The sequence below is a fragment of the Filicampus tigris genome, chromosome 8, assembly GCF_054856515.1.
Source record: "Filicampus tigris isolate MCC_2025a chromosome 8, RoL_Ftig_1.0, whole genome shotgun sequence".
Classification (NCBI taxonomy): domain Eukaryota; kingdom Metazoa; phylum Chordata; class Actinopteri; order Syngnathiformes; family Syngnathidae; genus Filicampus; species Filicampus tigris.
Window position 1 is genome coordinate 6627052 of NC_141224.1, and position 235449 is coordinate 6862500.

The following is a 235449-nucleotide window of genomic DNA, read 5'->3' on the forward strand; positions in this document are numbered from 1 at the left end:
CATTTTGCTGGAGAGTGATTTAAAAAAAAAAAAAAAAATAAATAAATATATATATATATATATATATATATATATATATATACACACAGGTATATATTATTGTTAAGAAAAAGTAAGTAAGTGACGATCTCACTTGATGTCAAAGGTGAACAGGAGCATTATATGGTACAGCAACACACGTAGACAGACAATATTACAGTACTCTTGATCATCTGCGAAGTGTTTATTATGAGTGCTGTACTGATGAGCTGAGAGTAGTTGAAACGTCGCAATATTACAAAGTGCTGTTTTCCTCATTAAAATACACATTACAGCAATTTTTGTTTTTGTGGGGACGACTGCCACGGATTAATGGCATTTTCATTCATTTCAATTTCAATGGAAAATGGGTTTTTTTTTTAGTTTACGAGCGTACTCGAGGCACCACTGTAGTTTGTTCATTATGTTACACTGACTTTTTTTTTTTTTCTTTTTTTTTTTACATCAAAAATATCAAAACAGTGGCGTCTCAATGCAGGACACATTTTTCTGATAGTATTTTTAATGTTTTATACAATATTTTGTCATTTGTGTCACCCTGTATTATATTAGAAAAATCTGAATGACTTTAGATTTGATTACATTTTGAATTATTCCCTGATACGAGCCCTGTCCCCATTATTCTGCTTTAGAATTTTAAGCTGTGTACTCTTCACGCACCGCCACACCCAGCCCAATTCACACCGATGGAGCCGATTCCAACGTAATATCGCAACGAGGCCTTACATAATTTCTAGTCAAATATATAATGAGATGGCGCCATGCGCACTTCCTGCGGCGCGTGCCTAATTACGTGTGAGGTTCTACGAATACGTGGCATGATGCACTATGTGACACCCGCCTTAGAGGGGATTAATGCAGATATTTAGGGTACGCCGGGTTCAGCCTGCCCGCCTCCATTAAAGACACACGCCGACCCAATTCTGCACAAGTAGTAGTGGTGGTGGGAGGTGGATTATAACACAGGGACGGCGGAGGGGTGAGAGGTGAGAGTGTTAATATGGGACATAAACAGCACTTGAGTCTGCTCTGAGGAGATGGAGGGGGTGAGGTGGCATGAGGTTGTGCAGGGGGAGGGGGGCATCACTCCGCCGAATGATTAAACCATCTCTCTGGCTGGATTACGATTCCATATTCTAAATGGGAGACTTTTTAAGCTTCATAAACAAATGCACTCATTTATGGAGAGATTACTGGTAATCTCTCTATTTCCATCCTCCCTCACGGACCCCCTCCCCATGTCTGTGTTTTTCTTTTTTTTTTCCCGCCATTTGCCTGCTTCTGCCGGCCCCCGTGTAACTAATGGACTATTTAAACCTGGATTTGGCACTTATGCAATGCCCCATGCCCACCCCCCATCTCCGTAAGGCCCTTTATTTTAGCCATAAACATTTGGCTGAGACAAGATTAACTCATTCACTGCCAGACATTTTCAGACCCTCTTTTACTCTACCGTTTGAAAAAATATTTTTAAAAAAAAATTCCTAGGATTGAATGACTGGACTGCGAAAAGACAAGTAAATTTGTCAATGGCAGTGAATGAGTTAAAGACCCTGTTAAATCCTTTTCTTGATATTTTTTTTCTAAATGCATTAAATATGTTTGAAGGTAAGTGCTGATAACATGCGCCAAAAATGAGAACAATTAGGTACTGAAATGCTGAGCTATTGCCTTAAACTCCCTTTCTACATTTTTCGACATGGCTAAAACAGGCCCGATGATATGAATCGGCCTTCCCTGACTAAGTACTGAGCGCCCTTATTTCCTTGTGGCTATTCATCGCAATTGTGAGTTACTTAGAATTCAAACTTTAGCCCATTTCTACCTCTACAGTGTGCAGTTAGCCATCTAGCTATGCCTACAACGTAAACCCCCAAAAACGTATCTGTCGGGTGCAGTTAGCTAATAGCTATTATGATTAGCCGCTAGTGGGCTCGCGGTCCAGCCGACTGGGATTGGGTCCCTCCAATACACCACAGCGTTGTTACATGTGCCACGTGTAGATTCACACAACAGAGATACTTAAGGGAAAAGGAACATGACTGTTTATTACGTTTTCTGTCCCACAAGCTAGCAAGCTAAAGAGCTTGCTCGACCCTTTTGCTGTGTGCGGGTACACACATAACGGAGACACTTAATGGGGAAAGTTAACTGATACAGAGGCACACGTTCGTTTGGAATAGTCGTTTTGCTACCTAGGTGTGTCCCTTTCGCCTCAATTCTTTATTTGAACAGCTTGTGGGAAGAGGCCCAGTTTGAAATGTTGACAATTTATTGACTCATAAATCCCTTATGTATGTTGCAGAAGACTGTGATTGTGAGGAGAAACTGAAAGAAAGGCACTCACACAAGGTGGGGGGGACCAGAAAAAAAGTTTACTTACAGGTACTTTCCTCTTAATAAGTATCGTTACATTATATACACACGCACACTTTTCAATCAAGGTCATACTGAACGCTGACCCTAATAAATACTCTCAAACTGTGTCAAATGTCACTGAAAATTAATAACATTCTTTCTTAAATACAGCATGGAGATAATGGAGTGGCCGTAATATTAGGAACACGTCAGAAATTTGTTCATTGGTATCACTTGAATAGGTTTCTTTGGCAGAGAGAAATTCTTTGGTGGAACAAATGTCTCGATACAGAACTTTGCCACTTTTACACCTTTCACACTGATCTGGTGCCAGTGCGGATTTGGAGATGGAGTCAACATTAGCAATGGTTCCTTTTATTTATTTATTTTGATTAATTAATTATTTTTTTTGCCAGAAAAACACTCAAACTGGTGCCATCGAGCCTTTGCTGTGGGGCAAGGCTTTTATTACATCAGTGACAGGGGGTTGCCAATGTTGAAATGATTTTTTATTTAAAATTTTTTTTTTACAAAAAGCTAAGGATGTATATCCGTGCCAGCTGCGTTTGAATTTACCGCAAAATTTGTCCTCAAACTTCTAATATAATGTTTGTTTACATCAAAGTAAATCAGATTTACTTTAAACATTCAATGTAAAAAAAAATCAACAACTCAAATTAAATGTCTAAAATTGAAATTAAAATCAGATAGCATAAAAATACCAGTTAATATCTGTGAAATTAATATCTGTGAAGTTTTCACCACTAAATGTATAAATTACTGTATTCTTATCAAATTTCTAATACTGAGTTTGAATTTGAATTTCTGACACAATTTTTACCTCCAAATTTTTAAAAGCTTTTTTTAAACCATCCCCCCAAAAAACCCTCAAATATTCAGTGTCAAATATTCAAAGTCTGAAATTCACAGTTAACAAAAAAAAAATGGTGTTACAACTTCAAACTCAAATGGCACAAATATATTACAGAAGTGTATCTGAATTTGTTCAGTGTTGTAAATTTGATGGTTAAAATTTTTTTTCCAGTGAAATCTGAATTTAACCTGACACAAATATCCAACCAGCACTGGAACCAGCTCAGTGCAAAAGGCTTAATCGAGAGGCTCACATTCACAGTTCATCTTTGCCCGCCGTCACCCGTCCTCTTGCTCTGCCCTTGGCTGGCGCTTGGTTGCGAACGTTCCGAGGGGCGGGGGCTCCGCCGCCGCCGCCGCCCTCCTTGTCATCCGTTTTCGTTGCGGCCTGTCTGGCGGGGTCCCACCCGTTCTCCACCTCCTCTCGCTCCTACAAGGGGAGAGAGACAGCAGGTCGTAAAATCTCATGCCTCGCAGTTTTCGATTCATGCAAATTTGCATGCACTGGCCGCAACACTTGGTACATCTGTAAAATCAATATTGAACCTGAGCAACAGGCTTTGAAGTCCCTGTTCGGACTAAGGCGCTCACGTTCTAATATAGTGTAATATATTATATAATAGATAATGAATGGATGGAATATAATATAATATGATATAATATAATATAATATATATATGAGAATATAATATTCTTGCCAGATTGCCAGATTATTAAAATCCAATAATGCGCAAACAACAACTGTGTGCTAGCGAGAACTTTATTCATCATAGAAGGCAGTGTGTCGTGACTGTCGTAACACTTATTCTCTCTCGCTCGTTGAACGGCGAGTGATATTTTAATCAATTGTTTTAATTAGTTTCTAAAATGTCTTCACATGAAAACGGTTAGTAAAAAATTTGGCGACTGATGCCTTTATAAAAACAAAAAAAAAATATTGTTTGTCGCTGGTATGGAAATGCTCAGTAAATCGTCGAATAATTTTGCAATTGATATTTAGCGGCGTTTTGCATTATGAAAATACGGGGACAGTATCGATTACGTGAGGGCAACCACAACTCAAAAAAGGCTTAATGTCAGACCCTGCTGTTGAACCTCATTTATGTAGATTGTACAGGTGTAATGTCTAATGTATTGATCCCGTATACTGTTTATTCCCTTCGAGTGAGAACGTTAAAAAGTAAATATCATCACTTTATTAGCAAAGACAAGGTTACGATGGACATGACGTAACATTTTCCCAGGTGATGAGCTCAATAAGGTCAACTCGACAACAGTCCACCAGATTTGCATCACGCTCTCGGTGTCACGCCAACGTGTCGTTACTCACCATGTCCCTGTAGAGCTTCTCTTTGGTGAACCAGAGAGCCAGCGCGCAGCGGCGACCTTTTGTCACAGCCGTAACGCCGTGCGGATTGATGGGTCCCGACGAGAAGCCGACCAGACGGCCGCACGTCGGTGTGACTCGGGCCTGCGGGGCGAGGCAACAAATGTCGAGAATCTAGTCCGGTGAAAGAAATACTGTATACAGCGTACCCCCACTGTAGCGTGATTGTACTACTCAACAATATTCTCGAATATTCACTTGTGAATGTTATCAATACTTACGTGTTTGTTAAAACTTTTTGGTGGTAAAATTAGAATTTCCGAAATTTAATTTTATTTCAAAATCCGAATTTAGAGTTGCGGGTTTTCAGTACCAGCACCATTTTGTGCTTCAACGCAATATGCCAGGCAAGCTCGGAGTTGGCATTCCACCATATATGTTAGCGTTAAGCTAAATGACTTTTGTTAGACAAAATTATATGGTTTAAGTGAACATTTTGGTGTGTAAATGTTTAATTCTCTTTTGTAGGCGGCACCATCACAGTGTGCGTAAAGGTTGACATCTTGGCTAGTTTCCATTAGCATTTCGCATTATGTTATTACCTAGCTAATTCTTGTTAGACAAAATTATATGATTTGGCTAGTGTTTAATTATACATTTTTGTGTCTGTTAGTGTTTTATAGGAAAATTCAACTGGGATTATGAAATGAACAGAAGTGTGCGAACGAGTAATCTTCATCTCCTCCTTTTGTAATTTTGTAAATTACGTCTCCCATTATTTGACAGCAAAAGACTGAGTGAGAAGAAGTTTTACGGAATTCAGTACTTTTTAATGTTTAAAAGTTATGTAATGTAATGTTTATAAGTTAAGCAGCAAAATGCACTCGTTTTTAAGACATCTCCGGGGGCGGCCATTTTGTCTTCTGTCGACTGAAAATGACATCACGACTGCTCACGACGACCAGTCACGGCTGATCTGTTTTCTGAATTTGAGCCCAGAGATGGCTAAAAATTAGTACATTTTGCTGCTTAATTTATATTCCACAGACGCAAAATTAATCAGAATGCCGTGTTTCAACTAGTGGGCCTGCTGGGAACATAGTCTTGAAAAAAATATGTTTGGGTTGACTTTCGCTTTAAAGGGTTAAAACGTTTTTTTTTTAAATGGTCCCTCTAAATTAAGGATTTTCACCTAACGTGGTTGGGAATGTATCCGGCTCAAAGAATGGGGCTTCACCGTATACAGCGTATAATATAAAATACTCACCGTGACTGATTTGGCGTCCCTGTTGGTGAAGAACAACTCACCACCGTCAAAGTTGTCATTCAGGTAGAGGAGGGCGCTGCGCAGGGAAATTTTAAATTCGTTTCAATTTCATTTTCAGTGGCTTAACAAGTCGACCTGTGTTATTGTGTCCGTCAATCAAGTAGGGTTAGGACTAAATATCGATACTGCCATGCATGGTATTGTTTTCTCTAAAGATAGTGTATCGATACACCAGTTTTGAATATGCTTATAATCTCTAATGAAGTACATGCAATTCTGTCCTCCTTACTTCTAAAACATGGAGACAGAAAATGTAAAAATATTTACAGGCATATATTTATCCTTTGCGACAAATGACTAATATTTCTACACACACAGTGTTATTTCCTTTAAAAAAAAATCAGCAATTTAAAAATGACAAAATAATCGAATATCATTGATATCAGCGTTCATGCACTGAAAAATGTTTGTTTTTCCCCACCCAGCTCTCTGGTATTCATGTTGGTTACATCTCTAACTGTTATAAACATTGTCTTTCGAGGCAAAACCCGAAAAGTGTACCTGAGGTCTCTGTGAACGAAGGCAGGCGGTTCTTTCCAACATTGCCTGGTGTCCGGCTCAAGGAGACAGTTGTCCACGTGGACCGGGTGAGACAAGTCCATTCGCCCCTCTTGGTCCCCTGGACGGCACAAACAAATATTTATTTATTTATTTTTTTTTAAATTGTATTAGTAAATATGTGAATTGAAATTTTTACATAAAAAAAAAAAAAATGCACTGTACGTCCTCTTTTAAGACCTGATATGGATTAACACTCGTTGGTCCTTACCTGAAATGGCACTCCGACAGACGAGGTGCGTGAAGGCGACAAAGAGTCCCGAGGGGCTCCTGAAGTAGGAATGCAGCAGGATACGCGCTCTCTCCCCCAGCTCGTGCAGCAGCTTCGCGTCCGTTTGGTTGACCAGGCCGTCCTGAGCCAGCTGTCGTGTTCCAATACCGCAAAATGTCTTACTGCACTTTGCTGGGATTTGCTTTTGGTCTCACCTTCGCAGCTCTGAGCAAGGTGAGGCCGTCCAGCGTCTCGTGAGGCGTGTGCGGTGACCGTCGCCCCCGGTAACCGTCTCCTGCTGACGCAACTGCCTGTGGAGACCAGACAGGACGATTAATAAGGCGAGATGTTTTTTTTTTTTTTTTTTAGGCTTGATTTACATTGTAGGTCTCAGCGCCCGATGCAGATTTAAGGCCTGTATTTTTCAAATATACTTTTGACTTGTATTTTCCATAATACATTTCAAGTGGCACGTATCCCTTGCCATTGCAGGTATGTAGTTAAATGCACAAGCGTCAGCAATAATTGTGACGTGTTGAAATGTGACTGTTAAAAGTGACGAAGTAAGCTGCAGTAAAATTCGAATATACAATGGACCCCCTGCATATTCGCGGTTTGGCACTTTGGCACAGAATATTTTTCTAAAATATTTGATAAACATATCTATTTATTTTGAGGGAGTCAATCCTTGTTTTTGTAGAAAATGCTTATTGATTTATTCCCGCTTATGATTTTTTTTTTTCCCAATGCATTTCTAAAGAACATCAATTACATGCGGATTTTTGCTACATAGCCACTATATTATTAATATAGACCGGTAGTTGTTTTTTGCGGATGATAAAGAATATATACCTGTAAATAGTGTTACACAGTATATACCGTTTGTGCCCAAATATCTGTTATAGTTTAAATTGACAGCGGTTGTGTAAACGTCATCAAATGGTGTATTTTGATGACATCAAGCTCGCACTGGCAGACATCTAATACAGTTCTGATTTGTTTTCACATGAAGAAGTGGTGTGAATCCGATCTGAAGAGATCTGATTCCGTTGCGGTTTTTTTTCTCACTGTACCACTTAAGAGCAAAAAAAAAAAAAAAAAAAAATTGCCACAATTGAACCACAGTAGCCTTCGACTTGTAAATCGGACTTACTGCTGCCAGTTGCAACATCCTGTCGCACTCCTTCTCAGTCATGACTCCGTCCAGCACCACCCGGTTGGTCCCGTTTAAGAGCAGCTCGTCCATGCTGATGGTCACACCCACCTGAGGGATTGGACCACCTGCAGAAGCAGAAAAGGCGAACCCGGCGGACGTGAGTGGGAAAAAAATGGAATTCATTTCAGTTCAAATGTGCACGTTTAACCTGCAAAGAAGCCACTGTCGTCCACCTCCTCTTCCTGCTCTTCCTCTTTAGTCTGCTCAGTCATCTTCTGCTTCTCAGCTCTAAGAAACACAAGTTATATTGAATTTCATTTGAGTTTTTTTTTTTTTTTTTTTTTTTTTTTTTTGCTTGTGAGCAATGCTTACTTCCACATTTCCCTCAGGGATTCTGGGACAACATCCTCTGGTGTCCAAAGATCCTGCACAGGACGGACGTGATTTAAAAAAGAAAAAAAAAAACTTTCTCTGATGCAAATGAATGTTAATGATGAATACCTACTGGGTCAATGAAAGTATAATTTAGGTTCTCCATGCCGAAATAGAGAAGCTCCTTCTCCTGCAACGAGCGTTTGACATAGCGGACAATCTCCTGTATAGATGGACACACAAAAATGAGAAAATGACATTTAAAAAAAAAACAAAAACATGTTGACAAGCATGACAGAGTTGTAGACCGACACCTTTTTTGTTACCACAAAAATTCCACGCAAGCAGAAAAAGCAAACTTTCTACAGGAAAATGAGCATCGAATCCAAACCTTCGAACTGAGGCATACGTGCGGACCCCCATGCTGCCCTCCTACCTTATTACAAATCATTTTGATTATGTATTTTCTAACTTCTTCAGATGGTAATTTTTGTTTTTTAGTGTGTCGTGAACCCATATCATTTGAGTTTCACATTTTGAATTGAACTATGTACTTAAAATGAAATTATATTTCCCATGGCATTCAAATTTACTGAGATGCACCTGTATATTGGATCATATAACCCATAATACATTTTTCAATATTAAAATCAAATTGCTGTTAATGAGGTGTGACCTTACCTCTTCTGACGCATCATACGCACAGCAAATTTTGTTTAAATTACATAAACTTTAACAGATTAGGTTTTTTTTTTTTTATGACATCAGCGTATATAGTCAAGAAAGAAACCCCTCCCATCGAGTAAACAGCGCAAACCGTCGGCGGGAAGTTACACAAACAAAACAAAAGTGGCTAGCACGGCTGCCTCACAGTCAGTAGATCTGAATTTGAAACTCAGTTAAAATGGCTATTTTTTGGGGGGGGTTTTTTGCACTATGGTTTCTTCCCACATCCCAAAACATTTTTAGACTTCACCTTGCCCAAAGTCAGCTCTAATAGGCAGACAAACGTGTCGAAAAAATGATTGGATGGATTCATGTGGAGGTCTTACCTGAGCAGGCAGAGGCTCCTGTGACTCTTTGTCTCCGCCTAGTGTCTCTTGGTAGAGCTGCAGGTTGTCTATGGAGTCCTTGTCCGAGGGGTAAAAGAGGAGGAGAGAGCGAAGCGTCTGCACCGCGCCTCTCACGTCTCCAGCTGTGAGCAAGCATGAAGACACGATGCACAATAAAGACTACCGGTAATCCCGTCATCATATTTGATATGGACAAAAGCCTTGGAACATAATTCCTTATTCAGTCACGGTTAGGCAAATCCCATAGTTTTTTATTTTTAGCAGTCTGGATGTCCTGTGGAAGAAGACTCACTTTTTAATCATCATGTTGAGATGTTCGATATCGCTATTAAAAGTGGCTGCACCCTCCTCCCTCGTCAAAAAAGGTTTATAATTGCCACTAGGTGGCAGCAAAGCACTACTTTACTATTAGACAGAGCTATGTCTGATGAAAAGAAGTACTGTACCTCCCCTCACGTCCACAGTTCCTTGAATGTCCCAAGATGGCGCCAAAGCAATACTTTTTATATTATATAGTGCTTTGGCCCCAGTCAATAACAGAGGATAGGTTCCAAAACAGACTCGGCTGTTGAGGGTATTTTTGGCGAGTGCGCGAAAACGCCAATGTTAAGCTTCAGAAACACGAACCGTTAAACTGCGCGATGTGCATGTGTTCCAGCTGAGTGGGCAGGAAGTCGTCCTGAGAGGAGATCCTGCCGGCGCGCGTGGCCACCTGAGTCACGCACGTCTGCTGGCACGACAGCAGCGAGAGAGAAAGAGCTACATGACACAAAAACAATTAAGTGTTTTCGCCATGTCATCTTTCAAAACAGAGACACTTCCATGTACCCGCGGCCTTCTCGAAGACACCATCGACGCTGTCCACCCCCCGGTCTTCAGGCAGGCGCTGTGCGGCCACCACGCACTGCACCCTGCACTCCTCGATCAGACGCAGCGTTGCGTTAACGCACGCTCGCCATTCTTCCGCTGCCTGCGCCCACTCGGACGCCTCCTCCAGCCGGATTGCCGAATCGTACAAAAACTACAAGGGGCATCACAAAACCACACAATTATTTTTGATAAATGTTGATACAGACTAATCTAGATCTTCAACAAACTACTTGTTGGTAAACTACCATATTTTGGGGACAATTGGTTGTTGCGCCTTTTGGTGCTGTAAACACTAAATCCTTGTTTGGTTTCTGATTGGAATTGTAATAAATCATGGAATATTATCGCACACACTCCATTCCAGGAGGTGGCAGTAATGGACCAAAAGTATTTGCCAACCGCCAAAAGAAAGTAGAACAAGAAATGGAAGAAGAAACAATGGGAGGAGGTGGAGGAATTGGAAGAAGAAGAATTGGAAGAAGTAGTCATGGCAAATAGCTAGCTAGCATGCGGCATCTGCCATTAGGATTTTTTGTTTACAGTAGCAAAAGGTGCAATAACTGAGCAGGATTCTACGTTTGGCCACAATGCGATGTGGAATTCTAGTTAAAGTAAGTCATTTTAAACTAAAAAGAAAAATACGTTTCCATAGTTAGAAGCGGAAGATTTGAATCCAACTGGAACAAGTTCTCTGCCATCAACACAGTAAGGGAACAGAGATTTTGAGTACGAGTCTGAGCTCTACTGTTCTAGGTCTCTCTTTTTGCGACTTAGAGTCCAGTGTGACTTTTTCTTCATAATACATTTTTTTGACAGGTGTGACGTATATTCCGGAGTAATTTATAGTCTGAAAAATATGACGAAAATTTCAATGAATAGTTTGTTAACCAAAATGTTCAGAAACCAAGGAAATGTTTCCCCTTAGCCACATATAACATTTCACATAAATAACCACAGGCATCTTTTGACATTTTAGTTCACCTGTAAAGGTAATAGTGTAGTTGATGTTCATCCTGAAATTTCACCCAAAATCCGAATCTCCCCAAATTTTTGTGTTTAGTGTAACCTAAATTAAAATTCTAAAGATGTAAAAACACATTGTTGTTTTTCTTCCTCACCCAGTGCTTCTCGCTTTCCATCTCTCGATCGTAAAAGGCTTCGTCGGGGACTCCCTCCATCCTTCGGTACTTTTCGATGTTGTTCCTCATCTCCAGGTGGGTGGGGTTGGCCACGAAGTAGGTCTGGGCTGCCGCCGCCGCCTTCTGCAACTTTTCCAGCTGATACAGAGAGAGCAAAAGGACCGTGTGAAGACAGTATTACAATGAGCACGTCTACCTTATCAACTCATTAAAATGTCCTCCGTAACAAATTGATTTCCAAACAATGTTGAAATCTGATTGGTTAAAGAAACAGTCCAATTGCTAAATTACACTGGGCATCACTAGTCACTCCTAAGCTACTGAGCCGATTAGATTGACATGGCAGCATATAGAGGCTAACGTCCACATGTACAGGGAGCGGCGCAGCAAAGAGAAACACAATGAAATGAAGAAAAGGGGTAACGATCCAGCAACTGGCGACTATTTGCGATTGCTCACTAACCTTATAATATGTAACCTGGAGGAAGTTGTACACGTTACGTGTTCCGAACTCATACTCGATGTCCGTGGAAACGGGAAGCTGTCCCACATGGCTGACCGAGCGTCCCACACAGAACCTCAAGCACTCCGCCCTCTTCTGCACCCAGTCCAGGGCCCATAGGTCCCACAGGCTCCCCTCTTCGGTGTCTGACAATACAGGGAAGACGTGCTTCATGAAATAGAGGTTACGATTCGTTGGACTTTGTGCCGTTCCTTTTGATGCGCACGCCTTGGCCACCTGAGGGCAGTATAGTAAACACATGCGGACATATATGGAGACAGTCAAAGCACCTCAGTATGATGAAGTATTATCAGTCGTTCTTCGCAGAGGATGAAGAATATATGCCTGTGAGTATTGTTATATCATCTGTCTACATGTGTTACTTTGCACAAAAACTTGTACGTCGGGTTTCTCGTATCTCAATGCACCAGTCTATTATGACATAACTATTTTTGAAGTTGAGGAAAATTTGACCTAGAGGGTTAGATCTGGCCTCATTTGACACCTGAGATTCAAGTACTTTTATCTGTTTCTCTTGCTATGCCAGCAATGTGTCGTGACAGGAAGAAGGTGCTCTTCCGTGAGATGGACGATGAAGGTACATTATTGACTCCAGTTTTTGTGACATTGTTGGCATGCCGTGATATTTTTCTGATGTAAATGTTCAAGAGCGGTTGGCAAACGCTGACGTAAAGCTGTCATAGTAATGGTTGTGCCACACAAAGGTAGAAAGACTAGAACTCAGAAGTGTGTATAATGTACCTAGTTTTTGGAGTGCATCTTTTCCCGTTGCTTCACATTCCTCATAACAGTTTCTTCGGACCTTAAACAGAGACTCCTTGGTCACAAGGGACCTCTCGATCAGTTCCGCAGCCTTCGCCCACTGCCCGTTGAAATACGAACGTACCCCTTTGTAGTACAAAAAGTCATAGGGCTGCAGCAGCGACGAAACGCCGTCCGAATTGGCCGATCCCGCGCATAAAAAAAGGACTTGCGACGCCACGTATACAGCGAAGAGGTCGGGGGGGAGCGCCATGGTCTCGCAGAAGAGGAGAGACCACGTCGGTGAGAAAGTTGGGGAAGGAGGTGGAACTTGCAGTACCTCCAGTGGCCGTTTGGTAGCGCTGTATACAGGCGCAACAGCTATTACCGTAACTATCAGAAAACCAAGTCAACGCTTGTTTTAATCACTCTTAGTTAGGCAGTGTATTAACCACCAATGAGTATTGTGACTTACAAAAGATTTAGCAGTTTAAATTAAACGATTTAATATAAGTTTAAGTGAAATAAAGACCTTAAAATTCGCCTTTCCATTCCCGGTGGAGACATTTATTGTAATATTTACGGCAACAGTTTGTTTTCGCGTTATTACCGTAAGTATCACAAAATCAAATAAACTCTTGTTTTCAACTCTCTCATTTACACCGTATGCTTGTAACTGCTAACTTGTAGGGTATTTTCAAGTTGATAGCGACTTACGAATAACAAAATGTGCTTAGGAGTCTGATGAACCTTGCAAACAACCCATCTCATTTTAAGGTAGTGGCCGGTATTGCAATAGTTATGGTGATGGCTGTGTTTGTGCGCAACAGTGTTTACCGTAAGTATTCCAAATGCAATCAACGGATGTTTCAAACTCACTCAGTTATACAGTATAAGAGTAAGCACTAACATTCGGAGTATTATAATACAAAAATACACATACGTATGGAAAAACATGGGCGTTTAATCTTACAAACAACGCATATTCATTCAAGGAAAGATAGTTTATTGTAGTAGTTACGGTAGAATCTGCGAGGCAGCTGTGTTCACGGCCTTCCCACAACACAAGGTAGCAGCGTCTCATGGTTCATTCAAGCCAAACATACACTGCGTTTGACGGGCTTTAGCGACGCACACTCACTCAGAGCCGGTGGAATTACGGTGCCCGGTGGACTCACGCTTACTTACCGAACGTCGGCATCAGCTAACTTGTCATGGCGGACGTCAGTGAGGTTTTGATGTCGGTTTTGTCCACAATTCGGGTGCCGAAGCCCGGGGACCGCGTCCACAAAGATGAATGCGCCTTGTCATTTTCCTCCCCGGTGAGCAACAGCGCTCTCTTTCTCTTTCTATTTGTTTTCCAAGCAAGGGGGGCACTGCCAGCCCGTTCGACGCTGCCTGTTGTCGCTATCTTGTTTTATTATAACGGAACGTTAAAAGATGTCGTGCTCCATTTACCTTAAATGCCCCATCAACTAGCCAGAGAACGTTAAGCTAAGCTAATGGAGCGCCATGAGCGTAATGGGGAAACTTAGCTGCCTTAGCATGTTAGCTTGCAGCTCGATTCTTACCCGGAATTTCGTCAAACTATCTCAGGGGCTAAAACTTTGCCGCCTTTTTGTTGTAAATATTTTCCACTTGGAAACAATAACATGACATATTCGCAATTTTCTTGCTAGTTAGCGGTGTGACATGGCAAGTTTGCAACATCGCTGCCAACTTCTTCTCAACGTCTGTTGGTGATGGAGGAGGAGAGGACATGTAGCACCTAGTGTCTGTAAAATGTCTGGATTTGATTCCCCAGGAAAGCGAAGGAGGCTTGTACGTGTGCATGAACAGCTTCCTGGGATTTGGAAGTCAGTATGTGGAGAGGCATCACGCTCGGGCTGGTCAGAGGGCTTACTTGCACATCACAAGGACTCGCAAGGCCAAGGTAGACACACATTTCGTGTCCTTACATGCCTTTTTCTGTATGATTGACGCAATCGTCAGCAATTTGTTTTGTCTCTCAGAAGGAAGACGATAATAACTCTGGATCGGGACACCCGCCCAAGAAGAAGCCCACCAGATTGGCTATAGGTGAAACATGGAAGCATATTGATATAAAGAACAGTGGTACTTTTGAAGGTTGACACTCCAATTTAATTGACTTTAAATTCAAAATGTCTCGTCCATTCAACCATCCAGCCATTTCGTATAGTGTTTGGCCTGGAGCCTATCCCAGCTCCACCCTGGATGGTCAGCAGCCAGTCATTAGGCACAAACAACTACTCATTCACACCTATGGACAATTTAGGGTCTTCAATAACATAACATGCATGTTTTTGGAATGTGGGATGAATGCAACAACACAGATTAGAACTCACAACCTCTCCTTGTGAGGCAGACTTGCTAACCCTCTAAAATAATACGTGCCACCTCTTAAATTCATTTTCATAAATTCACCATCTATTTTCTGTGAAAGTCAACAATAGGGTCATGGGTGAGCTGGAGCTGTTCCAATGAATTGGCATTTCATCACTGGTTATAGCTGTACAATTGAGTATGTGACAGGTAAACTTAAAGCTGAAACTGAGGATGGTGCACAAAATGATAAACTGCAATCAGGAAACGTGAATGGCATTAAACACCTCATTTCTGTGTTGGTATCCACATGACTACTGCCAATCAAGTCCAACTACCAGACACTGAAATATTTGCTAATGCTGGACAAAAGTAATGGACATCAATGTGTAAGGCATTTTTATTCTTACTGTCGGGAAACATGTCACAAAAAGGCAACGGAAAAAGCAAAGCAAAGCACGCAGTTAGTTATTCCTTGTGAGGTGCACTGGCAGCTCGCGTGCGTTGTTGACATGATACTTTATGACAACGTTTTTACCACATTTAAGGCATATTGCCCCCGTAAATTTTGGTTGAATTTCAAACATTACCTTCAAGGTGCTATTGTAAATACAAATGTAAATATGCTTTGTGTACTGCATATCTGTAGCTCATCATTTGTCATTTTTTGTGGTCTGCCCCAGGGATCGAAGGCGGTTTTGATGTGGATCAGGAGCACTACGAGGAGGATTACAAGGTTGTCATCTTTCCGGAAAGACAGGAAGTCACATCGGAAGACCTTGGAGCCATGCCCGACGTTGTTAAAGAGCGGGTGAGTTATTCTGAGGTGCTATTCATGTGTTTTTATGTGTGTGTGTGTTGGGTTTTCTACATGGACACGCCCCGTCGTCAGTTGTAGTGAGTTCGATTTTTTTGCTTTTGGTACCTTGACATAAACGCTTTCCAAGTTACAAGCCATCGCTTCTGTGTTGCTTGCTTGATTTGGAAGATGTAATGCACTAGTAAACTGAGTTACAAGCTTGGTTACGGAATGAATTCAAATTGTTAAGGTACCGCTGTATATTAACCATCTATCTTCAGTTAACAAATCTGTCCTCCCCCCATGCTCCACAAAGGTATCCCTGTCAATGGCAGGCATCATAGCCGCAGACTCAGTGTCTCACGCCTTGCAAGTACAACAGTGGGACGGCGAGGTGAGACAGGAGTCGCGATTTGCCGCCGACCTCAAGCAGCTCGACAACGGCGTCAAGATCCCGCCCAGGTGAGCCTTGGAATTTTAATTAACTCCCAAAAAAAAAAAAAAAGCCAAATAAATACAACAAATCTCACAGGATGCATGATAATGTAAATTCCAAGTGGGCCGCATTCAAGAAGTTGCCATATGTAGCCCCAGGCTGTATTGATATCCAAATTGTTTGACATTTGAGCTATTTGCAGCATGGTGAGGGGGGAGCGCTCATGAGACTTTTAAGATGTCCTTAAAGTGGAAGTCAACCCAAACATATTTTTTTTCAAGAACATGTTGCCAGCAGGCCCACTGGTTGAAACACAGCATTCTGATTCATTTTGTGTTTGTGGAATATAAGTTAAGTAGAAAAATGCACTCGTTTTTAGCCATCTCTGGGGGCGGCCATTTTGTCTTCTGTCGACTGAAAATGACATCACTGCTCACTACGACCAATCACGGCTCAGATTCAGAAAACAGGTCAGCCGTGATTGGTCGTTGTGAGCAGTTGTGATGTCATTTTCAGTCAACAGAAGTGACAAAATGGCCGCCCCCAGCGACGGCTAAAAACGAGTGCATTTTGCTGCTTAACTTATATTCCCCAAACACAAAATGAATCAATGCCGTGTTTCAACCAGTGGGCCTGCTGGGAACATATTCTTGAAATAAAAATAAGTTTGGGCTGACTTCCGCTATAAGTATAGTCCACTGTCATCACGTACGCCCCTCCGTGTGATAGTGGCTGGCGGTGCGAAGTGTGCGGCCTCCAGGAAAATCTCTGGATGAACCTGACGGACGGCAAAGTGCTCTGCGGTCGCAGGTACTTCGACGGCTCGGGCGGCAACAACCACGCCCTGCTCTACTTCCAGGAGACGGGATACCCGCTGGCGGTCAAACTGGGAACCATCACCCCGGACGGTGCAGGTAAGATGACGCCGATCGAAAGAATTCAGTCGGAAAATGCGGCTTTATCAAATGAATTTCCATATCCAGATGTTTATTCTTACGACGAGGATGACATGGTGCTGGACTCCAAGTTACCCGAGCATCTTTCTCACTTTGGCATCGACATGATGACCATGGAGAAGGTAAGCGCACTGAGCTTGCAATATGATCAGCATCGTCGCTCAATTCGAGCTCTCTCCCGTGCGTTTCCCCTCTCAGACCGAGCGGACCATGACAGAGCTGGAGATCGCCGTGAACCAGCGCGTCGGGGAGTGGGAGGTGATCCAAGAGTCCGGGACCACCCTGCGTCCGCTGTTCGGTCCGGGCCTGACCGGCATGAAGAACCTGGGCAACAGCTGCTACCTCAACTCCGTCATGCAAGTGCTCTTCACCGTTCCAGACTTCCAGAGCAAGTCAGTATCCGTCCTGCTCCGCCTCCTCCGTCTGTTTTATTGGCTTCCCCGCATCGTGAAAGTGAATCTGAATAAATGATTTAGAGCTGCCGCCGCTGCAGCAAAGATTTTTATTGGAAATCCAATAAAAAGAAATCCCCACATTTTACTTGTTGTGTTTTCTGATTGAATGTGCAAAACGGCACATTCAAAACAGCCGAGTGCGCATAATCCACAGTGGCAATCACGAAACTTTACAAACTGATTGCGTTCCAGGTATGTGTCCAACATGGACAAGATAATGGACGAGGCCCCGAGTGACCCCACTCAAGACTTCAAAACCCAAGTGTGAGTGTCTCTTCATAGTGGCAGCGAGATGTCAAATTCAGCTTGTCATTTTCGCTGTCTGTTTGGCGAGGTCACATTTGGTCGTCTCTCGTAGAGCCAAACTGGGCTACGGCCTGTCGTCGGGAGACTATTCCAAACCAGCACCGGACCCTGGGGATGAAAATGGTGCAGCTGAGCACAAGGTTAAAATCAATCAATCAATCAATCAATCAATATTTAAAATGCAAGTTTTGGTCTTTGCCTGACAACGATTTGGTCAAGCAATTTCCGTGATTTACTTCCAGGATTACCAAATCGGCATAGCGCCAAGAATGTTCAAAGCACTTGTGGGGCGGGGCCACCCGGAGTTCTCCACCAATCGACAGCAGGACGCTCAGGAGTTTTTATTGCACTTCATAAACATGGTGGAGGTAAATTTGAACACCACCGCCACATCTCCATCTGAGTCATCTGTTACACCACCAAAAAAAAAAATGAAAACTTCATCTTGTGACTTTCTTTCAACTGCAGAGAAACTGCCGCTTGGGGCCCAACCCGTCTGAAGCCTTCAGGTTCCTGGTGGAGGAGAGGATTGTGTGTCAGCAGTCCCAAAAGGCCAAGTACACGCAGCGGGTGGATTACATCATCCAGCTGCCCGTGCCCATGGACCAGGCCATCAACACAGGTGAGCGGGCTGATGCGAATAGGATCTCTTCACCGGTTTGTTTGTTTTTAGCATCGTTCGTGTTTGTATGTGTGCATTTATGTGCAAACACGTTTCATGGTACTTTCTTGTAGTGGTTGTATTTTTATTGTCTCATAACATTTTGCTGGTCAAGGTGCGGTTATGTTGTCACAAATTAGATATTTCACCCCCCCGCCCCCTGAGAGGAAACATTTATATGTAATAGAAGTATTTTTTTTTTAAATATGTTGTGTGGTGATATTTCAGAGTAAAAATTATTTAATAACATCCGCCCAACAGATGAGCTGCAGGAGGCGGAGCGCCAGCGTGAGAACGGCGACTCGACGGTCCTGCCCGTGCGCGCGCAAATACCCTTCGCGGTCTGCATGGCGGCCCTCAGCGAACCTGAACTCCTCACGGACTTCTGGAGCTCCGCCGTGCAGACCAAGACCACTGCCACCAAGTATGCGCACATTGACATGATTAGGAGTCAAAATTCAGTTTGCCTTCATTGATCTGACCTGTTTGTTTCGTCAGAACAACCCGCTTTGCCTCATTCCCCGACCACCTGGTTATTCAGATTAAGAAATTCACGTTTGGCCTTGACTGGGTCCCCAAAAAACTGGGTGAGTAAAGCAGTGACTTATTTTGGAAGGATTCCTACTCCTGAATGGGTGGATATTAAATATGTCTCAAAAGTATGTTTTAACAAGTTTGAATGTGCTTAAAGTAGGGCAATCTGTCAAATTCAAACAGACGTTGCCTTGGCTAAAAAAGTTTTTTGGGGGGGGGATAAAAACCCTCTGCTTTATTTCACAGTATTAATTACATTTAATCGCAATATTGAAGGGGGGGAAAAAATTGCAGTTCGATTATTTTTCAGAATGGTCCGGCCAAGTTTAAAGCACCATTTTATTCAGAATTACATGCTCTCTCTATTTCCTGGATTTTCAGGAAGGTATCCTCCGCGATGATCTCGAGTTGACCGTATTGTAGTTTTCAGCATGACATTGCCTCGGAAGAAATTTGACGTTGATGTTCTCTGTGCAGACGTGAGCATCGACGTCCCCGACACGCTGGACCTGAGCGCGCTCCGCGCGTCGGGGCAGCAGCCGGGAGAGGAGCTCTTACCAGAGGTGGCCCCGCCCCCACTCATGACCCCCGATGTGGAGGTTAAAGGTATCCTGGGTTCCCACGGCAACGACGAGGACGACTCTCTCTACTCCCCGCTGCTGTGTCAGTCTGTCTGTCATTTCTGCTCCTTTCCTCCCTCTCATACACGCCCACTCGTTTGTTCCTCCTTTTCTTGCTTTTCTGCCTTTGACGTCCTCATGTTGCCTTAGTTCTTCACTTTTACACCAGGGCGGGTCCATTTTCGTCAGGGGTTCTGGTTTGGACCAGTTTTTATTTTGTATCATATTTCCTCAAATAGTGGCCATAATAGTTGAAATGTTGTTCATTCCATGTCCTATAGAGATTATCTTCATTTACATATTTTTATTATATTGTGGCGCCCAGAGCTGGGCATTTTGCATAAAATTTAGCGTCCGTTATTTGTCATCCGTCTGCAGCATGGGTACCATTCCACCGGCCGTCATTTGCCTTTTTTCCGGGGGGGGGGGGGGGGGAGTATTGCCTCTAATTTTAAACGGCCCTGCGTCGGGGAGTCCCACTAAACTTTTGCCCGTGTAATATAATGGTAACATTGTTTAATACTATCCCCCAAAATGCCCCTTCTGAAGTTGAATAAGTAATCATCCCCAGTCACCATATGAGGAAATGTGTTGTGACACTTTGATTTGATTCATGGTTTGACTAGTTGCGCTCTCTGAACAATGAAGTCGTTAAAGTAATTCAGCCTTTTAACAATCCTCAGCTCCGGTCCTCGACGACTCCACCGTGTTGCAGCTGTGCGACATGGGATTCCCCCTGGAGGCGTGCAGGAAAGCCGTGTACTACACGGGGAACACCGGCATCGACTCCGCCATGAACTGGGTGATGGGCCACATGGACGATCCGGGTATGCTGAGCGGCGGGGGATTGACAAGCCGGCGGAGCTCAGTCCCGTTTGTGCGCTTCTCTCATCAAGCCACGCTCTCCTGTCCTTTTGTGATTGGCCGCAGACTTCTCCGCCCCCTTAGTCCTGCCGGGCTGCAGCGGCGGCACCACGCCGACGATGGAGAGCGTCTCCGAGGAGCACCTGGCAACCATCGTCTCCATGGGCTTCAGCCGAGAACAAGCAACCAAAGCACTTCGAGCAACGGTTGGAAACACAGCAGTACATTTGCACACAATATGAAACTTAATTCAATACCGCCGGGCTTCATGAAGCAAGCAATAAAATGCACAGTGTTGGTTTTACAGTTTGCTTATGGTAATGCCCTCACATTAAACACCTGTTTATTGAAAGCTAAGAAAACCGTAAAAGACAGTGAGTAAAGTCTGCTGTCTGCCGCAGCTCTCACCCAGACCCTCACGCACCGACCCGCTAATGTCAAATGCCACCCCCACTAGGTCCCACCTCTTAACTCGTTCACTGCCAGACATTTTCAGACCCTCTAGTACCCTAGCGTTTGAAAAAATCTGAACAAAAATATAAATTCTTGGGATTAAATGGCCGGACTGTGAAAAGACAAGTAAATTCGTCAATGGCAGTGAATGCGTTGAAGGCAAACACGTGCATTTTTTTTCAAAAATGTTTTCGAGTTTTATTCTTTTAATATTAGTCTGTGCGCAAATATATTCGCAATGCCTTTAAGTGTGTTTTAATACGTTCAAATATCTTCAAAGCGTGTCAGAGGATTAAAACTATATTTAAAAAATATATATATATATAGTCGCTCCTAATCATGGATTTTCACCTTTTGCGAGTGGGCGTGGAACATATCACCCAAGACAAACGGATTTACCGTATTGTAAACGTGTCTCCGTATGATTCTGTTCAGTTGTCCATGACTGTCAAAATACCGCAAAAAATGTGAAATAGTAAAAATGATTATTAACAAATGAATAAGGTAAATAATGCGTCCCCCACTCAGGTCAATCAAACCAGAGCTGTATTACCTTTTTAAAGGTTGGTTTGATTTGTATTGGGTGCTCGTGTACTTAATGCGTGGCTGTGTTTTTTTGGCGTGTGACTGAGATAAACTGGATGTAATAAATCATAAAATATGACTTTTATTTTTTTTTTTCAATTTTCCTACATTCTAATCTATTGAGATTGACCTGTATTTAATCTTTAGAAATTCCCATCTTCATTTTGGCAAATAAATCAAAAGTTTTTGTACAGTGGTTGGTTAAACTGTTGCCACTAGCATCTTCAAAACTAAACCTGAATTCAAATTAATGTTTTTTTTTTTCCCAGTAACTTGTGTCCACACTTTATTGATAAACACGTATTTGTAGTCAGTTAATCAGAAACATATGAAAGTAATAATTTATCGAATATCACTTGTCTGCCAGAGCAATACTCTGGAGCGGGCCGTGGACTGGATCTTCTCGCACCTGGACGACCTTGAGTCGATGGAGGTTTCTGAAGGAGGTCGCTCGGCCGCCGAGAGCGAAGCCGCTCGGGAGCCTCCGCCCGGGCCTTGCGTCAGAGACGGACCAGGCAGTGAGTGGGGGGTTGGGATGAGCTAGCACTAGCCTAGGGACACAAGAGTACGTGTTCGCAACTGATCATGTTCTCTTGTGGTCTGTCCAGAATATGAACTGTTTGCCTTCATCAGCCACATGGGCACGAGCACAATGTGCGGCCACTACGTCTGTCACATCAAGAAGGATCAGCAGTAAGTGTTCTCGAAATGTCACACTCACTTGTCGGGACCTTTTTTTCTTCATGGTGCACATTCTAACACCCAGCAGCCACAGGAAAATGAAAACCACGACCTTCTTGAGCTGCATGGGAGGAAGCAAATGTTAGAAACAGCTTTCAGTGTTATGTACGGTGAACCATCGTGTTGATCGCATTTTGCGTATTCACAGATTTTTCTTTTTTTTTTTCTGCAGCCTCTCCATTGGGTCTGTGTTTTTTGTGCACAGGCCAGTAACTGTTTTTTCTGCTAGTGCACCCTTGTTGTTCTGCTAGTGTGCTGAATTGTCTTGCTATAGAGGACAAGGAGCGTACTAGTACATGGACCTTAGGATGGATCGCTAGGATAAAGGATAAATGCTCAAACGGCTTTCCATACCGTTTCCTAAATTCGGTTTAAACGGCGTGTTTTTTTTTAGGACCTGCAGAGGGCGCTGTGTCTCCATATATGAACGCCAAAGGATGTAAATAAGGTCACTGAAAAGACCCCAAAAATCTTGGTTGAATTATACCATAAAGGTCATTTTCTTTTAAATGTATTAGATTTTTATTGGATTTGTTTATTATTTTTATTTCATTGAAATAAACTCCCAAGATGTGCTTGGTCATCTTGAATCACCAGAAATTGAAAAAAAAAAATGTTAGGTAAAAAAAAAAAATGAATTAGGTAGTTTTAAAACCGCTTTAAAAATTTCATTGACAGAACCTCTTATTTTCCATATTTGTGTGTTTTACAGGAGGGTTAATCTATAAAAGACCACAAATTGAACTTAACTTGAGTTTATTTTTGTTTGATTAATTTTATATGTAAGAAAAGAATGTACCATTTTACCAATGTTTATTTCATAAAAAAACAAAAAAAACATTTTACCATTGTTTCATATGAGGGTCATCTTTAAAAGTCCACAGATTTCTTTTATTATAATTTCAATTTATTTGATAAATATTTGTGTGTATTTTGTCTATTTTATCCAGAGAGCCTCCCATTTTTTTAGCACATTTCATAATTATTAGTATTGTAATGTTATACTAATTATTTTATTAACAGACAACAAAACCACCCATTTACCCTAATTTTTGTTTCTTACAAAACGGACTTTATATCAATATTATTTCATCAACATTCGCGTGTGTGTGTGTCTGTGTGACAGGTGGGTCATCTTCAATGACCAGAAGGTGTGCGCCTCCGAGAAGCCCCCCAAGGACCTGGGGTACCTCTACTTCTACCGGCGGGTGGCCGAATGAGGCGAAGGGGGCTGTTGCAACACTTTTTTGGGGGTGAAAGTGACGTGTGTGTGTGTGTGTGTGTGGATGTGCACACACACACACACACACACACACACATACACAGCTTTTAATGGCGCACATACTTCCCTGAAATGTCTGATCCTGGCACACTTCATAACTGTAAATACACTCTGATTGCTCACTACTTGGCTGTTTTTTTTTTTCTTTTTTAATTTTTGTTTTTTTTTTTTCAATCCAAGTTTTCTAAGTAAATCCTCCATAAAGCGAACCCTCACTAAACATCCAAGGCCTCCGTCAGCCTCTAAAATTGTATCCATTATTGGTTTACATGTCTTCCCCCTTGAAAAGTACCGTACATGTCCTTCCAGACCTGACCTCTCTCTCCTTCCTCGTATTTGACATCACTTTAGCCAAGTCTGCCTCCACCTCATTCATTCATTCATTCAGAGCGAGAGAGAGAGAGAAAACAAGCGATGGTTAGAACGTCGGCTCCACTGTGTGCTACGAAAGAAAATAAAATCACCAAATCAACTTTCAGCCTCTTTTTGTTGTTTTTTTTCCCCCAATTTTGCTCCTGTAAAAAAAAAAAAAAAAAAAAAAAAAGTTAATTGCCGTTATCCTCCTTCATCCACTTTTCAATTTGACATTATCCAATGAAGTGATGTGTGAATGAGGTGGAGACATTATTACACATTTAAAATGTGTGCCGAATCTCAGCTGGTTGCACGAAGAGCAAAGCCACCGTTTTTTTGTTTTTTTTTTCTTTGTGGTGAAAGTTGGCCTACAACTTTCCAAAGTGCAGCTTTCTTTATCGTGCGTTTCTTTTCAAGTTGTTTTGAAGTGTCTTTTCAAAACACTCCTACAGTGTTTTACCTCCTCACAAGTGTAGCAGAGGATGAGCAAAGATTTGTGCCTTGAGTGAGAATATAGCGCACAAAGTTGCCTCTGAATTAAGGTTAGTATTGATAAGTGAGGGTGTGTAGTTGAGCCACGGAGAACTAGAGTGGGCAAACTCCTTTTTTTGGGAGGGGGGGGACTTTGCTGTAGTTGTGTCTCAGTTGTTGCGAAGTTGGGCTTCTTTCGCTGCGCTTACACAGCAAGAGATGAAACAGTTTGAATCTACAGTATCAAAAATGTCATGCTTGAATTGATATTTTCTGGTCACGTCTCGCGCAACTATAATTTTGCAGCTGAACCATATTAGCTACAAAATGTACATTTTTGCTAGCGTCGCATCAATCAGACTTAAGGTTTAATGAGTTTTCTTTTTACTTTGTTTGCCTTTGATATAGATTTGATCTATTCATCTGAGAGTTGTCTTTATTTTTATTTTCAAATTGAATTATGTTTTATTTTATTTATGAATACACAATGTCACCGTAAAAATAACACACATACATGAATAGACGTTTTAATCCCTCAAGTGGGGAAGTTAATGTTATTCTTATTGTATTTTTTTTTTAAATTAAATATGTATTTTAAATATGTTTAGCTCACAGAGAAGGGAAAAATCAATACAATAGAACTTTATTTATATAGTGCATTTCATAACAGCTACAGCTGTAACAAAGCACTTTACAGCGGTACCGATAAAATTAGTAATTTAATTTAGATCCTTTGGACACCCCTTAAAAAAAACAAGTGCTTGAAAATATGACAAACATTTCCCCGGTGACATCCACCAACATTTTTTTTTTAATATGAGAACGAGAGAGGAAGGAAGTGAAGAAGAAGCTGGGTGGTTTTGGAATCGTCTCGTCTTGTCTCACACAGAAGCTTCACGGGGCACATCTCTCCTGGATTCAAAAACTACACTTGAACTTTTTAACATTTTTTTTTTTTTAATAGAATTTTTTTTTCAAGGGATATTTTTCCAGATGAAGACCGTCAGCTGGCTACCACTGGGTGAGTCAGTATGTGAGTACAGTATGAACATTTAGTCATGAAAAACGCGTATAGTGACGATATTTTTGTCAATATATGTTCTTCCCGCAGTGCTGGGCGCTCTGCAGGCCGCCGGTGAGCTGTTCCACGTCAAAGCGGGCCAGGAGGCCACCATCAAGTGCGGCCTGGGCAACTTCGCCAACTACCTGGTGTGGCGTCACGGCAACAGTCTGCTCTTCAGGGTCTCTGGCAATAATGGCATGCTGCACAGAGGTATGTCAAAATAACTCACAAATCCGATCATTTACTAATTGATCCTGCGTTTGTATTATCTTCTGCAAGCCAAGGGTCACATCGCAAAAAGGGCCACTAGGCAGGAGACTAATTTGAAGATCTTCCCGGTGGAGGAAGGTGACGCCGGAGAGTTCACGTGCTTGGTGGACAAGAAGGAAAAAGTGCACACGCTTGTGGTCGTCTCTGGTGAGCACTGAACTACAAACAGACGGGAATATTTGTGAAGGCGAGACTGTCAATTTTATAATGTCAACAAAGCGTAACGTAGTGTTCCTCTCATTTAAATGTGTATTTTTTTTAACAGCTGTACATATTCTTTACGTTTATAGGTGTGCGGCATGTGCAATAAGTTACACTCATTAAAGCTTTTTACGATGCGTAACATCATTAGTGAGTGGATTCTCACCAGATTTCCCGACCATCATAAGAAAAATTAAACAATTAAAATTGACACCGAGTTTATGTAGTTTATTTTTTTTTTTAAATGACTGAAATTAAACTGATACTGCTTTCTACAGTTTTTAAATGTTGTTTGTTTTTTATCTTATTATTTAAAAATGAAATGATTTTAAATTTAAATTTCAGTTCGATTATCATTTCATTGGTCTGGTTACTTTATGTTGAATTCAATTATTTCCTTTTACAATGAAATTTAATGTTGTTCACTAATTTATAGGTACAAACCTAAATAATAAATAAATGTATTTTATCATTTAAGTGTATCATTTTGCCACGTCAATGACATAACATTGATACGCTATCAAAAACTGTGGAGGACAAGCGATCCTAAATTCAAATAAAGTCTATCTGGTAAACATAAGTGAGTCAATCATATATTTTCTATCGTGTTGGCAGTGTTGGTGGACCCTACGGGTGACCTGTTGCCAGGCAGTCAGGCTAAGCTGCAATGTCGCGTGGCCGGGCTGCCCTCGGACCCGCGGGTGGAGTGGAGAAGGCCTGGCAATGCTCGTCCACGGGACCGCGGCATCGCTCACCTCAACCCAGTGGAGGCGTCCCATGCTGGGGAGTGGCAATGTGTCTTCAACCATGATGGGGCCGAGTACACGGAGAGAATAGAGCTTAGCGTTAAAAGTAGGATTTAGAAACAGAGATGACAATTTCTACCAAAAGAACGCTTTTTAAATGTGTTTTATTTTCCCCCCCTGCAGACATATCCATGACAACCAGCTCCCCAAGCGCTATGGGTAAAGGCAAGTTTTTTTTTTCTGTGAACGTTTCTCCAAAAAAAAAAAAGGCTTCAAGCTATAGTTAGCATAAAAATGTCTTAAGTCAATATTTCAGAAATCTAAAAAAAAAAATTTATGGATGGTAGGATTTTAAATACTCTCAAATATCAAAATAAATTAACATTCTTAAAAAAAAAAAAAAAAAAAAAAAGTAAATACTGAACGACAACCGCGGTACCATCGCACAATCATGATAGCGCAACCAAGAAAACATTGATGTGGTTTTAGTTGGCACTTTTAATAGGATATTGTTTCTTGTTCTTCTGATTTTTTTAGGTAGCCCTTCCTCTGCCCCCATCCAAGTCGCCCTTCCCAAGCTGGGCTTTTGGCTCGTGGCCTCCGGTGGCAGCCTGCTGGTGCTCCTGCTGCTCATCTCGGTACTGATTTTGTACTGCCGCATCAGAAAAAGGAAGGTAAAAACAAACATGTCCAACCTTCCAGCATGTTTTTTTTTTCTAAAGGAATAGCACTCTTGTTCGGAATTAAACATGATTGGTTGACCGAGAGGTGAGAAAACACGCTCTGAACCGTGGCCATCTTGTTTTCACTAGGGGATGAACACCTAAATACTTAATTTGTCGACTCTAGTATGATGAAAGTTAAGTTGAAGACAACTATTCGATGATGTCATTGATACTTCAGCACAGTACAGCAGTCCCCAACCTTTTTTTATGCAACAGACAAGCATAGAAACATGACCTCAACCATTTTAAAAAATAGCAGTTGAAATGAAAAGGATTTTTGTTCAGTGTGGAGAAACTTTTTTTTTTTTTTTTTTTTTTTTTTTTTTTTTTTTCCAAACTGTCCAGCTATCTCGTGTCAGCAGCCAGGTACTTAAAATGATTCCTTTTTTACTAATCATCTGTATCATCTCCATACATCCATAGCAGTGAATGGTTGGATTCCACATGACGACTACAAACGTCCATGGCAGTGAATGAGTCAACTGTTAAATATTGTGGTTCTTTATTTTACATATGCATGACGGTGTTTTAAATATTGAGTTGGTTTAAGCTTACTATAATTTGTGCCACGACCACCCTCCTCATTCAAAACATCTCAAATCTTCTCTCTGAAGTAAAATGAGTGTTATGTTTGGCAAGAAAACTAGCACTCTATAATATTGTACGGATTTTACTAAAACACATTAGCAACACGATTAAATAGAATATAAATAATTCTCGTTTGTACCTCATGAGTTCACGGTAAATTCATTGTCCTGCTTCTTCTGGTGTGTGCACTTTGGCCACCAGGAGGCAGTGTAATGGATAGAAATAATACCTAGATTTGATGATGAAACGCAGAAGAGCTTCACAATAAAGCTGCTGTAAAGTTAGTCGTTTTTCCACGGAGGATAAAGAATATATGCCCGTGAGTATTGTGTGTATGCTCTGTCTGCATGTGTTGCCACCGTTTGTGTTTAAATATAAGTTGTTAAAAATGTTAAAGCTACCATGATATTGATGCTAGCTTTGTTGGCTTTTCCCATTACGTGTTAGCATTAAGCTAGCGGAACTTGTAAGCCAGTTAAGTGGCTTAGTAAACACACAACCGCGTAAGTCTCTTGTTTTATGGTCACTTTCATTTTTTACTTGGCCATTTTGTGAAGCTAGCTGCCACGAAAAACCGTCTTTTAGCTTGAAAAACTTGTAACTCTCTGTCAGAAGTGCTTTTACTTACTGCAAGTTTAAAGAAAATTTATTAGGAGTCGCTACAAAGCTATTTTGAAGGGCTTGACATCGCAAGTTGGAGGGAGCACGCAAAAAAAAAAAGCTCAATAATTGTTTTGTTTTTTTTCCTCCCAACTTCAGAAAAGATTCCTGCAGATGAAGAACGCCAGAAAACCGATGAACGGCCGCCAATACAGCCAGTGTCGCTGGTATTTCATCTCCGTCTTATCCCCTCTGCACTCACTCCGCACATTCAGCAGCCACCGCTGTGCTAATTAGTGCAAAAACCTCCCGTCTTTATCACAGCCCGACAGCTGCCGTGGCGCCACGGCGGCCAGAGAAGAAACCGCCCGCCCTGCCGACGCACTGAAGAAGCGACTGAAGGAAAAAAAGCTGACATTAAGGAGAGAAAGAGAATTAGTGAGATGATGATGATGATGAATCTTTCGCTAGCAGTGACATGAATGTAAATAGGATCAAACTGAACTTATTCTCATTTACGCAGCACACGAGTAAGTTCCAGTGCATTTTTAAACGCAAGCTTCTTTGATGCATTTCATCTCCGTGAGTCATTTTGACTACCGGTTATCCTCTTATATTTTTTAAGGATCTGCTTTTTCTTTTTTTAATTGGAAAAATGTGTGAAAAGTTTGACAACTGTGGTATACATCGATAGAGTAAATGTTACTCTGTACATGTCCAAAGCATACTTTTGAATAAACCAGTTGTTATTTCAGTCTTCCAAATGCCGTTTGGTGACTTGACAGCACATTGTATTGGGTAACATCTGTGTATTTCCCCACAACTGCTGCAATCAGTCACAACAGCACAGGTGCGCTCACATGAAAAAGACAACCACCAAAACAGCCGAAATTTCAATCTTAAGAGGTCATGTACATAAAAAGGAGAGCAAAAGAATAAATGATAGCTGTCAATGTTTCCATTTGTATGCTGTTTTGAATTATTTGGGGAAAAATTTGTCAAAAAGTGACTTGACTTCATGGTTGTTAAATTTGATTTAATGGGTTTTTTTTTTTTCTTCAACTTTAGTTTAACACAAAAATAAGTTGATTTTCATTTATATCTGTCTTATATATGAAATATTAATTTGATCCAATACATCTCTTTAAAATGTGTATTTTTGTTTTATATACTGCAGAGTGTTACAAAATATAAAATTGATCCAACATTGTGTTGTTTTAGGTTTAAGATATACACAATATTAAGTTTATTTTTACTTCATATTAGATGTGTACTGTATATAAACCGTACCTTTAAGTAATTGTTTTATTGTTCAATCAACCTATAACTTAGATGACTGAAAACATTTAATTTCCCAAAATGCAAATTGTATTTTATATATTTAATTGTTGTTTTTTTTTTTAACTTATTACATTATTTAATATATAAATGGGTCAACTCAATCAATTTTGCGTTGATACTCACAAAATTGGAAACATATTGAAGAAAAGACTTATAATATCTATAATATTTCTGCCAACTTCCAAAACTTGTGCACAGCAATCCCACGAGAAACTGATCGGTGTCTGACTTCCTGTGTGTGTGTGTGTGTGTGTGTGCGCACCTGCATGTGTTCTCTCAGAGCTCCACTGATGGCATCATCATACACATGCAAAGGTGTCGTCTTGGTTCTTTCTCCCCCGCGCTGTTTATTGCAGATGACATGAGGCGAGGGGCCGGCTACACCTTGGACGGATCGCCTGACAATCACAGCACTGACATACAGTAAGTGTTCTTATAAAATCAATTGGTTTCGTCATTTCTATGCGGTATAGCGGGCTGTGAATTTGGTACCTGGGCCTTCAGTGGAGAATTCATTCGGTTCTTCGTACCGGCACCATCACGTCCCAATTGAAAAGCCACAAAAATGCGCCGTGGCAGCATGCAACTGTGCTACGCACATCGTGTGGAGCAGTTCGCAATATTTATCGACTAACTTGGAAAAACAAAGATATTTTGATAGTAAAATACATCCTTACAGACATGTTTTGCCAGTCAAACGTGGCTGGAACAAGTTTTCTGATCAACCAATCAGAGGACGGGAAGTTGCAACAAGTGGCAATTAATTATCTTTGGGGATGAATTTGAAATTTAATTAATGTGATTTAAACAGTCACATTGCTAAAATAATTTCTTACATTGAGGCAACACGACTGATTCTGAATGAAGGCTCTTGGTTGATTACGTTGACATGGCAACACATACACTACAGTCAAGGGCTGAAATATACAAAAAAAAAAAAAAAGAATCGAACATTCATGGAGAGAATTGACTGTTGGGAATGAATTGATAAAAATTCAAGGACAACGTTTTTTAGGTTATTTAGATCAGTGTTTCTGAATTGTACAAACAAACAAAATAGGAATTTATTTTCTCTTTTTACAGTTTAAATCACAAATCAAGTCCAAATCACATTAAGTTAAAAAAAAATTCAAGGACTAATCTGACTCATGTGGATTTTTTTTTTAAGTGCCAAACCATGCCAAATCCAGTGAGCCCATGAAAAATTTAATGAAAATGAGTACTTTTGCTTCTCTTTCGACACCCTCTAGCCAAAGACTTCTCCAGTTTGTTATCTAAGTGGGGGCGTATTTCATTAAAAACAACAGGATTCCCTTTTCATGGCTTCGTAACGACCTGTATTAATCTCTGTGTGTGAATGTGAGCGCGAGACACTAATGAACACTTTTTGTGCGTGTGTTCGCTCTCATATTTGTACCTGGGGTGTCGTTCCATTAGTGCAAATCATCAGCAGCCAAAGTCGCTTCAGATGATGTGATTTTCAACAACAAAATCATCTCGCGTACACGCAGTGGGCGACACAGTGTGAGTGCCTCGCCATGAAAACAGACAATAAAATGATTTTGGCAACATTTTCCAAATGAGAAGCAATCAGTATGCCCTTGTTTCTCGTGGGAGTTGAGTAGGATTTTGTACAAAAATGCACTGTCATTAATAAAAAAAGGGGCAGAAAGTTAATTTTTCCTGAAATGTGACTCTTTGTGAGTAGTGTGCAGCCATTTGTTGCTAGGCAGACTTTGTCAGGCAGTAGCCATGGCCGGCAGACTGTTTACTGTTTACAAACTTGGGGCTGGGACAGGTACACCAATGCACTTTTTTTTTTAGTTTGCACAACTTTGTACAATGTCAACTAAATATAAGAACCACATTTACCCTTCTCTAAATCGTTTTGTGTTTTGGTTAGGGATAGACCGATTATCGGCCGGGCCGATTATCGGCACGGATATTTTTATTTTTTATTTTTTTTGGACGAATATCGGCATCTGCCTTTTTAAAACGCTGCCGAACGATAATAAATACATTTAAAACGGTGGAACAAAACAAAGATATGTGAAAAGTTTAACATTTCTGTCAATTTGAAATTTTGAAAGTTTAATTTACTGTAGAAAACTACATGGAGCTATTGTTTAAGTTTTCCTTGATCCTTTTTAAGACATGCTGACAATCCTGGGTGCTCCCTGAACTTTTTGTTAGAATTTTATAACAAATGAATACTGTCCCAAATTTCTTGTAATAATAATTTAAAAAAAAAAAAAATCACCATTATGCAAACCTGAAACATTGTTCAAGAAACATGCTTAAAGGCGTTACAACAAAGTTAAGAGTAAATTTTCTTTAGATTTTCATGCCAATATTTTCCTTTTCACTGAAAATTCATATCGGCTCCAAATGTCGGTTATCGGCCTCCTTGACTTCTAATAATCGGTATCCATGTCGGCCCTGAAAAAAAAGCATATCGGTTTATCTCTAGTTTTGGTTATACTGAACTCATCTCCTGTCCTGGATCCCAATCTAATACTTCATAGTGACCACACACACGGTGCAATATGGTAATTCACTTTATCAATTTAAAGTTTATCGCTCTAGGAAAATGTGATGTACACAGTGAAATGATGTGATTAAGGGAGACGTAATTAAGCAAATATGCAAATTAGGCCGCAAGATGCCAGCTAATGAATCCTGGGAGGGATATGGTGCCATTATTTAATTTTTATTTTTTTTTTAAACTATATTTACATACAGTATAGGGCATTCACACGTTTGCCCTCAAGGTTATGCTATTAAGATTTGAAATATGTTTAGAAGTCGACTCAAAAAACAATTGTGGTGCTAGTGTGAAATGTCACCAGTGAGTAAAAAGATGAAAAATATGATGAGATGGCGATTGTGTGCTTCTGTTTGCAGACCAATCAAATCAGTGTGTGTTGGGGGAGGTGCAACAATAACGCCGCCACCAGTCAAAAGACTTTCTGTGATAACTATTCAGCTCTATATAACCGAGTCCTCACCTATAACTGTAAGTACAGCATACTCCTTTGACAGGTTATTAAAACAATTTAAGATGCTTCTTTACTGAAGAAATATCACAGCGTGTATGTACAATTAACAAATTAGACCAGCACCCAATGTGAGGTTTAGGTTTCAGTTGGCTTAATGAACACCACTGGAAATGACCACATTTTATACCGTTTTTTTAAATAAAAAAATGTATCGTTCCGTAATGGTTAATATGCCAGTATGTAGAAGCTTGTCAACCCAAATTGTATTTTTAATAGTAAAATATCATTGTTATTGTTCTACGTACATTTGCAAATGTACAGTTTTACGAAACCTATACAAAATGGGGAAGCATGATATATTTCTTGATTAAAAGGTCCAATCAGTTATTGACTTGCATTCCTGTAATCTGACTTTTAATCGTTGAATGTTAGGATTGATTCATTTCTGAGCCACCGCAAATTTGGCTACAGAAAAACAGAATGTAGTTTGATATTATCATTTTTGTTTCAAATGATAAAATGGCCTGATCCCGCCCCAAATTGTCCGCATAGTCATGGTGGTGGAATGGGCTTTTTCTTGTTTTATGTTATATTATTTCTACCCCCCGCTAGTCAACATATATCTTTTAAACCCTTGTTTATTTGTTTTTTAAAGGTTCTTACTAATAATGCACTATTTTCATTGTTGTATTATTGTTTAAAAAATATTGTTTTTAATTATTAAACCGCACCTAAATTAAAAATTCTGCATGTTTTAAATGTTTCATATCGTCGCTGTCCTGTGAAAAACACTTATCTCCAATTTTTGAAAAAAAATAATAATAATTCACGTCAATGCGATGTCAGTAACGCGGAAACACCATTCACGTAAAAATAAGACATTTTAAAAATGTGTTTTTCACTGGACAGCGACGATATTGTAATAACATATTTGTATACGTCGTTAGCCTCAAAGCATACTTGCCTAAGTCATTTTTAATATTTTCAGAAAACAAGAAAAAAAAACACAACCGATTCAACAAAGAAAAGTCCAGTTGCCTCGATTCAATCTTTGCGGATTCCCGTGACCTGGATCAATGAGAATCTGCACTGACATAAAGAAAAAAATACCATTAAGCAAGCACATTTATATTGTAAAGTTAAAATACCTTCGGCAATTATGTTAACAGGCTACTGATATAATACATTATACTTAATGTAAAATGACTTGTATTATCATTAGTGGAACAGATCAAATTTCAGATTCAAAAATATCGATAGAAAAGTGCTTTATTATTCTCAATACAAAGTGTAAGGCAGCAACAACCTTAAAGTGCATTGTTACCTTAATTCCCCCAACCACCGGGCAAGTACCGTACATGTCAGCGTGCATCAACAGAATAATAACAGCTATAGTCATGCTGGCTTTTCAAATGCCTTCCCATTATCACAAACATTGCTCCACACTGTTGTTGTTGCTGCGTCACACGGCATAACGCACATGCACGCTGCCGGGCGAGATGATTGACAGTTGATAAATCGGGCTGGCACATTGCGCTGCTTGTTTGCCAAAATGAATTTGGAGTCGACTCTACTGGACGTGTTCAGTTTGTGCCTAATAGCAGTGGTGGAAAGTAACACAACTCAACTCAGCTTTATTTTTAGACCACAGCTGCATGCAAAGTGCTGTGCTAAAGTAAAAATCAGACATATAAAAACAGACCGCTAAAACAATAAATGAATAACAAAAAGAGTAAACACAATAAAACACTAGAACAATTCCGAGTCTCATAGATGTAACTGCCGTCCGTATAGCAGTGAAAGGAAAAGCTTTCTTAAGATGGAGCCCAGGGGCAGCAAATACAAGGAAAACAGCAAGGGCCCCAAAATTGAACCCTGTGGCACACCATATGACAGTGTGGGACTCAGAGTGACCAAAGCTAACACAAAAGGTCCTGCCTGCCACTAATTCCCACCTGGTGCTGCAAATGAGCCAACTGAATACAGTGGTCCAAATTAAAAACTATTTCAATCCTGTACTTACATCGATTTTTCTCAGGTACCTGTACTTTACTTGAATACTTCGTCTGACGATGTTGGGAGTATTGTGAGCGGATTGAATTGTCTGTTTAACTAAGACAGCTTTTTAGCTGCCAGGAACCACCGTCGTGATGTGATGATGAGGATGATGACGCGAACCGGAGCAAGTCAGGGGACATCAATATTTAAGATTGCGTAATAACGCAATACGTTTGGGTTTTTGTTGCACGTCTTCACTTTTCATTGCGTTATTTTGCAATAAGGCAATGTTATTTTAGGAGCAAAACAAATGTTTTCCCACTTCCGGGTCACTGCTTTGTGGGGTTTTTTTCCCCCTCGTCAGTGAAATGGGCGTCCACTCGAGGGCACACTATGCTTCTAAGAACAATACCGCAGTGAGGGAACGCACATGAAAAAGAGCACTCCAGTGTTGTTCAGGCTTAGAAAGGCAGTCTTGCTTTTTAAAAAAAAACAACACAACACATCAGCCAGGACTTGACCCGGTTGAAAATCTACCTCCGTCCTTGCTTCGTCCGTCCTTTTTAAAAGAGTTCTCGTCCTCCGTCCGACCATCCACAAAATGGGCATCCGTCCGGGACGCATGGACGGACCCTGGTACGGATTTCCCAACTCTGCATATTTTTTTTTTTTAGTTTCACTCTGTTTCTTACTGGATATGACATTGCTGCTCATAGCTTGGACGCTAGTTCCTGACTCCCGTTTTCATTTTGAACGTAGTTTGGCTCGCCTTTGACTTGTGTCCATTTACACACGCAAGAGTAACAGTACAGCGTGTGCGTTTTTTCAAATGATTCGACTAATGTGAAAAAAACAACAACAACAAAAAAAAACGCTTTTTGCATTAGTAGTGCTAGTACAGATTGTGAGTACTTTTGCTCGGCTTTTTGTAGGCCACATTATTAGGCACCCCCGCGTTTTTCAATCCAGATCCAATGCGAAATTCGGCCTTGACAAGAATCAGTATAAATCTTTAGCAACTGTAGTGAGAGGTGGGAAGTGTCGAGAGGAGCTTGAAGCGCAGTCTGCGTCTGCTGTGGTTTCTTTTCAAGCAAGGGGGAGATCCGTCTTTCTTGGAAGAGGCGAGGTGTGGGAGGAAGCATGAGAGAGGGGGGAATCAGGATAAGAATCTTTACTAAATCAAGGCCCGCCGCAACCCTCGGCGAACGCGCGCGTAAAGCCCGCCGCGGGACGCCCACTCGCCACTGTCGTCGGCTTTTTTTTTTTTTATCTCCACTGAGCTCCTCATATCTAAGACCACCACAAAGGCGTCACTTCCTGCTACGTGTCTTCACCCCCCACATTTAAATATTTTGCACAAAAGCAAGAATTAGGAATGAGTCATTTATTGAATTAAAGAAAGCAATACTGTGGGAAATTAGCCAGGAAATTGAGGCTCAATGCTCCGCCAGCGAAGAGGCTGTCGTCGCATCGAGCACATTTCTCAGGCGGGGCAAACCTGAGCAAACGGATCAATCAGACAAATTTGGACGTGACTTAAAGCGGAAGTCAACCCGAGCATATTTTTGTCAATAATATGTTCCCAGCAGGCCCACTAGTTGAAACACAGCATTCTGATTAATTTTGCGGAGTTTGTGGAATATAAATTAAGCAGCAAAATGCACTCGTTTTTAGACATCTCCGGGGGCGGCCATTTTGTCACTTCTGTCGACTGAAAATGACATCACAACTGCTTACAACGACCAATCACAGCTGACCTGTTCTCTGAATCTGAGCCGTGATTGGTCGTTGTGAGCAGTTGTGATGTCATTTTCAGTCGACAGAAGACAAAATGGCCGCCCCCAGAGATGGCTAAAAACCAGTGGATTAACACTTATTCCACAAACGCAATATTTATCAGAATGCCCTGTTTCAACTAGTGGGCTTGCAAAGAAAATATTGTTGAAAAAAAAAAATGTTTGCGTTGATTTCCGCTTTAAAAAAAAAAACGCCGTTTTGAAGGTTATGACGATGGACTTCCGCCGCCGAAGAGTGACGTTGCTCCCGAAGGATACGTCACAGCAAGTAAACAAATTTGATTGGACAGTTCGTTTTGAAGGCCCAGCCGCGGTGAAGGGCTCGGTCTCCAGACGCACTTTTTCTAGTGGGTGTGGCCTGCCAGGCTAGTGGGAAATTCCGTAGCTACCCGGGCTAACAATTAGCATCTACGTGGCGGTGTTGTTACCCTTTAAACAACCGACATCTGAACACGACCAGTGTATGTGTGACGACACATAACATATTAACAATACTCACAAGCATATATTCTTTATCCTCTGCAAAGAACAACTAATAATCATGTGTCCAAAGCGCTGCTCACCAGTTACTAGCGGAACAAATCCAGCACACTTTTCAAGTCAAACTGAGCATGACCCTAACTAATGCCTTTTTCCTTTTTCTATTTTACAGGCCATCATGAAGGTCTTCATACAGATGCTCGTCATGGCTGCTCTCATGTGGACTACAAGTAGGTGACATGTTATGACTGAAATCATCCTGTATTGACTCACTTTGGCCGCATGTGTGACACAGGCTGTGAGGAGGTGTTTTACGTCAAGAAGGGAGACACAGTCACCCTGGGGCTGGGTGGGCTCAAAGCCGATAATAGCAAATACTTGTACTGGTCCCACCGTAACCTCCAACAAGGCTACCTAGCCTGGCGGAGCCCCTCGAACGGCTGGTCGTTCACTCGAGGTGCGCCTTTGTCCCCACGAGTTGACATTTCATCCGGAGCTGTTATTATTATGACGTCTTTGTTTGCAGATAAGCGCTGGGCGAGCAGGTTGTCCGCACGCCAAGACGCACTGAGCATCAGCGGAGTCCAAGAGGACGACTTTGGCACGGTGGTCTTTTCCATCTTACCGAAACTAAATGGTGAAATCACTCCGGTGAAGACCTTTACGATTTCCAAAATCACAGGTGCGCTACCATACTGTTACTTTTAGGGACGTTCGATACCACTTTTTTACCAGAACAAGTATTCTCGTCTTGAGTACCCACTGATAGCAAGTACCGATACCACCGGTATGTTTGATACATCAAATTTCAATGAACACAAAAACAGATCATTGTGAACAAAGACCGTCCTTTCTTCTTGACTATTCTGGTCTCGCTAGCGGTTCGGTTACCCAATCAGTTAAACACACAGTTCAGTAAACCCAGTTGACGTCAAAGCTTGTTTTGGGACATTTTACTCAACCAGAGTGTGAAACCGCTAACTTGAAATAAGTGTACTATAAAAACACATTAATGATCTTTTTTTTTTTTTTAAATCACCTTAACCGCCATGTTGTGGAGGAACAAAGCTTTGCTTACAAATTGAAAACCAAGAGACAGCAAAAGTGACATTTTATCAGACTCCTATCTTAATCACTGATGGCGAATATCTTCTTTTCACTAGTTTCTGCGGACTCGAAATATTCTCCTCTGCTGCCCCTTGAAGCCGTGACGCTCTCCTGCCGCGTGGACACTCCTCGAAATCACCGCGAGCCCGTCCTATACTGGTTGAATCCGGCGGGGGAGCGGATTCCTCAGACTCAAGGACAACTCCGAGTGGTTGCCAGGAGCCGAGACAACGGCCGGTGGAGCTGCGTTGTCGTGAAGGATGGCGGCGAGGACAGGGCCTCGGTTTTCATCACGGTTCTCGGTCAGTCACCTTTTCCTCGATTATTTCCCTGCTGGAACAAACAAATCTTCGCTGACTATGCCGAACATAAGGAAATGATTCTTTTAATATATCATCAGGAGCCTCTTAGATTTTTAGATTGTATTTTTTTTTTTTTTTAACTGTAGACTGTTCATTACATTTTTAAATATTTCAGTGTAAATTCTATGTTCGGATTTTTTTTTTTTTTTTTAATTTAATGTTCATGAAAGTGCTTCTTAGCCTTATTTCTCTTTCCCCTCATTTTTCCCAGACCTCTTGCCAGCTCCCGATTATCCTCTGTACATCTCAGAGCAGTCGTCTCTCAGCATCCCCTGTCCTTTCGCCTCTAACGTCTCCTGGGAACAATTCCTATCCAGGGATGTCAAGAAAGTCAGATGGCACTACGTTCCAAAACTCTTTTACCGCCAATTCATCATAAACGCAGAGATGATCCTGTTTTTTTCCCCGAAGGACGCCGAACGGGGCTGGAGGTCAAACACGAGCAAGGGAAAGAGTTTTGTAGCAGACTTTGAAAAGGGTGGCTTGATTTTAAGCAAAAACAACTGGACAGTAAAAGACAGAGGACACTACCTGTGCGACATCAAATTTAGCGGCGGCGTGTTGCTGAACAGGATTGTGAGTGTTGAGGTGCTACAGGGTAAGTCCAGAATAACTACTTTATACATTGTCATTTTTCAAATGCATTTTTTGACATAAAAACGATTAATTTTACACTGGTCAACGGTTTAAATAAAATGGGCTAAGAGTAGACATTTTATAGAGATAAATGTGGAACAATACCTGTCCAATTCAGACTGAAACAAAAAGTTGGGGGGGGGGGGCGGCGGTCTAAATAAAATTGGAGTCATTTTTGGCCTTCAGATCCAAATAAAGAGTTTTTGGGATCAAAACACAGGCCTGAATCTTAGTCAAAATCTTTCGTGATGACCTAAAGGGGGCTTTGATACCCTTGCAGCCTAAAATATTTGGAGGGCTTCATCAAGTTAAATGCTACAATAGAATAATATTATCATAAATAATAATAATAATCATGATAATTATGACAACAAATAGTAATAATTGATTTTTTTTTTTTTTATTATTATTTGTTATGGTAAAAATAGTTTATGGTCCTTTTTTTTGGGACGCAATGTTGGCTCTGATCAACTGATCGAGCAATATGGTTCAAAACGAGGGGTAGGGGAGGAGAAGCGGCAGTAAAACAGTCCAAAATACAGATGGGTTCGAAATATATACGGTGGGTCGGGGCAGCTTTAAAGTAACCGCGATGTCTTTTTGTCTATCCATTTAGTTGTCTCCTCTGCGGGATTGTTGCTTAACAGTGGCCAGAGTGTCAATCTGACCTGCAGCCTGGGCAAGGCGTTGCCCCAAGACCACTGGGTGAAGTGGTTCCCGCCTGAGCGCTCGGCCGCGCGGCCTCTGCTCGGCTTCGGCCGTCTGGACCACGGCCACGTCGTCATTCCGGAAGTGGGCCCGCATGATGGCGGCAGGTGGACATGCGAGCTGTGGCGTAACGACACAAGGCTCACGTCGGCCGCGATCACGTTGGCCGTCAGCCGCCGGCTGAGTGTGTGGATGCTTGTGAGCGTCAGCGGCGCCGCGGTCATCGTCGCCGTCCTTCTCCTCCTTATTTGCATCGCCTTGAGACACAGACAGGTAAAGGGAAAGCATTCTTTCTTGTCAATGTTTCAATCAATAATTTTTCGTCCCTGTGTCTGTCTGCCTCAGCGGAAGACGAGACGCCGCCGACATCGCCTGTGCCACTGCAAACAGTACGTACCAACGGCCGCTTCCTGTGGCCGTGACGCAGCGGCGCTCCCCAGGGGCCCGCCAGTTTGAATAATACATGGAGTGTTTCCTTCAAAGAAAAGAATGTTCAAACAGACCTCTCTTTCATATTGTCCCGTCTCTGTTGCAGCCCCAAGCCTAAAGGAGTCTACATAAGATGACATGTTCCGCAGTGTTTCAAAACAAGGATTGAACTTTGAAACCAGGAAACGCGAGTCACCTAGCTCGCCGATGTCGCAGAATCCGTGGGACTGTAATGTAGCTTAACGCATTTATTCCGACACAAATAAAATACATTTTTCTTAGTTCTGGTTTAACCGTCCATCCATTTTGGATATAGCGTGTTGTTCTCACATTCACACCTAAAATAAACCTAAGAAATGTGTTCTTCCAATATAGGAAGTAGCCGGAGTATCTGGCTAAAAACTGATGGATAAAAGCGGAGAATTTGTTAGCCCCAAAAACGAACCCAAACTGGCTCCTTCAAACCAAAATGTCTGACTTCCTGTTTGATTTCAAACACGGGTCCTTGAGACTTTTTTATGATAGACATGTCCACAAAATTTCATGTCGGCTGTTGAAACTGGTTTGGGCTAATCTCTTTCCAATTTTCCCGGGTGCACGTCTGAGTGATTTTTCAGGGGTCATGTTCAGGGCCCCTAACATTTTTCATGCACTTGCAAACATTTGGTGAGTTTTTCAGTAATGTTGAGTCCCGCTCAAAAATGTGATGCAAAAAAGCGGAAAAATTTAGTGTCGTGAATGCTGTCTTCTGACGGGGGCTCTTTTGGGCGAATCCCGAAGAGTTCATCTTAGTGAGTATGATCCTTGCAATTCCAACAAAATTGCTGCTTCAAAGCAAAATGTTCAACTTCCTGTTCAATTTAGGTCCTTGACATTTTTTTTGTGCGTTCTGTTATGAAAGATGTCACCCCAGTTTTGCATTATAACTAGTGACAGGAGCTTTTTTTTTTTTTTTTTTTTTTTTTTCAGAAAATATGATTTTTTTTTTACAAGCATACACTTGCGAGTTTTCAAACATGTTGATCTCCCGGAAAGAAAGTGGTTTGTCAACCTTACCGAAATTCCTCTATATAGAGCCAATTGATGGTAAGTAATACAGTTCCTGAACTCTATTTGATGATATTCACCAAGCAGTTGCCACAATTATTCTTGACACACACACGCCAGATGCTCACACTGTTGCTTCAGCAGACTGTCATCAGTTTTTTTTTTCCCCCTTTCCTTGTACTTTTGGTGTAAAGATTGCTCCCCTCTTTAATGTCAATCTTCCACACATCCCTGTTACTTCACCTTGTGGCTCTCATCTGCCCTGATGCAACATGGGGCAATCTGACAGCCAATCGGGCAGAAAGAAATCACATCAAGCCAATTAGCGGTGGAAAGGGGCACCCACCCCCCCGCCCCCACCCCCGTTTGGGGGCTGGCAACACCCTCTCGAATTACACTGGATGAAGGATGAAGCATGCGTCTAATAAGACCATCCTTACCAAAACTCATTTTTAACAATAAATTGGGATACGGACCTCAATATATCAACCTTTGGTTGCAAATTTCATTTCCGGGAGGAATATTACTCCTGAACGGTACTTGAAAGTTGTTATGGATCGTCTAAAGAGAGTATAGTAAACAAATAAGCATTTTTTTCCCCAATAGTAATTTTCAGTTATCACTCAATCAATAATAGTCAATAATATTGACTGTATTGAGTTATTTTTTTCCATTGTGAGGCACGGTGGTTTTCTTACGTCTCGGCACTTCACGGAATGAAGCGTGGGTGTACGAGCAAAACATGTAGTGGTTATTAAATGTAATTGGCATTGCCTCAAGTGCAATCAACAGCTACTGACTGTATTTGTATTGCAGCCCACCTTAGTATTGCTCAAGGAAATGTGCTGTGATGCACAGCTAAATCACCATATTTATTATGAGCAATGCTCCACCTCCATCGCGACCTGACTTTTATTTATTGAGTTAATAATCCAGCACTTTTGTGTTGAACAGAAGTTGGGAGGATATTTCACAACATGGAGGGGAACTACAAATATTGTCAATGATAGAAAAGCAGTGAGGTGGAAAAAAGAAAAAAAGCTTGAATAAGAGTGAGGACTTGTGAATTCCAGTATCTGTGCCTTTATCCACATTCTCAGTGTTGTTGTTGGTTGTTTTAAGGCAGGGGTGTCCGGACTCTGTCGTCAAGGGCTGCTGTCCTGCCTGTTTTCCATCTCTCCCTCCCTGATTCAAATGACCATGATCGTTATCATGATTCTTCAGAGCTTGCTGATGAGCTGATCATTTGAATCAGGTGTGTTGCAGCAGGGAGAGATGGAAAACGACAGGCAGGGCAGATGCGATATGCCTATTTTAGCGTTTCCCCCTTGAAATCTGCCTAGCAACAAGAGACCACTGCGATTGAATTCGATGTCCTAGCTGTGACTGAAATGGATTGGGATATTTTGGATTACATTTTTAAAAAATCTGTAAAGTTTTTATCCATCCACCCATTTTCTATCGCGGTCGCGAGAGCAGTTGTGACGTTAATTTCGGTCGACAGCAGAGGGCGATATTGCCCAACATGGCGGCCCCCTGAGATGGGGCAAAAATTGAATTAATCTAACTCTTTCCGGTGTTTTGACAAGTAGTGGCACATAGAGTACTGTACAACGTATACTCTCACTCTCTCTCTGTCTCTCTCTCTTCATGTTATTTTCTTTTTAAATTATTTAACATAAAAGGCAGTACAATGGTGAATGTGGTGAAGAGGTTGTCGGCTTTTCAACAATTTTGACAAATGCCTACAATATTTCATTGAATTAAAAAAAAAAACTAAACAAAATCCACACTGTTATGCAGGCCTGCACTCAAATGTAATATGTGTTCTTCCCATTAAATAGCTGCTGTAAGTATGATTACTATGTCTATATATCCACTTACAATATTACTGCCTCTAACCAGGAGACACGTAAGACATGTTGGAGGGGGCGCAGATTGAAACAAACGACTAAAAGATTATATAAATGCATTTCCCCCGGGATCAGTATATGCATTATGCACGCTCTTTTACCGTACAATAAAAGCCAACATACAGAAGGCAATAAAGACCATTTATCCTGCTTTTTTAATAAAAGAACTCTCTTTAAGGAAAACCACCTTCTGTATTTTCATGTGTTTAATAAGTCTCTATAATATACTGCATGAGTCACGCCATTTGCATTGAACTGCTGAACCAAATTAACTTTTCTCCCATATTCATATTTTATTGAGATGTACCTGTATATATAGTTTTTTTTTTTCTTTTCATTTAACTTGGACGAAAAGTGCATTTAATCCAGTGCAGCGCACTCACTTCATTGAGCCTAAATTCCAGGTGACTTTTGTGAAAGGTAGTTTATAACACCTTGCGCTGGTCACCGGCCAATCGTAGTGCACCTAAACAACCCTTCATACTCACATGCACGCCTATGTACAATTTAGAGTCTTCACCTGAGCCGTTTTTGGAATCTGGGAGGAAGTCCTGATTCAAGCCGAGAACCTCTTAACTGTTCGGCAGACTTGCTCACCACTCAACTACTGTGTTGCCTCAAATAAAATAGTACCCATCTATAATTTTAAACGGCCGTCTGTCGGCGAGTCCGACTAAACTTTGAGCAGCACCCTCCACCCTCAGATGAACGATATTTAATAACGATACTAAATAAAAGGGTTTCTGTCTATGCTTAATCCATCTATTTTAAAATTTTTCCCATCATTCGTCAACCGTCAGCAAAACGGCCGTCCGTCAGTGACGGATAGATGGACCGGTGTCCATCACGTAGATGGAATGCCCAGCTCTGCAATTAGCATCTACGTGGCGGTGCCGTTACACTGCAAGCAACAGATATTTGAACATAAACAGTGCAGCAGCTTACACAAGCAGATATGACAATATACACAGGCATATACTCTTTATCCTCTGTGTCGAATGACTAATATCAGTGCCGTACTGATGAGATTCTTGAGAGTCTTAATGAGCATCATATCTGTCTTATACTGCCCCCAGGTGGCAAAGGTGCACAGACAGGAATGAAACTGTTTTCATTCTTTTTAAATTCGTTCAATTATTACTTAATGTTTTTATAAAGTATAACATTAGTGAGTGCTATTTTTCCTCATTAAAGAACACATTGCAAAATTCTACTTCTGTCTGCACCCGGGTCAGCGTTGCTAAATAAAGGTTAAATAAAATCTCTGAATAAAAGTAAATATGGTCTTGCTTTACCTTCCTTCACAAGTGGCATCATGGTAAATATTTTTTATGCTAAAGGTTAGCTCTCCGCAGCCGAACGGAGGATTAAACACAGTGATTTGACAGCTCTCACGCTGCGACTTGCTCGCATTTAATCAGGCTCCCCAGGACCGACTTGACTCTTTGGCCCCCATCTGCACCGACATCATCCTCCTCTTGGCAGACTAAACACTCCCTTACACAAGCCCACTCTCTTCGTCTACAAGTCGGAGTCCATTTCACTCCCTTGCTGATTATTCTGGCTTTTATTGCAGCGCCGGCGTGCTTTCGGACACCTATAATTGGCCATAAAAATCATTAAAAAAAGAAGATAAAGCGCTCCTGGAGTCCAGAGAGGGTCATGTAATAGAAGGAGGGGAAAAAAGCACCAAAAGTCCATAATTGTGAAATATTTTCCCCTGCAGGGCCAACAGACGCTTTGGTGAGGACTCTCGCCCGTTTAAAACAAACACCAAGCGGGTGTCAGCTTGATCTATCGCCGACAACACGCACACTGGCATCACTTGTTTTGTTCACTGGGGTTCATCTTTGCTCTGTTTATGTACTCAGATTCATGTTCCCGTAATACAATAAAGACACACTCACACTTGGTTTCTTGACTGCAGTTTAAGTGTCTGACAGTTTATATGGTAAGTGTGTATGTGTGTACATACTGTCCTCATAAAAGAAAGCAGATTTCATTGGTTCAATACACTTCCTTTTGAATGGGGCATTACTTATAGAACAAATAAATATTACTTGACCCTGGTGGCTTTTATTGGTCCAACTGGTTACATTGTGAATGTTGTTGATGTTACAGTGACTTCTGAAGGGACAGACTGGGCACCAGGCATGGCACTACATCGAGAATCTGTGAAAAGCCACTGCAGCATTTTATTTGGTATTCTAAAATATATTCAGAAATTATTTTCTCAGCCTTCCTATGTATCGTTCAAGCCCCCCTTCAGCCCTGGCTGAGAAAAAACCCTGGCTTGACCAATTTGTGGGAAGTTGGCAGAGAAAATCGATTTACTACATCACTTACTCAACTTAATCACTTAAGTTACTTTATAAAGTGGTTTTAATTTTTTTCAGCAAAACCATGATACACAGCTTGAGCGTGGTTCATATAAAACGTGGTTTAACTTGGCCAAAGAATATTCAACAAAAAAAAAATAAAAATACAAGTGACCACGGGGCAATGGCAAAATCTATAAAGCTACACTCACCCTGTTTCCCACTCGCCGCCTTGGTCAAATGACATGTAAGGGTCTGTCACGAGGTTTAAGGGTGAAATACATACATGCTACAACAATAACAATTTCATAAGAAGTACTGTAATATGTAATTGCAACAATGACATCTCTGTGCTGGTCTTGCGCAGCTATGCAGTCCTTTCATCAAACATGCTTGTCACGTGCTTGAGGTAGAAGGTACCGCATACCAAAAAAAAAAAAAAAAAATTGGGGGCATTTTGTGTGTGAGGAACCCCGCTGACTGGCGCAGGTGTTCATTTACCACCACATTTAATTGGCTCAGGGACTTCACGCCATCCACAGGCGAGCAACTCGAAAGCTACATCCAAAAGTCACTGTATTGGCCTATATGCACTTCATAATTTAGTGTGGGATTAGTACAATTTTTATTTCAGTTGACTCTCTTTTTTTCTCAACAGATAACATTTCAGGTGGGGGAAAAACACTGAGAGAAGGCACTGTAGTATTTGAGAAAGATTTTAAACTCAGAACGTGTTGGTATGTCGTTGAATGGCCTCTGGATGTCGCTGTTCTCGCTGCTTCATTCTGGTGACGTACTGAAGCCACAAACCACGCGTAGATTCCCCCCCTCACCGAGTGTCCAATCAGAGAGCACGTTATCTTGTTGTCGTACGTAAACTGGGCGGAAGTGAGCGAACGACCGGGAAGGCTAATCTGCTTGATATCAACACAACAAGGTAACATTTACTCTCATTTGTGTTATTTAGAATTGTTTTATGGTGGTATGTATGCGTTCTCAGCCTCTTTAAACCACATATGTGGCTCTTTGTATTAGTTCCAGTCCATGGATAGGCTTTCAGTAATCCATGGCCTACCGTTTGTGGAGCGTTCTGGGTGCTAATGTGCTAGCATGACATGCCGAGTTTAGCACAAATAAAACACAATTACGTGTCGACAAATTATCACGCTTTTCAGATGGGTCTCTTCGTTTCACTTGCACCGACCTTAGTGAATGCAAAACACTGGGTGACGATAGAGGATTTTTATGGCCGAGGAGGCAAGAGACAAATTACTTTAAATTGAAAGTGCAATTTATGTACACACTATCAAGTGAAGAAGTCATAAACTAATCAATCATGTGGTACTAAACGTCAAAGCAGACGTTGTTTTCTAACAATTATTTAGTTTAAAAAACTTTTTAGAACACGTTTAAATCTGGTATCTCGTTTACTGGAGTAATACAAATTCATTAATAAAACAATTATTTGTGATAAATTTGTCGCCATTTTGTGTGTTCCACATAGCTTCATTGAAAGTAATTAACAACGAAGTAGACATTTCAAGGTGAAGCATTTATCTTTCCCAAATTGAATAACGGCTTTCTCAATCCATACAGTGTTATCTCAATGTTTTTTAAAAGCAAGAAGTTCCACCCCAACAAATACTTGGCTTCGCAGCGACCACCTTGATTAAAAAGACCCAGTTGTTTTACTCCTAAAACAAAGATGTCAAAGTCCGGTCCTCGAGGGCCAGTATCCTGCAGTTTTTGCATGTTCCCCCCCCCTCCAACACACCTGATTCAAACTCTTGGATTGATATCAAGCTCGAGGACCAGACTTTGATACCTGTGTCTAGGGGTGGGCGATATCGGAAAAAATATATATATATATGTATATCGATATTTTTTCAAAAAACTCGATAACGATAATTTGACGATATTCTACAAATAATATTTTAAATCTGCACTTGCTTCACAGACCAATTGTGGATAGACAGCATTTGTAAACATCTATTTGCTAAATACAGCTTCTGCAAAACATAATGATGATCTACAACTATATTAAACAAAAAAATGATGTATAGACTTACATTGATTTTTCGGAATATTTATGTCATTGAAAGGTCTCGGCTGTTATTCCATAATGATGTGACATTTTGAGCTTCAGTAAGTACTGGTGTACCACTGCCAACTGCGAGAGCAATCAGAATGAGAAAAAGGTGTTAACTACAGCAATCAGAATTGGAAATAAATGTATTTGATATGTGACAAAGTGTCACCCAGCGAGAGAAAAAAAAGACGTCGTCATGACAACACCCGTTCTCATATATTGGCCACCGTATTCGGAATAAAGTTAAATAACAAAACTGCAATTTACCGAAAAGTGCATTTTCCCACTCATTCATCGCTGTGATATGGAGACTTGTGACTTTATTCATGTTTGGGTGTATGCTGGCGTCACACTAATAAGCCGCGTGTACACTGATTTTCAGCATTTCCTCGTACTTTGCGGCCATCGGCTCACTCGCTTTTCGAGGCAGGATTAATACTCGATAATGTAAAATTACACATCGTGAAAGCAAGATTGACGATGATATCGATGACGATATATATCGCCCACCTCTACCTGTGTCCTAAAAGATATGTTTAACATTATTGTAAACCACTGTGACATTATGCACAGTTTGAACCCGAAAACAAAACTTTTCCAAAAAATTAAGGCAAGCATACATTGTATGTGCTAGCTCAAGACAAAACGGGGTACTTTGATTTAATATTGCGCTCATGAAGCAAGAATTAAATGAAATAATTCCTCAACATAAGGGGGCCGCCATGTTGGGTGAAATGGTTAGGGGTGTCTTGATTCAACTTTTTCTCTTCCGATACAGTACCGATATTGCAGCCTAGGGTACTGTCCGATATCGATCTGACACGATTTCAACAGGAATTATACATGCTTATATTTATATTTTAGTATGAAATGTTAGAAGGGACTTGATCAAGTGATATTATTCAAAGAAAGAAAAATAGTCAGCAACAGTAGATTTGTGAAAATATGACCCATTTATTCCATACATTTGGGATCATTGTATAATGATCCAATTAAAATGGATTGGACTCAAAAGTTAAATGAATATTGTGCCGACGTAAATATTTGAATACAAACAGTTGTAAAAGATGAAATGCAATTGTTTTGTACTTCATGTTGAGATCAGGTTCAATAACGGTAAAAGTGATGTTTAACATTTATGAATCCATTTCATTTGTCATATTTATTTCACACAGTTTTCTGGATGTTAATCAATAGTGATCAGGCTCTTTCTCTGCGTTGCCTCGAGTCGCTGAGTTTGAGAATAGGCGGGATTTCACCGTATTGTGAATGCTATTTCCTCCTTTTTGTTACTCCTAATAAGGATCAGAGGATCTTATTTAAACTCCAGCTCATCAGCAAAATGGCTGATTCTTGTTTACATCTGCGGAAAACGCTACAAAAGTCATTACATTATAAGCACTTTAAAGGCAGTGTTTAATTTCACTAAAACTCAAGTAGTAAAAATGGCTGGCGGTGATCTTCAGAGTCATCACTTCTTATTAGCCGCAGGGCTTGTTTTTTTCTTTGCTTTCTTTTTTTTTTTTTATTATTAAATTGAGTGCAGCCCGGGCGAGTTTGTGTTCTAGTGTTAGAAAGTTGCAGCACTATAGTCCGAACCAACTGGACTGTAACCTTTTTTTTATTTCATCCAAAGACTTCTAATAAATTAAATAGGTAAGCATAAAACAGCATGGCTGATATGCTAGCTACTAGCTAGTGCAGGATTAATTATTGAATGTCTGGTGCATAAATCTTTCTTTCTTTCTTGTTGTTACTTGCCTGTCAAACTTGTCAAGTAAAACCCAAACAGACTTTGCGATGAGCACACGATATGACTGACCCAACTTGTAAGCTGTTGGCTCCCCGACTTGCGTTTGAGCTGCGCTGTTCGTCTTTTTAGTCTTGGTTATTGGGATGCCATCTGCTGCTCGACTCAATTAAACATTGTAACAATAATGCCTCTCAGATGGGGGTTGCAACACACTTTGTTTGTACAATCTAGCCTTCAAGATGTCACTAACAAGCTGCTAAATGCTTCACGTTATTTGCCCGCCTGTTGAATCACTCGCAAATGACATTTTGTACCATATAGCGAAATTCGTCCAGATTCGTGCGAGGTTTTATTTTTGTAAGCAAATATGTCACTTTTTTTTTAATTGTAACATGGTCGCATTTTGTTATCATATTTATTTATTAACCCCATTCAAAAAAAAAATTGGGGGGGGGAAATCAGTTACATATCGCTGGCGTCGGGCCAAAACCCCCTAAGTCGCATTTTGGTGAATTTAATATTTTTGAAAAATCTATACTATTGCTCAGTCCACATGCATGGGTGTTATTTTTACACGTTACTTACCAATCTAAGGTGTTGAAAAAGGCTTGCTCTCTTTCACGATGCAATGCAAATGGTTGAACAAACTTTTTTGGGGGGTCTCCTGAAGAGCGACCATTTTGGAGGTACAAGGTTTTGGCCTTTTGGTCTTCAATTTGTGTACGGAGTTCCGTTCCTACGTAAACCAAATTTGTACGAAAGTCAGAATGCGCTGGAGTCTTTATAGGAATGTAACAAATGGCTGCCATCTTTGTGGAATTTTCTAAAAAAACAACAAAAAAAAACACAGATTGAGCACTTCGAAGGACACTTTAATCCTCTATAACAAAATAGAATCTGGAAAAAAAAAGTTGATGACTGAAGTACAAGACCTCATCTACTGCTCTTCTGACTAATAATGTTCCATTTACCGTCCCAATTATTTGGACACGCCCCCTTGGAATTTCAGCCCGTACTAGCTTATTAGTGGATCTGTCTAACTCAAACTTGTCAGCTAATCGGACAACACAGTTGAGCGAAACATCTTTACTCATTGTTAACTTTATAATATTTAACCTGCTCATCTATAAATAGATTTCTTGGCTACGCAAACGGGAGAAAACTGAGAATCTCTTGTCAACAACTTAAGTCCAGCGACAATATACAGTCGAAAGAAATATCGGAAGTTGCGCAGTGGGGAACATTGTGGTCATCCTCCACCCTCCTGAAAGTACCTGAATGTGTTTTTGCGTATGCGGACCGCTGCCAGACAGTGCCGGCATCCATTTAAATCCACCTTCATTCATTAAGCTCGATTTAATGCGTTTATAATTTAAGCACGAAATGATGCACGAGATTCCGTGTGGGTCGCTTTGGCTGCGACGCCTGCCAACTCATTTGTCCAACGCGCTTCGCTCGGAATATGTTTTTTTAAAGCGGCGGCTCTCCGTTGGGGCGCCAGATGTGCGCGTGAGCCGGTGAATAAAGCACCTCCGTATTAGACGATAACATGCAAATTCCTTTGAATTAATGTCAGCACAAGATGAAGAACCAGTCGGTCCCAAAAAAAAAACAAAAAAATGTCTCTGCGGCATTAATTTTAAGACATTGCCCGCAGTGGTGAAGTGGTCTGATGCAAGCTGAATAATTGTATCATGTATCGCTAGACTAAGATGTCCTAAGTGGGTTACCAAGTGCTCTCTGGGAGGAAGCTCTTAAAATAGCTGATCCAAATCAATAGCACATGATGCCACTTTGTTCTCTCACTTTTAATTTGATAAGTTGAATCAAACATTCAGCCCTCATTTTTTTTCTCCATTCGTTCATTATTTATCTTTCGCAGCTTTTTCTTGTAAGCTGTACGCTTCACTGCAGGAAATTGAGCACACTGGATAGTGCGCCATTGGTAAGCCTCGAATCAACATACCCCGGGACCGGTGTGAATCAAAGAGCCCCTGCGAGGGACTTTGAATGCCAAATTTGGATTTCGGCCAAAATTGACGGGAAGAATTTCCCCGAAAATTGCACGAAACTTCAAACTGCTATCACAGTTGTTGTGAATGGATCAGTGATTTTTTTTTTTTTTTTTTTTTTTTTTTTTAAATAAATCTCGCGGATCTGTGATCAGCCTGGAAAAAGCTGATCGTGTCAACCCTATTGACAGAAAAGCAGAAAGTGGTATAGAAAATGAATGGACGGATAGATGGATTGCTTTTTGTTTTTTTTCCCCCCTCTTCTGGGATTTACTATATTTCCACTGGCACCAACCAAGCTTTTAAAACAAAAAATTCCCGCAAGCTACTTTTCTCATATATTGTACAAGTCAGCAAGGTGACCGTGGCAAAATATTTGTAGCTCGGGTCAAAAGCTTCCCTGTCGGAACTTCTTTCGCATCTTTTGTGCTTGAATGTCTGCTATACTAAAACTAACACTATTAACCACCGGAAGCCTATATATTCTAAATTAAGATGTTTTAGTGATGACAGGAAGATCGACACAGGGGCCGTGGGGCTTTATTAGCTACACAGATGTGTAAGAAGGTCAAATGTATCCAAAAGGCTTCCCTGTTCATACACTCAGCCACGCCCACACAGAGGATGACATAGCCTAAACAATGTTGGTATTTTCCTATACAGAGTCCGACATTAAGCCTTTTTTTGCGCCAAAACAACCCTGAATGAAATGTCTAAATCTACGTGTAGGCCTACCCGCGGCTGAATTAGCGACGTGTGTTCAATTGGATGTCCTTTCACCGCACCACAAGAGGCCGCGGCTGATTTCGAAGGGCAGGTGAAGGATGCCCGCGCGCGGCTTGTACTTCCAGTCACGAGCACAGGGAGTCCCCGAAAGTCTGTCCTGTGGCTTTGAGCGCCGCCCTAACACACAGGCAGTGATTAGAACGGTGATATTCCTTTAATGCAGCGCAGCTGTCTTGCGAGTGGCAGCGCGGGGCGTGCGATTAAGCAGCCGTCCGCGTCTCTCTTTTCGTAGATGGACGTGGAGCAGCTCCTGTCTCTGTCCGGCTCGGCGCTGGCCCAGGCTGTCAGCTCTCTGCTGGAGACCCCCGGCCTCTACGTCTTCTCCGACATCCTGGAGCTGCCTAACGTCAGAGAGGTAAATAAAGGCGCCGCTCGCGTACAGCGGTACCCGATACGCCGCCGCTTGAGTGAAACGGGGTGGCGGGAAATGGAGCAATTGAGGTCCTGTAATGCCCTTCGCTTGTGGGCAAGGCGACCAGGCGCTTTCGGACGTTTGTTGAACAAGACGAACGGTCAAACGCACAAATTGTCGGCCTTATTGCGTAATTGCTTGAAGGGCAAATCAACCCAAACATGTTTTTTTTCAAGAATATGTTCCCAGCAGACCCACTCGTTGAAACACGGCATTCTGATTAATAGTGCGCTTGCGCAATACGAGTTAAGCAGCAAAATCCACCCGTTTTTAGCCATCTCAGGGGGCGGCCATTTTGTCATTTCTGTCCATTGAAAATGACATCACAACTACCCAGGGCTCAGGGAACGACCAATCACAGCTCGCCTGTTTTCTAAAGCTGAGCCCTGATTGGTCATTACCTGAGCCCTGGGTAGTTGTGATGTCATTTTCAGTCGACAGAAGTGACAAAATGGCCGCCCCCAGAGATGGCTAAAAACGAGTGGATTAGCTCTTATTCCACAAACGCAATATTTATCAGAATGCCTTGTTTCAACTAGTACAAATATGTTTGCGTTGATTTCCTATTTAAGTCATTTTTAAACATTTTAGAAAAAGGAAAAAAAAAAAAACCCAATGGATTCATGACTATTTTTAGTTCATTACAACCTCTAAATTATCTTGCTGTGCATAATCATTTGTAACAGGGCATTTTAACCAAAAATAGGTTTTTATTTCCGAAAAAAAAAAAAATACTGTCATTGACATAAAAAATACTGTCATATAAATCGTTGGGATGTTTGTTTACAGACATTCAAATTGTTCTCCAACAGTTGACTTGAAAATTATGAGTGGCATTTGCATAGAGTAAACATCATTTGCATAATAATTTGGAACGCCTACGTTACCGCGCCAACCAAATACAAAATGAGTGCACTCGCAAGGAGCTGCTGTTGGCCACAACTCACACGCTCAACCGGCCAACCCAGCGCCAGCTCCCGATGGCACTCACACACCTGTGCAGTATTTATACATTATCAAACCAGTTTATTTCCTTAACTTCACCTTTATTATGTTTGGTACGATTATAGTTCTATTTTCCTTAATTAAAACGACATTACAATAAAATGTGGTGGCTGTTAAATTGACAACAGTGTCAGTCAAGACGGAGCAATTTCATACTGCCAATGATGTACAAGCACATGTCGCCCAATTAAAATGATCTTTTTTAAGGCAATTTCAAATCCAGCACTCGTGCTGGATCTCATTAGATGGTGTAGGTGTATCTAGTGAAGCGCGCATGACGAACGTGAAGTGGCTCACTCGGTAATATTTGCCACGTTAAACGCTGTCGGGCCCGCGCAGTCACTTTGTGCTAATATGCATATTCATCTTGCGCGCTGGAGCGGCTAATTTGCTAATACGCTTGTTTACTTTCAGCAGAATTTATTCCAAATCCCATCTCGGCTCATTCCCGGTTATTTCTGTGCTATCTTCGAAACGCCTGAGCTTGCGTGAATTGTGGGATTAATGAAAAGAAACAAGAAACAAAAAACAAAAACGTCTTCTTTTTTTTTTTTAAGCACCCAAAAATGAACAATAGTGCAAATGCACAGCGTCCTTGTGTGTGATTGGTCAATCCAGTGCTGAGCATAGATGTGATTAGTCACATGCTCACTAAAGAGCTGCTCCTCTTCGTCACTGTCAAGGACAACTTTGGCCACGTTGCTTTTCTTCACTCAGTGATGGCTAATAAAGGCAGAGAAATCGGTATGAATATTAGCTGATTGATTCGGAAAGCGCAAAGGCAGGCGTGCTAACCACTACAAGCCCATGACATGAGCCCTACTGCGAAAGGTGAAAAGCTGCATTTGACTTCCACTCCAAAAAGGCTCCTAGATTGCCTAGAGATGCTGTAAAATGGCACCAAAGCACTGCTTTTCTATTAGTCATGGCTTTAGAATGTCTGATAGAAGCGCCTCCCCTCCCCTTCAACATAGTTCCCTTTACTTTGCACCAAGATGGCATCAAAGCACTCTGCTGTAGGCCGAGGACCCCCTGCTTTAGGGACAAAGCCCAGAGGCAAATAGTAAATATCTGCGAGTAATTAATCCCCCACCCCCTCCAAGAGATTTTGAGTTGCCGAAAGAGACCAAAAGACGGTGGGAAAAGCACTGCTTTATATTGGACATGGCTATGGCCTGACTAAATGAAGCTCCTCCTCTCAGTTCAACATAGTTCCTTGGCACCAAAATGGTGCCAAAGCTATACTTTTATTTAGAAAGGGATATGGCCTGATCACAAAACCACAGCGATTTCAGCGATTGACCGTTAAGAGGGGGGGGGGGGGGAACGCAAGTAGGATCATTTCGAAATAGCAAATGGCGACTACTCCTATTGGGAATTTCTCTCAGCGCTCAGCCTCTGTTTCTACCTCACTACGAAGGTAATTTCATATGATCTCTTCTTCATTTTCTCTTCCGCCAGCTGGAGAACGGCCCTCACGCCCCGATGTACCAGCTCCTCAATCTCTTCGCCTACGGAACCTACTGCGACTACAAAGGTGCGGCGCGGCATGTGAATAAGCCGGTAGAAAAAGCGTGCGTGCGTGCGTGCCCCTCGCAGCTAACTCTTTTATTACACGGTGTATTTTGTTGCTGCGAGGCAAGGCGCCTTGACTCAAAGGCATTAAATAAACATGGTCTCCGAAGGTGCCGCAGGCAGCTGCTTCACAAACAAATTGGAGCTCTCCTTCTGACTGGCTCATTACTGTCTGTGTCAAAACAAGACGCCGGAGAAAAAAAAAAAAAAAAGACACTGAAATTCATGGCTCTTCTGTCTGTTTATTATTTGTGGCCACACCAACTTGGAAGTAATTAGTCATTTAATGTATTAATCTTGAACTTAATTACCCTATTTAGCCCGGGGATGTTTATTTACTGAGCTACAGACGATACAAGGCATTGTAATGTTTTTTTTTCCTTCACATTTTCACTGCGTAATAGTAATCTACTCCAGTGTTTCCCAACCTTTATTGAGCCAAAGCGCATACATTAAAAATTTCATGACACACCACCAAACGAAAATGTCACCAAAAGCGGATGCACAAGTTAATTATGTACTTTCTGCCTGGAATTTTTCTGCCTGTGACTAGACATCGCTAACATCGATAGTAGAACACATACTTTATTTGTTGTAAATAAATAAATATGTTGTAGTCAAATTTATTATATAGTTTGAGTGTATCTATCAAGGCCCTATCAATTAATCGGTCGGCAGATATTAGCTCTTTTGAAATCGGCCAAAAATCCACTTTTTTTTTTGTAACACATTACAACATACGACAAACATTTCCTCTCCCAAAAATTGGTCTAATTTTCTCTCTGTTGTGAAGTTAAATACAAAAGGACAAAGTGTTCTTCTGCCTGTAATTCACATCTTAATTGTAAGCAATTGGGGGACCAAAAAAGGAGTTTTTACTGATTGTTTATTTCCTAAACTAATCGGGCGATTAATCGGTTATCTAAATTTTATCGGTTGGGCCCTACTTTATATTATAATAGAGCTTCTGTCTTGGGAAAGAGGGATCTTAGTTTCTTACCATTTTTTTGAACGGCGTTGCATACCGCAGCACTTTTTCTTTAAACATCAGCTGTGCAGATACCATGTCTGCTGCTTGCGTTGTTGGCGCGTTTCATACCATCTAAATTTTTTTGTTTTATTTTTTCCAACACGAGAAGGATAAAAAAGAGAGGCTCCTGTTTGAGGTGTGGTGCTTATTTCTTCAAGTCCACCTGTAGATGAACTCATTCGCTGCCAGACATTTTCACGTTTGAAAAAATGTGAGAAAAAAAAAAAGTATATATACATAAATTCCTGGGATTGAATGGCTGGAATGTGAAAAGACAAGTAAATTCGCCAATGGCAGTGAATGAGTTAATTGGTGAACAAAATTTATTTTTAGTGACATGAGAGGCAAAATATTGTAAGCAGTCTTTGAGTATGGTGCAGTTGTACAGTACTGCAAACTACTGTCACAATAAATGAAATACACAAATACCTCTCAGCACTCAATACTCTGTGTACCTAATTTTGTGACCAAATGTCACGCTTTGACTCTTTTAGAGCGAGCGGCGTCCCTCCCAGAGCTGACACCCGCTCAGCGGAACAAACTTCGCCATCTGTCCATCATCAGCTTGGCCTCCAACCTCAAGGTACCCGTTCTCCTTCGGTGGTGTTCTCGCACCGCAGAGGAGCTGTCACGAGTCGAGCTGGATTGTCTCGTTATAATCAGACAAGCACTTCATGGGTGTAGCACATGCTATTTAAAATAGAAAATAGCCTATTTTCAACACATCTCAGCTTGATTTTTTTTTTCTTTTTTTCTTTTTTTTTTTTATAGAAGCCTGATCAATTTGCACCTTTCCACCTTTCTTTTTTTGCCCCAGTGGTGGGGAGTACACATACCTTGTTACTGTACTTTAATTAGGTAACTCAATCTGCCTCACATGATTAAAAGTACAACATTTAAAAGCATTTAAAAACAGAAGGACTAAAGACATTTAAAAGCAAATAAATAAAAAGTAGTGTACTAAAAGAACATACGGTGCAAGAACAAGATTTGAGAGGCAAAAAAATATTTAAAAAATACTTTAAAAGACTTCAAATCGAGGCATGGTTTTGAACCTGTATTTAAATGCATTTACACTCGGTGCAGCCTGCACTTTTGTTTGCCAGCTTATTCCATTTGCGTGCAGCATAGCAGCTAAATGCTGCTTCACCATGTTTTCTTTGAACTCTGGGCGCCACTAATTGTATTCAGGAGTTAATCCTAAAATAGTAGTTTTTGTGTCGATTCTATTAGATTTTTCTTACAAGAACAGTATCTGTACTTTACCTCAATATTTAGTTTTCTGATGACGTTTTACTTTTACTCGCTACATTTGAAAACTGATATCTGTGCTTTTTTTTTTTTTTTTTTTTACTTCTTGGTCAAAATGCTTTTTTCATGCTTCAGCGGATACTTGTTAGAGGTTTAAAAGAAAAAAAACGTTTAAGTTAGTTAAGCTAGCGCATGTCACGCTAGCTGCTTTCTCTGCACCTAACGCCACTCTCTGTGGAACTATTTGTGTTGGCTGAGCCGAACGACTTGATTTGTTGTTTCTTATCTGTTCTCTTACTTTGAACTTATAACTGTTTGCTCGCAGAAGTGTTGTATCAAAGCAATCGGCAGGCCTTCAGCCTTTTTGCCTACGATTAAATCACAGCCGTGATGACGTACAGTACTTGACGACCTGGAGTGTGATTTTGCTTAATTACATCCCATCTGACGTCCTGCTGTGACTCTTTCCTTCCTGTGTTGTGCTGCGTTTAGTGTCACAAGCTCAAACTCTCTGATTGCCCGGCAGATTGTTCCCATTTTCCTCCTTTGCCAGCGACATTTAAGCAAATGTGCCATTTCCCACAAAAGTTCCCGCAGCCATTACAAAGGATGTGACGCTCCGCGTTTTGTCCCCTTAGTGCCTGCCGTACTCGTTGCTCCTACAGCAGCTGGAGCTGAAGAACGTGCGCGAGCTGGAGGACCTGCTGATCGAGGCAGTGTACTGCGACATCATCCAGGGCAAATTGGACCAGCGCAACCAGCAGGTGGAGGTGGACTGCAGCGTGGGTCGTGACCTGGGCCCCAATGAGCTGCCCAACATCGTCAACACGCTGCAGGAATGGTCAGTAACGGTCCTCCTCCCGAGCCGGCGCACGCTCCTCCTTCTCCACGGCCGTGCTTCTGCTCCCCCCCCGTAGGTGCACGGGCTGCGAGGCGGTGCTGTGCGGCATCGAAGAGCAAGTCTCCCGGGCTAATCAGTACCGCGAGAGCCAGCTGAAAGTCAAAGTTCAAGTTGAAACAGAGGTCAGTGTTGACGCCTTGAGTCCTTCCCTCTCCATATTTGCGACTTGTTCAGCAGCCTCCTTTTCTCCTTTTCCGCCTGAGGCTAATTGTGATATTTAAGAAGAAAATCCCAACTGGATTTTTTTTTTTTTAAATCATCATTGCCCCTGGCTGGTGTGCTTACAGTTGTTTGGTGGTTTATCATCCCTTTCTTATGAAAGTCATCTCTCAAGAGCAGTTCCATGAAATTACTTAACCGCCTTCCACACTATAAACTGACGTGATGAAAGGTCACTGTGACCACAAACGACAGTGTATTTGACATTTTTTTTAACCCAAAACTACCGTACATTTTGCTTTTTCAGCCACAAACTAATTTTAGGCCAATTTTGAAGCCAAAAGCTACTTTTTAAATGTCAGGTCTCACACTAAGCTGCGTTTTATCTTTTAGGCTACACACTATTGTACATTTGACATTTTTTGCACAAAAACAAACAAAATTTGAGGCTACACAAGCTATTTTAATTTCCCATTTTAGGCCTGTATTTTTCATTTGTTTATGTGTATGCATACGTAGGTTGAGCCATTTTTCTACATATCTGAACACTTTTATTTGGCATATATTTAACTGTGTATTTAAAAAATGGTGGATGATATCATTGTTGTTATCATCCTTTGTGGCAATAAAAATATTTTTGGGGAAAAAAATTACTTTGCATTGAACATTTTAGGCCACACAAACTATTGTGAAGCCAGGCTATTATAAAGTGGATATTTTAAGCTACTGTTCATTTTTTATGACAGGCTAAAAACTACTGTATGTTTTATATTTTAGGCAACACACGGGTGTGCATTTGCGACATACTACCAAAAATTTTAGACCGCAAACTCATCTTCATTTTACATTTTAGGTCACAAACATCACATGTACATTGTACTTTTCAAGCACAAATTAGTGTGCATTTTATATTTTGGGCTTCAACCTAACAGAATTTTATTTCAAGTATCAAACATTGACATTTAAAGGCCACAAATGATTGTACATTTTAGGCCCAAACAAGTGTTGAGAGTAACCTGGTGACTCATGACCCAATCATCGTTCTCCCTTAGGTGTCAAACCTACAGAAAACCCTGAAGGCCAGCGCCGCCTCGCCGTCATCTGGTCCCGCCCCCGCCGGAGCAGCCTCCAATCAGGATGCCGACCAGCCGGCCGAACCGCGGGACCCCGCCTCCTCTCAGGAACCGCGCCAGCCAGGAAAAAAAAGTTCTAAGGTGAAAGGGTGAGTACTATATTGTTGCCTTCAATTTTCAAAAAACTTTTGGCTTGTGACGTAATTGAATTTAGTTTTTTTTTTTTCCCCCGGAAATCCTTAAAAAGAATTTCATTGGCATAAAACGATCACATGGAATTTTTATTTTTGCATTTTATTTTTTATATATAATTGTTTGATCTTCATTTATCCCGTGGAGCACTTTGGGCTTTGCAAAGTGTGCTTTATAAATATGCATTTGGCGAGTAATAAGGACAACACGGCTAAGTGTCTCCTTCAACATTAAATGAAAGCCATTAGTCCAATGTTCTCGCAGAGAGCAAAGTTAATTCAGCGGGGAGCCACCGTGGGTGCATTTTTTCCAATAAACACTAAAAAGCCAGCTGCTGCTGGAAGTGGCTGTCAGGGTTGTTCTTCTCTGCCTCCATTACCAGTTTTCAACTGCACATCTGTCCCGGATTGTAAAATGTCACCAGATACAGCCGGCGTGTTCCGGGCATTCGCTGCCTTCCATGTTGTTCAAGAAGTCATCTTTTTTTCTTTTTTTTTTTTTCTTCTTTTTTCAAGTTTTCGCCTGCTAGATTTAGACTGAGCTCCACGACCCTCATCTTGTCAGTCAGACAGACGATCTATTTGATATTTTGAAATCCCAAGTAATGATAGCTTAACCTCAATCCCGGAATTAAAACGAGTGATGACACCCATTCTTCAAAAGCTGCTGGAAGGATGAGAGTGTTAAAGCAGATGTTTTTTGGGGGCTTTTTTTCATGATTTAAAACAGTTCCTTATAAATACTATACTTGTGTACAATCAGTTTGTGCAGTCCCCGCCAAAAGTATTGGAATACCAAAGTCAATTCCTTTGTTTTTGTTGTATACCGAAGACGTGTAAGTTTCCGATCAAAAGTTGAATGTACGAAAAATTTATAGGTCTCAAACAACTCAGGACTGAATACCTTTTGTTTGAAGCCAGCCACTTTTCAAGTGAGTATTGAAATATGTAACCAATGGTGGTTTCTAGTTCCTCAGGTTTTGCCTTTCAAATGGATTTCTTAAAATATTAGACAGTGCTTGTTTTTGACTTTGGGTTTCAACTGGTAAAACTGCATATCGTCGCTGTCGTATGAAAAACACTTACCTCCATTTTCATGTTCTTATTTTTACATGAATGGTGTTTTCGCGTTACAAGCACAAAGCATTAATATGGAAATTAAAAAAGTTTCCAAAATTGGAGATAACGTTTTTTCACAGGACAGCGACGATATGCTGTTCGACAAACACGAAGACCAGAGACCTGTCAATGGGAGAAAAGCAAACCATTTTGAAGCTGAGAGAAGAGGGGAAAATTGATCGGAGCTATTGAACAGTATTGGGCAGAGCCAATACAACAATTTGGAATGTCCTGTTCTAATACTTTTGGAGGGGACACTGTGTCCCCTATATGATTGCTGCGTGATAGCGAAGAAAAATGAGCAGAACAAATGATTAACAGCGCATCTACCCTCCCTCTTATTTGTCATAAATAAAAAAAATAAATCCGAATAACCAGTGACATTATTCTCTACTCGCCAGGCTGCGAGGCAGCGGCAAGATCTGGTCCAAGTCCAACTGAAGAAGTGACAAAACGGCACCACTGATCCGCACTCTCACGGGACTCGTTGTGGGACAAAAAAAAAAAAAACGGAAGCGTTCAAACAAAGTGACGGGCTGTGGGTTGGGGTGGGGCGGGGCGGGCTTCGCACCCTCGCCACCGCCACTCTGACGGGAAGCTTCACGGGAACGTTTAGTTTTTCTGTTGTAGTCACCTAATCTCACCTTGACGGATACGCGCCCATCGCGGCGTCCTCTCTCCTGCCGTTTTTAAGAGAGTGAACAAGACTGGACAGCCAGTTGCCTTGGCCCATAAGCAGGAGCTTTTCTGATGCATTTTGTCGTGAACGTGTGTCTTTATTGCTTTAAACGTGCTCCCTTTGGCTTAAACTCCTTTTTGTCATTCCCCGCACTCCCCCCCCCCCCCCTCCACCTGCTGAGGTAAGAATTGTATCAAAGTCTGAGTATAAGATTGAAAATAAAAAGGAAAACAAAAAAAAAGCCCTTGCACTTATCCTGACGTGATCTCATTAATGTCACTGTCACATCTTTTAATACACGTGCTTCTAAACGCATCTCCGGAGGGTGTCGCCGCTAAATGTTAACTCACAGAAGGGGGGTCTGCCATTAGGAGGTCAAGCTGTTAATTAGGGCGTGTCCCCGTAGAGGCCCGTGCATCACAAGCACCCAGGCTTCATTATTCAAAGGCCATTCTTATTTGTCCTGTTTTCCGCCCTGAGCTTCTACGGAGGAACCTTCCTCATGCTTTTACAATATGGTAAAAATAAAAGAATACTGCATGTATGAGAGATGATTTTTTTTTTTTCTTCTTCTTAAGAGTGTCCAATCCACATCAAGATTATACAAGCACATATCGTGGAAAACGTACTTTATTTCAATTGATCAGTTTAGATCGCTACACATAGTGAAATATTTCATAATAATTTTTTTAATCGAACTACTAAAATAAAATGTTAGCCTAATATAATTGAATGTCATGTTGGAACGTTTTTTTAAAAACAAGGAAAAAAAAAAAAAAAAAAAATTCAAAGAAAAAGAGTCCATTTGACTCGATTCAACCTTTGTAGATGACCAAGACTTGAATCACTGACAATCTATGCAGACATAAAGGAAAAACAATTATTTTAGCAAGCACATTATGTTTGAACTGATATTGTGTTGGCAATTGTGCTCCAAGGCTGACGGAATTAACTTTTCAGTTATACTTTACATTGCGGTACTCTAATTTCGTGAAATACTGCACATATATAGATTATTCATACACTGCCCCAATTTTAACCTAGCAAAAGTTCAAGTTTTATGAATGCTATCCTAAACCAGGAATGACTCATTATACAACGATATAAGAAAAAGTTAACCACGATCATAAAACTGATCAACACTCAAAGTAGAAGTACTCGTCCTTCGAACGGCAAAGTGTCACATTTTGGTGGGCAAGCATCTCTAGTCAGTTGCACGCATGTCATTTTTTCAGGCATAAACTCTTTATATTGTCTTAACTTGGTGCAGAAAAAAAAAGTCAATTTTTTGACTCTGTTGTAAAGGACCAAGTATCGTAAAACAAATAATTTTCTTTTATCGTTGCAAGCATCAAGTGACCCCAAAACGTATTTTATTCATAATATATTTTTTTAAGTAATCTGCAGATTCATCGGTTATCGAAATTTTAATCACCCAAATATTGTCATATATGTCATCGGACCCTGGTCTATTGTATGTGGAGCCTCAAAATCCGATACAAGGTCGCAGTTTTTCCGCTGCAGCGCATCATTCGATGTTCATCTTTAACTTAATCGCTTGGTGTGTGCCAAAGAGTCGCCGACTTTGATTTGTTTGCTACGGTCCGCCGCCTTTCGGTCTTGGCCGCGTCACTCGGTGTGTGTCTGTGTGTGTGTGGCGGGCTTTACTGTCAGAACCGTCATAATTCAGCCCGCCTCCGCTTCATCATCTTGTCCTCCACATTTATAAATAGTGGCGTTAATTTCACTCACTGTGATGGAACTCGCAGCTTCCCCCCTCACCAGTGTGAATTCTAACAACTGTACATCTCTGGAGAGGGTTTGCTCATAGCAGGGTGTCTATAATCTGCCGACAGGCAAGTCTTCCTTTTTTCAATATTTTATTTTTTCCAAGGTGTGACCATGTGAGTGATGGCTCCGCAGTGAGCCGCTTTCCTCAGCCAGACCGATCAATTACCCCTATCGGTGAAATATGCCGACCGGGTGGACAGTCATTTTCTGCATCTCGATCCACTCGCGTGGCATTTCCCCTCCAGTGCGCCACGTGAGGAACGGGGCGGGGTGGGGGGTGGGGGTGGTCTGGGGGGTAATTCTCACGATCATGCCGCTCATATGTGACAAGTGGTCAAATAAACAGAAGGGCGTCACCGTTTAAAACACTAGTGTTTCTCTTTATTCAACTTGCATGGTACAGAAAGACCATCGTTTCTACAGCAGTTGTACTAAAAACCACAAGACCGGATATGTGCACGAGCCACGCATGACGTCACCAGTACGACGCTTGTAGTGGAAGAAACTAGATGAGGACAAAAGTATTGGGACACCAGGAAGGCGTTAACATTTATTCCATAGTCTTGATATCCAGTTTAGGGTACATGTACTAGTGCACTTGTTTTCCTCACTCGTAAGACAATTCTGTGCACTAGTAGAACATATGTAGCATTTTGTTCCAGTACTAAATGAAATTTTTACGCACTAATGGACAACTTTGGCATACTAGTAGCACAACTACATGTTACTATTCAGTAGGGGTGTAACGGTACACGTGGGTGGATTAATACGTTTCGGTATGGCATGTTCGGTTCGGTCCACTTGCGTTCGGTTCGGCCCGCTTATTATAGCGCGAGATTACGCACGGGCGCTATTGACTGTTGCACGCGGGAGAGGAGGGCGGCGGCACTAAAGAGGAGAAAACGAATACGCAAACAAGCCAGAGCTCGAAGGTCCCCGCGTACACTGCGGTCTCCTGTTTGGGAACATTCTGGCTGTCCTGTTAAAATCACAGATGGGGAAAAGTACGCGTAAGTCTCAAAGTTGTGTGCCGATATTCCTACATGAGATCGGCGGCTATGCTGTGGGTAGCACGTGTAACATGATAACATTTAAAACAACATCATCCGACTTTGAATGTTTCTTAGACGAGAAAGCAAGCAGTCTATTTAGCCAAAAACAAAGTACAACAGCTCTGTGCTTCGTTCTCCGCTGCTCCTCCCGATAGTCGTACGATGCATTCATGAACCTCGGAAACATCACAACTCAGCAAAACACAAATCCGTCCACAACACAGATAACCCAATTCGTTACAAAATGCTGTTGCACATTCAAAGATTTGCATGCCTAAAAAGTGTAAATAATTTCATCAAGACTTTAAAGTTACTATATTTCATTAGAAAGAGTTTTACTATAGTTAGCAATAATATTAACTGTTATTGTATGTATTTTTTTCATCACAAAAAGTGTATATATGTACTGTAATGACAACTTGTCTTTAACTTGAATACTTAGATGTGTCATAAATAAATATACGAAAATATCCCAAACCGAAGTTTCCAAGAAACCGAACCGAAATGTGAATAGCGTATGTACCGTTACACCCCTACTATTCAGGCAAAACTATATTTGACATATTGACACCTGAACACTAGATCCACGTATTGCAAGAATGTGCATATAATTGATGCCCACTATAAATGCATTGGGGGGGAAGTGTTGGCTCCCCCCAAAAATGACAAAAATAAAAAATATTAAAGTGAAAAAAAACCAACTTTTTTTTTATTCTTTTTTTTTTTTTTTTCTAAATACAGAAGAAAACTAATTTGCATATAGGTGAACCTGCAGGTGCGGAACCCTACTAGTGAAGCTCTAGATCAGGGGTGCCCAGTACGTCGATCGCAATCGACCGGTCGATCGCAAAGGCATTGTGGGTAGATCGCCGGCCTATCATCCGTCCTCACTACTGTATTGCTACGTTCATGCTGCGTTCACACCAACTGCGTGGGGAGCGTTCCCGGCGGCGCGTTTGAATTGGAGTCAGTGTAGTTCGCGGAGCGAAGCACCGAAAATCCGCCCATTCGCTCCATTAGTCAACTTTTTTTAACCTCACGGTAGCCAATCAGCATCGGGCATACTACGTCACACACAGCCACACAGTGTCCTGTTCACCCTGCTTTTTTTTTTTTTTAAACAGTTCTTGAACTTTACCAATACAGCAACATTGTTAGCATTAGCATAGTGTGCAAAAAAAGTTGACTTGTTTTATACGCGGCGAATGGAGCGAATGGGCGGATTGTTGTTGCTGCAAATGTGCTCGAGGCAGCTACTGTCAGCAGCTACTGTCCGGACTATGCGTCCCTGGCTGATTCCATTCAGTGCAAGTCATCAGAGTAAGGTAATTACAAAACATTTTTTGTTGTTGTATTGTGCTATATAGGTTGATGCAATCATGCAAGGTACGCCAGCATATACGGTACATATAAAAATAATTCTCAATATATTTATAAATAATGTGTTTAGCATTTTTAGTAGGCGGTGGATCATTTTGACTCGCTCATGTCAGAAGTAGCTCTCGGGCTGAAAAAGTGTGGGCACCCCTGGTCTAGATGTTAACTCGTAGAATTTTATGTCATGGGTAGTAGTACAAGTAGCAACTTGTCAACTAGTGCACAGTTTTGCCTCACAAGTAACGTAGTTGTCCTAACAGCGAGGACAAAATGCGTACTAGTGCATGGACCTCACGCAATACTATTGTTCAAAATGGCCTAGTGTTTCGATACTTTGGTCCACGTGATGTCATCTGAACGCTGCTTAGAAAAGTTTCATCGAAGACAAACTGACACGTGTCTTTGCGAGATTCTAGAAGACGTCACAAGCCGATACGTACTTAAAATAGACATTTATGAATAATACATTTGATTGTTATGAGACGGGCGACATGAACGTTCCCTTGAAAGTTCCTTTGGTGCCTCTTTCGAATGATGAACAGTGATTAGATGTGAAGGCAGGTAATGGTTGTTGTTTCCACAATGCAATACCTGTCAAAAAAAAAAAAAAAAAAATCCATGTCGCCTTGTTGCAGTAGTCCTTGGCTCGCGTGATGACATACCGGTAAATCTGTCGCCCCTGCCAAGCCAACACAAAGACTTAAAAACAAAAAAACAACAACTTTGGGATTGGTTGCTGGAATAGCCATTCAGGTGGTAAATATTTGAAAGAGTTTTGCTCATTGCACCCCAGTGTGAATAAAGAGGTGAATGCCAGATAATTAAGGAAATAAATCATGAGGAAAACCAATAGGAAAAATACACACACAAAGAATTAGCATTTTTCCGAGGCTGGAAGCAAGGAGCATTTTTGGAGCGTGACATGTTAAACACATTGCCTGTTGGCCACAGCACCGCCAAACAAATTTGTGAAATTCACCAATCCTTGTTTGGAGATGCCGACGCTTGATGGCGGATGGATTTTTTTTTTTGTTGTTTTAAACCGTTTACAACATAGGTGTCAAAATCAAGGCCCTGGGGGTCAGATGCGATGCGCCACTTAAATTTATGTGTCAAATATCTACTTCATGTCTCTTGCTAAAATAATTTTGGTAGAAAGAATGTACTGAAATTGCAATTTTTTTTTCACTTTAGCAAATATTTGAAACATTTTATTCCACCAAAGCCCATCTTAACGGTAATGGAATAATAGCTGTGCACTGTGAACATCTGCGTATTTGCGGTTTGGCCTTCACAAATGTATGCTGGCGTCTTAGGGCCTCGGAAAGATTTTCAAGTCGAAGCGAATTAATTAAATTAATTAATCAACTAATCGATTATCAAAATAATCGACATTTATGTAAGGACTCTCCTGTTTTTGAATGGTGTCCAAAAAAATTAAATAATTTTTTGTGACTCGTGGATGAATTAAAAAAAATATTAATTAGCTTATTCAATTATTAAAGTAATTACTTGTTGCATTCTTATTTTGAAGGGGCTTCATTTAGACAAAAGTAGCTGCCATCGTATGGCATCTATAGTAAATTGCAAACCTGTCAATTTGTCTGTCTGCTCGTTGTCCTTGAATATATTTGACGCTATTTCCCATGACTTCAGAATTCCAATTCAATTTGTTAATATATTATACACTGGTGCCTTGAGATACGAGTTTAATTTTTTCAGTGACTTTGTGCTTAACTCAAAAGAGCCATGTCAAATCAACATTCCCTATTGAAATGAATGGAAATAAATGACAATCAGTTCGTTCCAGCCTCCCCCACAAAACACATTTTTGTCAGATGTTTTTAATTAGGAAAATATGAATCTATAATGTTGTACTTTACACAAAACAGCCACGAGTTACATAATTAAATAACAATATAAAGAATTAAACAATTTGAGCATCAAGATTCACTCATTGCAGCTCCTGGTGTGCAGACCTTGGCCACCAGGCGGCAGTATAATAGTCATACAGAAGAGGGAGAAAAGTTTCAATCAACTACTGAGACTCAATAAACTGAAGTTGTAGTAGTTGTTTTTTGCGGAGAATAAAGAATACATGCCTGTGAGTATTATATTTTCTTTCTGTCTACATGTTTTGTTGCACCATTTGTGTGTATCCATTCTATATCTGTTTCTTAAAGCATTATAACTTCAGCACATACAGTAGATGCTAGTCGTTAGCTGTGTGCGGCCTTTCCCATTATGTGTTCGCATTAAACTAGTGGAGTTAATGCAAGGTTTTTCTTTTTAAGAATTAATCACTTTTTTGCCAATTGTTGCACCTTACTAAGTGACTTGAGTTCAGTGCCACCATACAGAAAACGTCGAAAAGCAAAATAACCAGCCGAACGTATCGTGTCTCAAGGCACCATTGTAATAACAATCACACTGCAGGGGCAATTGTGCACATGTAATACGTTATAAGTTGACAAGTTCCCACAGTCATAGCCTAACTAGGATGTGGCCCGTGACCAAAAAAATGTACAAGCAAGGAAACATGAATTTTTGTGGCGCTGGAATAGCGAACAGTCTTTGCGAGGTGTAGCTGTGCGACTGGAAGCGCAAGGGAGCGAAATTGGGCACCTCAAACGGGATGCTGCACGGCTGTTAAATTGTTTGTTTGTGAATTCGTCACGCCGGGTCCGCGCTTGGCACAGCTCGGGGCCGTGACAGCCACACAGAGGAAATTTACCCGTGGAAGCAAGGAAGGAAGGAAGGAAAGAGAGAGGCGGGCGTGATGAGTTTAGGTTTAAGACCTCAGGGAAGCCGAGGAGTTTGCGCGGCGGCTTGAATACCTGCGGTCCCTGAACGTATTTCACAGTTTGGGAGAAAATGAAAACTACTGCTGCAGGCAACAAAAAAAAAAAAAAATTCTGGAGACTCCGTTGAAGTGTTCACCATATGGAAAAAGGAGCCCCCTCAGAGGTTCACGACCGGGATCCTGACACAGCAAGAGACAAGACAAGAAAAAGTGTTTAAAAAAAAAAACACTAAAAGAGAAGTCTGTATATGGGGGATAATGTGAGTTAAAATGGAGCGGAGAGGCCTGAAGCTGAAGAAGGGATGCACTCCCAAACTACTCAAGCTGCATCACAAGGGACTGAGAAGGAGGAGTGCAGCACTATAATTATCCTTATTGAGATTAACTCTAAATACCCTTGAACAAAAGCAGTTTTTTTTTTTTTTGTTTTTTGTTTTTTCCCCCCCCACATGGGGCCCCAGAGTGACTCATCACAGAAAAAAAAAAACCCAACCAAAAAAAAAAAAAAAAAACCCAGAATACTTTTCAACACTCCCGGCCAGAATGCTCCTCGGAGAACGCAAGCGCTGCTGTCCAATTACAGTACGACACACACTTTTCTTAAGCGAGTCGTTACCTCTCCCGGTCGGCGAAGGAGGAGGAGGTGCTGTGCAGCGTCTGCCGGCTCTCCTCCGACGGCAGGGAGCACGGTAGCGCGCGGGTGAGGGGCGGGGCCACGCCGCGGGAGAGCGGGGGCCGGTGTCGGGAACAGCTGCGATCGTAACTGGAGAGATGGATGGATGGAGGCGAAGAGGGGAGAATGAGCACAGTGGAGAGGGACGCACGTGGGCCACGCCTTTTAGTAGGGTCTGGAATCACCTCTTGATACCACCGCTATTGCGCCACAATTATAGAAAAGACAATTTCAATCAATATTTATGTACTTGCGTGACAAAAAACAAAAAAAGTATACTCGCCAGAGTTTTGCTCTGATCGACCCGATCGGAGGATGGAAAAATGCTGATGTCACCAAGGGCCTAATTTCAGTTGCACCGCTAATTCTGAAGGCCGAGGGCAGATTAGATTGACATAGCGACACATACATCCTGAAATCTGATTGGACAGAAAAACAAAAACAAAAAAACATAGACCTACTGGAAGAGAGAAAAACTGTTGGGAATAAATGAATACAATTTCATGGAACAAAAATTTTAATTTAGGCTGTAAACGTAGCTCAGTGCCCACCGCTGGAAGAGTTGGTAGCTGGGAAACAACAAGGGAGAGAGCGTCAGGAGCAGCAGAGCCATTCTCATATCGACAAACGCATTAACGTTGCCAATGCAAGAGAGGATTAGTTGCCCTCATTGGACTCATTAAAACAATGTCCGTGGGAAGAGAAGCGGGAGGCGTTGAGTCGATCTTGGCGTGGGGGGAGGGGGGGGGGGGGCAGTAAAAATAGGTGTATTATTGTGGAAGAGTTTTGCTGGCTTTCTTGAAGGCATCCTCTGTTTTTTAGTATGACTTACTACGACCGTTGGTGCGTTCGACGGAAGGCTCGGCTTCCGACGGTGCTGACCAGAGCTCCTCAACTACCAACGAGGATGGGAAGAATGATTTGGTTAGGATTCGTTTTCTTTTTACAGATTAGAAGGATCCTTGTAAAGGGCCAAATTAAAAGTAGAACAGCCGCTTCAAACCGAAATTCTAGTCTTTTAAGTTCATAGGTTTAAAGCGGAAGTCAACGCAAACATTTTTTTTTTCCAAGAATATGTTCTATGCAAGCCCGCTAGTTGAAAAACAGCATTCAGATAAATTTTCGTTTGTGGAATAAGTGTTAATCCACTCGGTTTTAGCCATCTCCGGGGGCGGCCATTTTGTCTTCTGTTGACTGAAAATGACATCACAACCGCTCACAACGATCAATCACGGCTTCGATTCACAAAACAGGTCAGCCGCGATTGGTCGTTGTGAGCAGTTGTGATGTCATTTTCATAAAAGCGAGCGCACTTTGCTGCTTGATTTATATTCCGCAAACGCAAAATTAATCAGATTCCCGTGTTTCAACCAGTGCACCTGCTGCGAACATATTCTTGAAAAAAAAAAATGTTTGGGTTGACTTCCGTTTTAATGCTCTTGAGAGACCTGTTTGCAAAATGTCATGCTGGGTGAAACTGGCTGCAGGCGTGAGATTTACAAACACGGTGTGCAGGTGTGAAATTCTACAAAAAGAAAAATCACCACCCAAAAAAAAAAAACCCCTCCTTGTCTGTGTACATGAAACCCAAGGTATGAGAACCCTAATACATAATGCATAAATCAAAGCATACAAGTAACTGTACCTTCTGCCTAGAGCGGGCATAAACACTGGTGAATGGGCTAAAAGTGCCAGCTGTCTCAACACCTGTGCAATGCGCGATGGGCGATGACATCAGAGGGTTGCCTCGCTTTGCTCGTTTGCATGAAAAGACAGTAAAATGCTGCACTGTGTTCCGCAGAGAAGAACATGTCACAATATTTCCTCTTTGAACTAGACCAGAATAATCCTCAAACGGGGAAGCTGGCAAAAGTCAAGCAGCCTTTTACATCCAGAAAATAAGATACACACGTACATACAGAAAGGACGTTATGTTTTGATGCTCTCGGCGGAGCGCGCTGATATGTTGACTCAAGTCGTTTGCTACAAAGAGATGGATCTTTTTCGATTTTTCTTTTTTTTTTTTTTTTTTTATGGCGAGGCGGCGTCAATCAAAAATATTAACTTGGCTCTCACTTTGTTGTTTGTTACTGATGTATTGATAGATTCCGACACGCTAGGATTAAAGCTGTCAGAAGATTGTCGCTACTAAAAACAAATCATCATCTCAGATTTTCCTGTTGTTGTTGTTGTTGTTCTTGCCGTCCTCTTCTGCTCCATACTCTGGCTCCAATTGTTTTCTCGCCTGCGTGGTGACATTTTGAATGCTAATGCGGATCCTGGGGCTCATAAACTGAACCCTAGCGGAATCCCAGCCACGAAACCAACCCAACCCTAACAGTAACTAAACCACTATACCTTACAATAACGACAGAATCTAACCCAACCGTATCACTAAACTAACCTTAACTGTACCACCCTACACTAACCATACCCTACCGTTAAACCTAACTATACCACTAACCCTGTCACCAACCACCCTAGCTACCGCAAAACCAAGCACAACCGTACCACTGAAGCCCTCATTAATCCTACCACCCAAACCAACCCATCCACTAAATCAGCACAAAACGAACCGTACTATAAAACGTAGGCCCTAAACTGTAACTGTACCCTTGCTCTATTGAAATGTATTCCAGAAAGTACATATCGTCGCTGTCAGGTGAAATCCTCTCCTCTCCAAAAATCACTTCTTTTCAGGAAATTAAAAAAAACAAAACACAATCTTGCTTTATTTACAAAACACCGCGTTGTTAAAGATGGTATTAAACCTTATAATGCTACCATATACCGTTGCGAACCAACATGAACACAATGCTGCCCCCAAATCATGTTCAATCGCTACTTTAATTTGCAGGAAAAAAAATGCAAATTTATTATGATGCCATTGGTGAAAATGGCCAGCACCAGCCGTCCACGTGAGTTTTCACTGCCAGGCGTTTTCAAAGGAGAACCTCCTGAGTGCCAGCCAATTTTGAGCATTCTGACTGATCTTTCAAGGCTCAAAGAATATTGTGGTTTATGACTCCATTTTTTAGTAATCAGCAGTACAACATGGGTTGATTTCACCCAAATCCATTGTTTTCTGAAAACTGAAAAGAGATATTTTCTGGCAATGGTGACTTTGATGGTAATCATTTTTGCTCTAGTGACACCTCAAACATATGAACAGTCCTTTTCGTCTATAAAATACCACTAACAACAACAATGAAACTGTGCTTTTGATGGCAAAATAATGTATTTGCCAAAAAATCATCAGTGTAAGAATTTTGCATTTGACACGTTTTACAAACTACTTGCATGCTATTTAGTAGTAGTAGTAGTCGTATTTAGTCGTGTGTGCGCGTGCGTCCCATGCATATACTGTACGTACGTACATTACGTCATCGCTTCTACTTCTAACTTTAAATAATCCCTGTCATCTTTTCTCCCTTTTTTGACACATTGTAGGATATTCAACAAAACAAACACTTTGATCAATCACAAGCTGCCTGTAGCGGTCACATTTCCAGTCCCACATTGTTTTCATACACGGTAAGCTCATCCAAAAAAGACCCAGTGATGCCATCGGGCACACCAATAGTATCAATTTTGTGAAAAATTCTGATATCGATCATATTTGTACAACCAAGGATTCTGCCCTAAAGCGACAATGCAGTATCCAACATTATTTATAAAAACGGCAGAGGATTCCTTTCAGAACACTTAACACAGCTGTAAATTCTCCTCGACTTGAGAATCGCCTAACCTCAGCCACCGTCAAACTTGACTTCATCAGACGGATGATTTTAGCGCCTGGAAAACAATTCGCCGCTCATATGCAGCTCTTCTGTAATCACACTGAACTGGATCGTGGCCACTTTCCACTATACGCTATCATTTGAGTCCATCTGCACCCCGTCCTCCCCCCTCCCATTCAACACATGGCGCTATTTACACATTTATGACTCCCGAGCGCCAGCCAGTCTATCACGCCGCGCAGAAGTGGTGTGAGCGTGACAATGTGCTACCTCGCCTCCAGTTCGAATAAGGTCATGGCTGAAGCAAATTCTAGATGCAACAGTTAGGTTCTGTCTGAAGACCAGTGTTTTTTTTTTTTGTTTTTTTTTTTTTTTTTTGCTAATCGTGTCGCAGCTCGCAGGAAAGTGGAGGATTAATCTGCAGCCACACTGGCAGCATTGGGACACAAAGGAGACTGGTGTCGGAGATAAGATGCAAAAAAGGACCACAATTACAATACTGATAGAAAGCCAAGAACCTCAAGGAAAGAAGTGCGGTGGGGAAACACAGGTATTGAGAGCAAGAAAGCAAATCCCTGCGAGGCCCGAGTGGGAGGAGGAGGAAGAGGGAGGTTTTGATCATGTGAGACGGTGGGGGCAAATCTGAGCTGAAGTATGAAAAGGGAATATGAAGTGGAACAAATTATACTGTTCTAGGCGCCGAATTGAAAAATTACGATTGGCAGTAAGGAGACGGAGAACGAACGCATAAATAAGTGACATAAAACAACAAAAACCTTGACGGAGGAAGATGCGGGAAAACAAGGCGCACAAGACCCGGCGGTCAAATCAACCTGACATTATTGGTCTGATCAGCAAAGCGTGGAAGTGCTCCACTATATCATCTGGATGAGTCCCCCATTTCCCTCTAATGGCCACTCTCCGGCGGGGCAATATATAAGCAACGCCCATCCCTTTTATTAGCGGCGTAATGGCAGGTGGAATATTACAATTTTTTAAATGTGAAGGCAAATCTTTAAAGTTGTTATCAGTGCAAATATGAACAAACGAGCAGCCTCGCCTCACTTCTTGTGATTTGCCCCTCAAGTGGCGAAAGTGACTAAGACGGAAAAGCAGCCTGCAAAATCTTAGATTACTGTAGTTGCGTGAATGCTGAAAGTCTTAAATTTTTTTTTTTTTTTTTTTACTCCGCCATTTTTTTGGCCCTCAAATATTTCTACCTTTCTTGACTGATTCTGGTAAAATAAATCAATCAAATAAAAGTACTAAGAAGCATCATACACAAGACAACAGTACTAAAAGTGAGACTGGTAGCTAGCGAAAGTTTTGTCGGAATCGCAGACGGACGCACGTTTGAAATTAGAGGCGGACCGGCCTATAGTATATACTATTTTTTTTTTTACCCCCGTAAAAAAAAAAAAAGGCGAATGACGGCAGACGGATGACGAGTAACAGACTCTCAATTTGTAGTAAAATTCCCAGCTCTGGTATTTAAGACAAGCACATAGCTTAGGCTTTTGTTTGCTATCTTAATTAGCTTAGAATTGTGTCTGGTAGCTTAATGCTAGTGCTAACACAACCTCTTTAGCAACTGATATTTGAACACAATTTGTGCTGCCGCAACACATTTAGCCATTCAACATCACATTACTCGATCATATTCTTTATCTTCTGCAAGGATCTGAGATAGCTAAAAGGAACTAGACCGTCGAATATACAGATGCCTATGCACAGTATATTTATTTGTCTTGTACTGCCCCCAGGCGGCCATGGCGGCAGCAGCACAAAGGCTATTCAATTGATGCTAAGTGTGTCAAAAACTCAGTACACTTTTACAACAATTTTATAGTCATTTTTCCTCCTCGAGGCAACACTCTACTGTACCGTTTAATATTCAGGCTACATTATTTTCTTCAAACACGAATATAAGAAAAAAAAAAAAGGCTATAGAAAGCCGTCTTGGTGGAACACTATTAGCGATGGGAGCCAAAATAACTCAGCCGTTTTCTGCTGAAATGTAGCCCATTTCCACACGGAATATCATGATATCCGTGTGCGAACGGGCTGACAGCAACCCGGCTCCAAGCTCCCACTAGTATCTTAACTCCTCAGCCTCCTGCGTTGAAGGCAAAAAGCCACAGAGGAAACAAGGTCAGTTCTGGAGTTCATTAGAGGGCGAGAAAGGATGGAAACAGCCTTGACAGCTTAGTTTGGATGTTTTCCCCCTGCGCTCGTGTGGCTTCGCTTGTGGCTAGACGAGCTTTGGGCAAGCTTCCTCCAAACACATGTCCGCCGGCTAAGTGGGAATTTCTAAAGAGCTTGTCCAGCTTGCCGTGATCCTGAAACGCCGTGGCTGACGGGTTCAAATTCTGCGTCAGGATACAATGCGGTGCCTGGTTTTTGCTTGTCGAGCTAAATGAGAGAAGGACGTTTGCAGCGGTTTGCTGTCGCGCTACCGGTGTTGCACTGCTGGGGTTTGTGGCCCAAACCGATCGGAATCGGAAGATTTTTTACGATCATACAGTCCGACCTGAGGGAATTGTCTGGCCGCGGCCTTTATTGACGCAAACGGCCAACTTAATCCTTGTTGCTTTTGACCGACATGACCAATTGGCTGTACCGCAAAGTCCCTAGTATCAATTATCTGATCGACAAGTACCCGTCTCCATGCAAAGTTCGTTAAATGTCCTGACATGAATTTGAGTCAGGACGCATCATAGTCCATCATTTGCCTATACTAATGCTGCAAGGCATAATTATAGTAAATATTAAGGCCACATCAATATTATCAATAATTTTTTTTTTTTTTTTTGTGCGCCAATGCTGATCCCGATATTTGGCGGAATAAAATTACGATAAAGGATTAATTGTCCGATAAATGAAGAAATATACATCATGAATAAGAGAATTTCGTTTTTTTGGTCACTATACAATATATCAAATCGGTTCTCTGAAATGCCATGCTATTCTGCCAAATACCATAATTGGCATCGGTTTCAAAAAATCCAGATTGATTGGGCCCTCGTATGTACTGTAGTATTCGTGTGTTGGATTTATGGCCCAGTGTGTGCCATCAGATTGGCCGGTTAGTCTGTGTGAGAGCGTCTGTGAGTGAGCTGTAGCCTACGACAGCTCCTTTGCGAGTGTTCACATTTTGTATTTGTGTGTTCTGACTCTTTGTCCAGTTCAATAAATGACTTCAAGCGCATATTAGACAGCAGCTCTCCTTGCCTACATGCACGGGCATTTCTAACCAGCTGGTAGTTGGGAAACTTATAAGTCCAAGGTACTAGTGTATTCGATGAAAAACACTTGTTGGCCATAAATAATAAGTCCAATGACAAACGGCAAGTACGGCGGTAAACGTGCGGCGCTAACTAGTTGATGGCTCACCGTTCGCAACCTCGAAACCTCGCATGTAAGCAACATCATAAACCGAACCCTCTGAAATGGATTTAAATCCAATGATACCAAATAACGCAAGTTTCGCAACCCTGCATACCGTTTAACCTGAGCGAGCAATTACTCTGACACAAAGTATTTCGATACCTTAATGTTTTGTCATCATTAACCTCCCTGTGGGCGAGAATATCCTATTGAACCTCTCACCCGATCTGCTCGTTACGTTATAACCATTTTTGACTTCGACCATGCAATACAGTCAGGGCCCCAACGCCATCAGAGGCATTGACCTACAGTAAATTGGGTCACCTTCCCTAAAATAATGGCCCAAGTCATGTTCTCATTTTTTTTTTCAGAAAAAGGGAAAAACGGAACAAAATACTTCAAATACAAAATAATTATTTTTATTCATAATTTCATTACAGGGGCGGAACCGAACGGGTCTGTTTAACTAAGGATGTAGTCAATTTTAACAGAGGTGTTTAGCATCCTTGAGCAAATATTTGAATATAAATTATAAGTTATATTTAGATAAATCAGTCAACTCAAAAATTTTCTTTCCAATAGTATGTTCTATCCACTAGTCTAAAGATGGTATTGGGATTAATATTGCGTTTGTGGAACATGAATTTGTTGTTTTTATCCCCCTCCTCGGGGCGGCCATTTTGCCACTTGCTGTCGACGGAAAAATGACATCAAAGTTGCTCGGGTCACGGCCAATCACGGCTCAGCTTGCGAATGTCGCGTGACCAAACTTTAAAACAGGTGAGCTGCGATTGCTCGCCACCAAATCTTTTTGTCACGTTCTCGACTGCTTCAGATGATGTTTGTGTTGCCAGTTGCGCTTTTGTACCATATTGATGATTTCGATGTCTGCGGCGCGATAGCGGCGGTATCAAGAGATGGATTAAGCCCCTCCCCAACCGAAGGCCCGGCTAGCAAATGCCGGGCACGACGCTGCGGGACGATAAATAAGAGGAGCGAGTTCCTACCAGAGTTTCGCCGTGATGATGATTGCGGTGAGGATGAGCAGCGTGGAGATGGTCACAGTGACGTAGAACTGGGGGTCCACTGTAACACACACACACACACACACAGTTACTATTCTCAGAGCGTGACCGTGTATAATTGCGCCAAGAACAAAAGAAGAAATCAATGAGGGCAGCTGAACATGAAATTGGATGTGCAAAAAGACTCCCAACTAAAAACAGCCATCCCGCCGCGTCTTCCACATATCTTGACGGCGGCCGATTGCGCGCCATGAGTGATGCCAACTTTATGAGGCTTTCCAGACGCGCTCACTTGGAGGGGGGCGGGTGGGTGTCGAGTCGTGCGGGGGAGGGGGTCAGCCTTCACCCGCCTGACAGTTAATTCCCAGGAGCACTCCTGGCAATGCGGCACGTCATTTTCCACTGATACCCACCTTCCTCCAGCTCGGTCTCCTCCGCCCCCCCGTCCTCCACGCCCTCTCGGTTCCGCGACTCCGGGGGCGCTTCCTCTTTGGGAGGCGTGCTGGCGTCGGGGTACAGCCAGTCCTCGGAGGACGAGGAGGCGGCGGCGGCGGCGGCGGCGGCGGCGGCGGTGCTGGCCTCCCGCTGGCTCCCGTGCTGGCGCAGCCGCTCCGTTTGCTGGCTGGAGAGGAGGTGGTGGTAGGTCTCATCCTCCAGCGGCTGCGTGGGCCCCCAGACCACCGCCCAGAGAGGGGTGGGCGTCACCTGAGTGGTGACGGACAGCTGGACGGCCAGGGCGTCCACCCGCTCCTCGTCGTCACGGTGACAGGCGGAGGGCTGCGTCACCAGGGCGACCAGGACGAGGGAGACGAGGGCGGTCAGTCGTGCGACAGGAGCGATGGAGCTGGAGGGTTAAGACACGGATGGCAAGTGAGCGGAGAAGTTGCACTGCTTTCTCCGCCTGAAACTCGGCCGTCTTACCATCTCTCCATCGCTTCGCTGTGTTCACTGACGCTCCGGCGCGCCGATCATCTCTGGAAGACGAGCAAAAGAGAGGAAAACAAAGGGGGAGGGTCCAGCTTTGCTCTCCATCGAGGATCCACGCAGTGATAGTATTGGCAAAAATCCCGCTCTCTAATCTATTCTAAATATACACGCTTCCCGCGGGCCGTTTCAAGTTTTTAACGCTCAATTATGCACGGCGCGCTCTTACACATCTGCGCGCAATAAACGGCCAAAAAGTACACACAGATCACCCGGACCGGTCGCACGCGCTCACAGCCAAGCCCATAAATCATCATTAGCGACGTCAGCCCATGCACGCGGCCAATACTTGCCAATGACACTTGGCGCCAACTTCTCATCTACTACTCGACTGCCCAAATGCCAACCAAATGTCACTCACGCGCTCCCGACGCATATCAGTGCCCACCTCTGGCAAGTGGAGAGAGGGAATGAGACGGAGAGAAAAGGGGAGATACAGAGCGCAAGGGGGGCTGGGGGGGGTAAGCGTTGGTTGCCTTAGCGACCGAGACACGTAGTCCGCTAGAGAGAGAGAGGGAGAGAGAGAGACTGTCAGAGAGATTTAAATGCTAATTATGTGTGTTTTAAAAGAAAAAAAAAAAAAAGGGTTCAAATTAAAAGGAACGAATTTGACGTGGCAAACAAACGATACGGCGATGTTTATAAGCTCATTTCGTAGGCAGCAGAAGGGGCGGGGGTGAGGGCAATAAAAAAAACTTCAATTACAATAACTGCAGGAAGCTTGAGAGGGGAAAAACAAAGCGGAGGGAGAAGGTGGAGTGTAATTGAATTCACATTCATTTACATAGGTCACACCGGCTCCGTGACAGGGTAAGCCGGTGATTCTGCAGCACCCAGGGTCAGGTGGGCGTTTGAAAAAAAAAAAAAGAAAGAAAGAAAAAAAAAAAGACAAGATGCAAATTTGGGTTGTGACGGATTTATTGCAACTAATATTTACAAGGGAAACAATCACAGACAAACACTCACGTAGGCTGGAAAAACGCTGCAGGTCCCAAGTGTCAAAATTCTGACTGAATGCCAAGAAATATTTATTTATTTTTATTTTTTTAAATAGTGACTCATATCTGACATGGTTGTGTTTACTCCGCTAGCGTCAAACGTGGGCAGTGACAACATACGTGTAAACAATAGTGCTCCCCTTGAATTTTTTTTTCATTCAAATTAATTGAAATGACATTCATCCGACCCGCCTCACCAAAACATTTTTGTTGGTGAGTTTTTAATAGAACTGTATTGTGTAAATTAAAAAAAAAAAAAAAAAGGAAAGAAAGAAACTGCTTTTCCTAAGTGTAATGACATACTGCAGTATATGTGTTGATTGTTGTCCTTTAAGGGGTGTGGCCTCGCACTGTGAAGGTCCCGATGCAAGTAGTGGCTTACAGCAGCGCCTTGCAAGTGTTCTCATTTTGTTTTTGACTGTTTAATCCCGTTCAAAAGTGCAATGACTCACTCTCGTTGCCACTAACTTAATTCATTTTTTTACCCCCCATTTTTATCATGCGGTGTAATATGAGGATTGCTCGTCCCTTGAATTTTGGCTCTCCAACACAAAGCAAAAAAAACAACAACCAAGCGACGTCTCGTAAATTAAAAAATGTATGAAACTGTCTTGATGCTATCTTAGTTTTTTCATAAACAGTTTGAAATATGGTTCGCGTTGGGGCATTGACGTTTCTTCTTACTGAAGTTCTTTTGTTTCTTTATAGATTGGTTTACATACATGCTGAGCTTTATAACAAGATTGTTGTACATGTTTATATGGGCCAGTTATTTGGATATGTTTATTTCCCAGAGTATTGTATATGAATAACTGGATATGAGATTAAGACACAATCATCAAACATTACATAGCATTTAATTGGCCCAGGCGGACTCTTCCCACCCTTCTTTTAAATGTAAATATATATTTTTTTTAAATATAGAAAATTATATAAAAATATTATTATATAGATTGTTCATTACCTGAAATGACGACATGTATCAGTAGATTCACGTTGCAACCTCATTGGTCCCATACATAACCACATTTGGAAGAGAGCTGATTGATTTTTATTTATTTATTTTATTTTCTCTTTACGCTGCCACGACTCGCATCCCAATTGCGCCTTTTGAGAGCCCCCCAAAAATGAATTGTGTCACTTGAAGCATGCAATGCAAATCCAGCCTCAGTCTCTAGTCTATCGTCTCCATCCTGGCCTCTCATTGAAGGACGCAACGTAACCACGAGCCGGCGGACCCTGCGTCGTCCTCATCTCCTCCCGCCTCCTCCTCCTCGTCGTCATCAAGGTGTTCTAAGTTTAACAAGGAGGCCACAGGAATTTGTCACGATGCACGTCTTCTAAAATTAACGCTCTAATCCGTGAGGCGGTAAAACGAAGGCGGGAGAAGCGTGCGGCTTTTACCGTCCGTCTCCTCGTCATCCTCCGTGTCCCCCTCGGACTCCAGTGGCAATTCTAACCGGACGTCTCTCTTAACGGTGATGTCTCCCCTGTTGAGTTTAAAGTCACGTTAGGGCATTTTTACAACGTTTTCTGTGGTGGTTATCATTATTAGGGTCTATAATAACCCAGCTAGTGCAACACTGGGCAAATAACAATTTTGACGATGTCAGGGCTTTTAGAGCCACAAGTGGCTGCCATCAATTTTTTACACTCAGCAACAACATTAGTTTTTGGGTGGGCTGTTATGTCTCATGCAAATAGACTATTGCCCCTATGACCCTCAACTGTGGGGTGTGCCAACGGCTTTGCCGTTACCATGGTGACCACTGAGCGGGAATCTTTGGGAGAAACAGGGCTGCAAGAGGAGCCTGACGAAGATGTCGGTGAGTCACGGGTGCAGCAGAATTTACTTGAATGCTTTGAAGTCGTCTTTTTTGCTTCTTGTTGTTGTTTTTTTGTTTTGTTTTTTCATGTTGCCGTGTAGGTCCATATAGGGAGTCCTCGGTTCTCGACGGTCCCGGCATACAGGGTTCCGAACGGCACACATTGAACTACCGTATTTTCCGGACTACAAGTCGCGTTTTTTTTTTTTTCATAGGTTGGCCTCACATAAATGAATACTTGAAACAGTTAAAATCTAATATTGTGTTAAATAAGTAATTAAAATAGTATGATAAAAAGACAATTTGACTATCAATCCATCTGTACAAAATAGTGTACTGTTCCTTTAAAAGGCGCCGTGCCTGGCAGTGCATGGTCCCGCAATCATCAGCCAGCCACACACACACACACGAGAGCGGAGGAGAGAAGAGATAATCACGACCGAATACAAAAATACTTTTGGAGACTTGGAAACATTCTACATGGTCGGCGATAAATAAAAGACTTATTTCATCGATCTACGACCGTTTTGGTGAGTTTAAAGTTATCTCACCGTAACTTTCTTGTAATGCTACATGTGTGGATGTTAGCTAAATGTTACCATCGTAGCTCGGTGGAAATGATGTGTGCTAAGCGCACAATGTTATTAATTTGATTTATATGGACACATTTATTTGCGCTACGAGACATAGGCAACCTGGATTCCGAGAGGGGGTGGAGGAGGGAGAGGGGGGCGACTTATACTCCAGTGCGACTTATATATGTTTTTTTCTTCTGTATTATGCATTTTATGGCTGGTGCGACTTGTACTCCGGAGCGGCGTATAAGATAAGATAAGATAAGATAAGAATGCCTTTATTGATCCCACAGTGGGGAAATTTTCGTTGTTACAGTAGCAAAGATATAGGTCACACAGGGGCGGCGGCATAATGTGGCCATTGTGGCCATATAGTATAGTCCGGAAAATACGGTAGTTTGTGCAGTGGCGTAGGAATACGCGGAAGAAGGTATGCTCGGTTTAGTTTGATAGCTTTATATTCATTTCCTAATGTTCGCGATGTCATAGGTGTCGTGATGTGGACCCAGAGCCCTAACTTGAGTTTCCACAAAATCATCTGCAATAAATTCAGTTGTATTATTTAAAAACAATATGGGGACCGCTGCGCCAATAAAACAAATAATTACTCCGCCCTACTGTAGCTTTGCGTCAATTAAAAGCTTTGATATTGCGGTAAAAAGTTCCGAAATAATGCCACCAAATCACAACACTGACTGCTTTTGTAAAATAGTCTCTCTTTGTTTGCAGCCGTGTTGTTGGTGAACGTGAGCTGGGACCACTTTAAAATACAGACGGTGCCCCAAAAAAATCTTCGTTTCTTCTGACAAATAAATCAGATAAATCGATAAAAGCTACCGTATATTCCCGGTTTACTATTCATGAATTTGTTTTTTTTCTGTGGAACCTATCCTGAAATGCCTGCCACAAGATAGTGCCAAAGCCTAATAGGAAAGTAGTAAGTTGATGTCAAGGAACGATTTTACTGATGCATCTACTAGGGAGATACTGAGGGGGGTAAGCTTTGGTATCATAGTTTGTGGAATATTTACAGTTGGAAACATTAACACTGGCAAACATTTGACGGAGGGCGGAAATTATTCGCTGTTCGGGGCAAAGAAAGTGTCAGATTTTCACCCGTGCAGCTGTCAAGTCATGGGTGAAGAAACAGTGTTGGGGTGCGCCATTATTTAAATTAGCCTATAACATTTTCTGACAGGGAGCTCACAAAAAAAGTACTCTGTAGTTTAATTTCACACTTGATGGGTGGGCAGGCACTCCAGAGACCCTCAGATGTGCGTAAGCAATTAAAATGTCCCATTAAACAAATGCAATTAGCAATGCAAGGGGGGGAAAAAATGAATATGCAAATTAGGGAATATCATTGACCGGTCTGAACCGAAAGCCCCTTTTTTTTTTTTTTTTTTTTTTTTTATTTAAAGACGGCAGCGTACCTCTGCTTAGTGGTGCCGGGGAGCTGCTCCCACACGACGAGGTCGCGCCCGCCGCTGACCCACCGGTGGTCACCGCTCCCCGTGGTCCACGCGGCAAAGCAAAGCATTCTGGGAGCTCGGGGCCAGGTCAGAGAGGCCAGGTAGCGACACTGAGGCAGGGAGAACACTACAGGGAGGGACCAAAGGATGGAGAGTAAGAGGGAATAAAAGTACAGTGATACCTTGACGCAATTTGTTTCGGGACCAAGCTCGTAACTTTTTTTTTTTTTTTTTTAAATAACCCGGCAATTAATCGGTTGTCTGAATTGACTTTTTTTTTTTTCCCTATATGTATTGTAATTCATATCGGTCAGGCCCTTGTTGTACGTGTGCCTTAAAGTGTTGCACTCACAGTTGAGCGCGCTCTCGCCATTGGCCACGTCGTAGCAGGAGCCAATTAGGAGGCCGGCTGTCTGGTGCACGCAGTCTGTCACCCCGGTGACGCTGCTGTGATTGGTCAGTCTGGATACTGTTCCTGTGGTAATTGCACAGATGTGAGGTGAAATACGAAGGCTTCCTTCCGCTGTTGTTGTTTTAAAATCCTGTCGTCACTTTCGAGAAGAAAACGAAGCACCAGGAAAACTCTCTTATGTAATGTGAACTCCCGACAGCAATTTTATAAATCGCAGACAACAAAATGAAGTCATTATTCTTTATAAATGTTTTACTATTAAGGTAACGGGGGGAACATTACAACTAGAAAATTCAGACTTTGTATTATATATGATATATTCTCATAAAATCATACTTTTTCCCTTGTAGTATAATTACTTCATTCTAAAATTTGGACTTTTCTTGTACTAACTTCTTTTTTCATCTTTTCCTCTTAAAATTACGACATTATTTGCTTAAATTTCCGACTGTTTTTCTTGTACCGGTATAACATTTTATTCTTATAAAATTACATCTTATTTCCTCATAATATTTGGATTATATACTCATAATTTAATTTATTTATGCCACTACTTTTTCTGTCACAATAGAATGACTTATTCTGCATACATTTCTGACTTTTTTTCTTGTTGTATAACAATCTTATTGTGATAAAATTGAGACGTTTTTACTAACGACTACTTTTTTCGTCATAATTTTAACTATTCGCATACTTTTGTAACCTTGTTTTTGTAGTAATACTGCGTTATTCTCACATACGGTAATTACAAACCAGTTTTTTTTTCTTACGATACCTTGTCTACTTTTTGGTTCATATTTCAACTTTAATCTCAGTGAATTACAAAACTTCACAGTAACATTTAAAAATAAAATGCTAACCTTTTCGTACTGCGAAAATTTGGATCCTTTTCTCAAAATATAATGACTATATTCTCATATAAGTATAACTTTTTCTTCACTATGATAGAACTTTACATCATTCACTGCCATTGACGAATTTACACGTCCTTTCACAGTCCAGCCATTCAATCCCAGGAATTTAGTTTTTTCCATTTTTTTTCAAACGTTAGTGTCCTAAAATGTCTGGCAGTGAATGAGTTCATGAAATTGCAACCTTTTTCTCGCAATTTTACAACCTGACTTAAATGACGTCTTTTTCCCCCAAAAATGTTCTCAAAACACTGCCACCTTCCCCATGTTAAATTACTACATTTTTGACTTTTCTCTCATAAGATTACAACTTTATTTCATAACTGTTCCATTATGACTTGACCCCACTCACCCGTGGTCCAGTGCAGGATCTTGAGCCACGGCCGTCCGTACGCGACGATCACTCTTTCCCCGCGGGGGCTGAGGGCCAGGCGCCCCCCGGCGCAACCCGTCACCTGACCGCTCCAGCCGTGCAGCAGTCTCAGGGGGTCTCGCTCGCTGCAGCGGTTCTCCCACACGGACACGCCTCCGTCGGACGAGCCGCTGAACACCAGCGGACCCTGGGACTGTGGAGGGTTGTCATGGTGACGCCTGTGTACTGTACACACTAGCCTGTGTATGCTTTCAAGGGGCAATTGTTTAGAATTGGAGGGTACGCTAGGAGAGATGAACAATGACAGCTACGCTTGAATGCCTCAGGCATACTGCGATGATTGCAAATTGAACAAAAACAGCTCTGGATTTCAATAATCATAAAAAAAAAAGGCTTTTGCTGTACATTTGGCCGGCTTACATGTCAACAAAACCCATTTGGAAGCAATAAACGGGCTCGGATAAGATGCGGCGGCTAGATTTTCCCAGAGGCTTTTCTACATACGCATTTCTTGAAAATGTGTCCTCGCGCTACTAGAGAAGGAGGAACATTTGTTTTTATGTCTTTCACATCCGCAAGCAGCTTAAAAATAACCTCGCTCGGAAGGTGGATAGCCACACAAGGTTCTTTCACAAATCCCCTGGGAAAGGATGAGCCAAAATTCTTTGGAAAATGGCGGAAGAAACTAACGCGGAAGGTGATGGTGTAGTGCTAGCTTGACAAAACATGTCCAAATACACTCAACAGTGGGGATATGTCATTGATATAATATCACAATATTCCAAAAATGTTAATACATTTTGCGCTGATCATTTTGACACGCCTAAATCATTCGTTTTGGAAAATCCAATTTAAACTTTTTTTTTTAAACACCTTTTATAGGGCCATCAAATTTAACAAACAAATAGCAAAAATTAGACAATGATGACAAAGCCTTGTCAAACAGAAGTTCCTTCCCTCTTTTTTTTTTTTTTTTTTAAATGTGATATCCCGCTTATTAGCATTTGTATTTTTCAAGCAAATTATAACGAGTATCACTTTATTGCGGCGGCACGGTGGTCGACTGGTTAGCACGTCCGCCTCACAGTTCAGAGGTCGTGGGTTCAATCCCAGCTCCGGCCTCCCTGTGTGGAGTTTGCATGTTCTCCCCGTGCCTGCGTGGGTTTTCTCCGGGTACTCCGGTTTCCTCCCACATTCCAAAAACATGCATGGTAAGTTGATTGGACTCTCTAAAATTGCCCCTAGGTGTGATTGTGTGTGCGGATGTTTGTCTTTGTGTGCCCTGCGATTGGCTGGCAACCAATTCAGGGTGTCCCCCGCCTACTGCCCAAAGACAGCTGGGATAGGCTCCAGCACGCCCCGCGACCCTTGTGAGGATAAGCGGTACAGATAATGGATAGATGGATGGATGGATCACTTTATTGCTGACTTTCACCATTTGCAGTCAGCCCGTATCCCCAATGAATAGTGGGGGTCCACTGCACTCACTGGCATATATTCTTTATCCTCTGCAAAGATCAACTAATATTACTGGGGCTTACCGAGCAGTTTAAAACGATCTTTCTTTTATTTCTGACAAAAGGCAGAACAGTCACTCAAAGGTGCAAAGGTATCGAGATTGACTCGATACCTATACCTGATATTAGTGCGCACCCATCCCTAGTCTGCATTATACTGCCCCCAGGTGGCCAAGGTGCGCACACCTGAAGGAGCAGCACAGTGTCCATTAAAATGAAGTACAAAATGTGGCAAAAATGGTTGAAATCTTTATATTCGATTTAAAGGGGAAATCAACCAAAACGTATTTTTTTTCAAGAATGTGTTCTATAACAACCAATCATAGCTCAGCTTCAGAAAACAGGTGAGCTGTGATTGGTCGTTACCTGAGCCCTGAGCAACTGTGATGTCATTTTCAGTCGACAGAAGTGACAAAATGGCCGCCCCCTGAGCTTAACTCATATTGCACAAACGCAATATTTATCAGAATGCCTTGTTTCAACTAGTGGGCCTGCATAGAACCTATTCTAGAAAAAAATATTTGGCTTGACATGTCACTACTGTGTTACTATGCCGTATTTTTTTGTCAAATCAAAGATGCAACTCGTCTCTCCATGAGGACTTTCCAGCAATCCGTCGCCATGGCAAGCCACTTACCTGAATGGAGGTGACCGCTTCCTGGTGTGCGTTGATTGATTGGCAGTTATCCAAAGTGCGCCAGCTCCAGGCTTGAACCTTGCCCCCGTCTGCGCCGCGGAGGTGTGACAGAGTGTGAGGTTAACGCTCGGCGACAGGCGCGCGGCGGCCATTACTGCCAGTCACGGCCGACGCACCTGAGCCCCTCCGCCTGGTCTAAATTGTGCGCCTACGCCCCCGTGTGCGCCAGCCGCTCACACGCGACCGTCGCATTCATCTTCATGGTGTATACGCGGCTTAATAGCACATTCCCTTGTCCGCGGTGGACTTTGACTGACATTCTTTGTTCCTTCCACATTCAAGTATAGAATACACACACACACACCTGATCCAGTTACGATGTAGCCGTCGCCCTCGGGCACAAAGCAGAGCGCCGTCACAGCGTTGAACGTGTAGATAGACTTCACACACTGGCCTGCGTGGGAGGAATGGGGGGGGGGGGGATTTACGGGGTTAATTGCCAGTACAGTTGAGCTGGCTTTGGTTGAGAAGAATAAATCCTGAGAATTGTGTGTGGCTGCGTGAACGTAGCGGACAAAACTTATTCATTTTAATCCTGCGATTTTTATCCTTGTGGTCGTTTTTTTCGTCTTTTCGGTCAGGCCCTAATTGTCGTTTGTACCGCGCGGAAAAAAATTGTTGCTCAAGAAACACCGCGGCGGGTGCCCCGGTGATGTTGCCGCCTCGTACTGTTGCGTCTTCATCTTACCGACGCTCAGGGCCCAGATCTTGACGTTGCAGTCCGCCGAGCCGCTCAAAACGAACCTCTCGTCGTCTGGCAACGACAGCGACCAGGCTGCGGAGAGGGGGGCAATGGGGGGGGGGGGGCAAGAGGGGATTACATAACTGTAAATAAGTGCTTTATTTATGCCCCTGTTGGGACGAGGTAATAGACTAGACGTATTGAGTGCATGAGTTCAAGTCTTCTCGCTCAGTCAAGTCAGACACAAGAGTCTCATTTCTCTCTGGACCTGACGTGATGAAGCGCTCCAATAATTAACACGCTGCACACACACGTCTACGTGCATTCGCACACGTGTGTGTGTGTGGGGGGGTTTGTGTGTGTGTGTGTATACAGTGAACCCTCATTTATTGTTGGAGGCAACAGACGTCACTACATTTGGTGGAAAAGGAAAAAAAAAAAAAAGTGACAGACCGCTGGCGTGAAAATACGAGAGTAATTGACTTTCGCCCCCAAAAAAGTTTTCGAACCGCTAATTAGATTTGAAAATATGGCATCAAAGCACTAGTTTTGTCTAAGTGAAGCTCCTCATCTCACTTAAACATAGTTTCTTGGCACCAAGATAGCACAAAGCGGTAGTAGTGCACTACTTTTGTCTAAATTAATCTCCATCTCCCTTTAACAAAGTTACTTGACACCAAGATGCCACAGGATGGTGACACTGCACTACTTTAGTCTAAATGAAGCTTTGACTCAATTCAACAGAGTCCCTTGGCAGTGAGATTTAACAAGATGCGGCAATGCAGTGCTTTTGTCTAAAAGGAGCTTCGACTCAATTCAACAGTCCTTTGGCAGCAAAAATGAACAAGATGCGGCAATGCACTACTTTTGTCTAAAAGTAGCTTCTACACTCACCTACGGTTCTTAGCACCAAGATGCCACAGGATTCTGGCAAAGCACTACTTCTGTCTAAATGAAGCTCCTCAACTAACATAGTTTTTGCCAGGCAACAAGATGGCTGCAAAGCAATAGGGTTGCTTCTTTAACATGCTCAATAAATAAAGTTGAGTTTCAGCTTGGGGTGTGACAAAAAAAAAAAAAAACAATTTGAATCGCAAAGTTGTTTTGTATTGAAAAGATGCGTCTTTAACGAATCGAACCAAATCGAGATACTTATCAAATCATCTTTTGTTGGAGAGATTTCTATCCTCACCCAGCTTCTTGCAGTACACAGCAGGAGGGGCAGACAGGCAGGTGACCCCGGCGGTGTGACCCCCCAGGTTCTTGTGCTCCGTTGCCGTGGGAACGTGCCACACCTTGACGGTAGTATCGCGGCTTGAAAGGTGCAGAGAGTGCAGGAGTGAAAAGTTAAGATAAACCGCAAGGAGATCTGAGGCCAGTGATCAGAGCGGGTGGAAGGAACATAAACCAGCGGACACAGAGAGAGACTATTAAATGTTACAGTCGGGGTAATGCAATGCAATAAAGATCACACACTAACGTTGAATAATACATGAAACACTCAAACCCCCTATCACACTCAAAACTATTCACTTTTTTTTTTTTTTTTTTTTTTTACCTGCCCGAAATCACTAGGTTGTCAACGGCTAGCACGCAGGTGACGATGTCATTGTGACCCTCCAACAGCCTCAAACGGAACTTTGCCTTCTGCCAAAACGTTTTCAGGGATGTCAGCTCTGAATCTAAATAAAAAGGAACACATTTAGGCTGGATTCATCCTTCAGGTTCACGTGCCCAATTCCATTTCTAATGACGACCTCAGATTTTTTTTTGGTAGGCAAATTTAATCTGCTGATATGAACTCTTTTAAGAAAAAAAAAATCGACTTTTTTTTCCAGATTATTTTCCACTTTACAACATTAAAGGTAACGTTCAAACATGCCCCCCCGCCCCGAAAAAAATCACTTTGCGTCAGAGAAAAATCTTCAAAAATCAGATGAGGTTTTAAAATCAGCCCATTTTTTTCTATGATGTCAAATTAAATACTAAAGTAAAAACAGTCAAATCTCCCAGTAATTCATGTTTGTTGTTTTGTTAAGTGACCAAAAAATGTTATTTTTTTTTCACTATGTTTTTTTTTTTTTTTACCGGTAATCAACCAATTAGTCGGTTATCGGAATTTAACCCTGCTGAATATCGTAATCGCCATCAGCCTTAAAAAAAAATCCTGATTGATCGGGCCCGACTAAATATTATGAGCAGCACTAGCAAACTAAATTCTAATACCTCTTCTGCTTAATTGTATTCATTAATTCCCAATCGTCACACTTAAGAGCAAAAAGAAAATAATAATCGCTCCTAGTCCTGTTTTTGGATGCTATTCAGGCCACCGGCTTGTTTGATTCATCCCACCTTCTCGTGCCAGTTGCCTCCCGCCGTCACGGCCATCCGGGCGCTCTTCGGACGCGTGTCGTCCTTCGCGTGACGCCGTCGTGACATTCCGTGCCCTTTGGTGGTGCCGAGCCGTCTCCGCTGAGCCTCCTGTCACCCTCTGCGTGGCAGGCGGCGCTGGCTTGGCCTCCTTCAGGCCCTTCAAGGTCTTGGGGGCCGGGGGCGCTTGTGATGGAAGGACCTCGGGGCCGTCCTCCCTGTGCCAGTGCGCAAAAACAAGGGCTGAATGAATAAGCGTGACGGATAGAAGAGACGCTGTCAGTGTCTTTTCAGGTCAATGCTGAAATGTGCTCCTTTGCCTCGACACGTATTTGAGGAGGAAAAAAAAAAAAAATCAATTGCGAGACTCTTGATAAGACTATTAAGTCATTCACTGCCAGACACTCTTTTACCCTACTTTTGAAAAAAAAAAAATGAAAAAAGTATGAATAGGTTCCTGGGATTAAATGGATGGACTGTGAAAAGACAAATACATTTGTCAAAGGCAGTGAATGAATTAAAACAAACCAAAAAAAACAGCCTCATTAAAGTTGTAGCATGAAGAGAATACCAATGTAAAAATTTGCGTTTTAACACTTTTTTTTAAAAACAGATAAATACAATATCTCAAAAATAAGAGCCAATTTAGAGGGGGAAAAAAACAAAAACAATGTCATTTTTCAGAGTCAGCGACAAGAAAAATACCCTAACACCATTGAAACTTTCTTGGAAGCAAAATGTGTGTTGGCCAGAGTTACAGGCAGAACATTTGACTTTGTACAACGCTTTGTCCCTTTAGCATTTGTTGAACTTTACTCCAGAAAGAACCCCCACCACTGCATACTGTTCTTCTGACATTTATTTGCCGGTGTATTGTGAAATTTGTCCATACAGTGATTCGCAGGTACTCGTACCACTTGTGGTTGTCAGGCTCACTCTAATGGTTACTTGAAAGAATCGCTACTCAACTACAGTTCAGTTGCATTTCAGTTTTCCTATATTTAGGCACAGTGTTAAAGTCCAAACTGAGTATAACGTTACAGTGATTTGCAGTGGTATTAATTCCACGTTAGCCCTACTATGCTACTGTATTTTAATGTTGGTCATTGATACTTGGAGAGTGTTTTTTTTTCCATTTTTTATGTGGTATTTGGTCTAAAAGGTTTGTGGACGACTTGTTCTAATGTAAAATGTGCATTGGCTCCATAAAGGTTAGTAAACACTGCGCTAAAGGACGCTATGTTGCGCTGAGCAAGCCAACCTGTTGTGTCCCCGCTGATGAAAATGAACACCATCTGTGCGTTTTGTTCACTTTGATGTTAATAACCAAACATCACTTCATTTAATCGCCCCGGGGCCGGCGGCGGCGGGGGGGGGGGGGGCTTTCATAGTCGTGAACGCGGCGCATAATGAGCGGGAGAAAGTTCACTTGTGTTCTTAAAGACAGTGTTTGACCTCCACTGTGTTTGTAACCACGAACACACACAGAGAAAAAAAAAAAAAAGATCAAATGCTTCAACGTCAATGTTTGGACTAATGACGCCTCTCTCCATCTGGCCCTTCCCGCCGCTCGCTTCCTTACGCTGCTCTTTTCATGTCGGCCTCTGGGATCCCAGGGGCTTGCTGCGGGCCACGGAGCTGCAGCTGAAGCTCCGCCAATCTGCACCGCAGCTCCTCCTTCCTGGAGATCTGAGAAGGAGACGCCGAGAAATTGGCTGTAAAGCAAGCGGGAGCAGCCACAGGTTGTTTATCCGCACGGCTGATATATTTCGCGCAGCTTCCTTTTTAATATCGCGTCAACGAGCCAGCCGCGCCTGTCTGGCCGTCTTGAGCTGTGTTTGAATTAAGGCAAGTGACTTTGCATTAAGTGTCTCTTTGCTGAGTTAGAGGAGCACTCTGTCTATTACTCACAGGGAAGAAAAAAAAAAAAAAAAAAAAAAAAAAGGTCAGCCGACTCGGGTTCGTGTCAGGAGAAAAGCGGCACTTCATTAAGTATCGCCGCACAAGATCATGAATACAAGAGCTGAATCAAAAATGTTGCTTTTACAAGGATAATAATATATGAGGGGTTGCAGTTTGCAGTGGGGGTAGAACTGCACTCAAATGTGTTTGTAATATTTCATGTTGATGCATAACAAAAATATTACAAATTCCTATCGCGGTGCAAAAAAATGCATTTAACCGTTACAAATCTAATTATACCAGTATGTACGCATTAGGATTACAATGTATTAAATTTATCAGTGTAATACATAATTTTAATACATAATTTTGTATTAAAATGATTAATTTAATACATAATTTTAATGTCGATTTAATTTTGAGCATATTTTATTTGATATGTAAAACAATTACTAGAATGATATATGTACAGTTTGGAGAAATTGTGCATCAAGGATATACATAAAGTATGTGTGGAAGTATGGAATTATGTTCTGTATGAAGACATCTACAGTCTACTGCCTCCTAGGACAGCTCAACTTTATTTTGGGTTGATCAGAAGCACTTTAAATAGTCACACAGAGTTAACATGAGTTTCAATGTTATTGGTTAGTTCTCAATTCTCACAGTCACAACCCCAGTTCTAAGAGGGTGTGCACACTTGTGCAACTATGATCTCAGTTGTTTATTCTTACTTTCCTTTTCTGCTTGGTCGAGGTGCACCGGTTATAAGTCACACTAATGGTGGAAAAAGTTTTGAAATGATTTAGCTTGGTGTGACAAAAAAAAGACAAAAAACTGATATTTGAACAGGGGTGTGTAGACTTTTTATATCCACTGGATATCTGTACAGTGTAGTATAAACATTCATGTAATATTAATAAATGTCTTACGTATAGACTATGTTAATGAATCTTTGGAAGGATTAATAGCAATCGTATAAAAATGGCTTATGCATTACAAGTTTGTAAAAACCACAGTTTCAACAATAAAGATGAGAAGTTGTGCTTCATACACTGGTATTTTTGATGTATACGAAGGCCTGGTGCGGCGTCCTCATTAAGCATGTTTTGAAACAACACTACATCCAGTGCGGTGTCGTTGAAAGCAACATATTTTGAAATGTTGCAAAGAAACAAGCAGCACTAAAGTGTCGGGTGAACGCGGATCAATGAATCTGGAGTAGCCCACCCACAACGCAATCTCTTTATGTTCCGACTTCCAATTAGGAGCTGCCAGGAAAGTTCACAAAGTTGCAGGGGCCCAAATTGTATACTGTAAATGACAATGGATAGAAAAACTCTTCGCACCCCTGTTCGAAAGCCAGGTTTTTGTGGTTTGGATATAGAAGACTGCAACCAAGATAAATCATGTAAAAAAACGTTTCCACCATTAAATCTTGCCCATGACATGTTCAATTCACCTGGAAAAAAAAAAAGATAAACTGAGATTGCACAAGTGTACACAGCCTCTGGTAACGGTGGCTGTGTTTGAAATTAGCCAATCACATTCGAACTCATGTTAAAGGGAGTCATCACATACATTTAAAGTGCCTTTGATTAACCCCAAATAAAGTTCTTCTGTGCTTTTCCTGACATTTTTCGGTCAAATCTTCCAGCACAAGCCATGGTCTGCAGAGAGCTTCCACAGCATCAGAGTATTCATTGTTCCTGGTATTAGTCAGAAGGTTACAAAAGAATTCCCAACGTGTTAAATATGAGATGGAACACAGTAAAAATAGTCAGCAAGTGGAGAAAATATGGCTGAACAGTGGCAATAGCAAGAATTGGAATTCCCTCCAAAATTGATGAAAAGACCAGAAGAAAACTGGTCTTATCACTCCCAAAATGTTTTTTTTTTTTCCCTAATTGAGTTGAGGAGTTCACATTAATGGTGAAACAGTTTAAAGGGATTTATCCTGGTCAATATTTACATTTGAAAAAAACAGGCTTTTTTATTTTTACAAGGGTGTGTATGTACACTTGCTACGTGTACAAGTTTCAAGGGTAAAGGCTGATGGAAATGTGTGTGTGTTTTGTTTTTTAAATAAATTTGAAAGCTTGGAAAACAACGTTCGCATTGTCATTCTTGGTTGTTCTCTGTATACTTTTGAGAGAAAGTGAATCTAGCCAATTTGCAAAGAAGGCTTGAACGTAGAATGTGGAAAAAGTGAAGCACGAATCCGTCGATATTTGGAACAGAACTGTTTCGTGCATTTATGTTTTGTAAAAGCTTTACTTATGTAAATATGTGATAAACGTGTCCTCGACACAACCAGAAAATGGACAATAAGCGTGCTCGTATACCTTGAATCTCTCCTCAGGGTTGAGATTGATTTTTATCTCCAGATTCTCAATCTGCCTCAACTTCTTCTGCAGCTTCCTCACCTCCCCCATTTGGGCCTCAAAACCCCTCTGCTTCTATGACTAACACACTGGCTCTCAAATGCGAAGATATTGTGAAAGGGGAAAAAACACGTAGGTTTGTCATTTAAAAGGCGCTAAGCGGATTTCATTGAATACTGTAGAGACGTGGGAATGAAGACTGGGCAAACGTGTTGCCGGATGTTGATGCGGAAGACGTGTCGGTCTGCTCCTACAACGACACCATGTGGACAGTTTTGGAAAGACTAGGAAGCCACACACTTCTGGGGGGGATTTTTTTTTATATACACGTTTTATTAACATTACCACCCACGTATTACCACGAACACAGCATATTTATATGTTATATGAGGCCTGTAATATTCTGTTGCGTAGCTGTTATGAAATCCGCTATATAAATAAAATTGTATTGTATTGTATTCCCCCCCTCTAATATTGGTACTATATTGAATGACTTCGTATTCATTTTGAGCTAAATTAGATAATAATTGGTTCCTTTATTTATTAATTCAACTTTATTTATAGAGGAGTTTCAAAGCAACCATAGCGGCATACAAAGTGTTGCACATGAAGTAAAATAAGACGTAAAAATAAAGACAGTTAAAGCAATACATTAAAGACAGTAAACAATAAAACAATGCCGAATGTAATGCTGAATTTATTATGAAATGATAAATTTATAACAAAATATTTTAATTCCTTTATTGATTGTACGTACATTCATTATGAATAATAATATTACCAAAATAGAATTATTGTTAACATAATTGTTTAAGTAATAAACTAATGAAACTGAATAAACATACATATTTAATATATTTTGACATTTTTTAAAAATCTAATATGGCCCATGAGCACAAAGGGTTGCCCACCCTTGGGCTACAAAGTAGGGTAGCCTACCTGTCCATGTTATGAAAAATCAATAAATTGCATGAATTCCGTTTTTTTTTTAAATTGAAAAAAAAAAAAATTATTATATAAAGACAAATTAGGTTTGTATTATTTTAAAGTTAATCAGATAGATAGATAGATAGATAGATAGATAGATAGATAGATAGATAGATAGATAGATAGAACCATAGGAACACGGATACAATTTAAATATACAATTATGGATACAATCAATTTTAAAAAGTCTGGTACAAAAAAAAAACTAGGTGTATTTTTGTAACAAGTCTGTTTTTACAACAGTACGTGAAGGCAACACGACTGGTTCCCAAGCCGAAATAGTAACGCAGAAAAATGTATCAAAATTGAAAAAAACAAAAAACGGGAAATGAGCACAACAAGCTGAAAGGGAGAGGAACATTTAAATTATCTGCAATTTTATGTATTTATTTTCATTAAAAAACGCTGTGCCACTGCCGGACGTGACGTCATCACGTTCGCCTGCTTTTGTCTGACGACTTCATCCGGAGGAAGTGAAGCGCCAGACAAGGCAACTACCATCCGAGGAAGAAAAAAAAAAATCTTGAAAAAAAAAAAAAAAGAACTTCATCGTTTTTTTTTCCTTTGAAATCCCCACACTTGGGAATTGTGTCCAATTTGAAGCGGACGAACGATCTTCGGGGTGGGGGCGGGAGACCGAGTGGACGGTGCAGTCGGGTAAAGAGCTGCTCTTGTTCATGTTCATGCGTTTGCTTGCTATTTATTTGCTTGCTACATTCGCATGACTCGGCAGAAGGAAGTGTGTGTGTATATGTGTGGGTGCGCGCGCCTGTGTGAACGCGCTTTTTTTTTTTGCTCTTTTTTTTTTATCATCCGTGTCATTTTTTTGCTTTTTATTTGTTGCTAGCACGTTGACACCCGTGCTAGTGCTCGTTGCTAACATGCTAATCAGCACACGTCGGGCCTGATTAGACAACCTCAACATAAACGCTACTTTGTGTATACCTCTTAATTTATTGTTGTCATTTGCGCGATATTAATGCAGTTTTGAGCAAATAATAGCCTTTAAAACTATCGTGCTTCAATGTAAAAGCACTTACATTTACAAACACTTTAGGCCACACTATGCTAATACGCTAAAAATAATCTAAATTCTTAACATTTTACTGATAATATGACATTATTGACTAGCTATTCAGTAATCAGCACAAGTTGAAATATTTTAGTGCTCACTGTTTAATTGATAAAAGACACACACTTTTGCTTTAAAAACATGATCAAAACAAAAATTGTTTGATAGGCTGATGATCAACGTTGAATTGTTCATTAATTTCAACTGTAACTGGTTTAAAATGGTCTCCCATACTTTCTCCTTTTTGTTGCTTAAACCTTTTGTGATCATGTGTCTTTTATCTTTTGATGTGCTGTACATAACTCACACATAACTCATTGTTGCACACTGGGTGACAAATGACAGTAACAATTCAGGGCAGGGCCGATTCTAGGATCAGAGGTTTAGAGGCAAGGCAAGATAAATAGTTAACCTTTTTGGTACATTTTACCACAATTTCCTTCCCACGTGTCTGAAAATACTGTGACTCAACTGTCACATCCGATAAAGGCTATTTAAATGTTGAGCCACAGCAAAAGAGGCATGGATTGCATTTATACAAGGGCAATGCTTGAACAACGCTAAATTCTGGGGATTATTTTTAATGCAACGCACAACGCAAAACACATTAAAAATTGAGTTTCGTGAATACAATGCTTTGAATACAGAACTAATATGTTAACTAAAGCCAGTGGAACTGGAACTAACTGGAGGGCTGCACTGAAACTCGGCATCAACAAAAGAATCAATCCTACAGGTGCTTTGGAGAGTGATAATGCATTATGAATACTAACTTCGGGATGTTGATCATAATTTTGCACTTGCACCTTTTGAACAAATCGTACTGTGGCGGAGCAGTATGAAGGCCATAAAGATTCTCAAACTGGCGCTGACCTGTAGTCAAGGACAGAAAAGCTTCTGTTAAATGGTGAGCCCATGGCAAGGGAGTGATGATGTGCTTTCAAAAACTGTCAAATGCTGACGGTCTCACCTATGTCAGGGTGATAACCAAACGGACTAATTGAAGTGTATAGTGGCTTTTGGGACATCATGTATGATGATAACATGTTTGATGTCACAATAAATGTAACTCAATGATAAATGCATCCACCTTTTGTCACGTCACATCCTGATTTCTCCATTTATGAGTGTGATATGACACAATTAGGAAATGTTAACCTGTTCTTAACCATTTATTTGTCACATTTGATGAACTTGTTGTTGTCTCACTTGCAGGAATAATGGAAGATTCTCATTTTAACTCATCCTATTTCTGGTCTCCCATCCCCACTGTGCCAGGACAGGTATGACATATTAATTTGACTTGAAATGACAGACTAATAAGCACTTATGGAAGTGGATTTTTGTCCGTCAGAGTAATCGACATTAACCACATCCGTCAGTGACCGTTTTGCTGCTGATTTTTTTTTGTGTGGGGGGGGGGGGGGGGGGGGGGACGGGACTTATTGACAGACTGCTTGTCAAACTGCCGATTACAATTCGGTTCGTCACGAAAAATTACGGGCTGATGAATGACGGATGGGTACCCTGGCCGCTGACGGATGACGAATGATGGACCAGCAATATTTTGTAAAATGCCCACCTCTGGGTACTGGCTGGTGTTGTCACCATACCAAAATTCTCACTTCCATATATACCTGCATAAAATACCCTGAATCCAATACTGAAATTATACCATTGCGAAATCCTAAAGCATCAGTGAAAGCAGTGTAAAATGACAAAACAATTCCAAGAACCCCCCCGCCCCCCGATGCAGTGCTGGCACAGCTCAGTATGAGTGACATTATTGCCACAGGGAGATGCATTGTCAGTCATATTTATAAAATCTACAGATAATCCATGTGACCGGAATGATCCATGATCCACATCGGTGACATCAAACAAGCCTAGTGTTTAGCCTAGCGTAATGTTCTTGCATTGCTTACAGCTGGAGAATGCTGTATTCCTGAACAAAGTGAAAGAACAACAGGAAAAGAACGCTTCGTTCCCGCCTTCCTCGGCGTCCCACTACCAAACGACGCTGCTCACCATCCCGACGCCGGGGGGCAAGACAGACGGCGGCGGGCAGCCTGCCGGCACGGCCCACCTCCACCCGCCGCACAGCAGCCAGAACATCACCGTTCTTCCCGTCCCCTCCACGGGCATCATGACGGCAGGTGAGTCGCCACCCCCATCACCCCCCCCCCCCCCCCCCGCCCCCACCCTACCCCACCTGTCTCATTCGGGCTCTTAATCGGCAACAGCCAAAACATAATGTCGTATGTTGTTACCATGACGAGCCCCTCTAAGTGGACATAAGACCCGACAGAACAAACTAAATTAGCACGCATCGTTTACATTCGCATTGTTGCCAATCACTTTCTGACCCCATCCAAAGTGTCTCCATCCACAGTGAGCAACGTTATTTTTCTTGTTTTTGTTTGTGTGTGTATAGCGGGACTGGTCATCACAACACCCCAAGGAACGTTGGTGTCCCCCACATCCTCGCAGTCCTTTGTGTCCACGCACCCGACCACCACCATGATCGTCTCCGCCGTTCATTCTCAAGGTAAAACGCACACAATGTATTTAGCGCTAAAGTGGTGCTACTCATTTACACTAATCAAGAGCAAATTTGGATCCGAGATGGCTTTATGTGTCCCTAAATGTTATTTGAAACTGATTTCAAAAAAAGTCTTTTATGTCATTTATAGCTACGGCGTATCAGGAAAAAAACTAGGGCTGGGTCGTAAATCAAATTAATTTGATTAATTTGTCATGTTAAAAATCGTTTTGAAAATGAGCTAAATCGGGGAATCTTCCGCCTCTCTGCTACTTCCGCCTTCGGCCACGTCGCTCTCTTACCCAGCTCACATTGTGTCTGTCGCCGAAGCCAAAGAGATAACAAGAAAAGGGACTCATGTTACACCGATTATATGGAATAGGCGTTTACAATCGTTGCTAACTACTTAATTGTGGGCATTTAAGCAAGTTATGCACAAGCTATGAATAGCATTTTTTTGCACAAGCTTTGAATATTAAGTTTGTTAAAACTGATTTAAAATCACTAAAAACTGATTTAAAATCACTATACATTATTGTTTAGGAATATTTTGCACAGGATTTATTTTTGTGTATATCAAACCTGTAGATAAATGTTTGTTGGGTATATTAATTTGATTAAAATCGTTATCGTCCAGAATGGCTGGGGGGGAGATTAAAATTTTTGGGCCCTATCGCCTAGCCTTATGATTAACCTAACCCTTCATTCATTACATTATTATTATAATTATTATTATTGTTGTTATTATTGTTGTTGTTATTAAAACCTGACGGCTAGAGGGGAAAATGAGGGGTAAAAAATATACCTAGAAAATTTTTCTTGCATTGATTGACATCTGATTAAAAAAAATAAATATATAAAATAAATAGAATAAAAAAATAAAATAAATAGAATAAAAAAAAATATATGTATATATATATATATATATATATATATAATTTTTGAAATTTTCCGCAAATGACGACAGCTTTACAGTTAGTGTCCAGCAGGACACTTGGTGATGTCACAGTCAAGCTTGTCTTTGGCAGTGAGGGGGAACTATTTGCGGAAATACTTTCAGTAGTTGTTGGGTCTCAACCTTCCTACGTTGTTCCGATCTTCCAAAGACAAAAAAGAGGACGGGACGCCCCACGTGGTGGTGATGCCGCCGCCGTCCAAGCGAGGCCGCAAGAAGAAGAGCATGGTGGGAGCGGGCAATGAAACCGTCATACTGGCTCAGCTCAGCGCCGGCGGACAGGTGAGATACCGTTTGAGGTCCCGTATGGAATGCCGCAAAACAAAAACACAGCGAGAGAAGTTGTAATGGTGCAACAAAAACGTTATACATCCAGACTTTTTGCTGTGGCTTTGTTCATTCATAATATTTGTCAGAAAGACAGAAATTATATGTCATTGTGTTAAGTGAAATGTTATCATTTTTCAAAAGTACTAGTAGTATCGGTACTTGGTATCGGTGAGTACTCAAGAGTGAACACTTGTACTGGAATCATTTTTTTAAAAAGTGGTTTCAAAAATCCCCCAAAATATATATTATTTTTTAAATGTTTTTTCATTTTTTGCTGATACTGGCTTCCATAGTACATATGGTCAATACGCAAATGAAAATGAAATAATAATCGCGGCTTTACTAAGCCAATGCCTTCAACAATGGTTTGTTTGTGTGTGTTTTTTTTTTTTTTTTCTTTTTTCTGAGCAGGTGACGTCTTTGCGTCATCACCCGCGGGATCCTTACAATCTGTCCAATGAGGACGAAGAGCCCGGGCTGAAAGACAGCACCAAAACCTACAGGTATGTGTCCCCAATGTGCATCCTGCCGTTCTTGCTTGACTTGCGCAATTGCAAGCGCACCCTCAGTAGTCGCTTCAGTCGAGCCGCCGGGGGCGTCACTTTGCTCGCATGTCGGACCGCAACCAACTCGCCCGCTCTTCTTTTTGTGTTTGACACACAAATCCATGGAAAAATGTGCCATTTGTGCCGCATAGTCTGCTCGCCCTCGACCACACGGCATGCGCTTTGAGTTGTACACTATGGACGCACCTTTCCCCCCTCTTCTGCTTTCACTGATATCTCCCTTGACATCTTTCCCTTTGTCTCATTTGATCATCCCTTGATTCACGTCTGTGCTTCACCTTCCTGTCCTTTCCTTTGCTGCGTTGTCTTGCCCCCGACCACCTCCGCCCCGCCCCCTCCCCTCCCCCCCCCTCCCATTTCTGTGTCTCTCCCGCCCGTAGGTGCCGGATGTGCGCGGCGACCTTCTTCAGTAAGTCTGACATGCAGATCCACTCCAAGTCGCACACAGAGGCCAAACCTCACAAGTGTCCGCACTGCGCCAAGTCGTTCGCCAACTCCAGCTACCTGGCGCAGCACATCCGCATCCACAGCGGGGCCAAGCCTTACACCTGCTCCTACTGCCAGAAATCATTCAGGCAGCTCAGTCACTTACAGCAGCACACACGGTACTGCAGACACCCCTCTCATGCCACCCACCCGCCTTATAGCCCCCCCCCCACCCCCCCTCACAGAAGTCCGCACTTGCTCCTCTGTGTACGGTGGTATGCAAATGGCGCATAGCACAGTGCCATTTGAATTTTGGCTTGCATGGCAGAGACCCTCCCAGACATTTTTGCAAGAAATGAGCCATTCAGGCTGTGTTTGGAATCAGTCCCTAATCGCGATATAGTGCGTGGAGAGTGAGTTTGAGTTGGGTTATAAATGTCACAATTTTGGGTCAAAAATGGACCGATACACAAATTGGGTCGATTTGACCCACTTTCTTGCATTGTTTTGAACAAAACTACCCATTTTTTGGGGTTGTTTTCTGCAAAAACAACCAAGAAAGTTGGATCAAGTTGACCCAAGTTGTGGATCGGTCCATTTTTGACCCAAAATTGTGTTATTTTCAACCCAATTGTTTTTAGAGTGTTGTAGTTCATTAGAAGTCGCCTTTGTTTTTGTAACATGAACGACGACGTAAAAAGTTCGAACAAATGGGAATTGGGCGTCCCGCCCTGCAATGTGAATGTATTTGAAAATCGAGATAAACCGATATGTTTTTTTTAGGGCCGATACCGATTATTAGTGGATCAAGAAGGCCGATAACCGATATTTGGAGCCGATATTCATTTTCAGCAAAAAGGAAGATATTGGCATCAAAATCTTAAAAAAATATATAAATAAAACGCTTAACTTTGTTGAAACATCTTAAAGCATAATTCTTATTAACGATTTTTCAGGTTTGCATAATGTTGATTTATTTTATTATTGTTGTTATTATTAATGTTTGCCGATATATATCTTTGTTGTAAAATTCTAACAAAGTTCAGGGAGCTCCCATGGTCATCAGCATGTCCTCAAAAGTGAAATGAAAACTTAAACAATAGCTCCCTTTAGTTTTCTACAGTAAATAAAGTTCTCCAAAATTTCAAAATGACAGAAATGTTAAAACTTCACTTTTCTTTGTTTTGATTTCGAACAAAAAAAGTGCAGAGCGCGCCCAGGGTCAGTAGAATCTCTTATAAAGTTAACAGGAAATGTAAATAAATACTCCCTTGAAGTTAACGCAGTTTTAAATTATTATTGGCCATCCGAGTTTTTAAAAAAAAAATGCACATATTTGTCTTGTTGGAAACCCCACTTACGGAAAAGAAAAAAAAAACTTAAAATGTGATTCAGTTCAAATGTATTGAGCGTAAAAGCTACATGAAGACAAGGCAAGTTTATTTGTAGAGCACAATTCATACATAATTCAATGTGCTTGACACCTACATAAAATTACAAGACAAATAAAATAATTCAGTAAAACATGAACATAGTCATACCTTAAACAAAAAGGTAGGAGAGCAGATTAAATAATTTGTTGTCATATGCACAGGTGAATAAAAACGAAACAATTAAAAAAAAAATATTTACATCAAAGTTAAATACAACTGAGCTGTACTCAAATATCTACAAAACTTAAATATTGCTCTTAAAGAATCTTTTCCCTATGCAGCGCTCTCCTCGTATCCCACAATGCATTTTGAAAAGTAGCAAACAACCTTTGGTCACTTTTGCATCAGGGCGCACCTAGGTTATAAAAATCCTTACAATATGAGTCGTGAGTGAGAGAATGATTCGGAGCACAGCCTCTGGTTTCTCTAAATTAGGGATGACACATTTTTTTGGTCAATCTCGCTCACCACATTTCCTCAAACAACAGCGGTTGCGTCATCCTCTTATGTCCCTTCTGCGATTGAATCAATATTTATTTGCAGAAATAACAGTAATTTTCTCTGCGGTTTGAATAAGAATAACATTGTCGTACAGGACATTTCACGTTTAATTGTTTAAAATACGTCATTTTTTCCTTAGTATTTTCTGCCATCTAAAATGAATATGACATGTAAATTGATTAATCGTTCCCCACCCACCCCCCTCTAATTTTGAATAAATAGTGTTGTCAAATACCCATTCCTGCTCCAAACTGCAAATTGGTCACACAAATATAATTTCCGTCTGCTTTTTTTTTTTTTTTTTTTAATCATGCCATGGATGTCATTATCAATACTTTTGTCTCCTTTTTCATTTTTTTGTGCCCATTCCTTTGTCTCTGCCCGACTGCATGCTACTTCCTCTTCTCTGCCTGCGCTTTGCCCTGCGCAATCAGTTTCACCTTTCAAAGCATTCATCTCTCGCCGAATGATGTTCCAACATTAATACTTGCAGCCTCTGCGAGCAATAACCGCGCGCCGCCCCTCGCTCTGCTTTTTGCGCTGCTCATTCATCCTGCCGGTGCCGGCAAGCGTTTTGGATTCAGTCTGTGTTTGCACGAGCCCAATCATGCATGCACATTCTTTACATGTGCTCTGTGAAGCTGTGTACACACACGGGCGCACACTATCCCCCCCCCCTTCCCACCGCACGTGAGTCATGTGACACCAAATTTCAGTTTGAATAACTTTGCTGCTTCGGCGTGCGCATGTTTGCCGTTCTGTGTTGTTTGAATTATTATGACTGCAAATAGTGGGCGTGTCTTATTTCCTGAACCGCAGATGGGGCGAGGCGGCTTTATTTGTGCCTAGTTTTGGAATAATATTAAACAATATGACCGGTCTATTGTAATTTGTGTCAAGTGAACTGGAGTTAAAATGCAAAATAAGTATAGCTGGCAAGTTGCGCAACTCCCCGGAACACGACCTTTGTGGAGTGACCACATGTCACTGTTTACAGGAACGAATATACTGTTGCCTCATTATTCTAGAGGAAAAGCGCCAACAATAAAAATCTGCGAGGAATTTAAATTTGTATAATTGTCACAAGATAGTGTGTTAGCAAAGCACGAGTTGAAGCTCCTCAACTTGCTTCCCATCTTTAAACAGAGGTAATTACAATTTCTCGCTAGGCGTCAATTTGTGGGAGGTGTTTATTTGTGGAGGAGGGTTATGCATTTTTTTCCCCAAATCTAATGTTTTGCATATTGATTTTTTTTCTTTTTTTTTACAAAATGTAAGTCTTTCAAAAGTGCTTTATATTTTTTTCCAGAATTGACCATGATATGTCAAAAAAATTTGGGAAAATGCTGAAGCAGCAAAGTTGGGAACACAAAATGGTCACAACCATAAACATGACTCTCGTTTCACTTTTTAAAAAAAAAATTTTTTTTAACTTCTGTGTGTGTCCATACCTTTTTCTACATGGTAACGCCCACCGTTGTGTGTTCATCGCTTGTTATTGTGGTTGTTCATGGATGCATTTTGCTTTGAATTCCAACTGTTCCATTACTGTGCACAAGTCTTGGTCCACTACTAGCTTTTATCGTTTTATTGACCCTTTACCATCTAAAGTAAGACTATCATAGTTGCACTACGAATCAAAAGTTTGGTGTCACTTCAAAATGTCCCCAAAAAATTTTGAAAGAAAAGTACTGTTTTTTGGGGCGTTTTTTTTTTTAACCCACATTAAGAATGTCTCGACTGTATTTCCGAAAGCTGTTCTGTTATGTTAAATGAAAAAAAACACAAAAAAAACCGCTTTTCTTTCAAAAATAAGAACACATTTTTGAACGGTTGTGCGTATACACAACACTGCAACACATGACACTGTATATGTTTTGAACAGTAGTGTTTAAAATAACACATCTAATGGAGACTTTGGCACAGTACTGCACTGAATACATTTTCCAGATACATTTCCAACCTGTAACCTGCTCTGCTTTGTGATAACACTCTTGAGCTGACCTTGCTGACAATTGTCATAATGATGTGTGACATTTCAAAATTGTGGAATTTGACTTCTAAAAGTAGCCGTCGTGTCCCCCCCCCCCCCCCCCCCCTCGTCAGTAACCACACAGAGTCAAAGCCTCACAAGTGTCCCCATTGCACCAAGTCGTTCGCCAACTCCAGCTACCTGGCCCAGCACATTCGCATCCACACGGGCGTGAAGCCTTACACCTGCTCCTACTGCCAGAAATCATTCAGGCAGCTCAGTCACCTTCAGCAGCACAACAGGTAAGTGAAACACATCATTTTTTTTTTGGGTGGGGGTGTTGTACTCTTTGACTCTGTGCACTCACTCAATAATCGTGGTTGTGCTTTCAAATCAGGATTCATACTGGAGATCGGCCGTACAAGTGTACGCATCCTGGATGTGAGAAATCCTTCACGCAGCTCTCCAATTTACAGGTGAGGGCAATGTAATGACTAGCCTCAGCATTATATGCAGTTTTAATGACATCTGATGATATTTGAGTGACGGTGTCAGAGGTACACATGCACGGTGGTGCCTTGACTTAAAGAGGAAATCAACCCAAACATATATTTTTCAAGAATAGGTTTTATGCAAGCCCACTAGTTGAAACAAAGGCATTCTGGTAAATATTGCGTTTGTGGAATAAGAGTTAATCCCCCCGTTTTTAGCCATCTCTTGGGGCGGCCATTTTGTCACTTCTGTCGACTGAAAATGACATCACAACTACCCGGGGCTCAGGTTACGACCAATCACGGCTCAGCTTTAGAAAACAGGCGAGCTGTGATTGGTCGTTGTGAGCAGTTGTGATGTCATTTCAGTGGACAGAAATGACAAAATGGCCGCCCCCTGAGATGGCTAAAAACAGGTGGATTTTGCTGCTTAATTTATATTCCACAAAGGCAAAATTAATCTCAATACTGTGTTTCGACTAGTGGACCTGCTGGGAACATATTCTTGAAAAAAAAAATGTTTGGATTGATTGCCCCCCTTTAAGCCTGATTGTTGTTATTTTCTGGGGTTGACTTGTGAGCAAAAATTAGCGATACATGTGTTATATGGTGGTAGAAAACTCCACCCGGCACACTTCGCCACAAGCAACAGTTTGGCTGATAGTGAAAAGTTGTTCAAAAAAATCGTCTTCAAGCTGTTTATTGGCACAAAAGTTTCCTGCCAAATATTGGAATTGGCATCAGCCCCAAATAATCCGTATTGTATTGTAATAGCATTTCTATGAATTTTAATGGTGGAAAGATGTTGTGTGATACAAGTGTCAAGAGTTGTAAGTGTGGTCATGGAATGAATTCCAATCAAAAGTCTGAAGCGTCAAACTCATTTTTGTCACGGACCACATTGTAGTTAAGCTTTCACTGGGATAGCCGTTATGACTGCGAAACGATGTAAATGTTCAATCACTCGGGATGTAGCGATTCACGCAAGCCCTGGTTCGATGTGATTGTCCATTTTCATTTCCCGATTTTGATTCGATGTGATTTTTTAAAAAATCTTTCTTTTGAACAAAATGACTCATTTTGTAACCAAAATATGTTTTTATTTTAACAACTGCACCATGTCCTTGTTACAATTAGCAACTTTTGTAACTTTAAAAAAAAACAACAACTTGAAAATGAAGTAATAATTTTGACTGTACAACTATTTTTTGGCTCATCGGTGTTTTGTCCAAAAGATTTGGCTGTCCTAATTACAAATCCTTTTGTGATCAAAATTTGACTTTGAATATCTGCATTGATCTTACATCAACCTGGAATTGACTCGATTCTTTTTATTTTTTTACATTGATGCACATTTTAAGCAGTTCAAATCGATTTCAAATCGATTTTCAATTAATCGTTACGTCCCTATAAATCCCCTTATTATATTATTACATATAGAGTACGCAATAAACAGATGAATCTACTATTGTTCAAGCTGCTGTAATAATGTAACAAGAAAATGCTTGCGATGTTATTATTTATTACGTAAGACAACTTGAAATGTTGGTATGGATTTTAGCAGGAATCATGGAAGTTGACATGCTTGACTTGCTTTCGTGGGCCACATAAAATGATTTGGCGAGCCACATAGGGCCCCCCGGGCCTTGAGTTTGACTCCGGTGTCCTAAGTCAAGGCGTCATGGTGCTAAGGATCTGTTATGTTGAAGTGAGGAGAGGAGGTAATGATTTTGCTGCCATCTTGTGTCATCTTTAGGCAATTGATAATCTTCTTGGGGGGGGGTGTTAATCACTTTGTGGGTTTCACTATTCGCAGCAGGGCTCAAACCTGATATCATGTGTGCTTTTTTGTGTGAGCTGACATGACACATATCCCAATTAAGAGCAAAAAAAAAAAAAAAATGTGTCACTTGAACCCCTCAGTGCAAATCCAGCCTTAGACATTCTCCAAAACATCTCACTGTGTTTTTAAACCTCCCCCCCCCCCCCCCCTCCCCGGTCCCAATCAAGTCTCATCGACGTCAGCACAACAAAGACAAGCCTTACAAGTGCTCCAACTGCAACAAAGGCTACGTGGACGCCGCCAGCCTGGAGGTGCACATGTCCAAACACACGGTCAGGCACGCCCGAATCTACTCGTGCGGCCTCTGCAACCGCACGTACACCTCAGTAAGGCCAATATGCATTTGTGAAGAGAATTCCCAGTGGCCGCAGTGGCGCCAAACGCCCGCCAGCTACTTTACACCATATAGTCATGTGTCCACTGTCTCCCCTCTACCTTCACCCCAGGAGACGTATCTTGTGAAACACATGGAGAAACACGGCCAAGAGCAGTTGAACGCCCAAGACGCCGTGGCGGCGCAGCCCAGCCAAAGCCAGGCCGCCCGCTCTCAGGCCGGAGCTCGGAGCCAGGCGGAGGGCTCGGACGGCGGGGCGGGCCGAGCCGGTCACGGCCAAGGCGGCTACGGCCAGCCGGACGCCATGCCCTGTCCATTTGACCTGCACCAGTACAAGACGGTGTCGGCAGGAGACATCCAGTACAAACCCGTCAGCGTGTCGGACATTTCCTCCCACAAGGACCTCTGCCTAACTGTGTCGTCTTCCAGCATCCAAGTGGAGCACCTCAACTCGTAGAGACGGAGGCGGGGAGAAAAGCGCAGAGGACATAAAAGCAATACTAAAACGAAATGAGAACTTTTGGAACTGTGCCTGGGAATGTTTTTTTGTTTCGCCAACAGGACAAGCAATGTGGTTTTTATTTTACTCAAGTGTCCTAGCGGAGGGGAATGCGTGTGCGAAAGGCCGCAAAGAAAAAGATTTACAGTCCATCACAGTGATGGTTTCAAAATGGAGAAAATAAGGAAGAGAGTGCCTGTCTTTATTGTCGTTTTATCACCCTCTGCTCTTGCGTACAAATACAGCGCGCGGGTCATAACCATGTTATGCTCTGGAGAGTATTTGGAATGACTTTTTACATCAGTGTTATTAACTTTTACGGCCTGGCATACTTTGTTAAAGGGACAGAGGTAATTTCCTTTTCAGGAAAGTCAAAAATAACAATCATGTATTTGTAGATACAGCGTATACTACCAGCTGATAATGTGTGACGTGTGTGTGCGTGTGTGTATAATGTACACCTAAATGCAGGCTCTCAAATTGTAATCCCATCTGCTTTTTGTGTATGTCTATCGGTGTGTCTAGCTATGAAATATGTTCAATGTTTGTTATACTCGGTTATGGACGCACTTGCACATCTAACTTTTTTTTTTTTTGATAATGAATAAAAAAAAAAACGTTTGGAACCTTCATCACTGGTTTGTTTATGGATATTCATCACATTCAGTGCAAAAAAAAAATATATGTCTGAAACTGACTTATTTTTTTTTAATATTGTAAAAAAGAACTCTAAAAATTAAACAGTTAAATGTAATTGTCTACCTTTGTGTAAATAATGATCAATAAAAGTTTTGGAACCTTTATCACTGATTTGTTTATCCACATTCAGTTACATTACATCAAATGCAAAAAAAAAAAGTCTGAAATGTGCTTTAATGAAATCCTAAAATACTATGAATGAAAATATAAAGTTACATTTAATAATAAAGATGTAACGGTCTGACATTTTAAATGAATATTTGAAAGAAACGTTTCGACCCTTAACACATTTGCATAAAATGCAACCAAAAAAAGTTCGAATTTTAAATGCTTCTCTAAAATGTTGTGAATACAAATGTTTAAACATTACATTTAAGAAAACATTTAATAGGAAAATAAATACTTTTTATTAAATTAAAATACAACGTCTGAGAGCTTTTATAGTTGTAGGAATTAATCGCGGTCGCGTTTGCCGGAGTGGACAAAGATGACAAAAAAACGCCTTCTACAAACCCACGTAGACGCTCAGTTGTCAATTGGTGTACCGTGCGTCTTTTTTTTTATTTGTATGGCTCCAAACCACAGATATTAAATTTTCGTAAAACCCCCAAATTCCCACAGCGCCTGGACGCGGCGTTATGAACTGTTTACAAAAGTGGACACAACTAACAGACCTCATTGTCTGGGGGAGAACAATCTCTTACACTTACTATTTCAGTCGCATTTAGTCGTTAAAATTTAAAAACTATGGTGTCACTTCAGTAATATTTTCATTAGAAATTAATTTCAGGTAATATAATTTGCACCAAAGCGAAATTATTCGGATCCGATTTCGCTCGGCTCGTGAACATCGCAATGGTTTCGCCCGAAATTCTCCGCAGTCTGCAGTGAACATGGCGTCACTGAGAAGTGGACAGAGTCGAGAAACTTCAGTGCTGTGAAACATTTTAAGACATCAGACGGCTGACGACAATTACAAACAGAACTTGTACCTGTTATCCGTTCAGAGACATGCCCCGGAAAAAGCCATTTAGCAACAAGCAAAAGAAGAAGCAGCTGCAAGTCAAACGGGAGAGAAAGCGAGGTAAAAAAACACTGACATGAAGCGTTACCTTGTTAGCATTAGCTGTTAGCCAATTAAAGTTTCAGGTAATGCTACTCTCTTTTATCAAAATTGTGGTGGCACTTTTCCTAAAGCTAATAGCTGGTTTGTAGGACATTGTTGTCATTATAAGCTGTAAGATAATATCCTACTGAACGGGACAATTTGTGGTTTTCATTTCCTGAACAGTTGGTATAAAGTGTAGAGCTAATGCTAATTTTATGCATATACTTACCACTGTTTGTGTTACTAATTTTTATTCATATCTATCTCCCATTGCTTGAGCATAACTGCAGACTGTGACTCTTTGTTTAGCACATTGACTCGTTCGTTAATGCCTATCATTTCTTTCAACAGTCGTTGTGCAGTACAATTATGTACTTTATCCATGTCAACGGGTTTATACACTGTACATATTGGGTGTTTGGTAAGTCATCAATATTTAACAATACATCACTGTCAATAATGTACTTCGCACTAGTTATCCAGGTATAGAATATACAGTAATTAGACGTATTCGGATGATGGATAGATGCTGGTTGAAACATTCCCGTCTACATTTCCCTTTCAAGTACATCGGTGTCTTGAGATACGAACGACCCGACTGCAGAGGTTTTCGAGAGTTTTTTTTGGGGGGGGGGGGCTTTGCATTGCAAGCAATAATTTGAGATATGGGCGCTATATGGTGGAAGTGAACTCAACTCACCTCACTTCACAAAACAAGCAGAGGTTCGAATATTACTTCAATGCTATTCCCTGTCGAGGTTTTCCGTAAAACCAAACAAAACAAAGATAATTGCATGTTCTGCATTCCAAACCCTTTGAGTTTGCGAACTTAATGCTAACACATATTGGAAAACAACATTGATTGGAGATCAAGCTCTAAGCAATGGAAGGTGTCATGTTGCGATCATTTTGTTCAAATAATAATAAAAAATTGAGACAATTTGGAATCGCTCTTTTTTTTTTTCCTTGATACATGGTTGAGTTATCGGATCGGTACACAATATCGGCAGATCCTCAAAATCAGGTGACTTTCAGGACATCCCTAGTTGTGACTGACTGACTGGTTTAACCTCCCAGGTGACACAGGCTCGGGACCAAGTAGCCGCAATGCCAGTGTGGAGCGAGGGGGAGATCGGCAGTCGGACACATCAGACAGCGAGACCACCGATGTCCGGAGGATAAATCAGCAGCCATCCGGAAGAGAGGGCAGACATGACCCCAATAGGTGACTTTGCCCATGTACTTACACTTCCGTACAATTTCCATAGCAACACATGCAGACAGGCAAACATTGTGATGCCACGCCCCAAACAACTGCAAGGTTTCTTGTCCACTTCGACAAATTATCGCCGCACCATAAATGAATGCCTCCTTTTTTCCAGTCAGGAAAAAATAGTCGGTGTTTGTCACGAAGAGTGACACCACCATGTGCTTTAGCAGACCCTGTGATTGATGCCATGTCTCAATTAAGCGTTGAAGAAATAAGAACCGCAATTCAAATAGATCCCTCGTTTTTTTCCCCTCAGGAACCAAATTAACAATAAGTTTTTTTTTTTTGCTGTGACCATGTACCACACCTCACTTTATCGCCAGGTTTGTCATCCACTTTGAGGAAATGAGTGCCATACCTCAAATCAGTCCCACCTTTTCCCCCTCAGGAAAAAAAAACGTGTGGCTGCTAATAGCTTTGCTTTGACTCATACCAACGTGTGTCGCAGTAGACTCAACCACGGCACACACAGAGCAGAGCAGACATGGCATCTGTAAAGCTGAAGTTTGAAGTGAATTGAAATGCTTTTGTTTCCTCTCTGGAGGTTTCGCCTTCATTTTGAGAAGGAGAGCAAAGAGGAAGTGGAGAAGCGGAAGAAGATGGCGCGGGAGAAGATCCTGCTACCTATCTCGGACAAGCTGCTGGAAATCGGCATCGAGGACATCTACCCACCAGAGAGAGGTCCCTCTCTTTTTTTTTTTTCCATTTAAATGTTGTCCACATGACGTTTCTCAAAATAGAAGTGTGCTTAATGGGATGGATGAATGAGTGCTTGACACCATGAAACTCGATTATTTCAGGCCTGGGTTTCCCACGCCGGCCGCCTTGGAACTACGAGATGAGCCGAGCCGACTTGCTGAGGAAAGAGGAGAAGTCGTACAGGCACTACCTGGACGACTTGAATTCCAAAAACCCGCCTGGATCCCTCAGCCATTTTGAGCACAACCTAGAGGTAAAACCATTTTGCAAGCATTGCCTTGAGAATCACAGACATCACGATGATTGCTTTATTGATATATATATATTTTTTATTTTATTTTCCACATGGGAAGGTAAATAAAGGAAGTTTTAAAAATGTGTGTCACTAAAAACGTGATATAGTCTGGTGCGAATGATGAACCGTATATAGTGGGTTAACACGCTATTATGGAGGGGATTTTTAAATTTTTTTTTTAAAGGATTTCAAAAGTTGTTACTTCCATCCATCCGCAACACAAAATCCTAATGAGCTAAACAGCCTCTGTGGGATACACACTGTCATATTGAAACCAGCTCAGAGAACGGTGGGTACCATTATTTACAAAGGTAAAAGGTGTATACACACTGTATTCCCTTTGAAAGTGCGGGCTGCAATGGAGAGGAACGTTTCCCATTGAAGGGATGCATCCAACGCAGGAATACCACTGTACATACAGTAATTACACCTGATAAAGCCAGTTTATTTCTTTACATTCTCTCTCATCATGTTTTATACAATACACTGATATTTTTCACTATTAAAAACAGCTGCTGTACAACAAGTCGGTGTAAACTGACGACGCTTGACTTTTTTTTCCCCCCCTATACTGTTGCTGTATGAGAAGAATGTAATTAAAGAAGTTGCCACGAGATGGCAGTCGTTTCCTGTCTGAGATAAGCCATCAGAATTGTAACCGAGGAACAACGTGAAGCTGAATTCGTTCTCTCTTCAACTCTTTTCCCCTTTTCTATTTCTGTCAGACGTGGAGGCAGCTGTGGCGAGTGTTAGAGATGTCAGACGTGGTCCTGCTCATCGTGGACATCCGGCACCCAGTAGGTGGCCTTATGAACCAAAGTAGCAATGCCCTGGGCCCTTCATTTAGTAAACTTTCATAGTCGAATGAGGTAGTGTTGAATTAAGCACCTCTATGATAGTGTCAATCAAAATGGGATATTCATCTTTTTGAAGGAGACATATAATGCATTTCCCCCCTACAATTTAAGTTAATCCCAATGTGCTCTCGCAGACGCATCATAGATCCAACTATTTATATTCAAGCAGTTTAAAAGCCAGTTATTTTTTTAATGTCCCCTTTAACCCATTCACTGCCGGACATTTTCAAACCCTCTTTTACTCTAACGTTTGGGGAGAAAAAATGAAAAAAAAAATATAAATACATTTCTGGGATTGAATGGCTGGACTGTGAAAAATAAATTCATCAATGGCAGTGAATAAGTTAAATTCACGCAGGTGTATCTAATCATGTGGCCCATGAGTGTTTTTGTGTGCCGGGGATTTGTCTTCTCACTTGAAATGAGGGTGTCATTTACCCACATGTAATTAGTGGACATTAATTATGGCATCTCCCAGGTGCTGCAGTTCCCCCCCGAGGTGTACCGCTACGTCACCGGCGAGCTGAAGAAGCACGTGGTGCTGGTGCTGAACAAAGTGGACCTGTGTCCACCCCCTCTGGTGATCGCGTGGAAACACTACATGACTTCGCAGTTCCCGCGGCTGCACATGGTCTGCTTCACCTCCCACCGCGGCCAAGCCTACAGCACAGGTGAGCATGCGATGTGAAAGAAAAGGGCCGGATTGGCAGACCCGTGTTTCCCAACCTTTATTGAGAAATGACCATATGAAAATAGATTTTTTTTTTATAATTTAACACCCATCCCACAAGCTTTAAACATTTTTCAACTTAAAAAAAATAAATAAATAAATAAAAATAGATAAATAAATACACCTCAACTTAACAAAATTCACTTTTAAAGCATTTCTTAGCATTTGCTCCCACTCTTGTTCTCTCAAAATAGGATTCAAAGCATGCTTGCTTCAAGCTGTTTATTTGTCATGAGTAGTTGGACTTTAAAACGGACACGTATACTAAAGAGAATTATAAATTTTAACAAGCTACTGTAAATGTTCAGCCAACCCATATTTCCTCTAAAGAAGTTGCGCTAGCTTAATGCTAACATATAGTGTAAAACGCCACAGATGGGCTGATGAAAATGAGCATAAATCAGTGGTCCTCATCCACCGCACAGATACTGTGTATTAAATGTTTATTTATTTGAAAAAAATATAGATATTTATTTTGGGGATATATGCCCCAAATGTGCATTATTGCCTGAGCGGGAATGTTCATCGTCTCGTCCTGGTTAGTTGAGTCCAAGCTTATTATATTTTCACAGTAATTGAACCCACAGATTTTCAACAGCTTTTAGTCGCTTTTTTTGTTGGCAGCCAGTGCTGACTGAAAGGTGGATTCACGGGGTAATTTTACAATTTGCATCCAGTGGAACAGTATTTCATTGTTCTGCCACCCACTATACATGCAAAGGTACAGTATTTGCCATAATCATTTTCAGAGCAATTAATTTAATTTGGATTATTTCTCGCGACGGACCAGATGATCTTTCATAGCCCAGTTGGGATCACTGGACTAGGGAAACGGTCAGGCTGCTTTCTGACATAACAATTGCCTGCCTCTTTGCTGGCTCGCAGTGCTCCAGAAAAAGCGGATGAGGCGCAAAGCTGACTGGAGTCAAGCCGGAGGTCCAACAGAGATCCTGAAGGCCTGTCAGGAGATCACAGCCGGAAGAGGTAAACGAGTTGAACTTGTTGACACTAACCCTCCCATGCGACTGTTAACACACCCGCGTGAGCCCCTTTAAAAACGTCACCTTCGCGGCACGCAGTCGACCTGTCCAGCTGGGAGCAGAAGATCCAGGCGAACGCCGTTGCCGAGCAACAAGACGACGAGGGGCCCGACGAGGAGGCCGAGTCAGTTCTGGTGGAGCATCAGAGCGATAGCGCCCTGGAGATGAGTAACCCAACGCAGGAGCTCTACAAGGACGGCGTTCTCACTCTGGGCTGCATTGGTCAGTATTCTGTTTCCGCTGCATTACACTACACTTGAAAGTGGAACACAAACTCTTCCATGATTGGTTGACTCCCAAGTTCTAATAAAAAAAAAAGAAATGAATAGAGAATAATATAGATTAGCCCACTCCAGATTCAGCCTTTATTAACTGTAGCGACAATGTTTTAAGCAACATTTTAAGGGAAGCTAACAACTGTAAAATACAACGATGATAAATTACAGCGCTCATGGGCATTGTGGACAAATCTGTGAGCGATTCATGCCCTAACCCCCCCCCCAAAATTTTTTATAATTGCCTACTGATGCCACAAGACTTTGGCAAAGCCAAACATTTTTCTAAATGCAGCTCCTCAACTCACGCCCACATAGTTCTTCAGCACCACGATGGCGACAAAGTGCTGCTTTTGTCCAAATGAAGCTTCTCGACTCACTTCAACGTAGTTACCTGACGCTAGCGCAACGGCATGTTTTTGACGTAATCATGATGATGGTCTGAGCTCAAGCTTTGTCTGACTTTTGCGATATTTTTTTATTTATTTATTTTTTCCCAAAAAAGTGTCAAACTCCAAATTGAACCACTTTTGCGGCATTCTGCTTTGTAAGTTCACGGGGTGTAGGAACTAAACCCTGGTTACCAAAAATCCGCGCGTAACTTTCGCCCCCACTTGAAATGTTTACAAAACAGGTTGCAAACTGTGCTATAGTGAAAATCTGCAAGTAATAAAGGATGCCTTCTATAAAAACGTTGACAATGACTTACAGTTGTCACAAGATGGCGGCAAAGCACTACTTTTCTATAAAACAGTGCTATGGCCTGTGTAAGTAAAGCTCCTTAGTTCCATGACTAGCTGAATTCACAAGTAGTAAATCCCAAATATGCGGGGGAGCTGTACTTTGTTACTGATGTAAAATCATTTAGCTCGGGAACTTTTACCGTTGACTTGAAGGTCAAAACAAGCCTGGAACCCCACTTTTTTTCTTTTCTCTTTTTTAGGCTTCCCAAATGTTGGCAAGTCATCCGTAATCAATAGCCTGGTTGGCAGGAAGGTGGTGAGCGTGTCACGGACGCCGGGCCACACAAAATACTTCCAGACCTACTACCTCACCCCCACCGTCAAACTCTGCGACTGCCCCGGCCTCGTCTTCCCCTCTTGTGTGGATAAACAGTTGCAGGTACGAGTCCATTTTTTTGCAAAAGCCTCCCTTGTGTGTTTTTTTTTTTTCTTCCCCCCGCCCCAAACTTCTCCCCTGTGACGTATTTTGTTTCCTTAGATTCTGGCCGGCATCTACCCGGTGTCGCAGCTACAGGAGCCGTACAGCTCAGTGGGTTATCTGTGCGAGAGGACCCCCTTCCTCTCGGTGCTGAAGCTCAAACATCCTAATTTAGAAGAACTCAACACCCAGCATGGAGACCAGGTTTCAGCGGAGGCCCCCTGGACCGCCTGGGATGTTTGCGAGGGTACGAGCCTCTCGTTTTAAGAAGGGAATTCCTCCTTAAAGTAGTCTAAAGGATGTCTTAAGTGTAGTTATTTTTTTAATGGTTTATTCAAGTTTATTGCTCAGGATTGTGTGTATTTATTTATTTGTATAGCAGATTTTGCAGTGCACTCACGACATGGCTGCAGACAGAGAGGAGCTCGTTTACAAAACACAGTCAGCGTTGCCAACATGGCAAATTTTCCAACCCCTCTAGCAGTTATTTTCCCCAAATTGCAATTAGCGACTTTAATTCCCGCTAAGAAACACACAGCGCTGTTTCACTATGACAGGAAAAGAAATCTATGGAAGCCAATCACAGAGTCGCTGAACATTTCCAAAGACTCACGGCCCATGTATTCATTGCCAAAGAAGTTATATTTATTGACATGGTGGACACTTCTCACCCTAGGTATGATGAGGTATCTGCGGGGGGGAAATAAAATACATGTATTCCTATGACCGGAATAAAAGTGCCATTTCATAGCAATCTTGATGCTTTTCAAAGTCCCATTAAGTACCATTTCCTTTTCTAAGGCACATTTTCCCTGAAAAGTTCATATTGACTTCAGATTGCTCGACTTTTGGAGGTTACGTCGTACCGATGCTCTTGTTGATCTCCAGCGTGGGCCGAGAGGAGAGGCTACAAGACAGCGAAAGCGGCACGTAATGACGTCTACCGGGCGGCTAACAGTCTCCTGAGGTTGGCCACTGATGGCCGCCTGTGCCTCTGCCTCAGACCGCGTGGCTACAGCTGCTTGAGAGGTGAGCTCTTTGGATACAACTGGAAACAATCACATTTTCCAGTGAAGCAGGTGATGTGTTATAGAGAGACCACATAAGAAATATTGTTCATCTAGTTTTTCCCCTCCCACATGATTTATATCAACTTTAAAAACATGAGCTTATTAATTTTTTCATTGCCAGTCCTTTAAAAAAAAAAAAGAGAAGCTCTTGAAGGCCAATTTATATCACTCTGACTGAATATTGTTTTATGACTTTGCAAACATAGAAACTACTAAAATAACGATTCGACACTTTCATCACAAAAAACGTGTCTCATTACATTTTCTTAGTAATCAGCAGTAAAACATGGGTTGTTTGCACACAAACGCAGAAAACAAGCCTACTGTGAAAAGATTAAATGATATAACGTTGGCACAAATAATGTCATGATAATGCGAGGGAACACTTGCAGCACTATTTATATCAAATTTACCCTGTGCCTGCGATCCTCAGAGCATTGGGAAAGCCACACTGACATCCCGGAGATCCTGGCCCTGCAAGGACGGACGTCAGAGGAGGACGGCGCGGTCAAGAGGGATGACGAAGAGGACGGCGAGTCCAGCACAGAGCCCGAGGAAGAGCGAGACCGAGACGCGGACGACGATGACGACGGCGACGAAGACGAAGGCTTCGGGCAGCCCAGGAGAAAGGAGGAGACGGCGCCCGGCTTGGCCGTCAACATGTTTAATGTCCTCCGGGAGAACGAATGTGAGTGAAGGCAAGGAGTTTTCCTGACAGTCTCCCGCTCAAGCTCCTTCATTCCGGTTTCTTCCTCCCCGGCCTGTCAAGATGCGTTCCATCTTATTCGTAGTGATCCTTTCCAATATTTACATGATAACGGACTTTTGAGCAGGATTAGCACCTGAGGAAGCGAATTAGCACGCCTGCTGATGAGACCATCGGACAACACGGCGTCTGCTCCTGCACTTCAACAAAGCCACTAGATGGCATAAGGTACTGAACAAAATCACCTCTGGGCTTCTCACCTCCTTATTTCTTTAATACATATTGCATAATGTAGGCTTAATGGTTGCCAGAGCTCAACGAATCAAATTGAAAGTTCCCCCGCCCCCCAAAAAAGCTGCATAATTTCCTGATATTTGCACACTCGCGTCCCAAATGTAAGAACATATTTTTCTACTCCATTCTGTGCCTCAATTCTGCTTGTTAATGCACAAAGGTTTTCCTTTTGGTGTCAGGTGGCAAGTGTGGGTTCGTTTTTTGTGTGCATGTTCTCAGAGGACAGAAAAAAAATGGATCAGTCTGAGTCAGGGATGGGCATCGCAGTCAATTTTTGTGAAAAGGTTGCGGCAAAATGTGTACTACTTGGCTGAAGTCGTTTCGGCTAGTTAGCTGTCTGAAGTCGGGTACACACATATCGACAATATTGCAGTCAAAGTCAGCAAAGGCCCAATCGTCGAATATCTCTTAAAAGATTATCTTGCGTGATTAGCCCGTGGTGTGTGTGTTTTTTAAAAAATTTTTAAATCAAATCTCAGAAAACGATCGAGGCGAACAATCGTAAATGAACCAATATTTCGGATCTTGAGTAAGTACACTACAACAGCAGTAAGAATATACAAGAGGATTTTTTTTTTTTCCTCATGTGTGCCGTCTCCTACGCTTTAAATAAGAGAAAAACATTAAGATGCTGCGGAGTGCTCAGCCCACATGTTTGTGCCTGCTCCTTCAGTCGCAGTTATCGAAACAATCAATTCCAAACAAAAACACAACACAACCGCCGGCAACTCTGCCACCTACGTCATCTGGAGCAGTTCAAAATCAATATTGATCTAATAACATGACAGAAACTTGAAAAAATGTGAGTGAAATACATCATCCTCACCAGAGACGAGAGATTTATGAAATGCATTCATTTGTACGGATCGCTACAGACGTGATTTGCTGTTCAAACTTGGCTTGCTCTGACCAACCAATCAGGATGGAAAAGTGCTGAGCTGGCTCTTGGGGGCAAATGAAAAATCCGATTGGTTAAAGAAACAGACCTGCTGCTCCTGTAGATGAAGTTATATTTGCCAGCGTTACAGATTTTGAAGGCCCTGAAGGTCTGAAATCTGATGGGACAAAACAATCCACCTACATGTACTGGAAACAAAATGCTGTAAAATGGAGAAAGGCTTGTTACGATAAGATACTAAACGGCATGTGTGTACCCCGCTTTATTTATGGAAAGTTGGTTTCATCCGTGCCGTTGCGCAACTTCTCTCGGCAGCATTATTCATCTCAGTATGACACTGGCATGGAAGCCGAAGTCGAGAACATTCAGATACATTTTGACAATCCCATCCAATAACAATCGTTAAAAAAAAAAAAAAAAAAAAAAAATGCCCATCTTTCATGTGGTCCCAATCAATACTGTCGCGTGACCTCGCAAGGCAAGATGCCAAATGCACAAATTGGAAGCTCCGCCTGTGAGCTGTCAATCACAGGACATGAGAGCGTCGTTCCACACTCAGGTCAACAGAAAGCAGTGTTAGCAGTTAGAGGTTCAATTCTCCGATGTCGGAGACTATCGAGTTTCTGAGAGTGCGGTGTTCTTTTGGTGTGGCTTTGGATTCCAATGTTGAAACCTGTAGTGTTTTAACTACTTGGCTTCACAATCGCTTTTAAATGAGAGTATCCAGCAAAGCACGTCAATTTTTTTTTTTTTTTTTTTTTGCTTTTTGGAGAGAGGTTCTTTCATCACAGTGTGAGGCGGGTAACATCATCTTCATCATCCTTGCCGAATTTTGTCCAGAGCAAACAAGACTCCAGTTACGAGCGCGGTATTTCCTACCCCCCCCCCAACCCCAAAAAACGTCCACATGTTCTTTTAACCGCGCGGAAAGAGGCGAAGGAGATTACGGCTTCCGCGTGTCCCGCCGTGATAAGCAACTGGCGTGTTGTGTCATTCACCGTGACTTTGGCGTTACCCGGCGCTTATCTTGTCGCGTTTGCCCGAGACGAACCCTCCACTCCGTCTCGATCTTCTCGGCGTGATAAAAGCTGACATTTTTAAGTGCAGTCTGCCCCTTTCCGTTGCTGTTCCATCATACGGTACTGACATATATATATTTTTCATTTCCTTTTATTTCCTCGGTGAGACGGGAACGTTATAAAGTGTAAAGCCTGGATGTGTGTTATGATGCTTGCCCCGTTGCTTGTTTTGTTCCAGAATCTCTTAAATGGACTGCTTTCTGCAATAAAAAGATAGCCCTTGAAGCCATCTTGGGGGTTGTTGCATGATCTGTAAAAAAAAAAAAAAAAAAAAAAAATGTATACCATGAGACTTAAAACCTTGCATGTTTACATTTGAAAATCAGCATTTTCAAGATAGTGTACCTGCCAAGGTTATATGACGCGTCGTGTGGAGGCCACCTTTGGGTAAAACAATGGCAAATAAGTCAAGATAAGAACCATAGCAACCATGACATCTAACTTTATTGTCACTTCAAAAAAAAAAAAAATCTATGAAATTATACCTACCGGTGAATAGATGTTTGAAAACCAGCGGTTCTAAAAGATAAAAAGCAAATGTATTGTAGTTAAACATTGAATACAACTGAACTATGCTTAATAACGGTTCTGTATTAAGAAAAAAGGTTTAAGGCATTTTAACACGAAACACATTTTTTTTTACATTTAATTAGTGATTCTTTTGCGTATCTCTGGAGGGAGCCTGCATAGCATTCATGTTAGGAGTACCACACTGTTTTGAGAATCAATTTAATGGATGATGCGGGGACTGATTTGGGAGAAGTGCGTAATTGTCAATGTGTTGGTCGAAATAACTAACTAAATGCAAGAACAGAGTCTTGAGAGCAAAGTGGCACGATGTGGCACCTCGTGGTACTGCTCTGAAGGTGTTCAACTCTAAATAAAGACTTGCCTGCGTGGTGTGAAAACCTAAAAAGATGATCGTCTCAAAATCTGTGATGTAGTGAGGGTGCTAACGATGAACCGCAAATAGCAGGGATTCACTTTTAGATTGAATATGACATTCATAATGAGAGGCGCTAGCTAGCAGCTAGCGGGCGTCAGCTCGTTTCCGTAAATTGTGATGGCCAGGTAAACGTTTTGTTTTTTTTGCCGTGTAGGCGCAGTTAGCTAGTTAGCTTGTGCGCCAAGTGACTCGAAATTGTCAGATAAGCACTGATGCGACAAAACGTTTTAGATCGTGGGGGAAGGCCGAATAATGAACCAATAACCAAGTACATCACTGGGTGCCCTTTTAGCCATGCCTCAAAAAAATAAGGAAAAGTGAAAAAAAAAAAAATAATTTCATACCTCCACAAATAGATCAAACTACATGTCTATGTCTATGCATGTTTTTGATGATTATCTTCAAACATGTATAATGCATTTTTTTTTTTTTTAAAAAACATGTTATTTCACTTTGCAGGGTCTACTAATCCTGCTAAACGAACAAAACAATAAATTTTATTTGAAAGTAAAGATAAAGACAAAAGTAAAGATAACAACTCCTACTCGTTGTCGACACACACAACCTAACAGGGAGAAGTTTTCTCTTTGCGTGCCTCGACACCAAAACCTCAGAGAAGGCTTATAATCAGTGAGGAAATCTGGGTTAACATCTTTGGACGTCTCCTAATGACTGTTGATAATCCCCACGCATAACTCATATCAACATATGTGCGAGTGAGACATAATGTTGGACCAGCTGCGCTCCGCTCGCTTCCTAAAATGACTTAATTGGCCGTTTTCCACATGGACGTGTAAAGCGATGAAGACTAAAGTATGTGCTTCACTGTATGTTTGCGTGGGGTGAGGCGGTTTGACTATTAATGATTTATTATCACACAATGCTCATTGGATGCCAAGTTAATAAATGCCTTCATTGGCATTTACATGTTTGGGTCTCAAGGAGAAACTGCATTTTGATTTTATTTTTTACCAATAGAAATTGCGGTTTTGCTTTTTACCCCCACAGTCAATACGTAATGGTACAAGTCATATCGATGACGAAATATCGGGATAGTATCGCATTCTACGTTACTGACATCCCCCACGCCTAATCGGTATCGTGATGTATCGTCGATCGTTTTCTTCCGATACAGTAAAACCCGCTACTCATGGGGGGACAGAGAACAAGCCTTGGCGCAAATCATGAAAATCTGCAAGTAGTTGATGCCCTCCCAAAAAAGGGTGATAAAGTAGCCACAAGATGGTGGCAAAGTACAACTTTTCTCTACGTGAAGATCGTCAACACACTTAAACTTAGTTCCTTGCCTAGCATTACTTTTGAATAAACAAAGCTCCTCCATTCACTTCTACATAGTTCTTTGGCACCAAGATGGCAGCCCTGAACACAAAAACGGAAAGTTTCACTTTAATGTGATTTCTGTAATGCGGAAAAATGATTCAGGGAAAAATAACAAAATGAAAAAAAAATGGAGATAAGTGTTTTTCACATGACAGTGACGATATAAAAAATATATATACATACATAATATATATTTGTCCCACTCTCTATCGTCATATTGGCGTATTGCAAGTTATGATTTCTACCCCTGGTATTTAACTACTAAATGGCTCCTTTCCACACTCTTAAACAGCTTAAAAGCCTTTGAGGGTTGACAAAAGTTCCGTTTTGAGGATCTACCGGATCATTTCAATGACCAAGTCCTCACACTCTCGACGCCAAATCGCTTTTCTTGTCAATGTGGCCTCACTTATTATGTCATTATGTTAATTGCTCCCCACGCTTACAGCATGCGTGCGGGAGACAGTATGACGATAATCACCGACGAGTGCCGCCATAAACTGTACTTACAGTGGGGAAGAGGCTGGAAACTCCCTCGTCTTATTTTCTTTTTTTTTTAAATTTTTTTTTTTTTGGTGTATCGTCGCGACGGCTTGCCAGCTCGTATGGTTCTCATCCGTGGCTGACGAGATCATCTCCCGACATCTGGAATTGTTTGGGATTGAACTCGGGGCCTGCTGCACTCCAGACGTAGATAGCAGTTAATGACATCCAGACGGGGCGCATGACAACACGCATGTCCGCAGAACGTAACGACAGTTACCTTCGAGCGTTCCAGGCTTAGACATGCTGTCAAATCGGTGTGCTTTTTATTCGCTGCTTATCGCCTTGGTTCGACTTTACAGGAAACCGCACACTCCCCGCTCCGTATATTGTGTGGTTGAGAGCTGTTAGCTACATGAGAACCGCCGCACAATTGAAGCAGAAAATCTCATTGGGTGACGCAGGTGGAATTTTTCTCAAGAGGGGAACGTGTAATTTCAGGACAGCCTGGACGTGAACGAGTTTGTTAGCAAAGGAACAGACGGACGAGAAAGAAGTGCGTCAGAATAGCGTCCATCCGTTTTCGACGTGTGGCAGTTAGTGATGTGACAAATGGATTTGAGTAGGAGAATTAGTCTTGATGCAAATGATGCGAGTGCATCGGTACACAAACTAATAAATCGGCCCGAAAAAAAAAAAAAAAAAAAAACGATCCAAAACTTCAACACAATGCCGTTCAGGTGCAGTGATCTCACTGCGTGCTTGTGTGTCTGCTGGTGATCTCAAAAGCATATTCAGCTTGAATCTTTTGTGGGAAATTGGGTCACAACAATTGTCAACGTGTACCCTGCTATTCTAGTGCAGTCTGTGGACATTGATACTTTGTGCACCTTGAATGAGAGCCAAGTTGTATTAGCGGTCACACATTTTCACTCTTGTAGAGACAGAACACACTCGCACACACCTGACCTGTGTTGTTGTGCTCTAGATTTGACACTCTTGCGTAATATTCCCTTTCATGCTATTCCCATTGAGGGTCTAATAGAAAATAAGGTCAGGTGTTGAATTTAGTTCATATGCCTCCAATATTTGGGCGATTTCAGTTTAGTGAGGATCCAAAGCAGTGATTTTCAACTCCCGTGCCGCGTTTGTTGGTTTGAGATCATCAGGCGCGAAATAGCTCATCTCAGAAAATCATTTATTGACTGCAAATAACGTATCTTTGTTCATCTGTCTATGCTAGCGACGTATAGCGACAGCCAGAACAATTCAATGCTCTTCCACCAGCTGTAAATTAACCTGTGAATATCCTTGTTGACATTTTTTTATCAGAATAATGGCGCTGTCTTGCTGCTCAGTGCAACATGAGAAATGCAGTCAATTGAATATCTCTTAGACAAAAATAACTGGACCAAAATCTATTCCATTCAACTTTCCTTTTCAATGAAAAACGTCCCTGTTTGGTCTTTCTGTCATGCCCTAAAATGCCACCACAGCGTTGGCTAATAGGAAAATGGTAATTGGTGTCACGGAAGTATATTCTTGGCGAAAGTCCTTGTATGTCAGGGAGGAGCCAAGTTTAGCCCGGGTGGTTAGTGGAAATTAAGGAGTCTTGTTGCATATGTGTGTTTAGCTTTGCTCTACTTCCAGTGCATTTTTTTAAATATATATATATATATATATGTGTGTATATATATGTGTGTATATATATATATATATGTGTGTATATATATATATGTGTGTATATATATATGTGTGTATATATATATATATATATATATATGTGTATATGTGTGTATATATATATATATATATATATATGTGTGTGTATATATATATACATTTAGCTTGGGAATCCCCCTTGGCGATTAGTTTCATTTGGTACCGGTCCACGCAGATATTTATCATCTAAATTATTCTTTAGCCATATACGTCCCCATCGGGAATATACGTCAGCAACTCCACCTCAACCCCATGGCAGACGAATGGTTCCCGTTCTGTCAAAAATCTGTACTGCCGCGAACCCCCGGGGTGGAAAAACGGTGGGGAACCACTGCTCTGACGGTACAAAGTGTCACCGTGATTGAATATTTGCCTCTTTCATATGGTCACCATGCGACCGCAGACCTGTTACCGAATACGACTTGAATTGTCAGACTAGTGCGTGAGTAAGTAAAAGTCATTTGGGCTGTGCGTTTGTGCGCTGTTTGCGAACTGGAGCCCATGTGTCAGTGGGGTATTTTTAGCGCCGCCTCTCACTGCATTGCAATGCCACTCATTCGCACCTCTCCGAGTTCACTGCGCCCCCCCACCCCCCCACCCCACCCCCAACCACTATTCCTCAGCCATCCATCCATCCCCGGTGCCTCACAGCTCTCCCTGAAGAGCTTAGGAAATACAGGGATGGAGATCCAGGAGTGGAGGCGGGAAGCTGGTTAGACTGTGGTTGCCGTGGTGACGAAGAGCAAAGGGTCAAGTGCTGGTTTAAAAGGAGCCTAGTTTGTCTACTTTGTTCACTCTTGGAATTTTAAGTAGGCCCATGCGAACGTTTCTATACAGTGAAAGGTCCGACACAATCATTAAAGATTTATTGAGCTCTTCAAGTATCACTTTAAAATTCATAACTGTCATACAAGTAGAAAGAAATGTTAGATAATACACCCGCCAATCCATTTTCCGTAGTGCTTGTCCTCAGTAGGGTCATGGTCGTGTACAAAAACGAACATTTGCGCATTTTCGCGTTCAATGAAATCAAAGTCCCATTTCGAGGCGCTGATGGGGAAACGGAGCAATATTGTCAAGTTTGACAAATGTCAGGTGTTCCCATTTTTGTGTCGAGTCTAGTATTTTCCCAAATCCCCCTGGTTAATTTTACTGCATGGCGCCATGCATGCAAAACGGGCGTCATCAATGACGGATTGACGGACCATTCCGTCAGTATTGACTCTGTGAAGTTGCGACATAATCTGACCCCGAAAATGCCGCTCTGAATTCGGCAGACGGGCTTTCGACGCCGCCACGTCACGGCACGGCTCCTTGCAGGCAAGTATGGCTGCTATTATACACCAAAAACGTGGTTGCATACAATTTTTCTTGATAAACCACGTATATTTTTCCTTCTGACCACCTCGGGTATACTTTAATGGCTAACGCACACAGAGAGATGCAGCCGAATGAGACAGAACTGGAGAAACACACGCCCTGGCAATCGACGTCACGTACCAACTCGCAACAGCCAAACTGCGCCCCCCGGTGGTGTCGCCTTGGCGGGCAGTGGCAGTTACTTTCTGGCATGTGCGTTAGGGGTCTTCCCTTGACCGAGTGCCATTCTTTAGAGAAGGAATGGGCAAGAGAGGAAGAGCATTCAATGAAAACGTCCATCTTGGACAGGTGGAACAAAGAGAAACTGCATCATGGAAAGTTTGGAGTGACACATTGAACAGGGTGGGGGGCAACAGTTGCAGGGGAGCTTCCTGAATACCACAGGCAGCAGCCCAGCACACTGTCACATTTGTGTGTGTGTGTGTGTGTGTGTCTTTCTGAAAAAGAAACCCGACACCCCCAAAGTGAGCCCGACCGACAGCGCCCTCTCCTCCGAGCAGGGGCACAAGTGCACTGCTACAGCTGAGGAGGTCCCCAGGGAGTGGAGGACTGTGTGAAGGGTCACCCCCCCCCCTCCCCGGGGATGCAGGGGGTAGGGTGTGTGTGATGACAAACATCCACCCCTCTTCTCCCTGCACTGATGAATTCCCCTGACAACAATGAGGTCATCACACTGCGCGCAGCTGCACGATTAGAAGATACTGCGACAACCTGATAGTGGCGGAGTACTCATATCTACATGTCTGATAACAGGATGTCAGCCATTTTGAATTCCAGACTCCCCTGCTATATGGCAGCGGGTCGCTTTGTTTCCTAATCCTGCCAATTAACAAACAAACTTCTGCGGTGAAGCTGAAGCAAGCCATAAATTGCTTCACTTTGACAGGATAGTATTTCAGATGTCTGGATGTTTATAATTAAAGCAGACGCACCACTTTTAACTGCGCTCCCTCTAAACATAGAGTCACCGAATGGCCGACTCGGAAAAGATGCTGATGTCATCGCTTTCTTCACCTGAAATGAAACCACCCGCATGCGAAGCTCCCCGAGGGCCGTATGCTGACCCCTCTGACCCCAAGACACCTCTTGAGATGTTCTCTGTGGAGTCTGATCAAACACACACCTCCTTAAAGGCGGTGACACTCACACTGACGGTGACCAGACGAAACCATGTTGTAGGGTTTTTTTTTTTTAGGGTGGGGGTGAGGGGGGATGTCTATGCCTATTCTCCACTGAGTACCGCAAACAGAAGGGTGCAAAAACGTTGCGTATAGTTTGATATTTGCAACATGAAGGTCCAAATAGAGAAGTTGTGACACACTGATAGAATTCAAATATATATATGTATATATATGGTTTGCTATTACACTTCAATATATAATTTCATATGTGCAGTACCTGTGGCTAAAATGCAAAGCGTGGAGAGTCTCTGTCACCAAAATGCATGAGCATTTCAGTGCAAATTCAAGTAGACGTCAAGTTGTCGCAGAATGCAATTTTCACATCGCAAAGGCTGCAATTTCAGAGGGAAATTATTTATTCATTCCGCTTTATATGTTTTATTTATTTATATAGTGTCTAGATAAAGTCCACGTGTACCTATTTTTTCATTGAACATGAAAAGTTGAAGTGGTAAAGCCACAGATTTGTTTGCATTGTTTTTGTCAACTGATGTATGACTTACTGACGTATGTTGACGCCACGCTTATTTGCTTGAATTTTGCAAAGTTTTCGTACTGAATGCTTAAATGGGAAGTCAACGCAAACATTTTGTTTTCAAGATGTTCTATGCAAGCCCACTAGTTGAAACAGGGCATTCTGATAAATACTGCGTTTGTGGAATAAGCGTTAATCCACTCGTTTTTAGCCATCTCTGGGGGCGGCCATTTTGTCTTCTGTCGACTGGAAAATGACATCACAACTGCTCGCAACCACCAATCACGGCTCAAACAAAATGGCCGCCCCCAGATATGGCTAAAATCGAGTGCATTTTGCTGCTTAATTTATATTCTACTAGTGGGCCTGCTGGGATTATGTTCTTGAAAAAAAATATGTATGGATTGACATCCGCTTTAAAAGACAGCAAGCCAAAGTTTTAAGTAAGTTAACGACTGAAGTAAATAAACTGTCTTTCCTATTACTGTACTTCATGGTTCATTTGCCTTTATTTTAGCATAAGCCTAACCTACAAAACCAAAACATTTATGCATGGTAAATCTGATGTTTGTTGTAATGCAGATCAATTTATTGATTGTGGTTGTTAAAAAAAAAAAACACATGGGAAGAGGACCTTCAGAAAGTAATCTCATTTTAAATCGCAACATTGAGGTGGGGATCGCTATTAAATTATTTTTCAACATCATTCAGCCCTAGTAACAAATCTGGTGAGTATGATGTACTCTATTTCAATCTTTTACGTTTTTGTCATGTTATTAGATAAATATTGATTCTGGACAGCTCCAGTTGATGATGTATGTGGCACAGTTGCGTGCTGTTACGTTGCACTTTTGCGGAGTATTGATGTTTCCTATAATTGCAATGTGATGGTGGTGGTATTAGAATTGGATGAAGTCGTGCAAGCTAGTTCAATGGTGCACAGGCCACCGCTTCAAAACATCCACCTGACGTCACGCATGCATGCGTGTTGAACTCAAACGCAGGACGTCAAGTCTCACATGCATGCGGTATCGGAAATGGGAATACTAAATGGGGTTCAACCCGCATTAAAATTTCCTGCTTGTGGATTATTCCCGGTGAAAAGAGGACACGCGGCATGTTTTCGGAGGCGGCGGCATGCCGGGTATGTGGTTTTCCGCCGGTTCCCAACATGCTGCAAGCTTGGCATTCTGCGAGCGATCTGCGTTGTCTGAATCTCGCAGCCCTGCACAGCTGTCAGAGCGAGACGGGTGGGCTGGGGTGGATATACAAGATGACTGTTTGGGCTGTTTGTTTTGTCCAGCCTCTGAAGTGAATACTTCCATTTTTAATGTAATCTGTTTCCACTTTGTTCTCCGTTGTTCAGTCTCCGTCAAGAGGCGATAAATTGATGGAGTATTTTCAAAACACTAGGCGGTAAATCACCTGTCAGCGCGCTCGAAGAGAGCCCTCTCCTGACGTGGTGTTCAGAGTGAACGCCTGACGCCTTCCCTCCATGAGACCGATCGTCTTCTTTCCTCTGCAATCGCCAGAGTTGGCAAGAGTACTCGCACGCTTTACTGAGACCTTGTAAAGTGAATTCAGAGATTTGTTTCTAAATACATTTGTATATGTTTGAAGATCATTTTGAAGTAGCTTTTCAGACCCGAAGCAAGGGTTGTATCAAACGATAAAAAATATGATGATATAATGAATGAACATTTGGGTTTTCTTATATATTTTTATTTCTTCAATTCATATTGTACCTAGTAGCAAACTGTATTTTCTCGTCTAGAAACATTTTCACTTGGGCAATTTCACACACAAATACAGTATACGTTTCTGTATAAACTTTGTATAAAGCTCAATTGATGAAAAAAAAAACTACTATCATGGAATTTTGATGTAATTTTGAGAAATTTTCTTGTACAGAACTCAAAATCAAAACTCAGGACTCTATTGTGAAACAGACATAAGATTACTGATATTATAAATATTTTTTACTGTATTGATACTTTTAACTTAAGCTTTTAGGCCACTCCTCTTGGCTGACGTATGCCATAGTTAGTGTAACTTCATTCCTTTCCTGTTTCGATCCTGTGAGATGTGTAACATGGTGAAAAGACGTATTATATTGCCTGTTATTTTGCCATTCAAAGTTGTACACCCTTTTCTTTAATGAGGTTCCAGCCAATCTTATGTGAAAAGTGTACTTACTCACCCAAGCGCTTAATTCCAGTATTCCCCGAATACGTGTCAAGTTTAGGTTAGCTTAGCAATTAGCATGGTTTCTGCATCTTTCCTTTCTGCGAAACTTGTCAGCTTGTCAGCTTATTTGCCGCCACGGAGCCAATGATTACTGGTTTTGGGGCGACTTTACAACATGTTTAGCCACACTAGTAGCCAGCTGAAGCTTGTTGCTAACTAGCTAATGCGACATGATTAGCACCGAGCAGCTGACGCCTCCATACATCCCTCAATGCCAAAATTTACAAAACAGCTTGGCGTTGTTTCTTAAATTACCAAGTGTTATGTATTTTGTGTTATATAAGCTACTGTAATATGTTGGTACGCAAAACACTGTGGGTATACACCTAGTAGGAAACAACCCGTCCCCCGGCATCAGGAAGCTTGTTAGCTCGCGAGCTAGCTTGTGGCTAGCGCCTCTCACGATAGCATGGAAGTTCCCAGGATGGCCGTATGGGATATATTCCAGCTATCGGAGGCTTTGAGCGGATATATTTTCGTGGCCCAAACATTTAGGGATTTGTAGGCATCAGACAGATGCTAGACATAGTTGTACTTGATTGACAGTTGAGTGGGGCGCGGTTTCAGTGCAATCAGCGGACATGCCCACATCTGAGAGCTGAAACAAAGTGTTGATTTTTCATGACTTTGAAGCCTCATTTCATATTACTTGCCAATTTATTGGTGTGTTTTTAATGCAATCATTCAAATTTGGCAGGGTCATGAACAACACTCTTCTCTGGTGTGCCAAATGTACTAGACATTTTTATTTTCCACTTTAGAGCACAGGTGTCAAACTCAAGGCCCAGGGGCCACATCTGGCCCACCCCATCGTTTTATGTGGTCCGCCAAATTAACTTATGTGTATCGACTTCATGTTCCTTGCGAAATAACAAAAGTGCAAATTGTCTTGACTTTTAACATGTCGCTGCTGTACCTATTTTTTTCCACCTGTTCAGTATCTCCCAAAAGGCTTCTTAATGTAGAGCAGCAATTCTTTTTTTTTATTTTTTATTTTTTTTCTAAATCTCGGGGATTTCTTTTTATGATTTCTTTGTATTAGAGACTGTAAGAGCAATAACACCAAATATAACCCACCTGCTGCCCATTGAAACCTGAGACCTTGTTACACTAACGACTCATAGGACAACGGGGAGGGAAAATAGTTAATTTGTCCGCTTCGGGGTGCACTCACCTTTGTTTTTGTTTGGATAAAAAAAATGGCCGCGCATTGAGTTATTTCTTCGGTGTGTCACAGATCAAATACTAATACTAAAAAAATGAGGGCTGGACTCACCTTTGTGAGGTACTGTAAAACTCCAAAATGTCAATCACTCATTCAATCACGATCTCAACTGTGGTCGACTTTAACAATGGTCTATTTATGTCTTTTTTTACATTGTGTTGTCATAAGCAGATGGTGAAAAAGTAACAAGCCCAATTAAAAATAAATGGTAAAAATAAAAAACCTTCAGGAAAATAACAACCAAAGAATAGTCCAAATAAGTATTTGTACTTTGTTACTTCTCTCTACTGGTAATAACAGGCGATATCTGTTCATACGGGGTCGGCTCGTGTTACGTTTTTGCCCTCCCAATGAATTCCTCACAGGATCAGACCTGCTCTCTATGCCCTGCTGCTTTACACTCAAAAGCCTGAACCCTTCGGGAAGAGGAGGGGAGGGTTTGTGGGAGAAAGTGTGGCAAACATTTCTCCCACAAGAAGCTCACTTAAGAAAAAATAAAAACATGGAAACAGGTCGCACGAATAGAGAGGGACTGAGACACAATGCAACAAGAGCGTACAAAAAGGAAATAATGGGGGGGGGGGAAAGGTCAACATTTCTAACCACGGGATTGGCGGTTGCCCTGGTGACCGACAAAGCACAGTGGCGACTGGACAAAGTGTTGAAAAAGTCACAGCGAGATAACACAAGCTTCGTCTGCTCTTTCCTGTGTATAAGCTATCATATACGGACGCATTAATCCTCCACAAAGCTTAATTGCCTCTTTTATCACATCTGAAAGTTGAAAAAAATCAGGACACATTGTCAAGGCCAAACATCATGAACACTTGAGAGTTTAATATTTGATTGCTTTTGATCGAAGTGACCAAACGTAAATGGAGAGAGACTGAAGCCAGAAGAGACTGAAGGAGGTCTTTACGAATGCAGTAATCCTGCTCACGTTGCTGCGTTACGTCGCGATCTCACCCACAGCAACCCCCCCCTTTCAATTGGAAAAAAAAATATGCGATATCGAGAGCATGCCAAAAACATGTTGATAGTTTTCTCTTTCCTATTTTCAACTGTTTAGTCTTCAAATACGGTTGAAACGCATTGTAAAGCCGTGTTTTGAATATGAATTGAACTTCATATTATTCAGTTTGTCATTTTATGTGAATATACGATGTGTCGGGGCAGGGGCATTGTGCTCAGTGAGAGAAATATTCAGACCCACCCTGATTTTTTCCACCCATTAGCCACGTTCTGGCTCCGCCCTTCAGACACAAAAGTAGCTACTATGATAAAATAAAGATTACATTTTTTAAAAAGTGTATTTTTTATTGATCCATGCTTCAAGTAGTGGGTTCTTCCCATGGGGAAGCGCTTGGTGCAAAGTATCCATCTGTTGTGAATGCGCCATTACTGTACCGTGAAAGAAAATGATAATGACTTTATTTTGGCGTGCGATAGCCTCGCCATTTCTCGGCCCAAACTCAATCAACAACTAAATGTGCGGCTCATTTGTGGCGAGTGAACATACTATTCATCATTTTCCCCCGACCCAAACATGTGCTACTTGGGAATACTGGACTTTTTCCCATAAGTTGACATCATCGAAGGTAGAAAAACAGTGATGGAAAGCACTCAACTAAACGTTAAATCACGCCGCTCTGATGTCATTCCCTCCAGTCACAACCTCTAGGGGGGCATATTTGCATTGCATCGGGGTGGCTGTGATACAATGTGGTTTATTAAACAGTATTTTCTTACTTACATTCCATTATGTTACTACATAATCGCCCCCAACGAAGCTCCACTAATTGTTGTTGTTCCAACAGAGAAGAGAGAATATGTGTCTGTGAGTATTGCTGCATGCTCTGCTTCAATGTGTTGTTGCTACGTGTGTGTTAAACATGTTTGTGCACTTTTTGTTAGCCTTGGTTGAGCCGAGTCCCGCTCTGCCCCACTGTGGTGTTCCACAGGGTTCGATTTTGAGGCCCCTGCTGTTTTCAATGTATTTGCTGTCCCAGGGTTCCATTTTAAGAAAACATTGTATTTCCTTCCACTGCTATGCCAATGACAGTCAGATCTACAGTAGCCTATATACTGCTGAGCAAAAAGGACATGCTGGTGCTCGTAGGAGGGAGCACATAACTTCAGTTCTTCAAACTCTATTTTTTAAAAAAGAAATCTTAAAATGAACCCTGGTGCCTCAGGTCAGCAGACCAGACGCTACTGTAGGTAACCAGAACTAAGCCTCAGAGAAGAAGAAGAAGGCTCAGAGGGGATCGAGCTTTTACTAGCATTAGAATATATTGTATAATTTTGGTTGAACATTTTGTTGTTTGAATATGTTAAATCTTTTTTTATGTTTCCTAAATTCCACCCGGGAGTGGCAAATAAATAAATAAGCAAGCGTGCTCTGCCTCTTATTTGTGTGAACGAGAGAGTGACAATTGGTGCTAAGGAATTCTTTAGAAAATATGTTTTAATCAACTTAAAGTGTGTTTTGAACCAGGTTTATGTTCTCTAGAGCACAGATTTTCAACTTTTGCGGGTAGGTCCGGAATGTATCATGCGCGACAAACTTGGGTTCATATTTTATTTACTGGGTGAAAGTGCATCTTTTGAAGGCATTTATGGCCCACAAGTACACAGTAAACATTGGCTCAATGTCTCAGTGTGAATCCAAGATGGATCCCGGTGTGTTAATGACCTTTGTTGTCCCATCGAGCTCAAGTTTTTGACCTCGTCCCAGTCAAACGGGCATGTACCAACACATAAGGAAATTGCAGCCGAAAACACTTTTGCTGCAAAATGGCACAAACACACACACACACACACATAGACGGGCAGCCCTTTCCGAAAGGCAAATTTCCTCACGGTTTCTGCTTCTGCCTCGGGGTCCCATATCAACAACTCTCAGCCTTTGCTGCCTCATTGCTGTGCTTTACTGCAAAAGCCTTCAATCTGACTCATTATAGCCCAGGGGCCGTAATGCTAGGCTGTTACGCCACCAACGCTCTGTAATAAAGTTTCCTTCACAAGCATCGGGTCCGTATTAAATGGCCTCAACCAGGTGGTTTGTAACACGAAAAGACAATTCAGAGTTTATAATGGTATACAATAACAATGATGATAAATAAACACATTTAAATGGGGTGTACCACGGTGTTTCGTATCATTAAAAGATAGTTCACAGCTCAGATAATATGCAAGAAAGAGGGTAGATACTTATTATCATAACGAACACATTAATTGGGATAAGCCAGGTACGATTCACTGTTCAAAAATTATACATGAAATACATTCAGAAAACATAATTGAAAGTTCCAATACGATTACATCGAGAAAATAATAGAGATAAATGAGCATGAGCAATAGTGTAATTAGTTTGAATATGTAAAATAAAGAATATGAATCATACTGGATGCTTCGTAGTGCATAATGTATTTGTTTTTGCTTTGTTGGGGGATGTAAATGAGAATCTGCTCTCAATTGCCTTACCTGGCTAAATAAAGGTATAATAAATAGTGCTTCTCAAAGTCTAGCGCAACTAGTTACTGAATCAAATGGTGAATAATGTTACGTTATGCCACTTAAACTTTTCTTTTAAAAACAAAATCCAGTTCAGTATGTTTGTACTGAAGTACAGCTCAGTTGTATTTAACTTTTCAGTTCAATACATTTGCATGTAATCTTTTAGAACTGTTTGTTTGCAAACATTTAGGCAGGCATAATTTTGATGTAACTTTCATGCGCAATACATTTTAATTGAATTATTATTTAAGTACCTTTTTTTCATATTTCCTATATTTAAAAGTATTATTAACATTCAACCTGTCAATAATATTACAGTGGCTTCTAATAACACTTTCAGGACTAAAACCTCTGCCTTGTTTTTTGATCAACACTTGGGCCAATACAGTCCTGTACTCTTAAGTATTATTTACGACTACTACTACTACGATTATTTTTTTTGAGATGCTACTTGATGTAAAACGTTTGAGAACCACTGCCCTGTTTTGATGTACAGTATTTCATTCTGTTGTATTGTGTTTATTATTGGGAGCAAAGGGTTAACAAGGCATGCAATCAGAGCTCCCGTGCAGTATTTTAAAAGGCTTTTCACACACACTTCAGTTTCACTCTAAAATTGTTGTCAGGCACGGAGCCCCGCCCAGCGCAGACTCTCATTGGATCAGGCGCCTTCATGAATATCCAATGAGGCACCTTGCTCTCATCCATGATTGGCCACAGCCGGTGCAGTTATGTAAATGAGCACCTGGTGGCGCCTGCCGTGGGCCGGCTGCCTCGCCACAACCCGGGCGCTCACAGTCACCGAAGGACTACAACACTCTTGCTTCTCATCCACCACATTTATCGGACACTGTTTCTTTGCTATGTGACAAGTGGACGTGTTTTCCTACAGCAAGCTAGCTCGTGTGCTTCGCTTCAAACGTTTCGGGGGTATTTTGCGTGGACGCTTCCAAAAAGCAGGTCCGAAGCGGAGTGACCAAAAAGTTTGGTGGTGCTGTCAGAAAGTAGCGGCTGGGGCTCATTAAGGTATGTTTCCTCGGCAATTTCCTTTCTATTTACGGCTGTAGTTTGTGTGTTTGTGTTGTTGCGTGGGTTGGCGTCCGTCAGTCTCGGCCTGAAGCGGCTCTGGACGGCCGCCACGGTGACGGAGCCCCCCTGCCGGGTGCATGTGGGTCGACCAAGGTGTAACGTTGCGCAGATATATTAGCAGCCGCGTGTCTGAAATGCTCTGACAGTGTGCATCACGTCCTGGATTTACTGCGAACTCAAGTAAGGAGCCAGCAGAACGCATGTGTGCAAAGCAAGGTGGCCCGGTTGGTGTGCCAAGTGACTAAAACGAAGCACCATTACGGTTTGTTGTTCACATTTATGTGGACAGCTGAAGCACCAATTTGAATTCGTGATAACTTCTACAACGAGGAACATTGCTTATTGCCACCTTAGAAGACACTGCACAGTGGACACTGCTTGTTATTCTCTCCAGGCCGTAAATATGTTAACACAAAAATTAAATACGGAATTGTGGAATCCATATCGGACAAGTTTTACTCAGGAGAGCTTTGCCATTCTGGCCCCAAAAGGCCACTGTACGTTGTTTGATGTATTCATTGCGAATTCAGTTATATGACAGTTGAAACACAATTTGAATATTGCGATGTCTTAAGTTTTACAATGGGTTATTTGCCTTTGTGTCCCTTCAAGGCCCCCGTCAACTATTTAATTACTGCTAACCATATTTAATTTGACCGTTGAAACACAAATCTGACTCACTCAGTTTCACAATTATGCATTTTTGTTCCCTCAAGGCCACTTTATACTGCTTGCTTAGAGCTCCTCTCTCTGCTGAACATATTAATTTGACAATCGAAGTGCTGAGCAGAATATTGAGACGCTTAACTTTGCTTAGTTTGCTCTTTTAAGACCGATATACACAACGTGCTATTATCCTGCTTCCCCTGCTGTTTATATTAATGTGACAGTTACAACACAATTTCAAATGCTGAGCGGTCGTAAGAAGTTTCACAATGGAGAGCTTTGCCTTTTTCGCCCTAAAATGCCACCGTAAATCGCATGTCAAAAGTTGCAGTCCATATTAATGTGACAGTTGAAACATAATATTTAAATATTGAGGTGTCCTAACCAGAGTTCAATTAAGAATTTTTCCTTTTTTGTCCCTTGAAGGCCACCGTACGATGATTGTTATTCACTGCTGATCGTATTAATGTTATTTTTGAAACACAAATCTGACTACTGAGAAGTCATACATTTACCAATGGAGTTTTATTTGCATTTTTGTCCCTTCAAGGCCACAGTACACCACTTGTTATTCAGTATTGACTATATTAATATGACATTTGAAGCGCAAAGCTGAATTTTGAGTAGTCATACGTTTTCCAACAGAGAGCTTTGCTTTTTCTTTGTCACCTAGAGGCCACCATACACTGCAGGAATGATTTGTCGAACTGCTATAGAGGACTTAATGTCTGAATATTCCTTTTGCCTTAAAGCGGGAAATCAGCCCAAACACATTTTTTACAAGAATATGTTTCCAGCAGGCCCACTAGTTGAAAAACGGCATTCTGATTCATTTAATGCGTTTGTGGAATATGAGTTAAGCAGCAAAAAAAAAAAAGCAGCTCATCTTCAGAAAACGGGTCAGCCGTGATTGGTCGTTACCTGAGCCCTGAGCAGTTATGATGTCATTTTCAGTCGACAGAAGTGACAAAATGGCTGCCCCAAGAGATGGGCTAAAAACTTGTCGATTAAATCTTGTTCCACAAACGCAATATTTATCAGAATTGACTTCCCTTTAAGTATTGCAAGTACCCAACTTTAAGTACTTGAAGTGCCCAATACCTTAAAATAAGGCTGGTATTGCCCTGATACTGATAACCAGTACAATCCCTAGCTACAATTTACTTTGTTAGCATGTATTTTCTGTCTAAATACTGCACTGTGAGCTTGTGAAATGTGGTTTATGTAAACCATACCGTATGTCAATATTTGGGAAATTTGTTTTACATTTCAACTTAACATGTGAATTAAGTCAAAATAATTGAAAAATGAAAACGCTAAAGGGTCTAACTGTGGTTTTTATTTCGTATATGTTCATATTTTGATAATACTTTATATTTTTGAGAGGGTCCCATCTGTAATTTGAGTCTTAGCATTTCTTCTCGAGAGAGCCGCATTCCTCCTGACTTTCTTTACATGGCACCTCCTTCACTAAAGCAAAGTCAAACAAAAGCCATTCTTTCCTGGTGTAAAAGCCACGGAACAGCCCCACAGCCAGTGTTTAGGGGTCACCACCTCCCCACATCCAGGTGTAACCCCTGCTACGCTTGCGCTGTCTCAGATCACCTCATCACGCGCATGTGCTTTTGCCTGGGGGGGGGAAGCAGACACAAACATGACCTGAGGGCCCCGTGGCTTGCTGTGCAAACATGCTCAGAAGTTTCAAAAGAGCAGCAATTAGACTTTTTTTCTTTAAAGACACAAACGTGAGAATTCGGCAGAACTCTCAACAAGTTGAACATACAGTAAGAAGTTGACAAAAGTGAGTAGCCACCTCACGTTTTTTGTCATTTTGTATCTAGTCATGGGGCAACACTGACTAAATGACAGTCATACAATATAAAGTAGTCAGTGCTCAACACACAGCCATCAGTCTCTTATCTGCTAGCAACAAAAGTGAGTACACCCCTAAGTGAAAATGTGCCAAATTGTGCCCAAAGTGTCAATACTTTTCATCTCAATTGCAATTGTAGTCTTGATAACTGGCACCTTGCATATGACATATGTAAATGACACAAAATAATATACAAAGTCAATATACGATAACCAAAGTTGCCGCTATGATGACTAATAAAGCGTAGTCGACAAACCAATTAAAATGAGACATTTTATTGAATTTTTTTTTTTTTTTTTTCTCCATTCCCTTTTTTTTTTGGGAGCCAAGCAGTCACTAGCCCAGTCTTGCTGTACATTACGACAAAAATACTCTGAATAGGATTTTTACACGAGAGTCTCTGGCTATATCTGTAGTGAAAGTGACTATAATCTTTGCACATACTGTGGTGATGCCGAAATCAAATGCCTCCTTCACAATGTTGCTTTTGATGCCAAAGGGAAGCGATGAAGAACATGGCAGCAATTTCATGCTGCGCTCACCTTTCTTGGCACATAAAACCAGTGGTACGTGTTACTGGCTCGTGGCTTGAAATGCCAGGCCCGCCCAAGAAGAGCTTTTGAACTTTATAGGCTTTTTGGAGCAGTTTTTCCTTTTTTTGGGGCAGGCAAAGAGGAATGAAAACGGAGCAAAAGAAGGAATATGAAGTGAGGAGGGGCCCCGTCGAGTGCTGTTCCACATCCCCCTGGTGGCGTGTGCAGGTCACTCGGTTGCTTGTTTAATAGCTTTTTTGGCTGCTAATTTCTCCCACAGTGTCCCCCGGGGGTCCTTGGCCCCGTGTAATTGCTGTTTATGTGCTTGTGCGGTCAAGCCGAGGGAACACGGGAGATGTGAAACGGCTGGAGAAGATCTCTAAATGGGAGTTTGTGTGCTGTTATGTTGTTAATATGTTTTTGTTAAGGTGGGAGGACAATTGGTTTTTTTTTTTCGTTTTTGTGTGTGTGTGTGGGGGGGGGGGCAAAGCAGTCATGCAAAAGGTTCGGAATCTTTTTCACCATCATAAAACATATTACAAAAAAAAGTACTACTCACTTTTTGAAGATTCCAGGCAGATGGTGGTTTGAGGTATTCGTGAGCTTCAGATAAACCACTTAGAGGAGTCAACCCAAACACATTTTTTTTCAAGAATATGTTCTATGCAAGCCCACTCGTTGAAACAAGGCATTCTGATAAATATTGCGTTTGTGGAATAAGTGTTAATCAACCCGTTTTTAGCAATCTGTGCGCGCGGCCATTTTGTCACTTCTGTCGACTGAAAATGACATCACAACTGCCCAGGGCTCAGGTAACGACCAATCACGGCTCGCCTGTTTTCTGACGCTGAGCCGCGATTGGTCGTTACCTCAGCCCTGAGCAGTTGTGATGTCATTTTCAGTCGACAGAAGTGACAAAATGGCCGCCCCCTGAGATGGCTAAAAAGGCGTGGATTTTGCTTCTTAAGTCATATTCCACAAACGTACTATTAATCAGAATGCTGTGTTTCAACTAGCGGGCCTGCTGGGAACATATTCTTGAAAAAAATATGTTTGGGTTTATTTCCGCTTTAACAAAATGAGAATGCTCGCAAGGAGCTGCTGTAGGCCGCAACTCACACCCAGACGCTCACACGCAGACAAGCTGACCAAACCCATGCGAGCTCATGATGTCACTTACTAGGCCTTACCCCTAAAAGACTGTAATTACATTTTGTTAAGAAACAAACTTGATTTATGTTGGGTTTTTTTTTTTTGGGGGGGGGGGGGGGGTTAATACAGTGCTATTTTTCAGTTTTTGTATTGCTCATATTGTACTTGGCAGCTATACATTCCACTGTGTCGCAAGAAAACGTCAAGTGTTTGCACATAACGAGGGATAGATTACAAACAAAACCTGCAAGTATATGGATTAATGAATGCCCAGCTGTGCGTATGCTGTATTGTGTTTAATGCTCGTGGTCGGAATAGAGTCGAGCGCTCTTGATTGTTATTGTAACAATGTCACCTCGATTTTGAAAAGACACTGAGGAACTTGTTTGGGGAAAAAGAAAAAGGGCACAATAAGACCGGCACTGGTTGTTCCGCCCTGGTCGATCATTGACCGCAGCCTGTTTGGTGCTTGATCCTGGTGGGCGGCGACTTCTTTCCATTGTGCGTGTTGACCTCTGTCAAAAGACTTGAGCGGGTGTATCAGGGCATTCAAAGCTTTCAAGTTAAAGCCTACATAACGGCCCGTTTTTTTTTCAGTTTCTTTATGCCACGGCAGGTTAACCAATGTTTTTTTTTTTTTTTTGTCCTAAAGTTCACCGATTCATGTGACCTCCCCCAAGCAATCAACCGTTAAACAGCATCGCCGCTCCAATTCTCGGGGCCAGACGGTCAGGAATTTCAAGGCCGCCGAGCGAACGCGTCGGATTTGTGTTGCCGACTTGTCTGTCTATTGAGGAAAGAAGGCAACGGAAGGCGGGAACCTACTGTCCTTGTTTCTCTACCGCTTTCTCATCAGGTCTAGACCGATTTCAATTGAATTGCCTGCTGTGGTCAGAAGAGCACATTGATTGCGTTAACGGGAGGCGACACTTCAAAGTGGGTGTCTGTGTGTTCTTGGGGTTTTAGTCGTCAGCGACTTTTTTTTATTGGATTTTCCTATCTGTGAATCTTCTCATCCTCTAATTACCTCCGCCAAGGAGATTATGTTCTCATCACTGTTTGTTTGTTAGGATCAAGCAAAAGCTACTTATCTGATTCCCACCAAAGCTTGTGGTGGGGTGAGGGAAGGATACGTTTTGGCTTTTCGGTGACTTATGGTTGCACATAATTGATTACCAGCATTTCCCTTTTACACTTTTATCTTTGTATTTTCCTTAATTTGTCACTGAATAATTGCGGATATTAGTTCGTAGCGTTGATGACAACCTTGTGTGTGACGTGTCTGCCCCCATTTCATAAAAACGCAATTGATTGTTCTGAGACAGTTTTAGGCACATCATAAATTTATAATTTCACAGCCATCACCGTACGGTGTATGTTCAATGTTTTGAAACATTGAAGCGGATTGGAATGTCCGTGTCCGAACGAGAGCATGTGTGTTAAAAAAAAAAAAAAAAAAAGAAATGGAGTAAATCACCGGTTAGGTTCCTCTGGGCTTGGAAGTACAAAGGAATCCATTTGCGTTGAAATCAATGCGGTTACCTCAGTGGCTCTTTTAATGATCTACTTGTATCCATCATACTCATTCCGGAGGAGTGGGGGTGCAGTGGCAGCAAAACAGGCCAAAAATCCAATTTCATTTATGTTTGCATTGATGTTTTTACACAAATTTTCTGTCTTAAAGGGGAAGTCAACGCAAATATTTAGTTTTCAACAATATGTTCTATGCAAGCCCACTAGTTGAAAGACACTTGTTTTTAGCCATCTCTGGGGGCGGCCATTTTGTCACTTCTGTCGACTGAGAATGACATCACAACTGCTCACAACGACCAATCACGGCTCGGATTCGGAAAACAGGTCAGCCGTGATCGGTCTTTGTCAGCAGTTGCGATTGTCATTTTCAGAAGACAAAATGGCCGCCCCCAGAGATGGCTAAAAACGTGCGGATTAATACTTATTCCACAAATATAATATTAATCAGAATGCCGTGTTTCAACTAGTGAGACTTCTGGGAACATATTTTTGAAAAAAAAAAAAAAAAAAGTTTGGGTTGACTTCCGCTTAAAAAACACGTAACAAAAAAAAATTGTGATATTTTGGAAGGGACTGGAACAAATGAAATGACACTTCGATATTATAATAGCAAATGAAATAAGGGTTAGGGAATGAATTACACTCATGAGTCAAGGTACCACAAAGTTTTTTATTAATTGTTTGGCACACTTTTACAGTTCGGAGACCCGAGTGTACGTCAGGACTTTGAAGCGTGAGGTTTTCATCCGACAAAATGAAAGATGTGACTGATTGCTCGTGTAGCTGTTCACTCACCTGACAATTGGTGCCAATGAGATTGTAAACGGTTGTCTGTGCATACAGTGTGCGCGCTCTGTGAGTTAGTCTCTAGTGTGTCGTCGGCCTTTCACCTGAAGTCCGCCGGGAAAGGCTTCAGCGCACCCTCGCCGCTGAACAGGATCATCAATGTAGCTGGTGTCCAGTTTACGGCCGATTCATATGAAAGTTGTTGAGTATTCTCCTGCCATTTAACCTCTGGACAAATGAGTCCAAAATCCCCCTTTTGAAGCGGCGCTATATGATTCATTCATAATAAAAACACCCGCCTCCTGCCTCCACTAATCCATCTCCTGTGGTCTTCCATCATGCTCCTCGTTTTATCAGCACCCCCCCCGCGCCCCGTCCCGTCATGGGACGCCGCGATGAGATAGCGTTGACGCCGCTCGCGTGTGCGTGCCGGGGAGAAGTTATATTTTGGCTTCTGAGCTTGACTTCAAAGAATTTGTCATTTGTCTCCGATCATATTTTGACACGCCGCCTCGTTTTTCACTCAGGGCCCCGCAGAAGAGAAGCCTAACACCCCCCGACTCCCCCGGCACAAGCATATGGTATTTGATATGAACAAGATGATGTCGTGCTCTACCAGTCACAAACCCGCAGATGAAAACCATGACATTTCGGGGATTATTTGAGGGATTGAGTCTGTGTGTTGATATTGTTAGATAGACACTTGAGGGAAAAAAAAAATGTTGTTACTCTTCCAGTAAAGAAAGACCTTCGAAGGCCTGCTCCAGATAATTGTTTTTTTTTTTTTGTCCCGGTTTTGCCCCTTACCAAGCAAGGACGACGTAATCCAGGTTATTTTAGTTTTTATAAATTTATCCGATAAGATTATACTGTGGCGCGAGATGTGATAAAAGTGAATTTGGAAAAGCTTTGTGTGTGTGAGGAAAGCGTACGATTCCCGAGTCATGACTCGATGAACTGTGACGCGAAACGAAATGTAGCCAATCAAGGAGCGACCTGGTTGAGGAACAAAGAAGTCTCCCTTAGATAACACCAGCTATGAATTTAACTTCAGAACTCACCTTTAGCTCGATCAGTGGACTATAATATCCGCTTTCATGCTGTCTCTAGGATTTTCTCCACGGTCTTTTCGGAGTTTTTTTCTGTTCAATTTTTCCGTAAAAACGAGTCTCATCACTCCCTTCTTTTGTGTGCCCTCTTGGATGTTGCTATATATATTCTTAATTTATTCTTTTTATTTTTTTTTTAGATCGCGTTAGATCACGCGAGATTCCTGTCTTGGAGGACTAGTTTCTATATTGGGACAGAATCTTGGTGTATAATATGCGGTATTGAGATTACACACAGCATGATCAAAATAGGTAAATGCCTGATACATAATCTTTCCAAATTTAAAAAAAAAAAAAAAAAAACAACAACAATTTTGTTCACAATTGCTTTTGAGTAATATCTGTTCCAAGATCGAGATCCGGGCCAGTGTTACTTTTCTTAATAAAAAAAAAAAAAAAAAAAAAAAAAAAAAAATGGAAAAAGCGATGCAGCTTGAGCTCATCTACATCCCTTTGTACGTTTCCTTTATCATTATTATTATTTTTTGGGGGGGTGGAATACTAGATCATCTACTCAAGACCTCACACATACATGCAGACTGCTCGGGGGCCCGTAACCCGGGTATAAATCACCAAAGTCTCCTGGCAACGTCGGGGCTGTGGAATAGTTGGAACGTGGAGCAAAGTCGTGCTCTGCATCAAAGTTGAATAAGCCACGGTACATTTTCCTCTCAACTGTGAATTGGCCGATCTGTCGTCGTGCCCGCGGGTGGGACGAGAGAGCAGGCGGAGGGGCTGCCGGCTCACATTAGCATGAGGAGCTTGTCCTGTGCTGTGTAATTTAAGTCTCTTATAGAAAGGGGGACTGTGATTGAGGTGTCAGCCTGCGGCCCAAGCTACGCGCTTCTGGCAAATCTCACACGTGTTCGTTTTTTTTTTTTTTTGAAAGCACATTTATTTGCCTTTCTGTGAGTCTTTGTAAGATGAAGAAAGGCCATTAAGCGTGTGTCCCCGATATTTAACAACTTTGCCAGGGCTGAAACAGGTCCTCGAGTACCTTGGTTAAGAAAAAAAAAAAAAAAAAAAAATGCTCCAGGCCGCTTATTTACATGTACACTGTCAAAAAGAAGTAGTCAAGCTAACCACAGCAACAGTTGTTCATGCTATACATGACAGTAACGCGCCGCCAAAGGCCAACTTCACAATAAGTATTAGTTGCGTATGTTCTATGCGAGCCCACTAGTTGAAACGGGGCGTTCTGATGAATATTGCGTTTGTGGAATAAGTGTTAATCCACTCGTTTTTAGCCGTCTCCGGGGGCGGCCATTTTGCCTTCTGTCGACTGAAAATGACATCGCGACTGCTCACAACGACCAATCACGGCTCAGATTCAGAAAACAGGTCGGCCGTGATTGGTGGTTGTGAGCAGTTGTGATGTCATTTTAAGTCGACAGAAGGCAAAATGGCCGCCCCCAGAGACGGCTCAAAACGATAGGATTTTGCTGCTTAACTTATATTCCACAAATGCAAAATTAATCAGAATGGCGTGTTTCAACTAGTGGGCCTGCAGGGAACATATTCTTGAAAAAAAAAATGTTTGGGTTGACTTCTGCTTTGAAATTTGGCCTGATTATCTGTTGGCGTGTACCTCAATATAGTTTTCTCACTGTGACTCAGACTGCTGAGCTCAACCAAAGTGGTTCCTGTTCAACTTTTTCCAGCACGTCCTTCCTTCCCTCTCCCGCTATTCATCCTTCCATCTCCCCCCTTCTGTGCGTTTTCAATCATCTTGGCCGTCCTGCGCAGCCGCCGCTCTTGTCCCCTAAAGTCTCCTCCGCTTGGTTGCAGTCGGTCGATCTCGCTGCTCCCCGGGACATTTCCTCCGAGGGCCTTTCCGATTGAGTCGCATCGCACCGACCTGTCACATGTTTCTGCTCGCTCGCTCCCAAGCAGGTGCCGGCAAGGCGGTGCAAATTGAATTCAGGGAATTCTGTGCCAAACTTCAACCGAGGCATCCACAAATGCTGACATGACGCCGACGTGTTAACGTGAGCACATATTTGCTCATGCCTCATTAGGAGTTTTAACACTGACGGTTTTCTCATTAACGGGTAGAAGCAAAGGTCACGGCCACCTCGCTGTTGAGTTAGTTCTTGGCAGTCCAAAATTAAAACATGAAAACTTTAATGAATTAAAGCAACATTGGACACTGATACTGAGATGTAATACAAATTAAAAACACTTTAAAGGGATTAGTGGAGCCAAAGTGAGCAAGAAGTAGTTTAAGTAGATTAAAGTTGCAAAAGGTGTCGTTTTAAGTACGTCCCTATGTCGCAGTTTTGTTCGAATGTAGTTGTAATATTATTTTGAAAAAATGTACATTTAAAAACTCATTCACTGCCATTGACAAATTTAGTTGTCTTGAATATTCTCCTTCATACAAGTCATTTTATTCTTGTGGCATTGCATCGATCGCAATTGGAAAGTTTTGGTTGTCTTCTAAGACAGTTTTCTGCAGCTGTATCAGCAACATAAAACCGATTCATCACATTTTGATATTTATTTTATTTTTTTATTTTATACCAGTTCATTAGTCCGTATACCGACGCATTTAGATTGTCTAAATGTGTATGTAAATTGGGTTTTCTTCTTTTTTTAACACCCCTAGTAGCAATTTTGGTAATTAATTGATTACAGTAGTAAAAGTTTGGCAAACAATGTTAGTTTAATATTTAATGGCATTGTCCGATCAATGCGATATACGCCACGTCGGCAGAGAGAGACCAACATCAAATTGCACACGCTCAGATTTTACAGACTAACACACAAATTTCCCATTTTAGAATGAATAAATAAATAAATGAACCCTGCATCCTTTAAGTGGATCTGCAGCACAAATGATTGCTTTCTTCCTCGGCCCATGTACTCGTGTTCACTAACAAACGGCGTCGACAATAGAAGCCCTTTTGGCCCAGGTAAAACTGTTGTCATGGTAACTAGTCAAGAACCGCCGACAGCGCATTGCGTAACCCCTGATATGTGATCGTTTCCAAGCGGCGTGATTAAATTAATGAAGCCCTCAACGTGCGAGGCGTGTCGAAATGAAAGCACAGAAGCGCGAGGGCTCGTATTGAGCGCTGCGCCGTGCTTTTATCGACTGGCCGTGTCTGCACAAAGTAAGGCGCCGCTCCTCTCATTCCTGCCGGATTATACAAAACAAGTGAGAGGGAAAGTGAAGTGGCTAGGCTATCGACATTGGCATGTCCCGACTTGACGTGCGTGTGTGTGTGTGTGTGGGAACCAAAACACTTCCAGCTCCGCGTTTTCAGTCCAAACGTGTCCACCCACACACATGCTGCTGAGGTGGTTCTTGGATTCGCCTAAAAACAACTTCAGAAAAAAGTGATTCCCAAACGAGTGTGCGGTGAGCGATCACCGGTCGTGTCGCAGGAACTATCCAGTTTCACTTAAGGGGGCTGAAAATTTATTTATTTATTGCAAAAATATTTTGTCATCTCCCAGTGACAGGCAGACCAGTGAAATGCTCTCCCACTTGATGGCACAGCTCTCTGTCAAAGTAAACTTAAAACAAAGAGAATTTTGTGTATTAAAAACAACCACATAACTTTGCCTTAAAAAGGATATCAACCCAAACACATTTTTTTCCAAGAATATGTTCCCAGCAGGCCCACTAGTTGAAACACAGCATTCGGATTGAGATTGCGTTTGTGGAATATGAGTTGAGCAGCAAAATCCATCCGTTTTTAGCCATCTCAGGAGGCGGCCATTTTGTCACTTCTATCGACTGAAAATGACATCGCAACTGCTCAGGGCTCAGGTAACGACCAATCACGGCTCAGCTTCAGAAAACAGGTCAGCCGTGATTGGTCGTTACCTGAGCCCTGGGCAACTGTGATGTCATTTTCAGTGGACAGAAGTGACAAAATGGCCGCCCCCTGAGATGGCTGAAAACGGATGGATTAACTCTTAGTCCACAAATGCAATATTTATCAGAATACTAGAGGGCCTGCATAGAACATATTCTTGAAAAAAAATATGTTTGGGTTGACTTCCAATTTAAGGTCAGATAGCTTAATGCTAATACATAATGGGAAATTTTGTCTTTTTGTCATATAATGTGTGATAAAATTATGACCCGAAAAGGATATTTTGAAAAATCACTCTCGGGCGCCATATTGTGCCTTTTTAAGTATTATTTTCAAACTTATGCTGCAACAAGAATAGCCTATCAGAAGTGGCAGAAGGCGTGACCGAAGCTTGTGTCAATCTTTGCAGTGGAAGGACTAGGACACTCAGTCTGCTGCGCACGGCCTAATGTCTCCCGTCCAGCAAAGAACTTTTTTTTTTTTTTTTTCTTTTCCACTTTTGTTGGAATTGAGGCAGTTTTGAACTAAGAATGGAGGAGAAAACTGATGCTTTGATCGCTTGTTTGTACAACAGTGTTGTCTTCTAATGTCGTCGTTTTGGAAAGAAACAACACAAACGCTCCCGTCCGTGTAAACGCTGCACATGCTCATTCACATTCAAATTGGCAATAGACTGCTGTGGGTGTGTGTGCGCGCTTCTCAGGATAATAAGCTTTGCCGTGATGGCGATATTGTCGCTTTTTCTGGCATTTTCCGCAGCTGTGTGTGAATGATTGACTCCGTGAGAATCGCGAGTCACGATGCCTCCCCTCCTCAGACTAATTAGCGGTTCGCGCCTGTTGTCTTCCATCAGTAATCCAGGGCACGGCCTGTTGACATTCAGACAGACAAACAAACAACTCCCTCTTTCAACCTTGGCAGGCATTCTAGTTTTAACTTAAACTACTTGTGTGAGTTATGGATCGTATCCTCTGCCAAGGATTGTCATGAACACTAAGTTATATGAATTTATGATGTGTTTTTTTGTTTTGTTTTGTTTTTTGTTTTTTTATGGAGGGGAGTCATAAAGGAAAATGTGCTTTTGGCCTCCAGCTGGTCGCGATGTTTTCTTTCACCTTGTAGCGAATGTGACTGCCGCTGATGAAGCCAGTCTAGGTCTGGCAGCCCGAGCCGTGGTCATCAGTCACAGTTTACGCCACCACACCCCCCCTCGAACCCCCCAACCCCCCACCCGCCGCCCCTCCCCGCCTGCCATGCTGACGTTGAGGGGCCGTGAGTGGAACTGCGAGTCCTCATTGATTGCACTATTGTGGCGTTTCGCGCCGGCAAACTCCCGCTCTTATTGCCATCATTTCTCCACTGCTATACTCATAGATCTCTTCCACTAAGGCCTTGTGAATTTGTGCAATTATTAAGCTGCTTGTGTGCTGAGAGGGGGCCTGTTTGTTTGTGTGTGTGTGTGTGTGTGTGTAAGCAGCTGAGCTGTCTTAATGGCTCACAAATTATTCCAAGAAATGTTCCCATTAGCCTGCTTTCTTTCACCTTGCATCACTCCTGATTCACCTCCTTCTCTGCTCACTTTTCTTTCTCCTTCGAGGTGAAGTGCTTCCTTTCATTGTCTTGCTGCTCGGATATTATGCTGTTTAAGAACTCCTCATCCCTCTATCCTCCAACAACCCCCTCCCGTCACAACTCATCGCCGTGCTACATACCACTGCTGTGACTTACACTCCCTTGTATAGAAGATTAGTGTGACACACAGGTGTAGAATTTGATGACCGATGCCGACCACTCACACCAAGTTGGCTCACTCAGCTTTGCTTTGCATCGTGTCGTATGAATGAGAAAAGCACCTCAGCGACAAGCCTGGATCAGCGACTTTAGTTGGCTGTAATATTGGCAGAACAGCCTGGACACGTAAGCGTTAAGATGGCACTAGCTTGAATGCTAACGTTACTATCCAGAGTTTTAATGGTTACTTCAAGATAAAATATGGTAACGCAGATTCCCTTCAACTTTTGACAATCAGGCAAATTGTTATCATGTTCTAACAGCTAACAAATGCCAACGCAGGTATTCCGTTGTCAGCTTTACTCTGTGTTTAAAGTACTTCAAGATGTGTTAATCTAGAGAGAGATCGATATGGATTACTAGCAGTCAAGGAGGCCAAAAACCAATATTTGGAGCCAATGTGGAATTAGAGTAAAAGGCAAAATATTGGCGTCAAAAATAAATAAAATAAAATGCATCTCTTTGTTGAAATGTCTTTAAGCATATGTTTATTGAACGACTTTTCAGATTTGCTAAATGTTGAATTTTTTTATTTATTTATTTATTTTTTTAATCATCAGGCATCTGTGCTTTAAAATACTAGCAAAATGTCCGGAGCTCCCAGGGTCATCAGCATGTCTTAAAAAGTTAAATGAAGACCTAAACAAGTAAATAGCTCCCAATAGTTTTCCAAAATTTCATCCGGAGCCCAAAATGTGCTCCACGTGGGCGGAAGGAGAATGCTGGCACCCGGGAGATGGAATCTGCAAAGTTGTTTTGAGTAAGTTGATTTGACTTTAATCCCATTTGAAGCATAAAGTGGACATTTATGGTTTTTGTTTTAGATGCGTACCATTTTGCGTTGCTCATGTTCCGAGTTGTTAGCGCTAGCCTAAGTGCTAACGTGACTATTTTCAATGTACAATTGTAGACATTGGCCAATGTTTATTCCAAGGCTTTGCAGATGTACTTTTGACTATTTGTTTTGTGTTGGGGGAGGCAAAGGTTAAACTTGAGTATTCCTGACTACTGATTTAAAGTACATGTTATCCATTAATAATTCAACAAACACAGTGTGCAGACTTGCATGGCCACTTTAAAATATCCTTGCTGTGGACTCACACTTTCCTCACTTTGTCTGTGAGTCACACAGGAACACAAAAAAAAAAACAGTTCAATAAAATACACAAAATGACCTTGAGTACAGAGTTGGCCTCCCCTCCTCATCCTCTAAAGTGCTGCGAGGAATGGAGGAGTAATTCATACTTCCTTCCCTCAAGCACTCTTTAGGCACACACCCACCAGCTACAGCGTGCCAAAAGGAAGTCCAAAACAAAGAGCTTAGTACTCCTGATGTCCCCTGTGGCCATTAATAAACATGACGAGGATGTGACACTGGTACAGGCCTCTATTGGAGATAGCATCTTTAGCATGCTAACAATCAGGCCTGATTTGGGCATTTTCCCATGCAATCAAAGTCAGCAAAGGTCCGATTATTAGCTGTCTCTAAAAAAAAAAAAAGAATATCCCGTGGTCTGGGGTGTGGTTAAGAGGGATTTTTACCCCTCTGTGTGCTCAGAAAACAGTCTAAGCTAACATTAGCAAATGTCAACCCTGTCTGAACTTCATGATCCGTAGTCTGTATGTATGTCTTGTGTGATTGTGATGCTAAACGGAAAAGCAACTGGTCATGTTGAGTGTTTGTGTAACGTGACTCGTAAGTCGTTCACTGAAATAATAAGTAGAATAGTTTCTCTGCAATGTAGTTACCTGACAAGTTAACAATTTGGCCTAGATTTTTTTCCATTTCTTCTTCTACTTTTGTTATTTCTCCTTCTACTGTTATTTTTTCTTCTTCTGTATCTTCAGTAGTCTGGAGTCCCTGCGGCACCATGCTGCCTCTCACAGGTTATTCTTGGTACTACAACAGGCGTCATTGTCCATGTGGTGTGCTGTAAACACGAGTATTTTACACTCTGTAACCAGTAAGCAGACACGTGTTGATTTTATTTATTTATTTTTTGTTTTGGGCGTCTCACATTCTCCAAATCAGTGTGCTTTCACCCCCCTTCAGTGGAGTGACACATGGAAAGGTTTGTGGTCAAACGCGCTGTGTGCCCTAGGACTCAAACTGGTGGACATCAAGCAATGTCCACACGCGATTTCAAGGAAACCAAAACAGGGCAAGAGAAGATGTTATTGGTTTAGATAAAGAAAATGGAAACTGGGGCCAGTCGCTGGAGAGAGGCCAGTTTACTTCCAAAACACTGCCAAGGTGCCCTTAGCAAAGCGCTCAACTTCCAAGTTGATATTGGGCGCTCAACATTCAGCTCAAATTTGTATTAATAGCAGATGATGATGATGATGATGATGTTGGGTTTTTTTCCTGTCTTGGAATGGCTGACATGAAATTCGTGTTATTGGATAGATTACTTGTGTAAATGTGGTGCAGATGTGCCTGGATAAAGAAAGCACTGTGACTCTTTTTTTTTTTTTTTTTTTTTAAAACGTGTACCTTTTAGCTCACTTGTTTTATGAACGCATACCATACATACCACTCAGTAAATGAGTAACAAAGATGGCAGACGTGGTAAACAAGAGTTTGCGATGGGAATGCATGCCAGTTTTTCCTTGTTTCATCGAAACCTTCTCGCCAACTTCCATTCATTTATTTGACAACTTGATGCTGAGAAATATCTTTCAAAGCATTTGTGGTTGCAAACCAGCACAAACCCCCACAGTGAGCAGACATGGAGACTGTCAGTACAGCCTTCAGAAGCGTTTGACTTAATAGCCCCGTACACAAATGATCCACTACATGAAAAGCCTGCTTTCACAGGTTTGTGAGTTTAAATAACTGTAAAAAAAAAAAAAAATGGTTATAGGCCTGTACACTAGCTGTACACTAGCTTTCTCAAAAGTGAAGGCATGTTTTGTATTATTGGACGTGTAGTTGGTAGCGCTAACAAAAGAACGGAAGTTGCGAAACAAATGTGATTCATTGAAAATGGTTTGTTTTTCCGTTTGGTTCAGTTTGTTTGGCGACAACACAGTAGCAAAGCGTTGGTGTTGACCAAATGTTCAACCTTGATCCAATTCACCTGGCAAAAGACGTTTGACCCATGGTGACGTAACAAACCACATAAACTTTGTTGTGTTTATCTATAAAACGCTCATTGGTAAGACTCCGCCCTAGCTTCACTCTCTGCTCACCTTGCATACCACCACCCTCTCTCACCATTCCAGCACTTTACTATAGCTAGTTAGGGATGCTATTCATGATTGCCGCACCTGTTTTTAGACCGTTTTTGAACCTTTTTATTGATGTTTTGCTATCATATGTAACTATAATTACACTTTACACTTTGTTGTGAATGTATTTGCATTTGCTTATTTTGCTGTTTTACTCTGCTGCCAGGTTGGCATTGCACATGAAAATCTGTTGTCAATTGCGTTGCCTGGATGAATAAAGATGAATTAAACGGAAAAGTAATTGAAAACGATGATTGACCAAATTCGGTTTGGTTAGCATGTTAGCATGCCTCATTGCAGTATGTCATCTTTTCATTGTGTGAATTTTCTCAAGACGTCCAGTACCCTAGACTATTTGCTGTTGCATTGTAGCTCGTCGGTTATCGAGACAAGTGAACAAAAAAATCTGCTCCATATTGTGCTTCGTACTGTCACTGGTCCATACACCGAAACCTCTTTTTTGCCTGTCCACTGTACATCTGAGAAGTAAGTCAAAGTGCCACATGACCTCAGTCCCACTAAGGGGACTTGATGTTGAAAACTGCAATTAGTGGATGCTTTATCAACCAAACAAATCTACTCCCGTTTGGATCATTGTATTGGTGCCAAGTTTGGTGCCACCCCAGAAGAAAGCTGCCGGTGCTTTTGCCTCTCATCTAATCGTAGCCAATGCCTCAATGAGGCAATGATACAAATGAATAAAAGGCTCATCCACACCTCAGTTTTTTTTTTTTGCATTTCCAGGCAGTAAGAGCAGCTGCTCACATGTGCATTCATTAGAGCAGCGCCTGGATTGGCCAAGACAAAACGTCAGAGCACAGCGGTCCTTTCTCCCGTCAGCCTGAGCGCTAACCACAGCTGTTCAGCACCACTTGACTTCGCCAACAAAACATGGTCTCGGATGGCTGCAGACACTTTTGTTCCTGCTCGCCAAAACATTTGTCTGGCTGTTTTTTTTTTGTTTTTCCCCCCCCCCCCTTTACTCCGTTTTTGTGATGTCATCCTCCCCCTGATCCGTGCTGCGGTACTTTGAGAAAAAACACAGCCGCTGCCCGCTGGTCATGTTTGCTGATGACGAGCGACACCTGAGCAGTGGAGATTGTCCGCTTTTACGACAGCATATTAAAGCCCACTTGAAACCAGACGCACTCCAAAAAACGCCATCGTCATGTCCGTGCGGGGAACACATGCAGGGTTTACCTTTCTCAGGACAGCTGCAACGACTGTGACCGCCTTCGTGCCTTCTTTGCTAGCCCTTTGCACTCGTGCGTTCATTCTTTCCAAGGCCGCAAGTCACCTGCCGCCCTTCAAAGTCGTCATCGCTTCTGTTTTTTGGTCACGTGCGCACTTCCATTTGATTGTTTCTGGATGAGAATCTATGTAATGTCTTATAGTCTCTTAATTGAATCTATGAAACACTCTTCTGCCCCCTTTTCCACCACGTTGTAGCTTGTGAGCTCTTCTCGCTGTCACAAATTTTCTACTTTGCACAACAAGGTATAAGTGGTGCTCGATTTTAAAATGGTCACAACGACATATAGGCAGTAACAAGCTATAGTTCCTCACTTACTTTTACTTGAAGCGGTCAACCCAAACATATGTATTTTTTTTAATATGGTCTATGCAGGCCCACAAGTTGTGTTTATGGAATATGAGCTACTAAGCAACAAAATCCACTTGTTTTAGCCATCTCTGGGGGCGGCCATTTTGTCACTTCTGTCAACTGAAAACGACATCACACAGCCTCAGGCTCAGATAACGACCAATCATAGACTGGTTTCTCACACTTATGGTCAATTTAGATCCTTCGATGAACCTGATATGCACATTTTTGGAATGTGTGAGGAAGCCAAAATATCAGATTCCAAACTCCGAACTGTGAGTCGGACATGCTAACCAACCACTACGCCGCCATGCCGCCCAGTCACCCGCAAAGTTTCTCCAAACAATTTGTGGCGTCTTCCCCGGTTCAAATCATCTTAAAACGCCAACGCTACAAGGCTAATCCCCACGAATTACCGCAAACAAGTCGAAAGCATTAGCATAAGAATCATGCGGCGAAGGCCGAGGCGTAAATCACAGAGGAGAGGCTCAAACGGGTTTCCGTGCCTTCAGCCTTGACGCCTCCCCTCTCCTCGTTCCCGCGGCCGCTACAGCTGTGCGTCAGCTGTCGGCCGCCTCGGTCTACTCGAGGAGATGAAGTTGAACTCTCCGAGGCTCCGGCAGGAAAAAAGGCCGGCCTTTCTTTCGCTCCCAGCTGTCGTTCCCACTTCAGACTTGCACTTATCGTCTTCCCTCCTCCCCTCGCGCCACCACTGGACTCCTTCCTCGCACACATTTCACGAGGAAAATATGCGAGCTGTCAGCTGTCATGTCAGTTTGGCAACGTTGTGTTGGTATTGTCGGACGAAAAGCAGTAAGTGAGACTAACGGATGTTTTTGGATGGTTTTATGCTTCCAGCGAGGCTTGTTCGAGTCACAGAATTTCAAGCGTTGGATGGTCCATTCAGCACGGATGGATTTTTTATTTTTTTTTTTCCTGGCTCGTTTCTTAATCTCTCCAAACCTAATTTGCTTAGTTGTATAACCACCCCTGGCTGGATTAACCTATCCAATTATGTGAAAGCTAGTTTGATATCAGCAATTTGGAAAAACGATGGGGCTCTCAAGTCCTGAGGGGAAGAGAGCCGACGGAGTAATGTCGTGCTAATTGTGCCATCCTCGATAACCGCTGGAGTTCTTTTCTATAGGCGACAAAGCTTCATTGTCACCCAGCAGGCCGCTGCCAAGGCAGAGGAACAAATGAATGCCTCAAAGTGGCTTTTGGCACTTTTGGCTTTGTGCTCGCTCTTTGTTTAGCTTGCTAAGCTCTGCAAACGAGACATTTTGGACCCAAACAACTGCGAGAAACTGACTTTTAACTAAGGGAATTATCAAAAGACCGTGATCATAGCCAAGTAGTCAAACACAATTTGTTGCTGGATGAAAAACCAACTCTTCAGGCAGTATTTTAAGTATTTTAACATTCCGAGGAGTCATAAAAGTATCAAGTTTACCACTACTCAGGGTGGGACAAAAGTAAGGCTAAAGTACAGTTTGCATTTTGTTTTATTACAATGACATTTATTAAGCCCAGTTAGGGTGTTAGGTTTTATGGTTTAGGGTTTGGATGACAGTTTTGTTTTTTTTTTTTAATAACTTTTCAGTTTCTGTGGTGGCATCATTATAAATGCCGTCAAAGAAAAAGCAATACACACTCCTTTTTAAGCTGTTCCCTTATTTGACTTGACTGTTTCTGATGTTTCCTCTTTCCCTTTTGGCTTGTTGACAGGAATGCCTGCGGTCAGCAGTGCGTCTGCGGGCAGGTAACCAGGCGTGCTGCTGGAGTCATGGCGAGTCCAGCCGGGTGGCTGATGACTTCCGCTGTGGTCACCGCCCTGGTGGTGGTGGTGGTGCAGGTGTCTTCTGTGGAAGAGCACGAGTGGCACTTCAATGCAGGTAGGCCACCTTCAGAACACACAGGGAACTGTTTTTTTTTAAATTGTAGAAAACTGCACATCGTCTTCTTGAAAGAATTAACTGCTGAGCCCATTTGATCACTGATGCCAACCAAAACAGCAGCAACTATGGAAGCGGGTAAATGTCCTCTATACAAGAACTTCCTTGTGCAGCATTCGAGCTAATCTTGCCTTACGTCAATTTGGGGTCTTTAACAATGATTAGTGAGCTAGTAGTAGTTCTTTTTTTTTTATTTATTTTTGTATCATTTTTCATTCCCGTCCCTGCTCTTCTCATTAGATTGTTCTATTCTTCAAGTCAACCGATGATTTAACGCACGGACATTTAAAGCTTGAAGTTGGCTGGTTGCCAATCACGTTTTTGGCATCTCTTCTTCCAGTGCGCCAATTTACTAAGTTTCGGCTTGATCTTCTGTCTGGACTATAAAATTTTCTGCAGCAACGAAATGTTCAGCTAACAAGGCAAAATGATCTTTCTACACGGGAGAGTATGAATTAAGCTAGTTTTGGGTGAGTGTAGCAGTTGGCTTCACTAGCTAGTCTTAAATTATTCTTACCAGCGGAACCACGGGACTGGAGGCGAGGAACAAAACTCCATTTTCGTCACCAAATGTAATGCGCAGACGATAATTGTGAGAAAACGGGATCTTTATTCTGCATATGGCCGTGCTATGTAACAAGCGTGTGAATTTTTTTTTTTTGGTTTGTTTATTGCCAAAAATGTGAGTGTTAGCATGCTCATTTGCACAGTAGCCATGCTTAAATACAATCAAGGCACAAGTGAAACAGAGAAATGCTTAATTTTTGTGAGCCTAGCTACCATTTTATGCTATGCTACGCAACACAATTTGAGACCAGACAGTTTGTTAAAGAGAAGCATGTACAGGACTCCCACTAATTACAACAAATAGCATAGTAGCGAGTTGTATTTGTGTTCATTTTGTTTTTGTTTCTGTGCTGTTTAAATGTCTTTGTGAAACCAGTCCACGGCTCAGATTAGTGACTGTGGTCACAAAAAGTGTGAGGCGAAGCAAACGGGAAAAACGACCCCAAAAATATTGACGGCGTCATCGGTTCACCGACTTGGATTTTTATAGTCGACGACAAAAAAAATCTTTCGTCATTTAACCCCTCGTGCCTCCATACTTTAATTCCGTCCTTCCAATATGCTCCTCACGTCATCAAATCAGTGAGTCTCACTCCCGCTGTGTTATCAGCAGGCTCTGCGGCGTGTTCTCTTCCTGTCTGCCAGCCAGTCGAGTGTAACAGGAGAGCGAAATCGTTCCCCCTCTGCTCCTCGGGACTGCTAATACACAGACACATTATGAAGTGTCAGTCAAAAATATACAAGGGGAGCGCGGGGGGGTTAGGGGGGGCAACCAGGTGTTACAGGAGCGAGCGCTGGGTTTAATATCTGACTGCGGCAGCAAACACAAGCTGCAACTTAAGCAGCGCTTTTGTCGGAAATGGCAAACAAACGGTTTCACAGAAGTTCATTACACGGCTTGTTTGTTCCAGGAGCAATGCTTTTGGATTTACAACTGCAAAGTATACTACGGCGTATATGGTATTAGGACACACGGCCGCTACGGGAAAATGGAAGTCAATTTGGAGTTGGAGCACACCACACGCACTATACAACCCAAACTGTTAAATGTTGAATAAAACACCTCTTGAAAGATTTGAAAAATCGTTACTACTGAGCTAACTTTTACGGGTCACACCCACGAGTTCTATGAAATACATTTTCACCAGGAATGAGTGTTTTTAGTGTGTTAAAGCGGAAGTCAACCCAAACATATATTTTTTTCAAGAATATGTTCCCAGCAGGCCCACGAGTTGAAACACGTATTGCGTTTGTAGGATAAGAGTTAATCCACTAGTTTTGAGCCATCACTGGGGGCGGCCATTTTGTCTTCTGTCGACTGAAAATGACATCACAACTGCTCACAATGACCAATCACAGCTGACCTGTTTTCTGAATCTGAGCCGTGATTGGTCATTGTGAGCAGTTGTGATGTCATTTTCAGTCGACAGAAGACAAAATGGCCGCCCACCGGGATGGCTAAAAAACAGTGGATTAACTCTTATCCCACAAACGCAATATTTATCAGAATGCCCTGTTTCAACTGGTGGGCTTGCATAGAACATATTTTTGAAAAAAACTATGTTTGGGTTGACTTGCGCTTTAAAGTTCTCACAATGTAGTTTTGATTTGCCCTGATAACAACAATAATAATAAAGCAGTTGAGGGCCTTCATACATGAAGTTGTAAAATGTGCAGTCAAGTTGTTGAGTGTCAGCGCGATGAAGATGATTTAATGACGTGGGCACCTGTTTAATGGGTGTGGGTCCAATGTGTATGCGCGCATATGCTGCACCCTATGGGCTTTTTCACGTTTGCCACTCGGCTTCAAATTCCAACGGGGTGACTCAATGACAGCGCCCCCTCTCCTGCTCCCCCTTCTCGACTTTATAGCCACCCGAGCCGCCCCTCGGAGCGGACGGCCTCCTCGTCTTTGTAATCCCACTCTATCTGGAACGTTTGATAATGTCTGCCGCTGAACCGAGTCAACGCTGGCACCCGCGAGCGCCCGCTTGTCTTCGTACTGCCGGCGCCGCAGTTTCTGTCGCTCCTTTTGTTCCCTGTGCCGTAAATCGTCCCCCGGCAGGGCTGGCGGTAACAGGAGCCGCGCCGGGTGGCACAAAAGGTGGAATGTTGGAGGGTGTCGTCTTGGATGGGACAAGTCACCTATAATCCAGGCATTTCCCCAACATGAGTGTGCAGTATGACATCTTCAGGTGTGCTGCGGGGAATTTTGAATTTACTTCAAATATATTTATTCATGTCAGCAACATGTAATGTTGCAAGACAGAACAATGAAGTGTTCAAATAAATGGAAATGGCGTTAATCCCTTCCAACCTCCCCCCAAAAACAACAAAAATGTTGTCATCTTTTTTGTATGAGAAAATTGACACTCTGTTTTTCATAAAGACATATACTATGATGTAACTGAATAAAACAATTGATAGTTTTCATCCAACTTTCTCTTTCAATGCACATTTTGCTGCTAATTCTGGTGTCCAACCTGTGGCTAGTATAAGACACGCATACGGAGATACTGCACTGTAGGCTACGCTCCTTTCTCAGCTTCTCAGTACAGCACTAATATAAGTCGTTCTACATAGAGGATAAAGAATATCAGAGTCTCATCTTGATAAAACTGTTTTTGCTTTATTCTTCCGGCCATTATGAGAAGACTTTAAAACATTTTTTTTACTATTTTATTTGGAAATAGTTTCTTTGCATATCTAGAAAAGTGCTGCATGGGTGGCACCCCCTTGCCGAATACTTCAGGTTTGTTTTTCACTTGCAGAGTTTTTACATGATCAATGGCAGGAATAAGTGATGCAATTTGAGCATGTTTGACGGGAATATGTTTTTCCCCTTCAAGATGAATCTGAGCTGAATGGGCGAAGTTACAAGCAAATTTATTGCAGGGTTTGTAATTCCCTTGCCATGCAGCAGCAAAGTCCAGACGTTTTCCCAACAATGACAAAACGAGTCAATGCGCCGTGACCAATGATGCCGGCTGATGCTCGGAATGGAGATATTCAGTTTCTCCTCTACTTAAGCTCTTTACTGATAGCAATGTGGCTCATGGCTCTTCTCTCCCTCTTTTCTTGTTTTTTTTTTTTTTTCTTTTTTTCCTTTTTTTATCTCCGTCGCCATCCTGTCTGCATCTGCAGCCGCTCAGTGTCGTTACGCCCTGGGGATGGAGGATGGCAGCATCCTAGACTCTGACATCACCGCCTCCAGCGCCTGGTCCGACTCCACCGAGGCCAAACACGCGAGGTCAGTGAGTTGAGCCATTCAATTATTCATGTTTGCCGCCGTTAACTGCTTTTGTGTGTACAGGGTGGGTCTTTGTGAATAATGTAAATTCAAGAATGTGAAAATGTATTTATCTTCATTTGAGTCAATTAGTGGTTTCTAAAGCAGTATTAGATGAGCACCGAAGGAAAGTCGAAAAGTCGTTTTAGGCAAACAAAGGATGAAAATCAAAAAGTGACCATGACGAAAGAGAGGAAGGAAGGGGGAACATAGGAGAGAAGCAAAGAAGGAAAAGACAACAGGAAAAATGTCTGCAAGGAAGGAAATGACTCCGGGAAGAAAAAGTCTGGAAGGAAGGAAAAGACGCCAGGAAAAAGGTATCTAAGGAAGGAATTAAAAGATGGCAGGAAAAAAAGTCTGAGAGGACTGAAGGAAACCAGGGAGGAAAAGACACCAGGAAAAATGTCTGGAAGGAAGCAAGGAAGGAAAAGGCTCCAGGAAAAAAAAAGCCTGGAAGCAGGGAAGGAAGGAAAAGACTCTAGGAAAAAAGCCTGGAAGCAGGCAAGGAGGAAAAAATTCTATAAGGAAAAAAATTCTGGAAGGAAGGAAAACACCATGAAATAAGTGAGGGGAAAGAAGCAGGAAAAAAAGAAGGCAGAAAAATATGATTCAGTAAAGAAAAGATGGGGTAAGAATACAAAAATTAAAAAAAAAACACTCTGAAGGATGGCAGAAAGGAAGGAAAGATGCCAGGGAAAAAAAAAAATAATATGATACAACTTTTTTTTAAATTCTTTTTTACACAGTGTATTCCTTTTGGCGACCTTGTATACTTATTCACTTTTCCACCCACCACCACTAACAAAACAACGCAGACTTTACAGATGATGACATGCAGCCATGGGTGTTTATTTCTGCTAAATGATGCGTCAAGTGTTTCAATTTGTTCATCGGCAAGTCTGCTCCGCATCTCTCAAATGTTTTTATTCCAACCAGTGCGTTGAAATGGAACAGGACCATGTTTGGGTCCCCCCCCCACCCCCACCCCGCCCCCTCCAAAAGCAATTTGTCCAAAGCTTATTGTGACAGAAGATGACCGAGTGTGTATTTGTAATGTCATTAGCTACTTATCTGTCTGGCAGGAAAGGCGCTGAGAGCAGGTTAGGCCCCGCAAGGCCTTCTAATAACCACGCGTAGGAGTGGTACAGCGAGCGTGTGTGGGTGAGCGCGCTTTTGGCAGCGAGTCCGGCCATGTGGAAATGATTATTAGACGCGGTGCTCTCAAGGAGACATGGGTGGGTGGGGGGGGGAGTGATGCTGAGACGGACGTCGAGGCGGACGCACTGCGAAGCAAACAAGCGAGGAGGGATCGGCGCTAAAAGCACGCGAGGAATCGTTTATCGTTTAAAAAGGAGGTTGGAGCATGCAGGGGGAGGGAGAGGATGATTGATGTGGAGATGATTACTGGATTGCAGCGACGGAGCTCCAAGAATTTGGGGGATGTTCAAAAAAATGGCGTTTTTGATAGGAAGCAATTGGACTTGGACAAAAAGTACGTTCCAGACCCCCACTGTAGTTGAAAAGCCACAATGTAGGGAAACCATATGAAAACAGTTTTAAAGAGAGTTTTAGCCATCCAAACACCTTTTCTAAACACATAGCAAGCGGTTGTGAACGTAAAAACAGAAATGGAGGATTCGAACCCAGATCTCATGACTGAGAGGCAGATGTGCTAACCGCTATCACTTTCGTCACTGTCAAAACATTTTAAGTAGAATTTCCCACCAAAAATTTCATTCAATTATTATTTTTTTTTATTATGTAATTATAGTCTTTTTTAATTTAGTAGTGCATGTTGTGCTTTTTTTCCCTCGTTTTGGATGTTAAAATTTTTTTTTTAAGAATTTGGAGATGCAAGACTTTTTATTGGAAAACGTCAATATCTTATGTTGCTGATCGAGCTCACAAAATTAATACTACTAAAAAAAAATTTTAATGCCGAATTACGTGATATAAATGAAATATACTTTGTAATAAAATAATGGAAACATTGCTAACCTACATCCTTGTTAACAATATTATACAATAACCCCCGATATGTCGCTGGCCATTAAAACAAAACAAAAAAAGCATCACCAAATGTTACACTTTTTTTTTTTTTTTTATAAATATCCAAAACAAAGGAAAAATTCACAAAATTAATATAATTCCACAGTTTTATCTCGTCGCTGAATTTTGGACAGAAAGTGGAATTTTCCATATAAATTTTCATCGGAATTGAATATACAGTATGACCATTTAATACCACATAGTATTTATAATATTTTTCTATATTGTTGTAGGTTTTCAATGTTTTTATTACTGTCAATATTTTTAAAAGTTTCTATGATCTAATTTTAATCTTTTTAAATGTCAGTAGTTTTCATTTAGTGACTTTTGCTCTTGTTTTGGATCGTTAAAAAAAAAAAAAAAAAAAAAAAAAAAACTTCCAAAATTGTATTTTTTCCTTTTTTTTTTTAAATTGACATTGACATCTTTTGATAATTGGCTTGCTCCTGACAAAAGTTACCAGTAACTTTTTTGGTTGTTTTTAAATCAGACTATAGATTTCTTGAGTCGTGAAGAAAAAGTACATTTTTGTAGCTTTCCAATACATGTATTATTATTATTGCTTCATCGCTGTATTGTGACATTTACTTTATCTCCTGCAATTCCCACCCCTGGAAGCAAAAACAGTATAACGCATGAATGCAGTATTGACGCCCAGCCCTGCTCATCTTTCCATCACGGCCCTCTAAAGTGTGTGAAATCATCCGGCTGTTTCCTGCTGCATGAGCTCACCCTCTGAAGGGAGAAGCAGCACCGTCTGCGTGACGCCATACGTGTCACGATTTTGCTGTTTGGTGTGTGCGCGCGCGCGTGCGTGCGCGGTGGTCCAAGAGGAGCAGTTACAACACACAGAGTGCAGCTCAACTCCTTCTCTTCAGATGTGCTTGTGCGCTGTACATTTGTACATTTTCCCAGCTTGAGTGTGTTTGCAGACAACATTGTGGGTTCGTTTGTGGGCGTCTTCTCGCTGCGGAATCCATTACACGCGGGTTTGTTTTGTGGCAAACTCTCGGTTTCACCTCCGCACGCTGCAGGCGTTGTCATGGGAATAGTGGAGCTGGTGTGTTTTGTCAGTTGGCGTAAATGCGACCTGTGTGCATTTTCAGGTTGAGCACCGGGGATGGAGACGGAGCTTGGTGCCCCGCAGGCGCCGTCTTCCCAGATGGATCGGAATACCTTCAGGTTAGCGCCACGCCTCCAGCTCACTTTGATTTACAATCGCACTCGCTTCCTCCTCGTCTGCACAAGTCAAATTACTTTGGAGGACGTACAGTCCGGCTTCTGTAGTCCAATGTGACCGTAACTTTCTGGAAAAGTACACACGCAAACCTTTTGAAGCGTTTACAGTATTTCACTATGTGAGACTGAAGCTCTCTGAGCATCTACAGCGGATATAAAAAGTGAACATATCTTGTTTGAAATGCTGGGCTGCCTGCGTACCATGGCTTGTGCTGTAAGACCTGACCACAAAAACGACAGGAAAAGCCTACTAGAACATCAGAACTTTATTTGGATGTTACTCAGTGTGCTGTCTCCCATTTAAATATAAGGTTGAATGTGATTGGTTTATTGTGAACACAACCACATCCGCAGGCTGTAACTAACTGTAATCAAGCAACAAATGTAAAAGTAAGGAAAACAATGGCAAAAAGCCGACAAGAACATCTGATCTTTAGTCGAGATTTTTCATAGCCATTTCAAATGGTGCAAGGTGTGTGCTGACTCATTCCACACAAGTTTGAATGTCATTGGTTAATTCTGAACACAGCCCAATCCTCAGTTACAAGAGGGTGTGCACACTTGCGCAAATGCATGATCTTCACTTGTTTATTTTTACTCCTGATTTCCTTTTTTCAGTTGAGTTGTATGGATTATAGGATCTATTTGTTTAAATACCACAAAAACCTGTCATTTGAGCAGGGGTGTGTAGACTTTTTATATCCACTGAATGGCGGAGGAGGGGGGGGACAATCTTTTGTGGGCCACGGTTGATTTTTAAAACAGACACATGAGCTAGGACATTTGTAGATGTTGAAATAAGTGAAGCCGTGTATGTAAAATAGTGAAAATAATCCATTCTCTTTTTTTTTTTTTTTTTTTAATTCTATTAGTGTTCACCTGCTATTAGCAGAAATCCCAATTCCACATTCAGTCAGTAATAATCAAGCTAACACACTTTTGAATGTCACAAGGGTTCCACTAATTCAAGCTTGCTAAAGAGCCTGAGCCAGGCTAGCTAGCGCCGTCTGTTTTCACTCAATCTTTAAGCTAAGCTAACTCTTTCCCGTAAACTAAGCTGACTCTTTCCCTTTTTCCTGCAGGTGGACCTTCGCAAGCTCCACTTCCTGGCCCTGGTGGGTACTCAGGGCCGCCACGCCGACGGGCACGGCCAGGAGTTTGCCCGTAGTTATCGCCTGCGCTACTCCCGAGACGGTGTGAAATGGATCACCTGGAAGGATCGCTGGGGCCAGGAAGTAAGGACACAATTGAAGCGTGTCCATTAAACCGCCCAATATTTTCTTTCGCTCTGGGCCGTGTGTGCTCCACAATGGGAATCAGACCTCCGGCAACAACGTTTTAAGGAGGTCGGCGTTATTCTGAAGCTGCCCCGGCAAACTCTCGAGACTGCGCGCCAGTGTCAATCTTTGCACAAACGCTGCAACTGCAAAATTTTGCCTCAGGCCTTGACTCTAAAATCAGTTGGCACGTTCAAGGCATTTCGTTTGAGCTTTTCTACGGTTAAGATCATAACACGGCTTGAATAGCAAGTCCCAGGCTTGAGAGGGCAGAGGGGCTAAGGCTGTCTTTGGAATCACTCACCATCTACTACTATATAGTATAGTGCCCTTCTAGTGAGTGTGCCATTTTTTTTGTTGTGCTTTTTGATTGTGTAGTGAGGAGGGGAAGATTTTTTTTTTTTTTTTTTTTTTTTTTTTTTTTTGGTATTTGAAAATATAATGTGATGAAAGTGGAAGTCGATTAATCTGTCTTCATTGCTATTTTTTTCAGCACAGTACAGCGCTCTCCAAACTTTGTTGCGCCACAGATCAGTTTCATGTAAAGACATGTTTCGATACCCAGGTTAAGAAACAAATGATTAAAAATACATCTTATAATTACACTAATTATAGTAATTAGTGGGAGTTTTGCACATGTTTCTCTTGGAAGGGGCAGTCAACCCAAACATATTTTTTTCAAGAATATGTTCTATGCAAGCCCACTAGTTGAAACTGGGCATTCTGATCAATATTGGGTTTGTGGAATAAGAGCTAATCCACCCGTTTTTAGCCATCTCTGGGGGCGGCCATTTTGTCACGTCTGTCGACTGATCATGACATCACAGCTGCTCAGTGCTCAGATAACGACCAATCACGGCTCAGCTTTAGAAAACAGGCGAGCTGTGACTGGTTGTTCCCTGAGCCTTGGGTAGTTGTGATGTCATTTTCAGTCGACAGACGTGACAAAATGGCCGCCCCCTGAGATGAGTGGATTGAACCAGCCTTAAAACTAGAGGGGGAAAAAAACGCAGAGCGATGTTGTGTGAGTGAATATTGATGCTTTTTCCGCCAAGGTGGTGTCCGGGAACGAGAACACCTACGATGTTGTTCTGAAGGACCTGGGCCCCCCCATAGTGGCCCGCATGGTGCGTTTCTACCCGCTGGCCGACAGGGTCATGAGCGTCTGCCTTCGAGTGGAACTGTACGGCTGCGTGTGGACGGGTAAGTGGCTGTCATGTGACCTGAATTGACAAATCTTGTCTTTTCACAGGCTGAGTTCATTATTATTATTCTTCATTCAGAACATTTTTTGACTGAATTATTCCTAGTTGCTCTGTTTATTTCCATTGTGCAAGGTGCTGGTTTTCATAAGTATTGGCCAGAGGAGCGAAAATGCCAGGTCCACCCTGAGGACTGTCCAAATTCAGGACAGAGTGGACAGTTGGTTTGAAAGAAACGGCAAACTAGAAAAGCTCTCTCTCAACTGAGGAGGAGGCATATCATAGAGGGTCCGAAATGAGAAGGGGAAGGAGGGGAAGCGGCAGTAAAACAGGCCAACTACATACGTCAGGGGGTGAGTCAGGGTGAGCTAGGTTTTTTTTTTTTTTTTTGGGTCCAATCATATTTCAGCCCCTATGTGCTGCCGCGTCAATCTTATCTGCCCAGGATCAGTCGTGCTGGGCAATGTAACTCAAACTATTAGCAGTTTCTTGAACCAATCAGATCTCAAATTCACGAGCTGGCCCTTGATGATGTCAGCATTTTTCTGTTCTTAGCCGTACTTGGTCGGTCAGAGCAAAACTTCCAATTTGAACTAGCAGAATGTGTCTGTAGTGCTCTGCGCACATTAAAACATTGAATCATCAGCATCTCCGGTGACCGTGGGGTAAAATAAATCAAAATAAATCAAGTAAATCCCTACTGAAGGGCCCAGGTACCAAATGCACCAAAGACATACCACCTAAAGTTTAGAGCTGAAGAAATGAAATGTTGAAGGGAGAGGAAGTGTACTACTCTTTGGAGAGCACTCACAGTCGCCAAAAATACCGGACCATAGGTGTCAAGTAGCTTCGAGTATGGTCCGAATGGCCCAGTTTGAGTGCTCGTCCTTTTGCAGAAGGTGAAAAATCTTTTTGTCAATGATAATGATTCCAAGTCTGTTTTTTTTTGTTGTTGTTGTTTTTTTTTCCTTCCATGAGTCCCATGCTTCGCTTTGAGAGATTGCATCAAATTTACAGGCAGGACGCCATCTGCCAGCTTGAGTGTCTGCCCTCTGACGAATAGCGTTGCTCTCCGCGATCCCCCGAGCACTCGCTGTATTTATGAGCGCTCTCCTCCCCCGCAGTCACGTCCCTGCTCGCTCGTTCATCACGCCGCCGCCTCTAGATCAGCGCTGTCCCGCTCTTGTCTTTCGGGAGAACGTCTCATTAAAGTTTGCTCTCAAATGGAGTCTGAGCCGGGTCAGGTCTGATTGTCTGGAGCTGGAGATTAGCCATATTACAGTGTTAATATGGTGGCTTTTTGCACCAATCAGCAGGGTTTGAGTGGGTTTTTGTTTTGGGTCAGTTGTGATTGTCTGGAGCTAGAGATTAGGTTTATTTATAGTCTTAATATGGCCGCTTTTACGGCAATCAGCACAGTTCGACCGGGTTTGTTTTAGTATGCGGTGGCATATGGCTAAAATTGTTGAGTCACTACTTTCTTTACTTTCTGTCGCAAAAGTAATGAACCATGCAGACGGAACTCGAAAACTGAAATTATGTGCATTATCCAGCTGGAAGGTATAACATCATTCATCAAAATAATGGAATTTAGCAGGTAGGTGCTTGTTATTTAGCTGAATTTGAAGGGTCGCTATTTGGGCAAAGGGCTCCCCTGTCATAGACAGCGGAGAAAGGACAGGGAGAAACGGCAGATGACATACACTGAGGTACACAGTACGTGACATGATGGATTGATTCTTGTTAACTCATTCACTGCCATTGACAAATGTATTTGTCTTTTCACAGTCCGGCCATTCAATCCCAGGATCCTATTTATAATTTTTTTCATATATTTTTTTTTTTTTTTTCAAATGTTAGGGTAAAAGCTTGACATCTGAAAATGTCTGGCAGCGAATGAGTTAGGTGAGCATCAGCCTACGCGTTCATTGCCTGCGACTGTGCAATTAGCCCCCATGGACCAAACACTGTAAAATTCAAGAACTCATAGCAAAGTACAAAAATGGCCGATTCCCCAAAAATAACCCCTCCCCTCCTCCTTGTCCCAATCAAGTTTTCAATCAAGAATAAAAGTGATGTTTAATGTTCATTTATCCATTTCATTTGACATATATTTGTTATTCCTATTAGTTTCTGTATGTTAATGTGTAGTTACTCTCTAAAACGTATTTTTGTTCATATTTTCGGGTGCCTGCAAAGTATTCGTTGGATTTCAGTTATTTCCTAGGGTAAATATTGCTTCAGTTCTCCTGCAATTCTGTTTGAGTCATTTTTGTCTTTTTTTTTTTTTAAGTAACAAAAACCAAAGTATTTCAATTGAAAATGTCAAACTCATAGCAAAACACTTTTCAGAAGGCCAGTTTCTCCCCAATTTTGATATTAATTGTTCTCCTTTCGCCACAAGCTATAATCATCATCCAAATGATAAAATCATGAAATATTTCACTCTGCTTGATAGTGAATTAATGAGTTCCTATTTAAATCTATAACCTGGAAACCATAATCTATTTAATGATTTGCCATTTTTAAATTGATCAAATGGAGGTTTTCCGCAAACGTCTGCTTTGAGGGGCGCCTACAATATATATACACCCACTAATCTGAAATTGAAAACGTTTTTTTTGTTTTGTTTTTTTTTCCTCCTACAGTCGGATCTGTTGGGGCAGTGCCCTCCTTGCCCCTCATACAAAATTGCCCCAGATTGTCAAAAGTTATAAATAGGGTTCCTAAGGAGTGAAGCTGGACACCTTGCCGTCTGTTAACTGGTCGGCAGAAAATGACCATCGTGGCAAACGCAGTTACAGTACATTTTTCATGCGTTATATACTGCAATGTAGCGCACTCAAAATGCTCTTCAGCGTGTAAAATGAGCCAAACGAGGCAAATATTATGCCAGGAATCGTTTATTATGGCGATCAGAGTGCTGCTGACGTCTGCTTAGCCTGATTAGCTCATCCGTTAAACGCCGCTTGGTTGGACCCGAGTAACGGAGCCTTTGGTTTGTTTGCCTAGTTTGAAACCAGCGCTCGGCGTTCTCATTCGCTGCTTGCAACTGAATTGGCTCTGTCGGATCTGAAAACGCCGCCTGCACTTGGCATTTACTCCTCAATCATTCCCGCTTCTCTTAGATGGCTTGAAGGCTTACACGGCTCCAGTCGGTCATGTCATGAATCTGTCCGGCTTGCCCGTCTACCTGAACGACTCCACCTACGATGGCAGCACAGAGCACGGGTAAGTACTTGTCGCCGAATCTAAGCTGCTTTGAAAAAAAAAAAATGAAAAAATGGTAAGGAAAACTTCAAGCAGGAGCAAGTGTTTCCCAAATATGGAGAAAAGGGGACCCGCGGTGTTTTTGTAGTTGCTGAGGGGTTTGGAGGCGCCTTTCCTGGCCATAATGTTTTGGCAGGCCGCTCGACGGGCCGCATCAGGATTCGTGGCGGGGTCACGCTCGCTCGGGCTGTGCGGTTAATGGGCCCAAAATGTTTTGCTTATGAGTAAGCTAACACCTTTTGATGCGATCCAGACGGGTTCTTGCGCAGATGTGTGTTCGTGGGCGACAGGAGAGGCGATGTGACCTTGCTGTGTTTGTGCGTACATATGGCTGGACAATATGGCCTTAAAATAAAAAAATTAAAAAAACTATTTCAAATTGATTGCTTTTTTCTCTCTAAGATGTCAGTTCTGATTTTACTTGATGGTTTTTTTTCACCTTTGCTTTTAGAGAATGTAATGATGTTATTCAAAATAAGAAATATATTTGTCCTTGTACTAAACAAGCTTACACATTGTTTTTCCCCCCTAGCATCAACTGTATCAAAAAATGATTCAAATATAAACAGTGGTACTAGCAACATGTTGTTTGTGGAATCGGTGCAAGTCAGCGTGAAAAACCCGTCCTGATAACGCAAATTAATTCCCTGCCATTGACGGCCGCAGACGTCAAAGATCCATTTAACCTGAGCTCCTCCTCCTCCTCCTCCTGCGTGTCGGCTCAGGGTGCAGTTTGGCGGCCTGGGTCAGCTGTGCGACGGCGTCCTGGGAGGAGACGACTTCCTGGAGAGCAAGGAGCTGCGGGTGTGGCCCGGCTACGACTACCTGGGCTGGAACAGGGACGTTCTCGGGAAACCCAGTGTGGACATCGAGTTCCACTTCGAGAAGCCTCGCATGCTCCGTGTCATGCAGGTAGGCGTGTTTTTTTTTTTTTTAATGGGAATGCTGCTCTATAATATTATACTTTATGTAAACATAGAGTAAATACATTATTAAATACAGTTAAACAGTTTTGTCATACTTCCCCTTTTAATGCACATTGTGCTCCACTTTCTGTTGTGCACATCTTGGCCACCTGGGGGCAGTGCATAACATAGGGGACCATAACATAACATAACATAACGTTTGCAGAGGATAAAGAATATACGCTTGTGTGTTTTGCTATATTGTTGTTCTACATGTGTTGCTGCACTGTTTGTGTTCAGATATCAGTTGCTTAAAGGGAAAAACACAACGCTTTAAAGATGCCAATTGTTAGCTAGGTGCCTATGGTGTTTGTATGTATGTTAGCATTAAGGCAGCGGAGGCTAAATGGTTGTTTGATAGTAACCTTCAGCTGAGAGTGGCTATAAAAGATTTTTATTGATACTAATAAAAATGGACCACGCACATTTTAATATAAAAGTCCAAAATGTTATGGCAACATTTCTTAAAATATTAATGCTGTCCATATTGCCATACACAAGGTCTTAAACATGATCACAGTGACCTTACAGACACTTCATTAACTCTCTCTTAATAGATAGATTTATGATGGGCACAGCCATTTTGTTTGTTAGTTTGCTTTTCTGTGTTGTCGGTAGTAAATGTTCCCACTTCATGGAATGCTGCAGAGTAGCAAGCAAGTATTGAGCTGGCTTTGTGTTGAAAGAGAAAATGAAGTAGCATCCTCTAATTATCCCTCAAGAGGGGGAATTCAGTTTACCGCCGTTCTCACACCCCCAATGCACTAGCATGCAAGGAGAAATATTTATTTGCGATTTAAAGAAAAAAAAAAAAAATGTCCGAGTTGGATTCCAAGGCATCTGCCGTCTAAAATGTCAAAGATAACATCTAAAAAAATATATTTTTCACTTGAATGGGATCTTTGCGATCCCACTGGAACCACTTTGTGTGTTTCACGACATATTTCCAAAAAGTAAACACGCGCTGAAACCACGTTCGGTACCTCTGCGATCACATCACTCCCCGTTCAATTTCCTGTCTGCATTCACTTGCATCCCCACTCGGGGCGCAAGTGCCCCCAAAATAATGATTTGTCTCCAGATGTTCTTTGTCGCGCCACCAGCTCATTTCCACTTGGGAGCACATGACCCCAATTGAATTGCGGAGAAACTCGATGCATAAATCAAGTGTACTCATGAATAAAAATGCTTTTTATGAAGGTCTATAAATATGCATTTATTGTTATTAAGCACTCTCAAAACACTTTCCATGTGTTAAACACCGATAAGGAAGCTGACAAAAAGCTGTTTTTCTCATTTAAGTGAACGCTTTGATCTGATAAATGAATAACCTCATTACGTTAAGTCAAGCATCACGGCGAGCTAATGGGTGTAGACGAGGCTAATGCTTTATTTACGGCTCTAAATGAAGCTCTGCCCACACTCCTGCGGGTCATGTGATCCACGCAACCTCGAAAATACACGTTAACGACACAGTGGCGGAACGTTTTTTTTCCCTACGGGCGTGAGAAATTTTGACATCATACATCAAGCATATCGTCGCTGTCGGCCAGAAACCACCTATGGCCAAATATAATCAATTTTCGCTTTTATTTATATATTTTTTCTTTCAACACATCGAAACTATTGGTCTGTCTCAATGTCGTCTATTTTTGCGCCTTATTAACAAATTGTGTTGAAAATAGCTTGAACAAATCTAAACAAATCTCTTGGACTGAACTGTCTGATAACGTCAAGGTTGGAAGTCTGAATGTTTTTAAGGCAAGGCAATGTAAGGCAGCTTTTTAGCTAGCACGTTTTATACACAACGCAACTCAATGTGCTTCACGCAAGCAATGACACAACATCCAAAAAACGTTTACAAAAACAACAGCTAACGACATTCGGAAGCAGAGCAGAGAAGTAGCGTAACAAAATAGTGACAAGAACATACATTGATGACACATTACCAGAAGACTTTAAAGCGGAAGGCACCCCAAACATATATTTTTTTTCAAGAATATGTTCCCAGCAGGCCCACTCGTTGAAACCCGGCATTCTGATTAATTTTGCGTTTGTGGAATAAGTGTTAATCCGATCGTTTTTAGCCATCTCTGGGGGCGGCCATTTTGTCTTCTATCGACTGAAAATGCCATCACAACGGCTCACAACGACCACAATCAAAATGTATCAGGTGATTATGCTACTAGGCTGATGAAATAAATGCCTCTACATCAGTAGACGCGATCTACAGTTGCGTATATAAACGCCCCAAGCTCCTATTTGCAAAAACGTGGTATTTTCATAACCTTCATGTACAACGAAAACACTTTTCAACCAACCCCCCAAAAGTATCACAATGCATTACTTTTTTTGTAGAACAGTTTGTCCCGTCCTGTTGAAACAAGATGCTTTCTGCTGACAAGTTTTGTGTTTTTTTAACTGTTGTCCCATTATGTTCCTCATTCACCGCATGCCCGCCGTGTTATTGTAATAAATCCTTCAGTTGTACACGCATTGTTTTTGATGGAGCACCACCTTTTTTTCTTCTAATCCTCCCCTGCTGTTTTACTCCCAATCTGTTTTTTTTTTTCTTCGGCTCAGGCTGTTTCCTGGATTTTCACCAGGGGGTTTCCAACACTAACCTCAGCTGACATGACGCCGTGGATTTGTCAGGAGTGGGAACGCGAGCTCCATTCTAGCAAAGTTACTTAACATGCGCCCGTTAACTTCTCACACGGCCGAGTGTGACCTTATATGTGTGTTAACCTGCGCTTCCTCGAACATAATGTATTTCTTTTCTCCCCCGGGGGTGTTGGGGTGGGGGGGGGGCTTCATGAAGCTCTAGTAGTGTCCGTTGGGATTTTTATTGAAAGCAACCGGTGCGACCTTAGCTAGAACACGCGCATGCAGAAAAAAATGGCTGACATGTGGCGCAGCCGCCGGCCTCACATGTGGATCCACTTACAGGTGACAGGCTCGGAATCAAGTGCCAGGTTAACAACGTGACACGTCCGTCGCCTGCGTTTCGTCATCGCCGACATTCGTGTCGCTAGCATGGACGCCTTTCGCCCCTCGCACTCATTTCGTCGTCTGATTTGGATCGCAGCCTCAAAGGGGCAAAACGAATGAATGCGTCAATTCCAGGGTTAAACTGTCGGCTTTTTAAAAACAATCTTTACACACTCTTTAAACACATTCTCAACCCTAATCACCAATGACAAGTGGAGTAAAAAAGTCAAATTAGCTGCCGCAAAATTGTAAAAAGATGTTACCCAGTGGGTCAATGTCGCTATAAAGTGCATTTGGTGTTGTTAAAGTGGAAGTCAACGCAAACATATTTTTTTCAAGAATATGTTCTATGCAAGCCCACTAGTTGAAACAGGGCATTCTGATTCACTTTGCGTTTGTGGAATAAGTGTTAATCCACTCGTTTTTAGTAATCTCTAGGGGCGGCCATTTTGTCTTCTGTCGACTGAAAATGACATCACGACTGCTCACAACGACCAATCACGGCTCAGATTCAGAAAACAGGTCAGCCGCGATTGGTCGTTGTGAGCAGTTGTAATGTCAGTTTCAGTCGACAGAAGACAAAATGGCCGCCCCAAGAGATGGCTAAAAATGAGTAGATTAACACTTATTCCACAAACTAAAATTTATCAGAATGCTGTTTTTCAACTAGTGGGCTTGCATAGAACATATTCTTGGAAAACATATGTTAGGGTTGACTTCCGCTTTAAGCCTGTACATTATCTGCTTTCGGTTAATTTGTTGGAAGACGTGTTAGCGAACATGCAATTAATTCTGACAACATATTCTTGATACAATGAATATATGACGCTCAATGGAAAATCTCAACTTTTGCGGCTTACTGTAAATGGGAAAGTGGCCAAGGCAGTAACCGACGAATGGCATTTCTAATCACCTCCAGGCACCGCTGTATCTTAGAAAAATCCAGAAGCTAAGGACCCGAGTCAATCCGATCGCTGTCCTCGTCTGCTGTCGTCTGCGCAGGTGCACAGCAACAACCGTCACACTCAGGGCGTGCGAGTGTTCAACAAGGTGGAGTGCGTGTTCAAGGCCGGCCTGCTGCAGCCGTGGTCGTCCCCGGCCCTGGCGCTGGCCGTCCCCCTGGAGGACCTCAAGGACCCGTCGTCCCGCACGCTCTCCCTGCCCCTGGACGGACGCCTGGCTCTTATCCTGCGATGCAGCTTCTACTTCACCGACACATGGATGCTCCTCAGCGAGATTTCCTTCCACGCGGGTAACAGCCACCGCCACCGCTTATAGTGCTGATACTACTACTTGTACTACTACAGTATTACTTCTACCTGCTTACGACCACTTTTAACCACTACACCTACGTATTGCGTTTCTACTATCCTTACTGCTACTCTACTGTATATTACTGCTACTTGTACCTCCTCCTCTTCTACAACCGCGACTACTTTTATCACCATTACAGTTACTCATGTACTTACGACTTCTACTTCTACTACACGACAACTACTGCAGCACTTCTTCCGTTACTAATACTACTACTTCTGCTACTTCTGTTCGTACAACTATTACAATACAATACAATGTTATTTTTATATAGCTACTACAGTACTTGTAACTTCTACTACTACAGTTTACCACTCCAACTACAGTACCACCCTTACATCTTCTACTACTACTTCTAGCACGGCTACTACCACCGCTACCGCCACCTCTACTGCTACTACTTTTACCACTGCAGTACTTCTTGTACAAGTATACGACGACTGCATGTATCTTCTAAAACTATTTCGACTGGGTACTACTGTATTACTATAATTTATTTTTACAGCTACTGTTGCGTTTGCTACTGATACGATTCATACTGTTGCCTCATGTCCTGCTGCTGCTTTTTACTCCTATTTTTACTTTTACAGCACAACTATTACATTTACTATGACATTACTTGCACTACTAAAGCCGCTACGGAAGCTTCTACTACTTTTGCTAAATTGATGAATCCATTATTATGCCAAATGTCATTTCCAGTTTTATGGTTATCATCACAAGTTTCCTTTTCAACATTGGCGGTTACCGTCTTTCTGGTGACTAAATTCGAGTTCCTCGATCTGAAAGAGCGACAGCCGAATTCCACTTACGGTTTTCTTGTTTTGTCCCTGGCCGCGTTATTTCCATTGTTATGCGTTATCACGCCCGTCCGGGAAATTTTTATGTGCGCCGCATCGCAGCGTGGGAAGGAAAGTCGAGTGGAGCTTATTCATACCCAGGCAATCTCACGGCCCGCCAAGTAAACTGGCAACCGATTTTTTTTTTTTTTTTTTTTTTCCGGCTCGATCGGCTCCAGCAGAGCCTCGGTGGTAGGTGTTTACGCTTTAATATTACTCAGTCTATCAGCACATTACATGTTGTGCGGTACAAACCCTTTCGGTTTATTGACTGAAACAGACGCGGGCTGCACACAAATGGAAGCAAATGATAACCTCTGCAAAGTAGGAGGCGTCGTGCTGCGCAGCATATGAAACTGTTGTCGCTCTCAAATTGGGGGGGGGGGGGGTGGTCAATGACACCAGTCGTTGCAAAGTACGCCGTAATCACACCAAACCCGGGAAGCGAAAAGAAAACTCCAAGAGTTAAAAGGGGAGTCCTGCTGATAAATAATGCATTGTTCGTCTTACAGGCAGTAAACAAAACTTTTGACCGGCAACTTCAGCTACCTGGTACACTTGACTTTACAAAATACAGCGGCACTTGCTAATGAGATCCAATGGAAGAACTTTACTATAAACTCTGCCTTTACAAAGATAACACGTTTTTTTTGTTGTTTTTTTTTCCTTTCATGTACTATAGGTGCAACACAATCTGTTTCATGACGCTGGTTGACTTCCAAGTTGGTTTACGTTCAATATAATTTCCCACTTTAAATAATGTAAAGTGAATCTGTTTGTTCCAGACGCCAAATCTTTATTAGATGTACAGGCAATGTTTTTATTGACATTTGCACATCCAAATATAAAGACAAATTAATTGAGTACAACTCTTTTGATGCACAAAGTTCTTAAAAAAAAAAAAAATTGACAAAAGTGGACCATATAAAATAAAGTAAAATCACTTACCCTTTAACACATAATGGACAGTACAGAAAAATCCACTGTGTAATACTACGAAATGAAAGATAACCTTTGATTAAGCTAACTCGAACAAGCACAGACTAAAATAAAGTAAAACTATTCATCCTTTGACACATAATAGACAATGACAATATTTGAATGTTTTGTGAGCAAGCTTCACTGGTCTTCATGCTAGTCATTATCTGCAAAAATCATTTGTGCGTGTAAATGTAATTTCATGTTCATGTTTTATTGTCACAATTGTAAAAAAAAAAAAAAAAAAAAGTCAAACACTCTAAAATGTACAAATGAACTAAATACCATAATAAATGAAAAAAAAAAAAAAAAGCATAAATCCACTACATTAATGAGATGAAGTATTATAGAAAACGGATGGTTGGATATTGAAATGTTTTTCTGAAAACACTCTTTTTCACTCGCTCCTCCCCTCCAGACACTTTTGAAAATGACATGACACAGACGAGCGGTCGCAAGACTCCCACCACCAGCTCGTCGCCATCCGTCAAGCACACCTCATCCTTTCCCACCCCGAGCCGCAGCACCTCCAACACCACCGCCGCCGCTGCTTCTGGTGAGTCCGGCCCGTCAAGCTCCTCCTCCTCTGCCGGCTTTTCGTTACCCATCATGCTTCACTCCTGCTCATCCGCCACCCTTTCTTTCTTTTTGTCAAACTCAATTGCATTGTACGCAGGGATCCTGCTAAACAGCCATTTTTTTTCCAACTGGAAATCAGATAAGGCATTGTGAGTTACTCGAAATGGGAATTGGCCAACCTATCTCAGCACATTGTTGTTTTTTGGGGTGTTTTTTTTTTCTTTGAACTCCTCATTTGAATAACACGACTGAAAGAAACAGGAGTGAGGTTTTTAGCATGGAATTAGCAAATACTTGGAAATATAGCTACATCACATTTATTCTAACATGTTGACACTTAGCATATTGCAGTGACTCAACTAAAAAAAAATACTAGCATCCAAAAGTATCAAATCATATCATCAACTATAAGGAAAAATAAATGAGTGAACTTACTTTTGGTCTTCCTATATGGCCTGAAGAGGATTTGAATGACTTAATTTACTGTAGACCATGTGGAATTGTCCAAATTTTTCAAAAGGAGGTAATGTGTTGTCAGGGGTATAGGAATAAGTGAAAGTGCAGCGACACAACTACAGTGTGGATTTTAAGTTGGCTAACTAAGTATAGTTGCGAGAAGGAGCAACACAAATATGTAAAAAAAAATAAAAAAAATACAGCATTAGTATTGAGTTGTATTGCTCTGTCACAGTAAAATCAAATTTTAGGAAGCAAGGACAAGCAACAAATGCAGCTTTGTCAGTATTGAAGGTATTTTAAATGAATCTTTGGCAATTGTATTCATTAAATATGCAATCGGAGTAATGTGCAGGACACTTTGCTTAGTAAACAAAACATATGTAAAAATGTATTTTGCAGTTCATTTACTCGGGCGTTTATGCATTTATTTCCTGTGGACGCAAATGGCCCCGATTAGGTGAAATGTCGCAATAAAAGATTTTAGCGGTTTAAGGACGAATCGATAACTAATTTATGAAATTAATCGATAATTATTGATAATCGATTAATCGTTTCAGGTTTGTTTTTTGTTTTTTTTCAATTGTCTAAATCCTCAGGGCCGCTTTAGTGCTACCTGTACGCAATGGCTTTCAACACAGCATGACAAGAAAAAGTGTTGAACTTTCCAGCTGCGTCCCAACATTGTAGAACAGTCCCCGCCTCTGTTACGGCCCTCCGGCAGAATATTTGCGTCAAGAATCGGAATTACTTCAGCACAAGTGGCAGTCCTCATCCCCCTCATTCTCTCACTTCTCCTTCACCACCTCTGCTCATTCACACCCTCCTCCTTTGTCCATCTCCTCCCTTTCCTCCTCCTCCTCCTCCTCCTCCAGCGCCTCCTCCCACCGCCAGCTCCACCTTCATGATGGACACCACTGCTAATTGGACGCTGTCAGGTGAGACAAAGGGAGGATGAACCCAGGGCAGTTGCGAGCGAATCCCTCTTGGTCTGACTCCTCCCCTCTGTTAAGTGGGGGGGGGGGGGGGGGGGGGGGGGGGGGGCACTAATTACAAAGGAACCTCTAAAGTCGGAACGCGATCCTTCCATTTGCTGTAGAGTTTCATTCATTCCGAAAAATCGAGGGTCACTTGGAAATTCTTCAACTTTAGTCTATTAAACACATGAATCCATCAAGCATTGATATTTTGTCTTAATGTACAGTCAGGTGCGTAAATACTGGGACATCAGCACCATTTTCATTTTTTGTGCTCTAAACACCACCACAATGGATTTGAAATGAAACCAACAGATGTGCTTTCACTGCAGACTTTCAGGCTTCATTTGAGGGCATGTACATCCAACTCATCTGAACGGTGTAGGGATTACCACAGTTTGTATTGATGCCTCCCACTTATTAAGGGACCAAAAGCAATGGGACATATAAATAACTCAAAATTATCGCTTTTTAGTACTTCTCAGTCCGTTACAGCCTGAAGTTTGGAACGCGTCAATGACATCAGCAGACGCTGGAGTTTATCCCTGGGGAGGGTCTGCCAGGCTTCTACTTTAGCCGTCATAGACAACATGGGGAAAAAAAAATGAAAAGCAAAGCTCTTAAAAGGGTAGTCAACCCAAAAAATTGTTTTTCAAGAATATGTTCTATGCAGGCTCACTAGTTGAAACAAGGCAATATAATTAATATGAAATATGAGTTAAGCAGCAAAATCCACCCGTTTTTTAGCCATTTCATGGGGCGGCCATTTTGTCACTTCTGTCGACTGAAAATGGCATCACAACTGCTCAGGGCTCAGGTGACAACCAATCACGGCGGACCTGTTTTCTGAAGCTAAGCCGTGATTGGTCGTTAGCTGAGCCCCGAGTAGTTATGTCATTTTCAAATCGACAGAAGCGACAAAATGGCCGCCCCCTGAAATGGCTAAAAACGGGTGGATTTTGCTGCTTAACTCATATTTCATATTAATCATATTGCCATGTTTCAACTAGTAGGCCTGCATAGAACATCTTAAAAAAAATATATATGTGTGCGTTGACCTCCGCTTTAAATTTGGGCTTTAGAGGTTCCATTGTATACAGGAAAAAATACTAATGCTCAACGTGTTTATGGACAATAACAAAATGGCTTCTTCTGGTCTTTTCAAGTGCATGTTCGGGAGGGTTTGGACACTGAAAGCGTCTCAAAACTAAGATGGAAGTTGTCTCTGTGGGCATGCTTTGTGCACAAGGAAAAAAAAAAACAGTTTTGAGGATTTATTACCAACATTGTGCTGACAGACTGATGTGAGTGTGAGTGTGTGTGTGTGTGTGTGTGCGGGGGTCAGAATGGGCGTCTTGTCTTTCTTTGCGCTGGTGTTTGTTCTCACATACCTGCATGCCTCATTTGACCTTGAGCGGGGATTAAATGACCTCCGAGTTTGATACATTGTGCGTATAAAAGGAGCCGCACACTTTTCACATTCTTTTCACCAAGCGGAGGCCTGTGTGGTATGAATCATTCACTCCCTATCACGTATTAGCTGACAGTGTGTGTGTGTGTGTGTGTGTGCGCAACGTTACACTTGTACACGTCCCAAATGGAGATCAGCTCACCCGCCCGCTCTGCCGCCTCCGTCCCAGGCTCCGAGTTTGCCGCCGTGTCCCCGAGGGCGGGGCTTCCCGTGGCCAAGGACGACAGCAGCAACACGGCCATCCTGATTGGCTGCCTGGTGGGCATCATCCTGCTGCTGCTGGCCGTCATCGCCGTCATTCTGTGGAGGCAGTACTGGAAGAAGTTACTGGGGAAGGTGAGGTCGAAAGGCGTATGCATGGCGACGCATTCGCAATGTACGCAAATTGAACTGTTCGTGTGACGTAGTTGCATGTAAAGTGAATGCAAATCGGTGCGAATTTGTGCCGGGCGACATGAAAGACGGGGGCCAACACCCGAAAACCGACTTTCACGCCGATTTGTTGTCATTTTCCAACTGGAGCGTCTCACCCGCACAAGAGTCCTGAAGTTGTTTAGCACAACATGTCGCCTCACGTTGCTCGCGCCAATTTGATTTCAGGAGTTCTGTTCCAGGGTTCTAATAGTTTGGGATTTTTCATCATATTTAGTTATTTATTTTTAATTCAGTTAGATTTGATACGTTTTTAGAGCAGGTGTTTGTGTTTTTATTTTATTGTTTTTACCCGAAAATGCTTCGTTTTAGTTTGGATTCGTTTTGATAGTGGTCTTAATTTTTTTTAATATGGTGTATTTGTCAAGTGCAAGATGACTAATGCAACTCATTCCAACTAGCTGAATTAAAAAAAGAAAAAAATTAAAGTCAAAATGAAATAAAAAGTAACTATATTGAAAATTCAGAAACTATTCTAAGCCTGGACTAGACGAAGATGCCCGTTCACAAACTCGTGAAAGATCGGTTAACATCTCATGTTCGCTGTTCGCAATTGCGAGCGGCGACTGCTATCACTCAGGAAGCCTCCGCGCTTTTAAGTCACATAAACGCCACAAATGCAGGAGCGTTACAAGTTTGATTACGTTTTTGGAATGCAGGAGAAACTTTCAGACTTTATTGAAAAGAAACGGCCGGAAAAAGTTGCAACTGGGGGCGGAGCTACGTGATGGCCGTCCATCGATCGTCCCACCCCGTCGGCCTCAGTAACTTAAGCAATTGTAAAAATGGTTATAATTGCCTTTTGATGTCACAAAAATTGTGCCAGAGCACTACTTTTTTCTATTCCACATGACTTCCGCCTGTCTAAACGAAGCTCCGCCCCTCGCTTCAACTTATGGTACCAAAGCACCACGTTACGTTACTTGAGTTTTTCCCCCATCAAATAAAGGGAAACTTCACTCAAAATATCTGAACAGGTGACTTTACTTTGTAGATCTCGGGCGGTCGTTCAAATGCTGACATGGGAATTGGTCCCGTTTGCACAGGCTCAGGGCGGACTGTCGAGCGACGAGCTGCGCGTGCACCTGTCGGTTCCCTCGGACAACGTGGTCATCAACAACACACACAGCTACTCCAGCCGCTACCAGCGCATACACACCTTCCCCGATGACCCCGAGCGGGAGGCCGAAAGCGAGTACCAGGAGCCCAGCGCCTTGCTGCACCCGCGGGACCACCGTGACAGCACGGGTGGGTCCGGCACACACACGCACACACACACACACACACGGCATGGAGACATGCACTTTGTCCTTTTCAGATATCTTCAAGTGTGCAAAGGATTTTGCGCTTTTTGCCCTGGAATGCAACTAGAAACGATATGGACAAAAGTATTGGAACTTTGACGCCAACTGCGAGCAAAATAAGAAAATATAGAAGTCAGCTTGACCCAATTTGCTCTGTGATCAAATTTGTCACTCAATTGACTTTAAAAGAAAAAAAAAAAAAAAAAAAATTGAAATGAACTGAAATGCTACTTTCTGTTTCAGTTAATCAGTTTCAACACAATTTCTTTGTTGTATTTTTAAATAAAGAAAAACGGGACTATATTGTATCAAAATAATACAAAAAAACAATAATGGGGCATGTAAAAAAATAAACTGTGTAATGACTGTACATCATACCTGTCAACCCCGGGCTGTGCTGAATCTTACAAAAGTTGTAATTTGCCCGTACATTTCTGTATGTAATCTTACACCATATTTATCGCTTTGCGGGCGAGGTGGGGGAAACGGAACGGACATTTCTATATAGAATCTTACACAGTGTTTATCGCTTAACGGGGGGGTGGGGTGGGGCGAGCTTTGCTCGTGAAAGTCAGCCAAAGTTTGCAGTCGCTAACGGACGCTCCGGATTAGAGCCGAGATGGGCAAGACGAGATCGGTCTAACAAAAAATAAGTTTTTATTTATTTTTTTCCTGTACAAAAATTGTGGAAAACGTACAAGTTGACAGGTACGGTACATACTGTAGTATTTGTGTGTTGGATACGTGTCTGTAAAGGGGAAGTCAACCCGAGCGTATTTTTTTCAAGAATACGTCCTATGCAAGCCCACTAGTTGAAACGAGGCCTTCTGATAAATATTGCGTTTGAGGGGCGTGGCTTCAGGCGCGGGAGTCAGATTAGCCGCTTACTACCGCGTGAGCGTCTGGTTGTGAGTTGTGGTCTGCAGCGGCACCTTGTGAGTGTTGTCAATTTTCTATTTTTGTTTTTTCATAGCTTGTCCTGCTTAATAAACGGCTGAAAGTGCCTGGGCCAAGAAAATGCTCACTTTACGTAGAAATCGTCCCTTTGTCCAAAATGGCTCGATCAATCGATTTTAAGAGGTGCGTCCCAATACTTTAGCCCACGGAACATACTAAGTCAACATTTTCCTTTGAAATCCTACCGTGAAGCGATTCAGCACAGTGTTGGCAAGTAAGCCACATCCACATGGAAGAATGCCTGTGTGTGAAGATGCACTGCTCAGAAGGGCACAAAGCAGCTTTTGTTCCGAAGGGAGAAAAAAAAAAAAAAAAAAAGTCTAAAATGAAGAAGGGCAAAATGAGGAAAGGAGGAGGGCTCGCTTGTAGTCGTCGCGCACGGCAGGAGGTTGGCATGTCGTCTCCGCTTTGGAAATAACTCAACTCCAAAAGCTGATTTCGCTCGGTCGCGTTGTTTTGTGTTAACCCGCCTTGTCGCTCGTGCTTGCCGTGTGCTCCACTTGCATCCCATCCTCCCGTTTTATCGATCACCACATGCTAACAGAACCTTATTTTGTTCTGTTCTGTCTACTTTATGCGGTGGCCCACCCCGTCCTGTGTGTATTGTGGCGTGCGTGCGTGCGTGTGTGCGTGTACTGTGTACTGTGTGCGTTTGTGCTCTCCCAGCCTTGCTGTTAAACAACCCGGCCTATCACCTGCTCCTGTCAGATCACAGGAAAGGCTCGAGGCCCAGCACCTGTCAGGCTCAGGAAAAGAGTCTCAATGTGCCCCATGGTAAGACACCTCGGACTGGGCCGACCGCATCCCAAAAGTGGGGGCCGGGTTGGGGTGGGGGAGGGGGGATCGCCGGTGGATCCTCCCCTAGTCTGGTCTCACCTTACTTCAATGGCCGTAGCCCTGTCAGGGTTGCAATGTAGTGTAATCAGTAGTCACGCTTCTTCTTCTTCTTCTTCTTGACATGCATGCGATTGACTTCACTCCCCTTTTAACTCTTTGCCTTGTGTGGTGGCTTCTTTTTTGGGGGCGGGGATTCGATTCTTTATTTTCTAGTAAGGCAGGTTTTCACATTCTGAGTCAGATGCCTTTGGTAACTTTCTTTGCTCTCAAAATCTTGGTAATCCATGCTGTCACTTGTCTGGCAGGATTTGTGTTGCTGGCGGGCTTTTTTTTGTGTCTGTTGGATGCATCCGAGCTGGGGGGGAAAAAAAAAGTTTGTAATGTGTTCTTATCAGGGAAAGTAACAGTCATATTTTACTTTATAAAAAGCGTTATAATTATATAATTAAATACAATGTAGAAGATTTTCTTTTTTTTGCTGCCATTCAGTTGACATTGTGCTGCTCCATCGCTTATGTGCGTCTTGGCCACCGAGGGGCAGTATAATGCAAACATGGATATATGGAGCCATCTTATAATAGTTTATTATATTCGTTTTTACTTTGTTGTCACTTTTGTTTTTTTAAATGCAGTTACTTCTAATTAGTTTTTAGAGCAGATTTGTTCGTTTTTAGTTTTATATTTTGTCGGAAATGCTTTGTAGTTTTGTTTTTATTAGTTTTAGTTGTTTTAATGTGGCATTTTTATTGAATGAAAGATAACAACAAAAAACAAAGTAAGTATTGTGTAATAAAGTAAACGACAATTCTCAAATGACTGTTTGACCTTCCTCCTTCTATACAGACGTACAGCAATACCAAAATGAAAACAGGTGAATTTTTCAGTTCCCCTCCAAAATCTGTGACTATGCAGGGCTTCATTTTACATACCTACGATGTTTGTCTAGTACTTTGTGCGGTATGCCTCATAAATATTAAATGGAGTGTGAGCTGAATTTCCCTTGAGGGATTACTATGATTCTAATTTCTGAAAAAATGTTACCTCAATATATTATTCATATTTTTTCTATAATGTCTTCCTCAAATGAATTAGGTTTCATGATTAGTGATTACTGCGGTTCCGTCCCAACTCCTCGTAAAGGAACACGCTGCCATCTAGGGGCACCGCCTGTTACTGAAGGTTAAAAGGAGGCGCCGACTGAGGGCGATCCGAAAAACTGCTCGCCGGGGCACATGCAGACAAACATTTGCTGTGTGTCACTCCCCTTTTCCCAAACATGAAGTGTCTTCATTTGGTTGTTGGTTTCGCTTTTAAGGCTTATCCTGTATCCGCATTTTTTTCTTTTCTCACACATGTCACCATCTTGTGTCTCCATGGTGGAACAGCTGCCGACATGTCCTGTCCCCGCTCATTCCCATGGCAATTCACCCTCAACGTCTGCCTCTTCCCCAGCGTGCGGCTTGGAGTCGGCCCCGGAGAAGGGATTCCCCCCGGCGCAGGACGAGCCTCCGCCCTACCCGGGCTCGCCGCCGTACCCGGCCCTGTCGCCACCCGTGTCTCCCCCGCTGCCCCCCAGCGTGCCGCACTACGCTGAGGCCGACATCGTGAGCCTGCAGGGCGTCAGCGGCAACAACACCTACGCCGTGCCCGCCTTGGCCTCGTCCAGCCCGGGCACCGACGCCGGCCCCTTGCCCGAGTTGCAGCGCCAGTGTCTCGTCTTCAAGGAGAAGCTCGGGGAAGGACAGTTTGGAGAGGTAAGGCTGAGTATACCTTTTAGGGCCTGACTCGAGGCATTTTTTAAAATTTTTTTTGAGGCAGATTCCGATATTTTCCAAAATAAAATTCCGATACACGATTAATCAGCTGATGAACTATAAAAAGAGCATATATAATGAATAAAATGACTCATATTTTATTTTGTAATGCTTACAAAAATGAAGATGTGGATTACAGGTAGAACATTTGACTGTTTTACAATACTTTGTCCATTAGTATTTAACTTTAAAGAGAGGATTTTTTTTTTTTGGGGGGGTGATGCTTGAATGAGTAACAGAATAAAATTGAGAAGCACTGCTGCAGTGTAATTTGAAATTGGAAGTAATGAAAAATTAAGTACCGGTGTGTATGTATTTACGTAAACAACTATTTTTCAATCAATGTAAAAAAAATCAATTTAGCAAGAAATAGAAAGTAAACACACTTGCTTTTCTTTAGTGGGCCACAAAATTATGTGGCAGGCTGGATCTGGCCCCCGGTGCCATATCAATCTTCCGGTCTTGTATGAAATAAAGATTAAAATGTTTCATTCCAAACGCAATAAAATCCTGACACAGAAAATAACTTGAGTAGAAGTTAGTCACCTTGAAGAACATGACTTGAGTAAAAGTCTTCAAGTATCTGACATTTGCTGTGCTTATTAGCGAGTGAGTCAATTTTTCGGAACGGTCTTCCGGTGTAGCATCAGGTGGTTCAACAGTGTCTCCATTGTTGTCGTGAAAGGTGCACCTGTGCGAGATCGAAAACCCTCAGGACCTTCCCGACTTGGAGTTCCCCTTCAACGTGAGGAAAGGTCGCCCTCTGCTGGTGGCTGTCAAGATACTGCGGCCTGACGCTTCCAAAAATGCCAGGTTAGCCTCTTTCAGATTAGGCGGATTTCAAATCTTTTTTTTTTTTTTTTTTTTGCCCTTTAGTGGCACATTTGGGCTATGTGTCGTCGTAGCATAAATGGGGGAGGGGGGGTGGTTGAATTCAATGTACTGTATAGTGCGAGTGAAAATCTATTATGCAATGATAGAATAAAAATCCATTCATTGATTTTGTTTTGTGTTGCTTGCTAGGAATGACTTCCTGAAGGAGGTGAAGATCCTGTCCCGCCTGAAGGACCCCAACATCATCCGCCTGCTGGGTGTGTGCGTGAGCAGCGACCCGCTCTGCATGGTCACAGAGTACATGGAATGCGGCGACCTCAACCAGTACCTGTCCCACCGAGTCTTGCTGGACAAGAGCGGGCCTTCGCACACCACGCCCACCATCAGGTTTTAAAAAACGAATCTAATTGAAATCCCCACCCCCCGCCCCTCCTTAATATTGCGATTGTGATTTAATGTGCCATAATTTTTTCAGAGTCTTCTTTCCTTGTAATTTTTTAACAAACACAAGCAATAAATGAATCCGTACTATAATATTAGATTTGTTCTACATACATTTTTGGTGTTACAAGGTAGGCTTAAGCTACTAAGGAGGAAAAAAACATGAAATAAAACAGCTTAATTATCTACTTGAATTTGTTGTTAAATTTACTTAAAGGGGAAATCAACCCAAACACACGGCTCAGCTTCAGAAACAGGTCGGCCGTGATTGGTCGTTAGCTGAGCCTTGAGCAGTCGTGATGTCATTTTCAGTCGACAGAAGACAAAATGGCCGCCCCCAGAGATGGCTAAAAATGGAAAATATGTTTGGGTCGACTTGCAGTCATTTCAGCGTTCACTACGACAACTTTACAAACTTTTACCAAACAAGTGTGTCGTAAACCCTGAGTCATAAATCCCCAAAATAATACAAAGAAATGTATACCGCCAGCTACCCGGCCCTCGTCTCCATGGCCAGCCAGATCGCGTCAGGAATGAAGTTCCTCTCCTCGCTCAACTTTGTGCACCGCGACTTGGCCACGCGCAACTGCCTGGTGGGCGGCGAGAGGGGCAACAGCGACGCCGACGACCCCAGTGGAGAGCGCCACATCAAGATCGCCGACTTCGGCATGAGCAGGAATCTGTACGCCGGGGACTACTACAGGATCCAAGGCCGAGCCGTGCTGCCCATACGCTGGATGGCCTGGGAGTGCATCCTCATGGTGAGATGAACATGACGTAATTGTGAGCCTCGCCTTCAGCCCGCTATATTAATGCTAACAGTAATTAGCATCCGTGTTGAGGCGCTTGAATCTTTCAAGGGACAGACTGAATGGTGCAGCAACATCATGTCGACCGACTACAACAGTCCTCGGTCATATTCTTTATCCTTTGTATAGAAAGACAAATATTAGTGCTGTACTGATGAGCTGAGAGAAGTGACGGGACAAGTGGAATTTAAAAAAAAAAGAAAAGAAAACTTGGATTAAGTAAATCTATGGCCTCTAAAATCAGCCATAACATATACATTGCGCTATTTAGGTGTCATTTTTCGGGGGCAAATTAACGGTATTTGAAATGTCACGGTAATTTTGATTCAAAGACTTGTAGGCTGCCTCATTCCCCAAAAAGGCCCTCTTTTTCCCCCCGACACAAAAAAAACATCAATTTCTCTGAAACCCATTGTCTGATTTTCATAATTCTGAAGTGACCTTTCATACCAGTTAGTCATTTTTGGTCAATCTTGAGACCTCTCCGTGAAGCGTTACAATGAATGCCACTTGGCTTCTCGGTTTGTATTTGGAAACGTCATACGCAAACATATTTTTTTCAAGAATATGTTCTATGCAAGCCCACTAGTTGAAACAGCATTCTGATAAATATTGCGTTTGTGGAATAAGTGTTAATCCGCTCGTTTTTAGCCATCTCCGGGGGCGGCCATTTTGTCTTTTGTCGGCTGAAAATGACATCACAACTGCTCACAACGACCAATCCCGGCTCGGATTCAGAAAACAGGTCAGCCGCGATTGGTCGTTGTGAGCAGTTGTGATGTCATTTTCAGTCGACAGAAGACAAAATGGCCGCCCCCAGAGATGCCTAAAAACGAATGGATTAACACTTATTCCCCAAACGCAATATTTCTCAGAATGCCGTGTTTCAACTTGTGGGCCTGCTGGGAACATATTCTTGAGAAAAGGGTTGACTACCGCTTAAAAAAAAAAAAAAAAAACGGACATTGGTGTGATATTATTCTTGCCGCCATGCGCGTACAGGGTAAGTTCACCACGGCCAGCGACGTGTGGGCCTTCGGCGTGACCTTGTGGGAGATGCTGAGCGTGTGCCAGGAGCAGCCTTACTCCAACCTGACAGACGAGCAAGTCATTGACAACGCCGGCGAGTTCTTCCGGGACCAGGGCAGACAGGTAGCGCTCCCACGCTCACACTCGCCACTTTGAAAATTCTCTGGCCTCACGTGTCCCATCCCCTCGCCAGGTGTATCTGGGCAAGCCCGCCGTTTGCCCCCAGGGTCTCTATGAGCTCATGTTGAGCTGCTGGAACCGAGACTGCAAACTGCGGCCGTCCTTCGGCCACATCCGCGCCTTCCTCGCCGAGGACGCCATGAACATGGTGTAAGGCCTCGGTCATCGTGGCTTTTTTTCTTTTCTTTTTTTTTTTTTCTTTTTCTACAACGATCTTTTGTACTTTTTGGGTGGACGGGGCTGCTGGAGACGCTGCTGGTTCAGTTTTTTTCCCCCCACAACCCCCCAAAAGCCACAGTAACCTAAGCTTGATAGGTGTAGATCAGAGGCTGAGCTACATTGCGTAGTATAGTGGTGGCGGGTGCAATCTGCATTAGGAGCCTTTTCTTCTTTTTTTTACAAGGACAGGAAATGAGGAAAGAGGAAGGTGTGCAGGAGCTTCATGAGCGTCTGAACATTTCACGGCTTCAGCTCCCCTGAACCTGTAGTGGTTCACTTCCCACTCCGCAACCCCTTACGTGAAAAGTGGTGTAGAAACGCGGTGGTTCACAGAGATGCAAATCCGAGCAAGATCAGCGTGATGGAAAGCGGATGCACGTCGGAACATGAGCCATTAGTGTCATGGTTCGCATAGCTGCCCAGGCTCAGTCCGGGGTGTCCCGTACCGCTTGCTTCCTGACCGCTGGGATGAACTCCAGCTCCCCCTGCTGTAACCTGAACAGAATGAGGGCCATTGATAGTGTAGTGTAGTGGTTCACATAGCGGCCTTTTGCACAGCCGGTCTGATCCCAGTTCTCAGCCAATGGCAATCAATCCAGACTAACCCTTGCCCCAAGTCAAAATAGTAGTGTAGTGGTTAAGCCCATTAAGGAAAAGACTTGTTGGTGTAGTGGTTCACATAGTTTATTAGGGCTTAATCCCACAAACTAGCCCACGGTCACCCACAAGTCAGTTGTTATGAGCATGCGCAGCAACCCTGGCCGGGTTAAAATGAGGGCCGTTGGTAGAGTAGTGATTCACGTAGCTGCTTTGGATTCAATTCATGGCCTGTCAGTCAGTGGTGTACCCACACCTCTTGCAACGGTTAAGTGGACAGGCGGGATAGAAAACAAATGACTGTTGGGGAAAAGGAATGTTATTGGTTGTATAGTGGTTCAGTGACTTCCACCCGCTCAGCCCCAAAAATCAGTTGTGATAGGCTCCAGCTCCCCCTGCAGCCCCGAGCAAATGTCATTGTAGTGGTTCACATCGGTGCCAATGGCATTCGAGCCAGGCTCAAATGGGACGACCCATCATCCTCCTACAACGCTCGACAGCGTATCAAAAACAGCTGAGTGGATGTTTTGAGATGACGGTGTAGTGGTTCACATAGCTGCCTTGGGTTCAATTCCAGGGTGTGCCTGCCTCCAAAGGCCTCCAACACCCCCAGAATTTTTTGTTTTCTCCAATCTGGCGAATCTTATCCAAAACTTTCTCCAGTGGACTACGGGACTCATTGTGGCGCAGACGACTATTGACTATGTTCTGCAGTGCACTTTCAAGCCCTCACACCCAAATGGACTCTTCTGGACTGAAAATGATGTCGTGGTTCAATTTTGTGACATGGCCCCTCCCCCAAATCAAACAATCACTACACACGTTTGCTGCGTGAGTGAGCTGATTGGATGCTGACTTGGATGGCTTCCACTTGTGATTGGCTTGCGGAGGACATTTTGGATCTTCAGTCCCTCTGGATTTTCTTCAAGCAGTTTGACAATTTATTCCATATCTAGCTTAAGGGCCAGGTACTAGTTTGCTCTTTATCTTCAGGAGCAAGACAAGTCAGTGTAATAGCAGAACGACTGTCTTACGAGTGATGTTTTATAAAAACAACTAAAAAATCCGTTTTTTAATCATAAATAACATTCTATAACATTGTACTGTATTACAAAAACAGTAACAACGTAATTAAATAGAATGTAAGAATTAAACAGTTTGTGCATCATGATTTAATGCTGCTCCCCAAGTCATTCCTTCTGGTGTGCCCGCCTTGGCCACCGGGGGGCAGTATAATACAATCATGCAGACGAAGTACTACTTATGCTACGATTAGTGATGTAGCCATATGCTATATTATTAGTCATTTTTCATTGACTATAAAGAATCTGACTCAAATATCAGTTGCTCTTAAAACTTCAATTAACGTTGCTAACATTAGCATGTCAGTGCCGTTTTGCATCTTTTGTTAACATTAAGTTAAGTGGACTTTCCTAAAGCAACGAGGTTGTTTTAAATACCCGTGGTGTAATTCTTTTTTTTTTTTTTTACGTTTAGTTTGACAGCAAACTGGCCCGTAACCTTACTAATGAGGATAAAAGGCATGCTAGTACATAAAACTTAAGCTGGAATTCGAATAACTGCTCAAAGTTGCGTTGCGACGTAACGGAAAGAGCAGCGTTGTTGAATCAGTCGTGAGATGAGATGCTGGCTCCGTTTTGTTTACCGATTGCAAATGGCCGCGGTGCCGTTTGAGTCCTTTTTGATACACTGTAGTTCAACTAAACCTGTATTTTTTATAGTACGTGCTTTTAGTTTGTACATATTTTCAATACAAATCTTGTATTTTCCTGTACTAATACAGACTCTCCTTTTGGAGTCGTCTGTATTTCTGTAGAAACGCTTGCTACCTTGATGCCGTTGTCATCCATTTGTGCTGTTTATTTTTGGAGATGTGTCAATAAAGTTAACCTCTTTTCAAATAACACAAATGCTCCAGCAATTAAGTGGTAACTTTTATTTGTTGAATGTCAGTTTAATACAGATAAATGCTCAACATTTAACATGAACATTGAGGCTACACATGCTTCTTTCTTCTTGAACAAAGGGTACACGATTAGTCACAAGAAGTTGATGAAAAAAAGGGTACACTGAAAATGAGAGAGGCTTCTGTAGTGGCAGCATTATGGCTTGTATCTGTTGGAAACTTTCCATGGGAATAAACCAATTGTTTACTTATGTGGAAATTTGGAAAATAAACTTCCCATGAAAATTTACCGTAAATTTTCCACCCATTTCTTATATAAGGTGATATTCCTTCCCTGACGCGTAACAGGCTGAGCGCACGAGCGCTGAGGTTTGACGAGGAGTTGAACTGTGTTGAAGCAGGCAGGCACTTAACGGTGACAACATGCATCCAGCTTTGGGTCATTAGTAAAGCGTTAAAAACTTTTAAAAAAAAAAAAACTACAAAAACCTCTGAGTCAGCCCTACAGCATCTTTATAAACGTGGACAATTAGTCATAAAAGCAGCGTGGCAGAGTTAGTAACATTGACGTACATTAACGTTCCAAAACACTTTCTTTCGCTTTCAGTAGGTGACACACACACACATGGCGTCTCGCTCCCAACAACGGCTTCCTTTCAAATGGGACCTCCAAATTAAATCCTTCAGTTGCAGCAGTCATCTTATTAAAGAGGATCCAGGCCACATTGAAAAGAAAGTGAGGGGGCGGGGGGGTTAGTTAAATTAGAACTAAGAATAAATTGCTGTTGGCAATTTTCCACTTTTAAAATGTTTATTTTTTCAGGTGACATTTTAGGGGAAATGTGTTGAATTTCAGAGGGGGGAAAAATCCTACTTTGCACAGCATAAATTAGTAACTTTACATGACCAAGAAAAAAAATAATGAGTCAGAATTTACATAACTATTAACGAGAATAAAGTCATTAAACAACTTCAAAATCACATTTAAATTTAGTAGTATGACACTCTGAAATTACTTAATTTAATTCTGCAATATCATAGAAATAAACTACATGCTATTCTATGAAATTTTGATTTGACTTTTTTTTTCTTGTAAAATTCTGACTATATTCCCATAATATTAACACTTTATTCATTAATCAACCCCACACCTTTTCCTAACATTATTCTAAAACCCACATTGCATTTTTTCCTCAAACATTGACAGAATTTTCCGAATTTTATGCCTTTTACATGCTGAAATTATTCTCTTAAAGCGGAAGTCAACCCAAACAGATTTTTTTCAAGAATATGTTCCCAGCAGGCCCACTAGTTGAAACACGGCATTCTGATTAGCTTTGCATTTGTGGAATATAAATTAAGCAGCAAAATGCACTCGTTTATTGCCATTTCTGGGGGCGGCCATTTTGTCTTCTGTCGACTGAAAATGACATCACAACGACCAATCACGGCTCAGTCAGCCTTGATTGGTCGTTGTGAGCAGTTGTGATGTCATTTTCGGTCGACAGAAGTGACAAAATGGCCGCCCCCAGAGATGGCTAAAAACGAGTGGATTAACTCTTTTTCCACAAAGGCAATATTTTTCAACTAGTGGGCTTGCATAGAACACATTCTTGGAAAAAAAAAACATGTTAGGGTTGACTTCCGCTTTAATGTTACAATATATTATCGATATTCTTCTAATCACACTTTTTCCTCTTAATTTTAACCTTGTCATCATCCTATAACTCTCGCAAGTATGACATTATTCCCGTAATATTACGCCTTGAAATGAAAATGACTACTCTTGTAATATAAGGACCTTTTTTTTTTTTTCCTTCTGTAAGTTACCCCTTGTTCTTTTCAGTGAGGCCCAACCACTCCTTGGGACACATTCGGAGCTGCGCTGGGTGTAAAGACGTGCAGTGCGTAAGCTAACTTGATTTCACAGACTAATAGAGCGGACATGAAGCTAGGCCGTCTCATCCAACAGACAAACATTACTGATTGACTCATTAAAACACATCGAAAGGCCTTGTGGCAGCCACCGCCGCATCTTAACGGATCTTCACCGGTGGCCAAAAAAAAAAAAAAAAAAAGCACTTCTCAGATATATGATGAGAGGTGAAAGGGGAGAGACGGACACACGCAGTTGGATGAGGCTCACATGCACGCAGGGAGACACGGCGTCACGGGACTGCTCATCGAGGCACCGACCGGGGAGGAGGAGGAGGCGCGATGTCATCTTAATGCACACGAAGGGACTGGCCGGTAACCTGTACATGAGGACGTATGGCGTCACGCGTTCGATGCGTCGTACTGTGATTCTAAGCGAGCCAGTTTCCAAATTCTGCAGGGGACGGAATCATGGAGCGTACCTGGGAGATGTCCACCCCGGTGAGCTTTTCCACGGCCGAGGGCACGCGGGTCATGATCTCCAGGACCTCGCCGGCCAGCTTGGCGGCGCCGACGTCGGCGCCGCCGCTGGACACCATGGTGACCTTTTGGGCCGAAGACAGCGGCTTGCTGATCTCCTCGGCCATCTGCGGGACCACGCAGGGATGAAAAGGAAGTCAATATGCATGTTCAGGTCTGATTTTTTTTTTTTTTTTTTTTTTTTGTCACATCACCTTTCTAAAAATAATGGCCCAAGTCACTTTTTCCCCCCCCCCCCCCAGAAAGCATGACAAACTGAACCAAATACTGATTCTTCAGGGGTAGAAATGAATCATCTGTTTAAATCATTCACTTGCAGACATTTTCAGACTATCGTTTACCCTAACGTATGAAAAAAATTGAAAAAAATATCAACAAGTTCCTGGGATTGAATAGCTGGGCTGTGAAAAGACAAGTAAATTCGTCAATGGCAGTGAATGAGTGAACTAAAGATGCAGCCAATTTTAGCAGAGCATCCTGAGGTGTTTAAGGCAAAACCTTTTTTTTTTTTTTTTTTCCCCACCCGTAGGCCATTATTTTAATAAGATTACAATATGTTTAAAACCGTCTGTATGACCTGACAGAAGATTATTATTCAAATGATCTTTCGGAAAATCCTCCCTCTGGCAATATTTTATGCCTCTAATTTAAAAAAATATTTCTTGTCAGTGTGACTAAATCCTGATTCATTTGCTCACACGCAGCGCCGCTCACAGATGCTCATGTGGACACATGGAGGCTCTCTCAAAGTAGACTAACGGTACTCTAGTTTTTTGACCAGTTATTTAACTCTGGTTAGCAACAAAAGTAAAAAAAAAAAAAAAGGAATTGGAAAGCTCTCTACCTCACATCAGGGGTTATCAAGGCGTTGCAACCCCCAACGCCAACATGAACGTTCCTATTGGGTCATCAGGGATTTTTTTTGTACATTCCCAAATATACAACAACAAACCGATAACATTTCGTTTTTGCACATACTCATCATAAACAAGTCACGCTAAGCAATGCAAGCGGGGGAATCAAGTGATTCCAAATCCACCGCCGGACGTTTTTTTGACCTCCTTGCCCCCGATGCCCTCGGCCATCTTCAGGATCGCACACGACCCCTCATTAAGCGTCGGTTCAAAGTGCAACTGACCAGAGGGAGCTTCTCCAGCAGCATGTCCACCATGGCTCCTTCTCCGTACTGCTTGAAGGCATCGGCCTTCTTGGACATCTGCTCGGCCTCGGCGCGGCCTTTGGCTTCCACGGCGAAGGCCTCCGCCTCGCCCTTCATCTACGCACACACGGAAGACAAAGAGGATTGTTGTCAAGCGAGCGAAAGACTCATTACTTCCCTTTAATGAAGTAATTCCAAAAAAAAAAAAAAAAGACTCACTCTGATTGACTCAGCCTCAGCTTCAGCCTCCATAATCAGCTGGAGGCTGTCGGCAGATGGTTAAAAAAAAAAAAAAAAAAAAAAAAAATTGTTATGATGACGCCTTCACGCAAATCTTCATGCAAATTTCCAATTTACCGCTGAGCCTCGGCCAGCCTCTCCAAACGATACTTCTCGGCCTCGGCGGGCTTCTTGACCTTGGCCTCCAGCTCCTTCTCCTTGCGGACGATCTCCTGCTCCTGCAGCATGATCTGCTGGCTCCGTTCCACCACCTGCACTTGCATCTTCTCCTCCTCGATGCGCTGCTTGGTCTTGGCCACCTGCCGGGACCAAAGCGCGCCGGCAGGCGGGGGGGCTCAAAGACGAGCTCGCCGTCCTGCCGCGGGAACGAGACCGTCGGAACGCACCTGGAGCTGATAGGCCATTTCCGACTCCGCCTTCTTGGTGTTGACCTCCATGTCATAGGCCGACTTTTTCAGCTCGTAGTCCCGCTGGGATTTGGCCATCTCGATCTCGTTCTTGTACTGAGCGGAAACTTTCTCCTGCATGGCCTGGGCCTCCTGCGCGGACAACGGGAAGGCAAAGAACTTTTCGGGTGCGCTGGCTTTGAAGTCAACTCAACCAAATGTGACTTTCTTACCCTGATGACAGCGTCCCGTTTGTACTGAGCCTCTCCGATCCTGGCGTCCTTCTGCACCTGGGCTGTCCTGGCCTTTCCCAGCGAGTGGAGGTAGTCCTGAACCAAAACGCAGAGACGGCTACATGTAAATATTCCGCCTTAAAGTCAACGCAAAAATTGTTTTTTCAAGAATATGTTCTATGCAAGCCCACTAGTTGAAACAGGGCATTATGATAAATATTGCTTTTGTGAAATAAGTGTTAATCCACTCGTTTTTAGCCATCTCTGGGGGCGGCCATTTTGTCATCTGTCGACTGAAAATGACATCACAACCGCTCGCGACGACCAATCACGGCTGACCTGTTTTGTGAATCTGAGCCGTGATTGGTGGTTGCGAGCAGTTGCCATGTCGTTTTCAGTCGACAGAAGACAAAATGGCCGCCCCCGGAGATGGCTAAAAACAAGTGCATTTTGCTGCTTAATTTATATTCCACAAACGCAAAATTAATCAGAATGCCCTGTTTCAACTAGTGGGCTTGCATAGAACATAATCTTGAAAAAAAAAAAATGTTTGCGTTGACTCCCACTTTAAGATGTATTCATTTAACAACGATTATTTTGCTGATACAACTGCACTATATCCAATTGCGAGCTATTCCGGATATTTTGGATGCCTTATAACTCTACTATACGTGTACCCTAAAATCATCCAAAGATGCCCATCCGAGTCATGGGGCATGGTTGCTATGGTAGCACTTAGCGCTAATTTGTCGCTAATGTACAGAGCGGTTGGGTGAGTCAATACAGGCCACTTAAGTGTATTAGTGGCCAGAGACGCCACGGATGCTAAAAGGTTGATGGAAAGATGGGAAAGATGCAGGTGAATCCACATACATCAGGATTTTGGGAAACGTGCATGCGTGTAGTCCATAATAATTATTTACGTCCTCGGCTGCTTGCCGGGCATGAATTATTCATGTGTATTTGACCGTATTTCCTGTGTTGCAATACTGTCCGTTTCCTGTTCTATGGATATCATCACATGCATTCATGTCAACCAATTGCCATGTTGGTGGTGTGCCGTGAAACCTTTTTTTTCCTGATGTACAGTCCTGTGCTCCTTCCGGTGAGCGCATTGGCCACCTTACAAACTTGTATGAAGACGAGTTTCACAATTAAGTGACTCAGTAAGCTGCAGTAGTATGTGATGCATTGCAGAGGATAAAGAATTGAGACCTCAGAGTATTTTTTTTTTTTTTTTTGGTCTATCTACATGTGATGCGGCACCATGTGTGTTCAAACATCCGTTGCTTACAACTATGGCAACATTGATGCTAGTTTCGCAAGCCTACTGCGTTAGCAGTGTGTGTTAGCATTAAGATAGCGGACTTTCCTAAATTGTGCAGTGATTCATTGCGTCATGTTAAAACGTCAACTATGTGTCCAGTATGTGCCACTTAGTGTGATGTTTGGCGACACCATCCTGATCATTTGAATCAGGAGTGTCGGACGAGGGAAGCACGTTAAAAAAAAAACATGCCGGATAGTGGCCCTCGAGGACCGGATTTAGTGCGCGAGTGCCACAGTAGACGAGGCCGTTTTTTTTTTTTTATCTGAAGTGTTTACCTGATCATCATGGACGTCTTTAAGGGTGTAGCTGACCACTCCAATCCCCATGTTGACCAGGTCCGAGGAGGCCACCTTGAAGACCTGCTCGGAGAACTTCTTGCGGTCCTGGTAGATCTCCTGCGGCAGGTGAGAGACGCGTTTCAGTCACACGTCGGCGGCGGCGGCTTGCGTGCCTAGCGATCCGATATCACGGCATCACCTCCACGGTGAGGTGAGCGATGATGGCCCTCTGGTGGCCCTCCAGCGTTTCCAGGGCGATCTGGGCAATCTCAAGCTCCGATTTGCCCATGAACATCTGGCAGGCGGTAGCTAGCATCTCCTTGTTCTGGCCCTGGATCTTCACCTGCGAGGTTCAGAGGTATGGCGGGAGGCGTCAATGTTATAACGAGGCGGCGCCATAGGACTACTTTTATCCGACAGGGTTTTCGGCACTGAGCACCAAAAAAAAAAAAAAAAGGAACCGCGAACATGCAGCAGAACACCGTCATCTAAACGTCATATAATCGGTGAGGGCAATCACAGAGGAAGTGAGACATCTGCAAAAACTTCCCATCAGCAGGAACTTGACTGTTGTTGGTCATGACAATTGTGCCCATGAAAAAAAATACTCTATACTAGCTGTTCAATACAAAAGAGCAAACTCCACTCTGTTATGCTGTCAGAGAGGTATTTTAAGTTTTTTTGTTGTTTTTTTTAATTGTGGTTGTGCAGGAGTGAACTGCATTATACCGAGAGCCGTTTCTAATATTTCATACAAAATAGCTCTCGGTATGAATAATACTGAGAATAATAAACACATTGTTGAATTATTCCAGCATTATTATCTCGAGTAATGGATGTCATTGGATTATTAGTGCAAGTGTTCGAATGGCTCAATTGTGCCTGAGATAAGCAGCTGGGTGGCTGCAACTAGATCTCTGTTGACATTGAAAAGACCCGCCTCCTCTTGGCTGTGATTGGTCAGACAGAGCGTGTGTTCCCAGCGCTGAATTGTGTTTTTTTTGTTGTTTTACATTTCCCCTCATCCAGCCTCTCAAACGTTACCTGAGCAATGCCCGTGACAGAAATGGGGACACCGTGGCGAGTGTACACTTTGTCGCTCTTCACATTTAGCGTCAGCGTGTTCAGCGTGATCCTAAAGCAGAAAAAGATACAAATCAGGAAGCAGAGCGTACAGACTACACTGGAACGTCAAGTCAAGCTCTAAAACACTATCATGTTCAAAACAAAATGTAAGCAGAGCTGCAATGAGTTTTGTTGGAAGTACAGATCAGCATGAATCTATGACAACGACAATTTGACTGAGAAGTGATGCTGAATTTCATTTTATTATATAAACGGAACTTGTCACACTTGTATGAGTTAAAAACGTTCACAACATTACTTTAAAAATTGCTTGTTGTGATGGCAAGCGTTTCACTCAGGGAGAAATTTTATTCAGTTTCCACTATTTAATAGGATATAGGTGTAAAATATTTTCAAACAAATCAGCCATGAGGGGTTCCTGTTCCACCATAGTTGCATGCCAACAAAAAAAAACAAAAAAACACAAATGTAATAACAGGGCTGTGCTACTATTATACAGGAGGCAGAGCCGGGGAGAAGTAAGTCAATTATCAACCACTCCCTTGGGCCCGTAATGACCAGCAGGACCAAGAACAGCCTTTTTATACTAGCCTCGTACCAACGAGCTGGATGTTTCAAGACCGACATTTCGAGGAGAGCTCAACGCCAAAAAGACAAAGAGGAATAGCGCGATCACCTCTGGATCTGCTGAATACAAGGGAAGACAAACACTCGTCCTCCGGCGATCATTAGAGGAGGAGAGCGGCCGAAGCCTGCAAGGAAAAGAGGACGTGCAACACAAACATGACGTTAAGAGGAGGACATACAAGACAAATACCACGTTTACTAATGTGTAACTTGGCTGCATTCAAGTTGCAACCTTTCACACAAAAAACTACCTGTTAATCCAAAATGTCCTTATACAGGATTCCCTTGCCAAATGTAATGACAAAGACTAAACATATGTTTATGATGTAATAAGCATACACATTCTCGCAAACATAATCTAATGTTTGAAAAAGATGTTTTTAGAATTGTCTTAATGACACAACTGGGATTTCGTTAATTTGGTAAACTATTCTTTGCCCTGGAGTGTTTTGCAACGTCATCTGATCACATGATCACTCAAATCAGACACATGACACAACTGTGAAGTGAGCCGTTTGGTTGTAAACAAGGCCATTTCTTCCTTCAAAATATGAAATGACAGCCCAGTGCTCTTCTGAACCCAGGGAATTGACAATATTATGGGTTTATGTAAATGTCACATTTATAAATTTAAAAAAAAGAAACAAAGTCTAGTAAAAATAAATCAAAACCTATATTTACTCTAGCATTACCTTTCCTTACCCTATAATCTAAATATTAAAAAGTGTGAAAACTGTAAATGAGAAAAAAATCATCGCAAAAGAAAAAATATTTAATTTAGTTTCTCCGTGACAGCTCACTGCTAAACTGAACCCAAGAATTGTGTAATTATGGGTGCATTACTGTTTCCATGTTTGAATAAAGACAGGACAAAAGCAAACAAATTTAAAAGTAAAAAAATCAACAAAAATATATATTTTTTTTAATTAATCAAATAAAATAATCTCATATCTTACCTGAGACCACCATGGCTTCATTGGGTCCACACGTGTAAAACATTTTTTTTGCTTTTGCTTAAAAACACAAACGAAAACCTTGTCAGAGCTAAAACAGAACACACCAGCGATTACTTTTACAGCATATTTATAAACAATACTAAAGTACTAGTAGGCATTAAATCGCTTTATATCTTGGGAACATTCAGTGCCCAATGAATTTAATTACTCGAGTGCACTGCACTGACGTGACCACGCCCCCACGACCGAGGAATAAACCAAACGACACGAACCTCAATAAAATTATAACCTAAATATTTCAATTAAAGACATGCATTGTCAAGTTTAACACAATTAAACACGTTCAAATTACACCGGTTCGTGGTGAAAGCCTGCATAATATCCTCCACCCCTTTATCCCCCTCCGCCACATTCCGAGGAGCTTAACGTGAACGAGTCACACTAACTACGACGAATTTCTTATTTTTTTGATAGAATATAAAATCGTATGAATAATAAATCTTTCGCGCGTAGGTTTGACTTACAGTTATCCGTCAGGGAGTGTTAAAAAGACCGATCTTTCGTCGCGTTGGGGTGGCTGTTTACCGTCAATCGGAACGACAAAAATGTCTGCTAGACCGGAAGTGCATTATGGCCACGCCCATTCCACCAACGTTACTCTGTCACCATCTGGTGGACAATCGTGACACTATACACGTTAAATGGCAAACGTGACGTGCAAGTCGTGGCGAAACTGAACGTTTCTTGGATTTTAGTTTTCAAACTTCAAATTATTACATTCATGAACATTCATAATATCTGGGCTACAATATTTCAAATTCCAAAAATCTCCATTTATCCAATAGGTCCACATTTTCCGCACAAAAGCTTGTCAAATGGAGAAAAAACACCAATCTGACATCAATATCGTTAGCCCAATAGTATAATTTCAAATGTCATTTTCGAACACTTTAAGAATAAAGAAAAAACACAATTCAACTAACAAGAACAACTGTTGCCTTAATTCAAATTTTGCAGATTACCGTGACATAAATGACTAGTATTTTATTTGCAGACGCCGGTATTTTTTAAATCCACAATTTACATTTAAAAAAAAAACTCACGATGCACGATGCGATTATTAGTTGCATGCTTTTTTTGTTTCTTAAGTTTGTGTATAGTATCGATGGTTTGTATAATTGCAAGATGATAGAAATGAATGTTTCTTTCTGTGTAAATCAGATGGGTTCTGTCTGCCTCCTTTTATCTCCTCGCCACTCCCAACTCTGCAGCAGCAGCAGCAGCAGCAGCGTGAAGCAGCAGCAGGGCCCCTCCTGCAGCAGGGCCCCCAGCTCCGCAGCAAACTCATCCCACCCCGCACATCAGACAGGCCTTGCTTTCCACAAGCCACGCCCTCTACTCCCAGACTGCCTTTCCCTGGAGCCCCTCCAGCATTATAAAGCCATTGTCCGACCGCCTCGCCTCGTCTCTCCTCGTCTGGTCTCTGCTTGACAGGCAAACTCTCCCCTTTTTTTGTCCCCGATTTTTTGACAGCCACAATGAGGGAGATCGTGCACATCCAGGCCGGCCAGTGCGGCAACCAGATCGGTGCCAAGGTAGGAAACAATGAGGAAGGAAAATAAGAAAATCACATATTCGAATAAGTGTCCAGTTTCGATTTGAGTGTGGGAAAACGGGCTTAATTTATGCAGGTGGACTAGACAGACAATGTCTCCTAGTTGGTGGACAAAGGGGCTCACTGAACAAAAGAAATGAAAATGAAATTCTCACTTGCATGCAAAAAGAAGAGTGGCTGGCAGTGGCATGCAGTCTTTTGTTTTAATAATGCCATTGTGCAGTGCGGTGTCATGGAGGGTGGGTGTGGAATGCCGGAATAACTACACTTGTCTGCTCAGATTCACTGTTCGGGCGTGCCTGCTCTTTGTCTGCCTGTGTGCAAAAAAGAGAAATACTCACGAAGTGTGAAGTCCTGTCGACGTCTATTCAACCCTTTGTCCCGCCTTGCATTTAAACATCCCTCACAAAGTAGTGCTGGTATATATATTTTTTTCCACTTCTGTCTTTCATACTTATTCTGAGACTAATCAATAATTGCAATCGATTAGATATGTATTTCTGGGGGCTGCAGCAGATGGTTCAATCAGCTGTTGGGTGTGGCATGAATAATTGGCAGACAAAGCAGAACAATATCCATTTAAAAAATGACTCACTAACTCGCAGTTTTTTTTTCTGGGTGGGTGTTATCTTATTTAATGATTTAAATAAATAAATAAATAAATAACCATCTTCATTTTATGTTGCTTTTCTTGGCACAATAGTTGAGCATATGACATCATTGTGCTTGAGGGCCACACATCTGCTTGGCAACCAAAGATAGAAATGCTTGAAACAACCTCCCACTCACTTGTACACACGATTGCACTCTTAGCTTTCTTAGCAATATCATTTTGATCATATTTTCAATATATTTCCATAAACGGTGCGTTCAAAGGGCTCGTTTTGGTTTTAAATTGAAATGGAGATCATTTCAAATGGCAACTGATTGACGATCAAACATAAAGATGGATTCAAACTGAAATTAAATAAATACAGTACTTCATTTGAATTTTAAAAATGGGTGATTTTGAATATAGTTTGAGGCCTATTTAAAATTTTAAAAAAGTAGTACAAATTAAAGAAAATATATATTTTTAAAAAGGATGGTAAATTATGAATGGTTAATAATAAAATTAAATCTACATAGCACATGATTCAATTTTGTTGATTAAATATTTTAGAAAGTATAAGTTAAATAATAAAAATTTAATTATTTAAATGTCTTTACTGCCTTTTAAAGCTAATATTAAAAATACAAGCTGACTGAAAGCAAGTACAAGATGCTCTGTTGATTTAAAAGTTTACATGCAAATATATAATTTTTAGTCAAAAGTGCATTGCCTTTGAGATTTTTTCCTTGAAAGAAGAAAACAATAAATTAAGAATTTAAAAAAATCTTCAAAGCAGTACAAGATGTCTTATCAATTTAATGCACTGTAGAATTGAAAAATATATATTTTATTTAACATGCATGCCTTAGTTTTGTGATGCATATTTTTTTACTCCCATTAGTACAAATAAATTAGAATTGAATAAAAAAAAAAAAGAAAAATATAGTGCAAAATGGTACAGGATTCGGGTTTCAATCAATGTAATACCATGTAGATTAAAAAAAAAAAAGATTCAATTATTTGGTCCAATGTGTGTCTTGATTGCCTTTGTGATTCCTGCGGATTGTTCCTCCTTTAACTGAATGCAGGCGAGGGTGGGGGGGAGGAATGGCAGAAACAGCTGATGCTCATTGCATCCTGGGTGAAGTCACAAATTGAATTTGATCCCTGCTAATCTGCTCATAGCCTGCCGATGAAAGAATAGCATCAATTATGCGGCTACATTTGACATCATTCTGCTACCAAATCGTCGCTCTTTTGTTGTGTTTGCTGTCCCGGCGGACTGACTCGGTTTTGATTGACACAATCGCTGAGCGGGCGTCATTGTGGCTCAAGTGGGTCAGGGTGTGGCATCATCGCTCTACGCTGCTTATTGTCCTCATTCTTTCACCGTCAATGTTTTGCTGATCACAGTCTATTGTGTCACTCACAAGTGCTTCCCATATTAAGGTCCCTTTTTTTGGGGGGGGGGGGGGGGTCATAGTCCATAGTTCTCCCAATCTCCTAAATACACTTTATCCAGATTGCTCTAAATCCTGCGTCTGCTGCTGCAAAAAAAAAAAAAAAAAAAAAAAACAGGGAGGCTGCATGACATGGGGAAGAAAAGTTGGACGATCTCATTGCAAATAGCTACTTGCTTGCATCAACAGTTCCACTGGCTTGGAGGGGTTTAAAGCACACAAGCGTGGTCTTTTAAAGGGAAAAAAGAAAGGGCTGGGGGTGATCTCGATACAATCAGCTTCTTCAGCATGACGTTTATTTTTAGTTAGAAGCAGATGAGTAGCTTCTTTGTTGCCTTCTACTTTGCATGTTTAAATGTGAAAGAAGTGCTCAGTCATCAGTCTCTGACTCCAATAGAAGTCATCGCAGCTGTATCATGTTCAATCGCTCAGTCAAAGGGGGTGGGGGGGGGGGGGGGGGAGCAGCCTGCACTCCAAATCCACCACTGCAAACTTGCGCACTCCTGTTTTTCTCATTCAGACCCCCTCCCCCTGTGTCCCCCTTACAACTTGAACGGCACTGCTTGTTGTACAGTCATGTGATGCTGTGTGTGTGTGTGTGTGTGTGTGTGTGCGCGCAGTTCTGGGAAGTGATCAGCGATGAGCATGGCATCGACCCAACGGGGACCTACCACGGAGACAGCGACCTCCAGCTGGACAGGATCAGCGTCTATTACAACGAGGCCACAGGTTACACGACATTCTTCATGTTACTATTATTAAAATCTATACGGGGAAATTAAACTGTGTTCCTTAGGCTATGTTGCTTATTAAATGTAAAATAAAAAAAAACAGTCATTTACTGTAAGTTGGAACAACTATGTAATAGAAATGATTGACATTTCTGGAAACAATGTTAGTTAGCACAACAAAGCAAGCACTTAAACTTAACATTTTATTGAAATTCATTGCCTTGAAATTTTGAGGTTTTTTTTTTTAGTTAAAACATATGTTTTTTTAAGCACATAAAACTAAAAGAACCAGGAGTTTACAGTAGCTCTAAATTTCAAAAAGGCGAATGACCCCTGATCTAAAGTATAATGTCAAATACATTTTATTTATACATGATCTGTAATTCAAACAATAGCTTGATTGATTTTTTTTTTTCAAGTTGCAGATAAGCCTGGCATTGTCCGTACCCTGTACGAATTTGTAGTGAAGTGAATTTAGGTTAGGTTAGCATCAGATTTGCTTCTGGGAGAGTCGGAGGGGGAGAGATTGAGGACAGAGGGAGGATTCACAGCATGAGAGCAGAGGGGAGGGATTTCAGCATCCTTTTGTGTCTGCGTTGCTATTATTTCACGGTTTTATGTTCCATTTCTGAGCTGTTTTTCTCTGTGTCCATATGTGGGCCTCCCTCTTGTCTTCCTGCTGTAGGAGGGAAATATGTCCCCCGTGCCATCCTGGTGGACTTGGAGCCCGGCACCATGGACTCAGTGAGGTCCGGACCTTTTGGCCAGATCTTCAGACCTGACAATTTTGTCTTTGGTGGGTGTGTTTATAAACCCTGTTATCAGGAGTACTCACACTCCATACTTGAAGGGGAGTTTCTAGTGTTAAAACTGCCATCAAGATTTGCGATAAATGTAGCATCACGTCATTAATCCCTCCCCCACCTCGAGTTTCTGACCAAAACCATCCCTCCCACTAATGCGCATGAGTGAAATTTTCAAATGGGCAGACAACGCATATCTAACTTTTAACAAAATAGCAATGCTAAGCTAGCATTAGGACTGTAAACAAGCCGACATTAGCTGTGGTTGCTATGTTGATAGCATGATTTATTTGGGAAGGAGTAATTCTATGACATGAAACGTTATTATTTTGAAGTTTTATTTTTTGGAGTGCACACTCAAAAATCCAAAAGAAGTTATAAACGTAGCTGTGGTAGAAGTGTTTTAATGGCGGAGTGGAGTTTGAAACGTAACAAGCCCATTTTGATGAAGTAAGGACTAGAAAGTCCAAATTCCTATTAAATGTAAAGAGTAAAAGTAAAAATCATCAGAAAAATAAACACTCAAAGAAATCTCTACTTGTACAGTGATGCCTTGAGATACTAGTGACCCGATTTATGAGTTTTTCAAGATAACCTATAAGCCATAACTTGGGCAAATGGTGGAACAATTCTTCAAAAGAGAGGCTTCAAGCTGTTTAATGCCACTGCCAGTTGAACTTTACTGACGAACTAAACATACAACTAGGAGAATCACACATTGTGTAAAACAAAACAGCTTGCGGTATGCTAGCATAATGCTAACGCTAACACAAAACGAGAAAACCCATACACAGCGTTTGAAGCAGCGGATATTTGAACACAAACTGTACACCAACACAATTAGGCAGTAGTGACTGACTAGTCTTCTGTGAACAGAATGGTTAAACTGAACTGTCATGTAGGTCAGAGTGGTGCTGGAAACAACTGGGCCAAGGGTCACTACACAGAGGGTGCCGAGCTGGTGGACTCAGTTCTGGATGTGGTGCGCAAAGAGTCGGAGAGCTGCGACTGCCTGCAGGGTTTCCAGCTCACACACTCCCTGGGCGGAGGAACCGGGTCGGGCATGGGAACCCTCCTCATCAGCAAGATCCGAGAGGAATACCCCGATAGGATCATGAACACCTTCAGCGTGGTGCCTTCCCCCAAGGTGGGATCACCTTATTCAGCATTTTCAAGTCAATTTACAGCTCTTAAGTTTTTCTTCTCTGAGCATCCGATGTCACGAAAAAGCAGAACGAGTTCATCTTTCAACGTAACTTGTGCTTTTCACTGAAGTCATGCACAACATATAGTTATTTTGCTGTCGGAATTAAAACTAATTGTAATGGACGATTTTGATAAATCAAATTGCATTTTATTTTTCCCTCAATATTGCAATTATGATATGTGATTGTTTGTTCGAGGGCGTCTTCCCATGATTTTTTTTTTTAACAAACACAAGCAGTAAATCTTTATCCCAACAAATAATTTTGAGGATCCGATGAATGACCTCATTGATCAATCGGCAAATTATGACATTATAACCGATCACCGATTTTGCATAAAATGCAAAATACCTGCCGATCCAATCCAGCGGAGCAGATCTGTGTAAAGTCTATTAAATATGATGAATTGTTGTTTTTGTGTGACGACAAAGTCTGTTTAAAATACATTCGACCCCCACTATTCCCAGGGGGCAGGGACTGAGCCGGCCTGCGAAGTGAAAAATCTGCATATAATTGATGTCCATTGAAATGCATTCTTAAAAAAAGAAATATTTCAACACAAGTCATTCTTCGAAAAATGCTGATAAACATTCAATATAAATTTTCGGCGCTAAAATGGGGGGGGACCTGAAAACTGAAAGGAAAAAAAACCCAAACAACTTTTAAAAAACCTATTAAAAAGTATTGAAAAAAAAAATGTGTAAATATGCGACTATTCCAACTTGTCGCCCAAACATGATCATAATGAATTTTTTTTTTTTTTTTTTTTTTTTTGCCAAGGTGTCCGACACAGTGGTGGAGCCCTACAACGCCACTCTGTCGGTCCACCAGCTGGTGGAGAACACAGACGAGACCTACTGCATCGACAACGAGGCGCTGTACGACATCTGCTTCCGCACGCTCAAGCTGACCACACCCACTTACGGAGACCTCAACCACCTCGTCTCTGCCACTATGAGCGGCGTCACCACATGCCTACGCTTCCCGGGCCAGCTCAACGCCGACCTGCGCAAGCTGGCTGTCAACATGGTGCCTTTCCCACGTCTGCACTTCTTCATGCCCGGCTTCGCCCCCCTCACCAGCCGCGGCAGCCAACAGTACCGCGCCCTCACCGTCCCCGAGCTCACGCAGCAAGTGTTCGATGCCAAGAACATGATGGCGGCGTGCGACCCCCGCCACGGCCGCTACCTGACCGTGGCCGCCGTCTTCCGCGGCCGCATGTCCATGAAGGAGGTGGACGAGCAGATGCTCAACGTGCAGAACAAAAACAGCAGCTACTTCGTGGAGTGGATCCCCAACAACGTGAAGACGGCCGTGTGTGACATTCCGCCCCGCGGCCTCAAGATGGCCGTCACCTTCATCGGCAACAGCACGGCCATCCAGGAGCTGTTCAAGCGCATCTCCGAGCAGTTCACCGCCATGTTCCGCCGCAAGGCCTTCTTGCACTGGTACACGGGCGAGGGCATGGATGAGATGGAGTTCACCGAGGCAGAGAGCAACATGAACGACCTGGTGTCTGAGTACCAGCAGTACCAGGACGCCACGGCCGAGGAAGAGGGCGAGTTCGAGGAGGACGCCGAGGAAGACGCTTGAAAGAGAAGACGGGCGACGAGGAAGTCAAAGGGCCCACCGCTTATGGAACCGAGGAGACCACATAGTATCATGCTGTGCTAGAATCCAATTCTTTTAGACAGTTAGTGTCCCAAAGTCATTCATCTCCAATAAAATCTGTCAAATGAGAAGCGGCTGTCTCTTCATTGCTCAACATAGCCATTCACTATCCAGTCTGCAAAACAACCCACTTTAGTTCAGTTTCTCAACATTTATTGAACCAGGGCACATAGTTTACATTAGAAAACTCTCACTGTAACAAAAAATATGTACAGTAATCCCCTAGAGGGACCGATACTGAAAATCAGTGAGGAATTTGACACACCTGAAAAGATGCCAAAGTACTACTTTAATCTCTAGCCAGGGTCTTGGCCTGTCTGCTAGAAGCTCCTCCCCTCACTAAAACGTAGTTCCTTGGCACTAAAATGGCACTAAAGCACTACTTTATATTAAACTGGGCTTTGGCGCCATCTGGTGGGCATTTGTAGCAAATGAAGACTAGGTTCTCTCAAAAAACAGTAAATTAATCACGAGAAGAAATTACTTCACCACAAAGGCATGGTTTCCAGTGGCAAAAGACCAAGATAATAGAGCTGTATTATTAACTCATGCAATATGTGCTTTTTCTGTTTTGCCAGCGGTTAAGGCTGCATAACCAACAAGCAAGCCATGCTACCACAGCTAAGTAAGAAATCTTATACAGTACCTGGCTTGAACCTAACTATTTATTCAGACGGTACGCATGCATTGAGGGAGAAAAATGTTTTTCATTAGCAATTAACATCAAGGCCGAATGGCCAATCTATAATAGGCTACTTTTTAGAATTATATAACTACAAGAAAACCTATGTCAGTCAAAAATACCTAAATATGTATGACAGCAAATATTTTTTTTTTTTTTAGCACAAAATGAAACTGAAAGTTTTTTGTTTTTTTTATTGTACTTTCCCTTTAAGAGACACGTGGCGCGAAACATAATCGTCTGGCTCCTGATTGTAATCCAATCAGAGATTTGCCAATTCAGACGGGAAGTGAAAATGACCAATGGATGTGGAGTATATGTGGATTGACCGTCATCCTGACCAATCGCGTGAGGTTTAGACACATTCTAGTAGGTGCGACCTAGCGCCACCCGGAAAAAAAGTTATAAGTTGTTTATCTTTTCATTGAGTGGAGTGGGACTGCGCCAGGCAAGTTTACACCGCTTATTTACACTAGGACAAAATTACATTACACACACGTTCTACGTTAATATTTGCGATCTTGAATACGAAAATGTGCAACATTTAGCCGCCAAAGTGATCAACAATCCGTTTACATTGACATTACATTGGACTTGTATGCAGTGACGTTTGAGTCTTAATCACCTTATCAGTTTGTTTGCGAACGTAATCAAAGCACAAGATCTGGGGGCGGGATCGGCCAGAACACAACTATGCACAGAAATATGCAAATGCACTAAAAGTTGCAATTACCCGGGGCATATCAGTGGAAAAAGTATCATTTCTGCCATGCTAACGTTCACGCAGGAGCCGATTAGCCGTTGACGCTAACGTTAGCGCTAACGTTAGCTTCGTAGCATCACATATTTGACGGTTGCTTGAAAAAAGGCTACATGTGCAATCTGTGCTTATGTTTTGCAGACGTCCTCCTTCTTGGCGAGGAATGGACGCCACTCAGGTGGTCAACGACTCCATCTTCGAGTCAGATGAGGAGGGAAATGAAGAGAAGCCAAACAAGGGGCTGCAACCTTTAGCGAAGCTATGCCTCTTGAAGAATGAACACATCCCCGAAAGAGGTGAGAGTCAGGCTTGGTCGGCAAAAGTGCTATCGAGCATATGTACCTAATAATAGTAATAATAATAGTAGCTTTAAAATATGTACCCCCCGTTGTATTGTTGACGTTATCCCACAAGAGAACAAAAAGTGAGAGGTAGCAGCTTCTCAGATTGCTGTGCAGTTTTTACTCAGACAGTATGTTTTACAATGGTCGTCACTTGCGATCTCAGAGGGCGGACTGATTCAGTTCACATGATCACTTTCGAAAGTTTATGATACCTGTTAATTCATCATAAATTGTGTGACAATGCACTTCCTGTCCTCAGAATTTCCCCTTTTTATGGGGGATAATGTGCTTGGTCGTGACATTGGCACCTGCACACTACCCCTGCTGGCGCCTTCCGTGTCCAAACAGCACGCCACCATCCGCATCTCCGTCCATCAGAGACGGGGATCCCCCAATGGAGTGGATATAGAGGCCGTGGTTCGGGACTTGGGCAGCATGAACGGTACCCGCATTGGTCGCGTCAAGTTGATCCCCAACATATCCTACCCCCTCAGCGAGGGGAACCGTCTGTTCATGGCGGACATGCCGTGTCAGTATCTCAGCCTTAACGAACACCTTGGTGAACGGACGCCGGGCGTTAGTGTCAGTTTACCGGGTGAATCCATAGAGAAGAGAGATGGCCTTAAGGTGAGTGCCAGCCAGGTGTTACAGGCTTCAACTAAGATTTCACCTCTGGCTAAAGTCGAGAGGAAGCCTCCCCAGAACAGCTGTCTGTCCTTTGAGACCACTCCAGTCCAGCTGCAGGGGATTCTGGTCCCAGAATCAGAATCGGACTCTGACGGAGAAAGGCCAAGGAACAGAGAGAGCAGGCGCAAGCTCAAAGGTATGTTTATGATTTGAAACGGTACAGAAAACTGATCCGCAAGTAGGGATTTGGTATTGTAGCTCAACTTCCCGTCATTTTCCTTCCTCTCACCAATTAGCGCACTGCATTTATCCTCCATTGATTCAAAACATTAATCGATTAATTAATCAACAATTCATCATTTATATAATATGTCCTCCCTTGTGGCGTCTTTCTTCATAATTTCCTTTGATGTTTACAGGGTCAGATTCCAGCCCCACCTGCTCAACCTTCTTGAGTCCCATAAACAAAATAGTCCCTGAAAGGTATATTTTACTATAGACATTAACTGATCCATCAATTCGGGTGCACCGACCAAGGTTATTTCAGTGAACGAAAACTTTCAAAATAACTCAAACTAAAATTGAAAAATCATTTTCATTAATAAAATAAAAACAATAATGGTTTTAAAAAAAAGAAAAAAGGAAAACTAACTGAAACTACATGAAATGTTTACAAATCTTTGTCTTTGGCTGTGTGGTCTCTACTTTTTGTCGCCAAGAATAAGTAAATAAAAAAGTGCCAGCAGATGATGTCGCGACTAGGCGACAGCCGTGCTTGCGGCTTGCGTGTTTGGAGTGGCTGTCACACTCGTGAAGTTGTAGATAACAAGCGTTCTACATTTTTGCTTCCTATGTGAAATATATATATACGGTACAGTACATACATATAAAGTATAGTACACTGTACAACCGGGTTTAATACTTCTCAATTCAAGCCACCTTGGCAAAGAAGAGATGGAAAGTGAGACCATCCTAGTTTATGTGTGGATGATTGTTTTTAAAATATTGTTTTCAAATTTGGACTACACAGTACTTACCGTGATGTCTTTTTAGTCTTGCACAAAAAAAAAAGTAATACTAAACCTTATAAAAACTAAACAAAAACAAAGCATTTCTGAAAAGCTAAAACTAATAAAAACGAACAAACCCGCTCTGAAAATAATTGAAATCAAACTGCATTTAAACCTGCTTGTACATCTGAGCAATAATCTCTGTCCTTTCCATAGTCCTCTGTGTGAAGATGCAACACCCGTCACGCCGTCATCATCTACCAGAGAGACGCCTCGCGGACATGTCGGCTTCAGCAAAGAAGAGCCGGACGCGGATGTTGGGGGACAGCCTAAAAAGGACACGCTTGCGTTTGTGGACGACAGTGACGAGGAGGAGGCAGACGCAGTGGAAAGCGGCCAAACACCGGGAGGGCAACACTGTGCGCTAGAACAGCTGCAAAACCCGGCCAGCTTTACAGAGGAGGAGTTGCCGCAACTGTCCACAAGCACCGCTTCCCCACGTGCCATCCCTAATTTTAACATGGACAGCGACACTGACATGGAGGAAGATGGTGGCGAGGCGCAACCGGCGGCCAACCAGAGATCGGACGCCGCTTGCTTTAACACGGACAGTGATACAGATGTGGGTGAAGATGACGCAGGAGACGCATCTGCACCTCCCGCACGGCCCGAGGGAGGTGACGATCACCCCGACATGTCACCCGACGCTATCAAAGCCCATGTGGCTCCTCCGTTGCTGCCGGATGACTTCCAGCTAGACAGCGACACAGATGAGGACGAGCAGGCGGGCGACACCAGCCGCGATACGCCGATACCTTCCGGGCTAGCCTCGATCGGTGACATTTCCGAATCAGATGACGACGGGGCCCTCGCTCTGACGACGCAACCCAATGTCAGCGAGTCAGCTGCGGGGTCAAATGACAGCAATGGGGCGCGGGAGGCTGCTCACTCGTCACCTGTCGCCACCGCACCCTCCTCAGATACTCCCGGTATCACGGCAGCAGCCGCTCCAACCGACACGGATGAGTCCAGTGCGCCCCCTGCTGGCCAGGACAGCGATACGGATGCGGAAGAAGAGAAAAATGCAATAACTCTTCCAGGGATAAAACAATGTGCTTTACTGTCTCCACATCTGCAAAATTGCTCTACCCCCGTGCGACTGTCAGGTAAATACAGTTGAACGCAGCAGGACTAAGTACATCTGCACAATGGAGTAAGACAAGCGCTGTCTCAAAAATATGTTAATTGCCGTTTGTCCTCATTTTAAAAAACACTTTTCACCACTACAAGCTACAAATATAATGATACACGTGCTCATCATTCAGAACTGACATTTCTTACCTTTTTGCAGTAAACTGTATATCAAGAGGAGACGCGCCAATGAAAATTTGCAATATATAGAGACCCACATCAAATTTTTAAAAAGCTCACCCTTGACCGTAAATTAGGGCAAGCGCAACAGAAAATGGATGGATTTTATTTTTATTTTATTTTATGTATTTCAGTTGGCTTGTGTCACATTTCTGATGGGTATCAAGCAAAAAGAGTTTTGGAAAGATTGTTTTGCTTTGAGTTAAGGTTGATGTTGTTCTTTACACTTGAATATTTTCAGAAGGAGAAATGGAGGAAATGGAGACCCAAGCCTTCCTTACACCCTCTCTTGGTCCATTTGAACGTAAGTTAGTGTTGAGTAACTCACTCTTTTAAGCATTATTTCCACTGGGCAAAACAATTCGCTGACCATTTGATTCTTTTTCCTTTGTAGGCCTTGAAAAAAAAAATGCACCGTCGTGTTTCAGTGCTACATTTGTTTGGGTGATTTCACTGGCAAAATGTATGCTGTTAGTGCAGTGTGCCGCGGTACATTAGTGTGGCGTGAGAGGTCTTCAGGTGTGCCGCGGAAAATTACCCAATGTCAATTATGTTGACAAAAAAAATGTTTTTGGCGTTAATTTATCCATGCCAACCATGTATAGTAACAAGCAGAGCAATGTAATGCTCTTCCACCAAATGACATTATACATTTTATATACTTTTTTTTTTGGAGAATCATTTTCTCAAGTGGCGTGCCGTGAATTAGCTGAGCGATATTATGGCAACATCCTGTGGAAAGATAAGCCAGATCAAGGTTAACTTGATCCAAACTGAACAGTAGCGCTTGCGTGGAAAACAACTTTATTTGGTAACATTTATTTTCCAAGACAATGCTTAAATAGGAAGTCAATCCAAACATATTTTTTTCAAGAATATGTTCGATACAGGCCCACTAGTTGAAACAAGGAATTCTGATAAATATTGCATTTGTGGAATAAGGGTTCATCCATCCGTTTTTAGCCATCTCAGGGGGCGGCCATTTTGTCACTTCTGTCGACTGAAAATGACATCACAACTACTCAGGGCTCAACGACCAATCGCGGCTGACCTGTTTTCTAAAGCTGAGCCGTGGTTGGTCGTTACCCGAGCCCTGAGCAACTGTGATGTCATTTTCAGTCGACAGAACTGACAAAATGGCCGCCCCCTGAGAGGGCTAAAAAGGAGTGGATTTTGCTTCTTAACTCATATTCCACAAACGCAATATTAATCAGAGGGCCTTGTTTCAACTAGTAGGCTAGCTGGGAACATATTCTTGAAAAAAATCTGTTTAGGTTGATTTCCCACCTTTTAAAGTAAAAAAAAAAAAATCCTTGTCGTTACCTAGGTGGCTTCAAGAGTGCGGTAAGATCTGCAGCCTTGTCTTCATGCTTTGACAGCCTGGAGGACGAGGAGGACTTTGTCGTGGCTGAGACGCAGCCCTTCATCCTTCCGAACCAAAGGCAGAGCCAGAGTTGCAACAAAGACGCCAAGCAAGCCTCGGACTGTGACTCATCCGGCGAGGACACGGACCAAGTGCCTCGCGGGCAGGCGTCTTTCCAGCTGGGGTTGTCCGACAGCAGCCACCTACACAGCGCGTCCCAAACTCTGGCTCTGGAAAGCACCCAGGCCTTTGTCTCTGACACCCAAGCCTATACGAATACATCAAGTGCAGACACAGCCTCCCTTGGGAATGACTTGGAGGCCACGCAAGCCTACGAGGCCTACGAAGCGCCTGCCAGCAGTCCGGCGCTGCTCGAGGGGAATCGCAAGGTAAATCTCGGTTTGCAAGAAACGCAGATCTATATTTCAGAGCCCGACAGTGAGTCTGAAAAAGAGCCGAAGGAACACACCGAGACCCAACCTTTTGACTTGCCCACCTCTTCTTCCCTTGCTTTGGCTGAAACCCAACTCATGACTGCCTTCCGGGAAGAGGAGCGCCCGACTACGACTTCTGTCCCCCCTTTGAAACTAAAGCAAATTGCTAACAAAACGAATTTGAGCACAGGACATGGCGAGGCACAAACTGACTTCGTAGCTCCGACCGTTGCCGAATCCCAGCCCAGGCGCGCAAGAGAATGCGGGGAAACAAGTGCGAAGCGACCGCAGCTTGAAGAAGCAACTCAACCTTTGATTGTGAAACAGCGGCCCCTAGCTGCAAGTCAAACTGAAGACGGTGAAGGAGACGGCCCGATTCAAGTCTTAACTGAAAGAGAAGGACAACTTGGTGAAGTCGTGCCGCCCATTGCGAGTTCTTATCGTTTGGCTGCTAGTTGTCAGCCTACGAGTGTAGCCGCAACACAGCCTATGGCCGCAAGTGAAAATGAAGCAAGCGGCGATGACGACTCGATTCCAGTTTTAGCTGAAGGAAACGTACGGATCGATAAAGAAATGCAACCCAATGTGAGTTCTCCCGGTTTGCCCGCTGATAATCGGCCTCGGAGTAAAGTTTCAACACGGCCCGCGCTTTGGAATAAAAATGAGGAAACTGACGGCAAAAACTCAATTGAAGTCTCACATGAGTTAAGTAAAGTGCAGTCGAATGAAGAGACGCTACCCGGTACGAGTTCCTACGTTTTGCCTGTTGCAACCCAGCCTTTGGCTACAAATGAGGAAAGTGATGATGAAGACCTGATTCCAGTCTTACATGAAAGAAAAAGACAACCTCGTATCATTCCTTACAGTTCAGCGGCTCACCATCCGTCTCGAAGTATAGCGCCGACCCAGCCCATGGCCGCAAGTGAAAATGAGGAAACTGACGTCGACGACTCAATCGAAGACTTGCGTTTAAGTCAAGTGCGGCTTAATAAAAAGATGCGGCTCAGTATAGCTGCGACACAGCCTATGGCTGCAAGTGGCAACGAGGAGAGCGATGAAGACGACTCGGTTCCGATCTTGCCAAACAAAAGAAAAGCAATGCCGCTGCAAATTGAGGAGACGCGGTCCCTCAGCAGTTCTCTCGAAATCCCCTCAGACGGTTGCAATCATACAAATCCCGCACAGAAAAGCGCTGAAGTCCGAGGGAGCGGTCATGTCTCGGCATCAGTAACCCCGACGCACCCAGAAGAAGAGGAAACGCAGCCTAATTTTGACACTTTGCCCAAGAATGAAAAAGAAGAATCGGGTCCCGGTCAAGAAGAAACTGCAACTCAGCCCGCGGACACGTGTGAAGATGACGAGGCTGACAGCGAGATCTTGATCCGCGGCTCGAGGAAAAGAAAAGCCGAAGCGCTGCAGATCGACGACGAGACCCAGTCGCTCGTAGGGTCTCGAGGCGAGGATCGGACATGTGCGACGGCAACTTCGGCAACCTCTGCGGTTGAACGTCGGCCGACGAGCCCGGGCAAACCAAGCCCGCGGGCCCACCGAGCTAGTATCAGTCGCGGCGTCGCCGTTGAGCACTCGAGACGAACGCGGTCACAATTGAGAGGAAAGGAGGAGCCGGGGGAAAAAAGACAAACGAGAAGCAAGGTGGGAGAGTCCAGGCTTGCTGGGAGTGAGCTTGAGCAAGAGGCCACGAGGCAGCAGACCGACCTTCCCGAGGCCCAAGACGGGAAGCGAGAAACACGACGGGGCGGGAATGCACCGCGGGAGAAGCAGGAGCGGGAAGAAACCCAACGATCGCTAGCGGCGGAGGACCGAGAAAGACACGAGAGACCGGAAATGGAAGCGGAGAAAGCGCTTGCTCATGACGACGAAGAAAAACCCGAGGCCATACCGAGAGGCCGGAGAGCAACCAGAAGAACCATCGCCGCTCTTCCCCTCGCAGACGATGCCCCAGCCAAGCGGACCAGATACCGCTCCAACTCCCCCAATTCCGTCAACTCCGAGGCGTCCGCCCCAAGCGTCCGAGGGAGTCGAGGCCGACGAGCGCCAGAGCGGGACGCTCGCGGCAATTCTCCCACGGGGGCACTGTCCAGATCCAGCTCCTTGAACTCCCTCGCTTCGGACATGTCTTGCAGCAGTCTCGGCTCTCGGAGAGGTAGAGGAAGCGGGCGCCGGATGGAACCCGGGCCCGGCTTGACCCCGCCTGCTTTCAGTCAGAGCCCCGCCGCTAAGCCGACGACGCGGGGCGGGAGGGGCAAGAAGGCGGACGTGTCCGTCACCGCGCTTTCTGATGGAAACGATAAGAAGCCCAAATCAAAACCGGCAGCTGCCACTAGGGGGAGGAGGCCGGCAAACGTAAAAGAAGCCTCCAATGCAGAGTCGTCAATCTCTGACGAATCTCCCCTCCCTAAAAGGAACATCAGGGGCAGAGGTCAGAAGAATCCAGGAGAGGAGAATTCAACGCCAGTCCAAGTTAAGAGAAGAGGCAAATCGTCGTTTGCTCAGGGGGACGGGAATGAGAAGGAATCTCCCCCCGACATAGCCAGCCAGGACGGAAATGCGACATCTGTCGGTGGTTCCGGGGAAGATGCTGAGGTAACTCCAGCCATGCTTTTTATTCGATTTTTGTTTTTATTTTGATTGAAATGACATCTGAAAGGTTTCCGCTTATTTGTTGCTTGATAAAGTTCCGGATCGAGGAATTTCTTGTAACGTTTCGCCCTTACAGTCCGCTTGCATTCGGGGCCAATCAAACGGGTGGAGTTTCGGCAAATTGATTTGTAAAACTGCAAAATGCCACCCGGACAAATGGAATGAAACGGTATTGCCCGGCACGGTGGCACCTAGGCACCCCTTTTTCGGACCCTTTTTTTGCCCTAACGTTTGAAAAAAATATAAGTTCCTGGAATTGAATGGCTAGTGAAACAACAAATAAATTCGTCAATGGCAGTGAATGAGTTAATCGAAATACAATTACGATTATTACACTCCACGATTACAAAATTGCAAAAATAATCATAAAAAATGATTTTGAATATTCATTTATATCCAAAATACACCACATGTTTACGCAAGGAAATCATATTTGAATTTACACATTTGCATCTTTTATCATTTTTTTTATAATAACAAATTGTATACATTTTGTTTGGTCCAAAAGAAACTTGCTTACATTTGTCTTTATATTTTTTTACATTTAAACATTTTCTTGTTTGTACCAAAAAATAAAGGATGGTTTGAATAATCCTGATGTCAATGATGACCAAAATAATCACAATTCATATATTTTTTCCATAATCGAGCTTCCCTAGCGGCACCTGGCTTTAATGTCTTGCCTTCCGCTGAGTGCCACTGTAGTCAGCTTTGTATTGTCGGAATGTATCATAGCGCTCTGCTATTGGCTCCGTTTCAACTGTGCAGGCGTACGTAAAGTTGTGGCCACAAATGGAAGGTTAATTAGCCAATGGTTGATATTGCGCAACATGAAATCTTGAGTGCTGCAGCTACTTGTCTCTGTTCTGAGTCATCCTTTTGAACTAATGCGCTTCATACGTCATCGCTGAAAGCATGACACATCCCCCCCCTCCCCACTAAGCCACCAGAGTACCCTAACTCACCACTAACGTTAAGGCATTAATGAATTAAGCGGCAAATTCATGGCTTGCCAATGATCATTTCATGTTGATCTGTCTTTCTTTTTTTCTTTTTTTTTTTTTTTTTTTATAGCCTCAGATGTCAATCAGCAGCAAGAGGAAAACGCAAGCCGCTTCCGTGAAATCCCGCCCCGTTACTTCTCGCAACTCTCCTGCTTCCTTGAGTCGCCGACCACGTGATTCCAGCCACGTTTATAAGGTTTGCGTGTCATGTCGATGTGTTCTCCTCCCTTTCTTTGAGAGGAAACTCATTTTCGAAAAACCAAGACCATGAATATTAGAGCATGTCGCCGCCAAAATCCCCGTTCCTTCATCGTTGGTGCGTTGGGTAAAACACCCAGAGCACGCTGCTTCACTCATACCGTTGAGAAACATGGGGGGACACTATATATGTGCTAGGGCTGTGCAATTAATCGAAATTCAATTACAATTAAGATTATTACACTTCACGATTACAAAATTGGCATAATTGTAAAAAAAAAAAAAACGCTGATTAAAATGTATTTATATCCAAAGCACTATGTTTGTTTATGCAAGGAAATCATACTTAAATGTATACATTTGCACTTCCTTTTTTTTTTCTTTTTTTTTGTATTTTACAACTAATTTTCTCAATTTTGTTTGGTCCAAAAGGAACTTGCTTACATTTATTTGCATTTCATTTATCGTTTGTGGAATAAGTGCTAATCCACTAGTTTTGAGCCATCTCCGGGGGCGGCCATTTTGTCTACTGTCGACTGAAAATGACATCGCAACTGCTCACAACGACCAATCACGGTTCAGATTCAGAAAACAGGTCAGCCGCGATTGGTCGTTGTGAGCAGTTGTGATGTCATTTTCAGTCGACAGAAGACAAAATGGCCGCCCCCAGAGATGGCTCAAAACGAGTGCGTTTTGCTGCTTGATTTATATTCCACAAACGCAAAATTAATCAGAATGCCGTGTTTCAACTAGTGAGACTTCTGGGAACATATTCTTGAAAAAAATATGCTTGGGTTGACTTCCGTATTAAACATTTTCTTGTTTTGTACCATAAAAAGAAATGATCGTTTGAATAATCATGATTTCAATTATTACCCAAATAATCACGACTCCAATTTTTTTCATAATCGAGCAGCCCTAAGATGTGCCCCGAATGTGCATCATCACCATGGCGAGAATGTTCGTTGCATCAACGCACGGTCTCTCCCGCTCAGGTGCTGTTCACGGGCGTGGTGGACGAATCCGGGCAGAAAGCGCTGACCCGCTTAGGAGGTTTTCTGGCTAATGGCACCGCAGACATGAACTGCCTAGTCACCGACAAGGTGCGAAGGACTGTCAAGTTCATGTGCGCTGTGGCCAAAGGGGTCCCCATCGTCAACGTACACTGGCTGGACAAGGTCGGTCACTGAATGAGCACTGCAAATGAAAGACGTAGCACAAGATTTGAGACTTTTTTTTTTTTTTTTTTTGTTACAGAGCAACAAAGCCAAGAGCTTACTTCCACCTGACGGCTTCATCGTGAGCGATCCAGAGCAGGAGGAGAAGTTCAACTTCCGCCTGCAGGAGACTCTTAGCTTCGCCAGCAGCCAGCCTCTCTTAAAGGTGATGGAGCGCGTTCATTATTATTTATTACAAAGGTGGGTTTTTGTTCTCCCATCCATCGTGGCGGTTGGGTTAATGTCGACGATGACTGATGATAGGCGCTGGCTGCTCTCCAGAAGTGTTTTGTAGTTAGTCGGGTTGTTATTGTGCCTAGTGCCAAGCTACCGCTTTGACTAAATTAGCATTTGCCCTCAGATCAATAGGTCATCAATCGGAATGACTTTTATGATGAATAGGTCTGCTCCCACAAAAATTATGGAGCATTTTGTATGAAAAATAATGCACCTTATAAGTAGAAAACTAAAATGTAGGTTATTGGATCTGTGAAATTATGGCAAAATGAATGCTGGTGTTTAATTGGATTTTGTGCAGAAAAAGTGATTTTGGGGTTCCTGTGAAAATGCTTGTTTTTGGGGTAAAAAGTACTGTATCTTACAAAGTGTGTGTCAAATTGGCTTTTTATTCAGAATTGCATTTCAATTTGAATCGTTTTCTGGTTTTATTCATTCATGGCCAAATGTAGTGTTTTGATTGCATCATGCTAGCAATATTTTTGAAAGATGTGCCGCCAAACTCTTTTTCAACATTTTTTGTGTGAGCATCTTGTAATTTCAGCTTGGAGCATTTCAGGACTCAACCGAGATGAGATGACATGATGAATGCTTAAATTAGCACGCTTTTTACCTGACGCAGGCCATTTCCACTTGCATGCCAGCATGCTAACACAGGATGTAAACTTGTGCTGCTGAGTCATCTAAAAGAGCGTCAGATACGACTCACCCCCCCCCCACACCTAGAAATGACACAAGAACATGAGAACCGCTCAGAACGACAATGTATTGATCATTTTTGTGCAGACATTTAAAAACAAGATCCGTAAAAATGATTTTTCTTTGATGTTTTGTTCCAGGGCTACAAAATCCACATCACCAAGTCGGTGAAGCCCGAGCCGCCCCAGATGAGAGACATCATTTCCTGCGGCGGAGCCACGTTTCTCGCTAAGATGCCGTCTTCACATAAGGTGCCGACTCCTAAAGTCTGTTTTGTACTACGGTCGGGAAATTGAAATGATGATTTAAATTTTTACTTCCTGAATGCACCGTGTTGCTTGTACAGCGAGCCTGTATGTTTTTCTGCCCTTTCTGAGCATGCTTGAAGCTGTTGATTGACACCCCAGTTGGAGTTAACTGTCAGAACTAAACACACAGCAAATAGAATTAGACACATTGTATATTCACGCACAGTACAAGCCGTGCGTTATTGTAGAAACATTGCCAGTGCCAATGCTAACAGTCAATTTCAAGAAGTATTCAAATGCCAATAGACGTCGACCGACGGGAGTGATATTCCTTCAAATAGTGACTATTGACACACAAAAGCCGCAGGAACACATACAGACTGAAAATATAACAATACTCAAAGGCACATATTATCTCATTAACTGCCATTGATGAATTTACACGTCTTTTCACAGTCCAGCCATTCAAGCCCAGGAACTTATTTATATTTTTTCAGGTTTTTTTCAAAGGTTAGGGTAAAAGAGGGTCTGAAAATGTCTGGCAGCGAGTGAGTTAATAAAGCTAAATCACAACCGGCGTTTTCTACTCATCTTAATGTATGTACTCCATGCATGCACCACACTGCCCCTAAGAGGCCAAGGTGTGCACAGCAAGATCAGCCAGTACGTTTATTGTTTTTTTTTTTTTTATTCCTATTATTTGTATATATTATTATTTTACAAATGTATTCTCCGGATGTTCAAGTTATATATTTGTATTTTGGTAGTTGTATAAATACAACACAACCTTCCGGGAAAAATAAGCCACTAAAGTTTGCCATCTAAATGCCTTGATGAGATTATCAATAAAATAAAGAAATAAAGAGTGAGATACTTGAATATAACTCAAAACAAACAACATATTTGCTTTGTCCCGGCCCTCGCCAGCCTAACACGGTGGTGATCTCCTGCCCGGAGGACTGGCCGCTGTGCCGCGCGGCCATCTCGGCGTCGCTCCCGGTTGTCTCGGCCGAGTTCGTCCTCTCCGGGATCCTGCAGCACAAACTAGACTTCGACGCTCACAAGCTGTCCGGCCCGCCGCAACAGCCGCAGCCCGACGACGGCAGAAGGCGGAGCAGGCAGAAGATGTAGCATCCGGAAAAAGCTTTTGACAGTAACAACATAGACTCTTTTAATAAGAGATCCCAAAGAATTGACAGCATCAGGGCCGCACCTGCTGTAACGTCAAACATGAGTAGATGATTACTTACAAGGAGTTGTGGACATTCCCGGAAATTTCACCCGAAAGCCACATTTTATGACATCGGTAAAATAGATGTCGGACAGCAACAACTGCTTTCGGCACAACAGGGAGGCGCATGGAGTGTCGGGTATAAAAATTCACACTCATGCCATTAGGGAATACCTTCATTCACACTTACCTTATGGCTCCGTTACTATCCCCAGAACAACAAACAATTGCAGGGCCTGACCGATATTTAGCTGTTATAAAGTTGGCAGAAATCTGCTCTTTTTTTTTTTCCCAGTTAAAAAAAAAAAATTAATAATGAAAATAAAAAATACACATTAATATATAATAACATAAGACAACGACATAATGAGATTCAACGCCCCACCCCGCCGCCAAAATAAGCTGTCAAAAAATTGGCTGATTTTTGCCGATTTTTTTTTTTTTTCTATTTTTTCTCTCCTGGTGTTAACTTGAACATATACTATAGATCAAAATATTGTAAAACAGACAAATTTTCTGCCTATAACTCATTTCTTTATTGTTATTAGAAGTGTTAAGGGACCAAAAAAGATATTTCGTATTTGAATTCATTCAAATTATTTTGACGATGACCTGTAATCAGTTATCAGAATTTTATTCTGCTCAATATTGGTATCGGCTTAAAAAAAAAAAATTTTGTCAGGCCGTAGACAATTGCTTAATGAACTTCCTTTCCATTTCTTCCACTTTTTTTTTTTACATAAGTATCCCAGCTTTTCCAGACGGTGTGAAAGAGGCTAATGACTGAGCTGGGCATCACAACCTTATACCGTCATCGATAGATCGGACAACAAGTGCACCTCATAACCGCCCGCATTCGGGTGCAATGTACTTACAGTAAGTACGTTTTTAAACACGCATTATTTGAAGCATGCCGGATGGCAATAATGACCCGTTCATTATCCCCGTCACATCCTCCCCGCCACGCCGAGCAGGAATTAGCCGCGCTTAAACGGCCCGTGGCGCTTCTCGGTAATCAGCTGCTTGTGAAAGCGGGGAGTTGTGTAAATCATGTTTGCGCGGTGAATCAAAAAGAAAAAAAAATAAAATAAATAAAACTACTGGAAAGCCGTCCGACTGGATGAGGCGGAGGCTCATGCCTCATGCTATGAAAAGTGCACGGGTCCCTTTCCTCTTCATACACTGAGATAATGAACGTAGCAGAGTGTCCTCTCGTCTCCATTAACCACCGCCGAACGTTCCATTAAGGCCTCATCCTCCTCCTATTAGCTGCGCGGCGGCTTCTGTCTTTTCAAGAGTCTGTTTTCAGTCGTCATCAATATCTTGCGCACTTTGTCCTTACCGCAAAAAGCCAGAAGTCGCTCGTACGTGTGCAGATGTGGCGGCGATGTAAAAATATGTGCCTCGTTACAGGTGGGGGAAACACTGTTGGACTGTTTTCTCTTGGAGGAAAATTCACCTTAAACTGGATATCAAGCGTATCGAATAAATACATACTCGAATAGCATTCCATCGCTTTCTGTCTGGGGGGGTCGAAAATGCGCTGGCTCAAGGAATATTTATAATGGCCACGATTAAGTTATTGTTGCTTATATTGTGATAGAGGTGCTGATTTTTATGCCTTATTTCGTGCCCGGAGATGGACACGATATTAGAAAGGACTAAGTGCAGTTCTTAATGAGTATACCTCTCAGACATAAACAAAAATGAACATTATTGTTGTTGCTCCAGCTCTTGTATGGGATCCAATTAGACTGTGCAAGGAAAAGGGGAAAATATGCAAGAAAAAATACTGTAACTATAAATAAAATATGTTCATGATATTAAGTCTTTTCTTTATTATGAGTTTTTCTTGTAGAAATATGAATTTTTGTAACTGAAAACACTCAAATATAAAAAAAAAGGAGTGGAAAGATGTGGGGGTTAAAAAAGCAGCACTCATGAATTAATCCAATTCATTGGGCTGCTCCTTCTGGTGTGCCCGCCTTGGCCACCAGGAGGCAGTAAAACATAATACTAAGCTGTAAGATGCTGTTGGTGCTCTTGGGCATTTTTTGTTTAGGAGAAAGATGAATATATGGCTGTGAGTGGGACTGGCCCAAAAATTCAATATCAATTAGTATCGCGATTGACACGTGATTTTTACATGAATCATCACCATTTTTTAAATTTGCAGTAAAAAAACGAATTTACATTTCCTTATTTTATAATGATGAAATAAATGTGGAAGTTGTCTCCATTTTTATGATACAATTCTAATAAAATTATGCTATATTTTTATTATGTAGCTTTTTTAGATACTACTGTAAATGTTATACATTGTTATTGCAACAACACATTTAACACTTAAAATAACTCATATCTTTATCAAATGGAAAAAAACGTTTTGTTTTGTTTTAATAATTCCTCTAGTTATTTTATGCCAACATTTGAGAAGTAAAAGAAAAAAACATGAGGGTGATGGTCTTAGTTTTTTTTTTATTACACTACCCCCCAACCACAAAATGAGCTTTTCAAAAGCCCTAATCAGTTTTCACAAATTTAGCTTCGGTCGTTTCCAAATTGAGAAAAATGTATCAAAATGAAACACAGCTCATTCGTGAGACTCTCTCCCGATCATCGGCTCAGTTCGGCTGGCGTGTTGTGGATCGTGTAGAGAAGGAGGCGCCGTGTGGGGTCGTTGCATGCATGCGCGTGTGTGCGTGTGTGTCCGCTGTTTCCCGACAGGAGTCGAGTGTTTCCGAGTGGCCGACACATTTTTGAACCTCTTCCAAATGTGGAGCCCCAGTCGCCGAGTGCAGCAGCGGCAGCAGTAGCAATAAAAGCATCTCTGGAGGAGGAGGGAGGGAGGGAGGGAGCGAGCGAGCGAGCAGGGACCCCACGCAGTCAACGTTCACCCACATCTGCACCGCCGACCGACCGAGTGACGGACGGACGAACGAACACTTGTTCCAGCCTCGCTTGGCGGATCATCCGAAGCAGGTAGGTGCCCCCACGCTGGTCTGGCTTCCCCGCTCTTCGATGCTCGCGTTCGGCCGAGTTGTCCGCATGTGGCCGGTGCATGAAGGGTTAAATTCTGCAGCTTTTTCACGCCTCGTGCGTGCCGAGTCTTTCTGTCCCGGGCCCTGCGGGGAACCGTTTGGACTTTAGAGCCTTGTCACACTCCATTTGCTTGATCATGGAATAAAGGTAGTTTCATTTTTCTTTTTCTTCTTTTTTTTTTAAATTGGGCTAAATGCTTACTGAATGGCTGCACTTACATCGTTGACTTGTCAGCCTCTGGGGAAATAAAATCCTCCAAAATTGATTTAATGATTTCCATTACAATCATGGTCACTTCATTAGGTACACTTGGACAATCTGATAATGAGTTCTTTAAGACAATATGTCCATGTTGACACATATACATTTTTGGACTGACAGTATGCAGTAGTGTTTCTAATGCTACGTTGAAACAATTTTTATTTACATTTGAAGTTGTAACTGATGTTTTAAAAACATTTTTTTTTTTTACTTATTGCAGATTTATTTTCAAATGCATTATTTGAGCCTGTATAACCATGTTTTTTAAATATATTGTTTAATTATTTACAAATGTTTATTTTTCAATTTACAATTGAAGAGTATATATAAAATTGTTTGGCTCCCCGTTTAATGTTTTTACATTTTTGGGGTGCTTGATATAATTTTCACTTTTTAATTTTTCAAATTATTTAAATTTTCATTAAAAAATGTTGTTTTTTTTTCCTGAAAATAAAATTGGCTGCCCTGTTAATCATTTCCAAATGAAAAAAAAAAAAATCATTTCTATCTAATACCCTCCTAAGCAACATCACAGTCGGGTCACCACTGCAAATTACAGCCATGCAGCCACACCAAAAACACAATTGCACTGCCAGTGTTCAGTGAAAACGACCGTATCCACTTTGACATCATCCCCTGTTCATGTTTGATTCCTTTTGAGCAAAACGTGTCCGCAAAGGCAGCCTTGAAAATGCAGGAAGGTGTACCTAATAAAGTGACAGGTGAGAGCCCTAACACTCATAGTTAGCGCTCGTCAGATGAATACATTAAGCGTAATGTAAGTTCATCTAAAGGGGCGCCTATACTACATGTACAGTATATGTTTTCTATCGTGAACAGTTAAAAGGCTTAACAGCATCCATTAGCTGAGAGGAGGCTCCTTCGTAGCTTCTCCCCCCACCACCACTGCAGAAACGCAGCCTGCAAAAGCACTACACTATATAGAGCAAGTGGTTGTCAAACTTGTCATACCAATTAGCACCTAAAAAAAATACTTTGCTCCCCAATGGCGTCCAACTTAAAAAAAAAAAAACAATGGACTAAATCGACTTTCGTTGGTTTTTTGGTTGAACATTTTGGTCTTTAAATATACTACGTTGACTTCTATTTTGTTGTATTTTGTATGTGTCGCTGCTGCATTTGTGTTAAAATAGAGGTTGTTTTTATACTTACTGTAAGGTCTATGCTAATTTCTGTTACAACATCTATGGCGTTTTCCCCATTGTAGCCTGTGTTAGCATTAAGCTAGCAGAGTTTTGTTAAAATGATAAACTTTGTTTGAACATTTTGGTATTTAAGTATACAATGTTTAATTGTACTTTGTAGTATGTGACGCTGCTGCATTTGTATTAAAGTAGAAGTTGTTGTTATTTCTCTAAACATTGATGTTATTTTCTGTTAGCCCCTCTATGTACTTTTCCCACTACATGTTAGCATTAAGATCGCAAACTTTCGTTAAAATTATTAGCTTTGGTTGAACATTTTGTTGTTTAACATACAGCATTTAATTTGATTTTGTTATATGCGATGCTGCTACATTTGTGTTTGAAGATTTAGATTTGCCGTAATATCTACGCTTATTTCCACAAATCTGTCTGTGGACTTTTCACATTATATATTAGCATTCAGCTAGCGGATGTTAAGAAATCTGGTGCGGGTCAAAGGTCTGGAGAGACTTCACCATTCAATAGCATCAGAAAGTGCTTCCAAATTTTTGACTGGTAGTATGTATTTAATATCATAGCCTCTGTAACATTATACACAGTTTTAACAGTAACACTGTGCTTAAACATAGGAAAATACAAGGTGTTGAAAAAAATCAATTAAAATGTAATGAATATAAATAAAAATTGTAGTTAAATAACTGCATACAAGCAAACAAATCTTCATGTTTAAATGCAAATAAATTGTACTAAAAAGTTGAATACAACTGAACTGTACTAACAGCGATTCTTTTGCATGCCACTAGAGGGAGCCCACACTTAGCACCACACTGAAAATCACAAACATAGGCGATTCACAGAGCAGCAGATGACACGTTTGTCACCCCCGCACGCTTTGTCAATAACGCAATGTGTTAACCCAGCCGCCTTCGTCCTCCTCCTCATCCTCCTCATTGATTTGAGAGATTGTGACAGGTGCAAGGAGCCTGTCTCATCCTTTAGTTCATCACTTTCACAGCCGGCCTGCTCGTCGCACTCGTTTGCTCGCCACAAATGAACCTTTGAGTCCTCCACTTCTTCTTTTCCTTGCATTCAGAATCGTTCACGTATTCCCTACTAGGACTGCGTGGATCATAAATCAGTCAAATCAAAAAACATTTTCAGAACACTAGTTGGGGCGTGCAGTTAACGACGTCATTCTGTCACATAATTACAACGTACGGGATCAACCTAAGATGGTGGAACTTCTCTTGTAAATATTTGATACATTTGTTTCACTTCCCTTTTCTTGAATCAAATCTGCAAAAGTGCAGTAAGAAGATGGAATAGTCCATTGCATGAGAAGGAAAGGGGGAGGACTTGAAACGATTATGATATATTGTCATGTGTTTTTGAGCATGTGAATCGATACTAAAATAGTAATTGCTTTAAATCGAAGAAATCTTTATTAATGACACATTTGGGGGCCCCGTGGAAATTTGGGGGGCCCCAGGGCAATTGCCCGTATTTGCCTGGTGGTAAATGTGCTTCTGCCTATATTCACTGCACATTCCAACAACGCTACTGTAATAGGGGTTAAACAACGAAAGATTTTTCATATAATAAAGTGAAACTCAAGTCCAAGTCGATTAATCGATGACGTTATTGATATTTTTCAGCACAGTACAGCCATCCCAACCTTGTTTTGTGCCATTTACGGTATCACTTGCAGACATACGGTAGTTGAACGGGCAAGCATAGAAACAAATGATTACAAATACAACCCTTAAGCTAATTGTATACTGTAAAAAACAGTTGGGTGAACTCAAAATTAAAAAACACACGCAAACAAAAATAGGCTAGTTTCATCATGTATCGAGGAGACTTTTGACACTTCCTATATGCTATTTAAAAAAACCCATTAAGAACACATTTGTTTTATTTCAAATGTTCTTGTTAAAAATAAGCAGGTTTTCCCATTTCGTTTTGTTTCCTCACTGTAATGAATTAAAGCCAAACTGTGACCTTAAAAACAAACTATGTACTAGACTTTGAACCGATTGGTCGACTAGTCAATGAGTCGAACTTACGACTCGGAGTCGACTAATCATCTCAAGCCGATGGTTGATAGAATAGCAGCTAGCCTCACTTGCATCGACTATTCTGATTCTAGTCATCATACAAGTGGTACCTAGGGATGTCGGAGTGGTTGAGTCGATTCCTCGACTAGTTGATTCATCGGTTCAACTCCTACTATATTGGGCCCGATTATTGGATAGGGAGTGATTCCAATAACAACCTCTACTTTGCGCTGGTTACTTCTGTTGCCTCAAGACACGAGTAATCAATCAAAAGGCGCCATCCTTAATGATCGAGTAATCGACTAATTGATGAGTAAGTCCATCCCTTGTGCGGAATCATCACAATGAGAGCGTCCCCCTCACCCACTTTCCTTTACCATGCCTCATGACTTATAAATGTCTCGCACAGCCCAACGAGGGGAGTGTACAATATGTGCAGTTGTTCCCCTTTTTGTGGCAAGAGGAAGCGAAAGTGAAAGATGAGCACTCGAGACACAGCCGAGCTTTATGTGACCATTCGCACACTCATCTGCAGTCACTAAAAGGCATTTCCGCCTCTTTAAAAAGCCACGCACAAAGACCTGCCTGACCTTGTCGAGTGTGAAGGAGCACAGGAGACGCCTTTGATTCCACTGCGAGACGCAGTGGATGATGTTACGTAAAAAAAAAAAAAATAAATAAATACAATTTTAAAAAAAAAAAAAAAAAGAGAGAGAGGAAGAATTCACTGAGATAGGGAGTAGGAAGAATGGGGGGCACGTGATGCAGAGGAGAGAAAGAAAGAGTGCGGTGGTGGGGAGGGAGGCAAAGAGGGGCAGATGGTTGTGTTGCGTTGTGTGTGCGCTCTGCAGCTTCACGGCCCAAAGGACGGCGCGGCGCCTCAGTGGACGCTGTTGTGCGCTTTGCATGTTCCGTGCTCGCTCGAGTGTCGGCGCACAGCCTCGGCCGCTGGACAGTAAACGATGACGTGAGGTGCTGTTTACTTGTAGGGGAGCATAGTGCAGAAGCAATGCGAGGAGACAAAATCTCTAAATATGAACAGAGTATTTTTGTTTTGACCCCCATTTTCAGGTGCTGAACTCAGAAGATTTTTTTTTCTACATATGTATAAAAAAAAACAACATTTTTTTAAAAAGGCCATTTCTGTCAAATATTGTTCACCAATCTGTTGAAATCGGTGTTAGTGAGCACCTCTCCTTTGCCGAGATAATGCATCCACTTCACAACTGGGCCCATTTTATTGTGGGCAGCCTAAGTCACATGTCACATCAATCACATTTTATTTATATAGCACCTTTCATACATGAAAATGCAACTCAAAGTGCTGTAAAACATCCAGAGCAAAACATCAAAAGATCCGTTCACGCCCTCCCTCCCTGTCTTCATAGGCCACACTTTTCGGCAAAGGAGAAGTGCTCGCTTACAAGGATTTAGACAGACTTTTGAACAGTATTTGAGAGAACGAGGCCTTTTGTTTGCATACAAAAATATCGTACGTAAATCGTTTTTTTTTTTTTTTTTTTCATTCTCTGATTGTTTGGTCAGAGCAACACTGTTCCAAACAAGCTTGACTGTAGTGATCGGCACACATACATTTGAATGAACTTGTTCTTGGACATGCTTAGAAATCTGGTTTGAAGGGGGAAATCAACCCAAACATATTTTTTTCAACAATATGTTCTATGCAAGCCCACTAGTTGAAACAAGGCATTCTGACAAATATTGCGTTTGTGGAATAAGAGTTAATCCAATTGTTTTTAGCCATCTGTGGGGGCGGCCATTTTGTCACTTCTGTCGACTGAAAATGACATCACAACTGCTCACAACGACCAATCACGATTCAGAAAACAGGCGTGCTGTGATTGGTCATTCCCTGAGCCCTGGGTATTTGTGATGTCATTATCAGTCGACAGAAATGACAAAATGGCCGCCCCCACACATGGCTAAAAACAATTGGATTAACTCTTATTCCACAAACGCAATATTTATCAGAATGGCGTGTTTCAACTAGTGGGCCTGCTGGGAACATATTCTTTAAAAAAAATATGTTTGGGTTGATTTCCACTTTAAAGGCGCACTTATGTAGAAAATCTAGACATCATGAGGTATCGTTTTTGCATAATATTAAGGTGACTATAATTATGACGTCGTGGTGGTGGTATTAGGAAATTGATTAAATCTGTTTACGCCCTTCTGGCACCTCAGGCACCAAACGCAGCCAGCGAGTATCATAAAAACGGTGCTTCGTCATGTCCTGCGCAAATAGGCTTGGTTGTCCTGGCGACATCACACTCGATGGCTGCTGAGAACACTCGCAGTTTCCTCCTGGGCTTTTTTTTTTTTTTTTTTTTTTTTTTATACAAGGGGAAAACTGCAGCAAAATCTCTTTTTGCACACACACGTACGCTAGCACGCACGCGCACCTCTTGCGATGTTTCTGGCCTCGTGCGCGTCATCGCTGCAGAGGAAAGCGGCTCACATCACCCTAATACCCCTCGGTGGCGCCTTTAATCGGGCGTCGTCTGCGCGGTTGTCACCGTAATGGCTTTGACAGTTTACGCTGGCTTCCTATTGAAGAGCAAGACAAGTCCCAGTTATGAATTATTCTCTTTTTTGAATCGGTTTAGGGGTGGGGAAACACACACACAAATCAATAGCGAGTGGCGCATGCTGTTGATAGATAGGTGGACTTGTTTTTCCCCCTTTGCTGGTGAGCAGTGAAATGCACTCACAATGCGGCTCGCCGTCGCTTGTCTGGCTGCCATCCATCATTTTTGCCACGAATAAACACAAGACGCGTTGTCTGTCTCCTGCGTGCGTTGCACTGCATCATCCCGGGGGCTGCTCTTCATGTTTTGGTGACCTTTAGCTTCAGCAGAGGGGCAAACAACTGCTCTCAGTATGATGCAGTGCACTAGTGCCAAGTACTACGTACGTAAAGACGTTTGGCAGTAGCGCTTTCTGGAATGCGCGATATGTGCGCCTGCACGGGGCAAGATTTGTGTTGGGAATTGCGCCCTCTTGTGGAGTCGTCCGCTTTTGAAGAAATTTTGGGGGAATGATGGGAAATGTAGCTAGTTATCATAGACACGGAGAGGAAAAGGTCAAAACCATCAGGTGGATTAAAAAAATGTTAAAAAGTGACACTTTTTTTTTTTTTTTACTAATCAAAATCCAGCACGTCATCAGTTGTACTAGTAGCGCACATTGTGCACAGTTTTATCTCACTAGGAATGTAGTTGTCCCAATTGTGTGCCAAAGTTCTCCTTCTACTAGTGTGCAGAAATGTCATACAGATGTGGAGGCAGTAGCTAGTGGCAAAAAAAATTACTAGTAAGACAGCCATTCTACTATTGCACTGAATTGTGGGACAATGACATGCTACTAGTGAAGTAAAATGGCGCACTAGTCGACAACTGCCTGCCTTATGTCCTATGAGTGACATAAAATTCTTCTAGTTAAAATCTAGCGCTTCACTAGTGGTAGTAGTAGCATGCCGATGTCAACTAATGTAAATTTTGTCTCATTGCTTATATTTAGTTGTCCTGAATACATGTTGACTTTCCATGAAAGCACAATAATAAAACTTGTCAAATGAATACCTTCTAAGCATTATTAGGCAGATTTTTCAGTTGTTATCGCTGGTTTTATCTCTGCAGGTACTACAAAACAGCCATGATGAGGACAACCTGTGCGGCCACGCTCACTTTTCTGCTTGCCACAGGTAGGAAATCAACACGATTTACTCGGCGGCCGAACTTTCACGGTCAGTTTTTCACGATTTTGATGGAAGGGTTATCTCAGTCTTGTTATCTCAAGGGATTTTTTTTTTTACACATTGAGGAGGTCAACAAGCACCCTACTCATTAGGGCCAGACCGATCAATTCCGATATATCGCGGAATAAAGTTCAGATGGTGATGATTATGGTTATTATATTATATAAATATATAAAAGTAATACAATAATTTAGTTTTCGGTTCCTTAACGCTTACAACAATAAAGGCATGAATTACATGCCGAATATTTGCCTAGAATACTTTACCCTATACAACAGAGAAAAAAATGGGTAAAAATCGGCCGTTTTTTTTTCCTAAATTTGTAATGTGTTGTGTATGTGTTAAAAAATATGCAGTTCACCTTCCAATATTAAAATAGTTCATATTAAGTAACCCTTTTTTAAATTGTAGTTAAATCTGTTTGTTTTCACAAAAAATAAGCAGCTTTTAAAAAAAAAAAAGTTGTTTGCTTACGCCACTGAATGTGAGCCAAATAAGGACCTTAAAAACGAAGTACGTACCAAACTATAAAGTGACCTTAAAAACAAAACACGTCGCTAACTATAATTTTTAGCGTCGCGTTACATAGTGATGATATATTTCCGTTTTTTCACCATCGTGACCAGCCCCTTGAGAGCAACCGTGACCTGCATTGAAAACCGGGTTGACACCCCTGCCTTATATAACCTACGTTCCACTGTGTCGAAGATGTGTCATGTAAAAAAGCCAAAGAAAAAGCTAGACAGCGGTTGTCTAAGACCTGGCACTAATTAAGTCATCTTCTCTTGTCCTTGTATCTGCAGTTGCGTCAGTGTCTGGCAAGGGTGAGTATTCAAGAAATGATAGCAGCCTCCTTGCATCCGTCCGTATTGTTCCAGTAATATGACCCCCCCCCCCCCCCCCCCCCCCCCGCCCCCTCCACGCAGTCAACGAGGAATCCATGACGCTGTTCCTCGGCGAGGATTTCCACATTTTGTTACACGCGCCCGGGCTGGAGGTGACGTTTCGCTCGACCTCGCGCTCGCCTGAAGTGGTCCTGATGCGCGGCGGCCTGGTGGTGGGCAACCGGGCAAAGAAAAATCTCCACCTCAGCCACCTTGTTGTCGACTCGCTGGTTGAGGGAGACGAGGGCGTGTACACGGTGAAGAACCTCGAAGACCCCGAGGACGTCCGACGCATCAGGCTCTTCGTTCGAGGTATGGGATGCACGTGGGTTGTGTGATTTTTGCGTCGTGCGACCGGTTGGAGCCGATGAAAAGTATGGCCACATGTTGTGATTTGATTTATTTTTCACCGAAAATATCAATGAAAAGTCGGTTTGGATAAAAACTTGCAGACACGTGCTATTTTTTTGTTCAAGTGTACATTAGGTTGCTGCCATAGCAACAAAATGATAAACGTTTCAGGAAGACAAAAAAAGCGCAACATTTGAAATGTGGCGTGAGTTTAAAAACTTTTTTTTTTTTATCCTAATCACACATAAGAAAATTTTAAAACAAAACATGAAATCACAAAATAAAAAGTTTTAAGGGAAGTCAAACCAAACATATTTTTTTCAATAATATGTTCTATGCAGGCCAACTAGTTGAAACACGACATTCTGATTAATATTGCGTTTGTGGAATATGAGTTAAGCAACAAAATCCACCTGTTTTTAGTCATCTCAGGGGGCAGCCATTTTGTCACTTCTGTCGACTGAATATGACATCACAACTGCTCAGGTAACGACCAATCACTGCTCAGCTTCAGAAAACACGTCAGCCGTGATTGGTCGTTACCTGAGCCCTGGGTAGGTGTGATGTCATTTTCATTCGTCAGAAGTGACAAAATGGCCGCTCCAAGAGATGGCTAAAAACGGGTGGATTAACTCTTATTCCACAAACACAATATTTATCAAAATGCCTCGTTTCAACTAGTGGGCCTGCATAGAACATATTTTTGGAAAAAAATAGGTTTGGGTTGACCTCCACTTTAAAAAACTGCGATCCCAAAAAAAAGCGCAATAGCTAAAATGATGCTTTTTTTTTTTTTAAACCAAAAGATCCTGCTTTCTTTTTGACACACACACTATGCGTCTGGACACAACGATGGCGGACAAGACTCCGGCGTGGTAAAGTCAAAACAGTGCAGGTCGAGTACCGCGTAAACTGAGGACCTCCTTGTACATCTTTTTTTTTTTTTTAAAAACCCGTCAAGCCAAGGTGCAGTATACTCCCGCTAGCAATTCCTCACTAATGACAAACACAAGGTCCATCTGCACTAACAATTCGTTGAACAGCAAAAGCCCTTAGAGAAGAGAGAAAAAGAAAAAAAAAAAAAAAAAAAGAGTGCTGAATGGAAGCAGTGTGTGAACGCAAGCGCGTGTCAAAGGCGAGTTTAGTGCCGTAACGCGTGCGTTGCGCACCATATGGAGTGTGCCGTGCGCTGCCAGCTGATGACGACTTTGTATGTTCGCTGTGATCACTGCGTGTCTTCCCAGCGCTGCCGGCAGCCTGTAATTATGCCGCTCTTTAAGCATCAGCCCGCTCTCCTCCCTTCCTTCCTTTCCCTTCCCTGCTGTGTTGCTGATTTTACCCCCTCGGAGTCCCACCCCCGTATTTCTGGATCACTGCTCCCTCACTTCATGACAATCTGTTCTTTTTTTATACCACTCAGACTTCCGCCTTAGCACCAAAGCTCTTTCCTCCTCCTACGTACTTCAAGCAATTTGCCGTGCACTCTGAATTTTATATTTGTGTGTTTGGACTGTTTGTCTCGTTCGGTAAACTCGACGTGCGCTCATGTACTGTTATGCCCTCCCATGCGGGCAAGGGGAGCGCCACAGTCGCCACTGCAGCGTATTCTATAAAAAGGAACTAGCATATTTTGATAAAGTAAGGAGTTGAAAGAA

General features: G+C 42.2%; 14 protein-coding genes across 30 annotated transcripts in view; 10 read left to right on the forward strand and 4 right to left on the reverse strand.

The window, feature by feature from the left end:
* Nucleotides 1-2392: 2392 nt before the first annotated feature.
* p3h3 (prolyl 3-hydroxylase 3) lies at nucleotides 2393-12896 on the reverse strand. Its single transcript, XM_086039096.1, has 16 exons — nucleotides 12568-12896; nucleotides 11767-11951; nucleotides 11283-11441; nucleotides 10123-10315; nucleotides 9922-10053; nucleotides 9274-9416; nucleotides 8355-8444; nucleotides 8222-8274; nucleotides 8058-8137; nucleotides 7847-7974; nucleotides 6909-7004; nucleotides 6694-6844; nucleotides 6426-6543; nucleotides 5865-5940; nucleotides 4601-4741; nucleotides 2393-3700 (listed from the first exon to the last, which is right to left on the reverse strand). Exons 1-16 carry the CDS (start codon nucleotides 12839-12841, stop codon nucleotides 3527-3529), a joined length of 2193 nt encoding a protein of 730 aa, XP_085895222.1. The 5' UTR covers nucleotides 12842-12896; the 3' UTR covers nucleotides 2393-3526.
* usp5 (ubiquitin specific peptidase 5 (isopeptidase T)) lies at nucleotides 11290-24074 on the forward strand. 4 transcript variants are annotated; one of them, XM_086039092.1, is made up of 21 exons: nucleotides 11290-11378; nucleotides 12353-12403; nucleotides 14372-14500; nucleotides 14580-14646; nucleotides 15594-15721; nucleotides 16026-16171; nucleotides 16875-17059; nucleotides 17129-17223; nucleotides 17300-17493; nucleotides 17749-17820; nucleotides 17915-18002; nucleotides 18105-18230; nucleotides 18331-18484; nucleotides 18785-18947; nucleotides 19022-19110; nucleotides 19535-19720; nucleotides 20361-20504; nucleotides 20608-20747; nucleotides 21947-22097; nucleotides 22188-22272; nucleotides 23447-24074. In XM_086039092.1, exons 2-21 carry the CDS (start codon nucleotides 12398-12400, stop codon nucleotides 23538-23540), a joined length of 2442 nt encoding a protein of 813 aa, XP_085895218.1. In that variant the 5' UTR covers nucleotides 11290-11378; nucleotides 12353-12397; the 3' UTR covers nucleotides 23541-24074. The 4 variants fall into 4 exon arrangements, with proteins under 4 accessions (XP_085895218.1, XP_085895220.1, XP_085895219.1 ...); XM_086039094.1 differs by lacking the exon at nucleotides 11290-11378 and adding an exon at nucleotides 12088-12152; XM_086039093.1 differs by lacking the exons at nucleotides 11290-11378; nucleotides 12353-12403 and adding an exon at nucleotides 13614-13889.
* Nucleotides 24075-24176: 102 nt separating this feature from the next.
* LOC147143265 (uncharacterized) lies at nucleotides 24177-30383 on the forward strand. 2 transcript variants are annotated; one of them, XR_015087960.1, is made up of 9 exons: nucleotides 24177-25448; nucleotides 25539-25700; nucleotides 25770-25907; nucleotides 26577-26813; nucleotides 26891-26926; nucleotides 27245-27381; nucleotides 28780-28847; nucleotides 28945-29058; nucleotides 30242-30383. XR_015087960.1 is itself a non-coding variant. In XM_086039101.1 (8 exons), exons 1-8 carry the CDS (start codon nucleotides 25244-25246, stop codon nucleotides 29006-29008), a joined length of 1047 nt encoding a protein of 348 aa, XP_085895227.1. In that variant the 5' UTR covers nucleotides 24177-25243; the 3' UTR covers nucleotides 29009-29577. The 2 variants fall into 2 exon arrangements, 1 of the variants encoding a protein (XP_085895227.1); XM_086039101.1 differs by lacking the exon at nucleotides 30242-30383 and having other exon boundaries at nucleotides 28945-29577.
* cd4-1 (CD4-1 molecule) lies at nucleotides 30255-41435 on the forward strand. 3 transcript variants are annotated; one of them, XM_086039097.1, is made up of 10 exons: nucleotides 30255-30384; nucleotides 32866-32977; nucleotides 37407-37464; nucleotides 37530-37691; nucleotides 37761-37916; nucleotides 38398-38643; nucleotides 38915-39301; nucleotides 39956-40320; nucleotides 40393-40436; nucleotides 40583-41435. In XM_086039097.1, the coding sequence occupies exons 1-10, from the start codon at nucleotides 30269-30271 to the stop codon at nucleotides 40611-40613; spliced, it is 1677 nt and encodes a 558-aa protein (XP_085895223.1). In that variant the 5' UTR covers nucleotides 30255-30268; the 3' UTR covers nucleotides 40614-41435. The 3 variants fall into 3 exon arrangements, with proteins under 3 accessions (XP_085895223.1, XP_085895224.1, XP_085895225.1); XM_086039098.1 differs by lacking the exon at nucleotides 32866-32977 and having other exon boundaries at nucleotides 30284-30384; XM_086039099.1 differs by lacking the exons at nucleotides 30255-30384; nucleotides 32866-32977 and adding an exon at nucleotides 37161-37215.
* A 5117-nt stretch (nucleotides 41436-46552) lies between these two features.
* On the forward strand, nucleotides 46553-62333 carry cops7a (COP9 constitutive photomorphogenic homolog subunit 7A). The gene is made up of 8 exons (XM_086039273.1): nucleotides 46553-46691; nucleotides 52627-52749; nucleotides 55273-55348; nucleotides 56911-56999; nucleotides 58306-58508; nucleotides 58585-58690; nucleotides 59780-59949; nucleotides 61512-62333. The coding sequence occupies exons 2-8, from the start codon at nucleotides 52627-52629 to the stop codon at nucleotides 61549-61551; spliced, it is 807 nt and encodes a 268-aa protein (XP_085895399.1). The 5' UTR covers nucleotides 46553-46691; the 3' UTR covers nucleotides 61552-62333.
* Nucleotides 62334-64102: 1769 nt separating this feature from the next.
* On the reverse strand, nucleotides 64103-79024 carry pianp (PILR alpha associated neural protein). 5 transcript variants are annotated; one of them, XR_015087782.1, is made up of 6 exons: nucleotides 78559-79014; nucleotides 78051-78481; nucleotides 77620-77698; nucleotides 69429-69575; nucleotides 68847-68992; nucleotides 64103-66600 (listed from the first exon to the last, which is right to left on the reverse strand). XR_015087782.1 is itself a non-coding variant. In XM_086037456.1 (6 exons), the coding sequence occupies exons 2-6, from the start codon at nucleotides 78567-78569 to the stop codon at nucleotides 68971-68973; spliced, it is 690 nt and encodes a 229-aa protein (XP_085893582.1). In that variant the 5' UTR covers nucleotides 78570-78611; nucleotides 78983-79024; the 3' UTR covers nucleotides 64103-68970. The 5 variants fall into 5 exon arrangements, 3 of the variants coding, with proteins under 3 accessions (XP_085893582.1, XP_085893583.1, XP_085893581.1); XR_015087781.1 differs by having other exon boundaries at nucleotides 64103-66688; XM_086037456.1 differs by having other exon boundaries at nucleotides 64103-68992; nucleotides 78559-78611; nucleotides 78983-79024.
* Nucleotides 79025-79521: 497 nt separating this feature from the next.
* Nucleotides 79522-94972, reverse strand: LOC147143269 (telomerase protein component 1). 2 transcript variants are annotated; one of them, XM_086037452.1, is made up of 13 exons: nucleotides 94702-94972; nucleotides 92037-92143; nucleotides 90437-90672; nucleotides 89643-89766; nucleotides 89277-89398; nucleotides 88091-88177; nucleotides 87707-87796; nucleotides 87343-87431; nucleotides 85168-85381; nucleotides 83845-83967; nucleotides 83454-83619; nucleotides 81024-81109; nucleotides 79522-80912 (listed from the first exon to the last, which is right to left on the reverse strand). In XM_086037452.1, exons 1-13 carry the CDS (start codon nucleotides 94789-94791, stop codon nucleotides 80821-80823), a joined length of 1626 nt encoding a protein of 541 aa, XP_085893578.1. In that variant the 5' UTR covers nucleotides 94792-94972; the 3' UTR covers nucleotides 79522-80820. The 2 variants fall into 2 exon arrangements, with proteins under 2 accessions (XP_085893578.1, XP_085893579.1); XM_086037453.1 differs by having other exon boundaries at nucleotides 92037-92169.
* Nucleotides 94973-96183: 1211 nt separating this feature from the next.
* On the forward strand, nucleotides 96184-109494 carry znf384b (zinc finger protein 384 b). 3 transcript variants are annotated; one of them, XM_086038896.1, is made up of 11 exons: nucleotides 96187-96384; nucleotides 98015-98082; nucleotides 98727-98955; nucleotides 99234-99347; nucleotides 100448-100578; nucleotides 101038-101129; nucleotides 101573-101797; nucleotides 105659-105826; nucleotides 105922-106000; nucleotides 108026-108184; nucleotides 108305-109494. In XM_086038896.1, the coding sequence occupies exons 2-11, from the start codon at nucleotides 98020-98022 to the stop codon at nucleotides 108647-108649; spliced, it is 1605 nt and encodes a 534-aa protein (XP_085895022.1). In that variant the 5' UTR covers nucleotides 96187-96384; nucleotides 98015-98019; the 3' UTR covers nucleotides 108650-109494. The 3 variants fall into 3 exon arrangements, with proteins under 3 accessions (XP_085895021.1, XP_085895022.1, XP_085895023.1); XM_086038895.1 differs by having other exon boundaries at nucleotides 96184-96384; nucleotides 108026-109494; XM_086038897.1 differs by lacking the exon at nucleotides 101573-101797 and having other exon boundaries at nucleotides 96188-96384.
* Nucleotides 109495-110239: 745 nt separating this feature from the next.
* On the forward strand, nucleotides 110240-130098 carry gnl1 (G protein nucleolar 1). Its single transcript, XM_086038017.1, has 12 exons — nucleotides 110240-110474; nucleotides 111576-111723; nucleotides 112313-112449; nucleotides 112569-112720; nucleotides 113488-113559; nucleotides 114098-114290; nucleotides 115235-115333; nucleotides 115429-115611; nucleotides 116608-116786; nucleotides 116886-117072; nucleotides 117714-117854; nucleotides 118329-130098. The coding sequence occupies exons 1-12, from the start codon at nucleotides 110402-110404 to the stop codon at nucleotides 118589-118591; spliced, it is 1827 nt and encodes a 608-aa protein (XP_085894143.1). The 5' UTR covers nucleotides 110240-110401; the 3' UTR covers nucleotides 118592-130098.
* A 6071-nt stretch (nucleotides 130099-136169) lies between these two features.
* ddr1 (discoidin domain receptor tyrosine kinase 1) lies at nucleotides 136170-192208 on the forward strand. 4 transcript variants are annotated; one of them, XM_086038715.1, is made up of 20 exons: nucleotides 136170-136417; nucleotides 156313-156479; nucleotides 160251-160356; nucleotides 163551-163626; nucleotides 164766-164918; nucleotides 166016-166163; nucleotides 169291-169393; nucleotides 170158-170344; nucleotides 174391-174640; nucleotides 176938-177075; nucleotides 178430-178492; nucleotides 180172-180338; nucleotides 181481-181682; nucleotides 183362-183469; nucleotides 184985-185286; nucleotides 186032-186159; nucleotides 186370-186567; nucleotides 187112-187382; nucleotides 188433-188582; nucleotides 188653-192208. In XM_086038715.1, exons 2-20 carry the CDS (start codon nucleotides 156371-156373, stop codon nucleotides 188791-188793), a joined length of 3000 nt encoding a protein of 999 aa, XP_085894841.1. In that variant the 5' UTR covers nucleotides 136170-136417; nucleotides 156313-156370; the 3' UTR covers nucleotides 188794-192208. The 4 variants fall into 4 exon arrangements, with proteins under 4 accessions (XP_085894841.1, XP_085894842.1, XP_085894844.1 ...); XM_086038716.1 differs by having other exon boundaries at nucleotides 183404-183469; XM_086038718.1 differs by lacking the exon at nucleotides 183362-183469.
* flot1b (flotillin 1b) lies at nucleotides 191398-200756 on the reverse strand. Its single transcript, XM_086038720.1, has 13 exons — nucleotides 200617-200756; nucleotides 200093-200149; nucleotides 199186-199261; nucleotides 198468-198558; nucleotides 197623-197766; nucleotides 197421-197540; nucleotides 195816-195911; nucleotides 195583-195735; nucleotides 195314-195495; nucleotides 195176-195221; nucleotides 194936-195073; nucleotides 193740-193904; nucleotides 191398-193637 (listed from the first exon to the last, which is right to left on the reverse strand). The coding sequence occupies exons 2-13, from the start codon at nucleotides 200133-200135 to the stop codon at nucleotides 193608-193610; spliced, it is 1284 nt and encodes a 427-aa protein (XP_085894846.1). The 5' UTR covers nucleotides 200136-200149; nucleotides 200617-200756; the 3' UTR covers nucleotides 191398-193607.
* Nucleotides 200757-201468: 712 nt separating this feature from the next.
* On the forward strand, nucleotides 201469-208240 carry tubb5 (tubulin, beta 5). The gene is made up of 5 exons (XM_086038719.1): nucleotides 201469-201687; nucleotides 204380-204488; nucleotides 205176-205286; nucleotides 206196-206440; nucleotides 207279-208240. The coding sequence occupies exons 1-5, from the start codon at nucleotides 201631-201633 to the stop codon at nucleotides 208089-208091; spliced, it is 1335 nt and encodes a 444-aa protein (XP_085894845.1). The 5' UTR covers nucleotides 201469-201630; the 3' UTR covers nucleotides 208092-208240.
* A 984-nt stretch (nucleotides 208241-209224) lies between these two features.
* On the forward strand, nucleotides 209225-224082 carry mdc1 (mediator of DNA damage checkpoint 1). Its single transcript, XM_086038655.1, has 12 exons — nucleotides 209225-209299; nucleotides 209753-209907; nucleotides 210215-210778; nucleotides 211002-211065; nucleotides 211809-212758; nucleotides 213205-213267; nucleotides 214291-217364; nucleotides 218496-218621; nucleotides 219619-219801; nucleotides 219881-220006; nucleotides 220917-221027; nucleotides 221952-224082. Exons 2-12 carry the CDS (start codon nucleotides 209775-209777, stop codon nucleotides 222153-222155), a joined length of 5598 nt encoding a protein of 1865 aa, XP_085894781.1. The 5' UTR covers nucleotides 209225-209299; nucleotides 209753-209774; the 3' UTR covers nucleotides 222156-224082.
* A 1021-nt stretch (nucleotides 224083-225103) lies between these two features.
* The window catches only part of LOC147143276 (uncharacterized), a 19423-nt gene continuing 9077 nt past the window's right edge, over nucleotides 225104-235449 (forward strand). The window contains exons 1-4 of the mRNA XM_086038364.1: nucleotides 225104-225237; nucleotides 232441-232505; nucleotides 233363-233383; nucleotides 233486-233755. Coding sequence (XP_085894490.1) covers nucleotides 232457-232505; nucleotides 233363-233383; nucleotides 233486-233755 — 340 coding nt within the window. The 5' untranslated portion in view covers nucleotides 225104-225237; nucleotides 232441-232456. The remainder of the gene's footprint in view (nucleotides 225238-232440; nucleotides 232506-233362; nucleotides 233384-233485; nucleotides 233756-235449) is intronic.

What these genes read in the sequence shown, in the direction of transcription:
- p3h3 (XM_086039096.1), bottom strand. Translation starts at nt 12,841, where the DNA reads ATGGCGCTCCCCCCCGACCTCTTCGCTGTATACGTGGCGTCGCAAGTC. An exon ending in TGGAAAGCGAGAAGCACTGG is followed by an intron (nt 10,316 to 11,282) that starts GTGAGGAAGAAA and finishes TGCCCCTTGTAG; the next exon opens with TTTTTGTACGATTCGGCAAT. An exon ending in GGGACGCCAAATCAGTCACG is followed by an intron (nt 4,742 to 5,864) that starts GTGAGTATTTTA and finishes CTCGCCCCGCAG; the next exon opens with GCCCGAGTCACACCGACGTG.
- usp5 (XM_086039093.1), top strand. Translation starts at nt 13,782, where the DNA reads ATGGCGGACGTCAGTGAGGTTTTGATGTCGGTTTTGTCCACAATTCGG. An exon ending in CAAGGACTCGCAAGGCCAAG is followed by an intron (nt 14,501 to 14,579) that starts GTAGACACACAT and finishes TTTGTCTCTCAG; the next exon opens with AAGGAAGACGATAATAACTC. An exon ending in TCTCTACTCCCCGCTGCTGT is followed by an intron (nt 19,721 to 20,360) that starts GTCAGTCTGTCT and finishes AACAATCCTCAG; the next exon opens with CTCCGGTCCTCGACGACTCC.
- LOC147143265 (XM_086039101.1), top strand. Translation starts at nt 25,244, where the DNA reads ATGAGAACGAGAGAGGAAGGAAGTGAAGAAGAAGCTGGGTGGTTTTGG. An exon ending in CGTCAGCTGGCTACCACTGG is followed by an intron (nt 25,449 to 25,538) that starts GTGAGTCAGTAT and finishes TTCTTCCCGCAG; the next exon opens with TGCTGGGCGCTCTGCAGGCC. An exon ending in AATAGAGCTTAGCGTTAAAA is followed by an intron (nt 26,814 to 26,890) that starts GTAGGATTTAGA and finishes CCCCCCCTGCAG; the next exon opens with ACATATCCATGACAACCAGC.
- cd4-1 (XM_086039097.1), top strand. Translation starts at nt 30,269, where the DNA reads ATGCAAAGGTGTCGTCTTGGTTCTTTCTCCCCCGCGCTGTTTATTGCA. An exon ending in TGCTCTCATGTGGACTACAA is followed by an intron (nt 37,465 to 37,529) that starts GTAGGTGACATG and finishes TGTGTGACACAG; the next exon opens with GCTGTGAGGAGGTGTTTTAC. An exon ending in CGGCTGGTCGTTCACTCGAG is followed by an intron (nt 37,692 to 37,760) that starts GTGCGCCTTTGT and finishes CTTTGTTTGCAG; the next exon opens with ATAAGCGCTGGGCGAGCAGG.
- cops7a (XM_086039273.1), top strand. Translation starts at nt 52,627, where the DNA reads ATGGACGTGGAGCAGCTCCTGTCTCTGTCCGGCTCGGCGCTGGCCCAG. An exon ending in AAGTTCAAGTTGAAACAGAG is followed by an intron (nt 58,691 to 59,779) that starts GTCAGTGTTGAC and finishes GTTCTCCCTTAG; the next exon opens with GTGTCAAACCTACAGAAAAC. An exon ending in AAAAGTTCTAAGGTGAAAGG is followed by an intron (nt 59,950 to 61,511) that starts GTGAGTACTATA and finishes TCTACTCGCCAG; the next exon opens with GCTGCGAGGCAGCGGCAAGA.
- pianp (XM_086037456.1), bottom strand. An exon ending in GGAGACCGAGCTGGAGGAAG is followed by an intron (nt 77,699 to 78,050) that starts GTGGGTATCAGT and finishes TGTGTGTTACAG; the next exon opens with TGGACCCCCAGTTCTACGTC. An exon ending in ATCATCACGGCGAAACTCTG is followed by an intron (nt 69,576 to 77,619) that starts GTAGGAACTCGC and finishes CCATCTCTCCAG; the next exon opens with TTACGATCGCAGCTGTTCCC.
- LOC147143269 (XM_086037452.1), bottom strand. Translation starts at nt 94,791, where the DNA reads ATGGGGGAGGTGAGGAAGCTGCAGAAGAAGTTGAGGCAGATTGAGAAT. An exon ending in ACCCTGAGGAGAGATTCAAG is followed by an intron (nt 92,144 to 94,701) that starts GTATACGAGCAC and finishes TCTCCTTCTCAG; the next exon opens with ATCTCCAGGAAGGAGGAGCT. An exon ending in TGGCGAGAGCGCGCTCAACT is followed by an intron (nt 83,620 to 83,844) that starts GTGAGTGCAACA and finishes CCCTCCCTGTAG; the next exon opens with TGTTCTCCCTGCCTCAGTGT.
- znf384b (XM_086038895.1), top strand. Translation starts at nt 98,020, where the DNA reads ATGGAAGATTCTCATTTTAACTCATCCTATTTCTGGTCTCCCATCCCC. An exon ending in TCCCCACTGTGCCAGGACAG is followed by an intron (nt 98,083 to 98,726) that starts GTATGACATATT and finishes CATTGCTTACAG; the next exon opens with CTGGAGAATGCTGTATTCCT. An exon ending in CTCCGCCGTTCATTCTCAAG is followed by an intron (nt 99,348 to 100,447) that starts GTAAAACGCACA and finishes GATCTTCCAAAG; the next exon opens with ACAAAAAAGAGGACGGGACG.
- gnl1 (XM_086038017.1), top strand. Translation starts at nt 110,402, where the DNA reads ATGCCCCGGAAAAAGCCATTTAGCAACAAGCAAAAGAAGAAGCAGCTG. An exon ending in CGGCCAAGCCTACAGCACAG is followed by an intron (nt 114,291 to 115,234) that starts GTGAGCATGCGA and finishes GCTGGCTCGCAG; the next exon opens with TGCTCCAGAAAAAGCGGATG. An exon ending in TGGCTACAGCTGCTTGAGAG is followed by an intron (nt 117,855 to 118,328) that starts GTGAGCTCTTTG and finishes TGCGATCCTCAG; the next exon opens with AGCATTGGGAAAGCCACACT.
- ddr1 (XM_086038715.1), top strand. Translation starts at nt 156,371, where the DNA reads ATGGCGAGTCCAGCCGGGTGGCTGATGACTTCCGCTGTGGTCACCGCC. An exon ending in GACGCTTCCAAAAATGCCAG is followed by an intron (nt 186,160 to 186,369) that starts GTTAGCCTCTTT and finishes GTTGCTTGCTAG; the next exon opens with GAATGACTTCCTGAAGGAGG. An exon ending in TCCGGGACCAGGGCAGACAG is followed by an intron (nt 188,583 to 188,652) that starts GTAGCGCTCCCA and finishes TCCCCTCGCCAG; the next exon opens with GTGTATCTGGGCAAGCCCGC.
- flot1b (XM_086038720.1), bottom strand. Translation starts at nt 200,135, where the DNA reads ATGTTTTACACGTGTGGACCCAATGAAGCCATGGTGGTCTCAG. An exon ending in AAATGGCCTATCAGCTCCAG is followed by an intron (nt 195,496 to 195,582) that starts GTGCGTTCCGAC and finishes TGGTCCCGGCAG; the next exon opens with GTGGCCAAGACCAAGCAGCG. An exon ending in AGGCTGGCCGAGGCTCAGCG is followed by an intron (nt 195,222 to 195,313) that starts GTAAATTGGAAA and finishes ATCTGCCGACAG; the next exon opens with CCTCCAGCTGATTATGGAGG.
- tubb5 (XM_086038719.1), top strand. Translation starts at nt 201,631, where the DNA reads ATGAGGGAGATCGTGCACATCCAGGCCGGCCAGTGCGGCAACCAGATC. An exon ending in CTATTACAACGAGGCCACAG is followed by an intron (nt 204,489 to 205,175) that starts GTTACACGACAT and finishes TTCCTGCTGTAG; the next exon opens with GAGGGAAATATGTCCCCCGT. An exon ending in ACCTGACAATTTTGTCTTTG is followed by an intron (nt 205,287 to 206,195) that starts GTGGGTGTGTTT and finishes ACTGTCATGTAG; the next exon opens with GTCAGAGTGGTGCTGGAAAC.
- mdc1 (XM_086038655.1), top strand. Translation starts at nt 209,775, where the DNA reads ATGGACGCCACTCAGGTGGTCAACGACTCCATCTTCGAGTCAGATGAG. An exon ending in TACCCCCGTGCGACTGTCAG is followed by an intron (nt 212,759 to 213,204) that starts GTAAATACAGTT and finishes GAATATTTTCAG; the next exon opens with AAGGAGAAATGGAGGAAATG. An exon ending in CTCTCTTGGTCCATTTGAAC is followed by an intron (nt 213,268 to 214,290) that starts GTAAGTTAGTGT and finishes GTCGTTACCTAG; the next exon opens with GTGGCTTCAAGAGTGCGGTA.